Below are 231,877 nucleotides of genomic sequence, written 5' to 3' on the forward strand. Positions count from 1 at the left end.
TATGGTGAATTTCATTTAACTCTGAAAAAAGTCTTAGAGGTGGGAGTTATCTCCACTTTATAGAAGAGGGCACGAAGCACTGTAGGTAAAAGGGCCTGGGCTGTAAACAGGTCTTTCTCTGGCCACAGCTCACACTGCTAGCCCCTCTCATACACACCCATGGAACACACCTACTCACTTCCATGTTCACTGGTGGCATCTGAACTGCAGGGGTCTTTTTTCTTTAAACTTGTATATTCTTGAGTCACTAATCTGAAATTTTACCAAAGAGAGGTACTAGATGAAGCAAACGCACACACCCCAAGTCCTGCATGTGCTCCTAAGGCTATGTCTCCTGGCCTTCTTTCCAAGTTGCAATGTGCCAAGACAAGTGCTTTGGAGGAAACTCTAGATTGCACCCAATCGCCAATAGAAAAGCCCTGGTGGGTGCAGTTTCTGTGACTTACAAAACAGGTGCACAGGAGAAGAGGTCACGTCACATTTATTAATTGCTGTGGATATTTAAAAAAATATCAGAGTGTATTATGGCAGAGTGGCAATGAAAGAATGACTTTTTCAATATGGACTGAGGTTATTTTAAATTTGGTTTGTGCAGCAATTTATGTAAATCTGCCTATTGATGTAAAAGGGCTTGTCTTCTTCTGCTTTCAAAGTCATAACTTAAATGACAACCAAATATGTTAAGTGGCTTTTGTGAACTCACTACAGTCTTTGCATGCCCAGACTTGCCTGGTACAAAGTGTTCAAAGCAGACATGTGATTTATAAACTATGGGGTAATCAAATGAATACAAAGCAAAAAAAAAAAAAAAAGAATCCTCTACACTTGGGTGTTTGGTAGTCATACTTTAAAAATATTATAAGGAAAACTTAGTTGCTGCCATTTGCTTGACTTCTGTCTCAAAGGGATTTAGATAAGTCATGCTATATTATTGTCCAGCAATAACGTCAGCATTATCCTCTACAGGGGGCAATGCCTGAACCTCCAAGCCATTCTGTTTCTGTATGAGAGTCACAGAAACATAGGGTGGAAAGGGTCTCAAGACATAACACAATTTGGTTTTTAGCATTGGGCCTCTCCTCTAATTTCTCTGGGCCCATATTTCCACCTGAAAACTGGAGATATTAGCATTGAAGGTTTTTAAAATGTAATTAATCGAAGTGAGTGACACCTAAGTATGTATTCGTAGATGGCAGTTTTGTTTAGATGACTTGATTCGTGTACTTTATAAGCTCTCATTAGCTAGCTCCATTTTCTGGGACTGCAGAGAAAGCTAAAGAAATGCATACTCTCTTGGCCTGGAGGGGTTAGGGACTCCATTCACGTCTGATTTTGCTCTTTAGAATGCTTAATGTATCAATTGGTTACACAGTGAAAGAATATTGAATACCACTACCACCACCACCAAGGGTAATTACATTGCTTTCCAAGGCATTCAAGTGATTTATCACTTAGAATCTGACCACTGCTGGGATAAAGGCAGTCTTGTTCCCATTTCACAGATGAACAAGTTGAGATTTAGTAAGTAAGATTAATGGTATGCTCAAATTCATGTAGATACAGCATAGACTGAAACAGGCTGGACCTCAGACTTCAAATTCTGTGTTCTATCAACTAAATCATTACCTAGTTTGTTTCCTGTCTCCACTGGTGCTTTAAAAATTGTCTTGAAACATATAGAAGTATAGTCATGTTTTGATTGTATTAAACATTACTTTATACAAACTAAATCAAATTCAAATTTTATTTTAACTTCTTACGAGAGGGATCAAATACCTCCTTTTTATTGGCCAAAGATGATAACAATAAGGTTAAAAAGATTATTTGGATCATGAAGTGACTTTCTTCTATTCAGAATTGTTTCAAACTAAATTTCTAGCAGCTTGAAAAAAGAAACATCAAGCTTCAGTCTAAACTGTCAGCTAGCAGAACAGTCTATATTTGTTATTGTTGGTTAATACATTCAGCTCAAATTTCTCCACAGCTATAATTAAGAAGTACGGTTTCTAAAAATTTTGTAATCCTTTTGCAGCATACTAGATTTTCCAGGGTCCTTTTCTTTTTAATAAACAAAGAAAGGGTATATTTTACAAGTATTAAGTTGGCATAAGTAAGAATTGTTGCTAATTCTTTTTCACCATAGCAATGGGCCAGAGGCCATTAACTAAGCCACCTAAGAAATAGCCAAAAATGTCTAGAACCTTAAGTAAATTAGAGTGCAACTAAGTAAGCAATTTTTTAGTAAGTAAGTTTCCAAACACCCTTACTCATCTCTAACTTGTATATAAATGAAATCTGTCCTTGGACTGGTGTTCCTAAAACCCAGCCTCCAGTCCTCTGCAGAAAACATCCCAGATCTTGAAGATGAAAGAGAGAAAGCTACCGCTGATGATGGAAGTCTCAGAGAGAGAGGGAGCAACGTCTTCCCCCAGGAGATTGGCTGACAAAAGCCTTGACAACCTCCATGGGGCGCATACACAGTTTCCTGCAGTTGGCCAGGCCAGCATTCCCGCCCAGGCTCTGGACTTTGACATGCTTCCTCAGTCGAAGTTGGTTTCCAATCAACATTTTATTGATCGACGTTTTGCTGATATACAAGACAGTAGTGGCATGTTAGGTTTTGCTTCAGAATTACAAATTGTGGAAGATAGTGACTGAAGTTCATAAGGTGGTGCTGCTATGATTTTCTAACTCCGAATGTAGCGGTGGAGAAGTTAAGGTGTAGAAACACTCGCCAGCGCCGGGACCGCTCCTTTACAAATGGGATGGGTGCGCTCGAGGTCGTCTGAACACCAGCCGCCGATTCACAGGTTACCTGCAACTCCGTGCAGTCCTGGGCCAGGATCCTTCCCTTCAGAGTTTGAATAGCTTTGTGTTTGCTGGCAATTATCATTAGGTATAATGAGTCTAAGAAATTGCAAACAATTAAAATATTGGTAGAGCAAAACTAATTTGGAAAGGCAGATGTATATCAAAAGAAGAAAAGGTAACATTTTCAAACTGTTCCTTGCAACCACTTTCATTGACATAAATTGAGATTTAATTGTTAGGAAAATATTTTGAAGAATAACTATATATTTAAACAATTATAGCACCATAAAATATATATAGTATTCTATGCTATGAAATATTTTGGGGGGAAATATCCATCCTCCTTTTTTTTTTTCTTTTTGGAGGGGGTAATATGAGATAGTCCACCGGGAAGGAACCGGGGTCTCCTGCCGACAGCCACGTGAGGCAGCCGTCCTGGAAGCAGCTCCTGCGGCTGCAAGGGGCCCCAGAGGGCGGAGGACGTCCTCACCGCAGCCTCAAGGGCAGACCCCGCGCCTCCCCGCTACACCCCCCTTGAATTCTTCAACTGTGAGATAATAAATGTTTGTTGTTTGAAGCCACTGAAAAGCCAAACAAAGTATATGTTCATCACTTTCACAAAATATATTAAACTGCCAGCAAGAGCTACAAGAATTCGTAGAATCAGCTCTGGCTGGTGTGGCTCAGTGGGTCAGGCACCAAACCAGCCTGGGAACCAAAGGGTTGCCAGTTTGATTCCCAGTCATGGAGCATGCTTGGATTTCGGTTGGAGGCCTCACATATCAGTGTTTATCTTCCTCTCTTTCTCCCTTCCTTCCCCTCTCTAAAAAATAAATAAAATCCTAAAATAAAAGAAGGATGATAGAATCACTGGTGCTCTTTTTTTGTACTGGAGTTTGGGGTGGGGAGGAAACTATTAAAACAGCTGTATTCCATAGGTTGGACTGCTTTCTGGGATAGCACAGCACTAGGTTCAACCTGATTTAATTCAGTGTTTGCAGAGTACTACAGTAAATAAAGGGAAAACTTGACAAGAGAGAAAAGCAAGTTATTACTTGTGTGTGTACTTTAAAATACCAGTCCTAAGTCTAAAATGCATTAACACATACAGTATACTACTATGTGATTTTCAGAAATCACCTTTTTGGGTCCCTGCCTTTGTACCTCTCTCTGTCCCTGGAGACATTTCTTCCCATTTACTCTTCACGACTCTCAATATTGCAAAACTTCAGGACTGGAAGTTATTCATGTTCCCTTTTATTCAAATGTGAAACAGTAACCAAAAGATCATTGTCTGTTATGATCTATTTTCCTACCTCACAGAGAGGAGCCAATGAGAGCAGTGCTGGCTGTGCCCTATTTCAAACAGATACAGAGCTAGAGAATCAGTCTTATTTTTAGGAGCTCCAGTGAATTTAATAATTTTCTTATGGGGAAGAGGCAACATTCTGATTGCTGATGTTTCACCTGGGCCATGGAGAAAGGCAGAACTGGAAGTGGTAGCCCGATGAATGGGCGTTCAGTTAATTGTTTACATGGTACGATTCCAGATGCCATGAAGGCTGCTTTTTAAAATTTATTAACTTTAGAGAGTGAGAGGAGAGAGAGAGAAATTTGTTGTTCCACTTATTGATGCATTCATTGGTTGGTTCTTTTTGTGCCCTGACCGGAGATGTATCCCACAACCCTGACGTATCAAAATGACACTCGAACCAAGTGAGGTACCAGCCTAAGCCAAGCCTCTCTTGTGCCTGAAAAGCACCACCGTTCTAATGTCTGGAAACTTGCTATCTTCCCAGATTAAGGCTCTCTCTGTTAAGTGACAAACAGCCTGTGAGATGGAACGCTGTGGTCAGTCAGTAACACCTGTGAGAAGTGTGTTTCGGATTGCTGCAACAGACGGGTGTTGGGTGCTGTGGGATGGAGTGTGGAAGGAAGCACAATGCTGTCAAAGGTACCTACGGACACCCAGTCTGTGTTTTAGTATTGCCAATAGCTGGTGTGGCAAAAAAACTCAGTATCAGATTTACTAAGAAACTGATTTACAAATACTTTTTCTGTAACTTTAAAAAAAATTTTGAGTTTCTAGAAAAGTTATAATAGTACCAAAAGCTCCTATATACTCTATCCTCAGTTGGTAAAAGCCCCTACTTGCTCTATCATTGTTTCTCCTCATCTGGTTATTCATTATGCCTAGAGTTTGCTTAAGTTTGAGTATCTATTATCACTTCCTTTTTGCCCAAAGAACTGCCTTTAGTATTTCCTGTACAGTAGATATGCTTCTGATAAAGCCTTTCAATGACCATTTATCCAAAAGTATTTTATTTACCTAAATATATTTGTGGTAGCAACTTTAAATTCCTTGCCTATCAATTTAATATCTGGGTCATCTTAGGGTCAGTTTATATCAACTGTTCTTTCTCTTGACTATGGACCACATTGTCTCATATCTTCTCTTAACCTTGAATCATGTTACTGTAATTTTTTTATTTTATATTGGATACCATGGATGGTATGGTGTAGAGATTCCAGACTCTTTCTCTCTCTGAAATGTGTTATTTTGGGGAGGACTCAAACTGTACCTCCTATGGTGGGCAGCAGCTGAAAACTCTGCCTAGTTCTTTCAGCTTCTTAGCTATTTGTTTCCTGCCAGGACCAGAAGAGTCCCTGTAGGTTCATAGTTCAGGGGTGAGTCTCTGTAGGTTCCTAGTTCAGGGGTGAGCCAAGGACTTGTTTGAATTTATACGCAGATTTTGAGGTTTTCCTTCCTGAGGTTCACTCCGTTCTGTGAGGTTCCTTCTCACTTTCCAGCCTCCCGGGAATCCCTGAGCTCCGTCATCTTCTCAGACCAATTTCCCTATAGCTTTCTACCCTAACTCTAGCTACTCTCACCTGGTGGACTTGGAAATATCTTTCAGACAGAGAACCACATAAACACGAATCTCAACCAGGGCAGTCCCGTCTTTCAAGGGTCAACCTCCTCCTGGTTTGTCTGCTTGTGGTGACTGTCAAATAGTTGTTTTTTATGTTTTGTTCTGAACTCACAATAATTATCTGTTGGTCTGATATGATTACCATGATTACTCTATTACCAGAAGCAAAACCTACAAATAGTTTTCAAAAGCATAAAAATAAAACATGGCCCTGGCTGGTGTAGCTCAGTGGATTGAGTGTGGGTTGCGAACTAAAGGGTCACCAGTTCAATCCCCAGTCAGGGCACATGCCTGGGTTGCAGGCCAGGTCCCCAGTTAGGGGTGTGTGAAAGACAACCACACATTGAAATTTCTGTCCCTCTCTTCCTTCTTTCCTTCTCCTATAAATAAATAAACAAACAAACGTTAAAAAACATGGGTTCTATCAATTATTACAATAATTTGTTGAATTAATTAATTCAACAAATATCAAGCATTTACTTTGGTCTAGTTACTATACTAATACTAGGTGAGAGAAAGCATTTAGATATAAGATTTATATTAGATTATAGTCAACTTGAATGGTCCTGGATTTTTAAACTTCAAAATTGTGCATTGACTTGTTGTCATAAATACTTTACATTTATGTAGTGCATTTTAAAAAAATAAATCAGATTTGAGGCCAAAAACATTTGCAGTTAAGTTTAACAGCACCAATGCTTGGTAGCAGTGAAAAAAACCCAATTTTCTTCAGTAGTTTGAAATTTGTCAAAATATATTAAAATGAAATCCCTGGGATGAAACCACACTTTCAAGAAACTCTGGAACTAGTAAACATTGCGAAGAAGTGAACAATACAATGCCCTTTCAGCATCAAATTTGGGGCTGGACTACCACCAATGGACCTGACGGTAAGTGGCCTCCCCTATGACTTATCCCATCTTCCTACCTAGGATGTGGAATGTTACTAATCTACAGAAACAACTTTAGTTTTTACTAGATTCAAATAAAATAAAGTAGAAAAGACACCAGTATGGAATCCAATGCTACATGCCACTCATTTACTTTGGGGTGAGAGGTCACTGCTGGTGAAAGTTCCCTGTGTGCTACAGGACTCCATAGTTGACCGCTGCAGGTCTCCGCTTGGTGCTCATCCTTACTCTTAAATCCGCATTTAAGATCTGTCTGGCTCACAGACTTACAGGAGACTGAAGGGGGACAACAAGGTAGGTGGGAAGTTTCTTGCTTTATAATTCTGTGCAAGTTTGGCCCCGACTTTATCAGGGAGTCAAGTGGGAAACATGAAGACTGAGCCCAGGCCCTATTCTCACTATTTTGCATACAGGTGAGAGGTCGGCAAGTAAGTTCCCTCATTTCCATTTAGCTTCCCAGCACCTATCCCTGTTTGAATTCCATTATTAGAATTGAGGTCCACAGGTCATTCATGTATATATATATATACTTCATAACTATTTGCTGAATGAATTAGTTGGTTACGTTCTCTTTATTTTATTTTCTAAGATATATTTGGTTTTGTGATCTGAAATCATTTTTATTACCACTGTTTTATCTGTTGCTTCTACTCAATACTAAAAATACTTCAGACATGACACCAATTTTACCATAAATTCTGCATTTCATTTTCTGATGAATCATATAAATAACCCCACCTGAAGCAGTGTGAGGTCCATAGCAAACATCTGTGCCCTTCAGAAGCCAGCCCCTTCCCTGAGTGCAGCTGGTTGGCATCAGCTAAACATCGACTATTTAACACGCTCAAGCTGTCCACTCACAGAGGCTGACTGGTGCTTACTGCTGAATACCTTATGCATTAAAAGGAAAAGAAGAAGAAATGAGGAAAAGGAGAACACAAGTGTTATTTACCAGTTTATTAGTCATTCCATTTTTCTTCCAAAGAAAATAGTTCCACTGAATGGTGGACTGGTGGGGGCGGGCAGGGGGCAGAGGCAGGACAATCAGCTGCCATCACTTTGAAGTGTGGCTGCAGGCTTCTATGCCTTTCCCAGCTCAGCTGTGGAAGCAGAGAAGAAACTTCAAAGGCCGACTTGCTGTTGTTCCTGCCAGTGGGGGTGAGTGATTCCCATCAGTTCACTTTAGAGAAAAAATGAGGAATTCATCCTCTCTCACTTGCCAGCGTTTGATGTTCACCAAACAATCAACCAGTTTTTAGTTATGACTATCACTACCTAGCAGACGCAGACAAAAACCACCACAGTCAACTCCATTGCGATTTATGTTTACTTATGTACACTATCTTCACAAATTATCTGAGATGGCCAGGTTTGCAATTTGTCCATATCGTGCCACATGTCAGTGACAGCAGGTAAACGGCTCCTGCCAGATGACACTCCCTGCCCACAGAAACACGCAGTGTGTCTCCTAGAGCAGAGCAGAGTTGAAGACTGTCTCCTTACTGCTCTGCTACCCCCCGTGTACAATTATAACTGTTTACAATCCTTTAATTATACACAGTTTTTCATCTATGTGTAGGCAGTGCATTCATTTGTGAGTTAAGAAAGAACCAGTCCATTTGGTCAACAATTCACCTTGCACAATATATACATTTTTGAATGCTCTAATTAAATTTTAAAAGCAAACAATTCCACTGACTGATTTTATTTGGTCTAAACCTTTTTATTTAAAATTTATATTAGTTCGCTTTACAATTATAAGGAGAAAAGAAAATAATGCTGAAATATTAACTCTTAGAATTAAGAATACCTTTGACTCCCTGGCTGGGTGGCTCAGTTGGTTGGAGCATTGTCCCATGCACCAAAAGGCTGCATGTTCGATCCCTGGTCAGGGCACTTACGTGGGTTTTGAGTTGAATCCCCAGTCAGGGGTATGTACAGGAGACAACCAATCGATGCTTCTCTCTCACATCAATGTTTTCTCTCTCTCTCTCAAAAATCAATAAACATATCCTCAGGGGAGGATAAAAGAATACCTTTGATTAAAAAATTCTAATTCTTGGCCAGTTACACGGACAGTTAAACTTCCCTGCCACTATCTCCAACCAGCTGTAATTCAAATAAATATGAACAATTAGGTAAAACATTTCAATGTACAGTACAAAATGGTACAAGATATGGGAGTCTTCAGCGAAGCTTATTATGCCCCCCCCCAAAAAGAAGAAGAAACCAGACAGTTACATTAAACATAGACAGTCATATGACCTAAAAGCAAGTTGCTAACACCAATATAGCAGTGTCCATTTATTTGGCAACATGGCCCCAATATGGCCTAAAGGAGACTCTTATGGTGGAAATGAAACTGTAGAATTAAAGAAAAAAGCAAGCAAACACCTAGGAACACAATCAAGGGGGAAAAAATTCCAGAAAGCTTCCATAAGTATCAGATGGGTACACTTCATGTTACACAAAAGGCAGTCTACTATGCTAAGTTCTGAATAAGCAAATAGTTAATTCAATTAAAAAGTGGTAGGGCAGCAATGAGAACACAAATCGGTCAGCTATCCATATCATATTTACCACAGAATACAATCAGAGGAAATTATACCAATGACTGGATTTTCATTTTTTTGATTTTTCAAAAATATTCAACTCAAAGTAGCATAAACTTCAGACTCTCACTTCCAAAGATGGGTTTTCATTCCTGCCTGACTATATCCTGAAGAAATCAGAAGTCTTCAAATCACCATCTCTGGTTATGGTTTATCCTCCTGTTTTCAGGCTTTTTGAACCAATTTTTATTTCTGTAACAAATGAGTCAGAGATGAAATTTTAAAAAGCAAAACAAAAGAGACCAAAAAAAATTGGATAAAAATCACGAGTAAAATGATTTTATGGAGAAAGAATATTTTTTAAAAATGTGCATGATTTAGTAGAATTAGGAGTTTGCTACTACTATACTGTTTAACAATTACTTGCATTGCTTCTTTTCTGAGAATTCACTCCAACGAGAGCTGCACGCTGTCAGCCTGGTTTTGTGGCTGTTGATAGTCATACTTCCTTGCTATTCAAAATCAAACGAAAAAGAAAAAAGATAAAATTAATAAAATAGTGAAACAATGACTAGCTAACATCATTAAATCGCAGTCAAGTCATGCATCTCAGTAAAGAGTTAGTTTAGAATTAGAGGTAAAGACTTCTCCTCCCGTTTGTGATCCTCTAATCTCTCAACACTGCTGATATCCATTTCATATGTTGTTATTATTATTATTATTATTATTATTCGTATGTCAGGATTATTCAGAGCTTTAAAATATAGGGTAAATAAGCAATAAAATAAAAATAAAAAATAAAATAAACATTACTGTTATTAAAATTAAATGAATTTTACAATTCCTTCTTTCTTGCCCCCCATGTCCATCTTAAGATAAATAATAATGTTTTTGTTCACATCATAAGGAATTTGACATATTTAAACTTATAAACCTAAGAGACTTACTATGGAACTTTGTAATATGAACTGGAAGAAAAAACAAATATGTAATTAGGTATTCTCTTTGTACTTCTGAGAAATAGTTTAAAAATGGTCTTCACCTAAAACCAGGGAAAGTATAGGGCTAAAATCTTCATGAATGCCATTCAGTGCTTAGCTTTAAAACTCAGTCTCTTCATTTGTCCCTGGCCAAGAAAGATGTCATTTGTTTACACGTCTGGGGAGATGTGTATGAATTCAGATTTTTGTGGCCTTAAACTTACACAACTTTGGGAATCCCCTTTAGGAAAAAGAATTTTGTTTGCTATTTCCTCTTGCCCAGCAGACTTTGTTGGGATGAGGTTGGCACAAACACTGTGAATGATCCAATGTGAAGAGGTTCAGTAAATGTGCAAATCGACACACACACACACTGTTTATAAGAATAATGGCTTCCAAAGAGGCCCACACCCTAATCCCCAGGGTCTGTGAATGTGTTATCTTACAGGGCAAAGAAGACTTTGAAGATGTGATCAAGGTAAGTACCTTCAGAGGGGGAGATCACCCTGAATTATCTCGGCCCCACCTAATAACATGGGGCCTTAAAATCAGAGAACCTTTCCTGCTGAGTTCAGACAAGAGGAAAATACAAAAATGGAAGAATCATTAGAAAGGTGCAATGCTGCTGGCTTTGAAGATGGAGGAATGGGGCCACAAAGCAAGAAATGTGGGTTGTCTCTAGTAGCTGGAAATGGCAAAGCATTTCTCTTCTAGAGCAGAAGATAAAGCTACACTGGCTGGTGTGGCTCCATGGGTTGAACGCCAGCCTGAGAACCAAAAGGCAGCTGGTTCAACTCCCAGTCAGGACACATGCCTGGGTTGCTGTCCAAGACCCCAGTAGGGGATGTGAGAGAGGCGACCAATGGATGTTTCTCTCCCACATCTATGTTTCTCTCCCTCTCTTTCTCCCTCTCTCTAAAAAATAAATAAAATATTAAAAAGAAAAACCTGCTAACACACAGGTTTTATCCCAGTGAGACTGTTGTAGGATTTTTAACCTATAAAAAAGATAATACATTTGTGCTGTTTTAAGCCACTGAATTTGTGATAATTTGTTGCAGCAGCAATAGAAAACTGATATACCTTACAAAGATAGGAATTCTGATAAATTTTATTTTATGGCATTCCCATCAGAGAAGAAAAAAAACTGTACACACTGAGTTTATAATTAATTGTATATGTTATACTATCGGTAACACAGTCACCCCAAGCAGCATAAACAAATAGTATCTCTTTCTTGGCTAGGCTTCTTTTACTTCATCATAAGAATAATTATGAAGCATAATGTCTTTCAGGTTTATCTGTATTGTAGCATATGCAAGAATTTTCTTCTCCTTAAAGGATGAATAACATTCTACTGTATTTATGTACCATGTTTTGTGTATTCATCCATCTGTCAAGGACACTTGAACAGTTTCCACTTTGGCTGCTGTGAATGCTGCTGCTATGTTAATTTTCCTTCTTAGCTTGGACTGGTAACCCATGCATATGGTACAAAGTGCAGAAGGAACAAAAGAAAAACAATTGGAAGTATGTCTTTATCCTACCCGATCAGTCAGTCTTATAGCTACCTATCCAGTTGCTTTCCCCAAGGGAAATGCTGTTATCAGTTCTTAGGATAAAGTGTATGCTAAAGAATTTGTTAGAGGTTTTACTTGTTGGCCAAAAACTCTCTATATTTTTTTCCGTAAAATAAAAGACACATGTTTCATTTTCATGAATAATTTTATTGATTTTGATATATTGAGTATGCCAGCTATCTCCTGTGTGGTATAATGTTGATTGTTCTCAATTAATGTCTTGATTTGACTGCTATCAACTTCAACTGGTCTATCTGACCATGGAGCACTTCCAGTGAGAGATCTCCGGCATGAAACTTCGCAAACCTTCTCTACATACTGCACAAATCTTTTTTGTGTGTGGGTGTTTTATTTATGTTTTTACCTTTCTTGAAATAATAAAGCAAATATGCTGAAAATGTTGCTCATTTTCTTCCATGTTCAATATTAAATTAGCTATACAAAAATTCACCAATTTTGATGACCTTTTTTTTAAAAAAAATGAATGCTGATATGACAGCTGTCACAATACAATGTAACAAAATTGTTTCAAATTAACTAAGTGCTACTAGATTCATCTTAGGGAATAAACCAAAAGAACTTTTTGGCCAACCCACTATTTTTTTCCTACTTTTTACCTAAAATTTCATTTCTTGTGTTTCTCTATGCACATACACATACACGTTTTTTAAAATATATTTTATTGATTATGCTATTACAGGTGTCCCATTTCCCCCCATTTATTCCCCTCCACCCTGCACAACCTCTCCCACCCGCATCCCCCCACCCCCTTTAGTTCATGTCCATGGGTCATACACATTAAGTTCTTTGGCTTCTATATTTTCTATACTATTCTTAACCTTCCCCTATCTATTTTCCACCTACCCTTTATGCTACTTATTCTCTGTACCCCCCCTCCCCTGCTGATAACCCTCCATGTGATCTCCATTTCAGTAATTGTTCCTATTTTAGTTGTTTGCTTAGTTTGTTTTTGTTTTTGCTTTAGGTTCAGTTGTTAATAACTGTGACTTTGTTGTCATTTTACTGTTCATAGTTTTTATCTTCTTCTTAGATAAGTCCCTTTAACATTTCATAAAATAAGGGCTTGGTGATGATGAACTCCTTTAACTTGACCTTATCTGGGAAGCACTTTATCTACCCTTCTATTCTAAATCATAGAGTTGCTGGAGACAGTTAATTTTGGATGTAGGTCCTTGCCTTTCATGACTTTGAATACTTCTTTCCAGCCCCTTCTTGCCTGCAAGTTTTCTTTTGAGAAATCAGCTGATAGTCTTATGGGAACTCCTTTGTAGGTAACTGTCTCCTTTTGTCTTGCTGCTTTTAAGATTCTCTCCTAATCTTTAATCTTGGCTAATGTAATTATGATGTGCCTTGGTGTGTTCCTCCTTGGATCCAACTTCTTTGGGACTCTCTGAGCTTCCTGGACTTCCTGGAAGCCTATTTCCTTTGCCAGATTGGGGAAGTTTTCCTTCATTATGTTTCCAAATAAGTTCTTGCTCTACCTCTTCTCCTTCTGGCACCCCTATGATTTGGATGTTGGAAAGTTTAAACTTGTCCAAGAGGTTCCTAAGCCTCTCATTTTTTTGGAATGCTTGTTTCTTCATTTTGTTCTGGTTGAATGTTTCTTTCTTCTACTCCAAATTGTTGACTTGAGTCCCGGTTTCTTTCCCTTCACTGTTGGTTTCCTGTACATTTTCCTTTGTTTTACTTAGCATAGCCTTCATTTTTTCCTCTAATTTGCGACCATACTTAACCAATTCTGTGAGCATCCTGACTACTAGGGTTTTGAACTGTGCATCTGATAGGTTGGCTATCTCTTTGTCACTTACTTATATTTTTTCTGGAGCTTTAATCTGTTCTTTCATTTAGGCCATTTTTTTTTTTTGTCTTGGCGCGCCTGTTACGTAGTGAGGGGCGGAGCCTTAGGTGTTCACCAGGGCGGGGCAACTCACGTAGTTCCGCTGTGATGCTGTTTTCAGGGGAGGGGTCTGAGAGGGGACAAAGCCGCTTCTACCACTTCCGACGAGCAAATTGGGATCCTGTGGTGCTGGTTCCCGGTGGGTGGCTTTGTGTACGTTCTAGGACCCCGTGGGTCTCTCCAATGAACTCTCCTGTGAGGCTGGGAGTTTCTCCTGCTGCCGCCTTGACCCCCACAGGTGTTTTCAATCAGAGGTTTGAGGCTTTGTTTCCTGGTGCTGGGGCCCTGGGTTGTGTGGTCTGTCTCGCTCCCCAGTTGTTCCTCCTGGTTTATCGGCACGTGAATGTGGGACTGCCCGGTCTGCCAGCCACCGCCTGCCCGCCCTGGTCCTCCAGCTGCTGCCTTGCCGTGAGTCCTCTCCACCCCTCCTACTGGTCTGGATATTTCTTCTTCTTGGTTGTCAGACTTCCATACAGTTCGATTTTCTGTCAGTTCTGGTGGTTTTTAGTTTTTAAATTTGTTGTTCTTCTTTTGGTTGTGCGAGAAGGCACAGTGTGTCTACCTACGCCTCCATCTTGGCCGGAAGTCCCCACACATTTAAGTTTTTACTGTGGATCTATTTCTCTTAAAAAATGTCCAGTCTTTTTCTTTAAATCCCACACTATCCCTATCAAGGTAATAATTTTAATAATCTGATGCATACCTTTTCAAACCTTTCTCCACGCTTGCATAATTATACAGAACATTTATATTATACATAGATAACACAAGGGATGTTTTGGTCTTTTGATTTTAAAAGAGTGGCATTACAGTACATATACTATTATATTTTGCTTTTCTCAGCTTAATTGTACACCACAGAAACAACATCCTAATTTTTTTTAAATGGTTGCATAAATGGCTGTGGCTTACAATTCATTCTGACTCCATGCATTTTAAACTTTGTTTCTCCTCCAGGAGCTACATACTCACTGTGTTCAGTGCTACAGAATACATTACTATTGAGAGATGACCTCCGGCCTTGCGCATGCGCACTGATGTCACATGCCATTTCCAGAAAGCCATTCCTAAACGCTTTGCCTTGACATAATTTAATTATAGCAGAAGGGACTGCAAACTCCATAAATACAATACAAAAGTAGTTCCAACTCAACTTTCTCTTAGATCCCCAAAATGCTCCTAGCTACTTCAATGCCATTCCACACAAGGGGAAGTACAAAGGAGGGAAAAATTAGAGTAGGAAGAGATAGCAGTCGTAACCAATTGTTAAAATATCTAATTTTGCAAAATTTACAAAAGTACGATCACATGCACCCATTTCTGGGGTTCTTCTCAGGGTTTTGGAAGGGGCCTGTGTACATCCAGTGGCCTGAAGGATTAACTTCATGCAGCTCTGCCTTTGCGGATACTATGTTGAGTATCTGAAAAAGGCACTCATTTTTCATTATCAACAATTTCTGAAAACCTTTTGCTAACTGGATTCAATTCCAAAAAATCTATTTTAAACATGTTTATGTATAGAGGTAAGCACAGAATATACTTACAAATGGAATACATTTCCAGTTGCTGTCTTAAACGAATTTTGCTTATGGTGTCATAAAACTTGGGCTCTGATAAAGTTTCTGTTGTAGGTGGCACACTGAATATCCTCATAATTTTTCTTTTATTCCTAAAACACAAAACCAATGCAGAAGAGAGATTTGTATTAATATCTATAGGAGTATAACATTCTCATGATCATTATAAGCAGAAACTACATTTAAGGATTTAAATGGCAAGGAATCCATGTTTTATTTTGTGTGTGTGAATGCTTCCTTGGCTCAAGTGTTCTTTCTTTCACTAAAAAGTATGAAGCCGTACATGTACAGCCACAGGGCTATAAGAATGAAAAGAAAGTAGCTGCAGACATCTACTTCCTATAACAGCTAAGTACCTCCACTGTGCCTCTGCTCCCTGCTCCCGAAAAAGCCAAATATTGTAGAGAAAAATGCATCCAGAAGAAAACATCTGATTTTCCCCTCCCTCGCTTGTCCTCCAAATAAAGCTAACTTTCTGGGTTTGAGTATACACATAATGTGAGCAGACCTTGATTGTGGAAAATAATGAATAAGCAATCTCTTAAATACAATAGCATGGGCCTTAGTGGGGCCATCTATTTAGAATGGATAACAGTGTGCCCTTGCTTTTAAAACAGTGAGGTGGGGAGGACGTAGCAGCTATATTTAGAGGAAAGCTGTTGACTGCAAGTGGGCCAGTACTGCTCCATGGAGCCTTCTCTCGCCCACCCCTAAGAGAGCAGGCGGCCAACAGGCGGGCTGCCCCAAGGGCTCGGCAGCCAGGGAAGGTGAGCCTGTGTGTCTGAGAGCAAGGACAGTCTCTGAACTGTTCCCCAAACCAAATGTCAATAGTTTTCAGATTACTAATTATTTTAAACTATCTAATAACTTGTTGACTTTGGTAGAGGACACCGTAAAGCATGTGGCTATAAGCAGAAGCAACTCAGTTCAACTAATACTGCTTTCTCTCTTCAAAGCGCCTCCCTCATTTTTTTTTTTTAACTATTTAAAGGAAAGGAGAGAGAGAGAGAGAGAGAGAGAGAGAGAGAGAGAGAGAGAGAGGACAAGAACAGTTAAGTTGTGCTAAAGTACCCAGAATTAAAGTAGGAAATATTTATTGAGAATTTATACTATGTGGCACACCAGGGACACAAAGGTTAAAGGTCCTTGTTCTTAAGGGACTGAAGTTTTTGTGGAATACACAGACAAGCAATCAGATGATACCAGTATTGTTCAAGAAGTGCTACAATGTAGTCTTGCAGAAGTAACCAAAGGGAAAGCTTAAAATGTACGAAGAGAATTGCTGAATACATAGGAGTTACTGTTTCTGCATTTCAGGGACAGGGGCCCCCCAAAATGTGCTCCTCCAAGGGTGACAGTGAACACGGCTGGATGATACAACGGAGCTGGATGAGAAATGACAGTATAATGCAGCTGGTCAGGTGCCAGGAGCTGCACTAAAATCTCCATCTCTTAAAGCAACGGACTTCCAAGCCAACCCTCTGTGTCTCGAGCTCGAGAGCCTGAGTAGTCAGTGCTTTCAAGTAGAGAACAAAAATGCTGATGACATTTTTGTGCATTGAATTCAGATAAAACAAACAAATGAACCATCCTGCCAGGCTTTTAAATGCCCAGTTCCTTATCTCCGCTGAGGTCCTCAAAGATTTACCTCTTGGCATACATGAAGAGGCCAAAGCTCACGAGGATCACTACCAAGTAAACGTTGGTGGCTTCATTCCAGGCCTCATGAACGCTGTAATCGATGGAGCCATCGTCACCCATCACTCCGTCATCCCCAGGCATGCGGCTGTAAGAGAGAGAAGAAAGAACAGGGTTTCTGTGAGTGAGCGATGGTGTCAGTGTTACAGGGTGCAGCCAAGAGGGGGGACCCCAAATGGGCATTTGAAATAGGGTCCAGAATTTAAGGTGTCCAGGAGATTTTGGGATGTCTCCACCCGGGTGTGGGTTGGGGGAAGGGACAAATGGAGCTGGGCCATTGAGAGCTGTTTTGCATAGCAACAGCCTTGCAGATAAGCTCTGGCGTGGTCATTTAACATATCTATAGCCTTTGGCTGGTCGCTTAGATATGTTAAATAGCTGTGGCCATGCCCTGAGCCAGGGGAATGGGAGTAACCTCCCCGCCAAGATGGGACCTGGGAGGCAGGTCCCCCGAGTCAGCGCCTGCGTGGGAGCTGGGAGAAGATTGGCTCCATGACATGGGGTGACACCTGCCCACAATGGTGGGCAGACCCACAATGGTGACCAGAAAAGCTGGAGAAGACAGCAGATTGAGGGCAAGTGTGCCCAAGTGTAGGAGGAGTCGGAAATGGGGCTGCAGAAGAAGATTGGCGCAGGGGATTTAAACCCAGACACGGCAGCCATTGGAGGAGAACCACGCGGCCTTGATGGAGTGGAGACTCCTGCAGCCCTGAGAGAGGGAGAACCATGTGGCCTGGCAGAGTGGGGACTCCCGTGGCCCTGAGAGAGAGGACCACGTGCCTGTGCCAGAGTGGGGACCCCCACAGCTTTAGAAGGGGGAACCACCACCTGGTTTTAGCAGAGATCCTGGCAACTCAGCCGAGGGTGCCGGGAACCCAGGGAGGTCTCCCAGTCAAGAGGGATTACTAACTGAGAAGAACCAGAGGACTGCCTGAGCCATGGACTTCTATTTCCTTTCCTGAGATATGGTACTCTGGACTGGGCAAAGGGGGAAGGAAGGAAGGACTATCTGTTTGTGGGTGTTTTTAGGGACTTTAGGATTTTTTGATAAAGACATTAGGTCACTACTTTAAGTTAGTATAGCATTAAATAAACATTTCCTTTCCTTTTCATGAATCTCTGGCATTGAGAGACGTCCTTCCTAGGGCGGTGGACATAACGGACCTGGGGCCTTCTTTCAATAATAGTATATCGTCCCAGGCCCCCCTTGTTGTGTTCTGTAACATCAGTGCAGAAGGGCTGGCAATCATTTGGCCTGCTGGCCAACCCCAGCCAGCCGCCTGTTGCTGTATGGCCCAGGAGCCAAGAATGGTTTTACATTTCTAAATAGGTACATTTAAAATGTTATAATTACCTACATAATATCCTTGATTGTTGCCTCACAGCTCTCAAAGCCTAAAATATTTACAATCTGGTCCTTTAAGAAAAAGTTGGCTAACCCCTGGTCTAGATAACTAAGGCATGGAACATTTTCCCTTATTTTAGACTTTGAACCATTATAGCTTGTACATAAAGATTAAAACTTGGGATTTATTAGTCATATTAATAAAGGGGTGCAGGTTGAAATGTCACTGCAGAGTTTCCAAACAGTAACTATCACTCAGATTAAAGCAATTGAATACTTTGAAACACAGACCCAAACCACTGGCTGTGATGCCCGGGGAGGCGCTGCACTTGTGACAGCAGCCTAGGAAAGATGTGACAGCCACAACAATGCTCTTCCACGTGCCTTGTGATGCAACTGGAAACGTTGGAAGCTTCATCTAGTTTTGGCTTGCGGCCAAATGTGGTTAAAAGAAGCTATGGGATAAAAAGTTACTTTTTGCTATTGACACAGCTGCGACTTCTATTCAAGGAAACTCATTCTTTGGACATTCCCAGAGAAAATAAGAGTGGTAATAGCAACTGTATCAATTAGCAAGAAAAGAGTAATGGTTTCTTATTTGTGTTTGGGCAGGAAATTGAATCTTTCCCTTAAGAGAAAGTTCCTCCTTTGTGTTACACATAAAAGGTACGTAAGTCTAAGTAAAATGACCTAACATGTGAAAGAAATCCAGAAGTGTTACTTTAGGCATTCTTTTAAAAGGAGAACAAATGATAGGTGATAACTGTACTGTAGTTTTAAAGGATAAAACAGCCATTTTCTAATATCAAAGAGTATCTAAAATGCTCAAGAAATTATTCTGCAATTCCCCCTATATATTCTATAACAACAAAGGCATTACAGACATTCACCCACTAAAATATCTTGTAATCTATGCTGTAAGCCTGCAAAATATTCTTTAATGTGGATTTGGCTCAGTAGGTTAGTCAGTGTATTAAGGACAGAGTCTGTTTTATTTCTCGTAGCGTGCCTCTGCATAAAATGAATGAGATTTCCCCAGAGGTCTGCTCCTAAGCCAGGTGGCATATTTGCCCCTTGCTAACATCTGAAGTCTTCGTCAGACATTTGGGGGCATAATGTACTTGTTTACAATAGTGAGTATCATGAATGGCCATTTAACTTAAACTGTCAACATCGAGGGCAAGATTAATTTCTCTAAAACATCTATTGGTGTCTGATGAATATAAAATGTGTTGTAAAAATTAGCCAGGGAATAATAAAAACAGAACTTTAAATTATATATAGTAATTTATAGATACAAACTCTAAATTCCTATATATTAAAGTCTGGCTGCAAATTTTCTTTTTTTTTTTTTTTAAGAGAGTAAGAAACACGGGGGTGTTTACCATAGTCAAAGTTTCAATTCACATTCCTCCAGAGTTTCTCTGAATATAATATCATGAATAATAGTAAGTAATCAATCTACTTTATAAATGGAACTTCTCGAAGACCAGACTAATAATTACAATTTATCGAATATAGAATTTTATTAGTGCCAAAATGTAAAAAAACAATGAATGTGTTTGGCAAAAAGAAATGACTTTAGACATCTGATTTGAGATGCTGAAGAAGACCTGGAACAATTATGCAGCAAGGGTGGTAGGTTTCAGGATTGGGAGTTATTAACCAATCAGGGATGAAACAGGAAATATATAGTAATGGCCACTAGCATGTATCTGACAAATTATGACATTGTTTCCTACCTGTTTTCTAATGCCTGACTGGATCTGAGCCAGGTTAATTACTAGCTTTGACTTTTCACAAAATTCTGTTCATGTGTCACTCAATGAAAGGTGTATTTCTAAAGAGTTTACAAAAATGCCAGTCTGTAGTTACAGCAGCTTTCAAATTACTGCTCAACCAGATAGTAAAATTTTAATGTGAATTATATAACATATATTAGACAACATCATTGGTATGCAATGACACCACTGTTCCACAGTTCCAGGGAACTGCACTGGGGCTATTTTTAGTAGTGTCATTGTGAAAGATCTGCACTGAGGGTAGACCTTTCCTGACCAGTCCTCCATTGTGACCAATGGCATGACTCTGTAAGATTGCCAGCAATAAAGAATGGTTTTGTCCCAAGTCACAGTACAGACCCATAGCTCACATGTGGCCTGAACTATGACCATCCCCTCCCAGCACGCCCCAGTCTAGCACACACACACCCCTGCTGAGCGCTTACTGCATACCACCGCAGCCTTCTCCTTCATTCTAAAGCAAAATGCCCAAAGGGTGTTACACTGGTTCATTCCTGGCGAGTTAATGTTTCAGCAAGATCACATGTGCTTGGATCATGATTCATCGATTTCTCAAATTCGTCATTTGAGAAAACTAAACTTTGTTTCACATATTTTTCCTGTAATGTTTGAATGATTTCAGTAGGGAGATGCTAGGATCAGCTGAATAAAGTCCTAGGGAAACATTAGTATCCAGAGATAAAGTTGCCAAAATATGACAGCTCAGGTTTGGTTATAGTTTGATCAACTTTTAGACTGAAAATTAGTTTCCTGATTTTGTGTTCCTGGTACCACGTCTAGGTGGTTCTAAAACCGAGTATCACTTGTCATCATGTGTTGAATATTATCATTTTTGTCTCTCAGTACTTTTTAATTATGATACAAATTCAGGTTAGAATGACTTATATAGTTCCAAGAGTTCCTTACAACACAATCCACTGCATAAATGTGATTTTCTTTCTCTCAGTCTTTGAAACACTGAAGGTTTGAGTTTCTGACGCAGGTTACAAGCTAATAGGCCTTCAGGAGGAAGGAACCAATGAGAGGCTAGCAATTAACATTTGAGGGTTTACGTGCTGGACAGTCCATATGTTCCTTGAAACTTCACAACCACCCTGCTGGGAGGCACCCCATTGTACAGAGGCACCTGGGATAGTGGTGGTGGTTACCATAGTGCAACTTGTCCAAAGTCATACAATCTAGGGAGTGGAGGGGCAGGGTTGTCACTTGCATCTGACTCCCAAACCCTAAAACTTCTAGCCCTGACCCCAATCGTGTGAGACCTGCTCCTCCCGGAAAAACGAATCCGGTTAAGCAAGTACAGAGTATAATCCTTTCTCAGGAAGTGGCCGCAGGTTGGAGCCTCCAACAGCGGCCAGATCTTTTGCGTTTCCGCCGCCCGCCCGCGGGCTGCGTGTGATTCAACCTCTAAATACCCCAGCTAAATCCCAACGGGGCGGCGGGCGTCGCACCCTCCCCATATTTGCGTTGCAGATGCGGCTACTTCAACTTTCTGGAACTTGGAGCCTATTTCCAAAGACCCTGAGAGGTGCCGAGCAAAGGAGAAGCAGGTAGACGGAGCCTCCGAGCCGAGCCCACGACCGAGGGCGTGGGACGGCTGCGACCTCCACTACCCTTCCTCTCCTCTGCGGGCCTCGGCTCCCTTCCCCAGCCAGTCAGGGGCGGGGCGGTGCGCGGGCGGAGGGCGGGGCCGGGTGACGCGAGATTGGGGCCCGGGAGGCGCGAGGACGCGGGTCCACTCACGCTGCTCGCTCCGGAGGCGGCAGGCGGTAAGGCTGCTCCTGTCGGGGCCTTCCCCCCGGAGTTGGGCCCGGACTCGCAGGAACCGGTTACCGCACGGACCTGGAAGACCTCTGCCTTCGTCATTTCCTGCCGGCCCGCCGGTTTCCGGATAAAACAAGGAATCAGGTCTTTCCTTCCCCGCCCCCCTCAGCCCCCCTTTCAATTTTTGAACGGGAGAGACGCAGCGACGGCCCGGTGCCGCCCCCGCGCGTGAGTGGAGCCGGGCTCCCTTCCCCTCCCCCCGCTGCGCGTCACCGCCCGGCCCCGCCCCCGGCCACGACCCCCGCCGGACCGCGCACTGTCCTCCGCTAGTGTCCGCCGCTAGTGTCTGCCGCTAGAGTCTGCCGCTAGACCTTCGCCCCCTCGGGAGGGCGGGTCGGGTCGGTTGGCTGGGTAGGGTCCCGCTGGGGCTTTTTGTGGCGGTGGGTCTCGCCACCCTGCCTGGAAGTCCACGTGGACCTAGCCGTGGTGTGCTAAACCCCCGGCTGGAAGTAGCGGGGACAGGTCATTGCCCCGGAGTGCCATGCCTCTTCCCACCCGTTTCCCTCGCGCCCCGGGCATGATTCTAGGTGTGGGAGGGGGAATGTGCATTGTCCTGCGAATCGAGATTAGGCTGGGAGACACAAAAATTTACTTTTTTCATAATGAGGGCATAGGGTTAGTTTTAATCCTTGCCTTAATATTTATTTAAGAAAGCTTATGCTCTCCAAACTGTCTTCATTTTCCGTATGATAATAAACTGTGGCTGAGACTGTTGAAGTGCTTTAAAAAACTGGATGCTGTAATATTGAAAGTTTAAGTGACTTGCGTATTTAAAAAATTTCATGTGGGGACGTGAAAAATACAGTATTTTCTAGCATGAGACAGGTAATGAATTTATGTAAGATTCGAGTATTCGTATTGAAGTTACAGATTTCAGTGGTTGGTGCAGCCTTGCAAATAAGTGGCCATTTTTCCACGTGCTTGAGGTCTTAACTGTTCCTTTTGAGCTAGTTCTCTAGGATCAGCTGACTGCTAATTATAATTCATGCTAGACCGTGCAGAGGTTTTATTCTTAATTGATAAGCAGAGATAAGAGCTAATATTTAACACTATCCATTAGGAAGTTTTCTCTGCTTCTTTGTGGATCATTTTGTTGCAATTAAACTCACCTTTGTCTAGATGAGGTGCATTAGTTGGTACAGTAACATACTAGCTTTATTTATATAGTATTAACGCATGTTAGCTTGTATGTATTATATACATAATTATGTATTATTTTACAACCATTCATTGTGACTGTAAAGTTGGAAAATTATAAAAGTAACAGTGGGCAGTGTTGACTACTGATTGTTTGCCAGGCCTGTGCCAAATGGTCTACATACTTTATCATATTTAATCTTTCAGGATAACTTTTTGCATAAGCATAGGTTGCTCAAAAATATTTGAATACGTGAGTTTGATGCGAATGTGTCCAGGTGTGGAATATGTACATTGATTACTGCTCTGTTTCTGCTTTTGTAAATTAAGGATGTTGGCAATATGTAATGACTTATAGAGTAAATTAATGTGTTTTTCAAACTGGAAGATGGCTTTAAAATTGCATGGAACTGCAGTTAGTCCTTTTGTTTGAGTATTTTGGTAGTTTCCAAATTCCCATTATGTATCATTGTCACCCAGTGAGCAGATGATGCTTGGACATTGGAAAAAGGTAAATGTTGGGAAAGCCTTAATGGCCCCTTTCTGAACGGCTTCTCTCCATATCCAGTTTCTAAGTGACATTCCTAATTAAGGGTTAACAAATGACAATGAAACAGGAAGAGTAATTCTCCAATACCAAATCAAGGAAATAAAAAACAATGGGCTGGTTATTACTTTGTTGATTAAGTCTGACATTCATGGCTGTGAGTGTTAAGAATGTAATTTGTATGCAGGGGGTCTACTTAATATTTCAGTTTGCCTGTAAACATCTTAAACATATTCAATGTCAAGTCCAGTACTCTGTGCATTGAGAAGTTAAGTTTTTGGTTGGATTTAATGAGGCCGTTTTGACTTCCTTAAGCAAGAAGTTTATTTTGACTGTGTTTCCACAGATATAATTTCATGATTTATGTAGGCATAACAATGACGAGAATGATGGTGGGATCCAACAGTTTGCTTCTTGTGAGAGTAGAAGTAGTTTAAAAGGATGAGGGAAGTACTTGAAAATGTGTCTTATTTGTGACTAGAGCCCATTGGATTTTATCTACCTTGTGATCCTAGTAGTCCATCATTGGCATTGGCGAGGAAAAAAATTGAGAACGCTTTGCCAGTCAGTATTTATAAGAGAGTTCCTTCACCTAAAGGCATTCTCTCTGGAGAGGGGACGAATGGAAAGTTGTCATCTGTGGGAGGGTATAAGAAGATGAAGCTGTACGTGTGTTCTTTTGGAGTTAATAGTTGCACCCATCATGACTAACTGATTCTTGCCACCACATTCGTCTGCAGGCACTTTCCTAGTAGGTACTCAGTATTTGTAGGCAGCCACTTGGAGGTGAAGTAAAAGAAGGAGGGGAGGGGATGGAGAAAAAGCACAAGGTATAGAGCAAAGCATTAAAAGGTTACATTTGGACACAATTTAGGAGCTGGGCCTTCACAGCTTATATTACGGAAACTGTTCAGATAAGGTTGACTGTAGGTGTTTGTAAATCTCAAACAAATGTTACTTGTATCTAGAAATATGGTGAATACCCCTTTAATGTGCTTCATAAACAATGGGACATTTTGGGTGCAGTACATGGGAAGTTACTGAATTTTTCATTGCAGCCATTTCTGTATGGCATTGTTAGAAAGCCAGAGTGACCCGTAATGCTAGCATTGGCTCCTGCTTGTAAGGTATTTAAGCAGTGTTGTGTTTCATTGGGTTGGAAGGCAAGTCCTTCTCATTCCTTACTTCCAAACTTGGCTCTCACATGGAGTGCCTTTTAAGCTTCCAGAGTTCAGGGACCTTCTCTCTGCCATTCATTGCCATACCCCTAGAGACTAGCATATGGAAGGTGCTAAGTAATATTTGTGAAATGAACAAAAATACGTTGGAACCTTCTCCCTTCTTTCCACTAGCGAAGGTACCATTAGGTGCAGGGCCTCCATTCTTACCCCCTCTGTGGCGTCTGCAGCCCGTGATGAGCCCTTTAGATGTTAGCTGCTTATTTTAGTTGGACAAACATTGTGTACACATGTGAACAGTATGAGAATTTGGAGCTAAATAAAAAAGTAATAATAATAGCTAACATTTATATAGGGCTTAAAATGTGCCAGACACTGACTGTTCTAGGTGCCTTTACATGTTAATTTGACTCTCACAACAGTTCTTTGAAATAGGTACAATTATAATCCCATTTTTCAAATGAGGAAACCAAGGCACAGCAAGGTAATAAAGTTACTTGCCAAAAATCACAATGGAGGTAATGAGCGGGGAGACACTGAATATGAACCCAGGCAGTCTGGCTCTTGAGTCAGTGGGTTCCCCTGGGGAGTTTTACTTTATCAGAGACGGAAGAGAGATCTAAAAGTTGACTCGACTTTCTCAGCTATAAAAGGTACTCTTTTTAAAATTTCAGAGTAGCATAAAAGATTGCAGTGACTCTGAACTGCAGAAATAATGCTGCATTTTTCAGTGAGCCGAGGTTGTAATGAAGTGGTTAAGGGGACATTGAAATGAGAAACTGAATTTTGAATCTCAAAGCTGAGTAAGGACTACATGTAACTTTTTTTAGGTATGGAATTCTAAAACAGTAATTTACCAGGACATAGGCCAGTGACTGTTTAACTTAGTGTCAGAAAACTAATGTGAAATAAAATAGTATTGAATGACACTTGATATCTTGCTATTTTTCTTTTTAAAACACTAGAATTAAGCTGCTAGCAGTAGTAATTTACCAGAATATGTATTGTTAATGGTTTCCTGTGTACTCTGTTTGTTATTTGAAATCTTGAAGTCTCGATCCACTTTTTCAGCTTGTCTTGGGGCCAGGAGGCCTCTTCAAACCAAGTAATATTTCTTTGGTGGGAAAAGCCCCCATAAAATTATGCTGTTGATTTGGTAACAAACCTGGAGTGAAGGCATTTTGAAGCTATATGGAATTAGACAACGGCCTACACACAGAATCCGGCGAGATGAAGAAAAACAGTGTTCTCTGAAATCCCAGTTTCATATCCCTTTATTGGGAGCCGACGGTGTTATTTTGGGGGTGCTGGGCATCAATAGAGTCACTGACTCTAAATAACTGCACCGATGGGGGAATTCGAACGTCTCCTCACCCACGGCCCAGGAATCAGAGGAGGAAGGGCCCTAGAGTGAAGCATGGGCTGCAAACCTGGCTGGCAGCCAGGGAGGACACGCACTCTGCAGGTAGAGTATTGGTGCTACAGATTGCCTCTGCTGGGTATGAGGTCTTGTCCTTCGCCTTGGGGATAGTTTTATAATTTGAGTCAGTGAGGAAATGACGTTCGCTGCTGTCGTTTGACCATCAGCATATAATTTGGGATGGCCTGTCACAGAAGCAGTTTATAACTGAATATTGTCCCACAGTCATGTTCTGTGCACATACCTGAGGAAAACATTTGGAAAATTTGGGTTAAAATCTGTATTGAAGATTTTATCCAATTGTCATGTTAGCTTTAATTGCAAGCTCTTCTCTGAATGGAGGGGTTTAGGCAAAGAGAACGTGATAACACTGATGCATATTTTAAGCCTATCAAGCTGGATTATTTAATGGAATCTGTGCTGCCCCACTTGATGAATTTTAGGGCCGCAGAACTGGATCCTGCACACAATCTGGTGTGGTGGTTCTCTAAGTAGGAGTGTACGTCAGAGTGACCCAGGGTTTATAGTGAAAGGAACGGGTGTCATAGCCTGACCCCAGCAGTGTGGCCTGAGCACCTGTATTTTAAACCACCTGCTCCTTTAAGAAGAACCAGCCCTGTATTTTAGAAGTATGAAAAGCTGGTTCATTGGTACCAAGATTTTATTACCAGATATGTAATTTCACAATTTTATAGCTGAGAGAGAAATTTTTTAGGTCAGTTTAGTGGCCCATTTTATAGCTCAGTTTAAACCATGCTTGTTCATGCCATTTCCAAGTAAAATGTGAATGTAGAGAAATAGTATTTTCTTGCTCATCTTCTGTCCTGGCCATGGTAAAGACGATCACCAGAATTTCTTTACAATTTTAACTGTTTTTTTTAAATTAATTTTAGGAACTGTCAATTATTTGGAGCGTTTTTTATTATATACCCTGTGATGGCCTCTTAAATTTTTAGGGAAATACTTAAAGTCAAAGTGAAGGATTAAAATTTTTTATTTGAATTACTTATTTTTCTATCTTAGCTAAAATGTAGGAGAGAAATGTGAGAATTTGCACTGCTTTTTTTAGAGTTTGTATTTTTAAATGTGGCTGATTTTTAACTTTTTTTTTAAGGCCTCTTATATTGGAAACGGCACAATTTGGCTTCCTTGTCATCTTTGAGTATGAGAGAGGAGAATCCTAGTTTCAGCATGTCCTCAAGAGAGACCAAAGAACCAGGTTCGTTCCTTCAAGACGTCTGCTAAGGCCTGTGGAGCAGCACCCATTTCCAGAAGTAAATCATAATGTCAGATACCTGTGAATGGACTGTATGGCCAAGACACTCATTAAGATATTCATGGAAGAATGGTAAACAGCTGAAGAAATGGCAGATTTCAAGAAGTGACCCCTGTGTCTTGTAGGATTTTTGAGCAGCTGAAAGAAGATAGTTCTGAAAATATGAGTGACAAAACGCTAGCATATTTCTTTACATGTTTCTTATCTTTGTTAACCCATCTGCTTTTGTATACACTATTTTCATTATTTTCCTCTACTGCAATAGCTAGGAATATACTTATGATCAGAGTTTTACTCTCTGTGGATAGAGAACTAGTAGCTATAATAAGAGAAATAGTAAAATGTATTGGGATTTTGACCCCTAGAAATTGACTTTCATTGAATAATTACTAAAAGTGCAGGATGCTGAGTAATTGCTTTTTCATAATTGTGTGCTGCTGTCGCAGACTTTGCGAATTTACATTCATCTTTATCTACTCGGAGGCTCTGGGTGTGCCTCCTTATTTCTTGCACATTCTTTTAGACCAATGACCTTATCTTTTCTTAATATAAAAATAAGAATTATATTTTTATAACTAGACCTTTGGTCTGGTTGCTCTTTCACCCTAGTTTATTTTCTGGGATCAAGATTACAATTGCCATTCTTATTCAGGGTTGTTCTTTGCTATTTTTAAGTTCTTGGTTAATGTTTTGTTTTCATTTACTGTTTCTAGATGGAAATGAAGGATAAACTGTTTTCAGTTACCTAGGAGACCAGAATAACATAGGTAGTAAAAATCTATAGAGAATTTATAGCACATCTTAACTGTTACGGTTTTAACCTTATTTTAAGCCTCCATCCAATAACTTCTTAGAGGGGATCTCTCCCAGGGCTGACTGATAAGTGTGTACGTGCACATGCATGCACACACATGCACATGCACAGAAGGGGTGAGAGAGGAGGAGGGAGAGGGAGAAAGCTTTTGTAATTAACAGATGTTAGTCATTATGGTCATTAATGTGTTGGTGTGAAAATTAGTTTGTCAAACCTAAGATAATTAACTGATACAAGTAAATTTTATTGTTTTCAGCGCTTTCTTTTTGCAGCTAAGTTGACATCATCAAGAATTTTCTCCTCTGTATGTCGGAGGAAACCTTTATTCTTATGTATCAAGTCTTACCCAACAAAAAGAAATTTAAGCCTACAAACAGGTTTAAACATTTAATTTAATAAAGTGAAATTCCAGAAAAAAATTTTAAGAATATTTTCTTTCTCCAGTATGCCTTTTTTACTTCACCCCTTTAACCTTCTTTCTACCCTATTTATCTGTTTGTCACCTGGCCTCACTTTAACACCTTTTTTTCATCTGCCCATATTTTCTTGTTTGTGTCTTTGCATTTTGCTCACTTCCTGCCTTTTCCATGATTCACCCTCATGTTGAAAATGCATTCTATTCTCATTACTCTTTATTTCCTTGGGCATTCCTCCTTCCTAGGCTGTTACCTCTGGGCTTTTCTTTGTTGCTCGTTTTGTAATCCAGCCCCTGGCATCTCTAGCTCCTGCCTGATTTACCCTTCACCTCTGTCCACTTCACTTCTCATCCACCTACATTCTAGTCTTCATCTCCGGTCAGTGGTGATCTCTTCTGCCACCTCTGTCTACTTCTGTCTCTATAGCTCACTGATCTGTTATGTGTTTTGTCTAGCTCCGATTACTTCTCATCTCCCAATTTACGTTTTCTTCCTGTACTTTTTAGCTGATGTGCATTTGTTCTGTCCCTGGGCGGTAGGTATTACTAGATGGATTTGTTGTCAGTATTTACAAAGAACACAGACCCTTGCTGTGTATTTCCTGGGTAGCCAGGATGAATCAATTATTATTAATTTTTCTTGGAATGTTGAACTTCCTGTGTTTTCTGCTTCTAAGAATTAGGTTGGTATTCTAGAAGACAAATACCACTTTAAAGAGGGTTAGGACAGTTATATGACACTGTCATTTTAACTCTTTATTCTAGAGTTCATAATTGAATTCCCTGTCTTGAAAGATTAAGAAAAGACATGCAAAGCAGGTTTTTGGGGTCAGATGGGAAGAGGAAAATAAATACTATAAAGGGATTAATATTCAGTTTCTAGAACTGGGAAAATTAAAATTACAAACCACATGTTTTAACAATTATTAAGTAAAAGTTCCCTTAAGAAAATAAGTATCAGGAATTCTTTTAACTAGGTCATCTGTATTTTGATGTTTCCTTTTAAGTCCCAAGACCTTTCTTTAATATTTAACAAAGCAGAAACTGAATCTTAAAATATTTTATTTTGAGAGGCTTGATATCTCCTTAAATATTAATCTGTATCATTTTGTAATTATACTGTAACATTCTGAAAATTCCGTTAACAAACTACTGTGTAATCTTCTTGTGTGGGAAGCATATAAATGGTATGGCCTTGCCCTTCTGGACTCTATAGTTGTGGTGTAATGAAACTGCAGCTTATTGGAAAAATTTTATTTTACGCTCTTGATGAGTTACCTTGCCTTTATATTTCCTGTTATCTTTGTATATACTATGAATGTGGTGCTTTCCTGTAATTTAGTTTTCTGTAATGTGTATGAACTGGAGGTAGACTAATGTGAGTGCAGTTGTATAGCTTTATTAAACTTTAAAAAGAAAAAACCTGTACATCACAGAATGTAGTGTCTAAGTTTTAAGAACAGCCATACAAATTGAGGTTGATCATATTGAATATTCTTTCTTCTGAGCCTGCCTTAACTGTGATGGTAGTTGTTGAGTATCTTGAAGCTAAAGCAATGGCTCATGTTCCGTTAATTGTGCCATGATATTGCCCTCTCATGAGCAGTTAGTAAAAACATCAGAACAACAATTAAACCACTAACGAAATTCGTGTGGATGTGCTAAGTACAGGACTATTCAGGTTTACAGAGAACTAACAGAGAGAACATTATATGGGAATATAATCTTATTAGCTAGATTCTATTGCTGCTCAAAGGCTTGGTATTCCCATTTTAAACATGCTTTTATGGTTTTTAAGAAAACTGACCCTACTAAAAAACCTTAGTGTTAACCCCCTCCTTCTTTTTAAAACAGAAGTTTATTTAGCTTGGTCTGTGTGCCGAAAGTAGTTCTCAGTGACAGTTGTCTCTTCCCTGTAAATCGTTATCTGTTCTCAGAGAATTTAGAATTTGCCACAGTTAAGCGTATTTGACAAAAATATGCCCCAGGCCTCTGAAGTGTGTTCTGCAGAAGTGATGTCATTGGAATAGGTCTGTGTGGTACGACTGCATTCGGGAAAATGGGAGTAAGGCCTGCTGGTCTTCGGAGTGTGTTATAAAACCAGCCTTGGTGTAGTTGTGATCCCAACATGGGATGAGATATACCAACCTGAATGTAGTTCTTGGATCACACCTGTGTTTTTGTTGTTTTTAAAGGTGTTGGAACGGACTTCCTTCAAGAGAACAAACCTGAACAATGTGCATATTCTAATGTAGTAGTAATTATTTAATACTATTTTGTATATGGCTGCTTGATGTCTTCCCAAAGCAGCAGGCCTTCAAAATGCAGGTCTGTGTCCTAGACCATAGGATAAACCAGGTTGGGTAAACTTTTCACTTGAGTGAAATAGACTCTTCTGATCTTCGTTGTTTGGCTTTGTTGTAAGAGTTCACTAATTCATGGTGCTATTAGACCTGTCTATTGTATTGTGATTTTCTTTATTATAAGAGTTGTATTTGGGGTAATTTAAAAATACTAATATTGAGATATACTCCCAGCCCAGAGTTTTGATAAAGGTCAAAATATATGTCTTGTGTAAAACCTCTTTATTAAAGTTCATCAGTTACAATCAGATTTTAAGTAAGTTTAGTTTGTGTTTAATGGCTGGTGTTAATTTGATTTTCATAGATAGGGAAACTGTATTTCCATAGAAAGGGAGACTCGGAGTGTTAATATTGCAAAGCTTAATTTAAAGCTGGTTATGATTTTTAAAAGTGACTTTTGCTTGTATTTTCTGGAAAGTTTTCAGTGCTATGGGCATGTTAACAGCAGCATGTTTAATTTTAATCACCATAACAAACATCTACTTAGCAGAGATGTCTGGGAAATTGCTGCAGATGAGGTATTGGGTTGGCCAAAAAGTCCATTACGTTTTTTCCATAAAATACAAGATGCACTGTTCATTTTCACCAATGTCTTATTGATTTGGGTATTTTGAGTACGTTGGCTACCTCCTGCTGTTGGCTTCCAGTGGGTGGAGGCCAGCAGTGCTGCTAAACATCTTCCCACGTGTAAGACAGCTCCACCCCAGAGAATTACTTGGTCAAAATGTCAGTAGTACCAAGAAACTTCGTAAACCACTTTTGACACATTCCATTAGTCATAACACCTCTTCTACATACTGCACAATTTTTTTTTTACATTTCAGTTGTGTTTTTACCTTACTTGAAATAAAAATATGCCAAAAACATTGCATATTTTCTTCCATCTTCAATATTAAAATGGCTGCCCCAAAATTCACCTGTTTTGGTTTTTTTTTTAATGCATCCTTATATGACAGCTGTCATAATACATTCTAACAAAGTTGTTTTGAATGAAGTTAAAGACAACTAAGTACTTCTAAAGCCATCGTATGGAAAAAACCCAACGACTTTTTGGCCAACCCAATAGAATGAGCTGAGGTACTGGTTTTGTCTTTCATTGCTCCCTATTACAATTCTTTGAGAAACTAATTTTTTTATAGAGTTTTGTCTTTCTTGGATTTTTAAATTACTGTTGATCTCAATACCAGTTACCATTACGGAGCCTGGATAGGGTCAGGCTCTTGACATACAAGGAACTCTGTGCTACCGCTTTTGTGATTTTCTAATAAAGCTTGATGTTATGGAATAGATTTTATGTAATAATATTTGTGCATCGTACATAATGTGTTTATATTGATAAATAAGTGAATAAATGTTAGGGCAGTTCTGCTGATCAATAGGTTTGTTGGGAGCATTGCATTTTCCTCACTATGAAGATGAGGAAATCGAAGGAGGTTATTGAATTGCTCGAGGTCACACTGATAATTAATGGTGAAACCAAGATTTTACTGTAGGGGTGAACAAATCACTTCTGTACTGCCTTTTAAAATAAAATAATTCCCCATGAAAAAGTAAAATTCAGTGGTTTTATAAATGCATATTAAATTGAGCTATTCTCTGCTGTACACCTTATTTTTTTCCAAAATAAAATAACTTTGTACCTGGCTATAGAAGTAACGGGGCTCAATATTAAAAGTAACAAATGCATAGTGGGGAAAAAAACCCGGATAATATAGAAAAGTATAAAGGGGGGGGTTGGTGAAAGTCACTAGTGATCGAGTCACCAAGACATTAAGATTTTCATGGGTGCCTCTGGCTGGTGTGACTTGTTGGAGCATAGTCCTGTAGCTGAAGGGTTGCTGGATTGATTCCCAGTCAGGGCACATGCCTGGGTTGTGGGTTCGAGTCACTGTTCGGGTACATGCGCTCTGTGGTCCAGGTACGATCCCTAGTCTGGGTGCCTGCAAGAGGTCGCCAGTTAGTGCTTTACTCTTGCATTGATGTTTCGTTCTCTCCCTTCTTTTTTCCTCTCCTCTCTCTCTAAAAAGAGATGGGAAAGTGTCCTTGGGTGTGAATTAAAAAAAAAAGATTTTGATGGATAGTTTCCATGTTTTTTTGTTGTATAAATATAAGTATGTATATTTTAAAAACAAAAATATGTTCATCACATGTATAGTATTTAATAACTGCATATATGGGCCATCATCCCACGTCATAAATTTGTATCTTCATTTTATTTATTTTTTTCATTTTTTACAAGTAACCCTTTTATTTTATAATGCTTTTATCCCTGGCTGGTGTGTCTCATTTGATTGAGTGCCGGCCTGTGAACCAAAGTGTTACTGGTTTGATTCCCGGTCAGGGCACATGCCCGGGTTGCAGGTCAGGTCCCCAGTACTGGGTACTCGAGAGGCAACCACACACTGATGTTTCTCTCCCTCTCTTTCTCCCCTGCTTCCTCTCTCTAAAAATAAAAATAAATACATAAAGAAAACACCTAGAATGGTTTTAGATTTATAGGAAAATTGCAAAGATAGTTCAGAGAGTTTCCAGTCTCCCCTATCGTTAACATCTTACATTAGTGCGATATGTTTGTGCTAATTACTGAACCCGTGTTGATATGTTCCTGTTACTCAGATTTCCCCCGTTTTCACCTCATGTCTTTTTCTGTCCCAGGACTCCATTTAGTCATCACGTTGCCTTGGGCTTTTTTTTTTTTGACTGTGACAGTTTGTCATGCTTTCCTTGTTTTTAATTACTTTGACAATTTTGATGAGTGCTGGTCAGATATTGTAGAACGCTGACCAGTACTCCTCTGTGGGCCCCACCCCCAGTTGGGATTTGTCTGTTTTTCTCTTGGTTGGACTGGGGCTGTGTGTTTTGGGGTGGGAGACAACAGAGGCAAAAATGCCATTTTCATTACATTGTTTCAAGGGGGCACACTATCTCCATGACTTACCACTGTTGACATGACCTTGATACCCTGGCAGAGGTAGTGTTTGTCAGGTTCCTCTGCTGTATAGTTACTCTTTCTCTGTCTTTCATCGTAGGCTCTGGGAAAGACATCAGCCCACACTTAAGCGGGAGTTGGTTCCACCCCTTGAGGGCAGCGGTGGAGTGTCTGCATGTGTCACTTGGAATTCTTCTTGGGAGATTAACTGTCCTCTGCCGTTTACTTATTCAGTCATTTCTTTATATCACTATGGGGTAATGGATATTTATACTTTGGGTTATAATCCAGTACAATCTCATTGTTCTAATTGTTGCTGCATTGACCACTGGGAGCTCTTTCAGTTGGTCCCCGTGTCCCGGTGCCACAGCCCTGTCATCGTGTGTTAGTGTCTTCATTTTCTGCGTCGCTGCATGGTGCTCCACTGTAAGAGTGTGCCATAATATATTTAATTGATCCCTCATTAAGATGGTAATTTGGTTAGCAGACTTTTCACTGTTACAAACAGTGATGTGAGGAACAGTCCTCAAAAATATATTTATGCAGCACTGTTTGACAGTTTATTTGGGAAAAATTGCTGTGTTAAAGGGACTGTTCACTTTATATTATATATAATATGTGAGTTAAAGATTATTATGTGAAGAGTGAGCATTTTCATATTATTAATGGGTAATAGTGGCTTTTATCACTGTAGTTGCCTCCCTGCCTCTTTTTAAAATATGATCAGAGGGGGTGGCACCAATGTCCAAAGAGCTGCTCGAGATCACACCTTGTTTCGAGACACCTGTGCCTGCTTTCTCAGGACGGAATCAGTGCCCACCGACAGTTAACAGGCCGAACAAAACAGCATTCTCAGTGAGTGAAAACTGGCAGCAGCCTTAGAAATCATGTACCATCCCTGCATTTAGAAAAGAGAAACTGGTACTATTTATTATACCGTATTTATTATACGGTGAGCTGATTTACCTGGGAATATGCAGTAGCAGAAGCATTTAAGAATCTGCAGAGAATGTTGAGATTCTGCATAAATCTCAGCATTTCTTATTACATGAGTATATTTTATATCCTGTGTAAGGATATACAAAACTTTTTATGTCAGAAAATTTCAAATGTACACCAAAGAAGACAAAACAGTCTAATTAATCTCTGTGTTCCCATTACCCAGCTTTACCAGTTGTGGTAGTCTTGTTTAAAACTCCCACCCACTTCCCCACGCAATATTATTTTAAAGCATACCCCAGATATTAAATCATTTCATTTGTAAATATTTTAATATATTAAAAAATTGTTTTTCATAACACAGCCACAATTGTCATTATCACACCTTAGAAACATTTCTATTCAAGGATAGTTATAAAAAGTTCCAAAGTGAATACATACTTTTTCGGTATAATTCTCCAGGACTAGAGAGACAGTCTAATGTATATTGGTCCACTGTGCAAGATGGCCTAGGTTATTATAGCTTTTATCAAAATTAATGTACCTGGGAAACCGAACCTCTCATGTGATTGCTTTGGAGGCAGAGGAATTCATAGTGTATGATAGGTATGTCCTAACTGTGTATATTTGCTTCTTGCCCCTTAACTTGGTGAGGAAGAAATTCCAAGGACATATAACAACAAGAATTTTTATTCAGATTTTACCATATTAATCGGAGCCATAGCTGGGAATATAGTGATGTGGCCATTTCTCCTGATCTTGTGTAGATTATTGAATTTCAAGCAAAATCCTTGCATGTTACTTTCTGAATTGTGATTTACAAAGCTTCTGAGAAAACCAACATGTTGACATTATCTGTTTGCTTTTAGGAAGGTAACTTATGGGGAAAGAATACTTGATTTCAGAGATGATCCTAAGGGCAGAACTGATATCTCCTTCAAGCAGCATGTTAAGCAGATTACTTGATTGTCCACAGTTTAAGAGGATGATTAATACTCCCAATATTTTAAGTGTTGTCTTCTCCTGAGGTTTCACTGGATCTTTAAAATTAAAATTGAGATGCTATTTTCTCTAGAAAAAAAATCCTACTCAGAAGCTTTACAACCAGAATAACAGATTTTCTTTTAAATACCCATTGACTTGCATTGAGTTTATCCTAGAATTGCCTTTGTTTTTTGACTGCTGTTAAATATGCAATAATCCAAATTGGAGGTGGAATGATACAGAAGGGCAGAAATTTTCCTTTTGCTTTTTCTGAGCCAGACTGAAACCAATTTTAACTGCGTGATGTCATTTAAAACTATTTTATCACAAATAAATATTCATCTTGTTAGCCCTATTGTTCATTATATGCAGATTCATGTTTTATTCTAACCTAATATAGACTTTTCTGCCTTGCATTTGACAATGTAGCAGTAGCCTTTCTTTCTTCATTCGTTAATAGGCTTTGTCGTAGTCAGTCAGTCAGCTTTATTTTCTTCCCATTTTGAGTGCCCTGTTTGTATTATTTTCTAATTTTGGCTCAGTTTTATGTACTTATTTTTATTCAACAAATAACCTTTTAAAAGAGGAGAAATCAATGTTACATTTCTTCTTATTTCTACACAAAACTTGACAGATTAATGAAAAATAACCACAGTTCCAAGTACGTATCTGGTCAAGTGCATCCAGTTATCCTAGACTAATGTGTGCTATGGACCTAAGTCCTTGGAAGACCTAGTACGGAGCATGCTGTGCTGTGGTTTCCTTCTGTAGCATTGCACCTACTCACCCTATTTTAAGCTAGTTTTAAACACTTTCTTGGTACAATGATACTTTTTTGGTTAAAATCCTCTTTGCTTTGAAATGGTCTTAATTTTAACTTTGACATCATTGCTACTTGCCAACTGTATAATATTAATTGCATTTCTTATCTTCCCTTTCAGTTTCCTCGTCTGAAAAGTGAGGATATTAATTAGCAGCCACCACATTGGTTTGTTGAGTTAAATGAGATAAGCTATATTGCCTGGCACATAAATGTGCCATAAATATTATTCCAGCCATCTTTTTCTCTCTGGTCATTTATTATATCTTTCCCCATGTTTATACCTTCACTTAGATTAAGAGAAATGAGGGGAAGGAGGTGGGGAGGCTGGATGAAAGGAGGTGAAGAAATAAAAATTGTGTGTGTGTGCAAAACACAGACAACAGTGGGGATGGATAGTCAGGGAAAAGGGGGTGGGGGAGGATGGAGGTGGGCAAAGGTGGGGAAATGCGAACAGAAAGAGCCTTTGGGTGCTGGGCACACAATGCAGCGTGCAGATGATGGTTTGTTGAATTTTACACAAAGTCTGTATGGTTTTGTGAACCAATATCACCCCAATTAAAAAAAAAGAAAATGATTTATGCATCTTAAATAAGTGACCACCTTCACATTTTCCTCAAACTTGAAAAAAAAACAACTTTGTTTTGGAATGAGTACAGATTGATAGGAAATTGCAAAACTGTAGAGAGGTCCCATGTATCCCCCAAAAGGCACCAAGTTTCCCCCAAAGGTACCTATTGTATAACATCAAAACCAGAAATCGACAACGTAGCTGCAATCCACACGCTTACTCAGATTTCTCCCGTTTTACATGCGTTCACTGAGTGTGTGGTATGTGTAGTTCTGTGCAGTTTGATATGTGCAGATTCGTGTAACCACCGCCACAGTCAGGATGCAGAACTGACCCATCACCCCAAGGCTTTCTCTTGCTACCCCTTTGTAAACCATCCCCCAATCCTTGGCAAGCACTGATCAGTTTCTCCAGCTTCATAACTTTGTTACTTTGAGAAGATTATATAAATGGAATCAGGCAGCATGTGACTTTTTGAGATTGGCTTTTTTCTACTCAGCACAATGCCTGTGAGATCCACTCCAGTGTTGCCTGTACAAGCAGTTCCTTTTTATGATGAGTACTCTCTCATGGTAGGGATGCTCCGCAGTTTAACTCTTCGTCTGTTGGAAGGACATTTGGGTGGCTTCCAGTTTGGCTATTGCCAGTAAAGCTGCTGTGACTGACCATTCGTGTACAGGTGTTTTGTATGGACCTAAGCTTTCATTTCACTAGGTTAAAGGTGTAGGAGTACAATTCCTGGGTCAAAACTTTTTCATGGCTCGTTGTAAGCTTCTTTGAAAATATATGCTAATGCTGTCCACACTTGTAGATATATGTGAATGCAATTATTTTTTAATGCCAGTCATTATAAATAATATACATTGTCCTTTGTTTTAAAATATATTTTTGCATAATTTGCAGCATGAATTCTAAGTACAGAATTCTGTCTTTTTGGTACTGTGACATTATGTGTACTTATAAAAAATTTGGTTAATGAATTCCAGTTCCTATTTCAACATTTTTCTCGTAGGATGTATTGGTGTTCTCATATACTAAATTTGAGTGGGGGAGATATTTTAAATATGTTTTTTAAAATCAATTCTTTGCAATGTGATACTGAATTTTTAAAATACTTACAAAGATTAGCACAAAAAATTAGGAAGTCTTAACTGGCTGATGTTCAGCCACATTTCAAATAATTGGCAGGGCAGTGTTGACACTTTTTTCCCAACATAATGTTTGTGGTCCTAAGATGTTTTATAAAATCATTGTCTCCAAGGTTAATAAATAGCGGTAAATCATTATTAAGGAGAGGCTACAGATACTCTTCTGACATGTGAAAGGCTCCTAATTATTATGGCAGCCATAGATTTAGGTAACTTCATAAAAGTCAACAAAGAACAATATAAGCTGGTTGACCAGTTTGGCTTTTCCAAATGTATCTACTAGCCTTAACTGATGAAGGAAAAACCCCTTGTAAAAATTTGGAAGATGGAAGGAAAAGGATGAAACCTAAGAAGCAGTAGCTCTTAACTCACTGTCTAGTCAAATAATCTAGATAGTTTTTAAAACTGAATAACCACCTCTGCCTGGGCCAGTGAAATTAGAACCTCTGGAAGTGGCACCCAAGTATGGGTATCTAGTCATTCTAATGTTCAGCCAAGGCTGAGAACCACTGAACAAACAGGAATGGCTTCTATGCTCGTATTTCTTCACTTGAGAAATTGATAGTGCTTCTGGGCTGCGTGCATTCGTCTGTCATGTACTGGGCCGGTGTAGGTTCCACATACATTTTATTTATGGCTCTGCTGACGTGCATTTTCCTAAAGGGGAACAAATTGCACTTGTGAGTTGTGCACACATTTAAACTGTATAGGACAACTTGACTGTGTCTAACAGAAGAGTGCCTAGGAAGTGGAATCAAACACCCCAAACAGCGAGAAGCTCAGAATTATCAAACGTTAAAAAGGAAATTAGGTTTCATCCAGCACATACTATGAGAGGGAAGGTTTTGGGAAATTATTTAGAAAACCTGTATGGAGTCTGGGGTAGAGATATGTGTCTTTATTGACAGAGCCTATTGTCAGCCCTATTTTTTTTCCTTTTTTTAAAAAGTCAGTGTTCTGCCCTGGCTGGTGTAGCTCAGTGGATTGAGCACGGGCTGGGAACCAAAGTGTCCCAGGTTCGATTCCCAGCCAGGGCACATGCCTGGGTTGCAGGCCATAACCCCCAGCAACCGCACATTGATGTTTCTGTCTCTCTCTATCTCCCTCCCTTCCTTCTCTAAAAATAAGTAAATAAAATCTTAAAAAAAAAAAGTCAATGTTCTGTGTAAAAAGCAATATTTATTTGTAAAAAGCAAAACTATACAAGGATGAATAAAAAACCAATTTTCTACCCATGTTCATGCCTGATATGAATTCTTTCACACATTTTTTGTGTATTCACAAAAGTACTTTTAACAGCATAAGATTTGTGAATATTTTATTTTTTAAATGGGATCATACTGTATGCATTATTCTGAAGCTTGCTTTTCCTCCTGCATGTATCTCAGATATTTCTCCAGGCCCGTAGATAATGGGTCCACTTCCTGTTTGTTTGTTTTTAATGAGTAAAGTTTTAAATACACCGTAATTTATTCAACCATTTCCCTGTGAATGAACACTCAGGATGTTCCTTTTTTCATCCACTGCAAACAGTGGCGCAATACATGTCTTTGTGTGTATAAAGATATGCATTGCTTCTGAAGTATTTTTATAACCTGTACTTTGGTTTACGTCAGGTTTCTTAGTTTCTGGATACCTTCTCTGATTGGGTGAGTTAACATTAGCCCCTTTCTGGTTAATGGCTCCTTTTCGGTATTAAGTTGGGTATTAGATAGGAGAATCAGTTATTTTAAAAGTGGATATTAATTAATCTACTGACCAGAAGTGCTTTTCACACATACTGGAATCCTTAAGGTAGGGCACCTTAGTAGGAGTCCAGTGGGTCGGCTTCATGGGGTCCATGAACCATCTGATACTGATTGTAAAATTGTGTACAAATGCACATTTTGTGGCTTTTATCAGATTTTCAAAGGGGCTCTTACCCCCTAAAAAGGTTAAAAATTGATAATAATGTATCAGAGAATAGTACTTCACCTGGAGAATCTGTGAAGTGCCTTGCATTCTTATTCATAGCATATTTTTAATAACAGTGTCTTCTGGATTGGAGTAAGTTTATTTAATTTTGAGATGACAAACCTAGGGGAAATGACCAATAGCATAGACAGCAGACTCTCAATTCAGTATAATCTGAATATGTTGTAATAATGTTCTAAAATTAGCAAAGTGCAATATACCAAGGGCAAACCTTGTGCAGGAGTTGAGGAATGCTTGGGGGTGGAGGACGACCTCACACGCACCTGAGATGAAGAAGAGCTGGGAGTTTATTTGACCACAGGCTTCTATGAGCCATCTCTCTAATGTGGCTGCTAAAAATCGGAGCCTGTTAGACCACATTTGATTGTGTTTATGCCTGTGAACCCACGTTTTAGGTGGGACATTAGCGAAGAAGGGAGACAAGGATGGTGATGGATTGAAGTGAGGAACCACTGCCGAAGGGATTTTGGTGGTTGGATCTGAAGGAGGGCTCGAAAGAACGACAGAAGCAGTCCTATAGATTAGGAAACAGGAAGACCAGAGGGCAGTATGTAGAGTTAATTTGTTTATTGTGGGGCAAAGGAGTGCTCAGTAAATGTATGGATGAATGAATAAAAGAAAGAACAATACAAAGCTGAGGACTTTGACTTAGTTAAGCTCTGTTGAGTGTTCTCCAGCGATGAGGTGGGCTGCCCTAGAGAGTGGTGACTTGTGTTACTGGACCCCCTTCAGGCGTCGAGGCAGGGGACTGGGGCAGGGGCTATAGAAGGAATTCTTGCTCTGAGTGAAAGATTATATGACAGGACTTCAACAGTCTTTCAACTGGAATTTTACATTCTCTCCGGAAGTTTAATTCCAGGAGAAATTTCTAGGATAAAATGGTAGGCTCCCTGAAAAGTACTTTTACAGAAGGAAAGCTTTTGACTTAGGCTATATGATTTTCAGGACAGATATTTCAAAGATGCTCAAATGATGAAATATAACAAGTTTTCATCTGAAACTGCAGTGCCTAAGTTATTCCACTGTTCAACCTGAAGTAATTAGTGTAGACTTGTGGAGTGTGGTTCAAGATTTTATTTATGCTACTTTTCAAAACTACATTCTTTTCGAGCTACAAAAAGAATGTAAAAAAGGAAATTTCACCACTTCCTGGCTTCGTTGTGGCCTCAGGAAACACAGTGCACTATCTCCATTAGACTAATTGTTCTGAATTCTGACTCTGAGAATAACAACACTGTATGGAATTTGTCTCATGCTTTGGCATTTATGTAGGTTTGCATATTTCCTGTGAAAATGTGTATGTTTGTCTAAGTTGGTTGAGATAGAGATACCTCTTATGTCTTAAGTAATTGAAATTATAAAATCCTTTAAGTTATGAAAATGGATAAATATTGTGTGTGTTGTGTGTGTATGCACACACAACACATACCATATTTATATATAAAAATATATATATAAGTGAAACTTAAAAGCAAAAACAAAACCCTGTGCCCCAAGAGGCCTGGGTTAGGGGTTGAGAAGATGGGCTTCCCCACGCATTGGCCCGTGACCCTGATCTCCCAGATGTGTTCCCTGGCCTATCAAGGAAAGGCGATGGTGGTGCTGCACCGCTGCGACGAAGCCCTTAGCCCAGTGCCAGGCACATGGCGAGAACTGGGGAAACCTGTGACCGTATCTTCTGTTCTTGCCTTCAGAGTCCCTTCCACTTTTTTCTGATTTAATATATATTGCCATCTTTATTTATGTCTTGTATACATCATGTCTCAAACTATTTTTTATATCCCCACCCCCAAACTCATCCTGAACCTCTTCCTGCTTTATCCTCCGTCTCCTCTTTTTAAGTAATAAGGACTGCCTGCCAGAGGTAGTAGGGAAAGAGGTTGATACCACAAGCTCTGGGGTCACACTGGGATTAAATCCTTCCTCCGCCCCTTATCCCTGTGTAAGCTTGGACAAGCTACTTAACCTCTCCGAAGTTCAGTTTCTTCAATGAGGAAGTACGTAGGATAGCAGTCTGGCCCACCCAATTGGGAAAATTCAGTGACACAAATGCATGTGAAGTGCTCACTCTGATTCCTGACACTTACCTGCACACTCCCTGGTTACAACTCTGAAGCTGGGAATCGCCCTTAATGCCCCTCCTCTCACCTGGAAGTCCCGAACGCCATGGATTCTACCTCGGCAGTCTCACTCTCTCATCACTGTCCTTAGGTCAGGGTTTTAAAACTTGGATCCACTACTCAAAGAGGTTCATAATCCCCTGAAAACATGTACACTTTTTGACATGTGCGTTTTTCCTAAGGAAAGGGTGTTTAGCCTTTGTCATTGATTTTCGTACAGGTCAGTGACCCATAAAATATGAATAGCTAATGGCAGACTCACCTCTTGCCTGTACTTAGTAGCCTATAATCTGACATTCTTCCTTTGGCTCGGTGCCTCGAATCTCTTTACCTGGTTGCCCACCTGACTCAGTTTAATGTATTACACCATCATCTTACTTACACAGTTGTGATGACTCCCTGTTACCCACGGCAGAGGTTCTCACCCTGACCACACGCTGGAATTACCAGGGAAGCCTTTTTAAAAATATTGATGTGCCACCCTAGACCAATTCATTGATACAACGAGCAGGTGTCAGTATTGTATCATAAAGCTTCCCAGGAGACTTTACTGTGTCGCCAGAGAGCCTCGAGGCTGCAGGATAACAGACCGACGCATTAGCCTGGCACCGGAGGCACTCAGCAGCCTAGTAGTGCCAGTCTGCTTTTTCAGCCTAATCTACCTCTTCTCCCACTCGGATCCCATTACTTGCACTCTGGACACATACTTTTATTTTGCTATTTTCAGAACATGCTCTGTTGTTTCTTGCCTCTGAGCTCTTTCCTGTACTGCTCACTCTGCCTAAAATATCTTTCACCCTTTCTCTGCCTGGTCATTTCCAGGGTGAAACCTTCCCCAAGCCCCACAGAGAATTGCAACCCTGACTTTTCTACACACTTCTGCTACAAGCCTTACCTTGCATTGTAAGTATTTGTCTTGCGCACAACTCTGAACTCCTAGAAGGTAGGACCCCGGGTTATTTCATTTCTCTAGCGTTTGACACCAGGGTAAGAAACTCTGTGAGTGTAATGAGTAAGTAAAGGAGAATGAACAAAGAGCATTCTACTCCCCAACTCAGGAAATTCACTGGGGGGGCAGTGTGTAAGTAAATATGGTATACTAGATACCGTGAGGGCTGCTCAGCCGAAGTCTTAGCCTCTGCTTTTTTGTGCTTTTGTAAAAAGGGGAGATCAAAGAACATGGAGGAAAGTTGGGACCAGTTTTGAAACTACCTCCGAACATCCGTGAGCGTCACCGAACACGGTAGCGTCGGGTCGTGCGCGCCTCCCGAGGCTCCGAGAGATTTCTGGGAGACGGAGCATCGGCCCTCACGGCGATGGCAGCTGTTTGCTTTGCCCGGTGGATTACCCTCACTCGGTTACTGATTTAAAGATACCCTTATATGGACAGTTCACCAGACATTATATGTTTCTAATTTTGGTCTCACCCCTGGCCTTTGTGTTTTAGCTACTGCCCGGCCCTTCTCTTGGCTATTTTTAATACTATTTTTCCCCCCGCAGTGTGCCTTAGGATTGTCCGACACATTCTGAAGAATCGTAGCTTATCCGTCCCTTTTCCTCGGTGTCCACAATTAAGTTTAAGATGAGTTCGAAAGAGATTACTTTAGTAAATGATCTCAGAGAGATTCTTTTAGATGTAGTTCGGGGTTTGAGTAATTATTTTTTCTGGACACTGACTTCGCCCCCCCCCCCCCCCCACACACACACATACTTAGAAGAGAGTTTGGTTAACACATGCACAGAAAGCAGGGAGTACTAGTCTGACGTCGTGACTTGGGTGTACCTTGTTGTGATAATGCTCTGTGTGAACACATGGAATACCCTTTGTCTACCTGGATGCTTCATTTATAATCTTGTGTCTTACAAGTTTGAATAGTAAGGACAAGGTTTTTCTTTTCAAAATCAGGATGATAGTTGGAATTTCTTAATGTGCTATCCTTTTACGCTTTCATTCATCTTATTTAAAAAGAGCTTTTTTTTTTTAAGCCTTAAAGAAATCCGGATCTATCAAGAGCTCTTTGTGTAAATGTGGTTTACAAGAAAGGATCTCAATTCGCAAAACTATTTGAACCTGTTTTAGTCGTTTTTAAGATCACTTTAAAAAATAGAGACTAGAATATGTCGACAGAAAGAAGACACCCAACTCTTACAGTGGGAGCATTGGGTCTAAAATGGAGAGTTTTCTATTATTTCAGCCTGCAGTCAACCACAGGTACCCTGGGACTGACCGTCCTCTTCTGTTTGTGGACCAGGGCCGGCCTGTGCAAAGGGGCTGGTCTCTCCTGTTCCTGAGAATGGCCTCTTGGATTATTGTAATTACTGGGCTATTAGAGTTCTTGGAGCTGAGTTGTTTGTTTTTTCTGTTTGTTTGTTTTTTTGCTTATCTCTGCTACTTTGAAAATGAGCACTCATTGGAGCAGTTTTTAAAATGAATACTTGGTGCTTAAGAGATACAACCATGTACATTTATCAAGAGAATAGGCTAGCCCTGACTAGTGTGGCTCAGTGGATTGGGTGTCATCCTGCAAACCAAAAGGTTTCTGGTTCAATTCCTGGTCAGGGTACATGAAATAGATAAAATCTTTTTTTTTTAAGAGAGAATAGGCTATACTCTCCCCTGCCCCCTTTAAGAAACTAGCCATCGAACTGGATTCTTATAGCCAAGTGAAGTTTTGAATCCTTTTTTCCCGTCTTTTAGTTTGAGATTGATTTTGAACTGCTTACCTGAAAGTGACCGCTTCTGGGTTTATCTAATTGTGAGCAGACCATATCCATTTGCAGCAAAACTATTAAAAATTAAAGAATAATTTCTTGATTTCCCAGGTTTCCTGGTAAATTGGTAACAAGTGTTGTGTTCTACCACACATTTGGGCGTCTGCCCTTCAGACAAGTCTTACAGGTGCTTGGGGACCTGGTAGAGGAACAGCAGGAGCCAGGAGAACGTAGTCGAAGTTACTAACAGTAAAAGGGGTTCCTTTGGACTGTCCCTGTGTGACTTGGGGCCAAGTACCCTGTCTGCCTGAAATAAGATAGAAGGGATCCTAAAACCCAGAACCCCCAAAAGATTCTGTAACTTCCTCTTACAGGTGATTCACCAGGAATTCCCTCTCACTATTATTTTATATAGTTAAATACACATTTTAAAAAATCTTGCAAAGTACTGCTCTGATTGCTGCATGTGCATTAAGTCATTTTTGGTAGCTGGTGGGGTGGGATTTGCGTGAACCCAACATTAGAGCTCTAGTAAAATACTCGCCTACAGCCTTCTTCTCCTCAGAAAGTCTAACTTTTCAAGTTAGAAGTGGGGTAACCCTTACCCCAAGCATACTGACAGTGTTGCATGTGGGGTGGTGTGGATTGAAACAACAAGTTACTATTTGGTGCTAAAATACCAAAAGATTTTGGAAGGTAGTAGCCTGTTGCCTGTTTCTTAACAGCTTTCCTACAATCGACGGAGTACCCTGAGCAGCGGGCATTTATGACCTCAGTTCAGAATGACTCGTTCGTTCAGTCTGTCCACCGATGCGGAATGGGCAGTGGAGTTTGGTTTGTGACGGGTAAAATTTACTTTTGCAGTCTTTGTGAAAAAGAGATTTTTAAACAAATAGCGTAGGACTGCAGGAAAATTTTACTTATTTCAACATAGCAAAATATTTTCGAGTGCTTTTAGTAGTTTAGTGGAGTTTTTTGGTTTTCTTAGTATCGCCTGTTAACTGTCATAAGTACTTTCATCTTCAAAATGGAGGGACCTCAGTTTAACATTTTGTTAATAAATTCAAGTAATACAATTACATTTAAAAGTATTTTTAGTTTGGATATATAACTACTTAAAGCCAAATTAGACTGGAATTAGTAAGATTTTTTTTAAGCTACCTTTTGAATCACTGTGGCTTTAAATCTAATGGTTTTTTATCCTAAAATCTCAAATTGTATCCATTTAAGTTTTCTTGTTTTAGATTAGCTTGAATACTAATAAATTACAGAAGTTCAGATTATACTTAATAAGCCTGTGCTCATTTTTGCGTTCAAGGTGTATTTATTACCTGAGACGGTAGTACACCTTTGTCGGAAGCGGGCAGCCATGCCGCGTCCACCTGGCAGTTTCAAGCCTAGCAAGTGCAGAACTGTTACCCCCGTTTCAAAGCAGAGGAGGTACAGTCTCTGTTCTTTTAACTGAGTGAAGGTTGATGTTGGGGCACATGAAAACATGTTTGACCCCTTTGCCCTAGTGTAATTCTCTGTGAACACCAAAGGGGAAAAAATTAAACATGTATTCAGCACCCACTACGTACCAGGGCTGTCCTTGGTGAGACAGCGGGATATGGCTGTATCTGTATGTCTGTGTTCATGCACGTCTGTCTTTCTGTCTTGCTGCACATGCATAAACCTGAGTTTACCTAATTATTTAACAAAATGTTTACATGTTAGGCACTAGGCACTGCTCTCATTTATATTTGAGTAACCTTATGAAGTATGCATGTTATTATCCCCACTTTAAAGATGATGAAACTGAGGCACAGAGGGAGTAGTCGCCCAAGGTCAACAACTAAGTGATGAAGCTAGAATGTGAACCGAGGCTGTCTTGCTATAGATTCCATACTCTGATTGTCTATTTTATAGCATAGACTTGGGTAAATTAAGGAATTTTATTAGTAGTCAAAACAGCTATTAATTGGTAGAACTGAAATCTGAATCCAGGCCATTCCCCACATATTATTATATTTTCTCTTTTTCTCTATATTTGCTCATGTTACTAGTTCTGTATAATGTTCCGCTCCTTTTGCTATTGAAAGCTCATTAGCATGCAAAGGCTCAATTCACATGCCACCTCCTCCAAGATGACTTTCTTGATTGATTTAACTGGAAACCTCTTCTTAGATTTCTACTGGAATGAATTTTTTCTCTTTGGTATGTTTACTGACTATTCTCCCATGATACAAAGTTCATATACAGTTGGCTCTTAAACAATGTGGAGGTTGGGGCCACCGACCCACTGCAGAGTAGAAAATCCACATACAACTTAAGTCAGTCCCAACCTTGGATAGAAAATAGAGTACGCTGTCACATCTCCTGTCAGAGTGCGAGCCTGTTGAAGGCAAAACGGCCATTTACACCATTTTCTGCTATGGTCAAGGGCAGTGTGCCATTCATACAATTTTGCAAATGCTTGGGAGTTTCATAATGGCAGGAAGCAACAGTTTAACAAATGCTGCTTAAATGGAAGACTATTAGGAATGTATGGCCAGGGTAAAATTTCCCACTAGAATTCTAAGGTACTTTAAAAAACCAACTCTGTTAAAATGAGTCTTAGAACAACCAAATTAATATTTTCATAGTCCTGATATAAATTTTTATAAAATTATGTTGAATTACTCATTCTTAAAGTCTTAAAAAAATAACTGTCTTGAAGTTTGCTACTATGTATGTCTTTCTTTTTAGCTTATAAGAAAATGAGTGCTGAAGAAGAAATGGTCTGTTCTTTGAATTAGGTTTGTCTATTCATGTGCATATACCTTGGTACTCTTAATCCATTTGGGGAATATTGATAGACTGAGTAGCTATGAACCATGTCAGTGTAATCACTCTTAAGGCTAGGATGGAGAAGTCATTTCCTTAGCATATGTAGTTGTAGCATTGAAGGCCACCTATATTTGTTTCAAACTATAGGATGAAATAACTAGAACACTTAATATTTTAGGAACTTCATAATCAGCATATCACTGCTCCATTTTAGAGTAACACAATAGGTAATGTGACAGATAAAGTAAATATAGTAATCAGAATTGTAATTTTTTATAGAATTGTGAATTTTAAGAGTAAGATTAGTCTTAGAAAGTTTCATTTGGAAGTAAAGGAATGAAATATTAATAGACTTTTCAAAGAGTGGATATTAGTGAGCTTTTGCTCATAACAAAGCCCCCAATAACTTAGAAAAAAAGCATTTATCATGTTTCACAATTTTATAGGTCACCGAGGGGGTTCTTCTGGTTTGAGCTAGCCTGGCTGATTGCTGTGGTTAGCTGGCGCCTTGGCCGGGGCTGCGTGGTCTGGGCTGGCCGCCCTCACGTCAGGCAATCTTTTCGCGGGCTGGCGTAGGGGTCTCAGCAGCACATGGTGTATCTGCACTCCGTGTGGTCTTCTCATCCTTGGTAGGCTAGCCAGGGCTGTTTCATGCTGTGGTCTCAAGGTTCCAAAGTGCAACAGGAGAAGGCAAGCCCCAGTAGGCCTGCACTTTTTAAGTCTCTGGGTTACTTTTGCTGTTGTTGCGCCAGCCAACCCAGTCAGGGTGGGAAAGGACTGCCCAGGGGTGTGGATGCAGGGAAGTGGGAACAAAGGGCAGTTATCACTGCACCATCTACCAAGGTGTAGAATTCGTGCATGTGTTTAGTCAGTGTCTCCAAATTCTGACTCAACCTTAGACTGACAGCAGGAGGTGATAAAATAGAGAAAGATTCATCAGGCTGTCAGAGCTACAGAGTTTTCAAAGAGAGAGTTTATATAGACCATCAATTTCTCTGAAATACTTGAGCATTTGAACCCCCTTTCTATTTTTATTTTTTGAGGCTTCGAGCTATAAATATAAAAGCAGGGAGCTTTAATCCTCACTCAGCAAATATCCCAGTTGATCTTCAGCAAGGACTATATTGATGGTAGAAGGGATATGACCGTAACAGGTATGGCTGTTCATTACATGCCGAAATGACAGTATCTTGGATATAGTGAGTTAAATAGAATATATTATTAAAACTAATTTCACTTGTTTATTTTTGCTTTTTTAATGCAACTACTAGAAAATTTAAAATTATATATGTAGCTGGTCTAGAGGGTCTATATCTAGGTTAATTCATTAACTCAAGTTTATAAAAACACTTGTGTCTCTTTTTGTTTTAATTTCATGGATCTGGTGGGCTAAGGACCCCATAGAGACCACCCTCCAATGGCACAGTGCTGCCCTTCTCTGCTCCCCTACCACCACCAGTTCCTGGGAACCAATGGGAGGAACTTACCTTGCTTTTAATGGTGCACATAGATTCCCCCTACTGTGATAACCATGCCTGGAACAAAAGTGCAGTTGACTCAAGTTATTTTCACTAATGAAAAGGAAGCAGCAGGGTGACTAATGTCAATTGGAGGATACACTATTTTCTTTGGAATGTTTTGGCGTTTGCATCTTGGAACAGGTGTGGCCAGTGTTGAGAGAAGCAGCGGAGTCATTCTCAGCATGAACACGTGAGGGACTGGAAAAGTGCCCGCCTGCCCTGCCTTCGGTGTGATCAGTGTAGGCCGATCACACTGTTTTCTCTGCTGAAAAGTCTGATGTAGGAATAAAGTTGGTGTCTTTGCCTTTTCTTTCTGGTTTAGGGGAGAAATAATGTTTTGGCTTAGAATGTCTTCTACTGAACTATGACATAATAGGATAAGGGTAATTGTGTCTGAAATAGCTTCATAGCATCCTCTTTTGGCTTTCAGAATTCCAGACTAAGTTTGCTGTGGATCACTGAGAATTAATTATATTAACCAGAGGTCAGCCATATATGATAAGTGCCAACTTTTTGCCCGAGTGGGAAATGCCCACCTCTGGTGACTTGGAGTTGGGGTGGTGGTAGGTGCCCCAGCTACCATCCAGTGAGGGTGGGGTGGGTGCTGGCTACAGCTGCCTAAGATTGGGCAGTAGGGGTGGAACCCCAGACTAGCTGCTAGCAGTTTTTGTAAATAGATAGGAGGGGGACTGTGCTGGTAGTTACCAGCTCGTGCCATTGAAGAGTGCTTCGTTTGCCACCCCGGGTGTGCGTGCCTCAGTGCTTCTCAAGGACATGGTCACGTCCGTGTCACAGGACACCTGCCTGTGAATGTGAGTTAAGGACTGAGCCCCTGGGACTCAGACCTGGATTCGGGAGTTGAGTAGAATGAATCTCTTAAAGCCTAAACTGACATGACATTTTAAAATTAGGAAAACAAACAGTTCCGAAAAGATGTGCAGGATTATAGCTAAATGGTTAATATGGACGAGATATCAGAGGGAGCTTAGGAGGGAGTTGGAGTCCTGTGTTGGTTCAGCAAGAAGGCTTGGACAAGTCATTGATTGAATTTCCCTGTTTGCCCATCTGTTTTGTTTTTTTTTTTTTTTGGTTGTTTTTTTTTTAAGGGAAATTGACATTTTCCAGAGCTGTGTGGAGAGTTGGTTGGTAGTTGTAACATGGTTTGGATGTTTTCCCTGAGGTGTCCAGTAAGGAGTGCCAAGCATGTATGTCATCGGGACTTAAACGTCTAAAGCAAACGAGCCTGAACCACCTGGAGTAGGGACTAAGCAGTTCTGTGTCTTCGGTGTAAGTTGTACTTAGTAAAGGAGTTTCTCTACTTTTTAAAGAAAGTTCCATGTTACTTCTAATTTTCTTTTCCACATCAGCTGTATACTTGAGGTCTTTGGCTGTTAATTTGAGCTTCAGCATGCTTTGTAGATCAATGACCAGTCATCTTTAGGGACAGTTAATGAGTTAAGCCAGCCAGGCAGTTAAATACACTTCAGAATGCTTCGATGCCTTTTGCAAATATTTGAGATGTTTGTTTTCAGTTGTAATTTATTAGTGAACCTGGGTCCTCCTAGCAACTCCTTGGGAGGTACAGGAGACAAAGCCAAAAAAGCAAGTAAGTGAAACTAGTTCATTAGATAGCAAGGAAAAAGAGCTTTCATTCAGGCGACTTGTTGATAGGCTTATTGGAATGTGTATTTGCTGGCCATTGAATTTCACACAGTACCACATCCAGCCGCACTGTTTAAATAATCCCAGTGAATGTCCTTTCACTAGGCTTTTGCTTGTGAAGAGCATACAGCACTGCCACCTTGTTGCCGAAGTTCTGTCTGGTTTGAATGTGCTTAAAAAATCAAGTGAATGCCTGTTGTGAACAAGAGCTTACTTTTCCTCTTTGTCAGTACTTGCAAAAGCAACTTAAAAGAAGTTAGTGTCATGGGACCGAATTCCATAATTAGCATAATCATGATGCTGCGTATTGTTCCCCAGAGCACGCCCCTTGGCCAAATTTCCCATCCAGAGGACACCAATGTCGTCCTAGTGAATAAATCCCGACACACACGATGCAGATCAGCGAGTTCCTGCCTGCCGCTGGGGTGCAGTTAATTTTAGCCAGGGTTTGTTCTGCGAGTTGTAAAACTGTTTACCCATGTAGAAGTTACTAGGCTGAAATGTGACTTCTCCTAACGTGATAGGATATCTATTTTAGACTTCAGAGTGTGTTCTTGATCGGGAGAGCAGTCTTCTGAAGAATTGTGGCTCAGATTTCCTTTGGAAGTGCTTGTAAGTACTGGGTGAATGTTCAGATTTCTCTTTGTTCTTTTCTCCTTAAATCTTCTTAATGTTACTATTGTAGTCATTTTTTAATCTCTCGGGAAAACTGGAAACTTGGGGGTGAGTGCTTTAGAAGATTCTAAGAATGGTGGCCAAAGGTTTTTCTTTAAGTCTTTCACACTGCTGGAAACCTGCTTTATTCAGCTTTCCCGAGAGAAAGTGTTTGATTCTTACTGATTTTATCTTTGCAAGGCAACCTGTAGGTTATCATTTATCTGTTAAAATATTCAGTTATGGAAATGGTTGTGTCATTGAGCTTTATTTTCTGTGGTAACATAACTCATATATATTAAAAAACATCGAAGGGAATCCTGCTGTGTTAGACTTACCCTGAACTTGCAGGCTTATGCTGGAGACATGATGGGAATGTCAAATGTGATTTTGTAAAATGTATAGATGGACAGTTTTTCTTTTTTTTAAGGAGGGCTTTGCACTTAATAATAGATCCATATATTTGTAAGGAGAAGCACTTGAAAAAAAATACTTTTAGGAGGAAGGCTTTAGAAAGTAATTGAAAGCATCCTCTGGAAGTTTGAGTTAGTTACCAAAACTAACCAAGGGCCATGAAGTTCTCCAATTTTAACTGCTCTTAATTTAACAAGTCATTGCCAACTTAAATTTGGACTGAAGAAAACTAAAGATTTTAATTTTGAATATTTTTAATGAAATCTGAATCACCTTGCTTAGTTTGAAGTGTTTTAATTCAGAGTACACTGACTTCATGCCAAACAACTTGCTTATTACAGAGAACCAGGCAGGAATTTCTTTATCAATTAATGTGTCAGTTGTATCCCTTCCGGGAATATTGGTTTTGATGAGACACTTCCAACAGGCTGTGTAGTAAGTAGCTGCTTGACAGGCGTCCCCTGTCTCCGTCATCTGGATGAGCCAGGGGGGAGGTTTGCCCTCAAATGCCATTTTCCCGTTTTGAAAGCTTTATTTAAAGACTACTTTGTTATTATGTATTGTCCGATTTTAAATACGAATGACCTAAGGTGTCAACAATGAAAGGAAGTGTTTTAGTGGCACATTTAGTACGAAAAGAATGTAAGAAGGAAAAATAGAACTGAGTTCTCAGACTATTTTTGGAAAGGAGCTTTTTTTACACTTAAGTTTTTTATTGAGCAAAAGAGAAATTTGCAGTCCAGATTAATTAATTGTAATTATAACAGAAAAGTGTGTAATATCATCTTCAGCGGTAAAAAAGACCTTGTTCCATTATATGCTCCATAATATATACTTTTATTCAAAGAAAGTAACCATTCTCATTCTCCTTTTAGTTAAGGTTAAGGCTCCATCAGAATCTCAATGGAATGTTTTTAAAGGTAGACTATTAATTAAACAGCAAGTTGAGGTGTTTTTGCTACTAGGAAGCATGTGTTCTTTTAAGAGTTTCTAAAAAGGCTCGTAAACGCTTTCAGAGTGTTTGTCTTAATGATTTATGGGTTGTGAGAGAGTGATACAGGTGAATGAAGAAGGAGATCATTTTTATTATGCAAGTTCCAGTGTCGGAATTTCTCATGTTTGCTGGTGCTCTGATTCTCTTGGCTTCTCCTTGTCCTGTGTGCCTGATGTAGTGACAGTGGTCATGGTGCCCTCGTGAGTAGACGCTCTGTTGACTAGTTATGACCTTGGTCATGACAGATCACAATGAGCTCAACTCAGAGTTGCAAATGGGGGGTCCAGATGTGGAGAAACACAGGCGGCTTTGTGGCCTGGGGAAATGTGACCAGGGGGCTGTAGCTGCAGCCACGCGCCGTGCACGCCTGCACCTTATGTCGCCGTCATCCTCACTGCCGTTTGCCCCGTGCCAGTGTGTTCTCCAGTCCTGGTTAAGTGGCTTTCACTCACTGGGGGCCTGTCCTCTCCTCCCAGTCTTCCACCTCTTAAAATAGTCACAGACCCGGAGGCTCTGACAGAGTAGCTCCTGGCTGCAGTGGAGTTATTTTACTGTTACTTTATTCCAAAGACAAGACTTCTGCTCTGAAGCTTGGAGTGATTTTGGGAGGAGACAAAGAGCAGTCTTTTCTCTGGATCTCCTTCATTAACATGAGGTTTTTAATGGGTACTTTGTCTGCACAGCTATATGGAAACTTACCTTATCTAACAGGTTCCCTTTGTTTTGGAGCCGAACGCAAATGTTCAGTGATGGCATCCCTAGAAATGTTCTCTTTCAAAAGGAAATTTTGTAGGAATTGACTTCCGCTATATTGAGTTCCAACTGTTTTATGTAAAATAAAAGAACAGTGAGCAAGAGGGGTGCCTTTAGCTTTGCTGGTTTTCTCTGCAAGGAAACTGGGGCAGGATCTGCCAGTCGGTGGGAATGCTGATCTCTCCTGGAAATACTGGGTCTGTTGTCATTATCTAGCACGTGTGAAGCGCCCCCAGAGCACGTACAATGCACAAAGAAAGCAGAGTTCCCACTCTCAGAGAACTCACGTGCTAGAATTAGGCAGCACACAAAGGCTGGGCCCTTGACACACACACCGAGTGCTGTGGCAGAAGAAGGAATCTGGGAATGAAGAGGAGAACGAGATGGTGCCGGGAGGGTCAGAGGCAGCATGTGGGCCAGCTCTCATTTCACCTGGGCCTCTGCCCAGTAGTGTTAGGACAGGCTGCCCTGCCACCTGGGGTGCTGCTCCGAGCCGCCCCTCCCCGCCCATCTCCCAGCAGCTTCCAGGTGATGGAAGTGAGAAGATGACCCCAGCGGCCTTACCCACAACTCCCAGTTCCCCCCCTACAGTGTCCCCACAAAGGGAAGGAGGCTCAGTAGTTCCACCTACACCTGTTATTACTATGTGGAGGAAGTGAACTTGCGATCTTACAAAGCCCAATAAACTTAAGAAGTGTCCCTCTCCATATAACAATATTTGGATAGAAATCTGAATTTGGGTTCCAGACTTTCTCTCCCCTTCTGAATTGATAGGCAGTAGAATCAGTGACTTGGCTCTGTACTGGTTTGGGCTGCTGAGTCGGCTGTTAAGTTGGAGATGTGCTTTGAGCATCGGAGAAGAAAGGCATTACGAAGGTCAGCTGAGCGTTGCTGCAGCTCGTAAAGGACTCAGAAGAACATGAATCAGAAGGGAGCCAGCAAGGCAAGCTTGGGATGGGAGACTAACAGGAGCACACTGTGGATCCATGAGTCATTTTCCCCTTTGTCTTCAGCCTCAGCCAGCCTCTGACTAAGGATCTGGGTCCAGTTCATGTCTCCACAACTGAAAGAGACTTGGAGAGGGTGCAACAAAGAACCTCAAAAAATGATTAAAGGGCTGAAAAACGATACCCATAATAAGATGTTAGGGAACTTCTATTATTTAGCCTGGAGGGAGAAAAATGGCTGGGGGACTCTTGAATTGTTATTCAAGTGTGTGTCTGCCTCAGTACCAACTAGTGGAGTCTGTTTCCATTGAGGATGTCAGGGTTCAGTCCAGTAGGGGTTGGGTCAGAACCGGCGTCCTCTCAGTGCAGCCCTGGCACCCTCAGCATCAGCAGCACCTGGAAACTTGCGAGAAATGCGCACACACGCAGGCCCTGCCCACCACCCACTCATTCAGAAGGTGGGGAGGGGCAGCAGTCTGTGTTTTAACAAGCCCCTCCCCCCGTGATTCTGACACACACTGAAGTTTGAGGACCACTAGATGAGATATAAAAAAGGGTATTATAACATGGAGAATTTGGACACAGGAAAATGTACACTTTTTTCCTGAAGTCATCTAAAAATGGGCATTTGTTTGTGTAGTTTTCAGTATTCTCTCTGAAGTCAGGAGATAGATGACCTCTCAGCGTCCCTTCTTGCTTTGACTTTGCTCTGGGTCTCCTCTGGCACTCACAGGAGATTAATAATCAACCAGGAAATTTTTGCAATTACTTTTCTGAACTTGGTCGCTCAGGCAGTGCCCATTTCAAATGAGGATCAGATGAGATAACGTGATAGTAGCAGCATGGTGTTATCAGGTGTATCCTATTTATCACAGTGTTATCTAATAGACGTCCTCTTCCCCACGTGACTTGTCCAGAGCCCTCTGAAGGGAAATTAGGGCAGAGGTCACACTGAGGAGCCCGTAGTCAGGTCATGCCACAGGCCCTGGCCAGATCAGTTGCTGTCCTCATGAAGCCCATTTCACAAGAGAGGTGGCTGTAGGGAAAGGTGGACGACCCCATTTTCCCAACTCTGTCGTCTCCACAGGAGGACAAGTGGGGGGTGGTCTGCTGTCTTCACTGCCTGCAGGAACGGCATTCCTCATCCCTGCCTTGGGGGCACCCTGGAAGGAGGGGCAAAGTGGGAGGGCCAAAGGAGAATGCAAGTACAAGATGAGGGGTTGGTGGCTCTCCCTTAGAGGCCGAGGGTAGGGACCTCGTTCATCTTGACATTTTTGTGTCTGCGGGGAAACAGCCAATGATTGGTAGGCACTTAATACAAATAAGTGGTTATTCAGTTGAAATGTCCGCGGCCACATAGAATGCCCTCCCCCATGTAATTAATCATCTAGAGTCAGGAAGTTGGCAGTTCTTGCCCTTGCCAGCCAAAATAGTTATTCCTAGGAGTCCCTCTAATTGTCCTCAAACCTCCTACCCCCGCCACTGTTTTGCACCTGATGTAAGTGCATCTTAATTTAGTTATGTCTTTGTTCTTTGTAGGTTTTTACTTTATGCTTTTGCTTGACAGAACTGTCTTGGGTTGAAAACACTAAGTACTGCGAGTGTGTCTATTTGTTATACTTTGTATAGCATTTAGTACAATAAAAGCTCTTTGTGATCATAATGAGGAAAGGGTTCTCTGAGGACATGTTTTGCCAGTGCCGCTTAAAAAGTGTCCCTCAAGTGGCACACTGCTATCTCCATTCTGGACGTGCTCTGCCTTGGCCAGGGCCTGTGGCCCTCATATTTTAGTGTTGAAAAATGGGATACGCAGAATCCTTGGCTTTTATAGCTGTAGTTAATTATGTGTTTGCAGAGTATTAAGAATTCCTTGAAGTGAGAAAAGACAAGTGAGGACAGTCTGGCTCCAACACTAGTTTGCCTTGTAATGGGAGACAGAGGGATAAAGGTGGCAAGTGTGTACACCGATGCTGTTGCACAATATGCGGGCCTTGTTATGGTTGAAAAACTGACCTCGCAGACGTTGAGCTGTGTGCACTGCTGGTTCTCCTTCGGCATGTGCACACGGAGGACACTGGCCCCGGGGTGCAGCGGCTGCATGCCGATGAGGTAGATGTCTCACTCGTCCGGAGGGTGGAGGGAGCTGGTTTTCAACGCCCCGAATTAGGCTCTGAGTGTAAGATATATTCTTGGAAACCTGCAATTTCTCCATAACTTTATATCCAATAGGGAAAGTTCCAAATGGTTGATTGATTTGGGTCTTAATGATAGTAGGTAGAGCTGATTTTTAGTTCTACATTAAGAGAAATTGCTAAATACTCATTCTTTTCTGTGTATAGCCCTGGAAAAAGTAATTTTGTTTCTAAAATCAATCTCCTATCTAGTCCACATAGGTGTCATTTTAAAGGAGAGTGGTTAAGTGCTTTGGGATAAATTTTTTCTCATCATAGTTGTTCAGTCAATAAAATTAAACTTGAAGAGAAGGGGGAAAAGACTTCCTTTGCTTATTATGAGATGACTCAATAATTACTGACCTAATAATTCAATAAAGTATCTCCACAAACAACCTAATAAGGTGCTAGTTAAATAATTTATGGTGTAGCCATGTAATGCAACATCACCCAGCCATTTAAAATTATGATAGATCTGGTTTGAGTAAAACTAGCAGTTTACAAAATGTGTGTGTGTTCCCATTTTTTTAATGGGAGGCATTTTTTTAATGGCTTAATGGCTTGCATTCATTTTTTTAAAGGCGTCACTTATATGGACATGGGAAAAGAATGCTGTGCACCAAATGTAAGCAGCAGTTATCACTAGCAGATGAGGCAACACCCCGTCTTCTTGGTCACCTGTTTCAGATTTCTTTCTTCCATGAGCATGTATTCCTTAGGTGATAATGAAACACCTTCGTCAGAAAAGTATTGTAATTCATTGTTTTGACTTGTATATTTAATTTGGCAGTGTCCCCTCAGTGGTTGATGCGAGTAACACCTACCTCCGTGGATAACACTAGTTCACACAAAGTGTGCGCAGAAACAGTGGCTGCCTCGAGGTCGGAGGCCAGGAGCACCTCCCTTCTTTTACTTTCTACTTTTCTGTGTTTGCCCAAGTTTTATATGCACACATATTATTTTTATAATAAAAATTGGTTTACTTTTAACGGAGAGACTGGAGATTGAGGCTCTTTGGAGGAGTCCCACATGTTACTGGTAACAGTTAATTCCATGAATTCTGCCGTGGGGAAGACATTCAGCAAGGGCCTGCTTTCACTGCTTACTGTCCTGGATGTTCAGTGAACTCTAATCTGATCCCAAGTCGGCCAGGATCTCAGGTTGTAGTATTATTTGGAGAACAAAGGAAGGGAGCCGGGAAATGCAGCCTGTTTTAAGTCATTAAAATAAGACTATTCGTGTTAGGATTATCCATTTAAATTTTTGAGTATCGTTCTAGATCTCAGATATAAAGTAGTGAATGGTGGACCCATATCCATAGAGCTCAGATAATATTTTGAGTGATGGTGATGAGGGATGATGAAAAGAACAGGGCCTCCTAGCTAGTGTTTCCAAGGCACTTGTTTTTGGAGTATCAAAGTGTTTATCACCATTGTTTACTAGGACTGATAGCTCAGTGCTGCTAGGATGTCCTTGTGGACTTAATCTGAAGGTTATTTTGGGTAACTGTTTTGGTACTGGTATCAGTTGATTTGAGAAAATCTTGAGCAAAAACAGTAGGCTTCCCTTTCAGCCCACTTTGTATGGTGACAGGTGAAAGTGCTTTGATGGTTGTTGAAAGGGCGTCTCTTTGAAGCATGTTTACTGAATTTAGGCCTGAAGGAGTGGAGTCTGTCACCAGGTTTGCTTGGCGATAGAGATTTAGATTGAGACTGAATGGAATCTACTTTTAGTAGGACTGATGTGTTAAACTTATTTTAAAGCCAAAGTGCCTTGAGAAATCAAATGGAATACATCATCATGTACTACCTATCATATTTTGGCCTAGCCTTTGGTTCAGAATCTTGGTTAAGTATTTCCCAGAATACTTAGAACTAAGAAAACTGGTTTTTCAAGTTTCTTTCTTACCATTTTTCATCCTTACAAGGAGTGTTCTTTTCATCTTTTCTTTCTTTACCATCCTCTTTCTCCTGCAGTTGTATTATAAGACTGATCATGTGACTCCTTTCAGCACTATAGGCTCCTTATAGAAGTAAAGACACATACCACATGGGTTTCACTTTATTTTCTTTGGGTGAGGGAGGGGGAAAAGATGTGGGTGAACCATTCAACCCCAATAGTCAAATATCCTACGGGCGGAGTAACGTTCCCGGTGAGAACTGTGGTAGCCACATCAGCATGTCAGAGCTGCCAAGCGATTTCAGCCTCGGTGAGTCACAGAGCCCTACTGCACGGTGCGAGCGCAGATCTGAGAAATGCCCACGCCACGTCGAGATGGAATAAATACCTAGGTGGTTACAGTTTGGTTAATAGAATGTTATGCAAGATGAATGGAAAGACAACCTCTTTTGAAAAGGGATAGAGAAGATAAAAATATTTCCTGAGACTATAGACTGAGTTGGAAAGGGCAGGCAAATGGCGACTTTCAGGGAAAAGGGTGACTTTTGTAAGGGCCAAAGGAAAATTAATCTCAGCTTAAGAATATGGACTGAGTTTATTCCATTTTGTTTTTTGTTTGTTTGCTCATTTGTTTTTTTGTTTTGTTTTGCTTTTGCCTTTACTTGAAGACTAAAAGCAAAAGTAAGAGGATATGAATGTGTTCAACATTGTGAAGTGGTTAGGAGTTAGAAATGAGCTCATCTATTATAAGGTTTTGTTTTTCTTTAAAGAGTGATGGCTTTAGACTTGACTTGAAATTAAAGTGGTGGCTGGAGCAGGAAGAGAGAATTTTTGTGATGTCCCGTCACTTTCTGACTCAGCCTCCTGTGCAGAGTTAAGTATCCCTGGGGACTTGGAGAGCAGCGCATCTAACCACACACCTCTTTCTGTCAGGCCTGATTTTTGCCATCTCTACTTTTGTTTACTTTTGTTTGACTTCTCCCCCTGATCTTTAAGTCATAGTGTCTTTAGGCTCCGTGCGACTTGTCAGTAACAATTAAATACGTTTAAAATGTTTACTTGAAGAAAAATGACTTGAAGCTCAATCCAGAAGAAACTTCTTTTGATTAGGCTCAGGCATACCTCGGATATACTGTGGGTTCAGTTCCAGGTCACCATAATAAAGCGAATATTGCAATAAAGTGAGCCACATGGATTTTTTGGTTTCTCAGTGCATGTAAAAGTTATGCTTACACTACTCTGTAGTCTTTTAAGTGTGCAATAGAATTATGTCTAGAAGAACAATGTACATGCCTTAATTAAAAATACTCTATTGCTAAAAATGCTACCTGAGCTTTTAGTGAGTCATAGTCTTTTTGCTGTGGAGGGTCTTGCTTCAGTGTTGGCTGCTGACTGGTCTGGGTGGCAGCTGCTGAAAGGTTGGGGTGGCTGTGGCAATTTCTTCAAATGAAACAACATCGAAGCTTGCCACATCAGTGACTGTTCATTTCATGAATTGTTTCTCTGTAGCATGTAATTGTTGGTAGCATTTTACCCACAGTAGAACATCTTTCAAAATTGGAGTCAGTTCTCTCAGACCTTGCTGCTGCTTTACCAACTAAGTTTACATAAAACTCTAAATCCTTTGTTATCCTTTCAACAATTGTCTCAGCATTTCCACTGGGAGTAGATTCTATCTCAAGAAACCACTTTCTTTGCTCACCCATAAGAAGCAGCTCCTCACGCGTAGTACCGCAGCAGTGTGGCCGCATCTTCACGCTCCACGTCTGATTCTAGTTCTCCTGCTGTGTCCACCACAGTTGCAGTCAGTTCCTCCACCGAAGTCTTAAACGCCCCAAAGGCATCCAGTGCAGGTCAGAATCTACTCCCGTTAATGTTGATATTTTGACCTCTTCCCATGAATCCCAGGTGTTCTTAATAGCATCTAGAACAGCGAATCCTTTCCAGAAGGTTTTCAGTTTACTTTGCTCAGGTCCACCAGAGGAATCACTATCTGTGGCAGCTCCTTGCTAAATATATTTCTTTAGTAAGACTTGAAAGTCGAAATTACTTCCTGACCTGTGGGTTGAAGAATGGATGTTGTGTTAGCAGGCATGAAAACATTAATCTCATTGTATATCTCCATCAGAGGTCTTGGGTGCATGTCAGTTATGAATAATATTTTGAAAGGAACCTTTTTTTTTTCTGAGAAGTAAGTAGGTCTCAGTAGTGGACTTAAAATGTTTAGTAAACCACGTTGTAAACAGGATGTGCTGTTATCCAGGCTTTGTCATTCCATTTATAGAGCACAGACAGTGTAAATTTAGCATAATTCTTAAGAGCCCTAGGATTTTTGGAATGATAAGTGAGCACTAGCTTCAACTTAAAGTCACCAACTGAATTAGCCCATACATAGCAAGAGAGTCAGCCTGATCTTTGAAGCTTTGAAGCCACACATTGCCTTCTCTCTAGCTATGAAAGTCCTACACAGCTTCTTGTAATATAAGGCTGTTTCATTTACACTGAAAATCTGTTGTGTGTATAGCCACCCTCATTAATGATTTTAGCCAGATCTGGATAACTCGCTGCAACTCCTGTATTAGTACTTGCTGCTTCACCTTGCACTATTATGTTATGGGAACGTCTTCTTTCCTTGAACCTCTTGACCAGCTTCTGCCTCCTTCACACTTCTGCAGCGTCCTCACCTCTCTTAGCCTTCACAGAGTTGGAGAGAGTCAGGGCCTTGCCGCGGGTTAGGCTTGGATTTGAGGCAATGTTGTGTCTGGTTTGATCCATCCATCCGAACCACTAAAACTTTCTCTCTACCAGTAATAAGGCTGTTCTATTTTCTTATCCCTAAAAGCAGCACTTTTAATTACCTTCATGAACTTTTTTTTTTTACTCACAATTTGGCTAACTGGCGCAAGAGTTTGAGCTTTCAGACTATCTCGCAAGATGCTTTTAAGTACAGCCTTAGAATGTTACACCTTTTAAAAAGTTTAATCTTACTGTGTTTTGAGAGGAAATGACCCTCAGTAAACAAGACTATAATAAGAAAGCTTTTTCCCCCCTATCTTTCCATTAAGTAGTATATTTCTAGAGAACTCAGTGATCAGCCCTGGCTGGTGTGGCTCAGTGGACTGAGTGCCGGACTGTGAACCAAAAGGTCGCTGGTTTGATTCCCAGTCAAGGCACAGGCCTAGGTTGTGGGCCAGGTCCCCAGTTGGGGACATGCGAGAGACATGCACATCAATGTTTGTCTCCCTCGCTTTCCCCCTCCCTTCTCTCTAAAAATAAATAAATAAAATCTTTCCAAAAGGAACTTAGTGATCAAATTGGATGCAGCTATGTAAATGCAATACATATGTAAAGGTATCTTTTTTTAAAGTCAAATCCTGACCACTTAAAAAAAATTACATATAGTAAAGTTCGCTTTTGCTGCTATACAGCTCTATGAGTTTTTACACATGTTCAGGGTTTTTTACTACCACCAGCATGGACTGGACACATAATCATTCCAACTCCTGAAGATTACCCCAGCTCAGCCTCTTTATATGTCGACCTTTCCTCCATCCCTTACTCCCTGAACTGTGAAAGTAGTCTCTGAACCACACACAGCCACGGTCAAGGGTGAAAATCTAACTAGCAAGGGATTAAGTACAATCTTTGACCAGTAAGGGCTTATTCTGTCCCAGGGGTGGTCCTAGCAAGCCAGACTAAACTGTAAACACAAAGAAGAAACCATGGAAAGGGACCTCGACAGCTGTCCACAGTGGGGAAAGTGGGCCTCACAGAAGCAGTGCAGCCACATAAACAGTCAAACAAGAACAACAGATCTCTGGGGATGGGGGATGGGAATCACAGTAACAGAATTGCTACAATATATTACCTAAAATGTCGAATTTTCAACAGAAAATTTTGAGTCAGGTAAAGAAACTGGAAAGTGTGGTGCCTACACGGGAGAAATGAAGCAGACAGTAGAGACTGCTTTTGAGGGGACCCTTATATGGAATTTAAAGGACAAAGACTTCAAAGCAGCTATTATAAGTATGTTCAAAGACTTAGAAGAAATCAGTCTTGAATTAAAGGAAGATGTAGTGTTGGTGACTCATCAGATAGTCTATCTTTAAAGAAATAGAAATGATAAAAAAAAGAACCAAATGCAGACAGAACCCAAAAGCACAAGCAACAGAAGTAAAATAGATAAATTGAATGGTATCAAAAGTAAAAGCTTCTGTACATCAAAGGCCAAAATCAATGGAATGAAAAGGTACTTACAAAATGGGAAGGAATATTTGCAAATCATGTATCTGATGAGGGGTTAATATCCAGAATATACATATAAAGAACCCCTAGAACTCAACAGCAAAAAAATAAACTTTATTAAAAATTGGGCAAGGAACTTGAATAGACATTTCTCCAAAGAAGATATACACATAGCCAACAAGCACATAAAAAAATGCTCATCATCACTAATTATACACATGGCCAACAAGCACATGAAAGTTCATCATCACTAATTAGTAGGGAAAGGCAAATTGAAACCACAATGAGATACCATGTCACACCATTAGGATGACTACTCGTACAAAAAGAAAAAAAACATGTTGGCAAGGATATGGAAAAATTGGCATCTTTGTGTACTGCTGGTGGGAATGTAAAATGGTTTAGTCACTGTGCAAAACAGTATGGAGGTCCCTCAAAAAATTAAAACCAATGACCGTATTGCCCAGAAGTCCCACTGCTGTGTAAGTACCCAAAAGAATTGCAAGCAGGGACTTGAAAAGATACTTGTACACCACTACCATTTAGGCCGCCATTAAGTGTACCACCATTAAGGAATACCAGAAGTACAAGGGGCTGAAAAAATGTTCAAAGTCGTAATGGCTGACAACTTAACCAGATTTGATGAAAACCACTAATGTACATGCCCCAAAATACTTAAACTCCAGTTTGGATAAACACAAAGAGATCACACCCAGGCATATGACAATCACAATCTGAAAGATGGAGAGGAAATCTGGAAAGCAGCCAGGGAGAACTGACTTGCTAAGTACAGTATCAGAGAACCCCAGTAAGATTGGCAGCTGACTTCTCATCAGAAACAGTGGAGGCCAGGAGGCAGTGAGACGAAAAATTAAAGTGCTGAAAGAATTCTATGTCCTGCAGAGCTATATTTAAAAAGTGGGACTTCCGGCCAAAATGGAGGCAGAAGTAGACACACTGTGCCTTCTCGCACAACCAAGATAGGGACAACAACAATTTAGAAACAGAATAACAACCAGAACTGACAGAAAATTGAACTGTATAGAAGTTGGACAACCAAGGAGTTAAAATAGACACCTTCATCCAGACCAGTAGGAGGGGTGGAGTCAGGCAGCCAGGTGGAGAAGGGTTGCAGCACAAAGAGCAGTGGGACCGTGTGTGTAAGGCATCCCGGGTGTGCAAGACCGCAGTGGGCAGACCCTGGGAGCGCAGACGGCAGTTAGCAGACCCCGGGCTCGGGGGTGGCAACCAGCAGACCCAGCGAGGCAGCTATTGTGAAGTGCACTGCTCGCAAACTAGGGTCCCAGTGCTGGGAAATAGAGCCTCGGGGCATTGATTGAAAACACCTGTGGGAGGCTGCGGCTCAGGAAGAGACTCCCAGTCTCACAGGAGAGTTCGGTGGAGAGATGCATGGGGTCCTAGAATGTGCACAAGCCCACCCACCCTGGAATTAGTACCAGAAAGGCCCAGTTTGCTTGGGGGGAGTGGCAGAAGGATCTGAAGTCCGACAGAGTGTAACCAGTGCCGTTGTTCCCTCTCGGAACCCCCCCACCCCACCCCCCACACACATAGCGTCACAGCCCAGCAGCTGGGTTGCCCTGCCCCGGTGAACACCTAAGGCTCTGCTCCTCATGTGTAACAGGTGTGACAAGACAAAAAAAAAAAAGTCCAAACGGAAGAACAGCTCAAAGTTCCAGAGCAAATACAACTGAGTGACTAAGAGATAGCCAACCTATCAGATGTACAGTTCAAAGCACTGGTGATCAGGATGCTCACAGAATTGGTTGAATTTGGTCACAAATTAGATGAAAAAATGAAGGCTACAATAAGAGAAATGAAGGAAAATGCACAGGGAACCAATAGTGATGGGAAGAAAACTGGGACTCAAATCAATGGAGTAAACCAGAAGGAAGAAAGAAACAACCAAACAGAAAAGAATGGAGAAACAAGAATTCAAAAAATTAGAGGCTTAGGAACCTCTAGGACATCTTTAAACATTCCAACATCTGAATTATAGGGGTACCAGAGGGGAAGAGGAAGAGCAACAAATGGAAAAGTTATTTGAACAAATAATAAAGGAGAACTTCCCCAATCTGGCAAAGGAAATTGACTTCCAGGAAGTCCAGGAAGCTCAAAGAGTCCCAAAGAAGTTGGACCCAAGGAGGAACACACCAAAGCACATCATAATTACATTAGCCAAGATTAAAATGAAGGAGAGAATCCTAGAAGCAGCAAGAGTTAAGGAGACAGTAACCTACAAAGGAGTTCCCATCAGACTGTCAGCTGATTTCCCAAAAGAGACATTGTAGGCAAGAAGGGACTGGAAAGAAGTATTCCAAATCATGAAAGGCAAGGACCTATATCCAAGATTACTCCCTCCAGCAAATCTCTCATTCAGAATGGAAGGGTAGATTAAGTGCTTCTCAGACAAGGTCAAGTTAAAGGAGTTCATCATCACCAAGCCCTTATTTTATGAAATGTTAAAGGAACTTATCTAAGAAAAAGAAGATAGAAAACATGTATAGTAAAAGGACAGCAAATTCACAATTATTAACAACCACCCCTAAAACAAAAACAAACAAAGCAAACAACTAGAACAGGAAGAGAACCACAGAAATGGAGATCACATGGAGGGTTAGCAACAGGGGAGTGGGAGGAGGAGAGAGGGGGAAATGGTACAGAGAATAAGTAGCATAGATGGTAGGTAGAAAATAGGGGGAGGGCAAGAATAGTATGGGAAATGTAGAAGCTAAAGAATTTATGACACATGGACATGAACTAAAGAGGGGAATGTGGGTGGGAGAGGGTGTGCAGGGTGGAGGGGAATGCAGGAGGGTAATGGGACAACTGTAATAGCATAATCAATAACATATTAAAAAATAAATAATAAAAAGTGAAGGTGACATAAAAATATTGTCAAGTAAATAAAAACAGAATCCATTGCCAGCAGATCTGCCTCACAAGAAATACAAACAGAGGTTCATTAGGCTGAAAGGAAGTGATACTAGACAGTAATTTGAACACACACAGGAGTTCTAATAAAGGTAATTGAGTAGGTGATGATAACACAGTGTAATTACATATTTCTTTTTCTTTTATGTGATTTCAAACATCACTAAAGAGTATCTTCTGTCTGGTTGCTTTCTAGTTACAAGAAGGTTCTTCATGTTCACATCGAAGCATCCTGCCTAGCTCTAAGTTTTCTGAAGGAAAAATGAGCAATGGTAGCCAGTGACTTGCCCAAGAAAGTTTATCTTCATTATGCGTAAAGAAATAAGCTGGGCGCACCCTCAGAATTAGGAAATCATTTTCAAAGGGATCTTACAAACTGTCTTATGGTTCCACCAAGGTGATAACAAGCAAATGGTTAGGATTTCTTAATTTAGTAGTAGGTTTCCATTTCAGTAGTCTTAGTGGGAGATACGAAGAGCTGCTGTGTTTTCACCTGACTTACTGCCTTTTTTAGGCTGTTTATACTCTGAATTGGGCAAGTCGTTGGTGGAATGGAATCGGATTTGCAGAGTTTTAATGAAGTTTCCTCAGAAACTTGAGCAGACTTTCCCACATTGCAAAAAGAAAAAGTCTGACTAAATCAGTTTAATAATTACTTGTCCTCTCTTGCTTTTTCTGTTAAGAACTATTGCTTAACAACCTCTGGAATGAGAACAAGAAATATGGGACTGTAAGTTAAGCATGGAAAATAGTTAAGATAATAATCTTCATCTATCAACTCTTCTGTTTAGATTAGTGTTGTATTAATAGAAAGTATCAGGAATCAATGTTTTTATAAGTATCATTCCTATTATTGAGCTTTTAGTAAAATTGGAACAATTAGCAAATAAATATGTAAGAACCAATGTATCTGTCTATTTACACACATAGTTCCATTTTAAACTGTGACCGAAGGGAAAGTATTTTCCTAATATAGCTCTTGGAAGGTAGCCAAACAGGCCAACACTTCAGGGCACAGAATCGGAACAAGTCATCCTAGGTTTGCCATTTGATAGAAGTGATGTTAAGTGATTTGCCCATGAAAACGAGTCTATTTTTGGTTATGAGAAAAGGGAAAAGTGGCTTAGAATATCTGGGGAGGGGGAGTCCATCTACTGCGTACACACGAAGGGAAAATATTTAGCAGCTATTTCTGTTGCAGAGGGGGAGTAAATGTATAAAGTTCAACCAGTATCATTCCTTGCTTCCAAGCTATATTTTACCTAAACCACTCCAACAAGGTGACAATATCCTTTTAAAAATCTCTGCTGCGGTAATCCCGCATTTCCCGTGGGAGGTCATTTCAGTGTGTAGCCACACATTCGGTTACAGTTTTTTCCTCGTAGCGGAGTGTAGCCTTTCTTAGTACAATGAAAGACTGTTTGCTGTGTCTTTAAATTAGAGTGACTGATAATGTATTTCCTTATAGTAACTCTTGCATGGAATTATTGCATTATATATTTAAAGTGAAAAAAATAAATTAAAACTTTCTTACCCTAACTCACCGCACAGTCACTGAGATTCCATTTGGACATCTCCAAGGAAACAGTACTTACACCTCCCAAGGCAGTCTTTGTGTTTTTAAAAATATTTTTCATGTAAGACCTAAATTTTCTCCTTCTCCAGGCCAAATCATCCTAACTCTTTTAACTTTATCTCATTTTAATTATTTTTGCTTTTTGTTTCTTTATCCTTTAAAAGTACATTTACTTAATACATTTATATAATGCCTTCTGAGAGAGCAAAAGGTTGTGTGGAAAACAGCTAAATGACACAAATGTTTTATGAGCCAAAAAGTATTTAAATGTCAGAATGACAAACATGCAGGAGAGTGATTATAGCAGGGATGAGGGCTGGAGATGAAAAACGGTTTTGGAGAGCTGGGTCCACAGGGTCTGCAGTGGAAACTTCAGATACAGGATCAGAATAAGTTTGTTCATGGGCCACAAATTCACAAAGGCCATTGACTGCACTTGCTCAAGAAAGGGTCAGAAACCTCCACCCACTCTTCCCACAGAACAATCCTGTGGTTCATTGTTTCAGACTAAACTGCCTCTTCCTAGTCCTGTGGTCGCTGGTTGGTATAGAATAATAGAGTTGGACATGATTTAAAGGTATCATTTCATCTTGAAAATTTCCAAGGATGAAGGCTCTGCAACATTCTTAGTAACCCATCCTCTTTATTACCCTTTCCTCTTCCTCTATTGTCTCTGCCTCCCCAGGGAATCTCCGCTCCCTAAATAGGAGCTGGTGTCTTTAGGGAGGCCTGATGCTTGTCAACCAGGAGCGTCACTTCCTAGTGTCTTTACATCGCTTTCATCCGAGTGCCTCTTACACAGTAAACAGACCATGCATTTAGATGATCGTGCTCTAACTTACACTGTCAGGGCAGTGACATCTGCAAAATTACCCAAGTTGGACCAGAGAACTTCTACGCCCCTTCAGACTCCCTAATTCTGTGAACCAAATAGGAGTTTAAAAAGTTATAGGTTGTGTATTGTAAGCATTAATCTCAAATACTGTTTCAGTAAAAAGGCCTGCAAAGTGCTCGGTCAAGTGAAGTGTAAGGAAGATGAGGAAAGGGTCCTGTGGAAAAACCAAGTGTGACCGAGGATGGGCCCGTAGATCCTGTAAGTGGGAACATACTAGAAGGCTCTAACACCCCATCCACGCTGAACCTGAGTGCTCAGATACCAGAACAAAGGGGATTCTTGAACGTGAAAAGCAAGCATAAGGTAAGGAAGGAGAACAGCGGGGTAGAGAGGGTAAGCTTGATGAAGGAATTGTCTGGGAGGCCTAGGCTGAAAACAGATTCATGTGAAACTTGTTTCATTAGCAAAATCTCAGCATATTTTGGTGGTGCATTCCTAACTTTTTTTAAAAAGTATACTTTCTAGTGTTTTGAAGGGTTTTTCTAATGATAACAGTGGTAATTGCTCATGGTAAAAAAAAAAATTGGATACATTTAAAACTGTAAAGAGTACCTAGAGAGAGCTACTCTTCTTTTTTTTTCTTTCTTTTTACTTTTTACTTTTTTAGCTGTATAATCAACAGCTTATGCTGTTGATTATGTATGCTATTACAGGTGTCTGGATTTTTCCCTCTTTGACCCCTCCACCAAGCACCCCCCACTCCCTCAGGCAGTCTCCCCACCATTGTTCATGTCCAAAGGTCATGCATATAAGTCCTTTGGCTACTGCATTTCCTCCACTGTACTTAGCAACCCCCTGGCTATTCTGTAATTATCTATTTGTACTCCTTAATCCCCTCACCTCCTCTCCTATTCCCCACACCCTCCTTCCATCTGGCAACCATCAAAACACTCTCTGTATCTATGATTCTGTCTCTGTTCTTCTTGTTTCCTTAGTTTGTTTTTTTGATTCAATTGTTGAAAGATAGGTATTTGTTGCCATTTTATTCATAATTTTGATCTTTTTCTTAAATAAGTCCCTTTAACATTTCATATAATAATGGTTTAGTGATGATGAACTCCTTTAGTTTTTTTCTTGTCTGGGAAGCTCTTTATCTGCTCTTGGATTCTAAGTGATAGCTTTGCTGGGTAGATCAGTCTTGGCTGGAGGTGCCTGCTTTTCATGACTTTGAATATTTCTTGCCAATCCCTCCTAGCCAGCAAAGTTTCTTTTGAGAAATCAGCTGACAATCTTATGAGAACTCCCCTGGAGGTAACTAACCTCTTTTCTCTTGCTGCTTTTAAGATTCTCTATCTTTAACCTTTGGCATTTTAATTATGACGTGTCTTGGAGCGGACCTCTTTGCATCCATCTTGTTTGGGACTCTGTGCTTCCTGGACTCGCATGTCTATTTCCTTCACCAAATTAGGGAAGTTTTCTTTCATTATTATTTTCAAATCAATTTCCAATTTCTTGCTCTTTCTCTTCTCCTTCCAGCACCCCTATGAGGCAAATGTTGGTCCATTTGAACTTGTCCCAGAGGCTGCTTATACTACTCTCATTTTTTTAAATTTTTTTTTCTTGTTCTACTGATTGGTTGTTTTTTGCTTCCTTATGTTCCATATTATTGATTTGATTCTCAGCTTCATCCACTCTACTGTTGTTTCCCTCTAAATTGTCCTTTATTTCAATTTAGTGTATCCTTTGTTTCTGACTGGATCCTTTTTATGCTGTTGAGGTCCTCACTAAGTTCCTTGAGCATCCTTATAACCAGTGTTTTGAATGCTGCATCTGATAGGTTGCCTGTCTCCCTTTGGTTTAGCTCTTCTTCTGGAATTTTGATCTGTTCTTTCATTTGGGCTGTGCTTCTTTGTCTCCTCATGTCACCTGCTGTGGCAGCCTCCCTATGTTTGTTTCTATGTATTAGGTAGAAGCTGCTTTGACTCCCTGTCTTGGTAGCATGGCCTAATGTAGTAGGTGTCCTGGAAGGTCCAGTGGCACAGCCTCCCCATCACCCAAGTGGGTACTCCAGGTGCACCCTTCATGTGGGATGAGTACACCTTCCTCTTGTAGTTGAGGGTTGATTGCTGTTGGCAGGTCAATGGGAGGGATTTTCCTCTAAAAACCCTGGCCTGAATGCTCAGGTCAGTTAGCTACAAAATTGGCTGTGACCACTGACCACCACTTTCTGCCCTCCGTAGAGGATCAGCTATACAGGGGCAAGGTGGTGGTGCTCTGATGTGGTCTGTAGCTGTGCATTGGGTCCCCTGGCCTTGGGATTTCCTAGGTGGTGCAAGCCAATTTCAGCCCCGACCTGTGTTTTGCCTGGGGCCATCCTGCCTGAACTATAAAGCAATCTGAGATGGCTGCTACTTGTGCTGGGGTTGGAGATTCTCAGGTGAAGCCAAGCTGTAAATCTAGGTTAGCTGCTACCAGTGCCAGGCCTGGGGCTCACTGAGGCCAGCTGTTGCTTGTTTGAGAGGATTTGGGAAGTTGTGAAGCAGGAGCCAACAAGACCAGGCATTTATATGGAAAAACAGCTTGGGTGGGTGGGGCGGAGTCTCTGGGATCTCCAAGGCAGGTCCCAAATAGTGTTTGGCAGATTGATGGAGTCTCACATATGGCACCCACCTGCTGGCTCTGATGGGGGAGAGTTTAGAAAAGGGACAGTGCCCCTGCTTGCCTTGGTGCCAGACATTTCAGCCCCTCCCTATATTCCACCAGTGCCTTTCAAGCTGCCATCCCAGTGCTGGAGCCCAGAGGGGGGTGAGTCTGAGTAGGTGAGTCTGTGTATGGGTTCTATAGGAAGAACTGCTTGAGACTCCAGAAGTTTCTTCCACTGACTCAATCCCCACTGGTTTTTGCAACCAGAAGTTTTGGGGACTTATTTTTCTGGCACTGGAACCCTGGCCTGGGGGCCTGGTGTGGGTCTGGTACTCCTTGCTCCTGAGATATCCCTCCCGATTTTGTATCCACCACACATGGGTGAGGGGCCAGCCTGTTCTGCTTCTTCACCACTCCTGCCAGTGTAGATGAGTGTGGTTTCTTTAATTTCGTAGTTGTCAGACCTCATTCATCTTGATTTCTGATGATTTTGAGTGGTGGTGGTTCTATATTTTGGTTGCAGTTTTGATGTGGTTGTGTGAAGAGGGGGGCCCTGTCTGCCTACACTGCCATCTGACCAGAAGCCTCTGGGTCACTCTTAACCTTGGGCATATTTCTTTAAAGTCTTATTGTCATTGCATTTGTAAACGTAGTTGAAATCATGTGGCGCATACCATTTTGTGTACTGATTTTTTTATTTAGCATTACAATGTTTCAATGTCAGGAAATACTGTCTAGTTAAATCATTGTAGTGACTATATAATATTTCATCTTTAGAAGTCGTCAGTACCTCCTCAGCCATTCTCCTGTCTGGGGATAAACTGTCCTCTTTTCGAGGATCATAATAAATGACACTGTGATAGACCTCTGTGTACATCAGCATCTTTTCACATTTCAGATTAGTTGACTGTTCTCTTCTGAGAGCTTTTGCGGTGTCATAAAGAACACCCTCACCCTACCCAAGTACTCCCATTTGAGGTGGGGTACTGGGATCCTACACATCTGGCCCTGCCTGGCAAGTTTACAAGGTGCCCACCCCCTCCCCCCAACAGCTGTCAGTCTGTTCTGTGTGTCTGTGTTCCTGTTTCTCTTTTGTTCGTTGAATTATTTTGTTGATTAGAGTCCACATATAAGTGAGATCATCTGGTATTTGTCTTTCTCTGACTGGCTATTTCATTTAGCATACATGGAGAAAAAAGGTGTGGTGCATTTACACAATGGAATACTATTTGGATGTAAAAAAGAAGAAAATCTTACCTTTTGCAATAGCATGGATAGACTTGGAAATTGAGCCATTATTTTAAAGTGTGACAACTCGTCCCTGAGCCCTTGCTTTTTGGCTGAACTGGCTGGTTTTGCTGTGTCTGGGTGTAATGTTCTTTTTTTTTTTTTTAAGTATATAACAAATATATTATAACTTACCCTAGGGACTTGTGGGTGGGGGAGACAATGTTGGCAATATAGGAAAGGAAAAATATCAAAAGTGAATATTACCTTTTATGACCAATATTTTCTTTTTTCCCCTCAGCTTTATTTAGGTGTGATTGACAAAATTGTAAAATATTTACAGCATATACTGTGATCGTTTGATACCCATGTACATTGCAAAAGGCTTCCCCCATCTATTACTAACACATCCATCACCTCTCATATTTGTATATTACAGTGTTATTTACTAGTCACTTCATTGAGGTATAGTTTATGCACAGTCAAGTTCGCTGGTTTGAAGTGTGCGGTTGCATGAGTTTTGACACACATGAAAAGCAGCGTAACCACCGACATACTCAAGACGTAGAACAGAAAGCTTCCTGCACGGCCGTGTGTTTTTGCTTCTCTTGGGGAAATACACCTCGGAATGGGACTGCTGGCCAAGCTGGCTTCCAGTGTGGCTTTGCCACTTAGTCTGACTTTTTTTTTTTTAGCATTTTTTAGAGTTTCTTTTTTCTGTCTCTTCACCTCCCTCAAAAAAGTTCCTGTGCCTTGTAATATACGTGAGTCTTTAACCACAGACAAGGCTAGAGTTTGTACGTAGAGGGGAGTGGTCTGGACAGATCCAGAGACTATTGGAGAGGGGAGGGCATAAGATCCTTCTAGAAGGATTTTGGAAACTTAAGTTCTCCCTGGACTACAGTGATACCAATAACTTCCAGTTATTTGAAATGCTAAGCACAACTTACAAAACACTTTGTATACATGAGATTTAATTCTAACAGTAATCTTGTGAAGTACATGTGTTATTACTGTCCTCATTTTACAGATGACGAAACAGGATTCAGAGAGTGTGCATGACTTACCCAAGGTCACACTGCTAGTTAGTAGCAGAGCTAGGGATTAAGCCTCAGGTTTCCCGACCATTGCCCCAGGGCTTTATCTGCTAACAATGATAGTTGTCCTCCTATAGTGGTTTCTGCTCCCAAACTACTGCCTTCACACAGCCGCCGTGTTATGCACCACTGTGGTCATTCTTCAGATGCGTCCGTTAAGTGACTTGCCCAGGGCTGTGCAGCCCATAGCGGGCTGGACTGGAATGGACCAAGGACCTCTGACTGCTGGTCCTTTGCTTTCTTCCCCCTTCTCCATTCAGGAGAAACAAATGTTGTGCTCTCTTTTTTTAACAGTAGAGAGAAAAGGAGAAGGTGAAGGACATTTGGTGCTGGGCAGAAGCCACAGTGTATTAGCAAACCGTACTTGCCACTTCTTTTCCAGTTTACGTTTAAATCTGCAGCTTGTTCACTTTGGGTGTCTGGTAGCTTTATTGTCGGGCTTTGCATTCATGCTGGTTGTTGCTGGTGAGTAAACCCGCTTCTTCCTGCTTCTGTGATCTGTGTTCTTTTGCCTCTGTCCCTGCGCTCTAAGCCGGGGCTCAGCGGTTGGTTTGATTGTCGTCTTTCCTTCGCTCCCCAGCCCCCTTCCTGTCCCCTGCTCATCCTCTCTACCTGCCCCCCTCGTTTCCTCCTTTCCTCCTTGCTTCTCTTTTAGTCAAAATAGCATCTGCCTTTCTCCAGGCTCTTGTGTTCCTGTACACGGCTTTGCATATTTGCAAATGTGCTATTTAAAGGTAGCTCAGGCGAGTTTCAGAGCTGTACTGGTAACTTTCTGATCTTTGATTTGACCATTAGTCTGACAATATGAAACTCAGTATTTTCTAACATAAGCATACTGTGACTTTTCCATTTTTTTTTTTAATTTAAAAGTGTAAAGTACATGTTTCCGTGAACTATTCAAAATGATGTTAATAGGAATACTTATAATAAGACCTATAACCTGAATGTTGAAAAAAAACATTTCTGCTGTACTGTTTTGCAAGTAATAAAATTCCAAAAATGAATCTTCCATTTTATTTAAATATTATCAGGAAAAGCTTATGTCTGAGTCGTCGGGCTGGCCCACATGTAGCAGAGCCATTAGATTTTATACTGTGCCATTGAAGAGAAATGTATGTCTTCATATGCCTAAGTGCCAGAATCAGGATTCAACCCTCGCTGCCATGAAAGTGGCACTGTGTTTACACTGTTTTTACACTGTTAGAGTGTGCGTGTGGGCACTGTGGGCTTCAGGGGAGGTGCTGGAAAATTACTTCCGAGCACCAGGTCCTCTGCACGGGGGACCTGCCTCCTTCCCTTCATGGGTTGGAGGGCGACTTGGTCCAAGGGCAGTCCCATGAAATCTCAGGGAACAGATCCTCAAAGACAGAAGCAAACACACACCGAAAGGAGGTTGGCTATTGGCCAATCCTTTAAAAGGGCAAGTTCCCTGGGGACTTAAGTCACAATCTACTCCACACCTGGTTGCCTGGGACTGGTCGTGTGATTGAGGAGATGATTAGACTCTGAGGCTGAGAGAGGAGGGACTGGACAGGCATCTCCTTAGCGTGTTTGCTTGGAGAAGTCACCTTGTATGTTACCTTTGGCAGCATTCCAGAGAAGGGTCTCCCACCCGAACTTCTTTTGGCATAAATTTCCATCAAGTTCTATAGCTCAGCAACATTCCTGTTTTTAACCAGTATACATATCTGTCTAGAAATATTCTGAGAATGTTTGTTTTCACTTGAACATTCAGATTTCTAATGTAGATAAGAAGCTAGACTTGAAGCAGATACTCATAGAGGAAGTTATAGGAAAAGAATCTATAAACACCTAAGAGGTGCTCCTTGGGCTGGCCAGAGAAGCAGAGTTGGTTTGGAGAGCAAGGAACAGAAGTGGTGGCAGGCGGAACCCAAATTGGAGATGCTCGTTCAGAAGGTATTAGGGTACTTAGCAAAGGAAGTGAAGCTCTCGTTAACAGCACAAGTTTGGGGGACAGAACTTACGAAACCCGTCAGTATCTCCTACAGTAATTCAAACCACTCCAGGGTCCCTCTCTCTAAAATGCAAGAGGTCAGTGGCATTTGAAAATTGAAGAATAACTTCAGTCTTGTGAATCCCACCCTACAGGGGTTTCATATCAGTAGAAGGAAGAGAGAGTCAGAAAGCTTGCAGACAAGTCCTGGTGGCAGAGTCAGGAAGCAAGGCAGTTGCTGGCGGTTTTAAATGGTGTCACACCCTGTTGAGAGCCATTGCTGAGGAAGAGAAGAGGCAATTCCAGGCAATGCCTGCACACTCCAGCCCTCTCTGCCTCCCAGCTGCGGTATGTCTGCAAACTCAAATGTGTGACTCTTTGTACAGACTGCCTTCTATGTTGTGTCTAGACTTCCCCATCCTAATACTAAGTGAATATTACCGATGTTTTCTTTTACTTTCTCCAGATTTCAATTTTTACATCAAAATGTTTCTTTTGTTTTCGTGCGAGGTAGTCATCTAGCTTTTTTTCTTCCATTCAGAGAGTTAGCAGTTAGCACGTTATCCTTACATCATGTATTGATTGAATAAGTCAGTCTTTTCCCCTCTGAGTTGGTCACCCACCTTGAAAATCTGACTTTGCCATAGCCAGCGCTCTCAGACGGCACACCTGGCCCAGCCACAGCCACTGCGAGTGTGGGCTGTCTCTGTTCTTGGCAGATCACCACCCTGGCCTCCTGCATAGTGGCCTTCTGATCTGCCAGTGTCTGGGCGTCAGCAGCATCACCATCTTTATGCAACAGATTTGTAGTTATTTAAGTGCTTTGTTTTATTTTGCTCTTGTTTGACAACAAGTGATGGAAAGGGGAGAAAATCAAGGTGCTGGTACTTGGCAACACAACACAGGCCTTCTACATACGATGCGAGATAGAGATCATTTAGGTCTCAAACAAGTGACAAGCTGTGGGGGGGCTCTGCCCACCAAACCCCTCCCCCTGGCCCCACTGTCCACCACAGATGAGAATAAGTCTACCAAGACATGATCTGCTTGGGGAGGAAAGGTGGCCAATCTCTCAAAGGAGAAGGACCAGGAGCCTTTTTCTCAATGGGCTTTTATTGTGTTCAATTTGCACAGGAATACAGACAAAGCTCATTAATCATTGTCAGGCAGTAAGAATTGAACAATAGATAACATTCAAAGAGCTAAGAGGGCTTATTCTGAGTCAGGGTCAGTTAGCTAAAGGGCTATAAAGCTTTGGGAAACAAACTCATTTCATGCTTGGACCCTTATCAGAAAATTGAGGGCCTTCTTAGCAAAGCAGGTTTCACAGGATTTTATGTATTCTTTCTTAGGCCTAATTGCCCTGGGGAACTGCCCAGTTACTGCCCAGGGCTGCACCACCCACCAGCATTGTTTCAGGCTTAAGTCAGGCAGGGGAAGTAAGGCAGCCAAGAGATTAGGAGACTTCTTGCAGACAGAATGAGTACTCAGGCTATGTCAAAGCCAAGGGGCAAGGGTCCATCACCCCCTTTTTCTATAGCCCCCCAAGTTCTTCCCTGAGGACCCCTTTGTGACCATGCCTGTCTTAGGTCATCCCTGCCTTGAGGAATCTTACCTGTCATTGGCTAACCGGTCATGCACTGGGGGCCAGGCAGGGTGAAGTAAAGTGGGCAGAGGCAGTGCTTCTGCAGGGGGATAAGCTTTGTCTCCTTAGTGGCTTAGCGTCCCAAGGTCTCTCACTCAGCCTTAGCCATGGTGGTGGTGGGGGCGGGGGGGGGGGGGGATTACAGCTTCTGAAACCAGGCAGGGCGGTTCCCAACAACAAGCCTTTCTCCTCAGCCAGATGATTATTGGACTTGAACTGGTTACCAAGAGTATGAATGTGCAGGAGAAAAGCCAATTTAATGAACACAGATGTGACTGTGGAAATACAAGTTATTCAAGATTACCTAACTAAGAGAGGGAATCCCTTGTCTGAAATGGTGCCCCCCCAGGTTGCAAAGATGATCAAAACCCTCTCCAAGCTACACTGGGCCAGGGGCTCACCTGCTCAGGTGCCCCAGCCAACTGCATTTCTCGTCTGTGCTCCTGTGGTTTACCTCTGTGTGTCCAAAGGGAGCCCGTTGTCATTCCCCATCCTAACGCCTAAAAATAGTGCAAAAGAGAAAAAACACTCAGATATTCTTCAGTCCAGTTCCACAAGTCAATAACTGTTTATGCCTTCTCAATATCCGCATGCAAACCATCACCAAGTCCTGTTGACTGTAGCCAGTGAAGGAAGTCATCACCCTCATGCACCACCCTGGGTCCAGGAGACCACTCCTGCGCTCAAACCAGGCTGTAGCCTCGTAGTTAGTCTCTCCACATACACACTCCACTTCTATCCAGTTCATTCTCCACATTGCAGCCAGAATAATCTTTTAACGATGTCAGTCTGACCAGGGCTTCCGCTCTGATTAAACCCCTGAGGCATCATCCCATTGTTCTCACGGTGGCCACAGTCTTCGATATGGCCCAGCCTAACTGGCATTGTGACTTCCTCACACTGGCCTGCCCCCAGACCCCTCCCCTCATTCTGCTCCTTCCCACCTCCGTCTACCTGGGGAATGCCTGTATGCCCCATCCAGTCCCAGAGTTCACTCCCCTGTCCTGAGGCTGCAGGTGAGCCTACCCCGCCCCACATCTGTGCTCTCGTTATGCTGTGCGAACACATGCCTCCTGCCTTGTAGTACTTCCCACAGTTTGTGGTCACACACTGAGTTTCACTGACGAGTGTCTGTTTCCCTCCCTGGACTGTAACCCCCATGTGTGCCAGGGCCGCATTTTTACTCATTGTATTCCCAGTGACTATCACAAAGGGGGTTCTCAATAAATATTTGTTGAGTGTGGTTCTTTTTTTTTTTTTTTAAGATTTTGTTTTTTTAGAAAGAGGAAAGGGAGAGAAACATCAATGTGTGGTTACCTCTTGTGCACCCCCTACTGAGGACATGGCCCACAACCCAAGCATGTGCCCTGACTGGGGAGCGAACTAGTGACCCTTTGGTTCCCCGGTCCGTACTCAATCCACTGAGCCACACCACCCAGGTGTTGCATGTGGTTCTTGTTTGCCCTGCTGGCAACCTAACCTAACAAACAAGATTTCCTCAGGAATTCTTTATATTTTAGGATAGGTACTCTTGGTCCAAAGTAGTTATTTTGTATTTTCATTTAATATTAGATTAAATGACCCTAATAGATTCATTTAATATTAGATTTAATATGCCCATTATATTAATAAAATGCTGTCCTTTGCCTGGAGAGGGGTCTTTTCACTTGCCTCACTTGAGACCTGAATCTCCAGAATGGCATAGGCTACAGTTCTTAGAAATGGTTGGATGTGTCGGTGTGCATTTTCTATATTATTGCGTACATGCAGCATTGCATGCAGAGATGGTGCTCAGTCTATGTGTATTTTATTATATATTATTTTAATTTGAAAAGCATATAACCACAATATATAGTCTTTGGAGGAAAGGAAAAAATCATCTATAACACTACCACTCAAACTCAACCACTGTTGGTCTTTTTATATGCATTTTTATCATCTCCATAATCACAATGTATGTAAATTTTTGTGTCCTGCTTTTATCCCCTGGGTAACCTTAATGTTGATTGACCATTGTATTGTGTATGGGCCTAATTTATTCAGTTCAACTAGCATTTATGAAGAATACCACACTGTGCTAAGCACCTGTCTATGTACCTAATACCATCAGAGAAAATACAGAGTTCATACTGTATGATAATAGAATACCCGAATTCCAAAATTTTTAGTGACATTTTTACTTTACAGGTACATATTAATTTTATGACATCTCCTCTTCATCTCAGAATGAGGAATATGCAAGACTTTTCTCCATTTGATTAACAGCTTTCTTCATTTATTCAACAAATTTATTAGGGCTCACCACATTAGGGCTAGGGCTCCCAGCACTGTTCTGTGGACTGGAGATGTGGTAGTCAGTCTGACAAAGCGTCCACACCCTAGTAAGAGAAGACAGGCAATGAATGAATGAATGAATGAATGAGTAGAAAGGAAGTAAGGTGAGAGGGATGAAAATGGCATGGGGGAGGGGCTGCTCTTTCACAAGGTCAGGGAACCTCTCTGATGGTGACATGTGAGCAGAGACCTAAGTAGAGTGAAGAGTGAGCTGTGCAGCTGTCAGGGAGACTTTTCCCGGCAGAGGATCAGCAGGTTAAAGGCCCTGAGGTGAGTGCTTGATGTGCGCAAGGAAAGGCAAGGTGCCAGTAAGGGAAGTGGGTGGATAGCAGCTGAGGTCAGCGAGCTGGGAGCGCGTGTCTGAGAAAAGTTGGAGTGTCTTACAGGCCATGGGAGGCCTCAGGCTTTCCCTCTGAGAGATGGGAAGGAGTGGTGTCGTGGCCTGACCCGACTTGTGCTTTAAAAGGATGGCGTCATTCACCAGCTTTCCTTGTTCCTTTTGCGAGACCTGTGCACTCCGGCCTCTGTCGCCTTCTGGGTGAGTCACTGTGCACCAGAACCTGCAAACTTCCTTTCAGACGCGCATATGGTGGCCACAGTGTACAGAGCCCGACCCTTATGCGTAACCTCTCAGGTGGATGGTCAGCCACATCCTTGGTGTCACACATTCAGGTTTGGTGATTGCTGTGCCAAGACATTCGGCATGTTCCAATATTTGAAAAAAATTTTAACTGAATTTCTCATTTCTTTATCTTTTGTTCATTAGAGGCAATTTTTCCTTTCTGAAAATAATGGCTGAGTATCTTTTTTAGATTGTATAAAAATGTATCTTATTAAGGCTTACTATCAGTTTTGTAACTCTAAAACATGTTTCAACCTCTGATATTCTAGAAATCAGGTTTTTTTCTTTTTTTTGGAGTGGGGGGCAGGGGTTGGTTAACCTAATTATCATGTTCCTTGAGTTGCTTTAGGGTTAGATCTGTTACGTGCCAAAGTTAGATCCCATTAGTAGGCTTAAAATGGGAGCTTAAAATTTATTTCTGGCTCTGGCAGGTGTGGCTCAGTGGATTGGGCGCCAGCCTGCGAATTGAAAGGTCATCTGTTCGATTCCCAGTTGGGAACTGCTGTATCTCTTGTACACTGAGGTTTCTTTGCCATCCCTTCCCCTCTCTCTAAAAACAAATAAATAAAATCTTGTCTTTAAATGTTTATTTCTGAAAGAACAAACTGTTACTGGTTGCTTAGGGTGATTGATTTCTTTTGTTTTCTTTCTGTTACAGGAGGAGACATCCCGGCTTTCCCAGACTGGGAGGAAAAATATGGAATGTGTTTTACCGCTGACTGAACACAGCCAAATGAACTGTACTGACAGTAGTTTGAAAACCAGCAGTTAGCAGTTTGCTCAGGCTCTAACATTGTCCAGCACTTTCCAGAGCAAACTCACTGTTTACAAGAACTCTCAGCCTTACGACATTTATAACCTCAAGCTTCGTTTATTGAAAATATTTCTGCGAAAGAAAAGTACCCAGAGTCTACTTTTCAAAATGGCCTTGAATGAATATTTGTGGATGGTCATTTTAGGTTTTATCATAGCTTTTATTTTGGCATTTTCTGTTGGTGCAAATGATGTTGCCAATTCCTTTGGTACCGCCGTGGGCTCCGGGGTGGTGACCTTGAGGCAGGCGTGCATTTTGGCTTCGATATTTGAAACCACAGGCTCAGTGTTGTTGGGAGCCAAAGTAGGAGAGACCATCCGAAAAGGTATCATTGATGTGAACCTGTACAACGAGACAGTAGAAACACTAATGGCTGGGGAAGTGAGTGCGATGGTTGGTAAGTAGCATTCCTCTTCATACCTGTGGGAGGTGTGTCCATTGACCCTCTTCTCTGACGTGCTTCTGTCGTATCCACAGATGTGCTTTTTGCTTAGCTTTGTAAAAACTGGGTGTGATGTTTTATATTTGCTGTATCTTATATTTACTTTATTTTAATTTGTTTGTGTGTGTGTGTGTTCAAATATCAAGCAAGCACATTTTCTCAAAGTTTTAGCAAACTTGGTTAAAATAGATTTCAGCTAAGTACTTTCCCTGAAGTATACAGACAGATATTTGAAGGGCAGCTCTTTGTCGTTTTTAAAGTTGTTTGTAAGTTATTAGAGAAATAGCAAGTCTAAGAAAGTGTGTTTGAAAGATTTACTTAAGAGATTTCCTTTAAGGTTTATTTCTTTTCATAGATTTTTAAGAGTCACTTAGGATACTGTGTTTTGAAAACTTGGATGCCAATAAAACAATACTTATTTAACTTGTATTCTCAGTTTAAGTGTTTGTTTCAAGAAATTCTGGTCTTCTACATTATTTGTAATTCTTTTGTTGGCTTTTGTGCTGATTTTCTGATTCTCCTCTGGGAGCTCCATTTGGTATGTTTATTTTGTTTTCTGGTCAACAGGCCATTTGCATGTCAGCTGTTTATGGTAGCCTTTCACTGGTGGTTTCGGGTTGTCAGATGAGAGCGAAGTGCTGAAGGCAGTGAAGTGTGTTAGTAAGGGACTGACTGGCCAGCCGGTGCGTTTCCCCCATCGCCCAAGGTGACCGTAGCCTCCAAGCAGTGTGGCGCCCTCCCATCACTGCCTCGCTGCAGCTGAGGAGAAGGTTTCAGGCAGAGATGCCTTAAGGACAGCCGACAGGACTCTCCGCTAGCCTCTAGGTAGAGATGACGTCACAGCAGACAGCTGATCAATACGGGTAACTGGGTTAGGGAGAAGAGGGTTACAGAGGAATTCTACCACCTTCTGCTTTCAACAGGACGTATCCTTTTGTAGGAAGAGTCCTGCAGTAGGAGGTAAGATGCTGGTGTACCAAGATCGCAGCTACATTCCACAGGTTCCGAGTTGTTTATTGTCACTGGCATTATTTAAACACCCAGGATGTGGAAATTATTTGCCAAATTTAAGATGATCCATTATCTTTTTATTACAGCAAGTTAGTGTGAGAAGTTGTTGAGGCATTTGACCAGGGCAGACCAGTGTACTAAGGTATTAAGTACTGCTATGCCTCGTAGGCTGGTGAGTCCCTGTGTCTCGTGCTAAGGAGTTCCCGTGTCTCGGCTGAGCATTCTGTGTGTTAAAGATGTAGGGTTCATGGTTGCTTCAATTTCAACAGCTATTGTAATGACTGAATTTTATTTAACTTCAGTGAACACATATTTTTATTATAGTCAGATGTCACGGAAAATTCTCATAGAAAAATAAGTTATTTGTAAAATTCACCCTTGTAAAGTTGTGATAGATACCTAAGACATAATCATATTGACCTGACATTAAGATTTTTTTTAATTCGGTCAGGATGATGTGGGCAAGATATGTTGAAGGGAAGGGAGAAATAAAGAAAACTGATAAAATGAAACAGTAATGAGGCTTCTCCTTTCACCTGGGTGAGACTTTTGAGGCGTGGCGGTGCTCAGTGAAGAGACCTGTGAGGCCGCGCGGAGGCCCTCAGTGCAACAGAAAGTCCTGTGAGCTGAGCTTCTGTCACCAGCGACTTTTTGTGCGGACAGTTTTCCCACCCCTGCCTTTGGCCCTTTGCTGAAAGAATGAAAAAAACTTACCTCAACTAGAATTTAGGTTAACCAAAGCAATTTGAGGTTTTGCTTGATTTTGTTTGCTTTGGTTTCTTTCTTCTTATTCTCCTCCTCCTCCTTCTGTGTGTGTGTGGGGGGAGGGTTAGGGGAATCTCAAGGACTTTTTTCTTGGGAGTTTATGTGGGCTACCTAGATTTTCACAATTGGGCTCCTTGCAAATGGGAGCTACGTATATTTGAGATGGCGGTATAATTATTATTGGCCAAAATCAGAACTGATTCTGTTCAGATGTCCAAATTCTCCCAATCTTTCTTTTCTAAATTCTTCATCCATGTCTTTTCTCCCTCTCTTCCTCCTATTCTTTTACTCTATTTCATTTTTTTCCTCCTTTTTCTTTAGAAACCTCTCCCCAAGCCCATGGGCCTCTGTGCTCTCTGATAGAGTTTTGGTGGCATTGGTTGGTTGAGTGGAAGAAATTGTTCGTGCCAGCTAACCTTGAACAAGTTGTCTTTTGGGACTCTAGCTCAGCCCTAAAGCAATAGTTAATCCACTTAGTATGAAACCATCAATGGTCCCAAAAATCTACTGAGAATTCCCAAGTCACCGTCTTCCCATGGCAGTACCCACAACGGCATGAAGACGCCATCTCCTTGAGCCACACTGAGCGGTGCATGGTCCCCAGTAAAGCTCGTTCTCTGCCCCTGAGTGCCGAGCCTTCTCCCTGCCCTGTGCTCACTCCCGCCTGCCTCTCTGCCTTGTCGGTAGCCCAGAACCGTTCTCTGCCCTTCTTTCATCTTCCCAGGAACCTGTGGTCTCAGGGGTGCCCATTTCCCCCCATCTTTCCCTAGGTTTTGTCTTACACCCTTAATCCTGTGCTTCACCCCTTTTAGTAGCCTATCTTTGTTTTAGGTTAAAATGTAGTTCTTTTTCCCACTGCTTTTCTTAACATGAATGTAATCCCATTTGTCTTCAGAAATTCCTGAGGTTAATGAGGCCTCTTACCCTCCCTTATTTTGCTAGGTCCCCGCAAAAACCTGCCTCCTTTTCCCTCTCCTTTCAGCCGCTCCTTCACTGCTCCGCACGGGCGCTCTTCCTTTCCTCCTTGCCTCTCTCGGGCAGCCCCCACCCCCCTGCCTTTCCTCACAAACCCTGCTGCTCCAGGACACATATTACAAAGTCAGCCAGAGGAAAAATCACAGCTTTCAGGAAGGAAAAATCTCATGGTCTGAATCCCTGTGGGTGAGTTTATACCCTTCTCTTAACATCACTAGGTTATTTTAATTTCTGTAAGAGTAGAAATCACTAAGTTTGCTTTTTAAGTTACGGTTCTGTGCCATGAAACATGCCCCAGACTCTGGCTCTCCTTTTAAAAGCAACCACGCAGTCCCTGCGAAGGCCTAAGGCACTGTCTGCCGGGAAGCCTGGGAGCTGCCGTGGTGCCGCCCGTCCCGGTCCCGGTTTGGCAGCACGGGCGGCCCCTACTCCTTCCAGCACAGGCTCAGGTTTAGACACGGGGCCACAGCCCGCTGCAGCTCAAAGGTCAGCACGCCCGGCCTCACGGGGCGGCTGTCAGCGTTGCTCACGAACGAGGACCTGCACAGCCTTCAGTGACCCTCTGTAACTCAGTGTTTTTGAAGCAAATGCCAGGGGACTGCTGGGAGGCACTGCTGCTGCCAAGCAACCGGATTTCCAGAATTAACATTTGGGATTAATAATAACAGGCCCTGCTTATCGGCCAAACTCTTTGTTCTCTATATGAAGTTTTCAACAACTGTGTCTGAAAGTGATCTCTCCCCTCTGATGCTTTCAATACTCACGGCAAAATTTGATCTGCTTATGAAAATATCTGAAGTGAACTATAGCCCAGAAAAACATTAAGCCTGGAAAAGAATGGTGAAATTGAGGTAAAGGACACAAAGCCACAACTAAGGCATCCTCTTAACTCCTAAGAATAAGAGGGCTTGAGAAAACCCACAAGGAAAAGCTCCATCGTTCCGGGCAGGGGCTGAGAGCAGATGACCAGCTTGGGGTTAAATGTCATAGTTCCTTCTCACGTGAGAGGCAGAAATCAAACAGCAAAGTGGTGTTCAACTGTCTCTCGTACAGACTAGTGTGGTACAGCCGATCTCTAGCCCCCCTTATTATGTGACTTCATGGCGTAGCTGCAAGGAAACCTTTCCCACTATGCAGCCTTTGTTGTTTCTGTGCTTATGCGAAGCCCTTAATTTCTCGCTTGATCCTGGCCACACTTCACATCAGAACAAGTTCGTCATCAGCTTCCTTACCTAAAGGTGACAATGGCAGTTGATAACTGGCATCAAGAGATTTTTCTTAAATACTTTTCTTTAAATGTATCATCATTATCCTTTCAGTGTTGAAGACTTTTTCTTTGACGAAAATTCATTGAGTAATTTTGTCAGGACATTAGCACTTTGTAAAGACACCACCCACAGAGAGTTAACACCAAGGAGTGTTGTTATGGAGGAAAGTGATTTGTAGTTCTTCCTTTTGTGGCTGTTTGAGATGCTGTGCTCTGTATCTGACTTTCTTTTTTTTTTTTTAAATCTTTCAACCTCTAGGTTCAGCTGTTTGGCAGCTGATTGCATCCTTTCTGAGACTTCCGATCTCGGGGACTCACTGCATCGTTGGTGCAACTATAGGGTTCTCGCTTGTTGCGATTGGCACAAAAGGTGTGCAATGGATGGAGCTTGTCAAGATCGGTAATGACCATTTTCTTTTATTTATAAAAAGGAAAGTTTACATTCTCTAGAGTTAGTTTCATTAGAAGTTACCATTATAATATATTTCTTCCTTCAAATGTTAAGGTTCAGAAGACCTATATGGGTAACGTATTTCTCCTTAAAATTTCTATTAATGGGGATTGTGAACTATTATGTGTTAGAGAATTTTTTTACCTACAAACACTTTTTTTTTTAAGATTTTATTTATTTATTTTTAGAGAGAGGGGTATGGAAGGATAAAGAGAGGGAGAGAAACATCGATGTGTGGTTGCCTCTCACACGCCCCCTACTGGGGACCTGGCCCCAGGCTTGTCCGTGCTGCTGTGGGACGGCGAGTGAGTGTCTGCGGACAGGCCTTGGTCCTGAGGGCCGGCTCTGCCCACCCTCACAGCAGCATTCCTTAGGGCCTGCGTGGTGATGAATAGTGCCGGGAATATTTATTGATGTATGTGCTGTATACTTGCTGCAGTTGTGTTATATAAACTGCGATTATATAAATGTGACTTGAATTATGTAGCATTTTAACATTCATTATACCTTTCTTTAAATTATTCAGTTGCTTCTTGGTTTATATCTCCACTGTTGTCTGGTTTCATGTCTGGCATGCTGTTTGTACTGATCAGAGTTTTCATCTTAAAAAAGGTGAGTGACGCTGTTTTTTTTTTTTTTAATTAAGTTTGGGAACTAATTTTGGTCCTACTCAATAGAAATTAATTGTGAGAAGGGTCAGAGGGATAGCCGTAGTTTTACACTTTTCAGGCACAGCACCCTGGAGTTAGAATCAGATTTTCCTTTAAAGTAGGAGGAAAGATTCAAGGTGAAGTGCCCAAGGGATCCCCTGGAACCCAGCATTGTGAATACTGTCTCTTCCCCTAGGAGTGAGTTAATTAGTTGGCACTCCCAGGCATTGCGCCTGGACCTCGAAAGGGAAAGGTAATTATTTCCTGGCTGTTAATTAGATTTTGAAACTGTTACTAAAAACAGCTGGAGAATTCCTTTACCCAAAAGTAAGGTGTTCTTTCTTTCTTCCCCTTCCTTTCCCTCCCTCTCTCCTTCCTTCCTTCCTCCCTTCCTTCCTTCCTTCCTTCCTTCCTTCCTTCCTTCCTTCCTTCCTTCCTTCCTTCCAATGGAGAAGACAAGCTTGAGACACTGACTTTTTCCTGTCCTTAAAAGGATAAAAATAAAGAAATATACCTACTGGAGGTATAGTTCATCAAAAATAAAATGAGATTAAAATTAAAACTTACTGAGATTAGTATTCTAGAAAAAAATTGATGTACTTTTTTGACTGTCAAGGGGCTGTTGCAGTATTGTATGAGCCAGGAAGCAGGCCTGGGTCTTTGTGTTGCGGCACTTGCTGAGTGCATCAGGAACACACCGTCTTCAGCTGTATCCTCACCTAAAGGTGCAGCTGTGTTTTCTTAGCATTGCCTAGCAGTCCAGCGAAGGACTCATTCTCCTGGATGAGTACAAACTTACCATTCCTCTCCTGGGCCTCCTGTCATACTACCGTTTGTTTACATGTGGGAGGCATCAGCCCCTCTTGCCTGTTAGCCTTCACCCTTTTCATTTCCTCTGCCTGGAACCCATTTTTTCCCAGCAAACTCCTGCTGCTCTCCAGCTTCCAGGTGTTGCTTCCCAGGAAGCCTTTCCTCTCCCACCCCAGTTCTGGCTGGTTCCTGTCTTCTAAACCCACAGCACTGTGTACCTTCTCGTCCTTGCACTCTCATGCTGTGTACTGTGTTTTATTTCTTGCTTAGTGGTCTCTTTGCTATTTTACTATGAGATCTGTGAGAATAGAAACCATAACTGTCTCGTTCCCTTTTTATTTCAGTGCCCAGCACTGTGCTTAGCACCTCAGAGGCACTGGTTGAATGTTGAGAGGAAATGGTGGATGCTTGGGAAGGTGGCAGAGGATGGGAGGGTGAGAGGGAGAGAGGGGGGCAGGATGGAGGGAAGAAGACAGATCTCGAAGAGGCAGCTGTCACTTGAGTTATAAGAATAGGTTATATTAGAAAACATGGTGATTTGATTAAAAACATACACTCAGGACTTACACACCTTCAGAAGTTACTGGCTGGGAGTCTTCCTTTGGCAGCCAGTGTCCCCAAGAAAACACCGTTTTGGAAGCCAGAGGCAGCCGGCATTTGAGCATCCCAGGGGTTTGTTTCCGGTTCAGCCAGGCTGCTTTTCACGGGGGACGTGGCAGATCGGAACACTGCTGTGCCCCTCGCCCCAGCTCCTGCCTGTTGGCTCTTCGTGTTTGCTGTTCTCCACCTGCCCTGCCTGATCTGGGGGTGACTGTCACGCAGTTGAATCACTTCCTACCCCTGCTCTGGCTGTTCCTTACACCTCACTGCTGTTCACACCCAGCCTCTTGACAGGTGCTGATGGCTGCTTGAGATGCTGCAGAATAGGTTCTCGATGAGGTGTACGGTTCTGCAAACCCACCTGGTTTCCACACACGCACGTCTGCACTTGATAGTAGAAATCTTTGAGGCAGACTCTACTTATCCTCACTCCTGTTGCTCACACCAGTGTTTACACTGGAATTTCCTTTTGTCATGGCAAGGTAGCGATTCCTGTGGATGTATGAATGTCTTACACAGTTATTAGAAACTATAGTCATTTTTAATTACTCAGGCAACATCTGTGTGCCAGTGCTGCATCGTGGAGTTCTCAGCCCCTATTTTTGTTTAAAACTCCTCTGTAGATCTGCTTAAAACTCTTTCTCGTGTTCTCTTAGGTGTTCTTGAGCCTAAAACGTGTGCAGCACCTTCCTCATTGTGTAGTGGGGAATGCTGTACCAGGACCCTAACATTGTAAATAAATGTTTTGTTAAAGAGCCCACAGTTTTTAAACTTTTAATAATTGAAGGTTAAATACTGTACCTCATGAGAAGTTTTAAAAATCGTAACACTTGGTAATGTGTTTGCTTTATGTATTTTGATAGATCCAAAATGTACTGTGCAGTAGAGTGACGTAAACCCTATGGCCACACAGTGGTGTTCAAGTCGTTTGACTCTCGTTGGGCATCCTCAGAGGGTCGAGTCTCAGAACATTTGTTGAAAGTAGATATTTTCCTCAGTTAGAGTAGTGAGTGTCACAGCTTTTGAAGCAGATGCCAGTCTCTGGGCCTCGGTCCCCAGGAGCCGGCCTAACCTAACAGTTTTTCTCTGTTCCTAAAACTGACATCAGCTCATGTGATCCCAGTGCTTTAAAGCGTCTGCTGGGCACAATAGTGGCCTCTTTGAAACAGCATTTGTGTAGGAGAGGCGGCCCGAGCTGATGGCTGTTTTTGTGAAGCAGTCATGTGGCAGTGACACGGCCAGCTGGTTGGGCCGCGTCTGCGTTTGGAAGACTTTTTTGTAACAGTGTTTTGTTTCGTGTTGCCTGTGTTGGCTCCAGATGCTTCTTGAATCCTGACCTTCTACTTTATCTCGTTATCATGCAGGAGGACCCTGTTCCCAATGGCCTCCGGGCACTCCCGGTGTTCTATGCGGCCACAATAGCAATAAACGTCTTCTCCATCATGTACACAGGAGCACCAGGTAAGAATTCCTTGGGAGCTTGCATCCGGCGGGCCAGGTGCATTACCAGCTGACGGTTTGGTGTATTGGGTGCTGGCCCTGTTGCATCCTAACAGTGTAAAGCATCACTTGTGGTCATTAGGGAGTCATTAAAAGAGTAGGAAACACATTTGCTAGTTTTAAAATATTCAAGAGATATGTGAAGTACCAAGGCAGTAGCCTTTCAAGTTCAAAAAAAGAAAACTGAAATTCTCGCTCCGCCATCTACCCAGCTGTGTTACCTTAGTGGCTCCCTTGCGCCTTCTGAGTCTTGGAACAGGGTCTAACTCCTCGTGCCTCCCTGAGCTGGGCCTGGGGGTGGGAGCACATGAGAGCAGGATGGTCCACACATCCACACACTGGAGACACGCCAGGGGGCGCTACACGTGGTGAGAGCACAAATGTCAACCCCCTGGAAACTGTCAGACCAATGAATCCAGCAACTAGAAGCTTCACGTTTTTTTTAGATACTAAAAACCAAAGGTAATTTGCTTTTCAGAATTACTCCTTTTTTTCTGATTCTGATGGCTTTTGTTCTTTTTTACAGGAGTTTGGGGCTTGCAGGGGCAGGGTTAAAAGTTCTGTCCCTTTCCATTTTTAAGGGATAAAGAAACATTTATGTGCACTGTTCTTATTTGCACACATTTCATTGTTGACGAACTGTGGTAACACTGGAACTCAGTATTTCTGGGCGTGTGTTGGTAGAGAGGATTCTTCCTGTGTCTCTGTGAGGCGCACCTCCTGCAGCGGATCCTGAATGTGCCCATTGCTCTGAAGGGTCTGGAGCCAGCACATATGTCTTTCCTCTTGTTAATGTCCTTTATGGATTCAGTTTCAGTTATTGGCCACACCTGACAAAACTCTTCCTCTCTAATCACAGGATAAAATTTCTTTAAATTGGCATGTGACATTATAGTAGAAAAATGCTCTCTTCCAAAATGGGGGGAAATCCTTTATGAATTTCTCAAACTAGGCTTTTTCAAGGTAGTTTTACTTAGATTTAAATAGCCATAGGTGGTTATATGCTGTGCACTTCAGTGCTATAAACAAAAAGTTTTCTGAGTGATTCTTACCATTACATAGCTACTTTGGCATCTCTGCAGCATCCAAAACATTCATCTTGGCCCATATGAAACATATGAAAAAATGCTCAATACCACTAGCCATCAGAGATGCAAAATAAAACCACAATGAGATACCACGTCACACCTGTCACAATGGCCATCATTCATGAATCAACAAACAACAAGTGCTGGCAAGAATGCAGAGAAGAGGGAGCCCTAGTGCACTGTTGGTGGGCATGCGGACTGGTGCAGCCACTGTGGGGAAAAGTATGGAGTTTCCTCAAAAAAATTAAAAATGGAACTGCCTTTGACTCAGCAGCTCCACTGCTGAGACTATATCCTCAGAATCCCAAAACAGAAATTCAAAAGAACCTATGCACCCCAATGTTCATAGCAGCATTATTTACAGCCTAAGTGCCCATCAGTAGATGAGTGGATAAAAAACTGGTACATTTACACAAAGGAATATGCAGCAATAAAAAAGAAGAAGGAATTCTTACCTTTTGCGAGAGCATGGATGGAACTGGAGAGCATTATGCTAAGTGAAATAAATAAGCCAGTCAGTGAAAGACAAATACCACATGATATCAGTTAAAAGTGGAATCTAACGAACAAAATAAACTAATGAGGAAAATAGAACCAGAGGCATAGAAACATGAAACAGACTGACAGCTCTAAGAGGGGAGGGGGAGGTGGGGGCTGAGAGGAGGAGGGACTAGTTAAAGGACATGTGTGAGTGACCCATGGACACGGGCAGCAGTGTGGGGGCTGACTGTGGGAGTGGGGGGCGGGCTGGACGGATGAGGGCAAAAAGGGGAAAATTGGGATAACTGTAATAGCGTAAGCAATAAAATATTTAAATTAAAACAAGCCATTGATTTTAAAGTTTTGAACACTTGTGATGAGAATTTCCAGCCTGCCCGTGAAGTATCACAGCCGCCTTAAGTTAGCGAAAAGCCCAAAGCTGCCCAAAGCTGGAGGTCGTGGTGACTGGAGAGAGGAAACCCCAGCCTCAGATACCGGCGGCCTGCTGGCCCTTCGGGCTTTGTAGTTCATGGACTGGGAAGTGCGTTTGTCACAGTTTCCACGACCTGTGAAGGAGACTCAGGGGCAGAGAAAAAGCACAGTGATGGGCGGGACCTGGAGCCCGGGTGGGGAGCGAACTGTGGCAGAGGGATTCTTTGTCCACCCTCTGCTTGCCCGTGAGCCCTTGTTCTCAATTTCCTTCCGGCTCTCGGAGCTCAGTTAGCCGGAGCGAAGGCTGAGCTGCCGTCAGTAGCCAGACGCCTCCCGCCTAGCGGTTGAGGACACTGCGCCAGGCGAGGCTGGGGGTCTCTGTAGGGCCCCAGCCTGGAAACGGGCGCTGGTGCAAGAACGGACGGTTTCTTTTTTGCTGCTGTGTTTTTTTTTCCCTGCCCACTCTCCTCATTACTCTCTAGTCCTTCCAAATGTCAGAAGTAGTCAACTGTGTGGTTTTTTTTAAATTAAAATTTGACTTCTTCTATTTGCTATATATTTTTTCATCTCTTCTTGTTTTCCTCATCTTCTGCTGCACTTCACTGCAAATTTGCTAAAAGGATCATCTTACTGGGGGAGTAAATTATTCTAAAGAAAAGGAAACGGTGTAATGGATGAGACACTAAGGATTATATAAATATTTCATAGCAATGTGAGAAACAATATAAATGCTAACTTTTATTGAGCTGAGTTGTACATGAAGTAATCCTTTCAGTTCTCTGAATTCCTTTAGGAAATTGGTAATGCTGCTTTTCTGGCTCTACTTTACAAGTGGGAAACTGAGGCACAGCAATACCAGGTACCCAAGGTCATATAAATAGTAAGGCACAGAACCAAAATTCGAAGCAGACAGTCTAGACCCAAACCACAGGCTCTTAATTATGACATCAATAGACTAAGATAGAAAAGTCACACTTAGCTTCCGACTTTCGTAAGTGGCATGGGTAAGATACTTGGTGTGTAGTAGTACCTGGTACCTAGGGTCACCATTGATGACAGTCAGAATAAATCAGCCTTAATACATTCTTCTGTTCTCATCACTCCCTTTAAAAATGGCTTCCAGTATATTTGGAAACCTGGCTATATGTGTTTTAATATATTTAATATACAGCTAATGTGGATAAAGTAGTTACCTCTTTAATTAGGAATATTTAGAATATCTGTACACGAATCCTGCAGCTCCTTGTCCCATTGAAAGCACAAACCGTATTCTCAGTGCCAGGGTTCAGGGTAAGTACCTTGGTTGGGTGACTGTGCTGTCACGAACCTCCTGTCTCCTCACCTCCCTGATGCCATCACACAGTGAGGGCAGTGGTGGGGCCTCCGTGAAAGGGACGCTGTGTGGCGTGAGGTGACGTGGGCAGGACACCTACTACAGTGCCTGGCACGTGACAACTCCTAATACGTGTTAGGGGCCGTTTTATTGCCGTTGGCCTTAAGTAGCCTCTTCTTCTTGGTCTTAAGTCACCAACATATCCCGAGTCATCCAATCTTTCTATTTTTTCCACACTTACTGGTATAAAGTCTTTCTTTCGTGAACTTCCTGGGGGCTTGCCTAGAGGAGAAGGAAGAAGACAGACTTGGCTGAAGGACTTGTCGTTTTGCTCCTCCATGAAGTCAGAAAAGGACTTGCACATGTTTTGCTTTGTTGTGACTGTTTCCAGAAACACTTGTCGGCGAGTTTAAATCTTACTTTTATTTAAACATCGAAGGTTGATGTTTGCCCTTCAAACTGCGCTTTAATTACATACTATTTCCTTATGTGGGGCCTCTGTCCCGCTGTCTCACAAGTAGCTGTGGGGCCGTCCTCGGTGACAAGGCTGAGCTGAGAAGAGTCCCTTCAGCAGTGCTGCTCCTCGCAGAATGAATACTTCTGCCTTTCTGCCAGTCTGGGGTTATCTTCCCGGGTCCCTTTCTTCCTTAGGATGTTTCCATTCGACACACTGGGGACTCAGAGATAAAGGGGAAGAATGAAGCTGTTTTTGACAGAAACGAGTGATGGTGTTAATCTTACGCAGCTTCAACTTCAAGAGCTTTTGATAAATGGCATATTTATGCATGGAGATGAGCTCAGTGGGGATCCACTGGCTGTTGAGTTATAGTGTTTTATTTTGATTTCCTCTGTTCCTCTACTCTTAAGTTATTTTGAAGTTGTTTATATCTTTGGCTTAGTGTGATTTGTTTTACTTTGCATTTGACATGACTTTTCTCAACTAAAAGTCAATCTTATACTTCAAAGACTGAGGTAGTACCTTAAAAAACTGTCTTTGCATTTTTTTTTTGTCCTTTAAAAATAATTTGCAAGGAGCAAAAATAACTTTAGCAAATAAAGCGCTCACTTGGGTTGGATACAAGCCTGAAGTCTATTTTTAATGAGAAAGTCTTCAGTTGTGTGGGGCCTGGTTTTTGTTCAGTGTTTAAAGGATGAATGGTTCGCCGCAAGCCTCTCGGAGCAGTCCGAGCAGACCAGCTAATGAAGCCTCTGGTGCTGATGTAGAACTTACATGAGTCAAAGTGTGGTCTCTGGACCAGCAGCATCGGCCTCTTGTGGTGTCTGGTCAAAACGCAGGCTCTCCGGCCCAGCCCTAGCGCCCCCCGAAGCTCCTGGGGTTTGCGTTACACCAGGGTCCTAGTGATTCTGACACACGGGGCAGCTGGAGAACCACACTCTAGTCACTTCTTTCCCATAACCTTTTACCACAAACTCTGCTGACTAGTCATGGCTCTTATGTGAGAGATGCTCTTCCGAAGTTCTCACCAGCAATGTCTGCTCACTCTTTTTCACCAGCAGATGAGCTCTCAAACTTAACCAGGCTTGGTTTCTGGCTTCTTCGGAGCAGACTGCACCTGAGACAGGGTGGATACTCCCTGTGCTCCTCCTTCTTCTCCTTACACCCTTCTTTGAACACCTGCCCTCCTCCCCGCTCCTCCTCCCTTCTTGTCCTCTTCCCATCCTCTTCCTCCAGCTGTAGCTCTTCTGATCCAGGCGTGAGGAAATGAGAGCATCAGTAACCCCTCAGGCCCCCGCTGGCTTTACAAGAAGGAGCTTTGTTCCCAGAGGACTCTGTATTCCATGTTACCATGTTGAAGCTTTGAGCTGTGGAGAAACCAGATGTTTCCACAGCGGTGACTGTTGACCCTGGGTCAGGAAGCTCTGGGTGAGAAGAACCTCCAGTTATCACCAAGGGCTGGATTCAAAGCAGCGTGATTTAAAGTCACTTCCTTTTCAGAATTATTTTAAATGAACCCTGGTTTGAGAAAGAAAAAAAAAAGATCCTAGTTATAGGACAAATTAAGATACAGAATTTTTAGTTTTAAAAGAATGCTTCATTTTCTTAAAGAATTGCTTTAGGATTTCTTTTATGCCTTTAATTCTCTCTGAGGCTTTGAACAGGTTAATCTAAAACAAACCACACAAAAACTAGCAACTCAGTTTATGACATAAGGGAGGACTAGTAAAGTGTTGTTCTGCAAGTGAGGTGAGTGCATGCGCGTTACTGGGGAAAGATGTGCAAAGTTTATTGTGTGAGAAATGAAAGCATAGAACAGTATATATACTGTAAGATCCCACATCTGTTAAGGTAAGAAAAAGAAAACAAATTTTGGCAAACACTCTACTGTGTGTTGTTTCGTATGTAAATAATGCCTGGAAACATACACACCAAGTAGCGAACAGTCTCTGGGAAGTGGGTTCCAGAGGGGAGCGTGATGAGGAATTTTCACGTTGGTACATTGTGCAACTTTTGTGCTAATACTTTCATAATAAGCATATACTATGAAATTATACTAAAAAGAGGGAGAGAAAAGAAGGAAAGTTGTGGGGAGAGGCTGATGAGTAGAGGTATAAGGGAATTCCTGTGGACTAAAGCCTTGTTCGTGGTATAGGAGTTTTATTTTACAGACTTTGAGGATGGTTGTCATGTATGGAGAGCCAGGGGTGTGACAAAGTGGCGGCCCTGGCAGACTGTGCTTGTTTCTGAAACATTCCGCATACTTCTTCCCTGCATCACTTGAATCATCGGATCTTGGGGGGTTGAGAATAGGATTGTAGAGATGCTTGAGGTTAGAGCTAAATCACTACTCATCGCATCTCTGCTGCTCAGACACTGGAAAGGGCAGGAGATGAAAGGCCGCTGGGAGGCTGGAGTGGAGGATGGGGGTGGGGAGCACCGGCCTCGGTTCCTGGCAGCCACTCCTGGCCGGGCGAGCCGAGCAATTCAAGCCGTGTCCTCGTTTGCCTGTCCGCAGCGTGCAGGGTGCGCCAGGCCTTACCGCTCTCCTGAGGGGTGATTATTGGGAATCAGCTTGGGAGCCTCACAGAAAGACAATTCAATACAAAGGGTTTCTGTTAAAAATTTTTGTTATCTGTAAACTTTCAGAAGAAAACAGTTCCCCCTTGGATGTACATTGGTTTTAGTACCTCCCCACACTGAATTTTTGTATTTAATTATTTTTTATCTATGAAACTTGATTTTGTGTATCTAGCACAATTCAGTTATTTATAACGTAATGTCAATTTGCATTTCTCACATGCAGCCTTTAAAAGTAAACCCCGTGCTCTCCTGACGCTCTGTCGCATGGCTGACCTGCCGGGATGCCCCGGTGGGCTCCAGAGCCCGCCCCTGTGCTGTTCCTCCCTCCTGTCTCACCGCCAGCAGCGACTTGGCCCTGTTTGCCCGCCTCCCTTCACTCTGCCTCCTCCTCGGTGTTCTGCCGTCTCCCCACCCCTCCACCTTCAGCATGTGTTTGTCCCCTGCCCTCCCTTCCAGCTCCTTGTCACTCGGAGGGTAACTTCAGAGCTTCCTGGCCATGTCCCAGACCCAACCAATGACAAAGGCAATTCTGACAGGAAAGTTTCAAGGAACAGGTGACATTAAGGCTTATTGTCTAAGAAACAAATCAAAAACTTATAACTGACCTCCGTTTCTCGCTTTTGGACATTGGTCCTGACACCGTCTAGACTCCCACTTGGCCCCAGCAGGGGGCACGGAGTGGGCTTGGAAGGAGCCCCTAAAGCAGCCCTTCTCTGCTTCTGCTGTGGGCTCTGCTTGGCACGGGCGGAAAAGTCGGTCTGAGAGCAAAGGGGTTCACTCGTTATGTATCTCCCGAATTGTTCCTCTCTCACCACAGGGTCCGGGGCTAGCCTCTCACAGATCAGGTTAGCACAATGAAGTCAAAAGTAGCACAGCCAACAGTTTTACCACCAACTAAAGCGGGAGCCAAAGGAAACATGGGAAACCTCTTCAAAACCCAAATACTTTTCAGCTGTAGGAGTGATGCATGTTGATGTTAGTCGGTCAGTTTGATGTTGGTAATGAACAGTTACCATTCAGCCTGGCAAGAAGCAGCTTTGGAGTGATCCTTTATCACATGCATTGGACACTGACATGAAGATAGAAAGCAGGAGCCAGGACGCCGTGGCCTGGTGAGGTCAGTCCCTGTGGGTTTCTAAGCAGCTCCAGGCTCCGGATTCTGGGGCCGAGCCGGGGCTGGAGCTGGCTGCCCACTAATGCAGCGCAGCCCCATGAGTCCCCAGGAGTTTGGAAGAAGAGCGGTCTTGCCCCTAAGTGTCTGTACTGCCACCGGTGCACCCTTAGCTGTAATTAAGCTAGGTGATTCTAGTTCTTTGTTTTCCACATTTACATATGCGTATTCACTCCCCGTGTAGTATTAACTACTCTTCTACCTCTCACAGTTACCAGAATGTGTAGTAATGCCCTAACTGAATGACTTTGCGTTGTTTTGTGTGCATAGAGTGGATAAGGATGTGACAAGCTTGCATCACTGAAGATTTATTTAATCAAAGGGCAAAGTTTTAATAGCTCCCTCCTCAAACACATTTAAAACCTTTTGAAGTTTACAAAAGTGACATGCTTATTAATGTATTTTCACAGTTAACATTATGGATGCATGGGCAGTAAGACGCGAAAGCCCCTCCATTTCCCGTCTCTCCACAGGAGCTAAGGTTGTGTCCTTCCAGAATTTTCACTGTGTATTCACACTTACGGTAGCACTATAACCGTGGGGTTGTTATCTTCTTAAAACACGTATTGGATCATGCTGTGCATACTGTTATCCACTCAGCCTTTCTTGATTAACTAGATCTTGGGCCTCTTTCCTTATCAGTACACGCAGATCTGCCTCATTTTTATGACTGAGGACTATGATTACTTCACATTTCCATAATTGTACATCTACTGGTTGTCTTGCATTCCTACTATCACAAGTATGGCTGCCGTAGGTGGTATTGTATGTCCACCGCGTGTTCCTGTGCGAGTGGGCGTGGTGAAGTTGTACACCTGTGAACGTGTGTGGAGTGTGCCTGTTGCCACCAGTGACAGAAGACACACACATTTCAGAGGGATGGGCTCGGGAGACAGTCCAGCGCTGGGAAGCCATGCGCACGTCTGCCCTTTTATTGACTCATGTAATTGCAACTTAGTGTGCATGACTGCCCCTTTAATGGAAAGTTTTTCTGTCTTTTAATTCCATGAATTGACACTCCAAAGAGTTCAGTTTGAAGGTCAACATCCTGTTAAAACTCCTTTATTCCTAAGCTGATTTTTAAACAGATTCAGGTGTGTGGTCACAGTGGCATGTCTGCTTAAAGCAGGGCTACTGGCTCATGGGGAACCGCAGGCGGCAGCGACAGGTGGCTCAGCGTAGCACCTGCAGCTGCGGCCGCGGTAGCGGGCTGGCTGACGGGACACGGGGTGATGAGCCTTTTTCTTAGCCACTCTTGTCCACGTGGGAATTCAGATGTTGAGATAAGATGCAAATGGTTTTATTGCCACTTAATAGGCTGCTTGTGCCAAATGGGTAAAACTTTAATAATTAGGTTACTAACTATTTTAATTGTATATTCACAAGGCAGAGCGTGTCTTAAACACACAGGTTTCTATCCCAAAAAGTGTAGCATATTTTCTTAATGAGCCTTATTAAATACAAAATCCAGGCGATTGGTTGTGGGTTGGGGGGGCCGAAAGTATGTTGACATGAGGCTGACCTTCCAGGAAGTGTCCCCTGAGGCCCCTGCTGTCGTTTCTGTCTCACAGTGCTCGGCCTGGTCCTGCCCCTGTGGGCCATCGCGCTCATCTCCTTCGGGGTAGCCCTGCTCTTCGCCTTCTTCGTGTGGCTCTTCGTGTGTCCCTGGATGCGGAGGAAAATAGCAGGTAAGCGCTCCTGTATTCTTCTGATTTACCGAAGTGCCCCCCCCCCCCCGTTCCTGAGACTTCAGATGGAGTGCCCAGCCACCCCTACTGACAGGGGGAGGTGGATGCACAGCTGAGTCTAGCGCACAGGCGGCAAACACGAGGCCCACGGGCCGAATCCGGCCCGGCACCTTGTTTCTACCCGGTGGCCGAGTCAAACTCTCACTTAACTGTTAAGGAGCAGTTACATTTATGCAGTCCTGAAATGACATCCGGCCCTCTGAGGCAACCGCGAGGCTGATGTGGCCCCCGGTGAAAAGGGGCTTGATGCCCCTGGTCCAGAAGATACACTGAGATACGCGCCCAGTCCTTGTCTCTTGGTTCCTGACTGCTTTCTGGCTCACACTTTTTGTTGATAACTGTGACCCAGGTGAGCATAACATCCTGGTTGTGTGGATAAGTAGAAGTCAACGATGCAGTTAAGTTCCACCAGCCTGATGAAAAACATTAGTCTTCTGGGAAATTCATATCAACACCCCAATAAGATACCACTTCACACCCACAAGAACAGCTAAATGTAAAAGACGAGCAATATCAAGTGTGGGTGAAGAAGTGGAGTAAGTTTGTTTATGGTGAAATGTGAAGTGGTACAACCACTTTGGAAATTAGTTCAGCAGTTCCCTATAAAGTGAGTGTACACTTAGCATATGACCCAGTAATTCCACTCCTAGGTACTTATCCAAGAGCTGAAGTGCTACATGAAAATGTATGTTCATGAAAACACTTGTACACAAATCATTTGGTCATAATTGCCAAAAACTGGAAACAACCCAAATGTTTATTAACAGGGTAATAGGTAACCAAATTGTGCTGTATTCACACATTAGAAGACTGTACTGAGCAAGACAGAGAACAAACTACCTCCTGTAGGCGCAACAGCAGAACAAATTTCACAGACTTTATGTTGAGCAAAAGAAGCCAGCTACAGCAGGGTACACTCCGTAGGATCCCAGGGGAGTTCATCTGTAGGCAGGAGTTACTGGTGGTTGAGGCCGGGGGTCGGGGTGGGGTGTCGCCGCAGACACTGTGAAGGGCAGGAGGGAACTCAGCAGGGACTCGGGAGTGTGTGATGTCTTCAGGGGGGAGCGGTCTCAGCGTGCACTTACTTGTCACAGGCCACCTACCTGCACGTTTAAAATGTATGAATTGTATTGTATGTAACTATACCTCAGTAGAAGCAATTTTTAAAGAAAGAAGGAGAATGTGGCTTAGAAAGCTGCCAGAGCTATTTTCCTGTCATTAGCAATATAACTGAATTCCTAGCCCTGAGGCCACATGTTTCTACAGAGCTCTCAGAAGAAAAGAAGTATTTGTTCTTGGCCTCAGAGTGGACTTCACAGTCCCATTTCAGTATGGACTATCTAAATTTGAACATTCGCATTTGAAAGAAGACAGACACAAACAGGATCCACGTGGTCATGAATCTGAGGACTCAGCACAGATGCTGGGTTCTTCTCAGGTTGATCCATGGATTTAACACAATTTCAGTAAAAATCCCAGCAGGATATTTTGTAGATATGCACAGGCTGCTCTTAAAATTTATACTGAAGACAAAGAAACTAGAAGAGCCAAAACAATTTTGAAAAAGAATAAAGTTGGAGGATTTACACTACTCGACTCAGTGTAAAGCTGTAAGACAGTGTAGTGTTTGTTAATGGACAGATCGACATCTAGAGGAACAGAACAGAAATAGACTGACACAAAAATGACAAGTTGATTTTCAACAAAGCACAAAGGCAGTCCAATGGAGAAAGAAAGGTCTCCACAACAAATGGTACTGGAACAATTGGAGAGCCATGTGCAAAAAAAAAAAAAAAAAAGAAAAAAGAAAAAGAACGACCTAGTCTTTATACACTGTAAAAAAATTAACTCAAAATCCATTTTAGATCTAAAAATAAAATTAAAGACACAATAAGACTTATAGAGGGGAAAATCAGGGGAATCTTTTGTGGCCATGGGTTCAGAGTGTTGAGATAGGACACCAAAACCAGCTCATAAGAAACATTGGGAAGTTGCACTTCATCAAGATTTAAAACAGTTGCTCTGTGAGAAACACGGTTAAGAGAATGAAAAAGGCAAGCTGGAGACCGGGAGAAAATGTTTGTAAATCCCCCGACAAAGGACTTACATTCACAATATATAAAGAAATCTAAGAAAACCCAGTTTAAAAAAAAAAGAGCAAAACATTTGAACAGACACTTTATCAAAGGAGGATATCAAAGAGTGGCAGATAAGTCCCTGAAAAGAGGCCCACATCACTTGCTCTCAGGGAAATCAAGTGACAAATCACAGAGACATCATCACACACCTATTTGAATGGCGTTTTTAAAAAAGACAGTGCTAAGTGCGGATGGGCGTGAGGAGCAGTGGAACTCTCATACACTATGGGGCAGCCACTCCAGGAAACAGCTTGGCAGTTTCTTATAGGATTAAGTACACGCGTGCCCACCCCTGGGTATTTACCCTAGAGAAATGAAAAGTTAAATTTACACAAAAATGTGGGTCTGAATGTTTATAGCAGCTTTATCTGTGATGACCCAAAACCAGGCAGGTTGTGCACAGGATGAATAAACTACGGTGTGGCCCTATGCTGGAATACTGCTCAGCCGTGTAAAAGATGAACTGCTGACACCTGTAACAACATGGATGAGTCTCAAAGGCATCAGGCCAAGTAAAAGAAGCCAGTTTCAGGAAATTAAAGATAATATGGTTTTATTTATATGACATCCTGAACAAGACAAAAGTATAGGGACAGAGGCCCGATCAGGGGTTGTCAAGGCTTAGGTTTGGGCAAAGGGTTTGACTGCGGGGAGCTTTGGGGAGTGATGGAGCCCTTCTCCACCCTGACGCAGATAAGGGTCGCAGGAGCCTGACGTGTTAGAATCAGGACTATGTATACACAGAGACCATTACTGCATGCAGATTTAAAAACTAATGATATAAAATCCATACTGGCACCTACAGCCTCAAAGTAAATAGTGAGGCAACATTGTTGTTGGTGCTTCCTCTCCCTGCTGTCTGTGGGGAGTAAATATTAACGTCACCTCCTCTGTTCATAGTGAGTACTAGCATAAGATGAGCCCCCCCCCCCCCTAAACACACTGCTTGATTTAACTGCATGGGAGTGATAAACCATACTTAAATGCTGTGATTTTTTTTAAAGAGGTTTTTCCTAATAGCTGAACCCAAATGTCACATGGACCACGAAACCTTTGTTTTCCAGCTTTAGGCTATAAAGTCACAAAAAGAAAGTGACATTGCTCCCCATTCTGGCTTTCTAGCAGATTCGTGTGTGTGTGTGTGTGTGTGTGTGTGTGTGAGAGAGAGAGAGAGAGAGAGAGAGAATGGCATGTATTTTGACGTTTCAGTTTATATTTCCTGTTCTAAACAGACTAATGGTTGAGGGCATGGAACACAGAGCTAAATTGCCTGATTTCGCACTTGTGTGACCTTGCTAATGACTCCACCTCCTTGTGCCTCAGTTTGCTTGTGAATGAAATGCAGAAAGTGATACTGGATTCATGTGTTAATAATTTTTGTTTTAATTGGTATACTCTATGCAAATGTTCTCTCCCCTAGATTATAAGCAACTTGAGGTCAGTAGATCTGTGTGTACATTTCTTGTTCCCTGTAGCACATAACAAATGAAGTTTAAACATTTTTATCCATCTGACTGGGGAGATGTAGAGAGATGACAGGGACAGAAGCTGTGTGAGTGTACGCAGCAGAGGGACCGAGAAGATCATTTCTATTTCATTCCTGTAGGCGAGACATCATTAAATCAGCAGCATCGAGTGCCAGATTTGGTTTTGAAAGAGTGCCGTTGAGCTTTAAAATGCCTTTTTAAAAATCCCTTGGTTATTTTGAAGGTAAAGGATTTTTAAAAGTAAGTAGGATCTGTTTTTTTTCTTTTTTGAGAAAAATGATTTAACTTATTTCCTAAGCTTTAGTGACTTACAATTTGCAGACCAATACTTTATTGAACAGAAGAAGACCAAACAGATCATAACAGTATCTATGCAGACAAAAAGGACAAACATCTCAGTGATTCTGAGGCTAGTTTAAGGAAACAGAGGCTGGTCCAGATGGTTATAGAGTTACGGGCTGGTGGCCCTGGACAGGGGCCCTGGGGATCAGATCCAGCCCTTACGGTTCTGCTGGGTTTTCATGAGCTAGTTCAGGCCCCATGCCCCCATCTTTTCCCCAATAGCTGAATTTTCGGCCTTACAGATAATCAATTAAACTTTCCACTCCATTTTTTTCTATCTAGCTATAAATTTTTTGTTTCATGTCCAAAGTAAGTACTGAGGTATAAAGGTAAGTATTCATTTTTTATACTCATTTTTAAATGAGTATAAAAAGCAGGCTTCCAAAATTTTCAGCTATAACTGTATTTTCTTTAGGCAAATTACAAAAAGAAGGTGCTTTATCGCGAGTCTCTGATGAAAGCCTCAATAAAATTCAGGAAGCGGAGTCCCCAGTATTTAAAGAGCTGCCAGGTGCCAAGGCTAATGACGACAGCACCGTCCCCCTCACGGGGCCGGCTGGGGAGACACCAGTGGCCCCAGAAAGCACGGCGGCGCCGGCGGCGGCGGGCAGCCACCCCCGAGCCTCTTATGGTAAGAGCCACGCAGAGAGCTTGGGCTTGCCTGGTGGCAGAGAGCCGTTCCTCCGTACGCAGCTGGGCCTGAATGTGGGGGTTAGGTTTTAGTGCACACAAGTGTCCCCCAATTTTATGTTTTGAGGAAGCCCAGGGGCTCAGGAGACCTTAGGAGACCGACCCCTCAGCAGAGCAGGATTACTCTTGTCCTGTGCTTTTCTTCCAAGAACTATTTATGGAACTGTTTATGGTTTTATCAGTGGCGCCTAGGGCGCACACGGTGCCTCCGTGCAGCCCGGTCAGCTGCTCGTGCGGTTTTTCATGCTGCACTGTTACCTCACTGCTGAGGGCCGGCTTATCCAGCTTAACAAGGAGCCTTCCTCGGGAAAGACACAGAGGGAAAGCTAAAACCGGAACCACGGCAGTCTCCCACCGGAGAATCACAAAACCTCAGAAAACAGCAAGACTGTTCTGGGGGTGTCCTTTGGTCCCATGACATTTGAGGATGATGATGGGCGAGCGCCAGCCTCTGCCAGGCCTGTCAGGGCAGCTTCCCACCTCCCTGCCAGGTGGGGCCCTGGTACCCACTCTCCTTAGACGTGGTCTCCGATGTGGCCCGGAGGAAGCAAGCTGACTTTGCCCCACAGACCTGACAGACACTGCCTCTGAGAGTCATGGCTGGCCTTTTAAGGAGCACCTAGAATAGCTGTGTCACAGTAAGCTGGGTTTGCCCTTATATATCACATTTTCTAAAATAAGTCCCTTATAAACTGGATTTTGCCCCATATGTATGAAGTTTTCTAAAATACATCCCTTATAAGGATTCTCCCTTTATCGATTACTAGAAATTGTGAAGAATGCTGTAGTAATTTCTGGAAGACACTTTTTAGAACTTAAATCACATTATTTAAGAAATACCATATTATTAGTTTAACCCTTTTATAGTATGTCTCCAAGTTTCTTTTTTATTTCATTCGTATTACGTGTCCTTTATAGTCAATTCAGAAAATAGGGGTGTGGGGAAACCCTGCGTCACTCGTAATGACCCAGCCTCGCTGAGACTGCCGTTGTGAGACAGTGGGGAGTACTTCCTTGTAGACGGGACTTGCGTCCAGAAGGCTAGAAAGTGATGCCTCTCGTAACCCTTTCCAGGAAGGGCGCTTTCCATGACTCACGGCTCTGTGAAATCGCCCATCTCCAACGGCACGTTCGGCTTCGACAGCCACAGGAGGAGTGACGGGCACGTGTACCACACGGTGCACAAGGACTCGGGGCTCTACAAGGACCTGCTGCACAGAATCCACACGGACCGGGGCCCCGACGAGCGGCCCGCGCAGGAGAACAACTACAGGCTGCTGCGGCGGAACAACAGCTACACTTGCTACACCGCGGCCATCTGCGGAATGCCGGTCCACTCGACTTTCAAAGCCGCCGACGCGGCTGCACCAGAGGACAGTGAAAAGCTGGTGGGTGACACCGTGTCCTATTCTAAAAAGAGACTTCGCTATGACAGCTACTCAAGCTACTGCAATGCAGTAGCCGAAGCGGAGATAGAGGCAGAGGAGGGAGGTGTGGAAATGAAGCTGGCGTCTGAGCTGACCGATCCTGACCAGCCTCGAGAGGACCCTGCAGAAGAAGAGAAAGAAGAGAAAGACACCGCCGAGGTCCACCTTCTGTTCCATTTTCTGCAGGTCCTTACTGCCTGTTTTGGGTCCTTTGCACACGGTGGCAATGATGTGAGGTAAGGATGTCAGTTGTTGGACAAGAGCGTTGAGGGTCTGCCACATGCCAGGCACTATTCTGGGCGCTGGGATACAGCAGCAAACAACACAGAAGTCCCTGCCAGTCATGGTGGGGGTGGGGCACAGACAGTAAACAAATAAATGAAGTAGTGTGTGTGATAGACTAAACAGTGATAAATGTTCGAGGGGAAAATAAGCCGGAAAGGGGGTTGGGACTGCTAGAGACTGCACGGTTAGATAGGCTGCTCAGGTAAGGGTTCGCTAAGTGAGAGCTGAAAGGGTGAAGGGATCCGGCCATGTGAACACCTGCAGGAAAAGCATTTCAAGAAGAGGGAACATCAGGTGCAAAGGCCTGAGGTAGGAATATGCCTGGTGTATTCTAGGGAGAGCAGCGAGGCCACAGAGGGAGAGTGTAGACTGTAAGGCTAGCAGGTCATGGAGTCCTGGCATGTGTAGGAAATATGTATGGATATGTAGAGAGCCCCCACTGCCTTTCCCAGTTGGATAGTTAGTGACAGGTTGCTTGATTTCCCCAAAGCCTCAGTATCCCAATCTGTAAAACGGGGGTAAAATTAATACCAACCTCATAGGGCTTTCATGAGGATTAAGTGAGATGCTTTATAAATGTGCTTAGGACAGTGTTCCTTCTATAATCAGTTTCTATACATTTTCACTATTACCATTATTATAATCTTTATGCAGGGCCAGTATTCCCGTCCAGATCAGGAAGACGTGCTATTGTTGCATTTTAGTTAGTGACACCCCGCTTTCAGCCGTGGCTTTCTACACACTGCCTGTCCGCCTGTGAGTGCATTCTGGTCTTTTTTTAAGGAGCCTTTCCACCAGACAAGAAGCCCGGACACCTCTTGTTCTGCTCAGTGTTAGACGGGTCTTGCCGTGTTGTTTCCTTTAAGGCGTCGTGTTTGGTCCTGCTTTCATTTTTGACCGCCCGTCCCCAGGCCCACCCCGCTTCCTCCTCCTCTGTGTCAGGCATTCTTTGCTGAAGGCCTGGTACTGAGGATGTGTTGTGAGTTGGGTCCCCGGCCTTCAGGAGGTTAAATTCCAGTTAGGGAGATAGAAATACGTATAGATGGGAAAGTAAAAACTACCCCAAAACAGCATTTCCAGGCCAAAGGAAGAGTTTAGGAGGTACCTCCTACAGCTGACCAGAGTTGAGAGCACTTGCTTACCGTTTGGGGCTGGTGTTGAGGCTTTCGCATAGGGATGTGGTCTGATAACAGCGGTGTTCTAGGAACAATATCGTGACAGTGAAGAGGGGCCTCTATTCCTCCAGCACATGTTACTAGATTTCTACCCGGCCTCAGAGCCGAGCCATTTGTAACTTATTCTGATCCTCCTCCAGGGATCAGAGGTTATCAGTGGTATCGTCAAATACAGGGAATTGGAATCTCAGAAATGTGGCAGTTCTTGCCCGGGGTAACACAGCCGGAGAGAGGCGGGGCTTGAGAGCCGGTCCCATGTGACTCCCCACCCACATTCTGTCTCCTCGGAGCCCAGACTGGGACCGGAGGAGGAGACTGGGGCTACAGAAGCCATTGGAGCCTGTGTGTAGTTCTGCACAGAAGGAGCTTGGGAGTTGTCGCTACATCCTAAAAACAAGTGAAAACCTGGACAGACTGAAACATCAACAACTGTTTTTTGGGCCCAGAAGAGAGAGGAGGACACAGGGCAAACCCCTACCCCCAAGAGTGGAGATACATTCAACTCCAGAGAGGCTCGGAGGAGAGGCTCCTGAGCGGGGACTGCTGTGGGAACCAGTGCGCACAGGAAAACCCGAACGCTAACAGGAATTCCCACAGGCGCAGTGGAGACGAGTCTGAGAGTTTAAAGACTCCAGGGGGACCCAGGGCTAGAAATAGTTAAAAAAGAACAACTGATGCACTAAGAAGGGAGAGAAAAAAGAATCATGAAAAATATTCAGTTAAGACAAAATAGAACAAAGAACAAGGGTAACAAGTAGAAAAAAGTAATAAATATGATAGATATTAGTCCAGGTATGTCAAAATCACTTCGAGGGTCAGTCTACATGTACCAGCTAAAAGACAGAGATTATCAGACTGGATCAAAAAACAAGACCTAACTGTATGTTGCCTATAAGAAACCCACTTTAAAGACACATACAGGTTAAAAGTAAGTGGAAGGAGGAAAATAGGCTAACACCAATTTAAAAAAGCAGAAGTTGCTAACCATATTAATTTTGGACAGAGCAGACAGGGACAGATCCAGCAGGCGGGGTGTCAGTAAGGATGTGTAGTTGAACTCAACAACACCGTCAGTCAACTGTATATTATTTACTTTTATAGATTTCAACAACAGGAGAATTCACATTCTTCTCAAGCTTGCATGAAACATTCAGCAAAACAGACCATAAAACATACCTGAATGCATTGAAAAGAATAGAAGTAACACAATGTCTGCTGTCAGACCACAATGAAATTAAGCCACAAATCAATGAAAGAAAGGTAATTGGAAAGTTGCAAATATGTGGCAATCACATAACACACATGTAAATAACACATGGATCAAAGAAATATTAAGAGAAATTTTTGAATATTTTAAACTAAATGGAAATAAAAACATAAATATTTGTGGGATACAGCAAAACAGGCTTAGAGGACAGTGTATAGCATTGAATACATTTATTAGGAAATAATAAAAAATCCATAATCTAAATATTCATCCTAGCAAACTAGAAAATAAAGCAAACCAAATCCAAAGTAAGAAGAATAAAAGAAATAATAAGAGATGAAACTGAAATCAGGAAACCCATAGAGAAAATCAATGAAACCACAGATTTTTTTAAGATCAATAAAGTTGATAAGCTTCTAACCAGGCTAAATGAGAAACAAAAGAGCAAGATCACAAGTTACTAGTAACAGGAATGAAAGAAGAGACATCACTCTAGATCCTGTGGACATTCAAAAGATAAAGCAGTACCCCTGCCCACACATTTGATGATGAAGATGACATTGGACCAATTCCTTGCATTAAACAATCTGTCAAAACTCACACAAGAAGAAATAGACCATCTGTATAGGCCTATATCTGTTAAAGAAATTAAATCAATAATTAATAGTCTTCCAAAACAGCACCAAGGTTTACTTATGAATTTTAGAAGACAATATTTAGAAGACAACATTTTAGAAGACAATATACCAATTCCCTGCAAGCTCATGCAGAGGATAGATGCACAGAGACTGCTTCCTAACTCAGTTTCCTAACTTACACAGTTATAAGGCCAATGCTATCCTATTCCCAAAACTGGTCAAAGATATTAAAGGAAAAGAAAACTACAGAACAGTATCTCTCATGCACACAGATGTAAAAGTCCTCAACAGAGTATTAGGAAAGTGAATCCAACAGAGTATAAAATAATTATACAGCACAACCAAGTGAAATTTATTCCAGGTATGCAAGGCTGGTTGAACATACAAAATTCAATTAATGTCATCCATCAAATGTAAAACAAGAAAAGTCACATGATCATGTCAATAGATTTAAAAAAAAGCATTTAACAAAATCTACCACCTATTTATGATTTAAAAAAATAAACCTTCAATAAACTAGAAATAGAGGGGAACATCCTCAATTTGATAAAGAATATCTCCAAAAAACCTACAACTAACATCATATTTAATGATGAGAAACTTGGCTTGCCCACTAAGGTCATGGGCCAGTCAGGGATGTCCCTTTTTATCACTCCTTTTCAACACCTTACTGAAGTTCTAGCTAATGCAATAGGACAAGAAAAGGAAATAAAAGGTACACTGATCAGGAAGGAAGAAATAAAACTGTCTTTGTTCGCAGATGACATGGTTGTCTATGTAGAGAATCTGAAAGAATCAACAAAACCTTCTGAAACTAAGAAGCAATTATAACAAGGTTGCAGGATATAAGGTTAATATACAAAAATCACTTCTGTACATGTCAACAATGAACAGGTAGAGTTTGAAATTTAAAACACAATACTGCTGCTTTTCGGCCACAGCTGTCATCTTTCAGTAATTCACCACAATGACTAACACAAAGGAAAAGGAAAAGGGGAGGCACCATTATGTTCTCTAGGCCTTTTGGAAAACGTGGAGTTGTTCTTTGGCTACCTACATGCGGATCTACAAGAAAGGTGACATTGTAGACATCGGGGGAAGGGGCACTGTTCAAAAAGGAATGCCCCCTGGGGTGAAGGAAGGTATAAGGGGACTAAATGGTCATGGAAAAATATATAATAAAGATTACATTAAAAAAAAAGAAGTGCCCCACAAATGTTCCCCTGGCAAAACTGGAAGGGTCCACAGTGTCACCCAGCATGTGGCGGGCACTGTTGTCGACAAACAAGGGCAAGATTCTTGCCACGAGAACTAATGTGTATGTTGAGCATATTAAGCGCTCTAAGAACCGAGATAGCTGCCTGAAACGTGTGAAGGAAAATGATGAGGAAAAGAAGGAAGCCAAAGAGAAGGGTACCTGGGTTCCGCTAAAGCGTCAGCCTGCTCCACCCAGAGAAGCGCCCTTTGTGAGATCCCATGGAAAGGAGCCCGAGCTGCCGGAACCCATTCCTGGTGAAATCATAGCGAGATAAGTGTAAAAAAATGAAAGACTCTGCACCGTTAAAAATGTTTCTGTTAATTGAGTGGAAGTGTGGTCTCCCTCCCCCACAAAAAAATATTTAAAGGAAACTCTGTGTCCTGAAAAGAATAAATAAAAAATACAACACAATATTATTTACATTAGCATCCCCCAAAATGAAATACTTAGGTATAAATGGAACAAAATATGTAAGGATCTATCTACGTGTGGAAAACTACCAAACTGATGAATGAAATCAAAGAAGAACTAAATGAATGGAGAGATTTTTCATGTTCAAGGTGAGGAAAACTCAATACTGTCACGTTGTCCATTCTTCCCATCTCGGGGATGTTGATGGTGAGGGAGGCCGTGCCTGCGTGGGAGCAGGGATTATATGGGAATCTCTGCACCTCACTTCGGTTTTGTTGTGAACCTTAAATTGCTCTAAATGAATAATGTCTTAATTACAAATTTGGAAAAGAAAAAAGACAGCTGTAGCTTCTCCCCAAAAAGTCAGTGGGCGGCTACCCAGGGCCTGAGAGATGGGAGCAGGCTCGGGGAAAGGACATGAGCCCCTGGGTCGCTGCCTAGCTCCAGCCCGGATCCTGCCTCCTGCTGGTGACGCGACTTCAGTGTCCGGTTCTTTGTCGGTGAAGTGGGAGTGACAGCGCCTAGTTTGCAGGGTGGTGTGAGGACTAGCGATTAGCAATGTTCGTGGCCCCACCGTGTGGGACTCGACACGGCCGGCCATAACTGGTAGCTCATCTTAGTGGCAGTGCTGACAGTGAAAATGGAAGGAAACAGAGGGAAAAAAAGGAGTAGAAAGAACTTGATTTGTGTGTCCACTTCTTGTGATTTTTCAGTACAATATCTCTAAAAAGCTACCATAATAAGTCCCATGCGTGTCAAGGTGGCTACTATAGGCCCTGGGCGGGGAGCTCAGTTGGTTAGAAGGATATCCCGACGCACCAAGGTTGCAGGTTGTATCTACTTTATGATCCGGCAGTCCCACTTCTGGCTATTTACCCAAAGGAATTGAAAACAGGGACTCAAAGAGATATTTGTACACCCATATTTATTGCGACATTATTCACAATAGCCAAGAGGCGGAATGTCCGTCAGTGGATAAAGAAGATGTGGTGTATGCACACAGTGGAATATTTAGCCTTAAAATAAGGAAGGAAATTCTAACTCATGCTACAATGTGGATGAATCTTGAGAATATGCTGTGTGAAATAAACCAGTCTCAAAAGACAGATACTGTGTAATCCCACTTATATGAGGTACCTGGAGTGGTCAAGTTCATAGCAACAGAGAGCAAGGTGGTGGTTTCCAGGGGCTGGGGGCAGGGGGAAAGGGAATTATCGTTTAATGGCTGTAGAGTTTTAGCTTCACAGAATGAAAAAGTTCTGGAGTGCTATTTTACAATAATGTGAATATACTTGACACTATTGAACCGTACACTTAAAAATGGCTAAAATGGTAAGTTTTCTGTTATTTTTTTACCACAATGAAAAAAATTAATAAATCTTTTTCATTACCACTGGATTCCATAGGCAAGCCACAGCTACAGTGAGAAGGGCTGTTCTCAAGACTCAGAAGTCACTGCATTTGTGTGCAGTGCTGTCTGTCTGTCTGTCCGTACAGCGTTTGTGTAACCCATCTACTTTATTCATCCCCCCAGTAATGCCATCGGTCCCCTGGTAGCTTTGTGGCTGATTTACGAACAAGGTGCAGTCCTGCAAGAAGCATCCACGCCTGTCTGGCTGCTGTTTTACGGAGGAGTCGGGATTTGCACAGGGCTCTGGGTGTGGGGCCGAAGAGTGATCCAGACCATGGGGAAGGACCTCACTCCTATCACGCCGTCCAGGTAAGCCAGGGGCTGCAGGCTGGACCGGCAGGGCCGGCCCTTGGAGGCCGTGCAGAGTCGATAAGTCTGAGCCCTCTCGTGCTGCTGTCATGCCCTGGCCCCTCAGCACAGCCACTCTGCAGCTGGAGTCACAGTGAGGAGGGGCAGAGGGTAAGCAAACCCCACCTTCGCTGGCCACCCATCATGGCCCTCCCCTGGGCACTCTTGGGCCCCCGTCCACTGTGGCATTGAGATAAGTGAGATAAAACTAGAGGGTGGGAACATGGAAGGAAGGGGAAGCTGAAGCAGAGCAGGAGGGAAGAGAAAAAGAACCACCTGGCAGCCCCCCATCTTCTCCCACTGGTGGTCTTGCCCAGCGTGAGCTCCTGAGAGCAAGTGGCGAGCAAGGGTGTGCCTTTCCCGAAGATTCTCTGCCACACCAGCTCCCCCTGCTGGAGGGAAGCAGCTCTCACCGGCCACCCCTCTGGGGCTCCTGGGCACGTCCTCGCTCTGGCAGCCGCTGCCCTCTGCGGTGGGGTCCCACTCATGTGGTCGCCGCCGTCCTGTTGTCCTTTTTTTCTGGTCTTTAGGTAGATTGGGGGTTAAATAACAGACTCACGGGAGAGTTTTAGAAGGATACAATGAAAAGTTGGAACTACCTATTGTAATATTTTTCCCCTCTTGATATTAATTTTAATAATTCTTTTATAAAATTGACTTCACAAAAAATTAGTAATCTGAGAAAATTCACTTTTTGGTAGTAAGAACACATTTTAAAAATGAGAGTATAGTTTTTTGTATGCCACTTTAAAAATGACAAGTGACCATTTTTTACACAGCAGGAATTTCTGACCCACTTACAACAGTGTGTGGGTTTTGAAAACATTCCAGAAAAATAAGGCTCTTCGGGGCTGCAAACAGTGCAATGCAGAGCCTTGGTGTGAATCGTTGTCATTGTACAGCAGTTGCTTGTTCTGTTCGCATCATCTGGCCCTGCCAGAGGCTGACAGTCGATTCAAAGGAGGTTGTGGGGAGACTTTGGCAGCCCTGGGGTGTCCGTGGGGCCGATACAAAGGGCGCCTGTGATGTGTCTCCTGTCTCCCCCACAGCGGCTTCACCATCGAACTGGCCTCCGCGTTCACGGTGGTGATCGCCTCCAACGTGGGGCTTCCCGTCAGCACCACGCACTGCAAGGTAGGCCCCTGCCGTGTCGTCCTTCCTCCAGGCAGCCAGGACAGGTCCACAGTCACCCAGTGACTCTGGGAAGAGCTTGTCGCATGCTCTGTGTTGTTGTTAGTTAGTGAAAAACATCACCTCCCGGTTTGCTGGGAGTGCTCAGTCAAGCATTGTTGGACGTGGGGGCGTTTGCTTTTCTCGGACTGTCCCCCTCACCCCTCGAAGTGCGACGCCTGTGGTCATGAGCACTTGGCGTTTCCGTGCATGCCTGGCAGCGCTTCCCCTCCTTCGATGTGTGCTTCACACTGTCCATGAGTCCTGTTTCTCTCTCATTGTTCCCACAGTGGGTTGTGCACTGAAGTCATGTGTGCGCTAACCACATTCGTAGGCTCAATTGGGGGCATGCCACTCAGTTCCAGCCCATGGCAGGGGACTGGGAGTTGACAGTGGAGCTCGAGATAAGCAGAACCATCTCAGTGGAATTGTAAGACATGGTCGTTTCAGTTCTTTTTCCTTATATGATGGTCAGAGTGCCTGCACTGCCTTCGGGTAAATCCAAATGAGGGTTAATGCGTAATGCTGCTCACTGCCAGGGGCTCTAAACCTCAGGGCTGTGCAAGACGGAATTCCTTGCTGCAGGGTGGAATGTTGGAGCTAAGGAAACTTGAAGATAATGAAGAGGAGACGGGCTTTGTGAGCGTAAGGCAGTTATCCACCATCACTCACGGTGGAGCCAGGACTAGAACCCAGGTCTAATAACCCAGATCTGGAAAATTCTGAAACATCTCATAATGGGTCACCTATAGACAAAAATAGTCCCTAACTTCAACAAAGCAAAAGTCACCTGCAGATTTTTTTTTCCCCGCTTGTATCATACAAGAAAATCTCCTTTGGCCCTGGCTGGTGTGGCTCAGTGGATTGAGTGCCAGCCTTCGAACTAAAGGGTCACTGGTTCAATTCCCAGGCAGGGCACATGCCTGGATCCTCAGTTGGAGGCATGTGAGAGGCAACCACACATTGATGTGTCTCTCCCTCCCTCCTTCCCCTCTCTCTAAAAATAAATAAAATCTTATTTTTAAAGTAGAACTCCTTTGTACCTGCTGTGTGGGAGGTACTGTTTTAAACACCAGTGACCAACCAACCATCATCTACATTTACACACAATTTAAAAACTCCAGCCAGCATGTTCATAAGCAGATGCGAAGGACTCTGTGCTTCAGATACGAAGGCCAGGCAGCGTTTGTGGGGGTGCTTGTAGTGGGCCAGCTGAGCAAGCTGGAGCGCTACAGCACGTGGAATCAGCCTCATTGGAGCGGTTTTCATTTTGTTTTGTTTTCCTCTTTCCTTCTGTTTTGCTAACAAATATAGAATAACTTCAGCTTCCACTAATTTCAGTATAAAAATTACTTCCACTGACTGAGTCTATACCAAGTGTGCCAGGCACTGTGTTTAGTGCTTTATATGGGGATGGGCAAAAGTAGGTAAATTACCAGCCATCATTACTTAAAAGATACATCATAAGTAAGGATGTGAAATAATAACAACAGTAAGAAGGACAAATAAATAATATAATAAATAGTAAATAAATAATACAAAATAAACTCTGCTACGTGTGCTCACATCTATAAGCCTCCTTTTGCCCACCCCTGTATGTGCAAAATGTCTTTTAGTCCCCACGGCCACCCTTTGAAGTTGTTCCTGGCATTCCCAATTCACAGACAAGAAAACGGAGGCTCCCGAGTTCAGTCGCTTTCCCAAGGTCATGCATTCAGCATGTGATAGAGCCATCAGACCATCACCTCCTGCTGTGTACCTCCTGGTCATCATAATCATAATCGTGGTAACCAGTCACGACTAAGATGCGTGGGGCAGTTACTCTGCTGGGCACCGTTTTAGGTGCACCGTGAATAATTGCTTAGTGCTCCCTCAGACCTTTGGAGGCGAGTGCTCACGTTGCCCCCGTGTTACCGAAGCGTGAGAGGTTAACCCACTGGTCCAGCATGTTGACACGATCAGCGAGCAGCCCAGCACCTGCTCTCCAGCGCTCTGCCCAGCCACCTCTCCAGTACAGAGGAGGGAGGCAGGAAAGGCAGGTGGTGTCCCTTGCCGTACTCCAGCTGTTGTTACTTTTCTAATGGCGGTTATTTAAAAATCCCAAAAGAGCACGTGTTCACTGAAGCATGTCAAGCACCACCACGTGGAGTGAACAGTGAGCACCTTCCTCCTCACTCCACCTCAGCTTCAGTTCACTGTGATGCGTGGGAGCCCAGAGGAAATGCGTGTTACTAAATATATTCTTTCCCCAGGAAACGGGGCTTGAACTTTTCTGTAGGCATAAATAGTCTTTTGGGCTGCTTGAAAATAAGCATTACACTGTCTTTTTTAATGATCAGCCCTGCATTTGGGGAAGTCTAGTGAAGGCAAACTGTTTTTTTAAAAGATTTTATTTATTTTTTAAAGAGGAGAAGAAAGGGAGAAAGAGAGGGAGAGAAACATCAGTGTGTGGTTGCCTCTCACATGCCCCCAACTGGGAACCTGGCCCACAACCCAGGTATGTGCCTTGACCTGGGAACTGAACCAGTGACCCTTTGGTTCACAGGCCGGTGCTCAATCCACTGAGCCACACCAGCCAGGACGAAGGCAAACAATTTTATACCAGTTGAAAGGTCTCAGGAAAAAACAGCCCAAGTTTGGTTTTTCTTCGTTGTTATTGTTACTTACCAAACTATATTCATAAGCTAACCTATACTGCTCTATAGAGTGAAGTGTTATAACCAAGACTGCTAATTTTGCTAATAACGCTAAATTCTATAACGCAATATGATAAAAATTAGAAGTATAAAATACCTATAAAAACTACATTCTTATGTAGTTATCTTTAAATGTCATTTCCCCAGTATTTTTATTCATACTAAAGTAAGGAGGTGCTACTAAGGATTTATATCCAGTTTGTACGGGACCTTAGTGAATCAGTGTGTTATCGCCACCCTAAAAGAGCTGTATGAATCATGTGATAGGTTTTGTGTCCTTAGAGCTGCAGATGAGTGTTAGAATAGCTCGTCGGCACTAAAACAAGTTACCTTAACATGGGATCACAGTGGGCGTCACCCATCAATGAGGCTCAAGACAGAGCTCAGCTTGCATTCCAGTCCGTTTGTCCAGTGTCACTGACCATGGACCTCTGGACAAAGCCCAGAGCTAGTCACTACAGCAGTGAGAGGCCGGGGCCCTGGCTCTCGGTAGTGGGCAGTGGACAAAGACGCTCCTTCAGATCCAGAGGACCGGAGTGCTAAGAAGAGTTCACAGGTGCCATCCCCCCGTGACACACCATTGTACCCGGTGTTGCGTCTGCTCTCAGCAGCCCCCAGACAGCAAATGCGGGAGACGTGAGATGGCGTTAGGAATGAGGCCCCATGTGAGTGAAGCTGTGAATCTGGAAACATTCAGATTGTCAACGTCCACATAGAATCGTAACAATCCCATCAGGTTTTCCATATAATTAGGCCCTGTGTTTGATTTTTCTGCCTCTCTGCTTCCTCTCCCACCTACTTGTTAGGCACTGACAGCAATAGTTTCCATTAGAAGGTGGGCAAACGTTGGGAACTTGGCAGGAAAGAAAGGTGGAAACTATTGTGTACAATGAGCTTCTTTAACTTATCTGGGTAGATGTCATTTACTCATGTTTCCTCCTAAGTGTACCAGCATTTAATACAGATGGTCCTCTGTGAGCTCTTTAATAGGACATCAGAGTGGGGTTATCCAAAATGTTCTAATTCCGTATCGAGGTGGTTTGGGATTATTCCTTTCTGGGAATTAACCACATTGTTCATCTCTATTGGTGATACAGGTGGTCACTCAATCTGCCTTTGGATCTGGAATAGCTTATAGGAAACACTACTGATTTAAAGTTTAGGGTTCTAATTTCTAATTTAATTTTCTAATTCTTGCCCTCTGGTCCCCCTACTTCTCAGTAACTTTATTGCTGTCAGTGCCTGATGATGACCTTAGGCTGGGAACACTCAGCTTCCTCGGGGGGAGGCGAGAACACAGGGAGGACGATGTCGTGTGTGTGTGTGTGTGTGTGTGTGTGTGTGAGAGACGCGCTGGGATTGGGTGGGAAATGCCAGTTCTCCTCCAACACAGCCCCAGCCGAATTTGGTTTTTACAGCTTTACAAAATGAACCTTAATTTGCTAGGTTAAATTAGCAAGAACATAAAATGATCTAAAAAGAAAAGATTATGGATGACCTTGTATCTTTGCATCTGTTTGTAAAACTATTTGGCAGAAGGTACTGAGGCCAAATAGAATGGACTAGGAAACAGAGAGGTCGTCCTCGAAGAGACATGCTGGGTGAGGCGTTGGTGACTCATCTTGCAACCAATGCAGTGAAGGTCTCAGTGCTAAGTCTTTAGCAGAATGGGAGAGGGGTCTGATGAGAGGCAGTGTATTTTAATGGTATGAAAATATTTCTTTATAGACTGTGGCAAAATGTTAAAAACTGGTGAATTTTGGCAAAGGGTGTATGGAAGTTCTTGCAGCTTTTCTCTAAGTTTCATATTATTTCAAGGTGTTTTTAAAATGCCCCCTTTAACAAATAATCCCTCTCAAGGCACATTTTTTGAAGCCCAACTATGAGCTGCGTGACTGAACATGTTAGTCATGAAACTGTTGGGAATAGGGAGAAACGGGAAGCGCAGTGGAAACGGTTAGATGAGTGCAGGCACGCCCACTGAACGCGCGTGCCTTCTGCGTGCTGGTCGTGATGGCTGTGAGTGCTGCGGGAAGACGCCTGGAAGCGTTGTAAAGAAAGGAAATGGTAGCACACCCTATTATTTACAAATAAAGGTATTTTTATAAAAATACTAGAAAGGAATAGATAAATATGACAGTAGTTGGGTTCTGGGTAATTGTCCCTATCCCCTATCACTCAAACTTGTCCTAATATTATCTTATTACCTTTATGCTTTAAAAAGTGTTCTGGGATAGGAGGGTGAGTAGAGGTAGAAGAGGGTGTGAGGGGGATAAATGGCAATAGAAGAAATATAATTACAAAATAAATAAAATGATAACAGGGAGAAAAGTGTTCTGCGAAAGGCAGGGGAAGAAGGTGGAGCGGAAACCTGAGTGTGCGCTCCTTAATCGAGGTCGTCTGGAGCGACTGGAGAGCGCCGCCGGCGTTCTGGGGAGACCTCGAGCGACAGGAAGAGTCGAATCTCAGAAGCTAGAGGGTCAACAAAATGTCCGATTAAGTACCTGCCTTTAAATACGCTGTGTTTTCGGCGTCCTTGTTTACTTCCACGAGCAGTTTAAAGTGTTGGGCTGTATTTATCCTGTGGTCAGACCACGGTTGCTGTGTGAGTCTCACGGCCCCTGCTGGTTCTGCAGGCTGCAGGCGTAAGCTGCAAGGGGCCTCCTTTATGGAGCTCTGCCAGAGTAGCCACCGGTCCCTGCTAAACTCCCCGAGCTTCCCCGGAGCCTGAGTGAGGTGTGAGACATTACAGGCAGTGCACTTTCTTAGGACTTTTAGGACACTTAAAGTGTCTTTTTTTTTCCTTTTTAGACTTTCAATAAACCATAAAATGGAGTGAAAGTTCATTTATAGAAAAATATTTGAATTAGTATTAATATTCTAATTTTCAAGTATCTCTGTTATGACTCTGTGAGGCTTTGATCGACAGTTTAGATTGAGTAATGTTTATGCTCCATTTTATTGTATTTTTTAAAATTAGCTCAAGTGCAAGGACTGCAAGGCAGTTTGAGAAAATGGAGAAACCCAGTTTAAAGTCAAGAGGCCTGAGTTCTAGTCCTCAGTCTGCCGTGATTCACGGTATCTGCTGGTGCCCCTGAGCCATCAAGGGCTCGGTTTTGTCCTCTGTAACATGAGCCACCGGGTCTCATATTCTCAAAGGTCTTCTCCAGCTCCAACATGTTGTGATGCTGTTATTCTAAGAGAATGGCAATTATTCATAATTGCCATTTCATTATGTGATCAAGCAGGTTCGCACACTGTAGTAAGCAATTTCCTACATGGGGAGTATTTAAAACAAGGGCATTCATAGTTTATAAGGTACAGAGGGCAGAGGAAATGTTTAGCTGGTTAAAGTTCCACTCAAATAGAGCAGAATATATAGGTGGGGAAGTGCATCAGATCTGTATACCAACTAGAATAATCCTGAAACAATTATACCTAAAAGCTACTTGATTTTAGAAGCTTTCAGCAAATTTAAGGGAAAGAATTGATTGGTAACTCTATAATGCAATTTAAAGACGACCCAGTTCACACTGGTCAGATGGAGACTTGGTGTCGTGCCTCCCAGCCTGCGGGCCTCCCCTCACTTTAACCGTCTGTGCTCCTGCAGGTGGGCTCTGTGGTGGCCGTGGGCTGGATCCGCTCCCGCAAGGCTGTGGACTGGCGCCTCTTCCGGAACATCTTTGTGGCCTGGTTTGTGACCGTCCCCGTGGCTGGGTTGTTCAGCGCTGCTATCATGGCTCTCCTTATGTACGGGGTCCTCCCCTATGTGTGATTTGTCCTCGTCCAACCGGTAAACAAGGGATAGTCCGGCGTGGGGATGTGTGGGAGGCGTGTACCCGCACGCCACACACGTCCACGCGTCCCGCCCACGCACGGGCTGTTTCTCACCAGCTTCTCCATGCTCCTTCAGGTGGCTCCAAACCACACTGCTCACCTAGGCGGTAGAGGCATCCTCCAGAGCTAACTTAACTACTGTACATAGTAATGTGCATTCAACTGGTATTGTGGTGATATAACGTGGTGCAGTTACTTATATATTAAATATATATATACTGTATACATAGAATAGGTAGCATTATTTCAAATATATTCAAAATGGGAGTGGAGGTAATTGCCTAGAATTCAATATTCAACAAATCTTTGTACATAGCGATTTCAGTGGCAAATTTTGAGAACCTTTTAAAAGGAAAGCCTAGTTGGGAAACGCTGTTTTTCCCATCGAACATACTGTAAGATGACTGAGATACAGGGTGGGTGGTACAAATCCGGGAAGGTGTGCGCACGCTGGAGTGCTATTGAATAATACTGGAACCGGAGTTCACAAGTGCTTTCACTGAGGAGTCTGTTCATATACTGTGTATTGGTTTGTAATATATGATAACTGCTTCTGTAAATACTTAAAAATGTAATTTTTTAATGGTGTGCGCTTCCCTTATACTTTTTTGATCAGAGAATTTTGGAAAGTACCAAAGAAGCAGGGGAATAGTTTGCCAGTATTATATTTTCATATTGTTTATCTCCCTTCCTCATGAACCCTGCCGTTACCTGGGCTGCAGCAAGACCACCGTGCTCTGGCCTGCCCGGAGCAGTGGGTGTGGCGAGGCACCATCCCCCTTCAGGTGCACGTCCCCCTTCCGTCCCCCCGCCCCCCCGCCCCTGCCACTGCTGCCACACGCCAGATGTTGGTCAGTCCCGCAGCGGCTGATCACTGTCGTCAGTGTAGAGAATGTACAGATGTTAAGGACACGTAATCAAGCACTACGTCTCAAGTCCAGTTCTAACTTTCACTCCTGTTCTCCCCTACATTCGGAAGAAAGGAATTCTTGTCTCAAACACTGAGGCGAGTCCTTTGACACTCTAGAAATTTGGTCTGGGGGAGGTTGAAATATCAGATAATACACTGGATTTGAGGATTTCCTTGAGGCCTTTACTTAGCTGAACATCTTGATGCTCTACTGTAGTCCCATTGGATTCTTTTTTGATAGTGGGAGGGAGGAAGTATGACTAATGTTAGAGCCTGAAACTATGGAAATGCTGCTAAAATTTTTATATTGACAGACATTTTCTCGGTACTTCATTGTGATTTTTCATTAATCAACCATATTAAATTTATAATAAAAAATCCCCTCAAGTTTGCCTCTGAAGTTTTTTTCTAAATACCAATATAATGTTTTTTTGGTCCATGGTTTCCACTACCATAAAAGCTATATAATTTGGTTACCTCTGTTTTTCAGATCACCTTTACCTTATTTGACTACTGTTATATGTTTGTGCAGAAAATATACCTGACAAGAAAAGGAAAGAATGACCCACACAGCTCAACATCCAGAAATCCCCACTGTTCACAAACGCATACATTGTTCCTTCAGTAATGAACTACCTGATGAAGGGGTTTCGCATTCTAAAGCTGGCCTGACTGCAGGGCAGAGGACCTAGCAGGAAAATGCACATCCTTTCTTCTTGGTTCAAACATCCAAAAACAAAACAAAAAGACAACTACTTGGAGCTTCAGAAGGAAACTTTTTCAGCCTCTGCAGGAGTCATGAGCTCCAGTTCCTTCCTGAGCCAGGAAGGTAACAGAAATGGGGAAAACTGGCCAGGTGTTAAAAGCTCTTCATCACACAGAAATTTTGCCCTTTCCATTGTTTAAAATGGCATTTTAGGCCTTTCATTTCTTCACTTACGATAAAACCATAGATTCAAGAAGTTCAGTTCTCTTCTGAATTTGTAAGAAAAATAACAGCATGGCAGTGACATAGTGGCAGTTTTTGCAAGCGGTGTCCTGGGAGAAGGACTGCCACCTGACCCGGCACAGCCCCAGCAGCGGGGTGGCAGAGGCCAGGCAGGCAAAGTGGGCTAAAGGTCGCTCACACCGAGTCTTCGAATGATGAAGCACCTGACTGTGTCACCAGCAGTGTGCAGAGAAGCCTGCCCACTGTTCCCCCCACCTCCCCTCCCCGTGAGGCCAGGCAGGTGAGTTCAGGGAGAGAACAGGTCACCTCCGAGGGGTGGAGGGGTGGGGACGCTGGTGGAGAGCTCTTCTGCCTGGGCCCTCTGAGAGTCTTTTTCTCTGAGTTAAACAACCTCTTCCTCTCAAAATCCAAACACTCCTAGACAAGGGTTAACTCCTGTGTCCCCGGCATCCTACTGAGGTTTTGTCACCAGATCACCCTGCTATGCATTAGACAGGTGTTTGGAGCCCGAAGGAGTTCCCTGGAGACTGCTGTCTTCCAGTGTCCGGGCTCCTCTCACGGTGGCAGAGTCTGCAGGGAGCACAGTCTGTCAGATGGAGCCTGAGCTCCAAAGACAAAGTTCTTTTACTTCATTTTATGCCTTTCCAAAGAGACTGACCTTCTGAGCAAATACGTAAACATTTATTCATTTTCAACAAAATAATTTAAAAAATAAGTCTTCCTTGTCTCCTCAGAATAGGCTGTAGAATAAAAATGAAAACCATTCCATGAAACAAAATGAAAGATAAAAATTGTATGAGTATGTCAATAGATGTAGAAAAAGCACCTGGCAAAATCCAGCATACATTTATGATAATAACTCTCATCAAAGTGGGAATAAAGGGAACAGACCTCAGCCTGGCCAGTGTGGCTTAGTTGGTTAGCACATCCTCCTGTAAACGGAAAGGTCGCAGGCTCCATTCCTGGTCAAGACACATGAGTGGGTTGCGAGTTTGATCCCTGGTTGGGGCGCATGCGAGAGGCAACCGAGCAATGTTTCTCACGTCAATGTTACTCTCCCACTCTCTTTCCCTCCCTTCCCCTATAAATAAATTATTTAAGAAGGGAACATACCTCAACATAATAAAGATCAGGAACAAGACAGGGATGTTCACTTTCACTATAAGTTCTAGCCATAGCAATCAGACAAGAAAAAGAAAAGGCATCCAGATTGGAAGGGAAGAAGTAAAACTCATTATTTGCAGATGATGTGATACTACTTGTAGAGAACCCTAAAGAGTCCATCAAAAAACTATTAAAATTGATAAGTTCTGGCCAAGATGGAGATGTAGGTAGAAACCCTTTGCTTCCTCTCCCAGCCAAAAGGAGGATAACAACCCATCTAAAATCAATAAACAACCAGAAGCACCAGAAAAATCAAACTGCATGGAACTCCGACAGCCAAAGAATTAAAGAAAAAATCAGCCAGAACAACCAGACCAGTAAGGCAGAAAAACCGAGGTGAGGCAGCTGAGGGGTGGGGCTGACTGCCGAGCTCAGCGGAGCTGCACAGGAGGGACTGACTTAAGGGGAAAACTGAGACTCAGAGCTGACTGTGGGCTGGGGTTGCTGCAGTGGGAGATACTTCCAGTCTGACTCAAGAGTCTGCTGGAAAGTGTGCTAGAGACAAGGAGTCAAGCTGCATTGCTCCCTCTCTGGCCCCTCCCCCACAGGCAGCGCAGCAAGGAGGGTTGCCCTGCCTGGGGGAATACCTAAGGCCCTGCCCCCTTACAACTTATCAGGTGCACCAAGACAAAGAAATATGGCCCAAATGAAAGAACAGAGCAATGCCTCAGAACTAAGTGATGAGGACATTGCCAACCTAACTGATGGAGAATTTAAAGCCCTGGTAATCAAAATGCTCACAGAACTGATTGAGCTTGGTCAAAAAATGAAAGAACAAATGAAAGATACCCAAAATGAAATAAAGCAAAATATTCAGGAAACCAACAGTGACAAGAAGGAAACCAGGATTCAAAGCAACGATTTCAAACAAAAGGAAGAAATAAACATCCAACTGGATCAGAACAAAGAAACAAGAATCCAAAAAAATGACGAGAGCCTGAGAACTCTCTGGGACAACCTGAAACGTTCCAACATCTGAATTATAGGGGTGCCAGAAGGAGAAGAGCAACAGCAAGAAATTGAAAACTTATTTGAACAAATAATGAAGGAGAACTTCCCCAATCTGGTGAAGGAAATAGACTTCTAGGAAGTCCAGGAAGTCCAGAGAATCCCAAAGAAGTTGGACCCAAAGAGGAACACACCAAGGCACATCATCATTAAGTCACCCAAGATTAAAGACACAGAGAAAATCCTAAGAGCAACAAGAGAAAAGGAGACAGTTACCTACAAAGGAATTCCCATAAGGTTGTCAGCTGATTTCTCAAAAGAAACCTTACAGGCAAGAAGGGGCTGGAAAGTATTCCAAGTCATGAAAGGCAAGGACCTACATCCAAGATTACTCTATCCAGCAAAGCTATCATTTAGCATGGAAGGGCAGACAAAGTGCTTCCCAGATAAGGTCAAGTCAAAGGAGTTCACCATCACCAAGCCCTTGTTGTATGAAATGCTAAAGGGACTTATCTAAGAAAAAAGATAAATATGAACAGTAGAATGACAACAAACCCATAACCATCAACAAATGAACCTAAAAGAAAAACAACAAAAACAAAAACTAAGCAAATAGCCAGAACAGGAACAGAATCAGAGAAATGGACATCACACAGAGGGGGGTCAGTGGGAAAGGGGAAGGGAGGAGTGGGGGTAGGGAGGTACAGGGAAGAAGCAGCATAATTAGTAGGCATAAAATAGATAGGGAAAGATAAAAAAGGTATAGGAAACAGAGGACTAAAGAACTTATATGTACAACCCATGGATGTGGACTAAGGGGAGCAGATGCTGGAGGGTTGGGGGGGGCGGGGTGGAGGGGGGATAGAGGGGGAAAATTGGGAAAACTGTAATAGCATAATCAATAAAAAATACTTTAAAAAACTATTAGAATTGGTGAATTAAGTAGCAGGATATCAAATACACAGAGGTAGGTTGCATTTTTATACACCAATAATGAACTGTCAGAAAGAAATTAAGAAAACAATCCCATTTACAACTGTATCCAAAAAAAAAAGTACCTAGGAATAAATTTAACCAAGGAAGTAAAAGACCTGTACTTGGAAAATTATAAGACATTGAAGAAAGATTGGAGATACAAATAAATGGAAGCATATACTGTACTCATGGATAGGAAGAATTAACATTGTTAATATGTTCACACTACACAAAGCAATATATAAATTCAGTGCAATCCTTATCAAAATACCAGTGGTGTTTTTTTAAATGCCACTTATTTTATTTATTTGTTTATTTATTTATTTAGAGAGGGGAAGGGAGCGAGAGAAACATCAGTCGGTTGCCTTTTGTACACACCCTGACCAGAGACTGAGCCCACAACCTAGGCATGTACCCCAAATGGAAATCAAACTGGCAAACTTTTGCTGTGCAGGACAACACCCAACCAGCTGAGCCACACTGGTCTTGGCCCAATGGCATTTTTCACACAACTAGAATAATCCAAAAATTTATATGGAATCACAAAAGACAAATAATCACAGCAATCATGAGAAAGAAGAACAAAGGTATCATGCTACCTGTTATCAAAATATACTACAAGGCTATAGTAATCAAAACAGAATGGTACTGGCATAAAACCAGACACATAGACGAATGGAACAGAATAGAGAGCCCAGAAATAAAGCCATGCCTATATGGTAAATCAACATATGACAAAGGAAGCAATGACATACAATGGGGTAAAGATAGTCTGTTCAATAAACTGTGTTAAAAAATGGGACAGATATATACAGAAAAAAGTGAAACTAGATCACCTTCTTACACCATACACAAGAATAACCTCAAAATGGATTAAAGACTTCAGTGTAAGACTTGAAACCATAAAACTTCTAGAAGAAAAGATAGGCAGTAAACACTGACATTTCTCAAAACAACATTTTTTTCCCTAATATATCTTCCTAGGCAAAGGAAACAAAAAAAGAAATACAAACAAATGGGACTACATCAAACTAAAAAGGTTTTGCACAGCAAAGGAAACCAACAAAACAAAAAAATCTGAATGGGAAAGAATACTCATCAAAGATACATCTGATAAGGAGTTAGTACCTAAAATTTATAAAGAACTCATACAACTCTTGCATCCACTGAGAGACCTTGAACAATCTAATGTTGTTCTTTTGGTTTGCACTAGGATGCGAAAAAAAAAAAATCCCTGCACTTTCTGTCTGTCTTTGTGGCAGACCAGATTGAATAGGGGACTACATCTGAAAAGAAAAAAAAAAAAAGAACTCATACAACTCAACACCAAAAAAACAATCCAATTAAAAAAATGGGCAGAGAACCTGAATAGACACTTCTCCAAAGAGGACATATAGATGGCCAGTAGACATGAAAAGATGCTCAACGTCACTAATCAGAGAAATGTAAACTAAAACCACAATGAGATATCACCTCACACTTGTCAGAATCAGTAAATCAACAAACAAACATTGTTGAGGATGTGGAGAAAAGGGAACCATAGTGACTTCAGGTGGGAATGAAGACTGGTGCAGCCACTGTGGAAAACAGAATGGAGGACACTCAACAAATTAAAAATAGAACTACCCATGACCTAACAATTGCATTTCTGTGTATATATCAAAAAGCCCCTAAAATACTAAATTTGAAAAGGTATATGCACTACTGTGTTCATTGCAGCATTATTTACTGAGATATGGAAGCAACCCAATTGCCCATCGATAGATGAGTGGATTAAAAAAAGTGGTGGTACATAGATATATACACACACAGTGGAATATTACTTGGCCATTAAAAAGAATTAAATCTGCATTTCTGACAACATGGATGGACCTAGAGGGTATTACATTGAAGTAAGACTGAGAAAGACAAATACTGTATGATTTCACTTATATGTGAAATCCAAAGAACAAAATAAATTAAGCAAAACAGAAACATAATCATAGATGCAGAGAATAAACTAATGGTTGCTGATGGAGGAGGTTTGGGGGCTGACTGGAAAAAGTGAAAGGATTAAGAAGTACAGATTAGTAATTACAAAACAGTCGTGGGGATGTAAGGTTCAGCATAGGGAACATAGTCAGTAATATTGTCACAACTACGTGTGGTGTCAGATGAGTACTTGAATTACCGGGGATCACTTCACAAATACGCAGGGTGGGGCAAAAGCAGATTTATAGTTGTGACTACACAATACAGTTTATTCTTTTATTATTGTATTTTTCATATGCACAACTGTAAACCTACTTATGCCCCACCCTCTGTACTTGTCTAACCACTATGCTTACACCTGAAACTAATATAATACTGAATGTCAACTGTGAATGAAAAATAAAACCATTCCACGGCTCAGCTAGTGATGACATGCAGAGATCTATGGCATCGATGAGCTTATTCAGTTGCAAGTGAGGCAGGAAAAGGTGCTGGAAGGAGACCAAGCAGTGTGTGTGGTTGCGTCCGCAGAGGACGTTTCCTGCCCACTGAGGGAGACCAGATTTGCCCCCTGCCTGAAGTGCTCCTAAGGCAGGGATCCCTGGGGTCTGGAGGAACTGGGCTCAGACTTTAGCTACTTTAACCCTATTGGCTCCAGTTTCCTCACATGGGGACAAATGAGACTGTCCTTGGGGCTGTAAGGAATTCTGGGGAACAGTGCAGTAGTGAAATGGACCACTGCAGGCCTGGCCCAGAAGACAGCTCCATAAACAAGGGTTTCCCTCCCTTGAGGATGAATTACTAAAAGAAACGAGAAGGGGTTCTCTGCATGTTCTTGGTGAGACCTGCAGAATACAGTTAAATTCTCCTAAAGGGGAAATGTAGCTGTTCTTGGATTGTCACCCTCCTGAAAATTTCTGTAGCGCATCATTCTTCATTACTGAAGACAATTAGACAAAGCTGAAGCACACTGATAAAAGGAAGAAGTCACCTGTACTCCATCATCCCACTACAACCCTTTTTGAAACACTGGTTTTAAAATGCCTGGGACTCGCCAGGCACTGGGAAGCTAAGGCACGGAATGAGATGATGTTTAGGCAGTCAAATGGCAACAGGGCCAGAGTGGGCCCCTGGCTTCCTGACTTGCTGTCAGTCTCTTCCTGTGAGACAGCTGTCACAGCCTGCGTCCACTGCTGTGGTCTCCAGACAAAGGACTGGTAGGCCTGGGAGGAGGATTCAGAAGTAATAGTGGTAGGTAATTAAGAAATTGGAAAGGAAACCCAGGAAGAAAGGGTGAGGTTTCTTTTGTGTTTATAAAGGAAGCATTAGGAGGAGTTAGATTTGATTTTAAGTAAGGAATTTCAGACTCAACAAGGGTGATCAACTGTTCTCCATCTCCACTGGCTAGAACAGAAGAAAACAAAGAGCAACAGGGATTTGGACCAGAGTAAGATAGAGAATTTCCTTGCCTTTCCTCAGGGCTTGAAATTCCAAGGTTAAACCAAATGCTGAATGTCAAGATTCCCAACTATGAGTAGGCAGGTGTTGGGGAAGGGAGTGAGCAGCTCAAAAGGAGATAGACTGAGCTCATAGGCAGAAGGCAGGGACCTCCCTACAGCCAGGCCATCATCTTTCATTGGCAGCAATAACAGCGGCACCCAGTGGGGTAAAGTGTAATTGCAATTATGACCACCTTTCCAGAACCTTTCTAAATTGCCGCAGTGAAGTCACATCACAATGTTAATCATACCATAATTCAAAGAGTTGCTAGGAATTGTCTGTGCTTCTTTGATGGCCCCATGGAACTATGAATGCATGCCCAAGGAGAACCTCAATCTGTATGCAGAAATCCCCATGACTTGGAAGCCAAACAAGCCCACCCTCCCTGATGGCTGACCCGTTTCATTCATTCAGCAAACATCCATTGGGTACCTATCATGTGCCAAGTGCTGGCCTCGCCACTGGAGGTAGGAAGACAAAAGACTGTCCCCCAGGAGTTCACAGGCAGGAGGAGACAGTAAACAAAAGAACAATGCAGTGTAATTGCTGCCACCACGAGGATGTGTCCACAGAGGGGGAGGAACCCTGGGGGAGGACCACTGAATGGCTTGGGGAGGTCAGGAAATTGTAAAAGAAGAGACAGATTTAGCTGCAAAATTCCCAGTAAAAGTGCTGGTTTAGGTTGGGAAATGGTGAACCTTAGATGCCTGCAGACTATGGAGAGAGGTGTCCACCAGGCAGCTGGCAGTCAAGGTTTAGAGGTCGGGAGAGCCTTCTCAGATAGAGACAAGCTTTGGGAATTGTGAGTTTTAGGAGGCAGCTGTCTGGGAAGACAGCAGTAGTGTCCAAAGGCTGAGCAGAGTAACTACATGAACATCACCGGGAAGATGTGATGAAGCACCTATTCCACTCACTCCAAGATTTGGATATACTTCCTAAGTGAACAAGCCGAATCTCTGGGAGGGATTGGCTATGGCTTAACACACACTGTGAAAGCTGTGCCATTTTTAAATGTCTCCTTTCCAGTGACTGGACCACTGTTAGCATCATACTTTGGCCTCTCTCTACCCTCTTAGTCTCTCCACGGGAGGAAAGGAATGCGTGATTGGTACACTTGGGGAGAATCAACCAGGCATGTTAGAGTCAGTTCCTCCCCTCTTCTTGGGAGAGAGACCACCTCAGAGCACAAGAATTCCCCTCCTTCATACCACCCAAACCTGGCAGGAGAAAGCCTACCCTGGCCTAGTACTGCTGTCACTCACCCAGAGCAAGAGTATCAATGAGCCTACAGAGGGAAAGGTGAAGCTTTTGGCCTCCATCCACTGACACATTGTCCTAATTGACAACTGTTTCAAATCTGAGTAAGACCGGTGGTACTATCAGTGGGGGAAGTGAGGGGAGTAAATGCAGACAACTGTACTTGAATTAAAAAAAATAAATAAAGGTGCTACTATCAGACCACCCTTACTCTGCAAAGGCCCGAGGCTATCAGAACCTAAGGATGGGCAGATGTGATTTGAAAAGGCTCCTTTCCAAACACATCACCAAGGTGCAGAGTTAAAGAATAGAGCGTAGGACCTGAATGCCAATATGTATGTGGAGGGCAAGAGAAAAAGGGGCTGGTAACGGGAAACAAGCACAGGGAACACAATCAGAGGGCACGTAAAGTGCACACAACCAGAGGCTCTAGGCTTGGAGGGAAGGATGGTCTTCAATCAGTGTGTAGGAAGCAGAGTGGTCGTCTTGTTTGTGTATGTGGGTACCACTGCAGGGTGACCCACACATGGCTTGGACTTCTCCTGTCCCTGGTTCTAGGACCCAAGGCGTGGCCAAGTTGGCAGTGAGCTTGCAAGGACACACATTTAGTAACTTAATGAAACTCTGGGACATTTATTGTCCTCTGCCCCTTGAGCAGTGATGCTCGAGGATAATGATGGATTAGCTGTAATGTCTTCCTGGTCTCCTGCAATAATTCACATTTAAAATACGCGTGAACTACATTATTACGAAGTTCAAGAAAAACCCCATGCGGAGCCCCAAGTGCTCTCACCACCAGTTAGAACACAGTCGGCCCACAGCCTCTTTCAGACAGTAACGTGAGAAGAGTTTTCCCTAGTGACAGACACATGGAATTTACTTCAGAACACCAGACAAATATAGGAAAGTATAAAATAAAAAACTACTTATGATTCCACCTTCCCAAGATCATGAATATTAATATTTTGGGGCATTTTCTCCAGTATTTGCACATACTTTAAAAAATAAAATTGAGATTATTTTACTTTGCTTTTCCTATTTAACATATTGTGAATAATCCTCAGTGGTTATTATTCTTCAAAAACATTTTTAACGGCTGAATAATATCCCATTTACCATACATACCCTCATTCATGTATGGTATGTATATTGCATATACATCCTTCAGATGGCTATCAATTTCTATTATGAGAAACCTTGTTTATAAATCTTTGTGCATCTCAGATGATTTCCCTAAGGCAAATCCCTCAGAGTGGAGTTACTGAATCCAAGAACCCACTGGCATTAAATACACATATTAGGACATTAGTTCTCTACTCCCAGGTACAAAAACTCATAAGGCTGTGATGAAGGCCATTTAAATTATCTTGAGTAAGACTCAAAAGGCAAGACAGTGTCCTGAATGAATCAATATAAAAAACTAAAATCAAATAAAGGGAGTGGCCATAGGCCTTATAAGGCTAAATTGTAGAGAAATGGGAGGGGAGATAGGGAAGGAGGAGAAAGCTAGGGGAGCAGAAGGGGAAAGGTGCTTATGTGCATTTCACTGAGGAGAGCAGGGAGCTACTGAGAATTTTCATTTGGAGAAACCATAAGTAATTGCACCATCCTAGAGCACTTCTTGTTGGCTTTCTTTCCTGATGTTTGTAGTTACTACTGAGTATTAAATGGATTATGTATTTATATTTATAATATATAATATATATATGATTAGCAGCACAGTGCATGGCACTTAAGCTCAAGAAATGTGCTTTACTTTCCGCCAGAACTCAGTGACGCCCACAATGATGAGGACATCTAGGACACGGCCTAGCCAGCCAGGTAACTCAATAAAATGACTGAATAAAAGCTGACTTTAAACTGCCTGTGTTCATATATGGGTTACTTTAGCAACACACACAAAAAACAGCTCTTTAGCTCTGTAATAACATATAGTTTAAAAGGGATAACACGGGAAAGGAAAAAACCATAAACCTATTTTCTCCCTGTTTAATTCAGGCCATAATACAACTTCATCAGGTAAATAGCCAACAAATTAGAAGTACATTTCCTCAGTGTTGCCTGTATTTCCTTATGACCTCTACCCTTAACAACACTAGACAGAACCGCCCCACAGCAACACACCTCTAACACACGGCGGTTAGCCACCGACTGGAACGCCATATTCCTCTGCTCCAGACCAGAAAGAGGTCCCCACGTGCAGCACGGGAGATGTTGGGACACCATCCATCCCCACGCTGCGTGTAAAGTCCACCCAGTAAGACAAAGTTAAGTAGATGCAGGTGCAGGTGTCAACAGGACAGAATAAATTTGTTCTTACCTCCCTCACTCCCTTTCCTCTTATCCTTTATCTCCAGTAATGGCGGTTCAACCTACCAGTGTAAAATAAAAAAAACCATGAGGCAGATGTGTATGAACAAACAAAAGGGCTCTCTGTATGTGAAATTTAAAAATATATTGTGAAATAAGATGTGCATTTTAATATCATATATAGGTATTTATGTACTCTGTAAAGACACTGAAAAATATCTGCAAGGGCATATATCATACTGTTAGTGGTAGCAGAAGAAATAGGGTTTGGAGAAGAAGGGCAATTTTCAATTTTATGTATGTCTGAAATGACTGAATTTATTGCAACCAGCATATATTGTTTAAAAAATATTTTTTTCAAAAGAAGTTCTACTTTTAGAAAGGAAGATGACTTACCATTAAGCCGTGATCACAGTCTACTCCTATTTTTTTCCTAAGCCGGTATTTCCATTCTTTGGTTATCATTTTTCTAGACCTAGTTATCAAAAACATTTTCTGGAGGCTTGGGAGGAGCCACAGAGGTGCCCTCCACCAGCTTTGCCTCCTCCTAGCTCCTTCTTCCCTACAGTACTTCCCCCCAACTGTACTCTTTCCTTTGCCAGTCTTTTCACCACTCACATCTCGCTTTTTCTCAAAACTACTGACTGACACTCCTCCATCACACCACTATAGGAAGAAAGTACCTCAACAGGTGAGCTTCTGCCCAGAAGAACAAAACTGTTTCACGCTTCAGCCTGAGTGCAGAGAAGCGATGAGAGGTAAACTGAAGTGAAAGGGCTAGGTAATGGTATAGGTATTTTAGACATACCACTTTAGGCATAAATCCATCTATGAAAGTATTTTTCAAAGCAAATCACACCAAATATAAGCAAGCCACCACTATCAAGTCAGATGAGTGATTATTTTCAAATGTGATGGGTTTATTTTATTTTGTTCTGATGCAAAACCAAAGACTCTACTACAGCACAGAGATCAATATATTAAAAGGTCATGAAAAAGTAGTGTGGGACATGCAGGACGTGATATACAAACTGGAGGATCGGGTTATTTCCTTTACAACATGACTCTACACTGTCGCTGAGGATCACATTTAAATAATACTGTGGAACTGAACTGAAATGTGGCACAGGTATGACAACTTCCAGGCATGCCTTCCAGCACCTCCCTTAGGATGGACTCGTGATCTCTAGACTTCAGTGTGCGGGAGGATTACAATTCTTTGGAAGAATAAAAAGTTCACACTTTTGAAATTTCAGAGAAGAATTTTAAGGCCAAAACATAGTGGGTTCATTTCTCTTCATCTCCAGGGAGAAATCTAATGTTTTATTCAAAACCTCATTAAGCTTCTAGTTCAAATCCCAACCCAACCTTGTGACCTCCTGCATTGAAGTTCTTTCCATCGATTAAAGCTGATAGGGTCAGTTTGACTCCTAGGAAGAAGAAAACACCACAATCACTTGTAACAACTATTACAATCAGATCTGCACTTTCTTGAAACAATGGGTGGAGTCAATGGCATGGGTTACAGCTGGGTGCAAGCGTTATAAGCACACAGCTATTACTGAAGTTAACACAGGGTTATCTGTAATCATCTGATCTGTACTGAGTAAACCATAATCATGGCAAACTTTATTTGGAGTTCAGGTTAAGAATAATAAGTGATCAACCAAACTTACAAGCCAGGGTGACCAAGTTATAGTTAGAAATACATAAAATGTTTTTAGGCAAAAGTACTTGATTTATTTTACTTTGTATGAACAAACAAATGTTACAAAATGGCCTGAATAAGGCAACAGTGATTGTAGGTTGTTTTACAGGTTATTTTCATTATTCCTCTATCACTGTCTACCCCAACCCCATTGTTATTAACTCCTTTACTTACCTGGTCGAAGAGTCTGAGTATAACCCAATCCAATCAGGCTGGCATTATTTACTTTAGCCTAAGGTTAGGGGATGAAACAGAAAGAAAACACTCAATTTTATAACTTATAAGTCCAGTATGACCACTTCATGCATCTGATTTCCAAGCTAAAGCACCTTAGGGCCGATCTAGAATGCATGAAACTGAAAATTTAATTAGTAAGAAGATAAATCTTTTAAGGGACCTTGAGAATGTAGGCTTAGAGGAAATATTTTTAAAACACTGTGCAGCCAAATATCCCTGTGTACTAAATTCTCTGAGATACCAGTTTACAACCTCTGACAGTGGTTAGAACATGAATTCTGGTGAGACAAACCTAGCTCAAATCTTGGCACTGCCACTTAATTGTGTGACCTTGGGTAAGCTACCTGACCTAAGCCTCAGTTCCCTCATCTGTAAAACGGGGATGAGGACACTACCCACCACCTATGGTAGTTGTGAGAATTAAATTAAATAATACATGTAAAGCCCTTAGCACAGTATTTGACATTTAAGAGAGCAATCAGTGTTAAGAATTACTAACACCAACAGGAAGAGTAACCAAATCTCATGGATTTATAGATAAAATTTGGGGGCCAAAGAGAGAAAATGACTTGAGAAAGTCAAACACAGGAGAAACTAGGACTAGAACCCAATTTCCTAACTTCAAATTTAACACTCCTTTCACTATACGATGACTAGCTCATTAAAGTTAATAAAGAACATGCAAACTACAACCACACCACAGCTTTCATCACTAACTCAGGTGAAAGCCTAAGAGCAGACACAGTCTGGTAGCACATTCTTACAGAGAGAGAAGTTCTACAATCCAACTTGTATTTAGCAGCGATGCCAAAGCGGGTGTTGTTACTGCCAGCTGTCCAGGCAAGGTTTATTGATGTTTCAATCTTCTCATTAACCTTCTGGTAGATAGACCCTCCAAATTCAGTGCCATCGTTCCTGTTTTCATGGTATAAGAAAAAGTCATAAACATCCGATTTGTACCACTGTTAATGATATGGAAAATTCTAAAACTATCAAAACAAGGATATCACTTTGCAACTATAGGTTTCAGCAAACTTCTGGCATAAATGATTTCCAAACAAAATAAGGAACTAAATCTAGTTATGTAATTTAACCACTTTATTAAAATGCAGTTAACACTCAATTTACTTGGCTTTTCCACATGACATAAACTTCTTAGTCACAATTAAGTTATGCACAAAGGCAGACACCTCAGGTGAATATGACCTATAGGTCTCTCTGAGATGTTCACAGATCTTATAAACTTCAACAAAGATTCCACAGAAATATATGCATAGTGGCACAAGTATGGGAAGAATGCCAATTCTGGATTTCATTTAACACAGAGTCCTAGAATCAGAAAGCACCCTCCCTACAAAACCTAGAGGCACTGCTCCAGAGAAGTACCTAAACTGCTTCAAGGCATCCTAGAAGTTAGTCCCTGAGTCTTCATGGTTTTCCTGATGAATACTTTTTTTATCAATTTTAATGCCACTGCCCATACCACTGCGTGACTTTCTTTTAGTCAGCATAAATGGATTAGAATGTCTAGTGAAGAGAGATAGGGAACACTTCAAAAATACACAGCTCATCCCTTGCTTTCTCTTCATGGTAGAATAGCAATGCCTAGTAGCCCACGACATAAAACTTAGAAGTTCAAATTTATTTCACCAATGGGTTGCAGCCTACAGAACTGAACCCAGAATTGCTTTGAGGATCTACTACTTCTGACCAAAGGTCAGTGAAAACCTCCAGGGAATTACAGGGGATGTTCCAGAATGCTCAGGTCAATTAGGCAGTTATTCTTCATGCTCCAAACAGACCTACTTCCAAACACTGCCAAGCTGCGTAGGATGCCAGAAAAAACTGGAACATCTCCAAAGGATCCCTTCTATCAGGAGGTGACCCATGGCCTGGGCTCTCTCCATTCCAATGCTTCTTCTACAGATTCTAGAACTTCAAAGAGTTTAGGGTAGGGGCTGAGAAGCCAGTAACTACCAGCAGCACAGCACAACTCACCAAGTGCACTAATCTCTGGCAATGTTTTGCTGACTATAAAAGCAGTGCAGTGAGGTCGGATGTCCTCCAAAGCATATTAAATGCAACTACCATCACTTGTAAGCTTCTCAACATGCTAATGGCTACCAACTTTTTGGGCAACTGCACTGGCACTAAAGAAGGAATCAGTTATAAATACTCACACATGAGTGTGCAGCTGGAAGTCTGCAGCCTTGTAACCCAGGGCGAAATTATTCTGTGACAGTTTGGATTTGGCCGTGTCAAAACTCATCTGATAGCCAGCAAGCCAACCTTCAAAGGCTAATACAGCCCAGCCATAGATGGTTGGGCCAGAAAAATCTATATCAACATTACTGCCAAGACTGAAACAATCCCGTTTATAAGAGGCCTTCAATTTCCCACTCTTCTTTCTGTGAAAAATAAACACAACACAATGTAAACAACGTGAGTTTCTACCACTGTCCAGGAATCTTTAGGGTAAGATCCCCTCTTTCCCCCAGTGGTAGATGGTACACATATAGCAAAAATGTTTCAAATGACAGTATTATAATATATGTACTATTTTTACCTATTCCTCACTATAAGGTCAAATGATAGGGTATTTCATGATTTCTTGAAAGTATGAACAAAGGTATACAAAGGAGTAAGGTATTTCAGTACCAATTAATAATGTGAATACACATGGCTCATGATAAGCCAAATTCCTTTAAATATTTCCAAATTCCCAAATGCTACAAAAGGTAACAACACCTAAGCTACTTCACTTTTAGCTTGTTAACCTATCATGAATAGAAGTTTACTTTTTTTTAATGCTCTGGTAAGCATATTTATTTTCCTTAGGGTGAGTATCTTCTTGTTAGACAGATGAAAGAAAGTATGCATTTTGAATTTCACTGCTGAAATTCGTTCTTAATAATCCTTTTCTGTTCCAATCAGGCCTCTTATGAGAGAATGTGTGTCCTGAACATCACTCAAGTTATGGCAGGAAGGACACACCTGTTGTTACAGCTAAGAAATGCTACTCTGCCTTTATCTAGCACCTTTGTCCTTCTCATAGCCTTGGCCCATGATAGGCAGATAAGAAACATTATCATCTCCATTTTTTAGAAGAAACTGAAGCAGAAATGTTGGAAGGAGTTATACAGGATAAGAAAGAAAGTCAATAGCAGAACTACTTGTTATAATGTTCTACAGCCAGGAGATTACACTGTTTTCTTAAGAAACTCTCAGCAAAATACCACCTACATGAATCTTTAGAATAGCTTAAGAAATATCTAATCTCAAACCTTTCTAGTTATTAAACGTTTCCTACTATGTGCCTCTTTGGACTAGATTCATGTTTTTGTTCATCTGATCAATTTTCTTTTTTTTAAAGCTTTATTTATTTATGTATTTATAGACAGAGTAGAAAGGAGAGAGAAAGAGAAGGAGAGGAAACATCAGTGTGTGGTTGCCTCTTGTATACCCCCACTGGGGACCTGGCCTGCAACCCAGACATATGCCTTGACTGGGAATCGAACCAGCAACCCTTTGGTTCACAGGCCGGTACTCAATCCACTGAGCTACACCAGCCAGGGCTTTCAGATCAATTTTCAAATAAAAATTTTACCTGCCTCAAGGGAGTCTTCCTTTCTCTTTACTGCATATACAAGGTCTCTCATAGAGAGAGGCCTTGCCTGATGGCAACCCTCCTAAAGCTCTTCTTCTGCATCAAAACTTTTTATTTCAACTCCCTATCCTAAAACCTCCTTATAGGCTAAAAAAACATTTCAGAAATCATGGTTTGGATAATTACCCTGTGTTCGGTACAAATATGGTATCAAGAGTAAGTTTCAACCCTTCGGCCAACTGAAAAATAAAGATTTAAAATTAATAATTAATAACTTTTAATTCTTATTTTGACTCAATAAACCAATTCTAAAGTTTTCTCAAACTTCCTAACAAAAAAAAATCATCAAAGACAAATATTTATATTTAATAAATTACCTCTTCACCCTTCCCTGTTTCTTTATCCCTCTCCCTTCCCCCCAGGCTTCATCATCATGATTCCTTCACCAAAAAACAGGTTAAACTATAAAGGTCAAATTCTCTTCCAGCCAGTAACGTAAATCACAATGCAAAAACAACAAAATCCCAACACAACTAAATAATATTGATATTCTCTTAAAATTTATTGGTTAGTAAGACAAACTGATTTAATAAGCCAACTTATTTATTCAGCTATCCATTTATAATACTACCTATATATGGTAATGTGCATATAGACAGACCTTGAAACATAGTGCCCTGTACATAGTAGACCCTTCACAAATACCTGACAGATCTTCATTTGGAAAACATTACACAACTTTAGAAACATTTTTCTGTGGAGCTGATTTTGCAATGCTTACAAGACAAAATTAAAACTAAATCACTGCAAATAGTTTGGTCTACACAGCAGAAGCTCAGATGTACTGGGTTGACCAAAAAGTGTGTTTAGTGTTTTAGGTAAAAGATACACTTTTCATTTTCACCAATAACTTTATTGATTTAGATATCTTGAGTATGTTGGCTATCTCCCGCTATTGGCTTCTAGTGGGCAGAGGCCAGGGATGCTGCTAAACACCCTCCAATGCATAATACAGCCCCACAAATAATTATTTGGCCAAAATGTCAATAGTACCAAGAAACTTGACAAACCACTTTTGACACATTTGATTAATCACAGCACTTTCTCCATACACTGCACAAATCCTTTTTTGCATTTCAGTTGCAATTTTACCTTTCTTGAAATAATAAAGCATAATATGCCAAAAATGCTGCATTACCTTCTTCCATCTTCAATATTAAAATGGCTGCACAAAAATTCATCAATTTTGGTAAGTTTTTTAAAAAATGAAGATTGATTTGACAGCTGTCACAGTACAATTTAACAAAATTGTTTTAAATGAAGTTAAAGACAACTAAGCACTACTAGAGCCATCGTGCAGGAAAACCTAAACAAACTTTTTGGCCAACCCAATATAACAAATAGAAAAATTCAGAAAAAAGATGAAGAGTGATAATTATGTAGTCACAAAGCCTCACTTTCTAGAAACATTAAGACATACCAAAGAAGGCCATGTACAAAGAAAAAATATGGCTACTGGATAGGTTGTAAGATCTTGTTCAGATTATATTTAGGGGTCTGTTCATCATCTTATCTGCAAGATAAATTCAACATACAAACAACTTCTAATGCTTTCTTTTACCTTATTCTCCCAAGAGATTTCTGTTCCAAGAGTATTGTCTGTGTTCCATTTTTGGGTGAAGGTAAGTCCATAGTTACAGACCTTATATTTGGTCTCTAGGTTGCCTGAAGCTTTCCCTGTATCAGTATAGGCATGGCCAGAAGTAGAAAATTCCTAAGCAATAAAAAAAACAACTACTTTAAAGGGAGCTCATCAAATAGAAAAGATCATTTCAGAAGGCAGTGTTCAGTGCACTACACACCAGTACGATCAATGTTGTACCACCGCCCTCCTCTACAGCAACTTAGCGCCTGCTTTCTTTCTTTCTTTCCAACCTCTAAATATGTTAAGCAGTTTTAGATCTCTCCTCCATTACTCCACCTCTCTTACTGGTATTTTTTGTTTTGTATACTCTTACTAAATGGAAATCTTAAATTCTCTCCTTTAAAAGAGAAATATCCTCACTGAAAATAATGCCTTCATTAAAAAAGCAGAAATAGAGAACCTTGAACATTTTACTTTCATGGCCTAAAACAGATGATCAGTTCTCTATCATCATTTAAACCATTAGTTAATCTTAAAGTCCTTAAAAATTCCCAAATCAGAGGATGCACTAGCCTCCCTCCTCCCTTCTAATAAGACCAGAACTCTATCACTTTTTAAAATTTTATTTTTATTGTAATAAAATACATAATATAAAATATACAATTTTAACCATTTTAAGTGTAGAGTTCAGTGGCATTTAATACATTCGTTGTTAGGAAAACTTTATTACTTTTGTCCACAAAACTATCTATAAAACTTTAAGCACAATTTTATTATTTGAAAGTGTCTATTTTTTTTAACAAAATGCAAAGTCATAACTTATCCCTCTCTCTCCCTTCTCCACCTATCTTTTTTAAGTGCTTTCTATCAAAGAGTTACTATGAGTGCCTTAAAATAGATCCCCTCCTGACTTAGATGTCATTTCAGTCATATGACAAGAAGCTAGTAGAAAAAGATATCCTTCTAGGGGGAAGCAAACAGCCAACACCTGTCACTGACAATCTATGAACTGTCAAGAAAAAACCATCCTGATGGGCTCTGTTTTTAAAGACCATCTCTGAAATGCTGCCAGACCTGAGCAGTTTCATTTCACTGCCTGCAACATGAACCCTCCCGTCACCAAATACCATGCTACCTAACTCTGGTTCTAGGCTGATGAAACAACTGGAAAACACTGATCTGTTTATCAATACCACACAGGAAGTTTTCAAAGAAAATATCATGCTGCACATTTAGGGCAAGGCCTTAGTGAAAAATGATAAAAAGCTAACCATGTTTAACAGTTCACACAATTAGTTAATTTGACTGGTGTGTTCTTCTAGTTTCTAGTAGATCCAACTACCCACTGCTTTTTTACATTTACCTTTCATAAACTTGGAAGTACAGCAAATATAAACCTTAATTTTGGTGCTCAAAATCAAGGTAAAAGAGTAGTCAGTCTACTTTTCTTCCTTATTACCATTATTTCTTAGTTTGAAGCTCTGTCAAAAGTTTAAAATACAAGAGATATGACTCTCAAGAGAAGGCTACTATTTTTCTAAGTTCAGTTCCAAGCTTATAATTGCTTTTGTCTAATTTCATAATTAGATCAAAACAGTGCAAAACATATTTACAACATGCACATAACATCTACAGCTCTACATTAAATGCTAGGAAGCAATGAAACAATCTTAAAGATGTTACTGTTAAACAGATGGCATACAATAAAAATATCAAAGTGCAATAAATGTGGAGCAGTGGATATAATTTATCATGAATCATTACCAGGAACCAAAAGCAGCCATAAAAACAAGCACACAAATATGCTTTGTTTTTCTTACCATCTGAGTGAATATTCCCACACCACAGCAGCATGAAAGGGAGGTAAAATTTTAGTTGATCATTTTTGCAACAAAAACCTGACTTGAGCAAATTCTGAAACCCTACTCGAAATGAGTGTAACATTTCCTCTTTAACAAGCGGCATACAATATGCCCATCCTAGTAGGATAGTTGCATATGTATTTATTCATCACTAGAAAACCCAGGGAAAGAATGACAGTGACAAACCATGATTATACCCAGTATGAGACAAAGTATCGTAAGAATTCCACATGCCTCCTGCCCCTCTAATTAAATCAGTGTATCTAGAAATAAAATTTGCATTGGTTCGAATAAGTAATACCAAGAAAGATGCAGCGAATAAGGAGAAATCAGAAAATGAGGTGAATGTATCATTAATTTACTTGCTGAAACTTCCTGAGTAAAAACTCGGGTTAATGATGCTTTGAAAAATATGTACATGTATCTTTGACTATATTCTTAACTTCCAATTCTATATTCTTAATAAAGTCTTAAAAAAAGACTTTATGAACATTAACAAAAACTGTACAATAATTTCTGTGTGCATTTTATTTCTACATTTGCTTCAATTAATCATGAAGGGACAGACTAAAAGTAATTTGTTCTTGTAAAAGGGTGACAAAACTTGCATGAATCCAGTACAATGAAGGTCAAGTTTTCAGTGCTGTATTTTGAGGGCATGACGACATGGCACACACTGTAAGGCCTACGTGGCTGAGTGAGGATTCTCACTGAAATCTGAGAGTGGGACGAAGCTGTCAGGAGGAGGGCGCAGAGCCAAAAGTGCACTGCTTCACATATCTAAGGTAAACGTTGATTTTTAAACAGGTTCCTTCCAGTTAATCAGGCTACATCTACAGGCTACAGAAAATATATTAGGTACTTACCACTCCACTACATGACTTGGTTCTCAGGTCTATTTTGACCATGCCAAACCCTAGACGCACAAACAAAAACACAGTAACTTACAAAATGTGACATTCACTCAAATTTTTGCAACTTAGAAACTATGAAAATAGTCCATAGTACCTTCCATATGGAAAATAGTGTTCACCTTAGGTGACAGTTTCAAGAGAAACTGAATTATAATGAAAAGCTTAAGCATAATTTTTAACCCCCTCAAAATACTAAACATATGTTAAAATGGTAAGTTAAAGAACAAGTGATAAAGGAATATGTACTATTCTGAGAACCAGGATTATTAGAAAATACCATGCAATTATATATATGCAAGCTTAAAATATTACAATTAACAATTAACATTACTAGTTAATAAAAAAATCAAATGTGTACAACACAGTAAGTTAAGTTTAAAGATTAAACTTTAAAAACTAAAAATAAATGTCCATTTGGATAAAAAATTATGTTACTGCAAAGCGGTTAAAAGTTGTGTCTTCACTCCCACAAAAACACTGCCATTATGTGGAGAAGGAAAAATGCACCCCTGCTTTAAAGGGCAGGGCTAGCCAGAGAGGTATACATATTACAGATTTACATTATTTGGTCTTACAGATAATGTTAACTATGAATGTGTGTGTGTGTGTACATATGCACACACAATTGTCTGTAAAGCCTGTGGGATTCTACCTCTAAAAAATGAAGTCTAATAACCTGTTAATAGTTATCCCCTTAAACCTTGTGAGACACATTAATGTTACTTAACCTCATTTTACCAGCACTGTATAACAGGCATTCAATATTAACCCTTAACCAAAATTGAACATTTACAAAACCATACTTACCATATCCTTTGTTGAAGACATCCTTGGCAGCCTTTCCTAGGTCACAGTAAGTTGGTGTGTTACACATATCTTATCAAGAAAAATGGGGACAATAGAATAAAAATAACCATTTAGTATTTATTCATCCTTTGTCCTTCTACTATTTAATGCTGTGAGAAGAGGTTTTCTCTTCCTTTGCATCATTAAAGCTTAAACCCTAATGCAAGCAAAGCTGAGAAGGCATCCTGTTCCTTTAAAAGCTTTCCCAAAAAAGGAGAATAAAAGGGTTTTTCCCAGGAAAGTCCAGAGGTCATCTTCATAATCGCATTTCAAAGAAAAGAAATTTCCCATAGGCTGAAGGAGAAATGTGTTAATTTAACCTTCTTGCTCTAAGAAAAGGAAAATTTACATTAGAAAAACATTTCTTGGGCTGTTGTAAAGTCAAAGAGCTCTATTAGGAAACAAGGTAAATTTGTTAAGGAACTGTAAGCTTAAACAGATGCATTAAAAATCTTCAGGGTTAATGTTTTTAACACTCTGAAATTTAGCTCAATTAATTTCTTAATTGTAAGAATTACCATACTAATTGAAATGTATTCACTTATCTAGAATATGCCCTCTCTCAAAGCTGTTCTTAAAATAAAGTGCTATATCTTACCTATCAACCAGAAATAGGATAAAACCCACCTACAGTAATCTGCTTCCCCAAAATTGGTGTACGCTCTAACGTTAAAGCCTTCAAAATTCCAAGGTGCCTTGACTTTTCATCTTGCCTACTTATATCCAGATTTTCTGCTGACATTATGGCTCTCACGTGGAAATTCTCAGTTCTGTTAACACTGCTGAATATACCATTCCTTTGCCCTGTTTGGGTGAAGGGAAGTCTCCTGCAGCGGTCTCAAAAGCCTCGTGTAAACAATTGCAAAACCACCTGAGACAGCCTCATTAGCGCCAATCACTATACCAGAAAATTCCAGAGCACCAGCTAGCCCTTGCTATTACTATGACTGAAGTACCTGCACATTCAAACGAATGTGTACTTGTATTTAGCCTAGATCTTAATCTGGCCTTCTGCTAAGTTTCTGCCTAAACCATCACACCTGAACATAACATACACTTATGATGCGCTTCTTAATTGTGAATTGATTAAAATTTTGTTTCTTTACCTAAGCCCGTCAAATACGGCATTATATGTTAAGGGAACAGTGTAATACACACACACCCACACACACGGTGAGAGGGAAAGTGTAAGAAAAGATGAAAAGGGTCAGGATAAGTGCGCTGACTCATACCACAATAAAACCTTATTCTAAGTTACAGGTTTCAGGGTTCACTTCCAGAGCAATTATTTTACAATTCAGCTCCTTGTATTCAAATGATCAATTCTATACATTTTACGCTTTGCCAACTGCAATCTGATGTTACTTTTTATGATCACACCTGATGCTGGTATGTTAAAATTTTACCAAAGACTATAATTTGGGAAGGTAAGTATAGAAAACGGGCACTATACATTCACATAGAAATGTTGAGGTTTTACAGTCTGGTTTTTCACCTCCTGACCAAAGAACAAGTGCATTTAAATGTTTAGAAACATCCATCCGGGGACTCATCACAAATCTTTCGGCATTCTGCCTTCTTTTCAAAACCCAGTGTCAGACATTTGCAAAAGTCGTGCAGCTGGTTTAGTTTACTAACTGATTTCAGTTCTGCCCGGTTCAAGCTTACTTTTACAGGCCCACGACTCTGATGGGACACGACACGCACGACTGGTATGATCAAGCAAAAAAACGAAAAGACACACAGACTTCACGTTACTCGAGGGTAAAGCTATCATCACATGTTTCTATTAGCTCTACAAAACGCACTTGTTGTTGAAGCCATGCATAGCGTACCGAGGTTGCATTAGATGCAAACGGGGGAAGGGAGGGCGTTCACTAGGTAATACTTTACTCAATAACCACACAGTCAGTAAAGACCCTGGTTCGTTCCTCATTTCTCCTATTTAAGTTGCACGTAGAGCACCCCCCCTTTGGCGTTGAGTGGAAGGGCTCCCCTGATGCTGAACAATTCCTGAGAGGAAGCTGGGGGGAGGGAGTGGGTTGGGGGTTCGACGACCCAACTTCCCCAGAAACCAACCTCCCCTCTGGCCTGACGCCTGGAAACAAAGTCCCGTGGGCACACCAGGAAGAGGGGGGTCACGGCTCAGCGCTCGAGCAGCCGCCTGCCCCGCGGGTGCGGCGGCTCCATCACCTGAAGCGGCCAGGGGAGCAAGGTCCCTTTTGCCGTCCGCGGCCCGGCCCGGCCCGCCGCGCCCCGTTGGGCTGCTCTCTCCCTCCCGACCCCTCCGACAGGCTTGCCTCTCGTCGAGCCCCAGTATCGGTGGTGACAGACAGCCCCAGCACCCCCAACCCGGCCCGCAGACTCGGCTCTCCTCACCTCCACCCAGAGAGCAGGTACTCCGCTAGGGCAACGCTGAAGGTCTTCAACCAACGCCGTCCGCGCCTGCGCGGCCTTACTCCCCCTGCGGCGCCTGCGCGCCCCTGCCTCCCTCCGCGCTGCGTAAGCTCCGTGGTGTCACACCGGGGTCGCGCCGCGGAGCTGCGTGCGGAGAGGGACAGCTGGAGCGAACCTACACCACCAACTGTCTGGTGTGCGCGCGTGCGCGGCAGAGCCCGGCACGCAGGTGCCCAGGGCAAATATTGACGCCAGGCAGGAGAAGCCTGGGGGAATCGCACCTTTATTCCTGAAGGGGCTCGCTCTCGCGAGAACGCTGGGAGGTTAGTAGTTACTGTTGTCAAGGAAGGGCCGCAGGGAAGGCGAGAGGAGGGGTTGTGGTACTCTCTGCTGGTGGATGCTATGGCCTGGCGCGTCTGACCCGGACCTTTTCGTTCCCTGACGGATGTTTTGCAGAGCTTTATGGAAAAGTCAACGACTGACTAAAATTCAAGGATGTGACCCATAAATCATCTCAGCTTAAGGAAGAGAAAACACAAGCCCCGAGGGATGTGAGTGACGTCATGTATTCAAGACACACTGGCAGCCATAGGTAGGTTATTATTCAAAAGGAGAGAGAGGAAGGGAAATCTCTTCTTTAGAGAAGAATACCAGCTAATAAATGTAGAAGAAGTTGTAGAAATATTGTAGAAAATCATCACTTTGGAACCAACAACAATTGATTCAGGCAAAAATTATCAGTGGATGCAAAAAGTATCAGTGGATCAGTGGTTGAGGATATTTATGCCGTTTCAAAGTATCACCATCAGATTACTAAAGAGAAAAGAGAACCTTCACATCAAAGAAATCAGACTGACATCATGTGCTCCCTGATGTGATGCACGGAGGATGGAGCGATCATTATTCTTGCCAAAAGTATGCAATTTGTCTCTGTTCGTGAGGAAACAAACTCAAATTGAGGGACATTCTGCAAAACAACTGCCCAGTCTCTTTAAAAATGTAAATTTCATAAAAGAAAGAAAAAGACTATTGAACTGTTCTAGATTAAAGGAGATGAAAAATATACTAAAAGCAATGTGACCCCCAAATGTACCCTGGATAAACAACAACAACAAATCCCAGCTATTGAGGAACATTATTGGGACAATTTGAATGTAAAGTATGTTTGAATTGCAACAATGTGAAATTTTCTGAGAACAATAACTGTATCTTGGTTATGTCGACAGGACATTGGTTTTAGGAGACACATACTAAAGTACTTAGGAGTGAAATAGCATATGTCTGCAACTGACTCAAAAGGGCAAGAAAAAGACAACAAAGGTACAAAATGTTAACCAATTGATGAATCTAGGTAGAAGATATGTGGATGTTCACTGCATTATTCTTGAAACTTTCCTGTAAGTTTAAAATTTTCAAAATAAAAGTTGAGGAGAACCCCCACACACAGTCTGTGATGTTCAGTCCACAGACCAGGTTGCTACTTGAACCAACAGCAAACATCACTGTTTGCCTGCTGTGTGTATGGCATTTCAGGCTAATAAGAGAGAAGTAAGGTGAATGCTCTCGAAAGACTCATAATGCATAACTTGGACAGATGCTTGCCAATTGAGGCAGAACATGATGAATGTCAGAAGCAAAGCACTATGACTTTGTAGGCTAAATAAAATGAGCTTTGGAGTCAAAAGAGGCTGGGTTTGTGAATCAGACCTGCCAACTCTGTGGTCTTAGACAAGCGACTTAACCTCTCCATGCCTGAGTTTCTACACCTGTGAAACAACTAAGTAAGATCTACTTGAGAGTATTGTCATGGATACTAGAGGAAATAATGCATTCATAGCACATAACAATCTACCTGGCATGTGGAAAATGTTCACTAGTTACTAACACAGATCAAAATTAATAGGCAATGAGTTTTAAAGTTTTACAAACAAAACCTATATTCATATGTATGAATATTAGAACCACAAATATGGCCTGTATTTAGGCACAGAGCTGCTTTTGTCAGTACAGCAGGCCATTAAAGGCTGTAAGGAGCACTTTGGGAATCTGGCAACATTCCTTCCTTTGGCTTCTGCTATCTAAAGATGGCTTCCGGCCCTGGCTGGTGTAGCTCAATGGATTGAGTGTGGGCCTGCAAACCAAATGGTTGTGGTTTGATTCCCAGTCAGGGCATATGCCTGGTTTGCAGGCCAGGTCTCCAATAAGGGCTGTGAGAGAGGCAACTACACATCAATGCTTTTCTTCCTGTCTTTTCTCCTCCCCTTTTCCTCTCTCTCAAAATAAAATCTTAAAAAATAAACAAACAAAGATGGCTTCTGTTATCCAAAGATCTTCCTCTTGAAGAACCAGACAGCACACATCCCAGGTCATGCAGAGAAACTTCCTCCCTTCCACTACACTCCCCTACACCTGGTCATGAAAGAAACTGTTAAGGAACACAGCTGCTACAGAAGGTGCTTCCTATCCTCTGGCCCTGTCAACTTACCTGCATCCAGGTCCGTATCAGGTTCTGGCCTTGGCCACTTCAAAGCTACAGCCAGTTCTCATTCCCTGCCTACACTGGGATCTAAACTCCTGGGAAGTATAGAAAACCCAGTCTAAGTCCTAATAACATGGCATTCTTCTGTGACAAAATCTCTAGAATCACAGTTGTAGAGCAGAGGACTTTAGGCTCCCTTATGTGTGAGACATTTGCTAAGTGCTTACTATTTACGGAGCACCGTGCTCTGGGCCCATGTATGAGGAAACGCCCCAGTATGTCAGTGCTGTGTGTGTCCAGAAGCCCCGGAAGATGGTGTCGCCTAGTGAGCAAGTTCCCCATATGGGTCCCCCACTCTAGTCAAGATAACCTGCTGCCTACCTTGCCTTTTTGGGAGAAAAATATCAGGTTAGTATTCTTTTATCCTCAAAAATGAAAAAAAAAATTATGAACAGAAGCCTCACTGTGAAGAATTGGTAGCTCAATCACCCTAGGTGTAAGAAAAATCAAGACTGAAGTCAGTGGTATTAATTCCCTGTTTCTTTCAAGGAAAAGGGCCCACTTGCATGTTTTCAAGAACCCCAAAATTCCGAGGGGTGAGGATTCCCTAGGCATCTTTGAAGAAGAGGAAGCACAAACTATGTGCCTGAACTTCTACAAGGAGGCGGCAGAGCACAGGCAGTCAGCAGTAAAGGCTCCCACTGTGCATCAGGAGGAGACTAATGGCTCTTCCAAAAAGTGACGTCAGAATGACCCAGGTGGGCAGCACAGAAATGGCTTCCAGTGCAGAGGGACAGAGTGGTCAAAGGCTTAATACGTCATACCCTAAAATTCCATGTCTAAGGACACATCTCAAAGAAATCATCATAGGTTTGTGCAAAGATTTATCTTGAATAGCTGGAATGATTTAGAGTAGCAAAAGTTTAAAGTAACAAACATGGCCAACATTCAGAGGATTTGTTAAAAAAAACTATAATACATCCATATTCTGGGTTATGGTACAATCAGGTGTTCTGATAATATTTGATGATCTGGGGGAAAGGCTCAGTGGGGAAAAAAAAAGAAGAAACATAAGTATATGTACAGTGTGTGGTTAGGGTTAGGGTTAGGGTTAGGGTTAATTTTACTTTAAGAAGAAACAAGGAAATTATAGCCATAAACATCACTGTTTACCTCTGAGCGGGCAGCAGACGGGGACTGGGCCAAGGAGGTGCACATGGAGAGGTGTAGGCATTAATAATGGCTAGTTCAGGAGCTGGTGATAGACTAATCATTTTGTATTATATATTTTAAAAACAAATGTGATATATGTATGTGTATACGTACCTGCATATAAAAAATTAGGATACTGTCCTGGCTGGCGTAGCTCAGTGGATTGAGCACGGGCTGTGAACCAAGTATCACAGGTTCGATTCCCAGTCAGGGCACATGCCTAGGTTGCAGGCCATGACCCCCCGCAACCACACATTGATGTTTCTTTCTTTCTTTCTCTCTCTCTCTCCCCCCTCCCTCTCTAAAAATAAATAAATTAAATCTTTTAAAAAATTAGGAATACTTAACAAAACTTGACAGTCGCTACTGCTGCCAGGTCAGAGTGTTGTGTTTATTTTCTTCACACTTTTCTGTACTTTCCAATTTCCAAAATCTTGAAATATGTATTTCTCTTATAATTAGAAAAATTAAGCTCACTTTTACAAGGTTTGGAAGTACATAGATTTATGGGAAGGGGAGTGTTGTTCTGTGGGGGATTTCCACCCCCAAATGGGAAGTGTCTCTCTGGAATCTATTGGTAGTACCTGGAATTTACAATAGGCCTCCTGAGTACACACTTCATTCTTGACCACAAGAGGGCGTAAGGAAACAAGATAAAAGAAAAGCTAAATCCGAAGGTGGACCAGGAGCTTGGGTTCAGGCCATCGCCCCTGGCCTCCCCTCGTTCATCAAGTTGGAACACAGTTATGAATCCTATACGATTGGACGGTGAGTCTGTGGGCTTACCTACCAAAGTCAGAGTTTATGTTGCATGTCAAAAGGGCACGAGATATTTGTAAGTAATTTTGATGGGGAAACCGTATTTTGTCAGTGTGCCACATGTAGTTTGGGGTACATCCTGGCTGACACATCCTGCAAATTACTTCATTTTCATAACAAGTGAAGCTCAATAATCACATGTGCATAAAGGATAATTTAAGAAAAAAGACAAGATATTCCTACAGTTGTATGTAAATTTGAAAATAGCAACAGTCGGTGCTCCCTGTGATATTATTTCCTAGTGCATATAGAACTATGTTTCCAGCAACTTGACGTGTTTGGGAATGGACTTTGGTTAGTGAGCTGAATGGTGTGGTGTAGAAGTACGAAATAAACTTTGGAACCAGAACATTTATGTTCAAATCCTAGGTCTGCAACTAGCCGTGTGACCTTGGGCAAATGACTTGAACTCTCTGAGTCTCCGTGTCTTCATTTTTAAACTGAAGATCCCCAGAAGGAAACTCCTGGTCAAATGGGGCCCAACCAGAGGGCTCCAGCCTCACAGAACTTTCTTTGGCCAAAGTTTTGAGAACACTTGGACCACAATCAGCAAATGCCCAGGGTCCATAGCCTGGGTCAGAGAAGGCCAGTTGCACCTAGTGAGTGAGTCTGATGGAGTGGCCAGAGGAAGACTCAGCCTGAAGACAAGTGGGGAGGCTGTGGAAGCTCTAAGGGGGAGATGCACTAGAACGAGCCCCACCTCCCTGAGGATGCTGTAAGGAAATTCAAGGCCAGCAGCCTCTCCTCACAGTAGGGGATCCCAAAGCTCATGGGTAGCTATTCTTTTTTCACCCCAGCTTTATTGGCATATAATTGACATATAACATTATGTAAATTTAAGGTGTACACGGTGAGGATCTGATACACCTGTGTGTCATAAAGGGTTTACCACAGTAAGTTTAGTTACCACACCCTCTCCCTTGTGTAATTGCCATTTTGTCATTACAGTGAGAACATGAAAGCTCTACTCTCGTAGCACCTCTCAAGCACACAGCACAGCACTGCCAGCTGTAGTCACCAGGGTCACTCGTTCTTAAAATTTTGCTTCTTCAGACTTGGGACACCAGGCAGGAGTGGGGTCTCTCACTGCCATGGGATTCCCTCCCTATTGTTTTTCATAAATGGCAACTTGTTTTATTTTTTAAATATGTTATTTATTTAGTTTTAGAGAGACAGGAAGGGAGGGAGAAAGAGAGGAAGAGAAACATAAATGTGCAAGACATACATTGATAAATGCACCCCCTGCTGGGGACCTGGCCTGCAGCCCAGGCATGTGCCCTGATTGGGGATCGAACCAATGACTTTTCAGTTCACAGGCTGGCACTCCATCCACTGAGCCACATCTGCTAGGACTCACTTCTTGTTCTTGAGGGAAAAGAGTCAGACCCAGGTTGGTCTGCACGTTAGGGTTCAGACCAAAACAGGATGGAACCTGCTTCATGCTGGGGAAGAGGCTGCAGGCCAGCAGGATCCCCCTTTGCTGGCTCCTTCCCTGAAACAGGCTTCTGGAGCACGGGGACCACCCATTCATGTCCACTCTCTGCCCTCCAGAGTCACACAGAGGGGCCCAGGACTGGCTCCAGGGGACATTTCAGGTCCCAAGCCTACATGGCAGAGGCCACTGCCCCAACTTAGATTGCTACCACTGGTGACAGAGGCAGACCTGACCATCAGCTTACCATGCCATGCAGGCTCTCGTGCCACCAGAACGCTGTGGAATTTGACAGGACATTTGGATGAAGGGAAAAGAGAAAGGAAAAGTGGGATTAGTTACAGAATGCAAAGAGAAAAAGTAATTAAGAGAAAGACATGATGAAACAGACATGATGAATATGGGATTTAAAGATGTAAAAAAAAAGACAATGGATTTAATGGGAAAAAAGAATGGAGATTGGGCTCCTCTCAATTTTAAAAGTTTCTGTCCTGCTCCTAATGCCCGCCACCTCCCTGCATTGTATTTACTATTAAATCATAGTAAGAAGAATAAAACAAAGTGAACTCTGTGAAAATACCTTGCTTTCCAACTTATTGCTTCAATGAAAGAACTTCATGGAACAGAAAAGCTGAAAGGTACTCAAGGAGCCATTTGTAAACTACTCTAGAAACATAAATGTAATTCAGTTTTTGTAAATCCCCGCCTGAGGATATGTTTACTGATATTAGAGAGAGAGGAAGAGAGAGGCGGAGGCAGAGAAACACTGATGTGAGAGACAAACACTGATTACTTGCCCCAGGTACACACCCCAGCTGGGGATCGAACTCACAACCCAGGTATGTGCCCTGAATGGGGATGGAATCCACAACCTTTTGGTGTACAGGATGATGTTCCAACCAACTGAATCACCTGGTCAGGGCAGGAAAGCTGGATTTCAATGTAATTCTCCCCTTGCTGGCCCACCAAAAAAATTTTGCCACCACCGCTTCCCAGTCAGAATGGCTAAAATTAAGCAGTTGGACTGCGCCACGGGTGGACAAGAATGTGGAGCTCCTGGAGCACTCACACTCTGCTGGTGGAATGCAGATGTGGAAAACATCTTGAACGTTTCTTTAAAAGTTAAATATATAGCTACTATAATCAATCAGTTCTCTTATACCATTCTGAATTACACAAAAACACATTTCCACAGAGGCTTGTGCACAAATGTTGGAACGAGCAAAATGTCCATCAGTAGGTGAAGGAATAAGCAAACCATGATGTGTTCACATGATGAATTACTACTCATCAATAAGGGGCAAGCTATTTATAATCATAATACAAATGAATTTCAAAGCACTACTCTGAAATAAGGCAGGCCAAAAAACCCATATTTTAATTCCACTTACATAAAATCCTAGAAAGTGCAAAATAATCTAGAGTCAGTTCAGTGGCTACCTGGGGGTGTGGGCGGAGACAAGGCTGATTTACAAAGGAAGGCAACCCAACCCTCGGGGGCCATGGATGTGATCTTTACCTTGACAGTGGTGATGGTTTCCTGGGAGCACGCATCTATCAACACCTCCCAATTGTGTACACACACACACACACACACACACACACACAACATATACGATTGTACTTCAGCTATTCAGCTACATCTTAATGAAGTAGAGGGAGGGGTGATGAAGAGTTAAAGCCTTCCTACTTCATTGTCCTTGCTCCCTCCCCAGGAGCAGCCACTATCCAGGAGCTGGTGTGTATGTTCTTCCCATCTGCATTTTTACCATATAAACACACATACCCATGAATTTTGGCTAGTGTTATCTGGCATGTTTTACAGTTATATTTTTAATTAAGATTTATGTATTTGAGATTTATAAATATAAGTATATGTAAACTTATTTGTTTTGATTGCTTTATAATATGCCACAACAGGAACAATACACAGGTTTGTGGCATCTTCTGGTCAAGAGGGCAGCATAGGCAGACATGGCTCGCCTCTTTGCACAACCACATCAAAATTACAACTAAAATATAGAAAAAAAACTCACTCAGAACCATCAGAAATCAAGTTGAATGGCTGTCTGACAAATAGGGAATTAAAGAAACCACATCCATCCAGGCTGGTAGGAGAGGCGCACACACGGAACAGGCTGGGCTCTCACCCACCTATGGTGGAAAAAAATTTGGGAGGGATGTCTCAGGAGCCAGCAGGCCCAGCCTCACACCAGGCCCCCCAGCCTAGGCCCTGCTTCCAGTGCCAGGAAGGTAAGTTCTCACAACTTCTGGCTGCAAAAACCAGCAGGGCTTAAGTTGGTGAAAGAAACTGCTGAAGCCCCTCTTAAAGAACCGCACGTGGACTCACCTACTCAGATTCACTCCCTCAGAGCTCCAGCACTGGGGTAGCAGCTTGAAGGGCACCAGTGGCATACTGGGAGAGGCTGAAGTGTCTGGCATCAGGGTTAGCAAAGGCCATTGTCCCTTTTCCGAGCCCTCCTCCCACAAAGCCACAGAGCTGGCAAGCTGGTGCCATATTTGAGACTCCACCAACCAGGCTAACACTGTTTGCCCCACCCTGGAGATCCCCTGAGACTCTGCCCAACCCAACTCACAGGCTCACCAAAGCTGCTTTTCCATATGAATGGCTCATTCTTCACAACTTCCTAAATCCTATCAAACAAGCAACAGCTGCCCTCAGTGAGCTCCAGGCTGGGCACTAGCAGCAGCCACCCTAGATTCACAGACTGCCTTCGCCTGGGAATCTTCAAGTCCAGCACAAGGAGCAGCCTACTCAGATTGCTTTATAGCTCAGGCAGGGCAGCCCCATGTAAAACACAGACCTTGGCCTGCACCACCTGGGAAACCCCAGGGCCAGTGCCCACGGGATAGCTACAGACCACTTTGGATAACCACCACCCTGCCCCTGCACAGCTGATCATCTACAGAGGGCAGAAAGCGGTGGTCAGTGGTCACAGCCAATTTTGTGGCTAACTGGCCTGGGAAAATCCCTCCCATTGACCTGCCAACAGCAATCAAGGCTCAACTACAAGAGGAGGGTGCACCTTGAGTACTCAGCTTGGGTGATAAAGAGGGCTGTGTCACTGGACCTAGAGGACACATATGACTTTAGGCCACCTACCAAGACACGGAGTCAAAGCAGCTCTACCTAATACATAAAAACAAACACAGGGAGGCTGCCAAAATGAGGAGACAAAGAAATGTGGCCCAAATGAAAGAACAGATCAAAACTCCAGAAAAAGAGCTAAATGAAACAGAGATAGGCAGTCTATTAGATGCAGAGTTCAAAACACTGTTTATAAGGATGCTCAAGGAACTTAGTGAGGACCTCAACAGTGTAAAAAAGATCCAGTCAGAAACTAAGGATACACTAATTAAAATAAAAAGCAATTTAGAGGGAAACAACAGTAGAGTGGATGAAGCTGAAAATCAAATCAATGATATGGAACATAAGGAAGCAAAAAAACCCCAATCAGAACAATAAGAAAAGAATCACAAAAAATTAGGGTAGTATAAGCAGCCTCTGGGACAACTTCAAGTAGTCCAACATTCACATTACAAGGGTGACAGAAGGAGAAGAGAAAGAGCATGAAATTGGAAATCTATTTGAAAAAACAATGAAAGAAATCTTCCCTAATTTGGCAAAGGAAATAGATATGTAAGACCAGGAAACATGGAGAGTCCCAATCAAGTGGGACTCAAAAAGAGGACCACACTAAGACACATCATAATTAAAATGTCAAAGGTTAAAAATAAAGAGGAAATCTTAAAAGCAGCAAGAGAAAAGCAAAGAGTTACCTACAAAGGAGTTCCCATAAGACTCTCACCTGATTTCTCCAAAGGAACCTTGCAGGCAAGAAGGGGTTGGAAACAAGTATGCAAAGTCATGAAAAGCAAGGAGCTACAACCAAATTACTCTATCCAGCAAAGCTATCATTTAGAATGGAAAGGCAGATAAAGTGCTTCTCAGATGAGGTAAAGCTAAAGGAATTTATCCTCACCAAGCTATTATTACATGAAATGTTAAAGGGACTTATTTAAGAAAATGAGCAAAACTATGGACATTAAAATGACAACAAATTCACAAGTATCAGCAACTGAATCTAAAAAATAAAAACAAAAACAAACAAAGTAGACAACCAGAACAGGAATGGGATCATAGGTATGAGATCATTTGGAGGGTTAGCAGCTGGGAGGGGAAGGGGAAGGATGGAGGAAATGGTGCAGAAATCAAGAAGCATAATTGGCAGGTACAAAATAGATGGGGGGGATGTTAAGAATAGTATAGGAAAGGGGGAAGACAAAGAACTTACACACATGACCCATGGACATGAACTAAGGAGGGGATTGCCGGAAGGAAGAGGGTACTGGGTGGAAGGGGGCAAAGGGAAAATAATCGGAATTGTAACAGCATAATCAAGAAAATATACTTAAAAATAAAAAACCTGTTCATTTACTGATGGTTATTTAGACTGTTTCATCCAAGAGTACAAAGAGTGAAGTAAAAAGGTCTTCACTATAGCATTTTGTGTCGTTTCATAAAAGTTGGAATTTCCCAAAGGGTTAATACAATATTTGGAAGTGAAATTACTGTTCATTAGGTGAATTATGCTGATGAGAATGTGCATGTATGCGTGTGCACATGCTGGGCCCATGCTTGTACATTTCTAGAATGGTCCCACATGGCTATGACTTTAAGAAACAACACCTTGCTGGGGAGTCAAATCACATTTATGACTCCAGACCTAGTTCTTCAGCTAGGAAGCTCTAGATTAAATTCTCTACAAGGCCACTTTGGGCTACAGGAATTTATCATCTTGAACTTCGTAAATTTAACTCTAATTAGCAAATCTGAAAAAGAATACCTCACTGGTCACAATGGAGACAGGTTTGATCATCATATGTGTTAACGAGGTAATTCAAAATCTCAGCTGTGCCAAAAAAGAGCCACATTCTTGGGTTTCTTTGTCGTTTCTTAATAGAGTAGATTTACTCAAGTCCCCGTCTTCATTCGAATCAATGCAGGCTCTGTAAATTCAGAATATAGGATAATGAAATCTATTTTCTTACTTTCCTAAAAGTCACATAATCTTGTTTCTCAGGTATCTTTGTTACTGCCCTATCTATTTCCACCACAGGAAACACAGTAACTGCCTGGTTTAGATTTCTCTCTTTCATAGTCATCAGCAAAGATTAGAGAAGATAGCTTCACAAAACTCTAGGCAGAAAGCCTTACAGCCACTTAAGAAGTTAGACCAAATCTTAGTCCAGCGCTTTAGAACAGTTTAGGATGATTTTGACATGTAGCCTAGGCCTTACTTCCTGGCTTCTTCCAGTACTGGATTCAGGAATCCAAAAGCATATGTAGGCTCCTTGAAGCAAGAACTATTATCAAGCTTCTGTCCCACAGTTATAATAGCTTTAGGCAAACAGGTATGTTTTTACAAAAAGCATTTGCTTCATAGTTTTATGGTTGTCCTTCTGTCTGCTCTATCCCCATTTTAACTTTTTAATTGTACAAGGGGAACCCCCCCAAAAAACAGAATTATCTTCTGGAGGACAGATCCCTTGTAGTAGAGGCTTGTTCCACTAGATGAGTGTTCTAGGAACCCATCTGTATCAGTGCACCAGCTGGTGTTGTTGTGAGAGGCTGGATTTGGCTTCAGTGAATTTGTTTTTGAAGACTCTTTCAGTGTGTTTGCCCATTTCATGGTGGGAGATTTATGAGTGCACCTGCCCACACCACCCTGAGTGTTCAGCAGTTCTGACCAAAAACGGCTTGACCCTGGTGCCCCACCCTCCCTATTCATCTGCTCTCACCCTGAGTGACTTTTTTTGTTTCCCCAGATGAAAAAGTCCTTGAAGGGAGATGTTTTGCCAATGTAGAAGAGGTAAAACAAAAAATGGAAAAGCACTAAAAAGCATTGAAATTGACAGGTGCAAAAACTGTTCTGAGCAGTGGGAAAAACGTCTTGATAAGTGTATTATATCAAATGGAAAGTACTTTGAAGGTGACCAAAGTTTAAATATGTAAGAATAAATACACAATTTTTCATAAATAAATTCTGGGTTTGGGGTTCCCTCTCACATAGAGGGCATTCCTTATAAATACGAAGGCATATATTCCATGAACGAACTGCCTCAATTTGGAAGGAAGTCTCTGTCAAATTGTCAGTTTGTTTTTGTGCATATACCTCAGTCAATGTGCAGCTAAAATGTTTTACAACATTTAAAAAAAAACTCTACATACGATACAGCAAGACATATAAGACTGCACACTTATGAGGAAAACTAGGCAAAGTGAAAACAAGTAGCGTATCAAAGGGAAGCAGGACTGAGGTTCAAAGGTAAACTGCACGCCATCAAACCCTCTGGGTTTGTAGGATAGAGTAGCACTTTCGGTTCCAAGTCAGTCGGCCAATCCATCCCAGAAATCGTCTCTAAAGTCCTCCCTTTCTCTCTTCTAGCCCATAATACACTTTAAATGTCTAACAGTTCCTTCAGATCTTTCTGCTCCAACTTCACGCCCTTTCCTGTCCTCTTTGCTTGGCTAACGTTTGCTGATCCCTTGGTGACATCCCGTGATGCTCCCTAGACGGTGCAAATGTTCCCAGTACCGGCTCCCGCAGGGTCCAGGGTCCAAGGAGCAGCTTCTGGAGAGTCTGCCTGGTACAAAGAAGCTACTCAAATATCCGCTAAATGATGAAAGAAAGAATGAATCAACGCTTTTAACAACAGTCTCACAGCAAGGGCAGTGCTGGAAGTGGAAGAGAGAGAGCAAGGACTTGAAAACCTATTTGAAAAAATGATGACAGAAAACTTCTCATAAGAGACAAGCTATCATGTCCTACGTCGTAACAAGGGGACATAGTTATAGTAAAAAAATATTTGGCATTTATCTGAAATTTAAATTATACTAGGGCATTCAGTCTTGTTTAGGTTTGTTTTTTTTCTAAACCTAGAAACCCTACATTTATATTTTCCTGATCATAGAGAAGCATAAAATATACCATTCCTGTTAGTAATAGAAAATGATTATGTCTAATTCAAATTTGCCCTGTTTTGAATTACAGGGCAGTGATAACCCAACTATGCTACGGGATTCTTTATAGAATTGTGTGGGGGGTTTTTTTTGTGTGTGTGGAATTAATAGAGGATTATTTAAAATTTTTAAGTAAAAAAAAAGCTACTTATAGCACCACACGTCTCACAAACGAGCCCTTATTACTGCTAAAGTAAGTTGCTATGAGCACAGTTGCACACCCACTATGACACACGCCCCACTTTATGTGATCACTGCCGCCCTTGAGGAGACTCCGGGCAGCGCCAGGAATTCTCTGCTGGCAGGAGCGCTGCGTGTGGTTATGAGGTGAGGAGGGCTTTAGAGTGAGACATCAGTCTCTTTCACGTACCATATTAAACTGTCAACGCTTTTTTATTTATTTATAAATGCTGTGATGGGTAGATTGGAAGATAATACGTGTTTGACCTTATGGGACCTTCTAGAATCCCAGGCGTCTGAAAATGGTTGGATGCTGATCTTCTTTAATTTTCCTAGGAATTAGTTTTGAGATTGTGCTCATAAAGATTTGTACATGGTTTCAGGAAAAGCTTGCACTTCCAGAAAAGAGTAGTTCTGATGCCCAGAAGGTAAGAAAAATGGTTGATCTCCTTCTTTCCTATTTTTTAAAATCACATATAAGGATAACATAAAGTTGTGGGACTTTGATACTGGGACTATTTCTCTAACACGTTACTGTCTCCCTTGAAGTAGAACAGAGACAGTTGCCTAAAAAGCATGAATGAAATTTGGTAAATATTAGACAGTTTCATATTTTAATATATATAAAACTTGTTCAGCCTGAGGTTTTCCCAATTGCTATTCTTTTTTATTTCCATTTATCTTTAGATTATTGGTCAGTTCATTCATCTTCAGAAGAAAGGTAAGTGTTACGTTTTGAAATTAGATGAAACAGGTTGGTTTTGTACTGTTCAAAAATGAATTGACATCTAAATTCTAGAAAAGGTTTTTTTCATATGTGCTGAGGACCATAGCTGATCAACATAATTCAATCTAACATTGATTTTAAGTGGTTACTCTTTCCAAGCTGTGTTAATGGTTCATTGCCTTGTGCATATTGGAGAGAGAAGCAACCCAACCTTTCTCTCCAATATGCACAAAGAAGCAGTAACGACCAGTTTTGATACTTCAATTGAGAAAATACTCATTTAGCACTACTGTGACCCAGGCAAACCCTGAGCTGGGTGCTGCAGGAGGGGCGTGAAAGGAATTTATACAGTCAGAACTCATCAGCATCGTCAAGATATGTCAGTGCTAGGGATTAAATACCACTACTCTTTTTGCTATCAATGGTGGAATTGTTTTTATCAACACCCATCTGACAATCATTGGATGTACAGTGGACATCGTGTTTGGTGCTGGAATATCGACAATAAGATAGTCTCTGCTCTCAAGGAGCTTCTATTCCTGTGGAGGGGACATACACGTGAAGAATGCTTGCCCTGCAGTGTGGCAACACAGTGATGGAAATATTTATAAGAGCATTTAGGAAATAACTGAACCAGCATAGAGGTTTGGGGAATGGCTCGATGAGGAAGGTTATGCTGTAGCTGAATTTTAAAGGATTGGTGAAAATTGGCCAGAAAAAAGCCAGCAGTTCAGGAGGATAAGAAAGGCTCTTCAGATATGAGCAGAGTGAAGGAAGTAAGAAACAGCGGTGTGTGTGCAATAAAATATTGAGTGGCTGGGCCGCTAAGGCTGAGTCAGGGAGCAGTGGGAGGTGAACGTATAGAGGTAGACAGGAGTCAGATGTGGAGGGTGTGGTGGCGGGGAGGGCTTGCCCTACCACGTTGAGAAGTTTGTCAATAGTTTGTAACCACTGAAGGTGTTAAGTATAGGACTGACACAGTTTTGTATTTCAGCCAGATCACTGTTAGCTGTGTGGGAAACAAACATGACAAGTACTTGACTATAGTCTAATTTCTTTCATTTGTCTGTATGAAGGGGCTTTATTCATTTCACATGGTTGCTCTATTTTCCTACTGGGTACTAGCAACTAGTTTTAAGGTGGGTGTCCTGGAAGCAGTAACAATACCTGGAGGTATGAATCCTCGTCAGGGCTAGTCGGGAACAGGAACGCCAGCAAAAGTAGAGCACCTCAGTAGTGCCGTCAGAACAAGTGATCATCCAGAAGTCAATGGGGCAGGCAAGAGTCGGTGCTTGAGATATACAGGGGATAGGTGTGCAGGGTATTGAAGATTCGCATACAGAGATGCTCCTCATCTTATGACGGGTTGTGTCATGGTAAACCCATTTTTAAGTTGAAACGGCATTTAATACTAATCTACCAGACATTGAACATCATAGCTTAGCCTAACCTACCTTAAATGTACTAGGAACTCTTTCCTTAGCCTGTAGTTGGGCAGTCATCTAACACAAAGTCTATTTTATAATAAAGTGTTGAATATTTCATGTAATTATGTTTAGTGCTTCTGTACCGTTGTAAAGTCAAAAATCATAAATTAAGCTCTCATAAGTCAGGGACTGTTTGTAATTAAAAACCAGAAGATTGAAAGGCAAGAAAGGAAGCCATGAGAAGAAATGGGGAGAAAGGGATTTTCAGCTTCGGAATCCAGGTGACCCTAGAGTTGTCCCATCCCTGTGGGGCATGACTTCATTCTTTCCCCAGGAGGTGGGGGGGGATTTGATTCTAAGGTGTGGTACTTTTCTAGGAGACATCAGATGAAAGTAATTGAGAAGAAATGACTGGGGGTGGGGTGGGGGGTTGTTGAGAGAAAAGAATAGGGAATAAATATGCTTCCTGTGGTGGCAGCATATTGTAGAGAAAAGACACAAATTTTGAATTTAAAAAGGTCTAGGTTTATTTCACAGTTCTGCCTCTTAATACCTTGGGTAAATGATTTAAACTCACTTTACCTTCATTTCCTTACTTTCCGAATAGCAGTTAGAAGAATTACCTCTTTGGACTATCATGAAGATTAGTTAAAATGATGTGTAGTGAAGCAAAAGTAGTTTACCTGACACCAGAATTTCTTTTTGGGACAGAACTATATTTGAAAAAGCATCTTAAATTATTTTGAAAGAAAAGGGTTTGCATATTGGTAGAAGCCTAAACATAAAACTGGTTAAAGCGCATCACATCTGAGATGTGGTGGAATCTGCTTTGCTTGTGAGACAGACAGAGGGAAGAGGAAGGTGGAGGGATGTGCAGAAAGGAGGGAGGAGCAGGATCAAACTACGTGAGGGAGGTCAACGGTGAGACCACGGCTCCTGTCTGAAATCAGGGGCAAGCTGCACTGGCCAGCCACCATCCCAGTGAGAGAAGCAAACTGCTGAGCTCTGTCAGTCGTGTTTGTGGGAATTGCTTGTTTCGGGGTTGACCTCGGCTTCAGAAATGTGTTCTGAGAAAGCCAGCCACGATTTCACTGACTTTCAAAGGTTGGAGCTGTCAAGGATTGGTTCGTTTCAGAAGCATGCTTCCTGAAGCCAGTTATCATTGATAGATAAAATTGTTCGAAAGTGTATTTGCTGTTTATTTGTTACTATGACTATAGGACTATACTATGACGGTGTGCCATTGATTGATTTAATTAATTTACAGCTACTTTTGGTACTGGTTACCATAGCTGCAGAACTGTCAGTCTTTTCCTAATTGTATGAGTTCTTTCAAAATTTTCAAAAACCAGTTGAACTTTCCTGGTGGGGAGAGGACATTTCAAAAGTGGAATGACTGCCTAACAACTCAGTGGGAGCTGTTTGTGTTGCTGGAGTCAACTCCCTTCTGTTTCTGCCTCCAACTTTTCAGTCACATTTGTGGGTGGTTTTTCTGTGTGGATTTTGCCCCCTCATTGAACTTGAAGAAAGGGTTGGGTTGCATGTCTAGGTCAGCTTGTTGTAGATGAGGATTAGCAGTCAGAAACCTAGAGGCAAAGATGACCATTCAGCAAATATGTACGGAGACCCTACTGTGTTCCAGTCATTGTTGTAGGTTCTTGAGATACACTCAAAGTACACAATGATGCTTGCCTCACTTTTTAATTGGAGAGAGTCTGATAATACACAGTAACATGATAAATAAGTAAGTTATCATATGTCAGAAGGTGATGAGTTTTATGGTAAAACAGAAATAGAAAAGGGTAAGAGGATTCAGGATGCCAGAAGCAGGGGAGGAGAGGTAGGTTGCAATATGGGATTTGAGTAAAGGCTTGAAGGGATGGGGGAGTTAACCAAACATATATGAGAGAAGAGTATTCCAGGCGGGGGAAGCAACCAGAACAGGGGCTTTACAGGGGAGTATGCCTAATGTTGGAGGAATAGTGAAAAGGCCAGTGGGGCTGGCGCAGTGTGACATAGAGGAGCTCAGAAAAGTAACAGGTGACCAGACCATGACTGGGCCTCCTAGGCCATGTCAATGACAGTGGCTTCTATTCTGAGTAGCAGTGGGGAATCATTAGAATTTTGTTGAGGAGAATGATACATTTGGTCTTATATTTTCAAAGGATTATTCTGCCTCTCTGCTGAGAATAGACTATATTCCGTCAAGGGCCTAAGCAGATGGCAGACTGTTGCAAGTAGTCCAAGTGAGAGATAAAGGGGACTTAAGCCAGGGTAGTAGCAGTGGAGGTCGTAAGGAGTCGTTGGGTTCAGGATATACTGAGAAAAGTAGAGCCAACAGGGTATGGGTGTGAAAGAGAGGAAGTAAATATGAATTGAAATTTTTGGTTTGAGCAAGTAGAAAGATGCAGTCATTGTCAACTGAGACAAAGAAAGCTGTGGGTGGAGCAGGTTGTCATGGGGAGATCAGAACTTATGTTTTGCATTTGTTGAATTTGAGATGTTGATTACACATCCAATAGAGATATGAGTCAGCATTTTGGGGAGGATGGCTAGTAGAAATAATAAGTGAGAGGGTTTTGGAATGCACAGCATTAAGAGCCATAGGAGAGGATGAGATTACAAAGGGACTGTAAGAAGGAAAGAGGAAGAAGAACTGAGCCCTGGGGTACTTCAAAGAGGTAAAAAAAAAAAAGAGGAGAATGAGTCAAAGGAGACCGAGAAAAAGCCACCAGTGAGTTAGGAGGAAAACCTGGAGGATATGATGGCTTGAAAGTCCACCAAATGGAGTACGGAAAGTGGGTAAGACTAATGGGGTATACAAAGAGTACAAGATAGGTATCAGACCAATATCCCTTACGAATATAAATGCAAAATACTCAACAAAATACGAGCAAACCAAATCCAGCAGTGTATTAAAAGGATTATACACTGTGACAAAATGAGATTTTTCCTAGGAATGCAAGGCTGGCTTAACAGATAAAAATTACCTAGCATTGTTTTATTATGTCTCAAATCACAATATTACATTATTGAAATATCTGTCTTACATTTGGACTTTCCTCTTTTTTTCTGAAACACCCAAATATTAATTATTTTTATGTCATTTAGTTTTTCTATTTGTTCCACTTTCCTGAGTAAACAATCATACTCTGGTCCTGGTAAAATTTTATCCTAATTATGTCTGGAAACTGTCAGAGTCACTGGATTCCCCAGAGTCCTTACCCATCCTACCTGTATCATTAGGATATTTTAATTCTGCAGTAACAAAACCATGATTCAAACTGGCATACTAAGAAGAGAATTTATGATGTGTAATAGGAAGTCCAGAGGTGGAACAGGCTGCAGAATTCATTGATACAGTGGCTCAACAACTTTATTAAGGTCCTGTATCTCTCCATCTGCCTTTCTTAGTATTAGTTTTATCCTGAGGTGGATTGAAAGATGTCCACAGGTTCCAAAATCAGAACATAAATGTCCAGAGGAAGTAACAGGCCATTCATTTCTGGGTCTTTCTTAGGAACTAAGGCAACTTTTTCCAGAAGTCCTTAAAAACCTATGTCTCATACTGAGATTAGTTCATACCTAAACTGATCACTTGGAAATAACGTTACTATGTTACACTTAACCCTAATCATTTGAGGTAGCATGGATGTTGAAGAGCCCACATTGTGACCATTACTCTAACACAAAATTTTACTTTAGTAGTAGGGACAGGCCTTGTTACTGAAGGGAACATGATACTGAAGGTAATGGGTAGGTATGTTAGTCTGGGCTCCAGAGAAACAGAACCAACAGAACATGAATCTAAGGGGAAAAAATTATATATATATAAAAATTTATATATAGTTATATATAGTTTATAGTTGCCATATATATATGTGGCAACTATATTCTTATGCTATGGAAAAAATTCAGAGTTACCAAAAGATTTGCAAGTGACATCCCTGAAATCTTCTGATTCTGTTGAGCTCTTTGTTTCTAAATCTAAAAGAAGGAAAAACATATCAAAAATAGCAAGGAAGCAAATAATGGTAAGTTGCAGATGTAGAACTATGAGAGGGGAAAATCCATTGATTTCACTTATGCTTAATGGCAGGCAGAGCAAGGAACTGCAATGCAATTTGAAAACAAAGATGAAAAATCTACAGCAAAAGAGAAATGATGCATTTTTTGATGTCATTCACTCCAAACTGCCTATTTTGCCCACCATCAAAATGAGTAGCATATTAAGTGTGGAGACAGATGTGCAAAGGATGACAGGATTTGGTCATATACAGCTCATGCAAGTGAAATTGCCAAATGGTCGGAAAGTATGTTGCCCAGATTCTATTGATGTGAGTCATTTATCTAGCAGTGTGAAAGACGGAAAACAGGAGGAAGAGGAACACAAATCTCTACCAGCTTTGAAGAACAGCCAAGGCTTCATATTCAATACATATCAGGAGGAGAATCATGAGCTCGTTAAAACAGATGAGGACCTGAAACATCCAGGAAGTATAAACATTCAGGGACAACCACAAAGACATTTTACACAAACTATTTTGGAGTCTGCTTCATGCTCCATATTTGATCAATGTCATTTTGGAAATCCAGAGAGGTATGCTAGGTTTTACCCTCCAAAGTCAGGGGAAGCAAAGATTGATGCAATATTTTTTGCAAGGGAATGTGTTGTTCCATCTGATGCAAACCATCAAGAGGAACAGACTGGCCATACTAAAAAGAAAAAGACAGTGACATTTGATCACTGCATGTCTGCTTTTTCTACATCCAAAAGGAAGAGGAATATACAACAATGTTTAGACATGAAAATGTTAGTGAATCCCAAGTGTAGAATTTTAAAAGCAAAGAAACCATCAATTTCATACATACTCAATATCAAGGGTGGTGCTAGCCCAAACCATACAAAAGAATTGGGATGTAACTTGACAACCGAAATGAAAGAGGTGGAACCAGGTAAAAAAATGGCAGATGAAATGTACTCCTTCATGACTATTACACCTGCCATTAATAGGCATAACAAGGTAGAAAGAGAAAAAGACAGGTCAGGAGAAAAAAGACTCAATTCTAATCAAGTAAAGCAAGTGATATCACTACATAAAGGAAACGTTACTTCAGATGACACTGAAGAAACCAATCTTCAAGGTGAAGAGGAAGAAGAAAGTGAACAAGAAATGTTATTAAAAGTAGTTCCACAGCATGGCAATTTTTTCCTATTCTCTTCAGACCAGAAGAAGGAGCTTGACCTTCACAAGTCAGAAAACAAAGGAAGTGGGAAAACTCTGTTTGTTACGGGACAAGACATCCCACCACAAATGCAGCCTACAGACCCACTGCAGGTTCAGGAGCCACGGAAAAGCCACCAGGCACAAAATGGCACAATGCATACGGCAAACTCAAAGCTTCCTCTTCTAAAGTCAAAGGAATCACTAGTAAGTCAATTTTTAACTGATACAGGGAACTGTGGTATCCCAAATATTGGGAACCTCACAGGGGAATTGTACAGTCGTGGTGAAGAGGAAATGCCAGGGTTTAATGTAAACCGACAAGCAGCTGTCCTGGAGTCCACAGGCATCTCCACACCTGATCTGTCTGAATTGAAAAGGCAGAGAAAGACATTTCCATATACAGCCTTAAAAAGTAAAATGAGTTCCAAATGCGTAATTATGAAGGCAAGGAAGACACGAATTTCACAGATATTTAATGTCCCAGGGAATGGTTGTCTAAAAAACCTACCTTTAAATATGCTGAAACCAATGATTATTGACTTTTTAGTTCATATGGAATACTTTGAGGTATTGGAAGATCTTTCTACAGAGAGAAAAGAAGGTTTAACACAAGAATTACCAGCAATGGTTCTGGAGTCTTTGGATTTATCCACACTTGCCTTACCTACCTCAAAGAGAAAGTATTTAAAACGTATAGGCAAGAGAAATAAAATGAGTCCCAAATGCCTAACTTTGAAGGCAAAGAAAGCACTGATTTCTCAGACATTTAATATCACAAAATGTGGTATACCACGCCATAGAAGGCAATTCAAATGCAACTTCAAACTCATAGTGGAAGAAAGTATACCTGTGGCAGATACAACTCTAAGTGTCATTTCTTTTGCCATGCCTATTTCACTTGACATAAATGTGAATGACACGATTAAAGTAGAGACAGATGTGCCATGGAAAATGAGATTCAGTCATGAACTACAACAGCAAGAGCAATCGCCAGATGGAGCAAGAACCTCGTGGGCCAATTCCAGTGATAAGAGGGGCAGTGCCTCGAATAACATGAATAAAATCAAAGTGCAAGGTAGAGAAGCAGCCTTGAACACCCCACACTTCAGTTTCAATACTCAGAAAACAAAGGAGACTCACTTTGTGAACTCTGGTCTAGCACTGAAGAATTCAGCAAGGAAAACAATCCCAGGCTCATTCACCACTGTTCGGGAGCTGCAGCAACAGGCTTTTTGCACACAGCATGTGTTGTACTCTATTTCTCATTCTATTTTGAATTTACTCCCATTTAAGATGCTACCAAAAACAACAAAAACACAACCAAGATTAAAAGATACAAGGAGTCCAAAGGTTTCATCTCCAACACCAGGGCAATCAGTTAGTGCACCTTTCAATGTTACAGCACAGTGTGGCATCCCATTTGATAAAAGACCTAGGAAGGAACTGGATAGTTCTATTCCAGAGGGAAAGGTGAGGTTACAAAAGGATTTACCAGAATTTTTAAATTTCTCCATGCCAGCTTCACCTAATTTTAAAGGGCAGAGAAATGTGGCACAAATCCCTAAGTCTAGAACTGGAAAAGCACAGATGGTTTTGAAGTCAATTAAGATCACCAGGGCTGGTGCCCTTAGCCATGGAAAGCAGTGGGATGACATCTTAGAAAACATGGCCGAAGAAATATCTGTAGGTATGTCAAATATGTTTCTAAATACTTCTCTTTCATCTACACCTGTCTCACCTTCCATCAAAATGCATCAAAAAGCAGCAAAGAAAGGCCCATTGAGGAAGAAATGCAAGATTAGAAGGGGTTGGAAACAAGGTGAAAGGAAACAAAACAAAGGGGAAAGGCTGTGTACACGTTCCCGTAATAAACGGAGTGCACCAAACACCACATTAGAATTCAGGTGGCGAATTGAAGACAGTGGAATTTTAGTCAAAGCAGGTCTACCATTCCTGAATAGGCTGGGAAGTAGAAAATATCAAGATACGCTTATTGCAGAACAAGAAGTGCAGCCACAAACACTGGTTTCAGAAAATATATCTGCGTCATTTTGCTCTCTGCTGATGATTCCATTTCAAATGGAAAAGCTGAAGAAGACTATCCCACCACAAAACAACATACTACACAGAACATGTAAAAAGATTTTATGTCCAAAATCAGCAAAAGCAGTATGCGATAATGTTTTAATTGATGAAACAGAGTATAGTACTATATCTGATGGGAGCCCTGTGAGGAAGTTGGATGTTCGCAGTGCAGTTTCCCTACAACCTAAAGAAAAAGAGGAAGACACAAACACTCAGAAGGTAATAACACACACAGTTGATCAAAATACCCCACCTCCCAAGTCAGGGAACTCGGTGCTTGGAGACCCGTGTGATGGGATCTCCAGAAGGAAAGCAGGAGGTCATACTGCCAACAAATATGAAGAACTGCAAAGAGATTCACTAACAATGTCCATGGCATCTGTTTTATTTGAGTCTAAAAGGCAGGAAAAGGTCTTGGAATTTCCAGTAAGAAAAATTCTTACAGGTCGCATAAGTGGAACCAAGAAGACAAAAAAGCCTGTTTGTGCACAGATGCACACTATCACTGAGCACAGTAATCTGTACTGCAGAAGGGAGCAGGAATGCAACTTAAAATCTACAATAAAAGACATACAACAAAGTAAAAGCATAGTGAACGCATTTTCATTTCCTATACCTTTTTCATCTGAAAGCAAAAGACATATTGAAATGTATAGCATAGTAAAAACAGAGATAGATAAACAGCTAGAGAAATCACTGTGTTACAGAGAAGCGCAGAAGTCCAATTCAACTGATACACAAAAGAAATCAAGCTACACAGTAAAAATGAATGTGCAACAGAACGAGAAAGAGGTCAGAATAGGAATGATAGACTTCCAGGTCCCCAAACATCAAGAAAAGGAGACACAGGGAAGCAAAGAGACCCAAGCTCTTATTTCATTACCATCCCTCCCTCACCTCAAATTGGACAAAGAAACACAGAGAATATCAAATACAGGGGAAATAGTACAAACAAAGCCAATTAGTGGTGATATCATGAAAGAAATTCAAAACAAGAAACAACCTATGCCTCAGAAAGAAGAGAGGGACAGCGGAAAAAGAGTAGCCATGAGAGGCATGGCACATACTGCAGATACAGGTTTGAAGTCAGAGAAATCACCTCCTTCATACACACTCCATAGAACAGAATTGTATGTGAACATTGGAGGGCAAGAACAGAACAAACATGAAGATCGAGGTAAACCACCTGACACAGTGCTAAGAAAAGTTCCTATTTCCAGATCTCCAATTAACAACCTTAAATTGGATAAAGGTACACAAGTGGATGAAGAAGAGCTTAGATTTAAAGGACCCCCTCTATTTCCACGAGTGGTTTCAGCATTATCAGATGCAGAGAAAATAGAAGATACAGAAACAACTGGTGATGATGTAAGAAAAAGAAAACAACATCTATCACAAGAAGAAGAGGACAGAGAACAAAACAGAACCAAAGTTGACAAAGACTTACTTGAAGTTACAGGAGTCTCTTCTTCACAATTACAGCTCCCCGAGTCGTCAGGTGCAGTGAGCATCCAGTATGCAGATTCCAGTAAAGATATTAGCATATGGACTGTAATAACAAAAGCTAATCAACATAGGCCACATAAAGATGGAAAGGGCAGAGAAGAAATAGAAGATGGAAAAGGTGGAATACTCCCCAAGACAATAACTTTGAGAAAAGAGACATGCCCACTTAAACATCCACTCGGTAGGAATGGACTACCTTTGATGAAAGGGCGAGTGACAGATGTGCAGAAAGACAAAAGTAAGCCCGAAATGGTTCTGAGGAAAACTTGTGCTTCCTTACCTTCTCTAGCTCACCCGAAATGGGTCACTGGAATGAATGAAACGGAAGACACACTGAGAACAACGCAGTCCTGTTTTCTACCACTAAAGATTCAGGATTCGCCCAATGCAGGCCAAAAGGAACATACTAAGTCATTTGAAGGTCATGTGTTCACGGAGGAGGATAGACCCTCAAAATATTTTGAAGACAATATGCTCCCAATATACACGGATCTGAAGGCTAAGAAATTGCCGCTTCCACATATCCTCAATACCAAAGAATTGCAGTGTAAAATTAAAGAGCAAAAGAGAAAGGTACAGGATAATAAAAATAAACTAATTACAAATGTCAAAAACATTTGTACTTCTTTTCTTACTCTACCGTATCATATATTCGATACAACAGAAGAAGAGGGGTGCAGGGTAATAGTTACAGAAGTGCCTCTCCCCCCACTACAGTCTAAGGCGTCATCAGATGCAGTGGAAATAGCACACGCAGAAACAACTGATGGAGAGCTTTCCAAGGACGTGAAAGCTTTAAAAGAAGAAAAGGATAGAGAGAAAAACATGAATATGAATAGGGTGGTCGATCCCCATGATATGCATCTGAGTGCAAAGAAATCACCTATTTTGCTTGTATACAATCTGAGTGGCCTTCAGAGGAAAACCAAAAAGCGAGAGGGAAAGGTTCGGAAAGTTGCCTGTGAGCCATCTGGTGAAATGCGGACTCAGACTCCTACTTCCGGCTCCTCCCCACTGCACCTTGACATGAACATCAGAATCAAAGATAAAGGCGTGTCTACATTCACAAGATCCTCTGGTTCCTCAGTAAACTCCCAGGAATCCTCAGATTCTGAGGAAGTCGTGTATGGAGAGCCAATTACTTGCGATATTTTAATCAGTCCACAGGAAGGAAAGCAACGTGTGCCACAGAACAAGAAAGAGGTTGGAGTGCAGACGATAAGCCTCGAGTTCCCCGAACATCGAGGAAAGAAGACGCAGGCAAGTAAAGGTGAAAGGAAAGCAGAGATGCAGAGACGCAAAGAGTATGGCTTTGGCACACCGAAGGAAACAGCTTTGCGGAATGAGGATGACTCGGGAATATTTATCAGAAATCTTTCTGTTTCTGTGATGAGTCCGTCTCAGACTGAAGAAACAATAGAATTTGAGGCAAACCTAGAAAGAGAAAAGAGACTCCCTCTTTCTAAATTCCAAAAAAAATCACCAAATGCTAGTGATACTGTTAAAAGGAACAACTCGAGCACTGTGAAAAAAGGGGGCCAGGATTTTACAAACGTAGTTCCAGAAGATTCCCAGCCCTTCATGGTGGACCAAAAACAAGTGCAAGAACTTCCGAGTGTCAAATCAGAAGAAAACCTCAGCAGTGAAGTAAGTAAAAGATGTTTAACTCCACAAACAGAAGAGGGGGTTGTTCCGGAACATATCTCAAAGATCGTAAAAGAACCTGACTTGCTTATTATTGAGCAAGAAGAAAAGGCACCAAAGCCCATTCTGACACCCACAGAGCATCCGGGCATGTCTGAAGATCCAAAGGAAAATGCAGAAACCCACATAAAAAGTACCCTAAGTGTGAATACTTCTCTTCCAGGAGCAGAAGAACCACAGCATGAGACTCAGCCAGTTGACACCGTGGAGTGTGCCTCCCCTCCCGAGCATAGTGATCAGAGTGAACCCATACAGGACACGATCATACCAAAGGTCCAGGGGCAAAAAACTTCCTCAGGAACTGTACTCAGATCACCCCAGGTTAAAAGTAATGAAATAAAAATAGTCGCAGATAGTATGTGTGCAGAAACTTTACCTATTCTTTGTGAAGCAATAAGGAATGTCTTTGAATCCCAGATAAAAAATATGGACCAAGACCAAGTTTATGAAGACATACTGGAGAAAATGAAAGCTCATTGGAAGTCGCCACCTTTCTCGAGGGCCCCAGATACAACATCCACAACAATACACCCTAAATTGCAGCCAAAACCCCTGTTGGAGTCAAAAGCACTTGAAATAAAACTGAACCTGATACCCAAGATGGCCAAACAATCCTTCCAAAAGTTCAACTTTTATCCAAAACGGACTATTACAGAAGATGACAATCGAAGGCTCCATCCAAGACGTAAAAACATGAAGTTTTTATCTCTAGAAGAGATTGATACTATCCAACTTAACTTAAAACACAAATACCAAAAAGATTCACCTCACATCAGCTGTATGAAGACAATGATAGTTGATGTTTCCTGTGGCAGCAAGGAAATCATTGCAAAGTTGAACAGTATTAGCAAGCTAGAAAATGGAACATCTTTGGTGACTCCTGCTAATACAACACCACTGTCTCAGATTCTCCAAAACTACTCAGTGGAGGAAAAAGACAAACTTCTCATACACTTTTCTATAAAAACCTTGGAAATCCAAATGAAAGCCTTTCCCAGAATTGTAATAGAATCTCGCACAATGGCCAATACTCAGCACAGAAGGAAACCTTTATGTAAATGCATTCATTTAGGTGTCCAAGTACCAAAATACCAAAGTAACCAAAGTAACAGAATCTTGCTACTTTTTGAGGAAAAATCTCTTCATCAAATAGAACTTGATTTACAGTGCAAATACCTTCATTTTCTCCTGGGGCTTCCGGAGCAAAGTACGTTCCTGAGGCCAAATGAGCTTCCCAAACATTTTCTTAAGTCAAACACAGTTGCAATGTGTAAAAAGGCAGGTAATAGTGGAGAAAGTGGTAGTCTTTCCACCGATCCAGAACTGCTGGAACTACATGTCTCTTTCAAAAAGCAAAGACCCCATGAAAACTCATTGCAGTTCAGAAGATTCCTGGAGCCAACCCCCGTGTGCGCTCCTGACCCCGAATGGCCCGGAGTGACACAGAAAGGCACCTCGGCTCTTCCAGTGTTAAAATCTCACGTGACTCTAGAAAAAGATAAACATCGCGTATGGTTTCAAGAAACAGAAACACGGGGATCTTTTGATTTAAAGACTCAGGAAAATGCCCCTAGCTTGGTAGATTACCATTCAATTCAGATTTCTCAAGGTTTTACTGGTAGTCAGACACATATGGAAAGTTCAGCTAGCTTAGAGGAATGCTCAGCCTTTGAAACACATGACAGTGAAGAAAGTATATTTCTAGAAGCCAACCCTTATTTAAGTCAGGAATCGGAAAACATTCTATTTGAATTACAGAAAGGCATTCCTCTGGAAAATTTTTACAAGATAGAACAAATCAAAACTGATTTGAAACCAGATTACAGTGATAATTCAGGTTCTCTTCCTCTTAGAGGCTGTAGAAAACCTTCCTCCAAGGTGACCCCACTTTCCCAGGAATCCTACCAAGACAGAAAATGTGGGTCATCCTCCAAAGTGCAGTCTCCGGCCTGGCGGCGTCACAGTTCGCTGAACGCTCTGGGAGTGCCCCTTGGGTCTCCTTCCGCTCCATTCAGTGACGAGAAGCTTCCATGGATTACAAAAAACAGAACAGGTTACTCTTTAGCTCCCTTAACAGAATCGAATATTAAATTACATCTTGCAAAGAGTCAAGACAAACCTCACAGACAGCCAGAAAGCAAAGAAAGAAAGAAGACAATATTTGATTTGTTTAGAAGGAATGCTCCTGAGGAGGACGGTGATCACAGTTGTCCACAGAGGCTAGAGAAACACAGAAGAAAGAAGAAAGTGTGTGATGGTGAGTCAGAAAGAACAGATTATTTCCCAAGCAAATATAAGTCAGCAGCGAAACCTCATCAAGAGTATATCAGCTTGCATTCTGAAAGAAAACAAAACCAGCCATTTTTTTATGCCTGCGTACCAGCAGACTCACTGGAGATCATACCCCAAACCGTTCGCTGGACTATTCCCCCAAAAACTTTAAGGAAGAGAAACTTCAGAGTTCCTCTGCTGGCAGAGCTTTCAAGTTCTTTCAGTTTGTAGAGTTCCTCCAAAAAGTTCTTGGAGTCACTCTTACGGTCCTTCAACCCAGTTTACCAAAATGGACATTACCATAAGGAGATTCACCTGAGGTGGAAAGCTGGTCGTAATTACGCTATTCTGTGAAAAATAAAATCATATAAAATCAAATGCTTTCTTCATGAAGTGTATTTTAAACTGGTCTATTTAGTTCTGTTAAATCAATTTAGTTCTGCAGTAGGTTTGCACAGCTGCCCCGGGGGGCTGGGATGGGGAAGCAGATGACGTGATGATCTTGGGCTCGGTCCCGTCACGCATGAGATCTCCCTTCCATTCATCCTGCCCCCTCATGACCCCAAGAGGAGAGGACCGCAGACATCGGAGCCCCATTACCACACCACATCGATGACTGAAGGGTGCCCTGGAGGAAATGTAGCCTATGAGGAAACGGAGGAAATGCGACTGGAAGAGAATGACCAGAAAACTAAAGGGAGAGTTTCAAAGAGCAGTGAGGATTCAACAATGTCAAATGCCACAGAACCCCAGGTAAGTACTGGTCTTGAGAACCAAGATCCCTCTGATGACTTCGTCCTCATCCCCGACCTGAATGGGAACCCACAGCATCTCGACGACCTGTACCTGATCGCCACCTGCCATTGCCAGGACATCAAGTGGCCTTGGGACCTGACTTCGGAGCATCTGTCACTGCTCAGCAATACCCTCCAGGACGGGCAGGCAGCCATCCTGTGGGCTGCCCAGAGACCGCCTCCCAGTGTTCCCAGCCTACCTGCCCTATCCGCCTGCACATGAACTTCACTGCCCTGGGCTCTGAGGTTCATGGTTCGGGGTGGAGCGGGCTCACCTGTTGGCAGAGGAGATTGTGAACCTGGAGTGTGACCTGGAGCCCTGGCAGCAGGGCCCCCACCTGTGCCTTCAAGGCTGATGACCCTCTGCCACCCCGTCACCAGAACAACACGGAAGTGTGGTGTTGGGGGTGAGGATGAGTGTGCAGGTGGGGGGATTTTTAGTGCCGAGTGAATTTTTTAAAAATGCATTTTATACTGGCTTATTCCTAGTATGTTAATAAAGTATTGGTCTCATTTGAAAAAATCTTTGACTCATAAAAATTCTATAATGGTAATTGTTTTATTATTATAATGACAAGACAAATGAAAGTTGTTCGTCTCAGCTTACATTCTTGCTGGAGATAATGACTTTCCTCTCTTACAAATGGTACTTGATCTTTTCAAAACATGTACTATTTACTATGCTTGGACTACTTGGGCAGGCTTAATAAAATGAATTATAAAATATTCCATTTTATAGTTAAGCAATGTATTTAATATTATACAATTTATACACAACTTTTAATTTTATTAATGGAAATAGTAAAATTATTTTTACTTCTTTGTAGTAACAATAACACTTTAACTCCTGAAGGCATGCACTACAACTGTATAATAGATCGTTCTCAACAAACTGTCACCTTATATGAGTTATGTGTGTCCTTTGGGTTTGGCACTCAGATTGAATGTTTCATACTGTTTTACTATAGGGAATTCTGAGCACACACACAAAAGACAATAGGCTGATGGAACTCCACACACCTCTCTCCCAGCCCTCAGGCTGTATCCGCTTCCTCTCCATTAGTATTTTGAAGAAAACCACACATACATAACTTGATATATAGATACTTTATGTATCTCTACAAGAAAACTATTTTTAAGAATAGCACATCTAAAAAAGTAATCATCATTTCTTAATATCATGTATGCAGTCATATTATGTCCAACTGTTTCATAAATGTCATTTTCTAATAGTTTGGGTTGGGACACAAAGTCCAACATCGTGTCCACTCTTTTAGGTCAGTTTCAATCCACAGGTTTCCCATTCTACTGCTTTCTTTTCTTCCAGTTTTCAAATTGAAGAAACCAAGGTCTTTGAACTGTGGCGTTTACCACCACCTGCATTTTACAGATAGTGTCCCCACTGGCAGATTGAAATTATTTAACTTTGGATTCCTAATTGTTCTGGTAAAGGCCTTCAAATAGATCACACAAGATGCCGCACTTAAAATGAAATGCGTTGTTTCACCGATTACGCATTGCTTCCAGAAGTGCAAATTTGAGCTGTCGTGGCTGGAGAGCTAGTGCGTGGTTGTGTTATGTAGAGCTCTTACAGAGCTAGAGCTGTCAGAGCTGAAAGAGTCACTGTGAAGGGGAGGGAGGGGTCGAGGGACCAGTTCTCGTACTGTGAAGCGCGGGACATCAAATGTCTGTCAACAGAAAACATTACAAAATTTTGAATACAAAAGCAGATATGAAAGGACCTATTTATTTAGAATGAGAATAGAAATCAACACAAATTTAAAACTTTATAAAGCTGATCAAACCCTAACCACTATGAGTCCAGAAAAAGCATTTTTATGATGTGCTTAATCCACTTTCCTACGTTTTTTGACCCCACACTCTTTGATCAACTTTTCACAGAAAAACAATTTTGTAATATTTGTTATACGGAGATCAAAAATAAACCCTGGCCAGTGTGGCTCAGTTGGTTGGAGCCTTGTCCTGAGGACCAAAAGGTTGCAGGTTCGATTCCTGATCAGGGCACATGCCTAGGTTGCAGGTTCCGTCCCCAGTCGGGGCTCATGCAGGAGGCAACCAATCAGTGATTCTCTCTCACATTGATGTTTCTCTCCCTCTCTTCTCCTTTCCCCTCTCTAGAATCAATAAGAATATCCTCAGGTGAAGATAAAAAAAAAGTAAACCAATTTTCTAGTGCTTGATCAAATTTTGTTATTGACTATTGACAATTTAGAAAATTCAGGCAGTTTTCCTGACTCAGTGGCAATTTTACATATCATTTCACCTGGAACCACAAGAGTTCATCAGAACAGGATACATGAAATACGGTCAGATGCAAGCCAACAAGATGCAAAAAAATGTGTTGTTTCACACACAGATGCCCTGGCCATTTGGGGTGCTGGTATAGGCTTTTACCCCAGATACAAACTGTGGCAAACTCTGTGTCACACAATTCCTGTCAAAAAAGAAAGTATAGTAAATGTATGCAGCACGCTCCACTCTTGTGAGTGTCACTCCTGTTGAAAGAGAACACCCTTTCTGACTAGGTGATATAGAGAATGGTGTGTCAGCGTATAGTTTTACACACCAACTGAATGGACAGTTTCCATAGATCAGTTTCCTGCACGGTACCTCGTACAGCTTGCTTCTCCTCTGTGACGCATATTCCTCTTGCTCTGGGCACTATGGGGGGCTCACACGTGCAAGCAGGGCTTGCACCTGCATGTTCCAGGCTGGGATGCTTCCTTCACAGCGGGCAGAAGGGCTTCCTGGGACCTACTTCCACACAGGGACAGCTAGCATAGTCACAGACAAAAGTGAATGTCGATCACATAAACACTCTGTGCCCATTTAACCCAAACTACACAGGTCCAGTTTCACTTCTCCTGAGCCCGACCCCAAAATGTCTGCAGGCCCACTAATCTCACCAAACATGAAGTCAGATGTGGTGGGAAAAATGTCACCGTGGAAAGGGATAATATTTTAAATTAATTACAATTTAAATATCTCACTTTTACGAATCTTGGGAGCCCTGAAGCTCAAGCTCCTTCAGCTTTACATTCACTTATGCAAATCCTATATTAATTTATTAATTTCCATATTCTAGCAGCAAACAGTTATGCTCTGTCTACCCTGGTTAGGCCTTGTCCTAGACACCAACAAAAATTAACAAAGCACAGCCTTGACTGGGAAGCACAGAGTTCCAGGTCCAGAAGAGACCATTTTTGCAAAGCCCTGGAGCACCCTCACGCCTGCACACGTGTAAACGCAGCCTGGCGGCATCTCATCTCTCAGCGGGTGCATCCAGGGATTGGCAAAATAGGTTTACTATGGCAAGGATGCAAAACACAGTTTATTCTTGTATTGTTATTTATTAATGATTGTACTATTTATTTGTATTACAACTGTAACCCTACTTTGCCCACCCCTGTATGTTACCGTATCTTTGCTGGTGAAAACAAAAGTAGTTCTGGGGCCACAGTTATTCGGCCCAAGCTGTTGATCAAGAATTACCCATTGGGAGTGGATGTTGAAAAAAAGACGAACATCAAGGCCAAGTCTGCTGGTGACACACATGGGCTGGCTTCTTCCGGAGGCACCAGACTCTCAGGGAGCCCTGGCCAGGTGGCTCGGGTGGTTGGAGCATCGTCCCGTACACCAACATGCTGCAGGCTCAATTCGTGGTCAGGGCACATGCCCAGGTTGTGGGTTTGATCCCTAGTCGGGGCACCTATGGGGGCCAACTAATCAGTGTGTCTCTCTCATGTCAATGTTTCTCTCTCTCTCCCTTTCTTTTTCTGTCTCAAAAACAGGAAAAAGAAAACAATAAAAAGCAATAAACATTTCCTTGGGTGAGGATTAAATAGAAAGACTTTGAGGAAACTGAAAGGCAGATGTTTCCTCTTGGCTATGAATAGCAAGTTATAACATAATGCTGATGCCATAGGCCATCAAAACTGGGGAGAGAGATTTGGGCTTGAGTTTTAAGGTGATGAGGTTGCTTGGGAGTGCAGAGCGTCACAGCCATCCCCTGCAGGATTCAGACTGAGGTCGGAGAATTGCTCAGTTCTCCTGCACACAGCTACTGCTGACAAGGGCCTGCCGCTCCCTGGAAGAAATAGAGAAAGCAACAGAAATTCGTCCTAAAGTCAGAGGCTTCCAAACTTTCTCAGTGTTCTTAATGTCTCTAATTTTTTCATTGCACCCCTACGTCAAAATAAATACGTAAGAATTCTGAATACTGAGTAGCTTAGGTCCAAACAACTTAAATTACTCATACCTTGAATAATTTGAAACAATGCATAAATTGAGAGAAAAATATTTTCACTCTTAAATAACCACAGTTACTGGTGGAGCGTATATGCCTGTTGGGCATCGCACAACTCTTCAAACCTTGGGAATCAGATTGAACACTCCACGCTGGTTTCTGCACACTACTCGCTTTTGTTTCAGCAGCAGCTAATAAACTCAGCTTCACAATGAAATTACAGAATGGAAAGAAAGGAATGAAACTGTGAACTACCTTGAGCTAGTAGTTCACAGAATGTCCAACAGGTGACGCTGTTTCCCTCACAATTTCAAAATATCCCACGTGGCCGGGGGCACTATTGGAACTGCCACCTTAGGTTTGCTGTGGTGCTCTGTTTTTGTCTTTACTTCTAGAGCAGTTTTTCAAGATCAATAGTATAATGAAGGTAGGCATAAGTGGGGCAAAGGAGCAACTGGGTAGCGAGACACTAGAGTCGGATTCATTTGTTTCTTCCACCAGATTATCTTTCATACACATAGTCACTGTAATTTGAGTCATTTTGCTTCTGTTGTAACAAAACTGGTGGGCCTTGGCACTCTCCTACCTGACTATCTCATGCTTTTACTTCTGTTCTCAAACCTCAGATACCTCCTACCCCAGGCTCACAAGCAAATGATACGCTTCATACTTCACGGAGGAGTGAGGAGACACTCTCTCCACAGACGGTCCGCCCATCTGCATCAACACAGCAGCTTCCTCACCTAGCACCGCAGGTGAATGCCCCTGCTGCCCTCAAGCCAGTGCCTCCGTCTGTGCACTCGATCCTACTCCTTCTCACCCACTCAGGGAATCATAGCTTTCCTCCTCTCTCCCTATTGCACCATTTGTTTTTCCCTGTACTGGATCATTCCTTACAGCACGCAAGATGTTATTTTCTTCTTCAAAACAAACCACAAACAAACAGAAAAAGACAAACTAACCCTTCAAATCATCTGTAAACCTGCTTCCTCTGCCAACTATTTCCTTATTCATTTGCTCCTCTTGGCAATAAAAGCTCTCTCTCTCTCAAAAAAAAAAGCAACTCTTTACTTGTGATCGCATTTCTCTATTCCATTGTTTCATGAATCCACACCAACCATGTTTCTCCCACCATCCTCTTACCCATTCCTTACCTCAGACATCAGCAGCCTCTACACTGTGAAACCCCTCTGCTGCATCCAATTCACAAAACTCATCTTCGTTTGGCAGTATTTGGCACAGGTGCTCTCCCTCCCTTTTTCCTGGAACATTCTTTCTCCGTTGGTTTTCATGGTACCAGACTTCGGGTTTTCCTGCTGCCTCCCTGGCTCCTGCTCCTCAGTTCCTCAGCTGGTCCTTTCTCCTTTGCCCGACCTGTCAGTGCACTTGGCTTCCTTCCTCCTCTTGGGATCTCATTCAGTACCATGGCTTTAAAGAAGAGGTGTAAGTTTGATTACAGCAAATTTGGTCACCAACCCAAAAATCTCTCCTAAATTCTAGACTTAGTTACCTAATTGCCTTCTCACTATCCCCATTTGTTGAACAGTGGATATCTCAAACTCAGCATAACCAAAACTAAAATACCAATCTTCTTCTGCAAACCTGTTCTTTCCATAGCCTTCCTCATCTCAGCTGATGGCAACTTTATCCTTCTAATTGTTCTGGTCAAAAACCTAGGGTTTGTGACCCAGACAAGATGGAATAAACATATGCTACCTGATTTCTTCCTATTGGGCTCAAAACTATAGATAAAAATCCTGGGCAAAATATATAAAACAAATATCAGAAGACTCTGAAAGGTGGACAAAATAAAGCAAATAAGCTCTGGCTGATGTGGCTCAGTGGATTGAGTGCTGGCCTGCAAACCAAAGGGTCACTGGTTCAATTCCCAGTCTAGGGCACAGGCCTGGGTTGCAGGCCAGGTCCTCAATAGGGGGCGCATGAGAGGCAACCACACATTGATGTTTCCCTCTCTTTCTCCCTCCCTTCACGTCTCTAAAAATAAATAAAACATCTAAGGCAAATAAGTTAGGGACTTTAGGATTCAACAAAGAATATAAAAGCGGGTTCTCTGTTTTATTTTTCCACCTACATATCCTGGCCCGGGACTGAAGAAAGCTAGGACCCAGAAACACTAACAAAAGAAGCAGACAAAATAAAAGTCCCATGAAAAGGCTGCTCTCTGTCACCGAAAGACCAGGAAAGGGAAGGCAGAGCAGGATGAACCCTTTTAACAATACCTGCCCGACTTCGACAAATACACATGTTAAGCCACCTCTTTTCTCTCTCCCTGGGTACTGTGGACAGAGCCCTAACTTCCATTCCTGTCCTCTGATAACGAGGTGACACACACATGTCCCTCCCCGCCCTCCCCCAGGTGTCCAAAGAGACTATGGACGGACTTTCATGGCCACCTTGCAGTGATGAAGTACTGTGTGCCTCTCAAGCAGAAAGTGGGGAAAAGTTTCTTTCTTTTTTTTTAAATATATTTTATTGATTATGCTATTACATTTGTCCCATTTCCCCCCTTCTCTCCCCTCCACCCTGTACCCCCCTCCCACCCACATTTCCCCCTTTAGTTCATGTCCGTGTCATACTTATGAGTTCTTTAGTTTCTACATTTCCCGTACTATTCTTGTCCTCCTCCTATCTATTTTCAACCTACATTCTATGCTACTTATTCTCTATACCTTTTCCCTCTCTCTCCTCCTCCCACCCCCCTGCTGCTAACCCTCCATGTGCCCTCCATTTCTGTGGTTCTGTTCCTGTTCTAATTGTTTACTTAGTTTCTTTTGGTTTTGCTTTAGGTGTGGTTGTTAATATTTGTGAGTTTGCTGTCCTTTTACTGTACATGGTTTTTTTTTATCTTCTTTTCTCAGATAAGTCTCTTTAACATTTCATGTAATAAGGGCTTGGTGATGATGAACTCCTTTAACTTGACCTTATCTGAGAAGCACTTTATCTGTCCTTCCATTCTAAATGAGAGCTTTGCTGGATAGAGCAATCTGGGATGTAGGTCCTTGTCTTTCATGACTTGGAATATTTCTTTCCAGCCCCTTCTTGCCTGTAAGGTCTCTTTGGAGAAATCAGCTGACAGTCTGATGGGAACTCCTTTGTAGGTGACTGTCCCCTTACCTCTTGCTGCTTCTAGGATTCTCTCCTTCGTTTTTACCTTGGCTAATGTAATGATGATGTGCCTTGGTGTGTTTCTTCTTGGGTCCAACTTCTTTGGGGCTCTCTGAGCTTCTTGGATTTCTTGGAAGACTGTTCCCTTTGCCAGATTGGGGAAGTTCTCCTTTATTATTTGTTCAAATACGTGCTCAATCTGTTGCTTTTCCCCTTCTGATTCTGGTACCCCTATAATTCGGATATTGGAACGTTTACAGGTGTCTTGGATGCTCTTAATCTTTTCCTCAATTTTTTGAATTCTTATTTCATCATGCTTTCCTGCTTGGTTGATTCTATCTTCCTTCTGGTCCACTGTATTGTTTTGAGACTCAGATTCCTTCCTTTCACTATTGGCTCTCCTCCACGTGTCTTCCTGCATCTGTTTTATGGTAATCTGCATTCTTTCATCTAAATTTCGTCCAAAATCAACCAGTTCCGTGAGCTTTCTGATCACCAGTGTTTTGAACTGCGCATCTGATAGATTGGCTAATTCTTGGTCGCTCAAAAGGATGAGTCCTGGGGGACTGATCTGCTCTGTTGAAAACATGGTTTTTTTTTTCCCCCCTGTCTCTCCTTTTTTTTTTTACCCGGTCTGGTTGCTCTTGTTACGGTGGGGGGCGGAGCCTTAGGTGCTCACCAGGGCTGGGCACCCCAGTCGCTAGATTGTGACGTTATAAGTGGGGGCGGGGCGGAGCGGGAGCGGGTTGGGAGAAAACAATGGCGGTAGTTCCGTTCCCCTGGACTCAGGCCCTTTTCTGGGCTTCCGGGCCGCGAGCTCTGCCCTGGTCCACAATTGCTGCCCCTCTGGGTCTGCCAGCCGCAGCTTGCGTACTCAGGGATCACCGCTGCCTTCTTGCTCGCCGGATGGCTTTTGCGCCGAGTTTGCGCCAAACCTTCCCCCGACCTCCACGCGCCGCCGACCCAAGCCAGCCCCGCGCCCGCCGGCTCGTCTTCTCCTACCAGTCCAGATGAACGCGTCTACTTCAGCTTCTTGGCTGCCCGACTTCCATTCAGATAAATCCTCTGCCGGATCTGGGTGTTATTCTGATAGTGAATTATTGTTGTAAATTATTGGTTTTCTAATCTTGGTTGTACGAGGAGGTACGGTGTATCCACCTATTCCTCCATCTTGCCGGAAGTCGAAAAGTTTCTTTTTAAAAAAATGTTTTCTTGTTTATGCTGTACAGTTGTCCCAATTTTCCCCCTTTGCCCCTCTTCCGCCCAGCCCGCCCCCCACTCCCACAGTCAGTCCCCACACCATTGTCCATGTGCACGGGTCATTCCTGTATGTTCTCAGACTCACCCCTTGACTTCCTTTCAAACAGTCCCCACTGCCTGCTCCTCTCTTACCACTGTCAGTCTGTTCCACGTTTGCATGCCTTGGGTTCTGTTTTGCTCATAAGTTTATTTTGTTCATTAGAAAATGTTTCTTAGAAAAAGGAACAAGAGGAAATCACTCCTTACATACATGTATGAAGTACTGGGGAGACTCCCAAGTGACTAACGCCTGTAACCTGTAGGGGACCTGTTTGTTTCAGTCTGGCAAATGTGACTGAGCTCTGTATGGAAAACCTACAGAAGCCAGGTGGTGGGTGGGAGCCAGACCTTCACACCAGGTTTTCCTGTGGGAATCAGGCCTAGAAAATGCATACTGACTGTAATGGCTTGCTCATGCTAAAACTCCCTCACCCTGGTCTGAAACAGTAAATGTGTATCGTCTATCTTCAAGGTAATTTCCAAAGCCTGTGTGAATTTTCCCAAGGACGGAGCTAATCAGCTCACCACCTTTCCCTTCTGCACGTGTTATTTTCATTTCCTTGATTGTACTTAAAATATACATAAAATATGTGGACAATAATATTCTATGTAATAGATAATAAATCCTTCTTGGATGTGAGACCTGAGAGAAACAATAAAAGCTTGTCTAGGCAAGGGTTGGGGCGCTCTCCCCTTGAGACAGTGGCCATGCCATCCCCTTTTTCTCCGCAGGATTGCTATGCATTTATTGTCGTCTTCAGTCACGACAGGTGGGCTCTGCTGGCTGGAGTCTGCCACAGCAACCGATCAGAAGCAAACCGCCAGAGGTTAGAGAAGCGAGCCCAGTGGGACATGCTGAGCAGGATTCAGGCTGCCCTCTACAGCACTCGAGCGAGCGGGGCAGACCTGGCGGTACTGCACAAAGGCCCAAAAAAGAAAAAAGGGAAAGCAGAAGTGGACCAGGATTATGTTCCAAACCCAAACAGGGCAACCACCTGCCAAATTAGAAGACTTAAGGAACTACAGATTCCCATAACACCCCAAATCCAGAATATAATCAAGTATTGTTTATCATACCAAGAACCAGGAACCCTTCAGTTCAATGAGGTAAGAGAAGGGCCTATCAGAGATTTGAAACCAGTCATCATAACAATGCCTCTATGAGCAATGAGACAAATGAAGAATAAAGTCTCAGAAAAGAAAAGATATAAAGAATAATTTATTAAGATGCCTTAAACTGCCCTGGCTGGTGTGGCTCAGGGATTGAGTGCTGGCCTGTAAACCAAAGGATTGCTGGTTCAATTCCCGGTCAGGGCACATGCCTGTGTTGTGGGTCAGGTCCCTGGTTGGAGGAGCATGAGAAGGAACCATGTGGTGATGTTTCTCTCCCTCTCTTTCTCTCTCCCTTCCCGTCTCTCTAAAATAAATAAATAAATAAAATCTTTTTTAAAAAAGTCCAATAAAACTGGTAAATCTCTAGCTAGGCTGAAAAAGAAACAGAGGAGAGGAGACAAATGGGACCAGAAAGGGCAGGGGACACGACTCCAGCTGCCAAGGACATCGAAGGATGTAATAAGGTTGTGCTACTGACTCTATACCATGCATTTGACAGTTTGCATTAAATGGACCAATTCTTCAAAAACCAAGAATTATGCTAAGTGAAACAAGCCAGACAGAAAAGACTAATATTATCTAATCTCACTTATGTGCTGAATGTTGAAAAGCAAAAAGAAAACCCCTGAGCTCATAGATCCCGAAAAGAGATCAGTGGTTGCCTGAGGGGGGGTGGGGGTGGGGGATGGGCAAAATGGGTATAAAACCCAAAAACTCCAAAGGGGAGGGAGGAGAGGAGAGAGAGGTTCTTGTTACTTGCCACGCCCAGCGGCAGCTGCACACAGCTGAACATTCCGTTTCTTCTCGAATCCGCAGTCCCCTGCAGGCAGATCATACCACCAGAGCCATATTCCTGTATTTTTCCTAATTTCATTTCAAGACTCATAAATTCATATTTAGATGTTTGCTAGTTTTCCCAAAACACTGCCGAAGATCTAATCCTGATCCCTTCTGCTCAACATATGAACAATGTGATGGCTTTTCCAGCAACTCAGACACTCCCCCTAAATGCCCAGAGAAGCATACTACCTCATATTACGTCTTAGCCAACTCATTAACAGATTTAGAACATGCATGTCCTCATAGGATTACAAGAATTATTACAAAATCAGCCATATCACGTCTCCTGCTGACAAGAATAGGCTGGAACTCTGGAAAGGAAAGTCTGCCCTTGGTCCAGGAATCCCGCCCGCTGACTGAGCTGCTGCGCAGTAAAGCGGACTGGCCCCCGCACTGCTCTGCCTCATTCTAGGTTAACGCACCATCGGTTCTTCTAAACTCAGCTGTTGCTGGCGTTATCACTTTCCAAAGGGAGTATGGTAAATAAGTGTGCAACATGCATTCAAACACTAAATAATACCATCCCAAAGGGCAAAGCGAAGCCACGTGACCATACCACTGTAACCGAACGCAGGTCCGGCTGCCGGCAACTACAAAAGCCAACACTTGACAGGCGGGAGCGGATGTAAAGGAAAGGGGTTTACTCAGACGCTGGCCACCTGGAAGATGGGGACTCAGGTTCCAAAGCACATCTCCTGGGAAGATGGGGGACTCGCGTCTCAAAGCCATCTCTACCTCTCAGCAGCGGCAGAGGTGTTTATGAGGAGGGAGAGGGGAACAGAACAAAGAGACCAAGGGGAGGGGTTGCAAAGGTCTCCGTGTGCAGACCAGCACAGTCCATCCCGATAAGGCAAGTGACGGTCCGGTGCGCATCATCCCGGCTAGTCATCCTGGCCTCCCGTCATCTTGGCTTCTTGTCATCCTGCCTCCACGGTCGACGGTCAGCAAATCTCCTGGAGCTGGGATTCCTGAGGGTCAGAGTCGTGTCTTTTGAAGTTAGTTCCTAGGATTCTTATACAAACATGCTGTTCATCTGCCAGCTACATATTAGGCAGGGTCAGCACTTATGGAAACAATGTCAAAGGAATAGTGGGGTGGGTTACACTTTCCCACCAATACAATTTCCACCGTCAAACCACGAGTGACCACATCATTAGAAAAATGATGTGGTCACTCATGGTGTGGACGATATTTGTTTGGATGATATTTGTTTCCACGCATGCCAGGGAGAGCTGTAAGCCACTGATATCAAGCACTGGGCACACTTGATATGCATTATAATATTTACTCTTCTCACTAACCCTAGTACTGTTACTCCCATTTTACTCCCAGATGTGGAAACTGAGTTTCAAAGACTAATAACTTGCCAAAAGTCACCAATTAAGAAGCAACACCTGAGTTCTACCCTCAGTCTAATTCCAAAGCTTCATTAACAAATGGAATATATATATATTTTAATTCACATCACCTTTAAAGACCAGGTATGAGATGTTAAAGGTGGCTACTTCCAGCTGGGTTTCCAGACGTGGAAGAGAGCCGTTCATCTGCCTCCAGTTAGAACACTTCCTGGAGCTCTGGTCTCCTCTCCGCCCCTCCGTGAACTTGCCCCATGCTCCTGTTTTCCAGAGCTGCTGGGTCCCAGGCCAGCTGAAGCTGACGGGGGAGCAGGGAAGTGGGGAGCGGGCGGCCAGGAGATGTGAGGCCAGGCGCAGCTTTGTTACTAGCTGCCACACCTCCCTGGGCGTTCTTTCGTTAAATGAAAGCATCGTACTAGAGAAAGGATTTCCTCTACTTGTACCCAGGACTCCATATCCAGGACTTTTTAGTTAGCCTATCTTACCTGTGTCCTTCCGGCCTAAAATACCATGACTTGCAGTGAGTTATCACACCGGCCCACAGTGATGTTTTTCTTCCCTGAATTTGTGGCTCATCATTTGTCATATAAAATGCTGCCCTGATATTTACAGAGCCCAGGTCAAGAATACAAAGGGAGGCCCTTATACTATTTGTCTAAATATGTAAATGTTATAATTCAAACTAATAAGCTAACCATCCTTCTACTATGATAAATACATCTTCATAATGCACTGGAAGACCAGGCTCAAGTTTAGAACCCTCCTACTTCTTGGAGATTTGCTCTGGAAAGTGACGGTGCATGGAGGGTCACCCGTGCATGGCCCCGGGCATGGGCCCATAGTGCACCCCCGCCACTTTCCTTCCCAGTCTGGCTCTGTTCCCATGAGGAGAGAGAACATCATGCTTATGGGACTGGATACCAGCACATACATGCAAGCTCCATCAGCCTTCTCCAACACACACACACACACACACACACACACAAACACACACTTGTCCCTTGTCCGCACTGGCTGCTGCCTGGTGTGCTCATCCCCTGGAGACCAGGCTCAGAAAAAAGCACATTGGCACCCTGGGAGTTGGCTCTGGACTGTTTGGACAACATATTCTGAGCCCCAGGAGCCCAGAGCACGGTCCGGAAGGTGGGTGGGTGTGACAGTTACTCCCTGCCTCCCCGGCCCCTGTCAGGTAAGCCCTGCACTCCCTGCCCAGAATGTGGGCTCTGGATGGAAAAACATCCCGTCCTCTAAGACATAGGTGCCCTGGCAGGGGACCCTCCAGAGGGAGCCTAAGGGCAGCCCTAACTTTGTGACCTTCCTTTCACCCTTTCTTACTGTTATCACCCTTCATTTTACTCATGTCAGATCAGATCTTAAGGTTTGCTTGCTGTGGGTCTCAGCCTTCTTCTAACTGCCAGGTTTAGGTAAAATAATTGGATATTTTTACATCCAGCCAATTGACTTTGCAGAAGGCCTTTTTGATTACAAGATTCCTTATTTAGCATTTCTACAAAGTTCTAGAAACCCAAACTGTGTATCATCAACCATGTGGATTTAACCATATATCGCCAGAGTGATAGTATTTCCTCTCCACTTCATATTTCTCCACCTTAAACTTGATCTCTAAATTCATTTGTCGTTTATTGTAACTAGACTTATCTAGTATATTCATCACATGAGATATGAGTGTCATAGTCTCTGACACCGAGTATGGTTGCATATGTTTCGGTTGCTATCTGAATGAATGATGCTTTGGTTGGAAATGAGATTCCACCCTTTTCCAGCAGCATTTCTTAAACACTGTCAAATTGTCTCTCAGCCTCAAGTGAGGGCAAACGAGGCAGTCAGCATAATCTCAAGCATTTTTGGTGAGTTTCTTATGTTTCAGTTTGAAGGTCTTTGAGTTTTGTCTTTATCCTTGGAATTTAGGGACTTGACCAGGATATTCTATGTCTAGGTCTCCACCGGCCTTGCACTTCATCTGTTATGTTGGTGCCCCGCTGTTGGTTTTCTTTTCTCCTGCTGGAACGTCTAGTCTTTGCACACAGTTCAAAAAAAAAAGGCAAAACGAATTGGTGGTGATGACAGTCCTTGGACCGTGTGTGGGAGGGGCCATTTCGGGGAGGGTTGATGAAGGAGGCTCCTGCGGTGCCAGCAACGCTCTACACCTTGATTCGGGTGGTGGTGAAATGGGCGTGTCTTGCAAAAATATTTGACTTGGACACCTATGGTCTGTTCATTTTTATGTACGTGTTATCCTTCAATTAAAATGTGAAATCCATCAAATTAAAATAATCATTCCTTTAAAAGGTGTCATAGCCCTGGCTGGTGTGGCTCAGTGGCTTGAGCACCAGCCTGCGAATCAAAAGGTCGCTGGTTCGATTCCCAGTCAGGGCACATGCCTGGGTTGTAGGCCAGGTCCCCCGGTAGGGGGTGTGTGAGAGGTAACCAGTCGATGTATCTTTCACATGTTTCTCTCCCTCTCTTTCTTACTCCCATCCCCTCTCTCTAAAAGTGAAATAAATGAAGTCTTTAAAAATTAAAAAAAAAGATACCATAAATGGCCCTGGCTGGTGTGGCTCAGTTGGTTGGAGTGTTGTCCTGTAAACAAAAGGTTGCAGGTTTGATTCCCAGTTAGAGCACAAGCTTCGGTTTCAGGTTTGATCACTGGCCCTGGTGCCTAGAGGAGGCGACTGATCAATGTTTCTTTCTCACATCAATGTCTCTCTCTCCCTTCCTCTTTTTCTAAAAGCAATGGAAAAAAATGTCCTTGGGTGAGGATAAAAAAAAAATTTTAAAGACACGCCAGTAGATGCATCGAAGGAGAGGTTATTCATTGCTGAAGCACACATCTGTGGCCCAGAAGATAAAGTGGGAAATAATCTCAAAACAGATATAAATCTGGAGGGGAAAGATGAGAAACTTGGAAGACACAGGTTTGACATCTGTGCTCTTCAGAAGTAGCTCTCTTTCACCAGGAGTTGCATGCTTTGCTTGTTCTGTTATTTCTTCCTATCTTAGTTCCTCTTTCTAGCGGCTGCATTCGTGGTGTTTTCTTTTGCTTATTTGTGGCTCTATTCATCCTTAAAGGCTCAGATTCAGCTACTGAAATACCTTAAGCAACAGTCCTATAAGTTGCAGGAGGTAAGGTAGCTTCTTTCCCTCTGGCAATTCAGCCAGTTGCTGATAAGGTGTGGAAGCTTATTTTCTGCTACTTTTCCCAGCTGCAAAGGCCGAGAGCTTCCCAGCCTTGGAACTAGGGAGGATGCAGCCCAGCTATTCTCCTTCTCTGCAGGTCCTCAGCACCCAGAGATAAGACCAGAGAGAATCCTGAGAAAAGTCAGGAATCTTTCCTCCTTGAATCGGTGGATCTCCACAAGCCAAGCTCCTTCTGTGAGCCGCTGTTTACCTCACCCATCAAGTCCTCTCCCCTGCTGGTCCAGGCTCTTGGGGACAGAGTCCTTTTCCACCTGGACCCTGGCACCCCCTGAGGCCTCTTCATAGCATCAAGTTTCTTCAGTAAACTGTGGTAGTCTAGAGGCTCAAAAGAAGCAGTTGGGAGAAGGAGGGTGTCAAGGACACATTAGGTTGCCAACTCTCCCGAGTCCCCTACCCTTCCAGCACTTTTTAAATTAGTCTGTTAATTCTTGAAGGACATGAACGAATCATCCCCCAAGATGCCGTTACCTGTTCATACACCATAAACAATGTAAGATAATGTTCTTTCTACCACACCCTTGCTATTACCAGATGCTATTAATCTTTTAAAAATATTTAAAAGATTTTATTTATTTTTAGAGAGAGGGGAAGGGAGGGAGAAAGAGAGGAAGAGAAACATCGATGTGAGACACAGCGATCGGTTGCCTCTCACACGCGCTCCAACCAGGGACTGAACCTGCGGCCCAAGCATGTGCCCTGACTGGGAATTGAACCCACGACCTTTGTGGAATGACACCAAACCAACTAAGCCACACCAGTCAGGGCTACTGTTAATCTTTTAAAATTTTCATCTAAGGAATAGTAAATGGTAACTTGTTTAAACAGCTTCATCCAGGGATAGTTGGATACAAAAAAACTGCATATCCTTAAAGTGTACGATTGTCTGTTAGACGTACATATTTCCCATGAAGCCACCACCACAGACAAGATGATGAACATTTATATTACTCCTAAAACTTTCTTTGTGCTGCCTTTGAATCTCTCTATCCTGCCCCCCCCCACAATGACCTCACCCCCATTCACAGGAAACCACTAATCTGCCTTCTAACACTACAGTTTGCGTCTTCTAGAGCTTTATATTAGTGGGATAATCATTTTGAGATTCAGTCATGATGTTGCGAGTATCAGCTGCTCATTTCGCCTTAGGTAGTGCTGTGTGGAAATACCATAGTTTGTTTATCCATTCGCCTATCGCTGGACATGAGAGTCATATTCAGTTCTGAGCTCCTATGAATGAAATTGCTATGAGCACTTACGTGCAAATCTTTGCATGGACATAGTCTTTCGTTGCACTTACATAAATACCTAAGTGAATGGCTGGGTCTTATGTCAGACCTCTGTTGAACTTTTTAGGAAACTACCAAATTATTTTCTCAAGTAAGGGTACTATTTTATAGTCCCACCAGCAGCGTATTAGAATTCCAGTTCCTTCATATCCTCAGCAATAGTTGGTGTTATCAATCTTTCAAGTTTAAGCCATTCACACAGTACAGAATTTGAATTTCATTGCTATTTTGTTACGTGAAGGCTTAAATTAGCCCGGCATTTGCTGTGGGGCCCCGTTCACTTCGTGTGGAAGCACAGGGTGTGGAACGACAGGTGCCACAGTGAACAAAAGAAACCACTGAATGCAAAAAACAAAACCAAACCACAGCCATGACAATAAGTGTTAGTGGCATTTTCTGATTTGAATTTACACTAATGATAATGGCTTTGAGCAAATTCTCACGTACTTATTTGCTATCAGTGTGTCTTCTTTGATACACCGTGTTCAAATCTTTTGTGTATTTTTCTATCAAGTGGTTGTTTTATCACCGAGTTTCAAGAGCTACCTTTTGTAGAACTGGATTTAGGTCCTTTATCAGACATTTGCTTTGCAAATGCACTCTGTCATTCAGTGGGTTGTATTTAATTATTCAAATAACACCTTACAAAGAGCAGAAACTTTTAATTTCAAGAAAATTTAATGGATTGCTATTTTTTTAAGTCTGTCATGTTTGGTGTTGTATACAAGGAAAAGATTTTTCTCTTATATTTTCTTCTAAAAGCTTCTTAAGTTAGGTTTCACAGCTAGGTCTATGGTACATTTGGACTTTACTTTTGTATATGGTGTGCAGTATGGATCAATTTTATTGTTTTGCATAGAGATAAATGATTGTTCCCGCACCATTGGTTGTAAAGACTGTGCTTTAGTCCTCTGAATTTTTTTATACTTGTATGAAAAGTGAGCAGACCGTACATTTGCAGATCTGGTCCTGGACTCTGTGTAGTTCCGTTGATCTGTTCATCTACCTCGATGTTAACCAGCACCATACTGTCCGCGTTACTTTAGTGTGTAAGAAGTCTCGAAGTCAGGTCGTGTAAGTCCGCGTTTTTCAAAGTCATGTTGACTATGCTAGGGCCTTTGCATTTCAGTATGAAATTTAGAGTAAGCTTTTCAAGTTCTGCAAAGAAGCCTGCTGGGAATTTGATTGAGATTGAGTTGAACAATAGATTAGGCGAGCAGTGACATTTTAATAATATCATTCCTAGTTCATGAACATGTTACAGCAAGTCCTTCTATGACATCCTTTCATTCTGTGTGCATTTGTTGCAGCATCGATGAGACGCCTAAAGACTGGACTCTCGTTGACATCAGTTAGCGTACGGTAGAGTCGACAGGCTTCCCTGTGTCCGTCAGTGACGTTCGGGGAGGACTTACTGTGTATCTCACCATTTATTCAGGTTTTCTTTCATTTCTCTTTAACAATGTTTTGTAGTTTTCAGACACCGGGTCTCTCACATCTTATATCAGATTTTTCCCTAAGTATGTTATGTTTTTGACTCTATAGTAAAATATATTTTTTAAAATTTCAATTTCCACTTATATGACGGTTTGCCAGGCATTGTCGATTTTACCCTGTTGAATGCTAGATATTTTTGTATTTTATATACATTTCTAAGCTTTGTATTGGGACACAATTAATTATTTGAGAACACTTTTACCCTTTTAAGTCTTGTTTTTAACCTTGGTTAGGCAAGAGCAGAACAACAATTGTTCCAGGACTACTTCTGTCCCGCCACTGAGCAAAGACTCCTTTGAATCCTTGCCAGTGACCAGTGAATTACGTTTTTCCAGCTGGTGGGAATATAAGCACTCTTGCCAGCTCTGTGTGAACTCCAGGGGATTGTTCTAACTCTTTGGGGTGGTTCTTTTCCTGACTTGGGCTAGTTTTCTCACATGCTTGTGCTGATCATTAGTCAGCTAAACACTCAAGCGAGGGCCGTGTAGACAGATCCCCAGAGGTGTCTCTCTGCAGCTCTCTCTTTCCCACTCTGGCTGCCTTGCTGCTCCTGGAACTCCGTCTGTCCAACTCACGGAGCTGCTGGGCTCCTCCTGGGTTCGCCTCCTTTTCTACAGCCTGGGAACTGGACGCAGGAAGCCAGCTGAGTCAGTCGTGGGGCTCACCTCTTTTGTTTCATGTCTCTCTGGGTCACGTTTTTTACCTCCTGATATGCTGGGAACCACTGTTTCTTCCATGCTGTCTGTTTCTTTTGTTGTTGTTTCAGGCAAGAGGGTGAATCTGCGTCAGCCTGTCCTCCCCACTCTTTTCTTCGTGGCTGACTTGTTCCAGAGTGCATGTCCCACATCCTGATTTGTTTCTTCTTCATTTTGTTGTGGCTCTGTTTAACTTCCTTCTTTAATCCCTTTATTTACTCTAGTTCACCTCAGACACTTGATTAGATTTAGGTTTAACCTTTTTTCTCTTTCGGCAAGAATATGCTGCAGTTGGTGCTGTGTTTTTCGCATTGCAGCACATCAGAGGCACCTAATGTCTGGTTTCTATTCTTCGTGGTGCTAAGGTTGATCGAAGGTTTGGCTGGTGACAGCCCGATCACCGCACTGCAGCTCCTCACCACCATCAAGGGTATTATCCTCTGGTGACTGTTGCATGACTCAATTATTTCATTAGAGGTGGCAAGTGACCTCCTTACACATTTATTAGCTGGAATTCCTCTGTAAATAAATCTCTGTATCCAATAAGGGCTATTTGGTTATCCTGAAGACAAGATAAGTGCTTAATTCTTTTTGTTTAATTGCCAGTTTCAGAGTGAGAAGTTGGGGCTCTGGTATTTTCAATAATATCCAGTGAGTGGGGCCTTTCTCCCTCATATTCAGTTGATTAAACTAATGGTGTGAATATTTTGTATTAATACCCCGACTGTGCCCTCTGGGAGATATGGGTCCCACAGCCCCAGCGGCCTTGCTTCGGTGGTGAAGTGGGGGCTAAAATTTCCCCCAGGGGGCTGGTGAGCAATTTCTTCTCGGAAAACTAAGATGCCCCTGGGGCCAAGCTGGTTGAACTCCACTTCCAAGCGAAGCTTGTTGGGCCTTTCCCACCGCATTGGTCGTTGAGTCTGAGTTTACCCACCCCAAGCGGGAGCCTCAGGCCGCACAGTCACAGGCCTCCAGCAGTCAGGTGTGCAGTTTCCACCTGAGCCTCAGTGCAAGCCAGCAGCTGCTTTTCAAAAGGGGTGTGCCTGCGGGGGTCCCATCAGAGAAGTCACAAGTCCAAAATCCCTAGGGGTGTGTCTAAGTAAAAGCTGCCCGTGTTTGCCCAAGATTCTAGTTGGCAAAATCATCAGTCACAACTTATCTCTTGGAGACGTCTGAAGGGGGTCCCCTAGGGCACAGCACTTCTGTGCAGACAGCTCTTCTAGATCTGAACCATCGCTCTGGCACTTATGAGATGAGAAGTTCAAGTATATAACACATCATGGGACCTTGGCTGGTATCTGTTTCTGCTTGGGTCCAATCAGGGAGAAAGAAACCACACAGTAATTTAACAGGGAAAGTTGAATGTGAAGAATTAGTAACTATAAGATGAGATTGAAATAATGAGGCATTGGCTATTTAGAAGAGAACCCTAAAGAATGTAGAAAAAGCAAATATAGGGAGTAGCTACTACAGTGAAGTGAGATGAAACTCCCTTCTCCTCTCTCTGCCCCCCACTGATACAGAGAGATCTGATCAGATCACTGGGGGGGGGGGGGGGGGAGGGGGAGGAAGAAGGGGCCATAGGAGGAGGTAATGCTAAACAGTCTAGGACTCCATTGGCTGAGAAGCTGAATGCCTCCAGAGCACATGGAATTATGGGCTAAAAGATCTGACATAAAAGGGCTGGCTCTCCGGCTGTCTCCCTCAAGGATACCTGGATGATTGCGCTGCAGCTGCCTGCGTTTCCCAACAGACGGCATTTTGGATGGGAGGGAGCTCTAGATCAGGGTGGCCTGGCAGAGGGTGGCAGGGTTATTCTTCTTTGGGTGATCTAGACGGGACAAGCCATGAGGCAGGAGCCTGCCATTCTTCCAAATTGTGTAACTTTTGTGTCTTATGTTGTTTTAGTTTGTAAACTAACCCTATGGAAATAAGATAAAAACTAATGGGGAATTACAGGAGAACTCCGGTATTAAGAGTTTAGTCTTAACTGATAGGCTTAAGTGACTAATGCATGTGGAAAGCTGTTATTCCGAAGTTGTGAAGATCTTGAATAAAGACTCCTTTCCTGCCCTGGCTGGTGTAGTTCAGTGGATTGACCGCGGGCTGCAAACCAAAGCATCACAGGTTCAATTCCCAGTCAGGGCACATGCCTAGGTTGCAGGCCATGGCCCCCAGCAACCGCACATTGATGTCTCTCTCTCTTTCTTCCTCCCTTCCCTCTCTAAAAATAAATAAAATCTTAAAAAAAAGACTCCTTTCCTTTATCACCAAACTTCTGCCTCTGGAATTTTGCCTATAGGGTGGTGGTGGGTGGCAGGACCCCAACTGCTGTTCAGTAGCACCACCACTTACAGGTGTGAGGTCCAGATCTCACTGAGAGAGCATGGCTGTGGCCTGCTGGGTGGGAGAGAAGTTGATGTGACGTTGCGCTGGTCACATTTATTAGGAATCTGTGCTAAAGGGCGCTAGGGAAAGCTGTTCATGGGGAAGAACTGAGCTACAAAACTATCCAAGTGTGCTGGAGGAGCGAGGTAAGCTGCTGCTGCTGGCTGCTGCTGGCTGCCTTGATCTAGTCTACACAGAGTCCTGGAGAAGCTGCAATTTTGAGCGCTGGGCTCTGGGGCTGCTTAGCTGCTCCTGCACACCCGAACTAGAAGGCAAACCCTGTCCTCCTGCGCCCCCTCCTGACAAAGTTTAGTATTGTTCCAGCTGGCAAAGGGAAAATATTTAAAGGACCCACATCCATTTTCACAGACCAGGGGGAAATGGATGAATAAGGAGCTGAGAGGTAGGAAGCCCATAATTAGCACACTATGTCTGATGAAAGAGACCTTTACTTGTATCTATATCGTTTTTTTAATCTTCACTCGAGAACATTTTTTTTCATTGCTTTTAGAGAGAGGGGAAGGGAAAGAAGAAGAGAGGGAAACACCAATGTGAGAGAGAAGCATCGACCGGTTGTGCTAGCACATGCCTGGGGTCATATGTGCCCTGAGACCTGGGACCACATATGCAACCTAAGTATGTGTCCTGACCATGAATGGAATCTGAAATTTTTCGGTTGCCTCAGGGCGCTCCAACCACTAAGCCACAACTGTCAGGGCTGTATCTATATGTTAAAGAAAAAATGATGAGAGAGGGACCCAAGGTAGAGGAGGAGTAAGTGGATGCTACACTAACCTCCTCCCAGGACCAAACTGGAATTACAACTAAATTATAGAAAAACCATCCTGAATAACCAACTGAAGACTAGCTGGGGAGAAGCCTGATAACCATGGAGACTGGAAGACTCCCTACCAGTCTCACCACAATGAGACTGGTAGGGAGTGGGGAGGAGGTCTGAGAGGCTGGCTGGGCTCCCATGGGCAGCAGCTGTAGTCCTAGAGGGATATTTCAGTGGCCAGGGGGCTCCCCCAGAGGAGCGTAGGGTCTAAACTCCAAGCTGGGTTACCCAGCTTACAGCACCAGAACTGGAAAAGGAACCCTAATAATATACAGCTGTGAAAAGCAGCAGGGTTTCTGTCCACCAAGGAGAGAAGGCTGGAGGTGCAGAGAGCCTCTTAAAAGGCCAACACACAAAGTTCCATTTGCAACCACTTACCTCGGGCTCCAGCAGAGAGAGGGCAGAGTGGACTAGAGACACTTGAGGAGAGTCTAGGGTTGGTGGCTCTAGGAAGGGAGCTGCAGGAACAGCTGCCAGGATCCCTGTGCTGGGTCATTCCTCATACCACTGAAGCCATCTTTCGCAAGCAGAACACTCCTCTCCAAATGGCATCAGCCTGAGGGGAAGCAATAGCCTTGCCTGCAGGAATTACTCTGCCCCACCCTGTGGTACTTAAGCCCTGCTGCTGGGTAGTGCAACCGGGAGACTTTCACTCTTTAGCCCTACAGAAAGCCTGCAGGCAGAAGCAGATTGCTGGGAGCTCTGAGGCTTTAGCTGACTCACCCTTGGGCCTGGTGCTGGAAAAAAGCCAGCCTTGGTGCACAGCCTGGTTCTTTCTGCACATACCCAGGCTCAGCAGAAGCACCCACATACTATGGATCACTGAGAGCTTCAAACAGTTTGCCCAGGGCCAGATACAGGCAGGGTTTGACTTAGGTGTGCACTAGCATCTTGGATATCTACCTAATACATAGAAACATATGGAAAGAAGCAACCAAGATGGGAAGACAAAGAAACAGACCCCAAGTGAAACAACAAGAGTATTCTCCAGAAGAAGAACCAGATAAGATGGAAGCAAGCAATTTATTAGATAGAGAATTGAGAGTAATGATTGTAAGGATATTCAATGGCCTGAAAAAAAGACATAGAAAGCATAAAAAAGGACCAGTCAGAAATAAAGGGTGCAATATCTGAAGTGTATAATATACTGGAAGGAATAAACAGTAGGTTAGATGAAGGAAAGGATGAAATCCGAGATTTGGAAGATAAGGTAGAAAAAAACACCCGGGCAGAGCAGCAAGAAGAAAAAATAATTTTTAAAAAGATTTTATTTATTTATTTTTAGAGAAGGGAAAGGAGGGAGAAAGAGTGGGAGAGAAACATCAACATGTGGTTGCCTCTCACTTGCCCCCTACTGGGACCTGGCCCACAACCCAGGCACGTGCCTTGACTGGGAATTGAACTAGTGACCCTCTGGTTTGCAGGCTGGCACTCAATCCACTGAGCCACACCAGCCAGGGGAAAAGAAAAAATTGTAAAACATAAGGAGAGCTTAAGAAACATTTTGGACAACACAAAGTGTAATAATACCCACATCATAGGAATACCAAAGGAGAAGAGAGTGAGCAAGGGATCGAGAGCCTATTTGAAGAAATAATGACCGAAAACTTCCCTAATCTGCTGAAGGAAAAAAGGCACACAAGTCCAGGAAGCTCAGAAAGTCCAAAATAGTTGGACCCAAGGAGACCTACACACAGACACATTACAATTAAAATGGCAAGGCTTAAAGACAAGAGAGGATCTTAAAAGCCACAAGAGAAATGCAGGTAGTTACATATAAGAGACCACCAATTAGACTGTCATCTGATTTCTCATCAGAAACATTTCAGGCCAGAAGGGAGTGACATGAAATATTCAAGGTGATGAAAATCAAGATCTACACCCAAGGCTACTTTACTCAGCAAAACTATTATTTACAATCAAAGGAGAAATAGGGAGCATCCCAGACAAGAAAAAGCTAAAGGAGTTTGTTAACACCAAGCAAGTACTGCAAAAATGTTAAAGGGCTTGATTTAAGAAGAAGAAGAGAAAGAAAAAAACAACACAGGAAAATAGCCTAACAATAAAATGGCACTAAATATGTATTTACAAATAATCACCTTAAATGCAAATGGTTTAAATGCTCCAATCAAAAGACACAGGGTAGCTGAATGGACAACAAAACAAGACCCATATGCATGCTGCCTCCAAGAGACCCACCTCAGGTCGAAAAATATACACAAACTAAAAGTAAAAGGATGGAAAAAGATATTTCATGAAAATGGAAAGGAAAAAAAGCTGGGGTAGCAATACTTACTTTTGACAAAATAGACTTTAAAACCAAGGCTACAGTAAGAAACAAAGAAGGACATGACATAATTATAAAGGGAACATCCAACAAAAGGATATAACCCTAGTAAACATCTATGTGCCCAACATAGGAGCACCTACATATGTAGAGCAAATTTCAATGGGCATAAAGAGAGTGATCAACAGAAATACAGTCATAGTTGGGGACTTTAACACCCCTTTAACTTCAATGGGTAGAGCTTCCAGGCAGAAAATCAGTAAGGAGACAGCAGCCCTAAATGACACAGTGGATTGATCAATGAGTTTAATTGATATTTTTAGAGCATTTTGCCCCAAAGCGGCAGAATATATATGCTTTTCAAGGGCATGTGGAACATTTTCCAGGATAGATCACACGTTAGGACACAAAACAAGTCTCAATAAGGTTGAAATCATATCAAGCATCTTCTCTGACCACAGTGCAATGACACTAGAAATCAATCACAAGGACAACACTGAAAAAAAATGCAAAGATGTGGAAGCTAAATAACATGTTATTAAATAATGAATAGGTCAACAATAAGGTCAAGGGAGAAATCAAAAGATACCTTGAAAAAAATGAAAATGAGGTGGTAATGGGAGGGAAGTGGGGAGGGTGGGAGGGGGGACTGGATTGGGATTAAAAAGGAGAAAACTGTATTTGAACAATGATTAAAATAAAATTAAAAAAAATGAAAATGAGAACACAACAATTCAAAGTCTGTGGGACACAGGGAAAGCAATCCTAAGAGGAAAATTTATAGCATTATAGGCCTTTTCTTGTTTTGTTTTCTCAAAAAAAAAACCTAAGACAGAGCTCAGATAAACAATCTAACTTTACACTTAAAGGAACAACAAAGCCCAATATGAATAGAAGGAAGGAAATTATAAAGATCAAAGCAGAAATAAATGAAATAGGTCTAAAAAAAGATACTAAAGATCAATGAATCCAAGAGCTGGTTCTTTGATAAAACAAACAAGATTGAGAAAAATTTACCCAGGCTTATCAAGAAAAAAAAGAGAGGACCTAAATAAATAAAATCAGAAGTGAAAGAGTAGAAATAACAACTGACACCAAAGAAATGCAGGGGATGGTAAGAAAATATTATGAACAACTATGTGCCACCAAAGTGGATGAAATGGATAAATTCTTAGAAACGTACATTCTTCCAAAATTAAATCAGTAAGAATCAGAGAATCTGAATAGACAGATTATACATAGTGAAATTGAAGCAGTAATCAAAAAAACTTCCAACAAACAAAAACCCTGGACTGGATGGCTTCACAGGGGAATTTTACCAAACATTCCAAGAAGAGCCAATGCCTCTCCTTCTCAAATTATTTCATAAAATTCAAGAGGAGGGAAACCTTCCAATTTCATTTTACGAGGCCAACATTATCGTAATTCCAAAACCAGATATAGAGACTAAAAAGAAAGAAAGTTATAGGACAACATACCTGCAAACATAGATGCTAAAATCTTCATCAAAATACAAACCAAATACAACAATGCATCAAAAAGATGATGCACCATGATTAAGTGGGCCTTATTCCAGGAGTGCAAGGTTGATACATTTGCAAATCAATAAATGTAATTCACCGCATAAACAAAAATTAAGTGTAAAAACATACGATCACATCAATAGATATAGAAAAAGCATGTGATAAGACCAGTACCAATTTATCATAAAAACTCTCAGCAAAGTGGGAATAGAGGGAACATACCTAAATGTAATAAATTGCCATATATGACAATTCCACTGCCAGCATCATACTCAACAAGCAAAAGCTACAAACATTCCCCTTAAGATTGGGAATGACACAGGGGTGTCTGCTTTCACCTCTCTTATTTAACAAAGTACTTGATGTCCAAGCCACAGCAATCAGACAATAATAAATAAAAGGTATCAAAATTGGAAAGGAAGTCGTGAAACTGTCTTTATTTGTACATGACATGATACTACTCAGAGAGAACCCCAAAGATGCCACCAAGAAACTACTGGGGCTGATAAATGAATTCCACAAAGTAGCAGGATACAAAATTAATATCCAGAAATCAGTTGTATATTTATATGCCAATACAAACTAACAGAAAGGGAAATTAAAGAAGCAATCCCATTTACAATGCTTCAAACAGAATAAAATACCTAGGAATAAACCTAGCCAGGGATGTAAAAGACCTGTACTCAGAAAATTATAAAACACTGGAGAAGGAAATTAAGAAGGTACAAATAAACAGAAGCATATAACTGTGTTCATGGTTAGGAAGAATTAGCATCATTAAAATGTCCACACTACCCAAGGCAATCTATAGATTCAGTGCAATTCCTATCAAGATTCCGATGATGTATTTCACAGAACTAGAACAAGTATTTAAAAAATTTGTATGGAACTAAAAAATTCCTGAGAAAGAAGATACTGTGATCTGCATAGCAACAGCGGTCCTGAGAAAGAACAAAGTTGGAGAAGTCACGCTACCTAACATCAAACTACACTATAAGCCCATAGTAATCAAAACAGTATGGTACTGGCATAAAAACAGACACATAGATCAATGGAACAGAATAGAAAGCCCAGAAATAAACCCACACATTTATAGTTAATTAATATTCAACAGAGGATGCAAGCACATACAATGGGCTAAAGATAGTTTATTCAATAAGTAGCATTGGGAAAATTGGACAGATATGTTCTGAAAAGTGAAACTAGACCACCTTCTTACACCACACACAAGAATAAATTCAAAATGGATCAAAGACTTAAATGTTAGAACCAGAACCCTAAAAATCCTAGAAGAAAACATAGGCAGCAAAATCTCGGGCCATAGCTTGTAGCAATATTTTATCAGATATACCTCCCCCAGGCAAAGGTAGCAAAAAAAAATAAACAAATAGAACTACATCAAACTAAAAAAGTTTTTGCACAGCAAAGGAAGTCATCAACAAAATAAAAATATAACCCACAGTATGGGAGAACATATTTGCCTATATATCTGATAAGGGATTAATACTCAAAATTTATAAGGAACTTACAAAACTCAACACCAAAAAATCAAGCAATCCAATTTAGAAATGGTCAAAGAACCTGAACAGACAATTCTCCAAAGAGGACATACAGATGGCCAATAGACATTTGAAAAGATGCTCAACATCACCAATCATCAGAGAAATGTAAATTAAAGCCACAATGAGATGCCATCTCACATGAGTCAGAATGACTGCCATCAATAAATCAACAAACAACAAGTGCTGGAGAGGACGTGGAGAAAGGGGAACCACTCTGCCCTGTTGATGAGAATGCAGTTTTGTGCAGCCACTGGGGAAAGCAGTATGGAGATATCTCAAAAAATTAAAAATGGAAGTGTCTTTTGACCTAGCGATCCCCCTTCTGGGAATATATCCAAAGAAACCCAAAATGCTAATTCAAAAGAACACAAGCATCCCTATATTCATTGCAGCATTATTTACAATCCCCAAGATATGGAAGCAGCCCAAGTGTCCATCAGTAGATGAGTGGATAAAACAACTGTGGGGCATTTACACAATGGAATACTGCTTGGCTGTCAAAAAGAAGAAAGTTTTGCCCTTTACTGCAGTATGGATGGACCTGGAGGACATTATACTAAGTCAAATAGGCCAGGCAGAGAAAGACAAGTACCATATGATTTCATGCATATGTGGGATCTAATGAACAAACTGAACTAACAAGAAAAATAGAGACAGACTCATAGATAGCAGGATGACAGCTAAGGGGGGTGGTTTGGGGGACTGAGGGGCTGAGCAAAAAGAAAACAAAGACTCATGGACATGGACAGCAGTGTGGGGGTGGCAGGGGGGTAAGGAAATAAAATGGTATTAAAAATGCAATAAAAATTATTAAATAAAAAAATAAAGAGAATGTGATGAAAGGTTAATTTCTAAGTGGTGGGAATTTTGGTGTTTATATGTTAATCTTATAGCTTTCTATATATTTCAAAATTAGCAAAGAAAAAATCTTGGTGAGGAAAATGTGATTGATACATTACATAGGGTTGAGAAACCCTGAGCTGGTAGTTCAGTCTCTAAAAGAAGCTGATCCGCATCAACTTTTTAAATTTGTATGATGCGAATTCTGTTGCATTAGAAAGTTCCCATCATTCAGTCATACCTTCATTTACTCATCAAAGACTGAATGAACATCTTTTCCATGTCCATAACCATACCAGGTCTCAACCCTCCAGTTCCTCACTGTCCAGTGGGCAAGAGACAAAATCTCAGAGAGCAAAACTGAGCCGAGATGGAAAAGAATGAAAGAGGTTGTTTACCCAGAGGACTCTGGAAGCCTTCCTGGTGCTGTGATGTCTGTCCTGAGCTGAGGAAATAGTAAGAATTCTCTGAGCAAGAGAGAGGCAGGAAGAAATTTCTGGAGACAACAATTGTTTGAAAAAATTTTAAAAATCTAGCTCAGTTTTCACCTATAAAAGAAGCCAAGGGACTGGAAAAAGTTATACTCTAAATAAGGAATGTCTATACAAAGGGCTATAGTTTAAATAAATAAAATGATTAATATGTTAGATGGAGTCAGAGCATTTATAAATGACCTACGATTCCACAGTTCTCATTTTGCCAGGAGAGCTGGAGAGGGAGAGGGAGCGGGGAGAGAGAGAGAACAGCAGGTGGGTTGAAGGCTTTAAGTGGTTGGGATAACAGCATGCATTTCAGACTAGAGTCAGCACATTCTGGGACAGGGGAGATGGATATCAGATACGTCTCCTGAACTGTTCACTTTATCACATTTATCTTCTCCTAAGTGAAAGTTGTGAGACAGTGGCACGTCTCCTGCTTATCCTGGACTTCTCCGAGAGATACTGTGAGATCAGATGGCTGTTTTCCACACACGCATAATTGGGTATTTCCGATCTTATTGTCTATGTGTTGAGGCATGCTGCAATCCTTTCCTTTGGAAGAAGTCACCGTGTTGTTATTCAAATACCTAGGGTGATTCATGTGCCTGGAATGAAAAGAAAAGATAATCCCGTGTTGGTGCCACTGATAATGCCATCCTCGTTGTTGTGCTGGGCAGAGAACCAAGACTGTAACTCAATCAGCTGACCTTTGACACATGTGTAAAGCACCAAAGCTACCCTGCAATTCAGGGTTTCGGCTTGCACTGACTGCACCATTGCATCCTGATTTCCACTCGGGGTTTTCTATCAACATCAGGAAAAGGGTTTAGTAAACAATCAACTTGTGACATTTTTTTTGTTCTCAAAGAACTGAAACAGAACCCTCCTAGTGTTTGCAGTTAAAGGCAACAAAAATGTTAAATCTTAAGATTTTTGTTATCACTTACTTTTATTTAATAGTTTAATTTTTAAAATTTTTATATATTTGTTTTTAGAGAGAGGGGAGAGAGGAAGAAAGAGAAGGAAAGAAACATTGATGTGAGAGAGAAACAGAATCGGCTGGTGGCCTCTTGCACGCGCCCCGATCCAGGGACTGAACCTGAAACTCAGGCATGTGCCCTGACTGGGAATTGAACCAGCAACCATCCCCTTTGTCGGATGACACTCAGCCAACTAAGCTACACCAGTCAGGGCTTAAGAATTTTATTTTTAAAGAAGGTTTAGGTTCGAAGAAAAATCAAACAGCAAGTACAGAGAGCTTCCACATGCCCGTGTCTCCTGTGCAGCCTCTTCCGTACCAGCACCCCCGGCTGTACATCTGTTGTAATTGATGACCCTTCCCTTACACGTCATCATCGTCCCAAGCCCGTAGTTTCCATTACGGTTCATTCTTGGTGTACATCCTATGTGTTTCAGCTAATGCATAATGACATTTATCCATGATTATAGTGTCACACAAGACCGTTTCACTCCCCTAAGAAACCTCCGTACTCCACCTACGCATCCCTCCCTCCCCCTGGCAACCACTGACCTTTTTACTGTTTCCACAGTTTTGTCTTTTCCAGATTGTCACACAGTTGGAACCCTGTAGTACGGAGCCTTTGCAGATTGGCTTCTTTCACTTAGTGATGTCCACTTACGGTTCCTTCATGCCTTTTCATGGCTTCGTTGACAGCCCATTTCTTTTAGCACTGAACGATACTCCATTCTCTGGGTATATTTCAGTTTATCCATTTACCTACAGAAGCATATTTTGGTTGCTTCCAAGTTTTGGCAATTATGAGTTTATGAATAAAGTTGCTAAAAAATCTACATGCAGGTTTTTTGTGGATGTAAATTTTCAACTGCATTGGGTAAAGACCAAAGAGCACAATGGCTGGATCATATATGGTAAGAGTATATTCAGCTTTGTAAGAAACTGCCGACTGTCTTCCAAGCTGGCTGTACCATCTTTGTACTCCCATGAGCGATGAATGAGAGTTCCTCTTGCTCCACATCCTCACCAGCGCTGGCCATTCAAATGGGCGTGCAGTGGTATCTCCTTGTCATCCTAACTGGGATTGTCATGCTGACGTGGTGTGAAGCATCTTTTTATGTGATTACTTATCATCTGTATACCTTCTTTGGTGAGTTGTCCATTAAGGTCTCTGGCCCATTTTTAATTGGGGTGTTATTGTTGAATTTTAAGAGTCCTTTGGTGTTTTGGGTGAGTCCTTTATCAGATATGTCTTTTACAAATATTTTCTCCTAATTGTGACCTGTCCCGACGTATATTTGTCTTTCACAGAGCAGAAGTTTTTAATCTTAATGACGTCTAGATCATCTATTATTTCTTCATGGATGAAGTTTTTATTTGACTCATGATTTTTCTTTCCACTCCGATAAGACTGCTGTCCTCTGAGCATCCTGCTGCCCTTGGAGAAGTGACTATGGAAACTTTCTTCCTGCTCTTTTCTCTGGTGTTGATACCTTTTCTGTGGACCCCACAAAATTGCTGAGGGCATCAGCTGAGATAATATTTATGAAGGGGTTTTGGAAACTGAATAGCAGTTGTACACACATCAGGTGGCATTACTAGTCTCTTAACAGCACACACACTCACATGCATGCGCACACATGCACACTCACACTTTTGTTTCTTCTTTGGCCAATGAATTGTATTAATGATACAGTTAAAAAGAGACCAATTTCTCATTATAGTTGACAGTAGCACGTGGGATCTAAGAGATAAGAAGTGACAGATGTCAACTTTAATTTCAGAGGTTGTCAACTTTACCTTAGGAGAGTGTGGGCCCATTTCCATGCTTTCTGTCTCTGGAAGCAAGATTTCCCTAGTTTACATTCATAGTCAGCTTTAAGTTTCTCTTTCCATTTATCTTGATATAACTAATAAAACTGTAGTGAACATTGACTGAATAACTGACGACTGCAATAAAAAACAAAGAAAGGAGGGAGACAGAGGAGGAGGAGGAAGTAGCAGAGCAGGGGGAGGGGGAGGAGAGGGGAAAAGGTAATACACGAAGTTCCAAGAGTTGAGTTTCCTTGCCTAAGTTCTAGGCACCGACTATAGAAAGAAAGGTGTCATTATTGGCAAATATCATAACGAGGTGGTTTATGATAGCTCACGTTACCTCTGTCCCACTATAACGGGGGTGTTTATTTGGAGTTGTTTCTCCACCAACTACAGAGGAAAATCTTGAGAAAAAAAATTTATTGTATCATCTTTCAACTGATTTATTTGTTGGTAACTTACAATATTTGTTATATTGCAAGTGGCTTATTTTTAAAATTGCCCTCTCTACATTTTTACCGTTGTTTTTGTACATGCTCTTGTACAAACTTGAACTCATTTATTAGTTCTAACACTGTTATAGACTATATTGAATATTCTACATATAAAATCATATCATGTAAAGTTTTATTTCTTCCTTTTCAATCATTATACCTTTTACTTAATTTCCTTGCTCTTATTGACTATCCAAACCTTCGATACAGTGCAAAATAGGAACAGCGATAGCAGATAGCTTTTTTTTTTCTTTGTCATTTTTCTCCGTATACTATGATGTGTGGCTGTGGGCTTTCAGAGGATAACACTTATCAAGTTACTGAAGTTCCTTGGGTTTTTATGTTTAAAAACTCATGAATGATGTTGATTTGTACCAAATCTTCTTTCTGTATCTTTTAAGGGTAGCATATAGTTTTTCTCCTTTAGTCTGTTAAAGGGAGGGATTACGCAAATAGGTGGGGTTTTTTTTCAACAATGAAGGTAGATTTTCTTTTTTCTGATTAGCTCAATAATGCACACTTGTCAATAATTCAGCCAGTAGCCCTGGCTGGTGTGGCTCAGCTGGTTGGAGCATCGTCCCTGAAACCGAAAGGTCACTGGTTTGATCCCTGGTCAGGACATATGCCTGGGTTGCAGTTCAGTCTCCAGTGCAGGGGTGGTGTGCCAGAGGGAATCGATGGATGTTTCTCTCTCACACAGATGCTTCTTGCCCTCTCTGTCTCCCTCCCTTCCTCTCTCTCTCTCTAAAATTGATAAGCATGTCTTCAGGTGAGGATAAAAATGTTAATAATTTAGCCTGTATATGAATGCATATCCGATACCTCCTGTGTGGCATTTCACATTGCCCTGCCCCTGCCTCAGCTCCGGCCAGTGCAGCCTCACGGACTTCATGGCGCAACCAGACAGCAGCCACCCGCTCAGTCCCCTGCCCCGTCCGTCTCCTCTCTGCCCTAGTCCTCCTGATGCAAGGAAGGTTACTTTATATTATCAAAATAATTCAGAGAGCTTTACTTTATATGACTATCTTTTTGAGGGAGAAATAAAACTGTTAGTGAACAAGGTGACTTCAAACCCGAAGTGGTAGAAACTCAGCTCTCCGCAGTTACCTCTTGGTGTACAAAGGAAGCATGGAGGAGGAAGCACATTGCTTTCTGCGGTGATGGTTTCTAGAAACTCACATTTATTTTAGAGGGATACAGCTGTATAAGTTTACCTGCTTGAGGCTGATTGGCTGGGAAGCTGTAAGGTCCTGCTGATACCGGGAAAGCTTCTGTTCAGGTCGAGTTTTCTTGCTGAAGACCTAGCTAGTCCACAACTATAGAGAGAAGGTGTCATTGTTGGTAAGTGTGACAACAAGGTGGTGTATGATAGCTCAGTTCCCTCCATCTCACCGTAGTGGGAACTGTGCTTAAGGTCAGAGCCGGCATTTCAGGGAAACCCAGAGAGTTTGAGTTTTGGTTCCATGTCTATTAGTGTTTAGCCTTGGGGTGTGTTCCAACTGTGGTCTCCACTTCCGTTTTCCTTTAATATCTTTACTTTCAACCTCCCTCTCTCCTTATATATGAGTGTGTTTCTCCATATATGTGTGTGAGTGAGTGTGTGTGTGTGTGATACTTGTCCCCTCTCTTTTTGTCAGATTCGTCCCATGAATTTAGGTGCGTTAATTTTTTCCACCATGTGCTTCTTGAAGTTCAAGTCCATAAACATAGTTCTCCCATCAGTTACCAAAAAGGGATGAATAATATGAACACACTGGGAAGAAAGATTAAACTTCTGTTGAATATTCAATACTGACACTGAAGAAATAAAAATGAAAATTTAATTTACTACAAAAAACTGCATAGACCACAGTCTGGTCAATGAGTGCTATCAAGTCAAAGAATATTTACAACTAGTCTCTTTATAAGAAAAATTTAAATATCCTATAATCTTACAACTTATACGTGAAAAAAGAAAATTTGACAACCATCCTAAAAATTCACATAGCATTACCAATCATAGGTTGTAAAGCTAAAAGAAACTTTATCAAAATGTCATTAATTACATATAATAAATTTCAATGAACATGCCTGAAGAAAAAAACTTCATTAATCTTTTATCATCTATATAAAGAGAGATATGTTATATTGTTATCTCATGAAGGAATAAAAAAGTAGAGAGCCAAAATTTTAGGAAATAATATTTTTAAAGTGTTGCAGAAAGTTAATTATTTAATAATATTTAATATATTATTGTATAATACTTATATAGTTGTGCTATAGTAACATATTAATATATTTAAAAATACTTGGCTGTTTTTGGTCTTTTAAAATGTTGTTATTTTTGGTGATTTCTCATTTTAAATAAATATTACTTTTGTACCCAAGTTTGCATTTGTAATTACAATTTTTTTCTTAAAGAGGACACTCTCCTCAGGCTATATAAACTTTAGCTTCCCCAAAACCTGGGTTTACCCTGGTCCCAGATTTTTGTTCTATTGGCCCAAGGACGTATCTTCTGTTCCTAAACACATTGAAACCCTGACACCTCTGGATTCCAGGCCCCACACACCAACCTACCACACCCCAGGCCTTGGTGGTGTGCATGCATTCACTGTCAGTGTGGCTTGGATCGGCCTCTCTGTCTATGGCATCTAGGGATTGTTCCCTTCTTACAAACTTCGATATGTTTTTCTTTTTTCTTTTTTAAAGTATATTTTATTGATTATACTATTACAGTTATCCCATTTTTTTCTCCCCTTTATCCTCCTCTGCCCTACACCCTCCCTCCCTCTGGCATTTCCTGACTCCTTAGCTCATGTCCATTGTCGTACATATAAGTTCTTTGGCTTCTCCATTTCCTACACTGTTCTTAACCCCCTGCCCCATCTATTTTGTACCTAGCAATTATGCTTTTTATTTCCTGTACCTTTCTGCTCATTCTCTCCCCTCCCCCTCCCCACTGATAACCATCCACGTGATCTCCATTTCTGTGATTCTGTTCCTGTTCTAGTTGTTTGCTTAGTTTTAGTTTTAGGGTTTTTTTTAGGTTCAGTTGTTGATAGTTGTGAATTTGTTGTCATTTTACTGTTCATAGTTTTGATCTTCTTATCTTAGATATGTCCCTTGAACACTTTGTATAATAAGGGCTTGGTGATGTTCAACTCCTTTAACTTGACCTTATCTGGGAAGCACTTTATCTGCCCTTCCATTCTAAATGATAGCCTTACTGGATAGAGTAATCTTGGATGTAGGTCTTTCCCTTTCATGAATTTGAATACTTATTTTCAGCCCCTTCTTACCTGTAAGGTTTATTTTGAGAAATCAGCTGATAATCTATAGGAACTCCTTTGTAGGTAACTCTTTTCTCTTGCTGCTTTTAAAATTCTCTCCTTATCCTTAATCTTGGGTTATTTATTTATTAAATATTTTATGTATTTATTTATTTATTTTTAGCGAGATGGAAGGGGAGGGAAAAAGAGAGGGAGAGAAATAGCAATGTGCAAGAGATATATTGGCTGGTCACCCCCCATGCACCCCCAACCAGGGAGCTGACCCACAACCCAAGGCATGTGCCCTGACTGAAAATCAAACCAGTGACCTTTTGGTTTGCAGGCTAGTGTGCAATCCACTTAGCCACACAAGCCAGGGTGTAATCTTGGGTAATTTAATTATGATGTGTCTTGGTGTGCTCCTTTTTGGGTCCAACTTATTGGGACCCTCTGAGCTTCCTAAACTTGTATGTCTATTTTCTTCACCAGACTGGAGAAGTTTTCTTTCATTATTTTTTCAAATAAGTTTTTAATTTCTTGCTCTTATTCTTCTCCTTGTGGTGCTCCTATGATTCAGATGTTGGAACATTTAAAGTTTTCCCAGAGGTTCCTAAGCCTCTCCTCATTTTTTGAATTCTTATTTTTTCATTCTGTTCTGGGTGAATGTTTATTTCTTCCTTCTGCTCCAACTCATTGATTTGAGTCCCAGTTTTCTTCCCTTCACTGTTGGTTCCCTGTACATTTTTTCTTTACTTCACTTTGTACAGCCTTCACTTCTTCCTTTGTTTTGCAGCTGTACTCAATCAATTCTGTGACCATTCTTATTACCAGTGTTTTGAACTCTGCATCTGATAGGTTGTCTATCTCCTCACTGCTTAGTTCTTTTTCTGAAGTTTTGGTCTGTTCTTTCACTTGGGCTATAGTTTTTTTTGTCTCAGTGAACCTATTGGTAAGGAGCAGAGCCTTAGGTATTGACCAGGGCAGGGCAACCCCCTTGGCTGTGTTGTGGTGCCAAGTCTGTGGGGGAGGGTCAGAGAGGGAACAATGCCACTTGCTCAGCTCTCACCCTGCTCTCAGTCACTTCCTCTGCTACCCACAAACAGATTGTGCCCTTTCAGGTGCTGCCCTGGTGCTGATTCCCAGGTGAGTGGGTTTGTGTACATTCTAGGGCCCCGTGGGCCCCTTCAACAGACTTTCCTGTGAGACTAGTGGTTTCTTCCACCTCCACAACCCCCACAGGTTTTTTCAGCCAGAGGTTTTGAGGCTTTTACCCCCACTCCCCCCATACACACAGGAACCCTGGGTCGTGCATTCTGTCTCACTCCCCAGTTGTTCCTTCCATTTTATCCACATGCAAATGTGGGATCACCTGGTCTGCCAGACACTGTCTTGCTATGCACCCTCTCCATCCTGGCTGCCTGTCTCCACCCCTCCTACCAACCTAGATGAATATTTCTCCTTTAACTCCTTGGTTGTTGGACTTCCATACAGTTCAATTTTCTGCCAGTTTTGATTGTTTTTTTTGTTTTTAAATTTGTTGTTGTCCTTCTTTTGGTTGTGCAAGGAAGCGAAATGTATCTACTTACACCTTTATCTTGGCCAACTGATATCCTTTTCTAAAGCATATTTGAAAATATTTTATTTGGTGTTTTATGTATTGAGAATAAGAAGGAATGCCTGCACAAGCTTTGCCTGCTACGTGGCTGGATATGAACCCTTATCTTCTTTTGTAACTTTATGGACACACATATATAACAGAATCCAAATTACTGTGGAATAAACTAATGATAGTGCTTACATAGGCCCTATAGTTTTCAAAGTTGTTTTATATGCTTTGCCTCACTTACCCATAAAAGAATCTGTGCGGTGGGTATGTGAAAGGTGGTGTCATCCCTAACAGATGAAGGAGACAGAACCTGGAGATGTGGCTTTTCTGGGATCACACAGTTGGAAAGTGGGAGGCCCAGGCTCCCCCGGAACTGCCTGTCTCCCTCTGCTCCACCGCGCCCCTCTCACTTCTTTTCACCTGGCTTCATGCTGAAGTAATTCAGCATATTTCCCCAAAGCCATGGCAGGGGAGCCTCAGATGAGAACATGTGTTTTTCAAGTTGAGTCTGCCCTAGAATGATGAGAAACAGTGAAAGGAATTCTCCCTTGTGGTACATCCCAGAATAGCCCCATCGGGTAAACATTCTTTCCTAACAGAAATCAGTTGGGAAAAAAATTAATCATCTTTCTGAGCACGGGTCAACTGCTGTTGCTAAAATTGGAGTATGATGAGGTACCACTAAGCCCCTCTAAAAAGTGCCATTTCCAGGCAGCAGATGACAATTTGGAAAGAGCAGATGGCATTGGAGGCATCCGCTTCTGGACGAGAGTTGCCAGGGTTGTCATAGCCTTTTCTGCTTCAGGTCTGACAATAAAACTGGATCCGAGGGCTCATTCCCCATTATCCCTCTCAAAGTTGGATCACTGGGAAGGGATTTTTTTTTTTTTCTATCTTAGAGGTTCACTTGGTTCCATCTATTCTAAGATTACGGTGAATTTCTGAAAGCTATCATTTACTAAACTTTAAATTAGGAAGAACATTCTTATTTCATAGACATTTGGATCAGAATTCGATCAGGTTTTTAGCTAAACTTTGCTCTGTGTAGTTGGTACCAAAGGCTGACGCCTCAGCTGCAAAGCGCTCTTGGCCGTTTTGATGGCACGAACCCCGACAACTACAAACCTTCAGCAACTGCAGTTGCATGTTTTCCTAAAATAACAATAAAATTTCTTTGACGGGTAATCTGTTTTAAGAACTGGCTTGGGAAAAAAATAAAACTAGAAACAAACCTCTAAGTACCCCTCTTCTCCCGAATGCATGCAGTCAGTCCATCAAGGCTGCTCGCTGGCTTCTCGTCAGAGCCTCTTTACTAGGCAGAAGACGGCAAAGAGCCGGGCCTCTCCAGGTGGCCAAGAGCACGCTCTAACGCTTGGGCACCGGCAGCTGCAATTTTAAAAATGAAATGACTATCACTTCACTTTCTCTTTGCAAATGTATCGAATTATTTCACTCATATTCTTTCTTCCTTCTTCACTGGTACCATATGTCATTATATAAAGGACATTTAAAATGAAACAGATGTGAATTCTTCTCCATCCACAAGCCTGACAAAAATTAAGTGTTGCTTGAATGATTTTCTTAAACACCTACTTTAAAATTTCTTTTTTTTTTATGATTTTTTTTATTTCAATCATTGTTCAAGTACAGTTTTCTACCCCCTACTCCCGTTCCAGCCACTCCACCCAACCCTCCCCCCTTCCCCCCATTACCCCCACCCCTAGTTTTTGTCCATGTGTCCTCCAAATTTGTTCCTGTAATCCCTACCCATTCCCCCCTGAAATTCCCTCTTCTCTCCCCTCTGGCCACTGTCAGACTATCCCCTATTTCAGTGTCTTTGGTTATATTTTGCTAGTTTTTTGTTTTGTTTTGTTTTGTTGTTTAGATTCCTGTTAAAGGTGATATCATGTGGTATTTGTCTTTCACTGCCTGGCTTGTTTCACTTAGCATAATGCTTTCCAGCTCCATCCATGCTGTTGCAAAGGGTATGAGCTCCTTCTTTCTTTCTGCTGCATAGAATTCCATTGTGTAAATGTACCATAGTTTTTTGATCCATTCATTTACTGATGGGCATCTAGGTTGCTTCCAGCACCTAGCTATTGTAAATCGTGCTGCTATGAACATCGGGGTGCAAAGGTTCTTTTGTATTGGTGTTTTAGTGTTCTTAGGATAGAGTCCCAGCAATGGAATTGCTGGGTCAAAGGGCAGATCCATTTTTAGTTTTCTGAGGAAGTTCCAAACTGCTTTCCATAATGGTTGTACCAGTCTGCAGTCCCACCAACAGTGCACTAGGGACCCCCTTTCTCCACATCCTCTCCAACACTTGTTGTTTGTTGCTTTGTTTATGATGGCCATTCTGACTGGTGTGAAGTGGTATCTCATTGTGGTTTTAATCTGCATCTCTCTGATGGCTAGCGATATTGAGCATCGCTTCATGTGTCTTTGGATTTTCTGTATGTCCTCCTTGGAGAAGTGTCTGTTCAAGTCCTTTGCCCATTTTTTAATTGGGTTACTTGTCTTCTTAGAGTGGAGTCGTGTAAGTTCTTTATTAAAATTTCTGATGACACTCTCTCTTTAGCACGGTACGGAATCCATTGTCTTCACTCACCGGCCCAAGCCAAGATGAGAAGAGTCCCGGTTTACGATTCTGCTGCACGGGCTTTCTGTGTCTGATACTTCTGCAGCACTGCGTGGTCTGAATCTTCACACCATCGCCTGCAGGGCAGCATCAGTGGGCCCTGTCCCCTGGCACTCTGCGGGGCTTCCCCAGAGACTGGCTAGTGAGGGGCATTGCAGCAGCCCTGAATCACTTAACAGAGAGGATTATGAACTTGAGCCACTGCGTTACCAGATAACTGAGGGACCAGAACTTGTGGAATTGCACTTCCCTATGGCCAAATAGTTTCTGTATAACATAGTGAAAATCACATATCCTTGAATGCTAGTGATTCCTGGGGTCACTAAGGAACATCCAGTTCAATGAAACCCCACCTCTCTGGAAGTGAATTCCCACCAGTCTCCCTATAAATAAGTATGGTGGACAGCTCTTATGTTTGTCTGATCAGCAGCCCTTCCTTTACAGAACTTTTGGAGAAGTACATGTGAGAAAGCAATGAGCCTCCTCTCACTCATATTCTGGGATGGGAACAAAGTCAATGGTACACAATGACGAAACAGCCGATTAAGTTATAGTCCAAGGTCACGTGGGATTACATGGCTACGGAGGGAGAAGCAGCAGAACCAGTGTAGAAGTGGACATGATGCAGGAGTGTCCAACGTTTTGGCATCTCTGGGCCACACTGGAAGGAGAAGAGTTGTCTTGGGCCACACGCTAAATGCACAAACACTAAGGAAAACTGGTGAGCAAAAATAAGGTTTTAAGTAAGTTTATGATTTTGTGTAGGACCACATTCACAGCCATCCTGGGCTGTATGCAGCCCACAGGCCACAGGTTGGACACCCCTGATTCTAGAGGTTTGGGATTGGAGAAGAATGAGTCCATTCTCTCTAGATGCGTTAGCCAATGAGAGTTTAGGTTATCATTCATTGCAGAGATGATGGGTGTCCATTTTGAAACTGCATTTATCGGATTCAGAAAGTGCGTATGCGCAGGGTGGCCAGGAAGAGGAGGAGAGCCACACCTCACCCAAGTTCCACGGGCACAGCCTCCCTCCTTTGAGCTGCTGGCCCTACGCCTCACGATTCAGCGGGTGCTTTTCTCACGGCCCCACCCTGACTGTGGGGCTGAACTTATGACCAAGTTACACCAGTCAGAATATTCCCCCCATATCTTAAATCTTGACCACAGTTACACGGGGCTGGAGCATGACTGCAGTTGAGGCCTCTAACAGCACCTTTTAATGAAAAAGCCCACGGACTCCGGCTGCTGAGATTTCTGGGACCAGAGCAGCCCTGGGCTCTTTCTTTTTCAAGCCCCAATACACAGTGTCTCCATTTGATTCAGTGAGTGACCCAGAATTCTTCCACAAACCACTATTTCTCTAGCCTTCTACTTGAATGACAAGCAATTTAATACAAGACATTTGCTTACCAATGATTATGACCTTCTAGGCACCAGGCATATTCCTTCAGATAAATGACATTTCATTTACTTCTTGCAGTTGTGTGAAAGAATAGCAACATTTTATGGGGCCATGGCAGATGCCGTCATGCCTCACAGCTCTCAGACACATCTGAGTGCTCCAGCTGCTGGTCTCTGTGCCTGCGCTGAGATGGTTGCGTAGAAATAGCCCAGAAGCCCTCTGAACCTGCTACGAAGTGATTCTGAAGTGTATGGTTTGCCTCATTTCCCAGCCTTTCCCCCTGGGTTTAAGTTTTTATTTCCCCCTGGCCTCACAGAACACTCTTTGCTAATTTATATACTTAACCTCAATTATGTTCCCTTCCTTACTCCCCAAATAAAACATTTCTCTCAAATCCTGTCTCTGGGTGCTCTCCTGGGGGAAAACAGATGGAGCGCGGGCTGCCATGCTGGATCTATGGAAAGATGTCGCTCTGAATCCGGCATGTATTAGACACTCTGGAAATACTACCCCACCCCGTTTGATAGATGAGGACACCGAGACAGAGGAGGCAGGACTCACCTGGCTGGTAGACGGTATAAGCAGCATGGCGATTAGAATTCCCGCTGCTTGACAACTTGGATTCACTGTCTATACCACGGTTTCTCAACCTCGGCACTGTTGACATTTTGCGTCAGACCGCTCTTTGCCGTGGGGGCTCTCCCGTATAACTTAGACTGTATAGCAGCATCCCTGGTCTCCATGCACTAGATGCCAATAGCACGCCACCCCACTTGTGACCAGCAAAAACATCTCCGAATTGCCAATATCCCTGGGAGAAGAGGAGGATTCCTCCATATTGAAAACCACGGGCCAAGAGAGCCAGGTTCAGCTGGGAAAAGCCCAGTGAAAGATCAGAGATCTACACTGATGGGGAAGGCAGAGTGTGTGACTCACACACATGGCTCATTTACTGACCTTGCATAAAGCTTTGATCCAATCTTTCATGTTCTGACTTCAAATCTGGCCCACTTTCCATTAGGCTAGGCTCCCTGAGATCAACTGTTCCATTGTTCTGCTTGTTAGAAAGTTCTTTCCTACTGAGCCCAGTTCTACTTGCTGGAAACTTACTTCATCGGCGTGCCCTGCAGGGCCGTGCAGAAGGCCTAATCCCTCCGCACGGATGGCACCTCAGCTATCTGAACGCCACTCCCGCGTCCCTGCCCTATAGATCGACACCAACTACGTGACAAGTGCTGCAGACACACGGGGAACAGGTGTCAGACTGTGAGTTCAAACTTCTAAGCTCTTCCTCAGGCCTTTGAGCAGAAGTTCTAGGGGCTGAAAGTCTGCAGTTTAGAGCTTCCAGATCGTGCTGATGTGGCGCATCACAGTCCAACATTTAGGGACCTCAGACCTAACCTCTTCCAGTTCCAGACAATAGAGCTCTGATTTGTTTCTTAAGCAGATGCCTGAAAGATGGCTTTTGAAGAAAGTATTACGAAGAAACTCTTACAATAATAGAATAGTACATTCTAGGTTTAAAGAGGTACATGTTTCTCTTCAGTTTTATTTTCAGTAAAATAGCTTTTTATTAAGTTTAAGCCATAAAAAGCTTAAAAGTTGATGCCAGAAAATGTCAGGCTGACTTCTCCAGATAGTGGGATTTAAGGAGATTTTAAAAAATTTCTTCTTTGTGCTTGTCTTTATTTTTAAAGCTCGCAGGATGTGTGTGTGAATGTACATACATATGTTCATACACATTGCAATTGGTTTTCGAAAGTTAAAAGGTTGTAATGATGACCACCTTTGGCTACAGGTGGTGGAAATAAGTCACAGAAGTGCAGGACGTGATCACAGAAGTGAACCATTTGGGGAACAATAAAAGCACCGGAATGATGCCCTTGAAAAAGACTCCGGGCACCTCCCTCCACTCCAGGGAGTGGGAAGGAAGCCCCGACAGTCATGGGGCCACAGCGCAGCTGCTCACACACCTGGGGTGAGAGGAGACAAACATGAAGTGCTGGTGTTGGGTAAAAATGAGCATAAAAATGGGCTCTTACATCCACTCAAGCTAAATCACTGCTCATTCGGCTCAATGGTTAAATATAGTCCCTCGTAAATGTGAATGATTATTTAATTCCTATTTGCCTGAGGATTTAAATTACATGTCCCATATTCTATTTTAAGGGTTTCCAGGCTTCCAAACCGAATAAACGCTCTTCCTCTTTCCCTTTTAACTGCGCCTATTTCTATTAAATAAATCACAACAGCTTGCTTTTTCCTTAGCAGAATTTTTTCTGGTTTCCTACTCACTGTTGCCTCCCACTAATCACCCTTGTGGGACTTTAAGCCTTTACTCATGTCCCGTCTTCTGTAGAGACTGTTCTCATGTCTTCCTTGCAAGTTTTGCTCCCTCTTGGTAGAGTCTTACATTATTTCTGGACGCTAGAATCAGGGTCCAGGATGCAGTCCACGGTAGGCACACCCCTTCCTTTAGCCACAGGAGTTTGGTTGATGAGCACAAAGTTTGCAGGTCCATAAAACCCCTAACTACCCAACCCCCACTTTTTAAAAAAGTGAAATGTAAGTCCACATTCCAAACGACATCTCAGGATACCATAGAGGGCAGTCTCTGCTGTGCTGGAGTGCTTTTCTGGACCTTTTGAGGGTGATTCTATTTCATGTTGCCAGGATCGTGTGTGCGTGTATGTGTGAGAGAGAAATTTTGAGAGAGAGAGAGAGAGAGAGAGATTGAGAGAGAGAGAGAGAGGGAAAGAGAGAGAGAGAGAGAGAGAGAGAGAGGAAATTCTAGCAAAGCAATGTGTCTGAGTACTGGTGGGTAATGCTACCCTAAATAACTTGGTCTTCCACTGGCTGGCTTTTGTTCATAAAATGCTAATCCTTTTAGGTGCAGATCTATATAAAACATTGGGGATTAAAGGGTACACAGAAATCTCAAATCTCTTCTGCTACATAAGGTAAAGTTACATTTAAACTAACAGTTCAAAATTATTTTGAGGGTTTGTACTAACAAGGAGTCATTTTAAAAACTTCCCAATTCTTTTTTAAATACTAACATATATATCTTATGAGGTGTCAAACTAATGAATGCTAGGCAGATTGCTGTAGTTACGCTCTAGAAAGATTGTTTTTCAATGCAGAGCTGTTTTTAGGAAAAAATTGATTTCTCATGTCAACTATAATGATGGGGGCGGGAGTCACTTCATTTCACAAGGCAAATAATTTTCCTTGGCTTGCATGCACAGGAAGAAATGTCTTAAATTGAATGCTCAGAGTTCCGTGGTGCTGGAAGGGAGGCCAGCACAGAGTGCTGTGCATCACGACTTCTCTAGCTTCGGAGATGATAGTCAGAGTAGACATTGCAGGGTGAGTCTTTGCACAGATTACTCCTCTCAGCTCCCACAACCACCGTGTGAGGTGGGTGTCACCATTCTCAACAGAGACAGTGCATGGCAGAGCCAAGGTTCAAATGCAGGCTTCTCGCCACGGCACTGAGACTTCTGCACCGAAGATGCTCTAGGGGCTCATAAGCAACCAGTCTGCTATCTTTTAGGAGAAACTTCCTGGCATTGCGGGAAAGTCGAAAGGAAGGCGCTAGTCAGTATCTTCAAGAGGAAACTCTTCTCCTGCAAAGCACAGACCAGCAGAGCACTCTTGGCTGGTTTGGGGAGTTGGAGAATTGGGGTAAATGTTTGCTTATTTGACTCAAGAGCCAATGAAAGCGTTAACCTACTTTCACAGCAGTCTCGTTTGTTTGAAATCCTGTGGCACTTGAACGTGAGAGACGTGCAGTTCCTGCAGGTGTGGGATGGGACTGCATTGGCGACAGGGACCGGTGATCCTTCTTGTGTTTTGTTTGCTGCTGGAGTAGGCCAGCGCCTGGATGGCCGGGTTCCTGTTGGTTTCTGGGTCAGCCGGTTGTCCCGGTGTGGCAGGTGTGGCTAGTTGCTATCCAACGCTGGCTGAAACAATATGATGACAGGCAATGCGTGTGCGGGTGGAAAACACAGAATGGTAAACGCAAACAAGAAAAACCATTCACATTCTGTAAAAAAGACTAGAAAATGTCCCTGTGTTGGGGAAACATTATGAGTCATTTCAGGGCAAGTTAAGCCAGGAAAGCCTGGGCTAACTCAAGCGGTGTCCTGCCTCGTGTATGGGAAGGCAGAGTCTGCGGCTGGACCTGGGTTTGATTCCCGGCTCTGCCACTGGCCGGCTGCACCCACTGGGGCTGCTTATTAATCTGGGCCTGAATTTTTCTCATCTGAGAAGAGGCATAATAACAGCAGTTACTTTGCAGGGTTTGTTGGGAGGATTAGATGAATAAATCCACGTAAAGCACTACAGCTTGCTTGGCAACGATACACATCCTGCAGCGATGTCAGATGTTATTATTTTGACACCAGTTTATGATCCTAGCAGCCAGGTCCCCTTTTCTGAACCTGGGAGAGTTTTCCTGTGCTGTACTAATCACCTTTGCTCTCCTGTTTCTTGCCACAGCCCTAGGAGGTAGGCTGGTATTATTATCCCCCTTTTGCTGACCAGGGAATAGCCAGGAGGCGTTAAATGAATTGCAAAGTGTTAGAGTGGGGAGACAACGCAGGCTCCTGGCTCTCAGCCCTATTGTCTTGCAACAAAGCCTCAGAGGAAAAGGGAACAGCCCTGTGTTTGCTCCAAATCCTGGCTACTCGCCCATGATATTTCAGGCCACAGGGTGCTCCCAATGGCCATATTGCTAGACCAGATTTTCTGTGTTACGATTCAGTTCTCAAAGCTACAGAAGTACACTTAAGCCCTGGCAACATTATGCCTATCCCCCGGCTCCAGTTGCTCTGTTTTTGCCTTTCTCCATACAGAGAATGCATTCAGTAGTGTTTAACGATCTCCCTCCACTTCGCTCTGCACAATCAGGATGGCAGCTCCGTGAGTGGCTGCTATGCTCGCCCAGGGGACTAAGCTGGAAAGCAGGCATTCTTTTCCACTCAGCAGATGCTAAGGCGATAAGCTGCACCTTTAGAGCCCTCTGAGAGATTCAGACAGCCTGGGCTGAGCAACTCGGGTCTTGTCCAATGTTCTGCTCTCCAGCCGGCTCCAGTTATGGACGTGTGTCTGAGCTCCGAGCAGCAGCCTGGGCGCCTGCAGGAAGGACTGGGCTCCCCGGATGGCTGGTTCGAGGCCGAGGAGACTCCCCAGAAAGACGGCACCCGTGGACCTGCAGGAGGTAACTCCTTCCTCATTTCCTCCACACCTTTGCTGTTGTTTTCCCAGTGATGGCATTGTCCAGCTAACTCCTGTGACAAAAGTTTGCATTTCCTTTCACTCTAGATTTTTAAATGACTGTTGCTGAGATATAATTGACATGTAACATTGTATTGGTCTCAGGTGTATGACAAAATGATTCGATGTTTGGATATATTGAGAAACGATCTCTACAGTAAGGCTAGGTATTATCCATGTAAATTGTTCGTATAATGAAGCCAAGTAGGAAAACGCCCTTGTGCAAGCGTGGGCATCCTTACTACATGTCAAAATCCACGACTTTGTTTTATCTTGTGCATAAACCAGAGATTGCGTATTTTGTAACAAGAACTTTCAAAGAGACATGAAATCTACATTAGTTTCTTCTTTGCACCAAAGTGCGTTCCTGGCAGCACTGTCACACACAGGACCCTTGTAAAGCCAAGTGTATTTCCCCATCAGGACAATGGAACCAACAGGGTTGCATTTCCGGACAGGGGCTGAGTATGGTAGTTAGTAAATGGTGGATGTGACAGATAATGCCATCAAAGCCAAGAGACAGCGTTTGTAACATTTATAGTCATTTAATGTGGTATAATTATGTTCCAACTCTACTGAACTCAGGTGTTATTTATTTTTACTAAACTGTTTACATAACAATGCGCCTCTACTTATCTCTAAAACACGGTCCCTCTAAAGCCATCAAGCTAGTATGGATACAATAAACGAAAATATTTAATGTACAATAAATGTAAATTTCTATATCTTTGTAGAACACAAAGGGGTCTTGTGGGAGTATATTTACAGGCCCACATTTGGTTACACTGTTGATCGGGAAAGTATATACATCAGCTTACTGGCCTGAGAAGTGACGAGCCATTCAAAACCAGCCCGCTGACTGTTCCCCCAGTCTTGAGAGTCCCTGGTTGGTGACACGTGGAAGGAAGGGAAGACTGAACGGTCTGCCCATAGTGGGGGTGGGGAGGGGGGAAGGAAGCCTGCAAGAGCTGGCGTGAGGACCTGGTGGTCTGGCTGTTCCCGGCAGACACTCTGTGGTGAAAGCCCTGCAGAAAAAGCACAGCCCTTACCAACTCCTTGTACCGACTGGCCTGCACCAGCTCCCAAATTTCAGGAGTTTCGTGAGTTGGTTATTAGACAGCTACTACTGAAATTTAAGTTATATAAACTTATAATTAAATCAGTTATATAAAAGGCAAAGGTATATAAAACACTAAGGTAATGAGTATGACTCATCACGAATTATTTTAGCACACTTGATGATCAACTATGCTCTTGGGGCCACTGATGTCCAGTGTAGCTGGACGGCAGAAGTTCTCCGTTAGGGTGTGCTGCTGCACATCTTTTCCCGGTGACATTGTATGGTAGTCTGAAGTCACCAGGGCGGGAGCGTTTATACTACGGTTATCGTCAAACCATGCAAATCAGTGCTTCCTCCCCTTGCCCAGTGCTGGTTGTCATATATTTACTGGTCACCACGGTCTATTGCTCTGCCTTCTAATTGTCTCCTAAACCGAATTCAGAGTCAGCCTCCCAGCCCTCTGAGGGCAGCTAGGGCCACCTTGTAGGTATTGGGTTAGTGTTTTTGGATATCAGTAGCTTCCCATGGAGGTAGGAGAGGACCATAGATCTTCCCTCCCCTGATAGCCTCTCCACAACCCTATCTAGGGCACGTGACAGGAAAGGACAATGTCTCAGGACTGACTTGGCCACTCTTTATTAGTAGATTCCAGCAAGTTCAGTGCAGTCTTTGGTCCCTGGAAGCTCGTCATTTTGCTCAGGGCCGAGAATTCTCCTCCCAGGGGTAGAACCCCTAAGTCAGAACCTGTAGCCAAAGGCCACTCTGGAGAGCTGTGGACATCCGTTCTCCTAGTTCGCAAACCAGCCTTGTCTGCCACATACTGATACTTTTTTTAGGTAAAATACAACAAAAATGAATTTCTAGGGATACAAAATGAAAATACATGCAAAGACATGCAAAATACAAGCATGTAATTAGATTCAACAGACATGATCAAATTGTACACATTCTAAATGCTTACTCCAAGATTCTGTACTGTTCTTCCTGGGAACCCGTTACAGTTTGCAGACCAGTGGCATAGAACTTCCCGGTGCATGTGGAAATCAGTGATACCCGAAACAGCCTGTGGTACCTGCCTCTCAGGGGTGGACTCCTGAGTAGGTTTCCTTAAAGACCTGCCACCCTTCACCCTCTATTCGCATCCTCCTCCAAGCAGGTGCTCTTTTCCTCTCATTTTATGTGATATTTGAGAGCTGCCAGACTGGGTCATGGGAGTAAAGAAGTATTTAGAGCAGCCGTAACTTAATAGTCAGAGCTCATCTGACAACCTCCCCCTGGACTGTGAGGCTGGCTCATCTTTGGGTGACCCGTACCTTTTGAGGAGCCGATGTAGGAAGGATTTAAGGAACACACTCCAGCCAACATGTGGGAATGTTACTTCAAGACCTAAAAATAGTCAGGCCTGTGTGTGCCCAGGTCTTCCTTCCACAGGCAGCCCATCTGTGACATTTTCCTCATGCCATTTGGCTTTCTCCTGTCGTCAAAACAGAGCGTGGGGATGGAGCCACGCCTCTTACGTCCTCTCCTAAACAGAGGGAAGGACTCGGGACACCCTTTGGCATTTCATCATATGTTAACAATGTCACATCTGAATTTTATGTCCCTGTCATTCCATGTCATTGTTTTGTGCTAGTTTCCGGCCATCATCATTGATAGTGTTGGCCCTCTGTTGAAAGGATTCTCAATCTGTTTCCCTCTTACCAATTGTACTAAGTACGTATTTGCACGGGATCAACAAATCATGCAACCTATTTTATTTTCTGCCCCACAGATTTTAACAACATAGAGCCGTCTCTTCAGAGCCTCCAGAAATTTGTTCCTGCAGATTATGCCAGCTACACTCAGGAGTATTACCAGTTTGCAGGCGAGAAGATTGTGGTTCAAGAGTCCATAGAGAGTTACGGAGCGGTGGTGTGGCCCGGGGTGAGGGGGTCGCTGTGCTGGGACAGCGGGGTGTCTGGGGACGATAACAACACTCTCATCCACCTGCATTGTCTTGAACGGTTTGCCGAGTACTTTAACATTCCGTGTTTCTCCAACGGCATTCTTTGTTGCTGCCCCGCCTCCAGGGCTGTGGGGGTGTGCTGGGGCTCCACAAATACATAGCATCTCTCCCATGAGCACTGATATTCCTCTGTGCTATGTTCTTGAAACGTTATTCCTTTACATGAACATGAACTCGAATGTATCAGACAGTAGGATGAAAAATTCATGTGAATTGTTAAGAAAAAAAAATCACATCTTGAGAGTTTAGGCTTTGCAGCCTGTCCTTGGGGGCCATTCCCACAGACCCTCGGGGGCTTGTCTGCTTTTTGCACTGTGGATGCCGCAGTGGAAATGTTTAGGAGGCATGACTGCATCGCGTGTTCTCCCCGCAACAGCCCTGCGAGGATGGCTCCGAAGTGGGGGAAGCACTCTGAATTTAGAGCCAGAGAAGCTGCTCTTCCCTGGCTGAGTGGTCACGGATGTTCACTTCTCGCCCATTTGCCTTCATTCCCATATCTGAAGCATGGGGCAGGGTGAGTGTCCAGCTCCCGAGATGGCTGTGAGGGTTCAGTGAAGTGATATACCCAACCTCGTGCTGGCTGCAATTGTTAATGTCCTATTATTAATATTAAGGGATTACTAAATTAATGAACAAAAGTTTATGGTCTGGTGAAGCTATTGCCTTGGGGGCGCAGTGCACAACCAGGCTGGGTCAGCAGCCTCGGACGCCAGCACTGTTGTTCCTTCCATGACACAGGTCTGCAGCCTGGGCTGAGAGAGCCTCCAGAGCAGAGCAGCTCGGTCGTCAGCATGGACGTGAACCACACTGGGGTCTTGTCAAGATGCAGATTCTGATTCAGGAGATCTGGGGGCAGGACGGTGGGTGGCGGGCTGTGCTTCCGCACTTCTCGTGTTCCTGGATGATACAGACCTGCTGGCCCCGGAACTGCGTGTGCAATGTGTAGTCATGATTAGAGGCTCCATGGAGAGCCCCTGGGGCAATCTGGGGTACTGGTGGCAAGTGAAAAGGGGGAGCAGGTGGAGGGAGGGGAAGCCAAATGACTCCACACTCTTAGAGCTTCACCCCTTCTCACTCCTCTCAACCAAGGAAGCTCCACTTTTACCCCTTATGCATATGAGTATGACTTCTTTCAAACAAAGATTTTTCTTTTCTTTTTTATATTGAATTTACTGGGTTGACATTAGTTAATAAAAGTACATAGTTCTCTGGCCAAGATGGAGGCAGAAGTAGAAACACTTCACTTCCTTGCACAACCAAAAGAAGGATAACAACCAATTTAAAAACAATAAACAACCAGAACTGCCAGACAATCAAACTACATGGAACTCTGACAACCAAGGAGTTAATGAAACATTCATCCAGACTGGTAGGAGGGGCTGAGATGGGCAGCCGGGCAGTAGAGGACTCGCAGCAAGGCTGTGGACCATGTGGGCAAGGCAGGGGCTGGCTGGCCAGTAAACTAAAGACTCAAAACCTCTGGCTGTAAAATCCTATGGGGCCACGAAGGCAGGAGAAACTCTCAGTGTCACAGGAGAGTTCCCATAAACCCACCCACTTGAGAATCAGCACCTGAGAGGGCACAATTCACTTGTGGGAAGTGAGGGAAGTAATGGAAAGTGGGACTAGAGTGGAGTGAGCGAGTGGCATTGTTCCCTCTCTGACCCCTCCCCCACATACAGTGCCACAGTGCAGCTAAGTGGGTTGCCCCACCCAGGCAAATACCTAAGGCTCCACCCCTTACAATGTAACAGGTGTGCTGAGACAAAGGAATATGGCCTGAATGAAAGAACAGATTGAAGCTCCAGACAAAGAACTAAATGATGAGGAGATAGACAATCTCTGATGCAGAGTTCAAAACACTGGTAATGAGGATGCTCACAGAATTGACTGAGGTTGGTTGCAAAATGAAGGCAGAAATGAAGGCTATACAAATTGAAATAAATGAAAATACACAGGGAACTCACAGTGAAGGGAAGGAAACCAGGGCTCAACAAGTTGGACCAAAAGGAAGAAATAAATATTCACTCAGAACAGAATGAAGAAACAAGAATTCAAAAAATGAGGAGAGGCTTAGAAACCTCTGGCACAACTTTTAAGTGCTCCAACATCTGAATCACAGGGGTGCCAAAAGGAGAAGAGGAAGAACAAGAAATTAAACACTTATTTGAACAAAGAATGATGGAAAACTTCTCCAATCTCATGAAGGAAATAGACTTCCAAGAAGTCCAGGAAGCCCAGAGAGTCCCAAAGAAGTTGAACCCAAGGCAGAACACACCAAGGCACATCATAACTACATTAGTCGAGATTAAAGATAAGGAGAGAATCTTAAAAGCAGCAAGAGGAAAGGAGAGCGTTACCTACAAAGGGGTTCCCATAAGACTGTCAGCTGATTTTTCAAAAGAAACCTTGCAGGCAAGAAGGGGCTGGAAAGAAGTATTCAAAGTCATGAAAGGCAAGGACCTACATCCAAGATGACACTATCCAGCAAAGCTATCATTTAGAATGGAAGGGCAGATAAAGTGTTTCCCAAATAAGGTCAAGTTAAAGGAGTCCATCATCACCCAGCCCTTATACGAAATGTTAAAGGGGCTTATTTGAGAAATAGAAGAAGATCGGAAACTATAAACAGTAAAATGACAACAAACTCACAACTATCAACAACTGAACCTAAAAAACAAAAACAAAACTAAGCAAACAACTAGAACAGGAACAGAATCACAGGAATGGAGACCACATGGAGGGAGAGGAAGGAGGGAGAATGGGGAAAGGTACAGGGAGTAAGACGCATAATTTGTAGGTACAAAATAGACGGGGGGAGGTCACGAATAGTATAGGAAGTAGAGAATCCAAAGAACTTAAATGTGCAACCCATGGACATGGACTAAGGGTGGTGGGGAATGCTGGAGCGGGGGCAGTGCAGGGCAGAGGGGGAATAAAGTAAAGAAAAAAATTGGGACAACTGTAAGAGCATAATCAATAAAATATGCTTAAAATTAAAAGTATATAGTTTTCAGATATACAATTTTTAAGACATCATCTGTATATCGTATTGTGTGTTCTCTACCCCAAGTCAAGTCTCCTTCCACCACTGTTTATCCCCCCGTACCCTCTGCGACCCCTCCTGCCCCCATTTCGCTCTGGTAATCATCATGCTGTTGTCTGTGTCTGTGATTTTATTGTTGTTCTTTTTCTTTGGTTTAGCAAGTGTGAAAATCACCAAACTACTCCACAGCTTTTTATTGTAATATATTTGGCAAATGGACAACCATAGCAGGAGTATCAGAGATTAGGGATGGAAAAAGACCCTTGTCTACTGGGCTGTTTTCCTCTTGTTAAGGCCTCAGCCTTTCTCACACCAAACCTGGCCTCTCTGGGGACCTCAGACCCCTGAGAGCTATGAAAGAAGGGTTCACGTAAAATGGGAAAACACCCTTTTCTTGTGTGATTTCCAGTGCAGCTCTCTGTGAAAAAGATCTCTTTTCAGAGCTTACAAATACGAAGGAGTGGGGGAGTGTTCGTAATGTGAAAAGATGTAGCTGTTCCTGAGAAAAGCCTTGTCTCTGGAAAGCACCCCAGTGGGGCCGGCCTCTCACAGGGCAGGGTTACCTCCTCAGAAAACACCTTGGAGCGTATGTCTCTTGATAGCCTAGATGACCTTGTCTTCCTAGTATTAAAACCCCCACATTGCAAATAATTACCCTTGTTCCCCCAGGGACTATCTTATAAAAAGCTGTCTCAATTTATTTGCATGTTTGTGCTTTTTTTAACATCTCCTTGCAACCGCTGCTCCAAGTGCAGTCCAGGGACCAGGAGCCCTGGCATCACCATGGGGCTCATCAGAAATGTAGTCCTGAGCCCCCACCACCAGCCCCCACCCCCCACAGGCCCTACTGCACAGAGATGTGCATCTTGAACCAGGTCCCCAGATGATTTGTGTACACACCAACGTTTGGAAAGCGCTGTTCTGGTCGTCTAAGTGTTTCTTAGAGAAGCCACTTAAAAAAATAACTGCCCAGCTGACCACTGTAGCAGACAAAGTCCTAGCCCGGTTGGATTTTAAAGAGGCCAGGAGAGAGGTGTTGAAGACACTTACACAACATTCCCAAAGCAGGCAGAGGCCCGCCGTGACTAAACCAGAGCAAGAAGTGGCCGTCCCATAGGCCTCGCTGCCCGGATTCGAGACACGAGCTGGCCTTCCAATGCCTGGAGACTGATCGGGAGTCCTCCGACGCAGGGGTTTAACACACTGTCTCCTGTGATCCGTGTTATAATTCCCACATTCCAGAGGTCTAATTACATCATTAAATGTATATTGTGATTCTGATGAACCCTTCCATGAACTGAAACTCTTAATGACATGTCCTAAAATAGTTCACTTGGGATAGGGATAGGGGTTGTTACTGGTTTCCATGTTCTAGTGCCCAAGTGACAACTGTAAATATTTTTTAGGCCACGGCTTTGTGTCAGTATTTGGAGGAACACACGGAGGAACTGAATCTTCAAGATGCTAAAACACTTGAAATTGGTGCTGGACCAGGCCTTGTTTCCATCGTGGCCAGTATCCTAGGTTTGTGCCTTTGTTTATTCCTGACACCTTTACTGTGACAACAATGATGAGCGTTATTCCAGGCAGTGGTTTAGGTAGTTGGCCATGATTTCACTCATTAAATCTCCCCCAAATGTCATGCGCTAGAATTCCCACAGAGATAAGGTCACTGCGCCTTAGATAAAGGAACTTGCTCAGTGCACTGATTACCAGGTGATGAAGTTGAAATTTTGGAGGTGTGACTTCCAGATCCCTGTTGCAAATAACTATGTTGTCTTCTGCTTTTTATTGCAAATATTGTAACTAACAGTGTGAAGGGGGGAAAAGTGAGTTAATCCAAGGTGAGCATAGGTTTACCCCGAAGTGCAGGCCGTGAGTTCCTGGGCCCTGGGCAGGAAGCGGCACTAATCTGTCCTACTTCTGCACACAGTAATGGAGTTTTTAAAAGAACTGATCTGGTGATCTATTTTATGAACCATAGTCGCTAACTTTAAAAATGCCTAAGCATTAATTAATGGATTTAGATAAGGGCGAGAGATCATCCTTTGTGGAAAGAAAACCGGTTGCCGAATACTTCACGTAAGAAAAAATAAAACCGTCAGATAAATGTAATTCGGGGGGGGGAGGTGCTACTGTCCTCTAGTGGACAGGGCCCAGAGAAGCTGCCAAACGGCTTACAGAGCACAGGGCAGCCCCCACCTGCGCCCCAGAAAGAATTACCCAGTGGAATTATGTCAAGTAAGTCCAGCCCATGTGTCAGCAGGGCCGGGGTTGAGAAGCCCAGTTCCATTGCTCTTGTTTCTTCCTGAGAGTGTAGGTCCACTCTAAATGCCCCAACGTTCCCAGGTCATTGTTACTCCATTTCTCTTCCTCTCTTAGGAGCTCAAGTCACAGCAACGGATTTGCCTGATGTCCTAGGAAACCTTCAGTACAATCTTTTAAAGAACACACTACAACGTGCAACGCATCTGCCGGAAGTGAAAGAGCTGGTGTGGGGAGAAGGCCTGGAACGAAACTTCCCCAAGGCAACCTTCTATTACGACTACGTCCTGGCCTCTGACGTGGTGTACCACCACTACTGTCTAGACAAGCTGCTCAGCACCATGGTGTACCTCTGCCATCCAGGCACTGTGCTGCTCTGGGCAAACAAGTTCAGATTCAGCACTGATTATGAATTTCTAGATAAATTCAAGCAAGTTTTTGATACAACCCTCTTGGCTGAATTCCCAGAGTCATCAGTTAAAATTTTTAAAGGGACATTAAAATGGGACTAAATTAAACAAAATGCCCTTCAAAAAAAAAAATTAGTGCATGTTTTGAGCAGTGTTAGAGATTGCATTGTCAATAAAACACTTATAAGATTGAGAAGGTAGTATATAAAAAATAACTTGCACACCCCAAATAAACAGAGCTCAAAATTACAGCAGCTTTCTACAATAACCTATTTAAGATGATCTGGTTAATCTAAATATCAGCAAAGAATAACACAAAAATGTCAAAATAGTTTTGCTGGCTTCCAAAAGTCTCGATTAAATGTTTAGTAAATTTTACACGAATAAATCAATAAGTGTATTTTCTCCTTGTTATTTCTACTGTAGAACACAGTTATAAACTTATCAACATACTTTTGTCGCACGTTCTTTAGAAGCCAACCTTCATAGGGTTCTTATGTCTTAATTTGAAGAATCTACTTCGAAGGGTTTTGATTAGCAAAGAGAGGAGATACTGAATGAGAGAAAGCCATCACAGGCTAAACAATGACTAACAGTGAAAAATACGGAGCCAGTGCTAGAATGAGGGAACAGATGCTGCCTAAGACACTTCCTATGAGAATTTAACTTATAGATACTCTCCCTCTGTGTCAGCTGCCTTTGACCACTGCAAGTTAAATTTCTGCATTGTCTGATTTTTTCTTTTGATTAAAATATCTTAGAAAATTAAGAAAGAGTGGGATTTTTATTTGTTCTAATTAAAGAACACTACAGAAAAATCTAAAATAAACATCACACTTAATTATAAAATGTTAATAGCTTCTCCTTTGAGATGAGGGGGGACAACTTAAAATTCCAGCTTACCACCATTTCTCTTCACTGTTATACTAGAGATTTTAGCTGATGTAATCAATAAAAGGAAAGAAATAAAACATGCAAATTTAGAATAGTAGAAAACTTTTTTTCATAAAGGGCAAGCTTTATAGGCTATATACAGTTTCCATACAATATTTTTTGTATTTGTTTTGCTTTGCTTTTTTTACAATAATTTATAAAAATGAAAGAACAATCTTAGCTTGTGGGACCTGTACAAACAAGCTTTTGTTTGGCTGTCACCCCCTGGCCATCATTTGCGGCACCCTGGAACTGTAGATAATTTACTATGGAATTGTTGAAATTTGTAAGTTTAGCGAGGTTGCCAAATGTCAATATACAAAGCTCACGTGTACTTAGAGATTCTAACCACAAATAGTTAGAAAATAAAATTTAAATAAAGAAAAGTATAATAGCAATACCAAATACTTAGAAGTAAATCTAACAGGAGATATGCAGCAGGACTTCTCACGATGGTGGCAGAGCAGGTGGATCCTGTGTCCCCCTCCTCCCAGAACCAAGTGGAAACACAGCTAAACTGGGGAACAGTCACCCTGAAAGACCAGCTGATAAACGGCTGAAGAGGAGTTTTATAACCAAGGACTTGCAGAAGAAACTGTGTCGAGACTCCACCTGCACAGCAGCTCACACCACAGTCAGGGATGAGCCTCACCGCCAGCCTGTCTGAGGGCTGATCCCACACACCAACAGGCCAAGAGCGATCAAGGCTCAATGGCAACAAATGGGCCCACGAAACCCACACAAGGAGCTTCCTAGGGCGCCCAGCTCGGGAGATCAAGGTGACCACACCACTGGGTTCCACAGGCCGCCTACTATGTAAGGCCACCGCATGAAGACTAGGAGCCTGAGCAGATCGATCTAATACACTGAGACAAATACAAAGAGACAGACAAAATGGGAGACAAAGAAACAGACCCCTTATGAAAGAACAGGTGACTCTCTAGAAAAAGAGCTAAATGAAATGGAGGCAAGTAATCTACCAAACACACAGTTCAAAGTAATGGTTATAAGGATGCTCAACAGCAGTGAAAAGGACATCGGAACCATGAGAAGTAACCAGTCAGAAATGAGTAACATTTCTGAAATAAAGAATATACTGGAAGGAATAAACAGTAGGCTGGATAAAGCAGAGGATCCAATAGGCAAATTGAAAGACTAGGTAAAAAAAAAAATCAATCAGAGGAGCAAAAAGAAAAAAGAATTACAAAGTGTGAGGGCAGTTTAAAGGACTTTAGGACAACATGAAATGTAACAACATCAGCATCCTAAGGATACTAGGAGAACAAAAGTAAGCAAGGGATAGAGAACCTCTTTGAAGAAATAACGACAGAGAACTTCCCTGACCTGGTGAAGGAAAAAGTCAACCCAAGTCCAGGAGGCACAGAGAGTCCCAGTCAGGATGAGCTCAAAGAGACCCACACCAGGATACTTCATAACTGAAATGCAAATATGAAAAACAGAGAATATTAAAGGCAGCAAGAGAGAGGCATTTAATTACCTACATGAGAGTTCCCATAAGATGTCAGCCAGTTTCTCAACAGAAACATTGTAACAGAGGACCCCGCCCCCAGAAACGGGGGAGGGGTTGAGCAGCACGTGTGTGAAACGCCCTGGCAACCAGGGCGTGGCACCCCCGGGGCATGCAAGGGATCCTGCGGGGAGAGATTGATCTAAAAAAAGAGGGGCGGGCGGAAAATCTGCTCCTCCTGGGCTCTGGACATCAGGGATAGTAAGAGGGAAGGGGAAGAGGCTTGGCAGCTCAGCGGAGTGCGGGCTGTCAGCGGCAGGCCCCCGCGCCCCCTGCACAGACCTGTTTCCCCGGGCAGTTCCCAGGCCGCTCCTCTGGTCGGCAGCCGGCCCACGGGCACCAGGAGGGCGGGTCTGTGAGCGACGGTGGGAAGAGGACAGCGCACTGTGGGTGGGAGGCCTGGACACGCAGACTCCAAAGATGCCTGAAGCTGGACAGTGACTGGGAACCAGCTAAGCCACTACATTTACGATAGTTTTGGCTGGGAAAATAGGTTCCTGGTGCAACCTTGAACTGGGCTGACAGAGGGTGACAGGGCGATTTTTCTTTGGGTGCCTCAGGAGATACAAGCTTTCAGGCAGAAGCTGGCCATTATTTCCAAAGACCTTGGTGATAATAGCACTGTAAACAGATTTTTGTTCTTGTGTTTTTTTTCAGTTCTTGAACCTATGTAGTAGTTGAAATGACAGATATTTAAATAGCTATTTTCGATGTCATATTCTGAATTTTTTTCTTTTCCCTTTACTTTTGTTACCTGGATATTTTAGGCAGGGACTTGCCATTATTTCAAATTATATGATAATTATAAATATTTAAGTAACTACTTTTGGGGTTTTTCCCCTTTGTTATAATTGTTAAATAAAAGATTCCCTCTCTTTCCACCAACCTGTCTGCAGATTTGCTTGGTTGGCAACCGGCAGTAGGAGCCCCTCCCCCTACTGGTTGGGTTCAGTAACAGCACTACAGGCCGGAAGGGGTCGGCATGCAGTATTCAAAGCAAGGGTCTGAAACCAAGGCTTCTCAATCCAGCAAGACCGTCATTTAGAATTGAAGGTAAAATAAAGAGCTTCCCAGACCAAAAAAAGGTTAAAGGAGTTCATTACCACCAAGCAAAC

General features: G+C 42.3%; 4 protein-coding genes and 1 non-coding gene across 17 annotated transcripts; 3 read left to right on the forward strand and 2 right to left on the reverse strand.

The window, feature by feature from the left end:
* Positions 1-7,597: 7,597 nt before the first annotated feature.
* On the reverse strand, positions 7,598-21,978 carry SMIM19 (small integral membrane protein 19). Of its 2 annotated transcripts, XM_036011550.1 has the most exons (5): positions 21,851-21,978; positions 16,911-17,048; positions 15,230-15,354; positions 9,635-9,719; positions 9,213-9,459 (listed from the first exon to the last, which is right to left on the reverse strand). In XM_036011550.1, the coding sequence occupies exons 2-4, from the start codon at positions 17,042-17,044 to the stop codon at positions 9,655-9,657; spliced, it is 324 nt and encodes a 107-aa protein (XP_035867443.1). In that variant the 5' UTR covers positions 17,045-17,048; positions 21,851-21,978; the 3' UTR covers positions 9,213-9,459; positions 9,635-9,654. The 2 variants fall into 2 exon arrangements, with proteins under 2 accessions (XP_028382061.1, XP_035867443.1); XM_028526260.1 differs by having other exon boundaries at positions 7,598-9,719.
* Positions 21,635-120,624, forward strand: SLC20A2 (solute carrier family 20 member 2). 11 transcript variants are annotated; one of them, XM_036011542.1, is made up of 14 exons: positions 21,880-22,015; positions 25,865-26,258; positions 27,328-27,432; positions 80,889-81,441; positions 85,764-85,904; positions 86,482-86,567; positions 89,380-89,476; positions 98,631-98,747; positions 103,057-103,083; positions 103,190-103,405; positions 104,539-105,127; positions 111,400-111,585; positions 112,674-112,758; positions 119,101-120,624. In XM_036011542.1, exons 4-14 carry the CDS (start codon positions 81,153-81,155, stop codon positions 119,263-119,265), a joined length of 1,998 nt encoding a protein of 665 aa, XP_035867435.1. In that variant the 5' UTR covers positions 21,880-22,015; positions 25,865-26,258; positions 27,328-27,432; positions 80,889-81,152; the 3' UTR covers positions 119,266-120,624. The 11 variants fall into 11 exon arrangements, with proteins under 11 accessions (XP_035867439.1, XP_028382060.1, XP_035867435.1 ...); XM_036011540.1 differs by lacking the exon at positions 21,880-22,015 and having other exon boundaries at positions 25,044-26,258; XM_036011546.1 differs by lacking the exons at positions 21,880-22,015; positions 25,865-26,258; positions 27,328-27,432 and adding an exon at positions 21,635-21,657.
* Positions 120,625-125,430: 4,806 nt separating this feature from the next.
* On the forward strand, positions 125,431-125,561 carry LOC114509010. Its single transcript, XR_003685580.1, has one exon. It is a non-coding gene; the product is annotated as a small nucleolar RNA SNORA31 (small nucleolar RNA).
* Positions 125,562-132,203: 6,642 nt separating this feature from the next.
* VDAC3 (voltage dependent anion channel 3) lies at positions 132,204-146,815 on the reverse strand. 2 transcript variants are annotated; one of them, XM_028526463.1, is made up of 10 exons: positions 144,510-146,815; positions 142,092-142,160; positions 141,237-141,286; positions 140,329-140,331; positions 138,485-138,637; positions 137,050-137,102; positions 135,437-135,664; positions 134,021-134,171; positions 133,194-133,251; positions 132,204-132,741 (listed from the first exon to the last, which is right to left on the reverse strand). In XM_028526463.1, the coding sequence occupies exons 2-10, from the start codon at positions 142,156-142,158 to the stop codon at positions 132,650-132,652; spliced, it is 855 nt and encodes a 284-aa protein (XP_028382264.1). In that variant the 5' UTR covers positions 142,159-142,160; positions 144,510-146,815; the 3' UTR covers positions 132,204-132,649. The 2 variants fall into 2 exon arrangements, with proteins under 2 accessions (XP_028382264.1, XP_028382265.1); XM_028526464.1 differs by lacking the exon at positions 140,329-140,331.
* Positions 146,816-217,152: 70,337 nt separating this feature from the next.
* On the forward strand, positions 217,153-229,074 carry LOC114508354 (protein-lysine methyltransferase METTL21C). Its single transcript, XM_036011551.1, has 5 exons — positions 217,153-217,195; positions 219,324-219,459; positions 222,347-222,498; positions 227,033-227,150; positions 228,009-229,074. The coding sequence occupies exons 2-5, from the start codon at positions 219,336-219,338 to the stop codon at positions 228,401-228,403; spliced, it is 789 nt and encodes a 262-aa protein (XP_035867444.1). The 5' UTR covers positions 217,153-217,195; positions 219,324-219,335; the 3' UTR covers positions 228,404-229,074.
* Positions 229,075-231,877: the final 2,803 nt, after the last annotated feature.

The sequence above is a fragment of the Phyllostomus discolor genome, chromosome 11 (genome assembly GCF_004126475.2).
Source record: "Phyllostomus discolor isolate MPI-MPIP mPhyDis1 chromosome 11, mPhyDis1.pri.v3, whole genome shotgun sequence".
Classification (NCBI taxonomy): Eukaryota; Metazoa; Chordata; class Mammalia; order Chiroptera; family Phyllostomidae; genus Phyllostomus; species Phyllostomus discolor.

Coding starts and splice junctions, on each gene's coding strand:
- LOC114508354 (XM_036011551.1), top strand. CDS start 219,336: ATGGACGTGTGTCTGAGCTCCGAGCAGCAGCCTGGGCGCCTGCAGGAA. Junction 219,460..222,346: donor CACCCGTGGACCTGCAGGAG/GTAACTCCTTCC, acceptor TCTGCCCCACAG/ATTTTAACAACATAGAGCCG. Junction 227,151..228,008: donor CATCGTGGCCAGTATCCTAG/GTTTGTGCCTTT, acceptor TTCCTCTCTTAG/GAGCTCAAGTCACAGCAACG.
- VDAC3 (XM_028526463.1), bottom strand. CDS start 142,158: ATGTGTAACACACCAACTTACTGTGACCTAGGAAAGGCTGCCAAGGAT. Junction 134,172..135,436: donor TTCCAGCTGCACACTCATGT/GTGAGTATTTAT, acceptor CCATGAAAACAG/GAACGATGGCACTGAATTTG. Junction 133,252..134,020: donor ATTGTAGAACTTCTCTCTCT/GTAAGAATGTGC, acceptor CCCTAACCTTAG/GCTAAAGTAAATAATGCCAG.
- SLC20A2 (XM_036011546.1), top strand. CDS start 81,153: ATGGCCTTGAATGAATATTTGTGGATGGTCATTTTAGGTTTTATCATA. Junction 81,442..85,763: donor GGAAGTGAGTGCGATGGTTG/GTAAGTAGCATT, acceptor TTCAACCTCTAG/GTTCAGCTGTTTGGCAGCTG. Junction 85,905..86,481: donor GATGGAGCTTGTCAAGATCG/GTAATGACCATT, acceptor TAAATTATTCAG/TTGCTTCTTGGTTTATATCT.
- SMIM19 (XM_028526260.1), bottom strand. CDS start 17,044: ATGCCTGGGGATGACGGAGTGATGGGTGACGATGGCTCCATCGATTAC. Junction 15,355..16,910: donor CTCTTCATGTATGCCAAGAG/GTAAATCTTTGA, acceptor TTTGTGTTTTAG/GAATAAAAGAAAAATTATGA. Junction 9,720..15,229: donor ACTGGAAATGTATTCCATTT/GTAAGTATATTC, acceptor GATTTTGAATAG/CAAGGAAGTATGACTATCAA.